The 243,793-nt window shown below is 39.4% G+C and overlaps 1 protein-coding gene across 1 annotated transcript; it reads left to right on the forward strand.

The window, feature by feature from the left end:
* Window positions 1-82,550: 82,550 nt before the first annotated feature.
* Window positions 82,551-242,884, forward strand: LOC126184254 (Down syndrome cell adhesion molecule-like). The gene is made up of 10 exons (XM_049926623.1): window positions 82,551-82,554; window positions 82,642-82,781; window positions 92,391-92,659; window positions 117,431-117,585; window positions 142,658-142,756; window positions 149,825-150,010; window positions 183,955-184,248; window positions 200,928-201,101; window positions 211,894-212,159; window positions 242,234-242,884. The coding sequence occupies exons 1-10, from the start codon at window positions 82,551-82,553 to the stop codon at window positions 242,345-242,347; spliced, it is 1,701 nt and encodes a 566-aa protein (XP_049782580.1). The 3' UTR covers window positions 242,348-242,884.
* The last annotated feature ends 909 nt before the right edge of the window (window positions 242,885-243,793 follow it).

Below are 243,793 nucleotides of genomic sequence, written 5' to 3' on the forward strand. Positions count from 1 at the left end.
TTGGCTGCTAATCAAATTTTCATTTACATTAATAAATGGTTTAAAGCTAGTTCACTGCCATCAAATTTTGGAAAGACTCACTATGTGCACTACAGAACCTGTAAGAGATTTCCTTTCAGCATGTGTATAATACATGAAGACATGCAGATCAAAGAGGTTGACAGTGTTAAATTTCTGAGATTACAACTCAACAATAAATTAAGCTAGGAAGAGCATTACACAGAATTGCTGAAGCACCGAAGGAAGTCTGTGTTTGTAGTGAGAATTATGTGAGATGTAGGAGCTATAAATATTTAAAAAATTGCATGCTTGGGTTACTTTCATTCTATAGTGTCGTACAGGATCATATTCTGGGGCAACTTGTCAAACCGAGCAAAAGTTTTTAACATGCAAAAGCATGCAATAAAATCATTTGTTGTGTAAATTCAACAACATCATGTAAAAAGCTGTTCAGGGAGCTTTATATTCTAACCACTGTGCTTCTTAGTATAGTTATTCATTAATGAAATTTGTTGCAAGTAATATATCTCTGTTTCCAACCAATACCTCAATACATAGTATCAATTCTAGGAGTAAGAACAATCTGCATAAAGACCTAAAATCACTTACCATTGTCCAAAAAGGAGTCCAGTATTCAGGAACACACATTTTCAATAAATTGCCAGCAACTATTAAAAACTTGGTTTCAGATAAAGCACGTTTGAAAGACTTACTCTATAGATTACATCTTAACAGAGACTGTTAGATCAGATTAAGTAAAAATGTCTGTTTGATTTCAGTTTTGACAGCACTTGGTGTCAACAGACAAGATTAGGTATTCTGTGTATGATAAATTTATTGAAAGTGCATAACTAAGTTTCATTCTAACAGTGTATTAATTCTGTAAATATTAACAGTTCCAGTTTACTGTAATGTATTCACCTGCTTTGGTAACCTCCTGACAAATGATTATATTCAAATGTATTATTCTTTTATGTCATACTTTCTGACATGTTCCACACCCACCAGAATCATCTCATTTTTGGGCCTATGGGATGAAAATTGAAACTAATCTAATCTAATGTAATCAGGACTAAACGTAACTATAATAACTATGTGAATGGCATAAATCTCTTTGAGCTCTCTCAGAACATTATAGCACTGCAAAATTTTATACTGTTGTTTTTCTTTCTCTCTGGGCAATATTTTTCATGCTACACATTTTCAGAGAATACATATTTGTTCAATACTCTCAAGAAAGGTATCCTTCTTTCACTCTCTGCAGGAGCTGTCGGCTGCTGAATATATGGCCTGCAACATTGCAACTATCATAATTATGTCATCATTCTGTCCACATTGTAATAACTATTGTTGCAATTGCTACAGATTTTTTATCTTTTCGATAAATTCATGCACTGTTTCATTATCAGCAGTGAACATTGTTTCTCTCTGAATAACTATGTTATGTGAACAATTACCAGGATGGGTTTTCCTTGCCAGCAAAGGATTTCTCAATACAAAGATTTAAGTTTTACTTTATGTTCTTTTATGTGTTAGTGTTATTGAACTGGTACTTCCTTAGCTAATATTTTATACAGCTCTTTAATGGATGCACTATTTTGGCTACTGCCTATATGCTCCTATTAATATTATTTGATGTCACAATATTCTACTACTGACTATTTTGTTATAAAAGGTTTCCTGAGATAAAGTGGCAAATACATAACCATCATGGCAGTCTGTTAAATACTTTGCAGTTCAGTGTGGTAGATCCATGTGGAATTGAGCAGCCTCCACTTAAACAGAAGTGTCACTAAGATATCACATGCTCAATCACTGCCAACAGATACAATATTTTAAGATTAATATTACTCAATAAAAACATTGTCACTTTTCACTCTTTTGTAGTAACTATTTTGGACAGTATTTTTATGTGCACATTGCGAACCACTTAGGGAGATCACGATATGCAACAAGAATTTTTCATGAGAAGTTAATTTAACTGTTTTATATTTTATCATTTGAGAGGGTTCTAACACAAACAGGGATCATGACCAGTACAAGCACCAACAACATTAGTGATGCATTAATTTTATAAGTACAAGGAACATTTATTTCACAATTTAGCATTTATAAGTCACATTATCTGATGTTGAGAGTAATGAATAACTTGAGACATCCTTTGCTACCGTGAATATATATAAAGCTCATATTTGATGTGACCTGTTAAAAGAATATGGTTAGTAAATGTTTGTACATAGTAAGGTCCACATAAGCTACTTATCATTCATGTCATTATTTATTCACCTAAGGCTACACTTGATACTCATTATGCCAGCAAACAACTATGCTTTCTTTCAGTGCCTGCAAAATTTTTGAAGCCATTTCAGAATGTGACAGCTATAAAAGGAAATTTTGTAACTATTGACTGCACTGTGGAAGGCGATACACCAATTTCTATAAAGTGGTATCGAGGAGATCTGCAGTTTAGTCCGGTAAATAATTCCAGAATGACTCTCTTAGAAAATGATACAGATAAAGGCATGTTCTCAACTTTGACTTTCAAGAATGTTGACAAAGGTGACACATCATTATTTGTTTGTGTTGCAAAAAATAAATATGGCACTGACCGTTCAGAGGTGTGGTTATATGTACAAGAACCTCCAGAAGCGCCATTACATGTGCATATCAGCAATTACTCAAGTCGTTCAGTGGATCTTATGTGGGAACAACCATACAATGGCAATAGTCCAATCAAGTCTTACATTATTCAGTACAAAAATTCATCAGGTAAATTGTTTTATTTTTGTAATAAAATAAATAATTTATGACTTACCATAGTGACTGCAAAGTACTGTTGCTAGAGCAGTAAATGTGTTTGTTAACAGTTGCTTGGCACAAGAATGTTGCTCAGGTTGTGGTGGATGGGGACACTTTGAGTGGGTCTATCAATGACCTAATGCCTGCCCATACCTACAATATCAGAGTGCTTGCTGAAAATTCAGTTGGTATGTCTAATTCAAGTGATATACTTACTGTCACTACTCTGGAGGAGGTTCCAGAGGCACCACCCAGAGACGTTAAGGTGAAAATGAAAGATTCAACGTCTCTTGTTGTCACGTGGAAGGTGAGTAAATAATTCATTAACATGTGCTATACTGGCACATATTTTGTGAAAGTATGTAAATAGTGCACGGAATACTGCTGGATAAAGGGAAGAGCAAATTTATAGCTTCTTAGTTTTATATTCATTCCTATTTAATCTCATGGTAGTTGAAACTATATTGTACCAGAAATACTTGATCCTCCCAAACAATGAATTGATAGTGGGCTATTATGAAACTGTAGTACACATATAGCAGTATCACAATGGATCTTCTGAAGCACCATCAGTATGAAAGTTTAATGACTACAAATTACTATAAAATCAGGGGACTGGAAGCTAGAAAAAGTTTGAAAGTTTGTCATAAAATAGAAGCAAAGGTATCCTTCTTCCTTGTCATTACAGATAAAAACAGAGGAAAACTGATTTCAGGGGATGCAAAAATTAGCCACATAAGGAGTAAGTAACTTGAAGTCTCATAAACTTATGTAATTCGTGACTTATTGTTACCTCTATTAGTCAACTGTATACATGAAGTCCTCTATTAGCTTCCCATTTTCTGAATTTTGATTTGTACTTTTCCCTTGTAACTTCTTGAAGACAAGGGGAGAAGACGCTGTTTCCTACCCACAAATACAAGTTTTATATTTAAAAAACCTTTCCTGGCATCACCATATTACTGTTGCCAATATCTATTTCCTACTTTCCAAAAGTTACACAATTCCTCCTGCATACCTTGTGGGACAATCAATTCTGGAAGGAAGGATATTGCAGAGAAATGGCTTAAGTACAGCCATGAGATTGTCTGCAGGAAGGAATCTTTCATTCTGAAAAGGAGTGTGCACTGTGTTGAAACTTCTAGCCACATTAAAACTGTGAGGCAGACTGGTACTCAGACTTGGATCTGGCCTTTGATGGGCAGTTCTATTGCCAGTTGAGTACTACTCGTACAGCTCACAACCTACCTTCACATCTTTGCTCCTGCCAGTACCTCTCTCATATTTTCCAAACTTCATGATGTTCTGTATACCTGATAAGGCTAGTAGCACTCCTGAAAGAAAGGATGCTGAGCATAAATGGTTTAGTCATAGCCAAGGAGATTGTTTCCTGAAAAAATCCTTCAATCTGCAGCAGAGTGTGTGCTTTTTGAAATCTTCTGCCCAATTAAAACAATGTGCTAGAATGAGACTCAAACCTGGTTAGTAGCTCTGCAGACTACATATATGAACTTCAGTAAATGAATGCTGCTGTGATAGATAACTAGAACTAATGGCACGAAGGCCTCATTTACCAATTGGCAATTGAAAGCTGTGAGGCAGGTCAAATTCATATATAAGTGATCAGTGACTAAATGTTCTCGCTGCTACAAAAGCAGTCGTTTACTACATCTGCATATCTACTCTGAGAGCCACTGTGTAGCGGTTCAGTATCCAGACATTTCAGCAGATGTCAGACAAGGATTATAATATGCAGAATTTACCATTATTTTCTCTTATGCACTCAAAAAATAGAATTTCAATCTCATCTTCAATATGTTACCTGTTGCTGCAGCCATGACGTAGGTGATATCAAGAGTACTGTGTGCGAAATGTTTCATGAAGGTGATGATTATGTGATTTTACCAACCATCCATGTACCCCTCCCGATTTGCTACAAGAGAGAACATTCACAATTCAATCAGTGTAATATGATTTCCTTCGTGGCTGTGTCCAGTGTTAGTTTACAACATGACAGATAATTTGTTTTGATTTAGTAAGAAGCCAGAACTTACCATCCATCAACCATTCACTGAAGAGATGACTTTAGGCAAGATACACAGTTTTCCATATATTTACACATGGAACTGTGACTCTGCAAGTCAATCTATGGGATGCCATTGATGCTTTTATATGATTTTGTTCTGATTAAGCAAGTGGTGATTTAATCCTACAAATCAATGATACTTGAATACAAAGGACTAATACTACATAACAATATTTAAAACAGAATATATTTTAACAGGAGCAGTCTGCCTGATATCCTGACTTGAACCCCTAGGAGGCATGTTTCTGGTCACAGTCCCAAGCCAGACTGACACAAGTGTTCAAGGTGAATTATTTTCGGTTCTTATGAAAGTCATACTTCCATTAACATCACTTATAACTGTATGTGCTCAAGGTACTATGTATTGGTGTTATTTGTGCTCTACAAAACCTGTGTGGAAACGATCTTTCATGTGTTTTGCTCTTCAGCAAAGTTTCATAACATCAGCACACATTTTTTGAGTTTATTTTTCTGGGTATGCAGTTCCTCTCTACAGTACTGAAATTTATTCCAAAAATTAGAAATTGATTTAATACTTTATATGCTTTTCCCTTCAATCAATATTTTAATAATTTTAATAAAGTAATTTATAATGCTTCTAGTACACAAGGTTCTCCACTCATATCTCTAACTATCTTATTAGTGTAACTAGAATACAACTGTGTTTTCCACAATTGTGAATTTTTATATCTACAATAAGTTTTTGATAGTCATCTCATTGGGTGTGTTTAATTTACTGGGCAAAGTGCATTCACTGATAGTGTGGATACAAGGCTTCAGCTTAAATGAAAACAATGAAATAGTTTGACATTCAGTAACATTCTTACATTTCTTACAGTCGTCGGAATCCTTCTATCTATATATTTTCTCCCACTGGCACTGATTTTGCATTTATCTGAGGAGTCTGGAAAAGGAGTACAAATGTTTTGGGGGAAAAATTGTTTTACTTGAACCTGTGTAATCAGCTAAGTGACAGTGCTCTATTGGTGCCAGAGGTTCACATTCTTCTGCAGTGTCAGAAAGGTTCATTTCTGTGAATATTATACTGAAAATCAAATACTAATATTACTTCAGCTTTGGAAATACATTCCTCCACTGCAAAAATTTAGTGCATTATATGCAGCACAGGCAAATAGTATGGCAGTGTTTTTCAATGACTTACATAAAGACTAGATTTAATAAACTGTATTATTTGATTTTGAAATAACTCATGCCTGCACCACATACATAAATTGTAATTATAAATTATAGACAAAATATTTTGCCTTTTTGTCTCAATGATACTATCTTCAGCTTATAACATCCCCTACTCTTACCTATTGCCTGTTTGATTACCTGATTACATTGTTAGTATTAAAACCAATTCTGTAATCTGTAACAACCTGTTCAGAAATAACTACAGCTCTTCATGATCTCCAACCTAATGTTGCTTGTACTGAAATACTTTTTAACAATATGATTTACTGATAAGCTTACTATGGATAGTAATCCACATTTCACCACCAGTTATTCTTTAGAATTTAGATGATAAGAGTAATCAGGGCTTATACAGAAGAAGATAGACAGCCATTTTTACCTCATTCCATTTGGAAATTGAACAAGAAAGGTAATAACTAGCAGTGGTACAAAGTACCCTCCACCATGCACTATATTGTGGCTTGAAGAGTATGTATGTAAATGTAGATGTAAACATAAGAAGGACATCATCCACCTGCTTAACAGTGCTTTCAGTCTCTCTTTTGTGTTATTGACCACTTAATGTCTCAACTATATAATGCATTGATACCTTTAGTCCTTCTGTTATTTATATTCCATCAAGAATTTTTCATTGCCATATTTATAAACTACTGTAAAGGATTTTTAAAACTAGTCTACAACAGTTAAAATCTGCTTTTCATCTACACCTCTTTCACTGACTGCCATTCCCATTTGTTGCTTTTTGTACAGCGCTGAAGAAAACATTCACTAGAAACCACAATAAGCAGTTTCTGTCACTTCCTGTGTTGTTGTGAGGCATGAGGCAGTGTTTTGTGCAGCATTTGTAAATATTATGAATTCTACATATTTAAGTGCTGTATAATATTTTAAAGCTATTTGGATGATATTGTTCATTTTTCAATTAGAATGTTATATGGTGAATACTATTCTGTATAACTTAAAAACTAGTTACATAGCATATTGACAGTTCTGCACACTTCACTGATCATCCATGATCTTGTACCTTGAAACTGAAGGTCACCTACTACAGAATACATGATATTTGCAAATTAACAGAGTTTTTTAATGTTTTAAGATTTTGCCTGTCTGAAAAATGGAAATTTGTGTTTGCTGCCAGTAGCTTCTGTTTCAAAATTAACTGAATTTGACACTGTGTTCTGGTAATACTCCTTCTTAATTTCATTTCAGTTACTCATTGTTGGTGTGTAGCAGAATAATAATGTAACACAAAGACTAAAAAATACAGAATTGGCAAGATTTTCTGGATTGCATCATTTTTAAATTTGAATAGAAAATCTGTTCCTAGGTATATGAGCATAATGTACCTTGGAACAGTTTTTCAAATTTGGAAAAACTTTACTTTTCTGGAGTAGTTTTTGTAATTTCAGAAAAAGACTGCAGTACATATAAAGTGAACACTATCATTTCCAAAATTACAGGGCTAGCTAGAGGCAAAAGTCTGAAAGTTGTTCCAAGGTATGACACTTTATCATACCATATTGTTTTTAAGAGACAATAAAATTAAGATGTGTTTGTTACAGCCTCCTGATTTGTATCTTCAACATGGTGAAATAATAGGTTATTATATTGGATACAAAAAATCAAATTCAACGGAAGCATATCACTATAAAACTTACGATATGCCTCCTGACACGCCTTTGCAATATGTGTTAACAAATCTTCAGAAGTATACCCAGTACACGGTGTTAGTCCAGGCTTATAACAAAATTGGCGCTGGTCCACGAAGTCAGGAGGTTATTGCAGCAACAGATGAAGATGGTGAGTCAAAATATTGTCTTTGAACTGACTTACTAACTCAGCGTTCAGTATAATATATGTAATTGTTATCAACTCCTTTCATAGTGACATAAATTTAATGGAAACAAGAGGCTCTCCAGTCCAACACACTCATTTTGATAAGCATCTTATTGTTTCATTTTGCAAAGAAATTATGTTGAGAGTAGGCACTTATTTTAAGTAAGAGTGAAAAATAAGTTCCATGACGACTATACAAAGTATATTGACAAAACGAGAGATTATTTTTTTCACAGTCTATCATTTTCATTGTCAGTACATTACACTGATGAAATTCCATGGTATTTTGGAGAGTTTCACTCTCACACATCTTCCACCTAAGTCACCAGAAGATGATGAGACTGACTCATTGAAACATAATGGAATGACAGTGCAGTAACCTAGACGGAAGCCTAAGAACATTTCGTCAGCAGTATATGCTGGGAAAGTCAACATTCACATAGACTCATTATTATTCTTAAAAGTTGGTCAGTGTGCGTGGTACTTTAATATGGGCTCATGTTTATTGTAATTGTGCTCTGTCTGATCATCCTCTCCCTTCTATCTGTGACAAACAGAGGACACCTTCTAGACAAATCTAAGACAATTATGTACAGTTGCCATGTTAGCATCTGCGAAGTGGAGCTATAGAGGGGCGAAGATAGGGACTTGCATCTCCCCCCTGAATCTGGGGTACAAGCAGTCTACTGATTACCAGTAGTGAATTCCTATACACTTTGGGAAATGATTGTTTATGAGTCCACCAAACCACAAATTTCAGCAATTCTACAATGATGCAGATGAACAGAAGGGAACTTCTACAGCTATAACAACCACTGTGTAGGCCTGAGGTACGTTTCTGGGATTGCCACACCGTTTAAGGAAACTGCGCCATTGCCTGCAGCGCAACTGCATTTGAACCAAGGTTCCCAACCATAGAACTTTTTTTCTCGCACATAAACAACTAAAAATCTCGTACTTTGGTTTTCAAACCTCGTACATTTATCAAGCATTTAAAATGTTATAAGACATTAAATGAGTGTGCATTTAGCAGGCATTCATAAATTTAAAAATTTTGAATTCAACAAATAAAATGTTACAGTAGCCATATTTTATAGAACCAAATTCTGGACACATTACTCGTCGCGGCTGTTTGGGCCATGGGAGAGGGAGGGCGGGAGGAAGGGGTAGTGGCGGTGAGATGAGACGTACTGGAATGCGTGAATGCTTAATATCGATTAACACCTATGATATAATTTTATTTCACTCTCGGAAGTAACAAGGATTCGCAAAAGCTGGTCGTAGGTTGTGTTCCAAAAATGAACAGCATAGAGACAGAAGTGATTACACTTTCTGCAGGACCTGACCAATTCAGTGGCGTAGCGTGAGGGGAGACTTTGAGACTTAGTCTCCCCTGTATTCCTGCTTAAAAAAGATGCAATAGTAATTCATAACAAAAATATAACTACTTTCTACAAAGAGCACTAAATGTGCGAATACATTAGTTTTGTAGCCCGCGCAGCGGCACCCTGAGTATTGGTGTATCTGCCCGCTTGAGACTCGACTGCTCTCTGTCTCTGCCTCCCTTCCCTTACCTGGCTGTGTAAGTGGCTTCCTCGGCTCCCCTCCACTTTCCCTTTTCCACGAAGGCCGGTGCGCTGCACCTGCTAGCAGGTATCGAGACTAGTCTCGCCGCTCTATGCTGGCTTTTAATACGGAAAAGAACAGCGCGGTTTGTGTTCATTGTCATTCTTGTGTGGTTTTTGTGGATATTTTCGTTGTGTCGCCAACGTGAGTGAGCCAGCAACTGAACACCTTATAGAATTTTTATTAAAAACGCCTTTTTCTAGATTAACGTACAAAGAAAAGTTCTAATTGGAGGACAAACGACCTACTCCTACACTCAGTGTAGTTTTAAGTGAAACCAAACAAAAACGCACTTTTCAGACAGCCTGGTACGAAAAGTATGCTTTGCTGACTGCGAGTGCAGCTAATAACGGATTATATTGTTATATATGTTTTCTGTTCGGTGGTGAAAAGGAATGATGCAATGAGGGCATTTGTACAATAAAGAACTTTGACAGGAAAGCACAAAAGCATCGGATATCAAAACGTCACCTGCAGAACAAAGAATCATTTCAGTTACTGGGCAAAAGCAAAATTGAGCACGCCCTTTCTGAAGCCGCTCGCCTGACAGCAATAAAATACAACAAACAAGTTGACAAGTTGCATCCTGCGGGAGAGTATTGGCTCATCTTATTCAGGCAATTGTATTTCTTTGTAAACAAGAACTAGCCTTTCGCGGTCATCGAGAAGGCGAATCCTCCAGCAACAAAGGTAACTATCTGGCAACTGTTGGATTTACTAGCTCAAGGAGAGCAGTTAATCCGACACCATCTGTCATCATCTTCAACCTTTAAAGGAACTTCTCCAGATATACAGAATGATGTACTGTAATAGAAATGATAAATCTGGTAGTTAATGAGAAAATAAAATCTGAAATTCAGAACTGCAATTTCATTTCGATTCAGGCTGATGAAACATTAGACGTGTCATGCAAGATTTAAATGAGTATAATATTCAGGTACTCTAATGCAGACAAAATTGAGGAAAGATTCGTTGGATTTTACGATGTTTCTGGAGATAAAACTGCTGAAGGTTTGTCAAACATTATTCATGCAGCATTGAAAGAATGAGTGTGGAAGGAAAAGTGGTTAATCAAACATATGATGGCGCATCAGTAATGGCGGGCAGAGAAAGAGGACTACAACAATTGGTGAAGCAGTTCTGTCCCTATGCGCTGTTTATTCATTGTTACGCAGACTAGCTGAATTTGGTACTGTTACACGCCTCCAGAATCATACAAGTACGCATGTTTGTAAGTGATCTTACTGCATTCCATGCGTTTTTCAGCAAATCATCAAAACGAACTATATTGCTAACTGGGAAAGGATTTAAACTGCCACATGCAAGCAACACTAGCTGGAACTTTCGTTCCAGGGCAGTTTCAAGAACATCTAGTCATTTCTCAGGGCTATATAGTGTTTTTAATTATATATTTGATGATACAGACACTCAGTGGGATCCAGAATCTTTGAGCTGTGCTGTGGGAACGAAACTTTGCTTCTACTTGCTTCTACTTGCTTTGCTTCTACCGAGGGTGTTTTGATCATCTCTTCAATGTTCTTCAGTCAAAATCTGTCAGTATAACTGCTTGCCACGAAGAAATAAGAATTGTTTTGAGAAACTTATGACAATTAAGAACGGAAACATTCGTTGATTAATGCATTAAATGCAGCTTGTGTTCGAATGGCAACGTCTCATTCTGTGACAGTCAAAAGACATCTCTCAGGGCACTAACTTACGAGATACTGGATTTGCAAATTGTTCAGATGGAAAGAAGACTTAAAGACTTTCCCCAAATTCAGTTTGTTGAACTTTTGAACGAAAACTGTTTCCTGAACTATCAAAAAGAATTCCCAAAGTTGAAACTGCTTCAATTGTTAGAACAGTACCCTTTTTTCAAACAAGAACAACTTGAAAATGAACTGTGTAACATAAACTCTGATGAGGAAAAACACTTATCTCCCAGAATCCTCTTGAAGTACATTGTCAACAATGATTTGGACTCCGTTTATGAAGAAACAACGAAGTTCCTGCGTTTGGTTTTGACCCTATCCGCAACTACAGCAAGCAGTAAACGAAGCATGAGTGCTCTCAAACGAGTGAAGAATTATTTAAGGAATTCAATGTCCAACATCCGGCTGTCGTGTTTGAGCACGTTAGCAATAGAAAAGACACTACTTGGAGAGCTATACAGTGATCAGATCTTTGTAGACCGAGTTATATACTTATTCGTGGAAAGAAAAGACTGCCGCATTGCACTTGTGTACAAGAAAATGTAAGTGCTTCTTCTCTTGCTGCTGGAATTCTACAGATTTGTCATCGTTTCTTGAACAAGTTAGTTATTATTATTATTATTATCAGTGGAGGTGGTAGTGGTAGTAGTAGCTGTTGTTGTTTTATTTGATGCATTTTGTTTCATTTGTTCAAATTATTGTTTATTGTACTATTTTGTCCCCCTATAATATCTGCAGAGTCTCCCCAACCTTTACAACCACGCTACGCCACTGCTGACCATCATTTTGCAGGACAATGCTCAAGCACGTACAGTGCAAGTTGTTACCGATTTCTTTGACTGCTGGGTCTGCTAAGTGCTATACCACCTACTGCACTTCCCTGACGTAAGCCCTCGTGAGTTCAACTCGATTTCTAAACTGAAGGAAACACTTCGCTACATTCGCTTCAGAACTGCTACAAATTTGTCGGGCAGTAGACCGCGCCGCTCGAACTGTCAACACAACTGGCACTGCTAAGAGTATCCTACGACTTCCACATCGCTGGCAACGGGTTATACACAATGCTGGTGACTACTTTAAAGACCAGTAAAACTTTGAAACACGTATCTATTTTGTACAAGCTGTAAATAAATAGTTGCCACTATTAAAGTTCCAACCCTCGTACCATGTTGCCGTACAATTTTTCCCTAGTCATGCGGTTATACATGTCTTTGTCGGTTCAAAATTGACGCAATTTCCAGTACGTGTTGGTCCTTTTTACGCTCTCTGCAGCAAGAAGTGTCCCTTTTATACTTCCCACAGTTAGCCGGTTTCTTATGTCTATTTTTATCAAGTTAACCTTACTGAAAACTCGCTCGCAGTCAGCATTTGTATGAGGTAGGGACAGTGTAGTTAGAGCAAAAAGAACCAACTCAGAAAAATGTTCAGTTTTCAGTAAAAGATCCTAAAACTTTTCTGGCTCACTAATTTATTTCAGCCCTTCAGGATATCGAGCTTGTGCGTTCGGCAGCCGTCTCCATTGATCGTCTATTATTTGTTTCTTTGCGTGATCATCTGGTGTAATTATAAGCGGAACCACTTCAATAAGAGACATTAGTGTTGGGAAACGGCTCCTAAAATTGTGAGAGAGTGCTGATCCTTATTTGAAAACTTGAAACTTGGACAAGACAGGGTCCTCCATGTTGTATCGTATTTCTTTTCTTTTCTTTTTTTTTTTTAATTTCTGTGGCAGCAACTTTGTGAAAATAATTGTTCAATATCTGCAGGATGTATGACCACATCTGTATGTTTTAAGAGTTCGTGAACTTTGACGCCAAGACAGAGTTCAGTGTTATGAGGATGATGTCGCTGACTTTCGGGGTCTATTTCACCTGGATTAGGCCCCGTGACGTATTCACGTTGTAAATAACGCAATAGAATTTTCTGTTAAGTTCACGTATTTTCTCATGTAAATTGTGAATAACGACTTTCTAACTTTGAAATTCCAGACTGAATTTATTAAATAATGAGAGCGACCATTCAAGGAAACAAAAATAAAGTTTGTTTACTGCGCTTCTGAGTTTTTCAGAATTAAATACTGCTCGATTCGCACCTCGGCTTTGGCTTTATGTGCACAATTTGTTGTTAAATTGATAAAAAATAGACGTAGGGCTTCCCATTGCTCTAATATTCTTTCCGCCACTGCTGACAATGAAAGCCATCTTGTCTGAGATGGCTTAAGAATTTTGTGGGGCTGCACTTCAACAAACGACTGGAAGTTACGAAAGTCAAACTGGCGTTTATCACGGTGTTTAAAAAAGTTCTACATATCACGAGCTAGTTGCTCTACACTTTCACGTAACTGTTTACATGCTTCGCTGGCACGAAAATGGGCTGAATGACAAATACATGTCACTATTGTGATTCCTTTAAAATCACGTTGTAATCTAGTTTTTACGGAGTAGTTTTCACCCATCATGACGTTACACCCACCTGAGCCAAAGCCTATGTAACGTTTTTTAGTGGGACATTATAGTTGGTGAATGAATCGATAAGAGATCTGTATAAAATCACGGCATTGGCTGTGGGAATATCATCAGTATCGGTTCTTTCCTTAAAAACTTTGTGCAACTCCCAAAATGTGCTACATATTTTTTGAGCTTCTGATCAAAATAGCGTACCACAAGGCAAGCAGTCTGGCCGTAATGTCGGTTGTCTCGACCGTCCTGACAGAAGATTTTTTTTGTTGGTTTTGGGCTAATTCTGCTTTATGACCTTCTGCAAGAACGTTCTTTACCACTGCTGTTACTGTAGTTCCCTTGAGCTCTATTTCCTTAATTAATTTAGAATCCAGCGCTACTTCTTTTAATAAAGGTATCAAAAGGTCAGCAACCGAAAATGCAATGTTATACTCTGCAAAAAAAAGCAACAAGTTTAATTTCTGCACGTGCTTTTTCTTTATTTTGTGGAATTGCAGTTTTTTGGAATCCAAGCGATGTTAATGTTTGCGTTTTTACTCTAGAACCTGGTTTGTTATTTATATGTTTTGGGTAGTGGCGTGAGTCTTCAAATTAGATATTTCAGCTTCCGTCGATGTTCCCAGGCGAAATGCACACTAGGCTTTAGTTGAATCATTGGTGTCAATGATGTTTAAAATTTTGTGAGCGATGCTGCAATAATGTGTTACCTTCCTTTTTTTGTTCAGCCGCCTTTTTTGGGTATTTTCTTGGTGGAGTAAGAGTACACCAACAATCACTGTCTTCCTCACAATTGCTCATATAGGTAGCACGAACAACTACACAAAAGACACAATACTAGATGTATGGAACAAAGAAAAGTAGGTACCACAAACGGCGAGGCGGGCTGTTGTCAGTGCCGGAAACACACCTGCGCTAAACTATTGATGCATTGTGAGCTCAGAGCGCCGTAACGATTGCCTGATTTCGTTAAAGAGCGTTGCATATGTGTTCATGTTCAAATGTGTGGCTACTTCGTTATGAAATACCTACTGAAGTAATACCACACCACGCATTGTTCGAGTGCATGTGTCGGCAGCGTTACGATTTAAGTTCGGTAATTGTCGGTAAGTGTCGGAGGAAGGGGCCTTCTATTCTCGACTGAGTACTACTTTCACTTTTGCGATAGCCACAGACGATAAATACGAAGAACTGAATTTGTTCCTCGCGGATTCCCAGCTAACTAACCACAGGGTAGATTGCTTTTTCTTTTCAATGACATGATTATTTAGGGATAGCTTAGGCTAGACTTCAAGTATACGATTGCAATTTTTGTGTGACTGAAGGCCACTGAAACGAAAATTAATATCAATGAGAAAAAATTATTTTGTTTCCATTGGACTTTCTTGTGCTCATTGTCACGCACTTTAGTGTGCAAAATTCGAAACTTAGTTAAAATGAATTCCAGAGATAGGCTTTCTCAACTACTTATTTTTTTATGAGTTGCAAATAAATAAAGATTGATTGATGTCATTATTACAGTAAAACATTTAATTTCTTAGTAATAGGAAAGTCACAGGCATGTTGTGTTTGTCGGAATTTTAGAACTTTAAATTGTAACTAAAAAGTACAAAAATCTACCAACAGAAGCACTAATTTTAGACAACATTGCGCCATATTGAGAAAATGAACGAGTCTAATGTATTATCATGGAGAATAGATCTACTATTCTCCTTGAATACTACATTTAACAGTTTTTGAATTGCTGAGTAACAATCTGTTGCGCATGTACCATTTCCATGAAAATTAGAAGTGTAATTTATAATACGCATGGCCATGGGCCACTGTTCCTTGTAAAGTTTTTCTAATTTCCTGGGATGAGGGGGAAGTGAGCCAAGGAGGAACGGAAGCAAAAGCCAGAGTGTAACAGCGGAAAGGCTTCTTGGCACTATTGCCAATGGGTACGCCGTCCTCGTTTATTGTGGTGCAAGCAGCATGAACGTAAACACATTTGCTGAAAGAGCGTATTTGTGCAAGTTTATATTAAGTTAAAGTACTTTTTTATATCAATGATGATGAAATATAGACCAAAGTAAATCATAATGTGTGACAGTTATTCAATGAGTGAGACATAATTACATAGAAAACCATGTAAAAATTTATTTTAATACTCAGAACGGATATAATCACTAACAAGTCAGTCGCAGACATTACATTCTTCTGGACTCTAGGTTCCAGTGTCATCATCATCATCATCATCATCATCATCATCACTATCACTATCATCATCATTAACACTGTCGCGTCCACTGCACACGGAACTTCTGTTCATTGTAGTGCCACACATTCCAAATCGCATTCGTTGGTAGCAGTGCGTAAAACTACGCAACGTTCCAGACTCTGCCGACGAGCTTCGAGGAAAACTGAGGGAGCTAAGGGAACTAGGAAAACTTTAAAAGATACATTAAAATGAAAAAATCCGCGAAAATACCCAATGCGTCTACTTTTCATATAGCACACCCAATGTAGCCAAAGTGTAAAGACCCTTTTACGCTATAAATGTTGCCCACAATAAAAAAATCATGCTATAAAATTTCCTACGTTAGTATCTCGTACATAACTGTATGAGCCTCACCGTCTCCTCGTACCTCTATAGCAGACCACAACTCTCGTATTTGTACGAGGAAACTGATACGTTTAGCAACCCTGATTTGGACTGTCGTAAACACACATATGAAATTTTGCAGAACAGTGCTGTAAGATAGACCCATTCTTTCATCTGTCAATTCCCCATATCCACTGTTGTTGTTTACAGACCGAATGCGTGGAGGTAATTGTTTTGCAGGGCAAATTGTTGGAGTGGGCCCTGAAGAATGTGGCCATATTATACAGTAGGGACATATGTTTCAGCCCCAGCAAGACCTTTGTGCAAAATAGTCAAACGGCTGAAAAATAACAGTCCTACACGGTTTCTGAAAAATTAGTACTGGTACACTCGTTTTTATAAACTTCGTAGTCCATAGCGTACATGGCATTGTCAGTTTTGTTTGAAAGCTTCAATTTTTCTAGATTTTCAGAAATGTGTTAAGTTTCAAACATGCTTTTAATTGTTTAATACCATTTTCTAAACATTTTCGCTTTTTTTAGGGGCAATATTCTAAACTGCCCAAATCAGAAGCCATGCTTCGTTACTGCTCTACGACTGTCGTTGTTTTGAATGAGATAAACTGATGCTATAGTGTTCATCTTTGACACACTGTGTACTGTTTATTCACAAGGTCGTGAAACTTCGGCTGCCTAGTTCTGGATCAGCTGAAGTCGCTAAAAATATATCGATTTCAGGTCACTAAAGTGTTGTTTCTGGTCACTGCCAACAATGGTGATCTAAAAACACAGTACAAAAATTAAATCAAAGAACTATATACAGGGCGAAGCGAAATTCGTGCACTCGGGCCTAGCAGATTGACTCCTCACATGCCAGCGACAAAAAAATGTCTCTCAGCCGGCAGAAAAAGGACGTTAGAGTGGCAATCTGACGACACTGTAACCACGTGTAGGGTAAGACCCTCTGTCAGCGCAAACCGGTTGTGCTGTACAGTTAGTGCAGTGGATACAATTTTGGGTTAGCATGCAGGAGGTTGAATGTTCGATCGTGGGTTGGGGGGCTTTTTTTTTTTTTTTTTTTTTTTTTTTTTTTTTTTTTTTTTTTTTTTTTTTTTTTTTCTAATTTCATTCTGTAATATACACCGTTTCTTAGGTCAGATGTATCCTAAATTTACAACATCGTGTAACGGTGAAAATAACAAATACTTGGTTAGACAGTTTAAACAAATGACATGTCATAGGACAGGACAACTACAAAAACAATATCTCTTTCGAGACGCTAAAGATGATAGCACAGTACAATAACACAACATCTACTTGTTGTCACTGATATTACATGTAATATGAGCGCTCAGATGTCGCACATTAGCAACCTGTGACAATAATAATGTCCATATTAATGAACGCATGACCTTCACAACAGAATACGTTGTCCTCAGAATAACAGATGCTCAAAGCGACCTCCCTGCACGTCCAAACATTGCGCAACCCGCTGGATCGTACAGTTCTGGTCCCTTCGCAGCAAAGCTGTGTGCACAGTAACAAGAGCAGCATGAACACGCGCTACCATTCTTCCACATTCGTCAGCGTAGTAGAGTACACATGCTCCTTCAGGTGTCCCCACAGGAAGAAATCCAGGGGATGTAGGTCAAGTGAACGCGGTGGCCTTACAACTGGACCTCCACGTCTGAGCCATTTCCCCGGCAATTTTCTGTCCAAGTACTGTCGCACATTAATTCCAGAGTGTGGAGGTGCACCATCATGTTGAAACCATATCCTCTGCTGAACATGTAGTGGAACATCTTCCAGTCCATCAGGCAGATAGTTTGATAGGAATGCATGATACCTTCATGTAGTCGACTGATCAGGCATCCTGTCGCCAAATGTTCCGGCCCAGACGTTGACACCAAACCGAACTTGATATCCACGGTCGCTGGTGACGTGCAGGTTAACCTCACACCAATGGTGGGCGTTGTGCATATTGAAGACATGTTAACGACCATACGTTGCAAGACACGCAGCTGCCTTGCTACACTATGTGTACTCCGCTTAGGTTCTTAGTGTATGACCTCCAGGACAGCTTCCTGAGTAGCTGGAGTATGGTGAGTCTGTGGATGACCTCTGTCAGGCGATGGTGGAAGGAGAGAACCTGACTCCCAAAGGCACCACTCGAGATGACGAAACACATTTTTATCTGGATGGCGTTGACGAGGATATCTAGCAGCATGTTCACGAGTGGCAACGCCATCCCAGTTATCAGATGCACCAAGGACCAGAAGCGTATCCACAGATTCATCGTTTGCGTATGCCATACATCTGCCATACTGGTTTAGACTTTACAATGAGAAAATTAGATATGTGTAGACATGTACATTGGAGTCTGTCATGGTGCGTTACACCACTCACAACTAGTCCCTGTCTGGTGGAAAGCGCATACAGTATAAACACACCATCAGTTCTGCACGTTGTTACACCTAATGCACATTACCCCTCTGACGGATATTGTTCTCCGTGATTCATCCCGACATAGCTAATTGTGAAATGTTCGGTTTTGAATTACGTGGTAATAGATGTAATGTTTCCACAATCTCATCAATAGAATAATGGTAATAATAATAATAATAATAATACATTGAGATACATACTAAACAGTGTAAATTACCGGACTCAGTGTCGAAAGGCATAATTAGTGGGACCATGGTGATAACACAAACAAATAGTAACTGAGTTTGGACATTATTCGCAAAGCTCATTGCTAGTCCTACCGGTAATGTAAGGCCCTAACGAAATGTAATGGATCTGAACGAGGGAAGAATAATAGTTGGTACTAATCTATGGGACCATTGGAGAAGGGTAAAAAGAAAACAGGTTTCACATCTTACAGAATGTCCTTTTCCTACTGGATGTATTCGCCGGACGAAATCTTGTGAGAGACATTTTTTTATCAGTGGCATGTGAGGAATCGCGCTGCGAAGCCGGAGTGCGCGGATTTCGCTTCACCCCATATATCGAACATTTAGTTACCTGTTTAAGCCGACATTCGGATTTTCCTTGGTGTGGCACTTCATATGCCATATGGCACCGGTTCGAGATTCTAGATTATAATATTTTAGTGTTTTGTATATCGTAATGTACTGTGTGTTTTCGAACATTTTTGAGTGCTGCACAAAATTACTACTATTTTATCAGTTGTAAACTAAATTAGTACTCCTTACAAAATGTGTGGCAACAGCATCCCCGTTTAAAAACAGTCGTTCCATAGTTTCAGTCCACTTTTACATGTTAAAATGAGTATTTTTGGGAACAACCCAACAGTTGCCACTATTGTCCATAACATATTTCTTAGTGTAAATTATAACCTTCATTTGTATGTTGTATCAACTTTGGTAACATAGTAATATCTTTTCAGAAAACCATCGCTCCTTTTATCGCCGTTTAAGTTTGATATAATTAGTGACAAATTCCGTTTTTGACGCTCTTTGACCTATTTCTTCTAAATCAATGTTTGACATTTTATGATTAAGACATAAGCTTAGCTCTTGAATTCAACTGCATCATTGTCCTGTGTGAAGAGGAGGCAAACGCAAAATGGTAGAGATCTGTCAATCGTTGGCAGTTCATATTGTTGTAAATATGTACCGGTACCAGTACAGTGAATAATGGTACCTCTTAGGCAAATCACATTTATTTATTTGTTCTTCATATTACATCCTATTATCCAGAATGCTAATACAGGCCATACAGTCATATTTTTGTGGACAGCAATACATATGTGTATTAATTATTTGTTTCTGTTTCTATTTTTAAAAAAATTCTATTTCTACAAAAATGCTGCAACTACAATTACTCTCTGCCACTACACAACTGCAATTTAAAAAAAACCTTAACGAGTGACCCAACTGTTAATACTACTATAGTGCTACAGAGTCTCTTCTGTTTGTATTTATTTTTTAGGGTGCATCTAAACTGTTCACATTTTGTTTCCACTACTGGATTCGCCGTCATACTGCTCTGGTCAACAGCCATTGTCTGCTGGATTCATTGGGCTTAGGGCAGCACGTCAGCAGCATTTCCACTTTACAAGAGATTCCATGTTTCACTTTCATTTCTTAGGTCTGACGCTTTCGTGATTACTTGCACCAATGCAATGTAGATTCTTGAAAAAAATCATTTCATTCAGTGGTCGCCGACCTCTTTTGTTTTCTCTCCATCTGCACAGTATCTCATCTAGCCGGAGTGGCACACTTCCATGGTGTTGAGTGCCTTGTGAAGCTTTCTTTGGTCTTTCTGTATACAGCGGGTGCAGCATCATCCAAAATGTGCCAGGGTGACTCGTTTCTCAGTGTTGCTCTGGGATCCAGTCCTTAATGCCTGAAGACCATTACAGTCCGTGCAGGATAAGGTGACCGAGCGCAGCGGCCAATTTACGTTCAAACCGCTGGGCGAATTCATTAGTTTGTCAAAAAGGGAACGTCAACAGCGTTTGCCCCCTTTGTTTGGTCAGCAATGACAGAATCGAGTCACACCCCCAACAGTCTTTTTCAAACGGTTTTACAGAACCTGTTCAGTCAAAATATTTAAATTCATTTTTGCTTCACTTGTAGCTTTTATATGTAAGGTTCATTGTGATGTGCCTATAATTTCATTAATGGTCAAAGGTATTGTGATATCTATGTGGAAATAAGACACTGCTCGAAATTCGAAAAGTTTGCAATTAAAAATTGGGGTCACTAGGATTTTGCCTTTCGTGCATATTACATAATATGTAGCTGCATATGAAATTTAGCTAACATATTGAATTTTTCTTTAGATGTGGGTGGAGATTTCTATCTGTCACCAATCTCAAGAAAGCTTATCTGAGATATCACATCCATGGATTTTGGAAAAATATAAGTGAAGACATTACAAGTTTATTTTGTACTGAGGATGCGCTTTATCATAAGATACTGACCTTACTTTTCCTCAGGGTCTCACTTAATAAACTACTGTTTAAGAACTCTCTCGCAATTGCGTCAGCACATGTTAGTGAGGTGGGACGGTGTAAACTGCGCTGTATTTTGGCAAAAAAAAAAAAAGAAAAAGAAAATTTTAACACGGCAACAAGAGAAATTTTTGGGTTTTATACAAAATTCGCCACTCATGACACTTCTCTGAAAGTTACATATGGTTAACAAGCTAGGCGAAAATAAATCATTGCCTTTTCAGCGCAATTCTTTTTATATGGTAACTTTTCGTAAAGAAGAGGTGAAAGATCGTTCTGAATGATCAGTATGCTAGTGTGGGCTTGGAGAGCCCTGCTTAATACTTACAAACATGTGGGTGTAGGCTTCAGTTTAGAATGGCATTTCCCCTCCTGTGCTCAGCATTTCCCCTATAGTGCCTGACGCAACCCGCACAACATGTCTCCTCACACATCCTCTGCCGTCTGCACATCTACCAGCCAGGGTAGTCTGTCCAGACTCTACCCACTGCATCTTTCTAGAGCGCACGCACCTACAATGTGTGCTCTGGAGTTGCATCTGCTTCAGGTGCAGCTATCATTAATCTGTCGTTTGTTTTTGTACAAGTACTAAGCATATGGGCCATGACCAGGCCTGAACCTGTGGGTTGGGAGGGGGGGGGGGAGGGGGAGCAAACCAGATTATCTGCTCCTGGATGCAGTTTCAGAGGGCGCCAAATCCATATTCTTGGAGGATAATAACCTCGTTTCTCAATGCGCCTGGTCTACCGATTATTTATTCATATGATTTTGAAATGCATCCTTATTGGTTTTTGAACATTTCTGAACACGTTCTAAGTTGATTCCTGAACGAATCATAAGTTGATTTTTGAATGCTGGCAGGGGAATGCCCGTCGCATCTAGAAATTAAAAGCTTTCCCACAGACAAAAGGGGCCAGGTCTATACGAGCTGGGCCGAGTAAACCCGAGGGATGAATGACAGTCGCTGTTTGTTTATGTGGTTGACGGGGTGTGCGAATGATCAGCGTTGTTATAATTATTAGCGAAATCCATAGATTCTTACTACCAGAGTGGTAATAAACGACTGACAGGAATAATAGATAAGAAATATTACGTATTTGTTTCATGATGGCATTCCTTACGCAACAGAATAAAAAAAAAGCGATCGATGTAATTACTTCTTACGAGACCTGCATCTTCCCAAACACCAGAGAATGATGAGCAACAGAAATCCAATCCCTGTAAACTGAATTTTTTTAGTAAATAAACGATATACCTTTAGCTATGTGATTGAATTTCGTGTCATGAGATCCTTCCTCTCCATCACACAGCCGCCAATTCCCAGATGGAAGAGAGGAGGGGGAGGGGGATGATTGGGGTGTTTACCAGACGGGGAGGGTTTAATTAATTCATCCAATTAATTAAGTAGTCAATCAAATCGATAAGAGTGCGAATAACTCAGGCCAGAAAGTGTACCTTATCAGCGAGGGGGAGAGGGGTGGAATGGAGGTTTCCTGAGAGGTTGGGAAGACGCGGAGCAGGAGGAGAAAGAGTGAGAGGGGTGGGGGAACCTGTCAATCAGAAGGATGGATTATCCCCAGGGTGTCATTATCTGTCAATCAAAAGAGAATAATAGGTTTGCACTTTAGTGCATACTTGCCCCTGATGTAGGCAACGGGCACTAAGAAAACGCAATGATGCCGTCCTTGTTCCCCTACTTAGATTCTCACTTTATCCTGATTTCAGTACTGTAAAATTCACCATCCTAGTGTGAGATTTGTAAGTGTCAGGCAAACTACACTGTCCAAGCACTGTAATTTCCTGTCTATTGTAAGCAGTGAGGTGCTTGCTAGATTGAGAAAAGCATAGTGAGCCTAACTGTTCGTACATGGCACACTTAAGCTAAGTTACTGAGGCACCTGTGTGAACTGAAAGTTCACACGATGGCCAGCAATTCGTAATGAGACAAATAGTTTGTTAGAACGTCGTTGCAAAGCGCTAGGGCGAGAAGGAAGCACAACCTTAATTTTACTTTTGTCAGAACCTGCTGTAGGTTTGGATTCAAATGGCTCTGAGCACTATGGGACTCAACATCTTAGGTCATAAGTCCCCTAGAACTTAGAACTACTTAAACCTAACTAACCTAAGGACATCACACACACCCATGCCCGAGGCAGGATTCGAACCTGCGACCGTAGCAGTCCCGCGGTTCCGGACTGCAGCGCCAGAACCGCTAGACCACCGCGGCCGGCTGTAGGTTTGGAAACCACAGCATTCACTGCATGTGCACAAGCCTGTTTTTTCTGGGAGCGGGCAAAATTGGTGTTTTTGTGCCGTTGCAAACAAACTGCTTGGATATGACCTTTTTTTCCACACGTGTAACGTGTTGCATTATGTGATTGGCAGTGCTGTCTTTTATGGCGAGCAAAACATATAGGGCAAGACTTCACTAATCTCACAGACCTGTTAAATGTCGACGTGGCTGTGCATGTGGTTGTGTACATGCTCATTGTTGTGGCTGCTTGGGGCAGTCATGAGCAAGGAATGACTCGACCTGAGCAATCAGGGCCTGGTCAAACTTATTGGCCTGTGTGGTACACAGATCGTATTGCTCTAAGATTTGCAACACTGGGAGATGTGATGAGTCAGAGTACTTTAAGATCTGTTCCAAAATTCTACTATCTGGGACATTGAATATTAATCATCCCATATCATTAAATCACAGTAAAAGTTACACAAATACACTTAAATTTAAACTTCCTTGTCATGCCCGTTAATTCTGTGTACCACAGGCAGTATGGCTGTTCCAGCTTTTTCTTCAAACAAAAGAACTGATATCTAGCTGCAGCTACTTGGACTTGCTGGTCATAGTATTGAGTTAACGCAACGATTACTCGGTCATAGCTGAGTTCATCGGGAGACGCGGTTAGGAACAGTTTTTGTATTAATCTGAACACTGGGGACCCCACAATCGAAAGGAAATATTGTAACTTTACAGTACTTTGAACATGATGAACCTGACAATGTGCTTAGAACTGAGTCAGGTATTCAACCTTTTCCTCCCCTGTGTCCTTAAATTGGCAGAACGGTGGGATACTAGTCGGCGGCACTTGATGGGCTGGTTATTTGATCAGTTGTGGTTGAGCAGCCGATGCAGCTTGTGCAGCCAGTAGTTGTCGTACCGTCGTCAGCAAGGTAGCAACTTTTTTGTTCTGACACTGAAAAACTTATGTTAGATCCATCACAGTTCTCATCTGCAGTTGTGATGCGGGGGCAGGGGGTGGAGGGAGCGGGGAATTCATGGTTTACACAAATATGTTATAGTAAAAAACAAGCAAAATCTCTGAAAAGAGAAATTTTATTAGTTCTGTGGCTCCCCTCTTGGAATACATGCAAGAACACGACAACAAATTAGCAAACAGAAATACTTGAACACGATTACCGCTGCAGGCTAAAACACAAGAGAATCAAGCAAACTCTTCGCCAAAGTTGCTTATCGTCGATCGCCACTGAATTGTCCTCGTAGCCACTGTAGTATCCCCATCACCACTGTAGTATCCTCGTCGCCACTGTAGAGTCTCGTACCACAAAGAAGCAATGGAGAGGTTGTTGTTATGGGTGACCGTTATCCTCCTTCTACAACACAAATTCACACATGGATCAATACAGTCCTTTATTTACATGAACTGGAAACTTAACTTGAATAGAGTTGTTGTGGTTCTAGCTCCTCAGAAATAGTCCTATTGCAGACTGATGTAATCTTGCTATTACAAACTTTAGTCTCACTGCTAGACCCGCTATAATCACTAATCTGGTTTCTATGTGCTGTCGAAGCCTGTGACGTGAACTGCACCACTCTGCAAATCAACTGACAGACTCCAAACTGGAAGAATGAATCAGTGAAGCCCTCCGGTCAGCAGCGGCGGCCTAAATGCATGCTGTCGAGAGGGCGTTGGTGGCTGTTGCTTGTTAGTGTGTCTGGAGCCTCTCTCGTGATAGATGCGCTTGATCCAGTGGCTACTATCGATATTTGCCGGCCGGAGTGCCCGAGCGGTTCCAGGCGCTTCAATCTGGAACCGCGCGACCGTTACGGTCGCAGGTTCGAATCCTGACTCGGGCGTGGATGTGTGTGATGTCCTTAGGTTAGTTAGGTTTAAGTAGTTCTACGTTCTAGGGAACTGATGACCTCAGCTGTGAAGTCCCACAGTGCTCAGAGCCATTTGAACCTACTATCGAGATTTGCTTCATCTTTGGCTGCCGGTGGGCTGGCGAGAGCTTACACCAGCACAATATGGTGACAGTGAATCGTCAGCATCAGTGCAGCCAGAGTGTGTGGGCTGTAATAATTGGCCTTACAGGCCGGAACTATCGGCGTTTCTTGCAGGTGACTTTGGCTGCCCTGCTGGAAGAAGTGCCATTGATGATTCGAAAGGTTATGTAGCTGCTACATGATGGTGCGACGGTGCTCCAGCCCACTTCGCCGTTAACTTCTGGATGATCTCAATTGTGTCTTCCCTGGTCCACGGATCAGACGAGAGGGTCCAGTTGCAAGGCCTGATCATTCACCAGATCTCAATTCGTGCAATTTCTGGTTATGGGAATATCTTGAAAGTATCATGTATGCTGAGCCCATTCCAGATGTGGAGACACTGGACCAGTGTACTCATGCTGCCTTTGACACTGTTTGGATGCAGCTTGCCCAATGTGAACATACGAGGCAGAACATGCTACAGTGCATACATGCATGCAGGCAAATGAAAACCATTTTCAACAGATACTTAACTGTGGCTGCATGGTACAGCACGTGTTAGACTGCAGTCTCTGTAACAAAGCATGATTAAATAAATAGTCTCTCCCATGGAAACCAAGCATTTCCGGACTTAAGTTCACTAGATCTTTTTTTTCCGTATCCTCACAGTGAAAATCCCTAGACTTTGTATGTGGTGGAAAAAAAACCCTGTATATTCCCAGGGACCCGATTCAACATGTTGAAGAGGCTGTTCCAGTAGCCATTGAGGCAACAAGGTACTATCAACTCTAGACACGTGACTACACTTAAAAATAAGGTTTTTTTACTGAATTCCTTTCTGAACCACAGACAGCTTTAGTAATGGGTAATGGAGGTCATTTTTCCTTCTAATGTTTTACGTATTGACATCACTGCTCTTTTCAAATTGTGATGGATTATGTATGACTTATTTCATTAGCCAATATATGTACTGTGACAGTTTAGTTAAAATGCCTAGCTCCATGAAGGCATACCTACGTGATGTCCTTGGGTGATCACCACTTATTATTCTTACTACTCGCTTTTATGTAATCAATACATTCTTTCTAAGTGATGAGTTACCCCAGAAAATTGTTCCTCGAGAAATTTTTGAGTAGAAATATGACAAATATGTCAGGAGGTTAATTCGTTTATTTAGCAATTATACAAAGAGCAAATGTAGCTGAACGTAATTGTTTGAGAAGTCCAGTAATCTGTTGCTTCCAGTTCAAGTTTTCCTCAACATCTACGCCCAAAAATTTGGAGCATTCTAAGCAATTTACTGACTCCTGCTCATGTGCTACATCGACTGTAGTGATGTCCATGGAAATGATTGTGCTCATTGGTTCTAAGGCGAGTAGAAGATCTGTACCTGAGACTTCAAAGGTTCTATTAAAACTTGGACTGTGATTTTTTGGACTTACGCCATAGGTTTAAAAATTGTATTGTCCCTCTAAAAGGATCAGCGGGGCACTAGTCCCTCTAAAAGGATCAGCGGGGCACTAACATCAGAGGCTGCTGTCCTATCCAATTGGCTGACTGTGTGTGGAGTACACACAAGGATCTTTTCACTCAGCGGACCCCCATCTAATCCAGATTATTATAACTGTAGGATACCCCAGAGAGTTGGTGTAAGACTCAAAGAAATGACCCCTGCGAACGAGAAAATTAAAATCCTTCTTGACTTTTGTAAAGCATTTGACTCGGTACTACACCAATGTCGACATGTCAGAGAAGTGACACTTCAGTCTCAACAAAAAGATTTAACATCTAGTAGTATAGCGTGTAGGGCATATGAAAAAAGCGTGTGAAGTGCAGCTTTTTGTTTCGTGAGAAGTGCGTGAAACTCAACTTGAATTTTATAGGTGGAGTGTTTCCTCGGTCATATCGTGTGTTTGAAGGTGACAAACTTGTAGTGTTGATAATCTTAGTGAACAGAGACACTGAAGCTCTTAAAGACGAAATAAAATCCTAGGAAGGAGAAAATGTGAACTAGAAATGTGATCAAAACAGTGAAAAACGTATTTGCAACATCAAGACTAATAACAAGTGATATTATCCATAGACGATCGGAGAACAATAAATATATAGGCAAAATAAACTGCCATGTCAAAGAACGGTGTAATATCCTAGGAACAATATTAGTAGAGCCTAATGAGTTTACACCCACAGATTATTAAATACAGGATGGCCTGCCTTTGAACAGATTAGAGTCTACAATACTCAGCAGTATATTTATTGATGTGTGCAAAATTCTGAACAGTTAGGGATTGGGGTGACAAGAAATCCTTAAGTAAAGCTGTTCTTAAAACTATATGTAAAAGCAGTAAGCACATTTTTGATGCATTTCAACATAAATGGCATTCACACCAAACATATAAAATGCAGAGAGGCAAAAACTAACGATCCAAAATTTTTCTATCAGAAAGAAGAAGTCTGTAAATGAACAACAGACTGCATCAATGTCCTTGGTAAGTTTCCTGATACTTATTAAAAATTGTTTAACGTAGAAGGTGTTGTGGCCTCAACCTTAGGCAAGACAACTAGCTGAAGGGTGTTCAAGCCCAACACTTACGAAATTCTGCAGCTGGGTGCTAAAGTAATGCTGGCGTAATACTCTGTGACACAGTAAGCTCCTGTAGCTGTGAGCTGGGTTAGTAAATGTGGTGGCATTATGCTCTGCTTCAGCAGCTGCTTATGTGGTGGGAAGTCGGTTCATGTCACAGAGCACCCAGCCAGAGCGAATATATATGCTTCCAGTCCAGGCATTAGCAGCACATGTTCTTGTCCCTACCAATGGAGGTGATAGGGGACACAAGGTGGGAATAGTAACTAGTCATGAAATGACAACTGGGCTACCAGAGCTACTGCACTAACTGTGAATATAAACGCAGCCAAAATGTGTGCAGTAGTGGAATTTTGCTTAGGTGGCTTAGTGGATGGAAGGAAGGTCAAATTTTTGTTGGAGATGGGTCCGCAGGTGCCCATGGCAATCTTGGATATCATGTGGAAGAGGATGTATGCGACCATGACGATGTATGTTAAACAGAGTGGGTGGGAACCACATGCATTCGCTGTGCCCATTGATATTGAGTTTTTGGATTGGGGCGAAAGTTTTCAGGGATTTTGTGGGAGGTTTTCTTCATATAGGTGACGGTTACTGTGCTGCCTTAGGATTAGATTTCTTGCTTAAATATCACACTAAAATTGGCCTTGATCACACATTGTAGAACTCGTCAGGATATTGTTCCACCTGTGGCAAACTGCTGACAGTGTCACACTGCTGTGAAGTTCATTCTCCGTGCAAGGGAAACCACTTAGACTGTGCGCATGGCCACCAACGATCAACTTGTTCAATAATCAACCAGAAGGTATGGGAAAGCTATTTTGGGTGAGCATAGGAATTAATTTTCCAGGAAATGTTTTGTGTGTATTAGAATCAATAAAGGAAAACGAGGAGTTACGTAAAGCACAGTGTTTCATATGCAGGAGTTTTGTTTGTGTTCATGAATTAGATGGTGAGCAGGTGGTACCCATTGGGATAGATAAGTTTTTGGTACCATGTGCATGGAATTGTCAAAGGGTTGACATTCGCCAAATTTGGAGCTTTTATAGGAGGACATTTAGACAGAATGAAAACAGACCCTAAGCTTAAATAAGTCACCAGTTTAGCTGCATGACAGGATAAGGTTGTACACTTGTAAAGAATAGAAAGAATATCAATGGAAGAGTTATTGTTAGAGTACAAAGATCTGATTGGTCCTCATGGGTCTTTACCAGTGACACCAGTGACACAGCATAGAATCCAAACTGGTAATGAACTGCCTGTATATCACAAACCGTACATACTGGAGAGCACCAGTAGTGATAGTTCCAAAGAAAATTATTGACGGGACGAAGGTGAATAATTTTTGTTGTGATTATTGGTGCATTAACAACAGCACAGTTGCAGATGCTTATCCATCCCCAAATATAAAAGGAACTTCGGATAAACTGGGGCAATGTAGATATTTTTCTACCATGGATCTGCAGAGAGATTACCATCGGTTAGAAGTAGCACCAGAGGATCGGCCAAAGACATTATTTACAGCCTCATTAGGACATTAACTGTATCGTTTATGCTGTTTGGATTTTAAAAAGTACCAGCTACAGTTAACTGTCTCTTAGATGGGATTTTGTGGGGACTGAAACCTATACATTGGATAGCGTATTTAGATAACATAGTTGTTGTTGCAAAGGACATGGGAGAGCAGGTGTTACAACTAAGGTAATCCTTCAAACAAATGCATGCAGTACACACAACACTTCATACTAAGGAAGCACAGCACTTAGGGCATGTAATCAATTGTGAGGGAGTCTTGATAGATCCTAGATTAATAAAAAACGTTAAGGATGTTTCAGTACTGTGTACTGAGGAGGGAATGCAGTTTTCTTGGATTATCGTAAATTGGTACCGAAATTTACAGAGCTAATAATACCACTCATTCATGTGTTGAAGAAAGAAGTGAATATTCACTCATACTGGCGTGCGAAGAAGCGTTCAGTAAGTTCAAAGATTTGTTAACAACTGGACCAATAGGCTTGTTAAGAGTAATAACACCCTTTTCAGTCTGTTGCCTATTCATAACTACAACTGAATCAAGCAGAGAAGAACTACTCTACAGTGGTAAATTGAGATGTTGAGTGTTATGTCTCATATATGGCGCAATGTTTGAGTGGCAGTCAATAAGTAATGCCATACACTTTTTTTTCTAGACCAATTTGAAAAATTAAAACTTTGTTGTGGAACAGCGCGGATTATTCGTGCTTCAGCCCCTGTATTTTCATGAAGTTCTTATGGGGTGGCAGCTCCGCAAGCAGTCTTCAAAATGTAGCCTGTAACAGAGGTGCATTCCAAACACAGAGCTGTCATTGAATTTCTCTTGGCGGAAAACCAGAGCACTGCAGATATTCATAGGCACTTGCAGAATGTCTAAGAGACCTAGCAGTGAACAAAAGCAAGGTGTGTTGTTGGGCAAGGCATCTGTAATCACAACAAGGTTGTGCAAACCAGTCTGATCTCCAGTGTGATGGCTAGCCACTTACAGCTGTGACTCCTGCAATTTTGGAACTTGCAGACACCCTCATTCAGGTTCTGTATGTCTATCCTTTTAATTGTAGGTCCTGGGTACCAGGGCCGTTCACTACTGTAAGAAAATGAAACGCCTACAGCCGTCCTTTTGGTCTTATTTATTGTGTAGCTACCAGTTTTGGCACTTCAGTGCGCCACCTTCAGGCCATAGTTGATGCTGAAGGGATTATCGCGATCCATACATGTATATATATGGATTATGATAATCCCTTCAGAATCAATGGCCAACATAGCTGGCTTACGCAGATACACTATGTGATCAAAAGTACCCAGACACCTGGCTGAAAATGACTTACAATTTCTTCGCGCCCTCCATCGGTAATGCTGGAATTCAGTATGGTGTTGGCCCACCCTTAGCCTTGATGACAGTGTCCACTCTCGCAGGCATATGTTCAATCAGGTGCTGGAAGGTTTCTTGGGGAATGGCAGCCCATTCTCCATGGAGTGTTGCACTGAGAAGAGGTATCGATGTCGGTCTGTGAGGCCTGGCATGAAGTTGGTGTTCCAAAACATCCAAAACGTGTTCTATAGGATTCAGGTCAGGACTCATTGCAGTTCAGTCCATTACAGGGATGTTACTGCAGTGTAACCACTATGCCACGGTCTGTAAATTATGAACAGGTGCTCAATTGTGTTGAAAGAAGCAATCACCATCCCCGAAATGCTCTTCAACAGTAGGAAGCAAGAAGGTGCTTAAAATCAGTGTTGGCCTGTGCTGTGATAGTACCACACAAAACAAAAACATGACCACACCATAAGACCACTGCCTCCAAATTTTACTGTTTGCACTACGCATGCTGGCAGATGATGTTCACTAGGCATTCCCATACCCACACCCTGCAATCAGATCACAGCATTGTGCACCATGATTTGTCACTCAACACAACACTTTTCCACTATTCAATCGTCCAATGTTTATGCTCCTTACACCAGGCGAGCCGTCATTTGGCATTTACCAGCATGATGTGTGCCTTATTAGCAGCCGCTCTTATATGAAATCCAAGTTTTCTCACATCCTGCCCAACTTTTATAGTACACGCAGTGGATCCTGATGCAGTTTGGAATTGCTGTGTGATGGTCTGAGTAGTACGACAAAGAGAGCACGGCCTCACATTGGTGGCCTGTAGACTTGGGAACAGCGCATGACATCATCCAAGATGACGGTCGTGGCGTAATTCTAGATGGCAGATTTTGCCGAGAAGATAGGTCAACTGGGCTACCTCCACTAACCTAACAGGGCCCCCCTACTCCTCCCCATAAAATGGCAGGAAGTTCAAATTCCAACAGGACAATGTGACACACCTCTACTAACCTAAGAAAATGGCAGGAAAATACGTCACTTGGGCTACCTCCACTAACCTAAGTCATCCAACAGCCACCTCATCCCAGGAACTGGTGGGTAGAGGACTTAGCCTCTGCTGGACATGTGACTTTATTTTGTATTCAGTCTTTATTTAAACAATTTGAGACACTACCACCATCAAAAGTGTTTGCCACAAGGTCAGGAGTCCAACTGACCTAGTACACAATACTGCCACCAGAGAGCACTGTCGTCCGTTCTGTGACGTAATCCAAGATGGTGGGGAAAATGGCAGGAAACAGTATGTTCACCAGTGGGTTCTGGCGTAATACACAGTACCACCACCAGAGGGCGCTGTCATCTGTTCCGTGACGTAACCCAAGGTGGCTGTCTGGAGGGGAAAATGACACATCCTGCGCTGGGTTGTTGGAGAGAGGAAGTAGTGTACTTCATTTATTTTGGAACAATTTATTTATGGATGGATTTGAGATAGTATATTTATCACACTGATACAAAACACACGCTCTGACATACTTGGGGTCATGCCACACAGCCTACAACCTGTAAACCACTCGTAAATTACCGAAATAGCGCTCTGCAAACACGCAAACAAATCAGTTACTGAAATAATTTCAGTACACTGCATACAGACATGCAAACTCCTCCTAAATAATGCAGTACACTGATGTGCGGACACAAAATCAACTCTTAAACTGTGCAAATAAGGGATAGCACAGCCTACAGACCTGCTCACAAAATTTTGCAACAGACATGCAAACAACATGTGCAGTTAACACCTGTCGCCCCCTGTCCACTGGACTGCACAGGAGGCTACCGCACACACTCCAAGAAGTCAGGATGCACTGGCAGCCCCCGCGAAATAACGCTGCCAACAGCTGCCAAGCCGTGCACAAGTGCCCATACAGATCCCTCAAGCATGAGGCAGTAGCATCCCTTTCACACTTGGCACCTGAGAAATTCCTCAAAAATACGTGATCACATAGGCACCATCGCTGACATGACCGGATGGGAGAGAAGACCTATTTGCAGAGTGCAGATGCTATAAGGGCCCATGCACATCGATACTGCCACAAGCCACTGCCGGACGCAACCCAGCATGAACCATCTCTCTCACACCACTGCCGACAGCATGTCAAAGTCACCTCTACAGTTAAAGTTCTTCGAGAGTTATACTGACGTCACATGTCTATCTAAATAAGCGCCAGGACATCCTCTGCACAGCACGCATGTTTTCACCACTGCTGGTGTGATCCCTCTCTCTACCTGTGGTCCAGCGATGACCTATTTGCCGAGCGACTCACCCTAGCAGATGCTGCAGAAATCTGTTCCAGAATAGCACAGGGTGCATTGTTCCACACGATCCTAACGGGACATGTGTGACACGCATACTGGCGTGCAATAGAAATGTATTTGACTGCTTGTGATTCTAACGAGTCATGCATGACGTGTGGCTGACGCATCACTGCGCATAGCTACATACCACTGCAAGTGCATCTAGCAATGTTCTCAGTGTTATACTGAAGTCACATGGCTATCTAAAATAAGAACTAAGTCGAACTCTCGGCCGTGCAGGATTAGCCGAGCAGTCTAAGGTGCTGCATTCATGGACTGTACAGCTGGTCCCAGCGGAGGTTCGAGTCCTCCCTTGGGCATGGGTGTGTGTGTTTGTCCTTAGGATAATTGAGGTTAAGTAGTGTGTAAGCTTGGGGACTGATGACCTTAGCAGTTAAGTCCCATAAGATTTCACACACATTTGAACATTTTTTTTCGAACTCTCGGAAATTGTATAGTGTCCCAGAAATACTTAATGTGCCATTTTGTTGGAGCTTTTATGATGTCTCGGCTTATTTGCATGGAAATTCTTGCCCTAACAGAACCAGTTTACGAAAATAGCGTGGGATAATGCCGAATGCATTCCTCCTGATGGTCCTAATGTGGCACTCTGTCCATCATGCCTCACCCCTATATAGAGACTCCTATATCCCAGCACAAAGGTTGTCTAGTGAATGAATGGAGCACTATGTTTGGCTTTTATCGAATTTTACTGATGCCACCGGTGTAGAAGCACAATCCACTTTTTTTTTCTTTCTGCAGTTGAGACTTTCAGCTGCAAAAAGCTATTTTATACAGATAGCCATATTGCACTCACAATTAAACCTTGCAAAGTGCCCTACATATTGTCAAATACATGAGAGACTCTTACTCAATTACACTGCTATCCAACTGAGGACAGGAGCTTGAATATTAGAGCGTGAAACCAATCTCCAACCCTGCAATATATCACTGTGTACTGCGTCGATGTAGTAAACATACAATTTGTATACTGCGCCATACAAAAATCGCCACGTTTACATCATTCGTATAGCTGCCAGACACTCCCATATATACCATGAAGACAGACAGCACCGTATATGCTCCTCACAGCGCTACATTTTTTTCTGCAGCCCACAGTCACAAGTCATCCACTCCCGATGGATGACCAGAGCGCCCTCAGTGGACTGAAGTCACTCTGAGCTGTTCTACAAATTCGGGCTCATTTCCCCTCGGCACAAACATGTTACTGTTTCTGGTCTGGACCTGCTTGCTTTTCTACACCCATCTCCACACTCTGGGATTATAAGAACACATGTATATTTGCATGGTTTCCTATAATATTATACCATTTTCGCGGTACTTCTCGATTTCAGGCACACAGCAAATATCCTACCGATCGCCCGCACAATATAATTCCGAAGATATAGAATGGAAATTATTTCTCTACAAACCCCAAATTTTAGTGATGTGGAGCGTGCTCTAGACCACTGAATAACTAGAAACTTATCCCATCCGTGAAGACCTTCACATGAGAACTCGAAACAAATAGAGGAGAATGATATCTCCACTCGCGAATACAGATGTCGGTGATGTAACAGATTCCAAATCATCCTATAATTTACCAAGCCAGCTGACGTTTTTCTCATGTCTAGAGATCCAGCAAACATGTGCTAGATGCACACACTACAATCGATGTTTCCTCAATTAAATAAAGGCGCGAAATGGGCAGAAGCAGTCAACCAAACAATTTACATGGGAGGGAATAACAGTCCAGTACAAACACACGCCCCTATTGAATCTTCTCAAATTTCCACATGATCATGAAACCTATCCAACACATACTATTAGGGTCACTCCAAAAGAAATGCACACTATTTTTGTAAAAATACAGTTTTCATTCTACATGTGAGAAAATTGTACAGTGTGTAGATACATCCTTGCCGCTTGTTTTTAAACTTAGTTCAACCTGTTCCCGTGAGTGGTGCCGTCACAGCATGTCTTCAAGATGGCTGCTACACTTGACGTTCCTCAGGAGCAACGTGCTGTCATAGAATTATTCTGCTGTGAAAACGAGACAATGGGAAACAACCACAAGAGGTTGAAAAAGGTGTATGGAGATGCTGCTGCCGATCGCTGTACAATTAGTCGGTAGGCAAACAGGTTACGTGATGAAAGCGGGCACGTCAGTATTGAGGATTGTCCTTGCAGCGGCAGGCCTCGTACTGCACACACTCCAGGCAATGTGCAGAGAGTTAACGAATTGGTGACTGCTGACAGACACATCACAGTGAACGAATTGTCACGCTACCTTGGGATAGGGAAAGGAAGTGTTTGCAGAATACTGAAACTGTTGGCGGTAAAAAAGGTGTGTGCCAGGTGGGTTCCCAGGATGTTGACAGTGGCTCACAAAGAAACAAGAAAAACGGTATGCAGCGAACTTTTGGAACAGTACAAGAATTGTGGAGATGAATTTCTTGGAAGAATTGTGACAGGTGATGAAACATGGCTCCATCATTTTCACCAGAGATGATCGTATTATTCACCAGAGATGGATTTTGATGTCATCACATCTATAATAGCAAATAATTATCTTATTATGCGTTTGAATATTGGAGGTTTATCAAGTAATCTGGTCAGTAAGCTTAATGACTTAGAAATATTTCTAGAGAGAAAAAAATGGTCTTTAAAGGTTATTTGCTTAAGTGAACATTGGTTTAGAGATGAAAATATAAATATATTGAACAAACTAACAGATTATGAAATAGCAGATAGCTTCTGTAGAGACAGTGGGCATGGTGGTTCATGTATTCTGGTTCATTCATCAGTAAAATACCAAATTAAGCAAAATTTCAATAATTTAAGTGAAAAACGTACATTTTACGGTTCCTGCATAGAAATTAAAGGCTAGAACATGCTGATGTTCAGCATATATCGTACCTCTGGTTACTCAATCTTCTGCAGTTTTCTAGTCAAACTTGAAAATTTACACTACCAACTGAAAACTGGAAAGTTATGTACAAATAAGTTGTTTGTGCTGATTTTAATATTGATGTGAAAACATGACAAATTTGCCTTTAATATGAAGGAGGTGATGACAACCCATGGTTTTATTCTAAATTTTATAGAAATGACAAGGGTAACTGCTTCATCGGCATCCTGCATAGTTAAAATTGCTAGTAGCTTAAACTACAGAGTAACAGACAAATGCTTAGGGATGTCAGACCACAGTGCTCTATTCGTGCCATTACCCTGTATTATCCCAAAGCACACAAATAAGAAAATAAGAAATTTTAGACAAGGAAATATAGAAATGTTTGTCAATAAAATCAGCCTCATCTCAAGGCCATTTACTACTAAGTCCTCAGTAAATGAAAATTTGAATAACACTCTGGAGGTCTTCTTGATGGTGTTCAATGAATGCTTTCCTTTTATAACTATAAAAACTGACACACCTAACAAGGGTTCATGGATAACAAGGGGTATTCAGATTTCAAGCACAAGGAAAAGAGAACTTCATATGGAGGCGAAAGTCGATCAAGACCCAGAATTCTTAAATTATTTAAGGCAATATAAGAAAATCTTTGATAAAGTTGTCAGGCAAGCCAAAAAATTGGTGAATAATAATTGCATTTCAAACGCTGAAAGTAAGTCTAAAACGATATGGACCACTGTAAAGAATGAAATAGGTATGAAAAAGGCAGACAACGGAAACTTGAACCGGTGGTTGAAGGTGAGACTTCGGGACCGTACACAAATCCGTGAAGATTTTAATAGCCACTTAATAAATCCATGTAAAACTGATGAACTTTCTCCGCCAAACGTGTACCCTGTATCCAGTTTATGTAATGCCACTAAATTTAAATTCACTCATACATCCTATTCTGAAGTAGCTGATATCATAAAGTCCTTGAAGAACGTAAATTCTGTAGGTTGGGATGATATTCCTACAAAAATAAAAGCTGTCACCCACAGTGTTGCACATCCTCTGTCCCTTATAATGAATCAATCTTTCGAGGATATTTTCCCGATAGACTGAAGTATGCTGAAATACAACCCATTTACAAAAAAGGCAGGCACGATGAAGTGAGTAATTATCGACCAATCTCATTGTTATCAATATTTTCCAAAATATTTGGAAGAGCTGCATGTAACCAAATAGTTAACTACAATAAACTTTTAATATAACCCAGAACAATCAGCATGGTTTCCAAGGACACTGCACTGTGCAAGCCATTAATGAAATTACTACAAAAATTAGTAGTAGTCTAGATAAAAATATGAATGTATCGGGCTTCTTTTGTGACGTAAGTAAAGCTTTCGACACAGTAGATCACAAACTACTACTTTGCAAGCTACATGCATGTGATTTTAGTGAAAATTCGCTTTGATGGATGTCACCTTACCTATTAAACAGGCAACAAAGAATAGTAATAGAAGAAACTGGTAAGAGATTCTTCTCAAGTTGAAGAAAGACAGAAGAAGGTGTGCCACAAGGATCTATCCTTAGGCCAGTATTGTTCTTGGATTATATAAATGACCTGTCAACTAACATAAATTCAGACACTATTCTTTATGCGGATGACTTCGTCTTCAGGAGTCTCTGGCTGAAATTGAGGCCTGGGTGAGAAATAGTGGTCTGAAATTAAATCTAACAAAGACACAAATCATTCACTTTACCACAAAACAAGCTGTACAGGATATACTGGAAATACCATATGAGGACAATCATCTTGCCACCAAAAACGATAGCAAATTTCTACGAGTAATGCTGAACAATAATTTATCCTGGACAGACTATGTAGATGCCATGTGTCACCGCCTAAATAGTCTAATATTTGCAATGAATGTTATAAGCATTACAATAGAAACACTAGTCAAAAAGTTGTATATCATGCATATTTTCTATCTATGATTAGATATGGTATAATTTTTTGGGGATCAGAGAAAACAAACTTACAAAGAGTCTCTAGGACACAGAAAAAAAAATCATTAGACCCATGGGCAGGTGCAGAAAAAAGTCAATCGTACAGACATCTGTTCAAGGCGCTTGATCTTATGACTGTTCCTGGCCTTTATATCTATGGGACAATTAAGTTTTCTAAACAAAACCCACAACTTCTTGAGGATAACCTGTTTAAGCATGATTATGAAACAAGAAACAAATATCAGTATAAATTACCAACCCATAGGCTAAAACTGCTCGAGAAGACACCTTACTATATGGGTATGAGGCTGGGAAATAAAGTCTGAGAAAAATTAAAAAATTATGCACCACAAGAATTTGGACATCACTTAGAAATTCCTAGCAAATAAATATTATTACAGTGTAGAAGAATTTATGACTGACTGTCACAAATAACTGTGCCTGATGTTACATTTTATTCTGTCGTGCTAAAAATGTACTTTAAGTAAATACTTATTCTTAATTTTACTTTATTTTCAGCATGATTATTTTAAATTATTTGGTGCTGCTTAAAATTACAAAATACCTGCAATTATTCTGTATACTTACAATTAGAAGTAGCTTTAAACTGACGAGTTGCCTAAGTTCCAATCATCTGATTGTATACGACATGCTGTGTGACAATCAAGTTTCTATCCTATTCTAGTCTATTCTATGACAATTGCTTCTAATAAACTTTCCACTCACCATTATTCTGTGAAAATTGAGAACTTGTATAACACAGTCGATCTACCTTCTGTCTTAGCAGTTTGAAGACAGAGGACAAATCCTGAAATTTCATATGAACATTTATATTTACGAGAAAAAGTAATGGGATATCTCCTAATATTGTGCGGACCTCCATTTGCCCGGCGTAGTGCAGAAACTCGACATGACGTGGACTCAACAAGTCGTTGGAAGTCTCTGCAAAAATATTGATCCATGTTGCCTCTATAGCCATCCACAATAACGAAAATGTTGTCGATAAAGGATTTTGCTCACAAACTGACCTCTCGATTATGTCCCTCCGATTGGATTCTTATCAGAGGATCTGGTGGAAAAATTATCCACTCGAATTGTCCAGAATGATATTCAATCCAACTGCAAAGTATTGTGGCCCAGTGACATGGCACATTGTCATCCATAAAAATACCATCTTTGTTTGGGAGCATGAAGTCTATGAATGGCTGCAAATGGTCTCCAAGTAGCCGAACACAACCATTTTGAGTCAATTATCAGTCCTCTGGTCCCTAGTCCATTCCACGTAACCACAGCCCACATCATTATGGAGCCATCACTAGCTTGCACAGTATGTTGCCAACTGGGTCCATGACTTTCCTGGGCCTGCGCTTCGCTGGAACCATAGCATCAGCTTTTACCAAATAAAATCGGGATTCATGTGACCAGGCCACGGTTTTTCAGTCATCTAGGGACCAACCAATATGGTCACAAGCTCAGGAAACTCTGCAGGCGAAGTCGTGCTGTTAGCAAAGGCACTCGTGTCAGTCGTCTGCTGCCATAGCCCATTAACGCCAAATTTCGCCGCACTGTCCTAACGGATATGTTCATCATACGTCCCACGTTGATTTCTGTGATAATTTCACGCAGTGATGATTGTCTATTAGCAGTGACTACACAAACGCCGCTGCTCTTGGTCGTTAAGTGAAGACAGTTGGCCACTATGTTGTCCGTGGTTAGAGGTAATGACTGAAATTTGGTATTCTCAGCACACTCTTGACACTGGAGATCACGTCCAAAGTCTGTTACTTCACCTCGTGCGACTATAACACGTCGAAAACTTTTTCACATGAATCACCTGACCACAAGTAACTGCCGCCTGTATATGTCCATATCGCTGTCCCATGACTTTTGTCACCTCAGTGTTCTTATATTTATAACCAAACAGTTTCGTTGTGTGCAATGGAATGTTGTGTAAACTCTTCTGTTGGCCATGTCCTTCTCTCAGAAACGACAAATTTCTTTGGAACAGTAAATATTGTGGTTATCAGATATTAGGGGAACTGTACCTTAGAGTGCGCAGTTAAGGAATAACCTTAAATATCTGGGTTATTAGAAACAGGAAAACAAAATCCTTTTAGGTTTATGTTTATTAACACAAAATCTACATGTTCTGAAAACTCCAGCAGCAGAGACGTAATGCTTTTATTGAACTTTTCAAAATTACAAAAAAAGGAAATGCGCATTCTTTCGTTCACCTGCGCTTAAGAGTACGCAAAATATGCCCAAAGAGTACGCACTTGGCAAATGCCACAAAAGAATGCTACATCGCCCTCAGAGAAAGAGCACTGTTTGTGCCACCATCTATCAGACTTAATGCACTGGATACAGTCCACCGAAAACGCCAAAATCTGTGTTCTCTACTCACCGCTTTCAGCCTTTTCCTTAACGCAGACTTACAGTCTATTTCTCGTGTATTCTGTGTATAAATTATGCAACGGAGTACCAAAACTACATCCAAAAAGCTGAAAAGTGATTCTTACGTGTTTCACTTCGGAAACACAGGATTTCGTTACACAGCTTCTACAACATGCTTCTGTTACCACTCTAAACACAACTAAAGCAGTGGCGGGCTTATCAATTTAAACTATCAGGAACAAAAGCTGCTCTCTCTTTGGGACTGCTCACTCTTTCGCACATTTACCTAATAATCTCCACATTGCAGTTTTAAGGCATTAAAAATCAGAATCTCATATCCACGCATGGAGAGCTCTGAGTATATTTGGTAAAAGATTGATTTACAATTAGACGTACAGGAACGTGCAAGTTTTTTAAAGTACAGGGAAGCAGTGAAATAGAACCGGGAAATACTTCAGAGATTTAAGCAGCCACCTGCTTTTTAGGACGACAAGAATACCTTTTCGAGGTCACGGGTAAATCTACGACTCCAACAATCCTGACATGTGTGTGGATTTAATTCATTTGTTGGCTGAGTTTGACGACAAAATTAGAACAGACTTATCTACAGCCTCTGTGTTCGCAGGATTATCTCCTGTTATTCAAAATGATTTAATTCAAAACGCACATAGTGTTACGCTCACTAAAATATAAATATTGAGATGAAAGAAGCTATTGCTATTGCTATTGCTATTTTATCAGATGGAACTTCTTGTGTCACAAATCTTTCGCAATTATTAGCTGTATTCAGATACATATACAAGGCACATATTTATGATAGATTTGTAGGGTTTAGTGACATTAGCGGTGATACATCGGCAGAGGCCATAGCAAAGGTTGCAATACACCGTGTTGAAGAATTTTAGTGGAATAAATTTGTCACGGAGTGGTATGAAGGAGTGGCCGTCATGGCGGGACATTAAAACGGTGTGAAAACAAGAGCTAGAGAAACAATTAGACAATTCATGTTTGTGCACTATTACGCCCACGAGTTGAATTTGTCTTTATCACAAGCACAAAGAGTGTTTTCTGATAATCTTAGTGGATTTGTAACAGTTTGAGTCTATTCCTGGAAGAGAACTAATTCGTTATATAAAATAATGGAACATCAACATGATAGAGTTACTCAAGTCGCTCTGTACAAACTGTGGTAGAACATAGAGCTGAACTTAAGCATTTGTGTGGGTACATTTAGGAAAATCAGCAAAATTGACATACAGCTGTTATTAATGGAGCACGTGGATTTCTCATCATGGTGTTCCGAGATTTTCAATTTAACTGTGTCTGACTGAACATTGGTTTTCACTGACAGACGTTACATTTAACATAGCGCAGTCAAAATCCTTAGACATTACATTTCGCAGCAAAGAAGTGAAAGACATGGGAGAAAAGCAGCGCAATGCAAGATACAACAGCTTCGACAGAATATGGTGCTAGGCTGAAATCGTATATGATACTCGAAGGAAGAAAAGAAAGGAAAACTGCACAGAAACAGTTGTAAGGGAAGACTACAAGAGGATGTACCATGGGATGTTAGATACTATGATCATGCAGTTAAACATCGATTTTGATTCACTGCCTGACTTAAAGTTTATTGAAATGTTTAACTTGAAGCAGGTTAATGTTTGAAGTGGGTGCTATGTTTACGCCACAGCATCACGATGCCAAATCAGAGAAGGAAATATGTACAGAGTTTGCTGTATCAAAATAAATTTCGCTCTGGACTTTCAGAACTCTTATAAACAGTGCGAAATGATTGTAAATATATCGGCTACATCGTCATCAATAGAATGATCGTTTACCACGTTGAACATAATAAAAACATTCATCAATAAAAATACAAGGAAAAATTCATCTGTCCACACTCTCCAATGCGTCCATACAAAAGGATATGTTGGGGCAGATGAAAGCTCGCAACTCGTTTTTCGAAGACGTTACTCAGGTAGTCTGCAAGAAGAAAAACAGAGCAGAATTGCTCTATGGGTAAAACCATTGTTAGTGAAAATGTGACGTATACATAAGATAAGCTGATCATGTTGCATGCACTACCAACATTTCCAGGAAATGCCACTGAAGTAGTAGGGCAAGGCCAGTGTAACCCCACATTCCATTGTTGCCAAATTTATTCAAGATGGCGGCGATGACGTCATCCAGGATGGCGGCATGTAGACTTGACAACAGTGCATGACATCATTCAAGATGGCGGATTTTGGTGGGGAAATAGACCAATTGTGCCATGTCCACAAACCTAATACTCCCGAAAAATGGCGAGAAATTTGAATTTTGGCGGGAAAATAGACGAATTGGGCTATGTACACTAACCTAAGCCTCCAGAAAAAATTAGCGCCAAATTCAAATTCCAACAGAATAATGCCTGCAATGCCATACTAGTCTTTATTATCATTCATTATCATTTATTATCATTCATTATCATTTATTATTACTTATTATCATTATTATTATTATTATTTTTCTTTCTTTCTTTTCTCAGACGTTATGTCTGGTCAAAAATGGAAAGTGACGTGGACCTTGACCAAGTGTGACTTCCTTTTAACTGTACGGTATTTGTTATATTGCATTTAGGAACTTTCGGGTAATTGGACATGTATCAATAATTACAGATTTCTGTAGTTGTATATATAAGTTTGGATGTAGCTGTATTGCGTTGATGTACTGGTGGATATTTTGTGGTATGACTCCTGTAGTTGATAGTATAATTGGTATAATGTCAACTTTATCCTGATGCCACATGTCCTTGACTTCTTCAGCCAGTTGGATGTATGTTTCAATTTTTTCTACTGTTTTCTTCTGTATATTTGTTGTATTGGGTATGGATATTTCGATTAGCTGTGTTAATTTCTTCTTTTTATTGGTGAGTATGATGTCAGGTTTGTTATGTAGTGTTGTTTTATCTGTTATAATGGTTCTGTTCCAGTACATTTTGTGGTGCATACTTGTATGTGGGAATATGTTGTTTTATAAGTTTATGTTGTAATGCAAGCTGTTGATGTATTATTTTTGCTACATTGTCATGTCTTCTGGGGTATTCTGTATTTGCTAATTTGCTAGTATTGTACATCCGCTTGTGATGTGATCTACTGTTTCTATTTGTTGTTTGCAAAGTCTGCATTTATCTGTTGTGGTATTGGGATCTTTAATAATATGCTTGCTGTAATATCTGGTGTTTATTGTTTGATCTTGTATTGCAATCATGAATCCTTCCGTCTCACTGTATATATTGCCTTTTCTTAGCCATGTGTTGGATGCGTTTTGATCGATGTGTGGCTGTGTTAGATGATACAGGTGCTTGCCATTTAGTGTTTTCTTTTTCCAATTTACTTTCTTTGTATCTGTTGATGTTATGTGATCTAGAGGGTTGTAGAAGTGGTTATGAAATTGCAGTGGTGTAGTCGATGTATTTATATGAGTGATTGCTTTGTGTATTTTGCTAGTTTCTGCTCGTTCTAGAAAGAATTTTCTTAAATTGTCTACCTGTCCATAATGTAGGTTTTTTATGTCGATAAATCCCCTTCCTCCTTCCTTTCTGCTTAATGTGAATCTTTCTGTTGCTGAATGTATGTGATGTATTCTATATTTGTGGCATTGTGATCGTGTAAGTGTATTGAGTGCTTCTAGGTCTGTGTTACTCCATTTCACTACTCCAAATGAGTAGGTCAATATTGGTATAGCATAAGTATTTATAGCTTTTGTCTTGTTTCTTGCTATCAATTCTGTTTTCAGTATTTTTGTTAGTCTTTGTCTATATTTTTCTTTTAGTTCTTCATTAATATTTGTATTATCTATTCCTATTTTTGTCTGTATCCTAGATATTTATAAGCATCTGTTTTTTCCATCGCTTCTATGCAGTCGCTGTGGTTATCCAATATATAATCTTCTTGTTTACTGTGTTGTCCCTTGGCTATGCTATTTTTCTTACATTTGTCTGTTCCAAAAGTCATATTTATATCATTGCTGAATATTTCTGTTATCTTTAGTAATTGATTGAGTTGTTGATTTGTTGCTGCCAGTAGTTTTAGATCATCCATGTATAGCAAATGTGTGATTTTGTGTGGGTATGTTGCAGTAATATTGTATCCATAATTCGTATTATTTAGCATGTTGGATAGTGAGTTCTGCGCAAGGCAGAACCAGAAATGACTTAATGAGTCTCCTTGGTATATTCCACGCTTAATCTGTATTGGCTGTGATGTGATGTGATATTATTTGAATTTGTTTGGATATTAAGTGTGGTTTTCCAATTTTTCATTACTATGTGTAAGAACTGTATCAATTTAGGATCTATTTCGTATATTTCCAATATTTGTAGTAACCATGAGTGGGGTACACTATCAAAAGCTTTTTGGTAATCAATGTATGCGTAGTGTAGCGACCTTTGTTTAGTTTTAGCTTGATAAGTCACCTCTGCATCTATTATCAGTTGCTCTTTACCTCCTCGTGCTCCTTTGCAACAGCCTTTTTGTTCTTCATTTATAATTTTGTTCTGTGTTGTATGTGTCATTAATTTCTGTGTGATGACTGAAGTTAATATTTTGAATATTGTTGGTAGGCATGTTATGGGGCAATATTTAGCTGGGTTTGCTGTGTCTGCTTGATCTTTAGGTTTCAGATACGTTATTCCATGTGTAAGTGTATCATGGAATGTGTATGGGTCTGCAATGTAACTGTTAAATAATTTAGTTAGATGTGAATGTGTTGAGGTGAACTTCTTTAGCCAGAAATTTGCTATTTTATCTTTTCCAGGGGCTTTCCAATTGTGACTAGAATTAATTGCTTGGGTGACTTCATGTTGCAAAATTATCACTTCAGACATTTGTGGTGTCATCTTCTATGTATCTGTTTCTGCTTGTATCCACCGTGCATGCCTGTTATGTTGTACCGGGTTTGACCATATGTTGCTCCAGAAGTGTTCCATGTCTGTTATGTTTGGTGGATTGTCTATTTTAATGTGTGTGTTATCTATTGTCTGGTAAAATTTCTTTTGGTTTGTGTTGAATGTTTGGTTTAGTTTCCTTCTATTTTCACTTGTTTTGTATCTTCTAAGTCGTTTGGCCAATGCTTGTAATTTCTGCTTCTTTTCATCTAATTGCTCTATCGCTTCTTGTTGTGAGATTTTACCTAACCTTTACGTTTTTTGTCTGATAATTCGTTTCTTATTAATTGTGTTAGCTGTCCGATGTCTTTTCTCAGTTTTTCTATTTTGATCTGTAGCCTGTGTTGCCATGCTGATTTTGTGGGTTTCTTCTGTGTGTTGGCTGAGTCTGATCTCTGCCTAGTGTGTATATTTAGTGTAGTGAGTGCTCCTACAAAAACCAGTAGTTGTAACTCTTCCATAGTTGTATTTTCATTTATTTTGTTGTGTATGATTGTGTTGATAGTCGTTATTGTTGTTTCGACTTGTGGGTTATTTGGCGGTCTATGCAAGAATGGTCTAATGTCTGTATTTGTGTCTTTGTATTCTATATATGTCAGCTAAAAGTTTTCTTCTATATCTAACATGTGTGTCACTTCGTGTTCTATTTGTGCTTGTTCTGGTGGCTGTCTTCAGATTTCGTTTTCCTCTGATTGTTTATTTGATGTGTGTTGTTCTTTGTTTGTTTGCTCTGGGATGTTTGAGTCCATTACTGTATTTTCTTCTTCTTCTGATTGCACATTATTTTGTTGTAGTATTTGTTGTACTTGTTGTTTGATGTTTGCTAATTCTGACTGGGGTATCCTGTTATTTTTTATTATTACACGGATCTGATCAGCTAGTCGTTGTTGTGTTAAAAATTTTAATTCTGGGTATCTGGTAATAAATGTTGTGTATACTTGTGATCTGTATCCAGTTGTGTTGGTTCCTAAGTTTGTTGCTTGGTAATAACAGAACATGAGGTGTCTGTTAACTTCATCTCCCCTTCTCATCCTCTGTCTTTGTTTTCCTTCTAGAGTGGTTCCAGGAAGCATATCCTGCAAAACACCTCTATTTGGATTTAAATCATTTTCCGGTTAGCTAGCAGTGTCGTTTCCATTCCGGACGGGCATAGGGTTCAAGCGTCGTCCCCGACCATGACGGCGCTTGTCCGAGGCTTCATTAGTTCTGTCCTGAACCAACTAATCACACTAAAACGGGGGTTAGCCCTATTAGTGGTTTGTTCTTTTCGTTGCCTTTTACGACACGCAGAACATACTGGAGGCCTATTGTTTTCCCAGGCCTTCACGGGGTTTATTATTATTATTATCATTATTATTATTATTGGCCTACCACCACTAGAAAATTGCGCCAAATTCAAATTCCAGCACGATAATGTCTCGAAAACTGTACTTCTGTTTATTATTATTAGTATTTATTATTTATTCAAGATGACCTATTTCAGCGGGAAGAAAGCCATTTACGTTATATCCATAACAAAAATCTGTCACAATATCAAATTCCAACACCATAATCGATCACATGAACGAAATAGTCAACATCCTACCAACTTTGACTGTTACTTATGTTTTTCACTGCTAACCTATCAAAATCGTGTCAAATAATAAACTGCTCTTGTACTAACATAATTCACACCCATTTTGCAGGGGAAAAAGACTGAAGTCTTTGTTTCAAGCAGTACCATCATCACTTGTTCTCCAACAGACTTAGTACACATATTCGAGATGGCCACACCCTGTGCGCTCGCCACTAGGTCCAGACTCCAACTGAATGAGTTCAAACCGTCGCCAGCAGAGCAGGCTGATCCTGGCCGGCTGGGGTCGACTTGTTTGTGTATCGGCCAGCGCGCACTCCCCTGGTCCCCATCACAGCTCCCGGGCCCGCAGGCGCCGGCCCGCGTTAGCTGCTGGACGCTGTAAACATGTTTTTGCTGGACACACTGGAACCAGCCAATGCCTACGTCACAACAGGCGGTCCAGCACGTGTGTTCGCCAAGAGGTCCTTCTCTAAGTTAACAGATCACGCGAGTCTCATTACTGAATTGACATAGTGCTATTACCTAATCCAAATTCATTCCAAAAATAACATGCATGTATGTGTGAACCATCGCTTGCCCCAACCTACATACCTCCGCAATTTAACCTAACACAAAGTTTGCATCTCTACTGAATTAAATTGATCAATCAATTAACCTCGCTGCTGCGGAAAATGCCACGTCCACCTGGAATGCCAGTGCCACACCCACCAGGCCTTTGAATCAAATAGTTAAAGTCTCTACCACGATCCTCAACCGACCGCCACATCCCCTTACCAACCCATGTTCATGCACTGAGCTGTATTAACGTTTACTAACGTACATTAACTTATATGATGTTTTCTCTATAGATATAAGTGAACTTTGAATTTTGGCAGTCACTTTGTGTTTCACTACCAACATAAGAAAATTGTGGCAAACAAAGCTCACCTCTACTAATCTGTCACCCGACTACCACCTCCTCCCAGGGACTGGTGGTAAAAGGGCTCAGCCTACACTAGACTGATCGAGAGAAGAAGGACTTTATTTTATTTGCCAGAACTTTATTTGCCGATTTATTTATCATATTTATCACAGGATACACACTCTGACATGTCCCACAGCATACAGACCTGCAAACTACTCCTACATAACTCATGTATAAGGCTCTACAAACACGCTTACTAATTGTAAACTGTCAAAAAATTCACTGCATAGCCTACAGACATGTGAAGCACACTAAATAATTCAAAATATTTACGCCCATAGAACTGAACAACTCTTAATTTGTCTAAATAATAATCCATCTATAATACACTACTCGCTAATCGTCAGCTTTTCAAAATCATACACCAATCTTTATTTAAACAATTAGGGAAAGACAGCACCACCACCCTCTGTATTCGCCACTCAGTCCACGGTCCAAATGACTTAGTACACAGAACCACAGACACAGGACACCCCACTAACATCAGATTTTTACCCAAGTACAGTTATCCATGATGTCGGCAAACAGCGTGTTCTCCACTAGGTCTAGCACTCAGTCCCACCACCAGACTACTCTTTCATCCTTTTCTTGATGTAAACCGAGATCCTCTGTTTTAAAATAGTGCAAAAACCACGCAGACTGCGCTGTGCTGCACAGGGAAGTTAGGAAGGACTGCACTCTATTTATTTTGAGCCCTTTTATTTAGGCATGGAGTATATTTGTCACAGTCACAAAACACCTGCACTGATCTGCCTGTGGTCATGTGACACAGCCCACAAACACGTAAACAACTCCTAATTTCACCACACAACAGCAAATTGCTCTTAAATAATACAGTACACAGTATCCGCAGACGAACTCTGTTCTCTTAAACTCTCCAAATAACGCATAACACAGACCACAGACCTGCTCACAAAATAGTGCAGCAGACATGCCCAAACACCCTCACCCAATACCCTGCCCCCAGCTGCCAAACCGACCAAAAGTCTCTACTCGGCCTCCACCAAACATGACCTCGTCACAGTCTTATTCGCGCTTAACACCGGAGAAATTCATATCAAATATGCGCCGATGATTACGCTCCAAGGGAGACCGCATGTGCGTGTGGTCAGCGGGATGAGGGTCCAGAGCCTCCAGCGAACTTCAGCTTCTGCACGCGCATGACAGCCGACCAGAAAGGGCACTCTCCTCTGACACATGTGAAAGCTGCATTGTTCTTCTCATGTATACCACCGGCGTCTCAGGTCTGGACCTGCCTTCACATCTATTGTCAGAATAACCCATAGCTCATTGACACACACAATTAACGCCGCCTCGAAAACAGTTACTACTCGCCTGCTCACTAAAGAAACAGCGAAGTCAACCTCTTGGAAATTGTGGAGTCTGCCACAAATAGGTAACGCTCCCTTTCTACATATCTCATCTTCTGCATGCATGGAAATTCACCCCTTAACACAACCTCTTTACCAACATAACGCCTCATCCCAAACCCCCCTAATGTTTCAGCCTTCATGCTCTCAACATATGCAGATGGCCCCTCCTATATCCCACCACACAGTCAATCAAGAATTCTTATTTTCTCTTATCTAATTTAAGCGCTGAATTAGTGATCACTCCCGTATCGAAGTACTATCCAGCTTTTTCTTTTCTTTCTGGCGCTTTCTGTTGTTATTTTACAGAGATAGCTAAATTGCACCCACAGTCCCCTCAATCTATACCCCCCTCACGATACGACACACACAGTCATCATCTCCTCTCATCCCATAACATAAGCAATATTAACTTTACAATGCAATCTATACAAAGGCAACACATTGTAACCCACATCAACTTTACAATACAAGATATACACATTTGACAGAAAAAATTGCACTTATCTTGTATATCTCTACAGCACCCGAAAAAATTACCCTATTGCTACACCGTTTGTATGCCACAATGCTCTCCATTCCTAGGGAAGCACCGTCAACCTGCCCTTTCTCTCTACAGACTCGACACTCAGCTCTAATATCCCCTTATACATCAGGGGACGGAACACACTCTCACAACTGTTCCACAAAATTTGGGATCGCTTCCCCCTCAGCACAAATGCATTACTGTCTCTCTTTCCTCGTGTGTTCGCTGTTCTACAAACATCGAATATCACAACAACCCAAATCTATCATCTTCTCAAATTCTAACTTGATCACCAAAGCCGCCACATACTATTACTTCGTTATTCGGTCGTCTAGAGGATACCAAAGTTAACTCTTACAGATCGCTACACTCCAACAGGTCTCTGCATTCGGACAGCTGCTCCAGTTATTTATTATCATTTATTAACATTTATTATCATTTATGATGAACTGGATACAAATACAACAGATCCACAACATCCTATCTTCTTTATTCTCTACCATCAAACAGTGGAAAAAAAATTACCAACTATAAAAGCTCATCCTATTTACAAGTGACGAAGACACAAATGCGATTCCCCTCCAATGCGGACAAACGGAATTCATAATACTCCCCCCAAATAACTCAGAGTGCGGCCATCCAAGAATTCCTAACAGCTCACCAAGTCCGACACCTCAAACTGCAGCTGCCTATGTGAACAAGTTCGTATTAAATATACAGTCGCTGCAGAGACCACTTTATTCAAACACTGTTTTCTAACACGCTTTTGCACACTGCCGAACATTTCGTCTTTCTGCCGTGACTTCGATGTCCGTGTCTGATTCTAAACAGACATTAACATGGACTGATGCACGGCCTCTCACAGGAAACTATATGTTGCACCTTGTAAATCATATTCTTACGGTCGATAGCATAACACTGAATGATTTTAAATAAAGGACAGCTACAACACAAGGAAACTAGAGGAGCCTGGCGGCGTTGTGGCAACTTCCATAATACCTTCCAAAAGTCATTGACGGCCCCTACATTTAAACTCACATGTCACAGTGGCCGAATAGTTGATAACTCCATTTCTGGTGATTGCTCATTTTGGACACAAGAACTTGTTCACCGTTTTTGGTGCTAGCAACCCCAGAAGTTGTGGTACATCAACAAAAATATGTTCCCCAACTCAAACAAGCATTGTCACTCAATCATTATGTGGTACCCAAAGCACGGATGGGATGGAGAAGACACCACCGACCTACTGTAATATTATCCATCACAGCTGATATCGCGAAAAATTTTACAGTAAGTCCAACACTGGCCAATCATGTGAGCAATCACCAGAAATGGAACGCAGAGTTATCAACTATTCGGTCACTGTGACATATGAGTTTAAATGTAGGGGCCATCAATCACTTCCTGGGGGTAGTTTGGAAAGTCGTCACAACGCCGCCAGGCTCTTCTAGTTTCCTTGTGTAGTAGCTGTCCTTTATTTAAAATCATTCAGTATTATGCTATCGACCATAAGAATATGATTTACAAGGCGCAACGTATAGTTTCCTGTGAGAGACCGTGCATCAGTCCGTGTTAATGTCTGTTTAGAATCAGACACGGACTTCGAAGTCACGGCAGAAAGACGAAATGTTCGGCAGTCTGCAAAAGCGTGTTAGAAAACAGTGTTTGAACAAGGGTCAGAGGTACCTTCTCATTCGCTTAGAGTATGGGTGATCAAACTTTAAAGTGGTCTCTGCAGCGTCTGTATATTTAATACGATCTTGTGCACATAGGCAGCTGCAGTTTGAGGTGTCGGACTTGGTGAGCTGTTAGGAATTCTTGGATGGCCGCACTCTGAGTTATTTGGGGGGAGTATTGTGAATTCCATTTGTTCACGCTGGAGGTGGATCGCATTGTTGCTGTCGTGACTTGTAAAAAGGATGAGCTTTTATAGTTGGCATTTTTTTTTCACTGTTTGATGGTAGAGACTAAAGATGATAGGATGTTGAGGATGTGTTGTACTTGTATCTAGTTTGGGACGTACAACATTGAGCGCATTTATGGCGAATGATCAAAACAAGGTCCTGTAACTGAGGTCATTCTGTTTCTAAACAGGCTGCAAAACGTAATGCATATGTCTTTCTCCGACTTACATTGCAGAGATCAGATGTGCAAAGATCTGGAAATGGGATCAGATGAACAATGGTAGGGTGTGACTAAAGCCAATTTGAAATTTTACTGTAGCATGCAGGTTCGGGAAAGGTGACACGTTTTGCACTGGATTCAGCCATCTTGAATAACGGCAATTACGTAATCAACTAATGTGGCGACAGAGCGCTCCGGTGGTTGTGATAGGAGCAAAAAAAAAGATGAATTTGGAGCCATTTTTGTTAGGTAAACGAATTGTATGTACTTTCGCCAAAATTCAAACTCCGCATCAAAATCGGACATCTTGAATGATGCCTCTTGCTGGTGGCGATGTTTACTAACCCAGTTGGACTCCAGACCTCGTGACGAACACACACGCATGATATAAATAATAATAAATAATAAATTATAATAAGTAATAATAATTGATCATAAATGATAATAAATGTTAATAAATGGTAATAAATAACTGGAGCAGCTGTCCGAATGCAGAGACCTGTTGGAGTGTAGCGATTTGTAAGAGTTAACTTTGGTGACCTCTACACCACCAAATAGCGAAGTAAGAGTATGTGTTGGGTGGCTTTGGTGATCAAGTTAGAATTTGAGAAGATGATAGATTTGGGTTGGAGTGTTATTCAATGGGATGTAGATTGTTTGGTTGACTACTTCTCCACATTTGGTGCCTTTATTTAGTTGAGTGAAGATCGATTGTGGTATGTTGGATACACGCTTGTCTGTTCTCTAGCCCTGGGAAGGACCTTAGTTGACCTGCAAATTATAGCGAAGATCTCGAATATGTTACATGATTGAGACGGTATTCGAGAGTGAAAATATCATTTTTTGTATGTTTATTTATAATTAGTGAGTGGTTTACAGCATGCTGCAAATAGATTAAGTTTGGGGTTTGTAGAGATTTAATTTGAACTATATATCTCGAGAATTTTGATGAACAAGCGATCGGTAGGGTGTAGCCTGCTGGCTGATATTGAGAAGTACAGCTAAAATGGTGTATATATTATGGAGTATGTGTGTTCTTGTAGTCTATGAGTCTGGGGATGTTTATAGAAAAGCGAACACAGAAGGAAGGAGAGACGTCGAGTCTGTAGAGAGAAAGGGCAGGTTGACGGTGCTTCCCTAGGAATGGAGAGCATTGTGGCATACAAACGGTGTAGCAATAGGGTAATTTTTTTCGGGTGCTGTAGAGATATACAAGATAAGTGCAATTTTTTCTGTCAAATGTGTATATCTTGTATTGTAAAGTTGATGTGGGTTACAATGTGTTGCCTTTGTATAGATTGCATTGTAAAGTTAATATTGCTTATGTTATGGGATGAGAGGAGATGATGACTGTGTGTGTCGTATCGTGAGGGGGGTATAGATTGAGGGGACTGTGGGTGCAATTTAGCTATCTCTGTAAAATAACAACAGAAAGCGCCAGAAAGAAAAGAAAAAGCTGGATAGTACTTCGATACGGGAGTGATCACTAATTCAGCGCTTAAATTAGATAAGAGAAAATAAGAATTCTTGATTGACTGTGTGGTGGGATATAGGAGGGGCCATCTGCATATGTTGAGAGCATGAAGGCTGAAACATTAGGGGGGTTTGGGATGAGGCGTTATGTTGGTAAAGAGGTTGTGTTATGGGGTGAATTTCCATGCATGCAGAAGATGAGATATGTAGAAAGGGAGCGTTACCTATTTGTGGCAGACTCCACAATTTCCAAGAGGTTGACTTCGCTGTTTCTTTAGTGAGCAGGCGAGTAGTAACTGTTTTCGAGGCGGCGTTAATTGTGTGTGTCAATGAGCTATGGGTTATTCTGACAATAGATGTGAAGGCAGGTCCAGACCTGAGACGCCGGTGGTATACATGAGAAGAACAATGCAGCTTTCACATGTGTCAGAGGAGAGTGCCCTTTCTGGTCGGCTGTCATGCGCGTGCAGAAGCTGAAGTTCGCTGGAGGCTCTGGACCCTCATCCCGCTGACCGCACGCACATGCGGTCTCCCTTGGAGCGTAATCATCGGCGCATAGGTGATATGAATTTCTCCGGTGTTAAGCGCGAATAAGACTGTGACGAGGTCATGTTTGGTGGAGGCCGAGCAGAGACTTTTGGTCGGTTTGGCAGCTGGGGGCAGGGTATTGGGTGATGGTGTTTGGGCATGTCTGTTGCACTATTTTGTGAGCAGGTCTGTGGTCTGTGTTATGCGTTATTTGGAGAGTTTAAGAGAACAGAGTTCGTCTGCGGATACTGTGTACTGTATTATTTAAGAGCAATTTGCTGTTGTGTGGTGAAATTAGGAGTTGTTTACGTGTTTGTGGGCTGTGTCACATGACCACAGGCAGATCAGTGCAGGTGTTTTGTGACTGTGACAAATATACTCCATGCCTAAATAAAAGGGCTCAAAATAAATAGAGTGCAGTCCTTCCTAACTTCCCTGTGCAGCACAGCGCAGTCTGCGTGGTTTTTGCACTATTTTAAAACAGAGGATCTCGGTTTACATCAAGAAAAGGATGAAAGAGTAGTCTGGTGGTGGGACTGAGTGCTAGACCTAGTGGAGAACACGCTGTTTGCCGACATCATGGATAACTGTACTTGGGTAATGATCTGATGTTAGGGGGGTGTCCTGTGTCTGTGGTTCTATGTACTAAGTCATTTGGGCCGTGGACTGAGTGGCGAATACAGAGGGTGGTGGTGCTGTCTTTCCCTAATTGTTTAAATAAAGACTGGTGTATGATTTTGAAAAGTGACGATTAGCGAGTAGTGTATTATAGATGGATTATTATTTAGACAAATTAAGAGTTGTTCAGTTCTATGGGTGTAAATATTTTGAATTATTTAGGTGTGCTTCACATGTCTGTAGGCTGTGCAGTGAATTTTTTGACAGTTTACAATTAGCAAGCGTGTTTGTAGAGCCTTATACATGAGTTATGTAGGAGTAGTTTGCAGGTCTGTATGCTGTGGGACATGTCAGAGTGTGTATCCTGTGATAAATATAATTAATCGGCAAATAAAGTTCTGGCAAATAAAATAAAGTCCTTCTTCTCTCGATCAGTCTAGTGTAGGCTGAGCCCTTTTACCACCAGTCCCTGGGATGAGGTGGCAGTCAGGTGACAGATTAGTAGAGGTGAGCTTTGTTTGCCACAATTTTCTTATGTTGGTAGTGAAACACAAAGTGACTGCCAAAATTCAAAGCTCACTTATTTCTATAGAGAAAACATCATATAAGTTAATGTACGTTAATTAACGTTAATACAGCTCAGTGCATGAACATGTGTTGGTAAGGGGATGTGGCGGTCGGTTGAGGATCGTGGTAGAGACTTTAACTATTTGATTCGAAAACCTGGTGGGTGTGGCACTAGCGAAAATTCATTCCAAGTCCAGGTGGACTTGGCGTTTTCGCAGCAGGGAGGTTAATTAATTGATCAATTTAATTCAGTAGTGATGTGAACTTTGTGTTAGGTTAAATTGCGGAGGTATGTAGGTTGGGGCAAGCGATGGTTCACGCATACACGCATGTTTGTTTGGGATGAATTTCGATTAGGTAATAGCACTACGTCGATTCAATAATGAGACTCGCGTGATCTGTTAACTTAGAGAAGTACCTCTTGGCGAACACACGTGCTGGACCGCCTGTTGTGACGTAGGCATCGGCTGGTTCCAGTGTGTCCAGCAAAAACATGTTTATAGGGTCCAGCAGCTAACGCGGGCCGGCGCCTGCGGGCTGGGGAGCTGTGACGGGGACCAGGGGAGTGCGTGCTGGCCAGTACACAAACAAGTTGACCCCAGCCGGCCAGGATCAGCCTGCTCTGCTGGCGATGATTTGAACTCATTCAGTTGGAGTCTGGACCTAGTGGCGAGCGCACAGGGTGTGGCCATCTCGAATATGTGTACTAAGTCTGTTGGAGAACAAGTGATGATGGTACTGCTTGAAATAAAGACTTCAGTCCTTTTACCCTACAAAATAAGAGGATGAGAAGTACGTTAGTACAAGTGCAGTTTATTATTTGACACGATTTTGATAGGTTAACAGTGAAAAAAGATAAGTGACACTGAAAGTTCATAGGATGTTCACTATTTCGTACGTGTGATCGATTATGGTGTTAGAATTTGATCTTGTGTCAGATTTTTGTTATGGATGTAAAATAATGGCTTTCTTCCCGCCGAAATAGGACATCTTGAATAAATAATAAATGCTAATAATAATAAACAGAAGTACAGTTTTCGAGACATTATCATGTTGGATTTTGAATTTGGCGCAATTTTCTAGTGGACATAGGCCAATAATAATAATAAAATAATAATAAATAATAAATGATAATGAATGATAATAAACGATAATGAATAGTAATGAATAATAATAAAGACAAGTACGGTTTTGCAGGCATTATCCTGTTGGAATTTGAATTTGGCGCTAATTTTTCTGGAAAATTAGGTTAGTGGACATAGCCCAATTGGCCTACTTTCCCACCAAAATTCAAATTTCCCGCCATTTTTCTGGAGGGCTAGGTTAGTGGACATAGCACAATTGGCCTATTTTCCCGCCAAGATCCGCCATCTTGAATGATGTCATGCACTGTTGCCAAGTCTACACAATGCTATCTTGGATGACGTCATCGCCGCCATCTTGAATAAATTTGGCAACATTGGAAGGTGAGGTGACACTGGCCTTGCCCTACTACTCACTGATATTAAACTTCTTTCATCATTAGTTAACAGGGAGATAAAGGTTTTCATAGGATCACCTTTTCAGTCCTTACTTGCGATAATGGTACTGGCACTTGTATTCTGTTAATGTTTAGATATCGATATAGCACTTGCACATGCTAATCTTGTTTTTTTTTTTTTTAACTGGTTAGTTCAACAACCAATTTATGCAAAACCACTCGCCATAGGATCGATACTTAGCAGCTGTGGGAAAACCTTTAGTGAGCAAAAATATTTCATATAACTTTAGGAGTCCAGATATTGTCTCAAAATCACCAGTACATAAAATGTTTAATTTTACATTAAGATTACTGAATGATTTATAGGATAGTGTTAGATGTCTCAGATGCTAGTGAGTGTGGTACTCTTTTTGAAATATCACATATTCTAATGAAGTAAAGTTTACAACCATTAAGGACTGTCTCATCCCCAGTAGGTTGTTTCCTAGTATTGGCAGTATCACGGTGTTGATTTAAATCTAGATTGAATGCCATAAATATCCATGTTCTCCAGTGGTCTCTCATGGTATCCATTTTGTATCGTTAAATGACAGTACCACTGAGAGATTAGAAAGCCCGCAAGGCACCTTTGTTATGTGGTCTCAATAAAAATCAGGCAGAATACAATTCAGGTTGTTTTGTTACTTTTGAGCATGAAAGCAGGTAGTGAAGACTGTTCAAAACAATGGCTCTTCATCAGATGAAGATAATTTCATCACTCCCATATTCTGCCTAACACTCTAACATATGGCCCTGAAGCACCCACAGTTAGCTCTCCAGGGTACTGTACATGAATCTGATGGCTGGCTGACTTCGAATAGAGACCCACACGGCTTTCTAAACCACCAGAGCACGTCATTGCGCGATGGCCAACTGCTTCTGCAAAGATTCATTGCTGATGCACTGACTCGACAAAGAGTTTGTGAAAGTATCTGAATCAATACGTATTGAAGCTGGTTAATGCAATATTTGAAAGAGAGAATAAAAATAAATATTACAAATCTTAAAAAAATAAAATAATTGTCTAAATAAAAGAGCCAGATAACAGGCTCCTTTCAACATTTTTGACTTTGTCACATGTTATGATTGCATAAGTTAAGAACAAGCTCGTTAAACCCACAAGCAAATGGGAAAAATGGAAAGAGTTCATCTTAATGATGAATACAGTGTTACTTTATGTTATTGTGGCTAACAGTTCAAAGAATCATGAGAGTATGGGCCTATCACCATATGAGTTTGTGTGGGGGCAGATGAGGCCAACACTATTTGAGATAATCATCTTGTGGTGCAGTTCTTCTTGTTGTCTCCGTGCTTGCTAAGAAAATGGGATGAGAAGTTCCGCCTTATGCAATACACCTTATTTCTTTTGTTTCACCCATACATGTTTCAGCATTTTTGTGCTATCATCAGTGGGTTCTATTTATTTTTAACTTACATTATATTATTGTCCTCTTGTTTTGGTAGCTGTTATGCTACACAATATACAACATGTCATAGTTTTGAAGTTGTGGTAGGTTTTTATTTGAGATGTTGAAACCTAGGGTGGAGGAAACTGGAGAATCAGTGCAGAATTTCACAAAGACAATATGGATGGTGTGGTAACAAGTGCAGAAAGTGAATACGAAGGCCCTAGAACAACAGCAATGAATGGGGCAACAGAATGCCCATTTACTTAATATTGTGTAGAGCGGTGTGTTATGTTGATAAGTCTATAAACTGCAAAGGGAAAGACTAAGAAGATTTGTGCTCATTATTGAGGTCCGTACCAAGTGGTCAACATGACCATGCCAGTAAATGCGAAACTGCAACTTCCTATTCAAATGATATCCATCCACATCTGGCTATTCGATATATTCAGGGTGTCCTGGGGACTTCATCAAAATTATTAATGTCAGTCTCAAAAAAAGGAGAAATGGTAAATAAAAAAGTGTTACAACTAGATTTAAAGAATTTTGTCCCTAAGTAAGTGTTCTTTATTCCGTTCTCACAGACGCCACATCCCAAAAAATTGATAATCTAAATTTTTTTCTGTCAGAAGAAATAAATAGTACAGTCGTTTGTATAAATAAACAGTGGCTAATAACAAATTGCATCAAAATTCTTCATGCATTAGAGAGCCATTTTCTAGCCAGTAGTGTTTGTAGAGTTACTGCATGCTTATTAAAAGTTCGGAAATGTGTAGGTTAGATACGATTTTAATTTTCTAAATAATAACATATTTGTAGGTTGTTCTATGGATTTAGAGGGACAAAATATACTAATAACTTTGATATATAGAATCTCAGGTAAACCAGTAACAAAAGGGTATCTACTTAAACCAAAAAGCTGGTGTAGATCCAGGGTGCAGTTCTTGGGGCGGTTGGGGCTCACAGTTTTTCACTGTTCTGGCGAAACAAGGGCTGTATCATTGGAAAAATACAGAGGCGAGCGAATGTGCCGGGACTTCCCGATTTCACTGCTAGTAGCGCCACATCACCGCACTGCGTCTGTGCGTAGCCCAAGTATTTCACCATAATCTAAGAATGGAATTAAAAGTTAAAGTTGCTCTTCCAATTACTGTAAACTGTCAAATCTCAGAATGATCAGGTCAATATTTTTCCCTAAATACATCATTTTAAGAAAAAATAAGTGACACTAAATAATAAAGCTAGAAACCCAAAAATTGGTCATAATGTGCAGATGTATGTCAATATTAACTGGTACAAGTCTCAACGTGATTAAACAAATATTGTGGTCAGAATCCGCGTTTTTAAGAAAAATTGAAGGCGCTAAATATTATACTTAGGAATATCAAAATTTGTATGAACCTTGAGTTCAACACAAAAATATTAATTATGTAACCCCACTGAGCTGCCTCTAATAGTTTTCGAGTAATTTGCAGAGATCTAAATTTGGAACCAAAATGTCCTTTCCAGTAGATTAAGTATTTGTTATATTAATGGTACAAAGTTTTGGTTACAGTGTGTGATGAAACCTATTAAATAATAGAGATTTAACAAATTTCAAGGCCTGGGTGTAAGTAATAACAAATGCAAGGTCTCTTAAAGTTGTAGTTCAGAGGTCAGGTTCTACTGTCAGTTCCGCTCCGAAAATTCGAGACGGTTAAGTTTAAATAAAGGCAAGCTGAAACTTTTTCTGTGATTTTAAGCAACTTGGCTACATGCATACAAAAATTGCGAAGATCCTAAATTAATACACAACAGTGTTATGAAATATGCGTCGGCGTAAGCGGCCGTTTAGAGGATGCTACCGTGGGCATAGGGCGGATGACAGCAGATGTTCTCTTGGCTGTCTGCTGCGCCACGTACATAAATACAGACCGAGAGGAAAGGGTAGGCTCGACTTCGCACCCAGCCAGTGTACGATCCGCTTCAGTCAAACGCCGGAGTGAGCGCTGCCTCGGATGACGTCAGAGACAAGCTGTTACTAAACGCATATTTTCAGTAATAATAGAAAGTTAACTCGCGAGGACTGTACACCGTCCTGGATCGCTTAGTTTTCTCCAAAGTAACTGTTAGTGTGCCGCCCGTAATGTTAACAAAATCTGGCAAGTGGTGACAATTATTTTCCACTTTCTTTGCGAGCAATTCTTTTGATTATCATAAGTCAGGGCGAAAGATAATATAATACGAACTTACCATAGAGAGCGCCTCTGAACTGGTCATAGTGCTGTTTAGGATAGATTTATTGTCATTATTAACATAATGAATGATGAGCATGTGAAAGTTTACCAAATATATCTGTCAATTAGAGCTCAGAATCATCATTTATAATCATAGTCCTGATCCCACTGAGAAAATACAGAATAGAAACGTTTCTTTCTGTGGACTGGACAAGAACGTGGAATGTCGTGCTGTTACTGCAAACTGCTGAAAGGAAGGGGAAACTACAGCCGTAATTTTTCCCGAGGGCATACAGTTTTACTGTATGGTTAAATGATGATGAAATCCTCTTAGGTAAAATATTCTGGAGGGAAAATAGTCCCACATTCGCATCTTCCGGCAGGGACTACGCAGGAGGACGTTGTTATCAGGAAAAAGAAAACTGGCGTTCTATGGATCGGAGTGTGGAGTATCAGATCCCTTAATCGGGCAGGTAGGTTAGAAAATTTAAAAAGGGAAATGGATAGGTTAAAGTTAGATATAGTGGGAATCAGTTAAGTTCGGTGGCAGGAGGAACAAGACTTCTGCTCAGGTGAATACAGGGTTATAAATACAGAATCAAATAGGGGTAATTCAGGAGTAGGTATAATAATGAATAGGAAAATAGGAATGTGGGTAAGCTACTACAAACAGCATAGTGAATGCATTATCGTGGCCAAGATAGATAAGAAGCCCACACCTACCGCAGCAGTACAAGTTTATATGCCAACTAGCTCTGCAGATGACGAAGAGATTGATGAAATATATGATGAGATAAAAGAAATTATTCAGATAGTGAAGCGAGACGGAAATTTAATAGTCGTGTGTGACTGGAACTCGATAGTAGGAAAAGGAAGAGAAGGAAACGTACTTGGTGAATATGGAATGGGAGTAAGGTATGAAAGAGGAAGCCACCTTGTAGAATTTTGCACAGAGTATAACTTAATCATAACTAACATTTGGTTCAAGAATCATAAAAGAAGATTGTATACATGGAAGAATCCTGGAGATACTGGAAGGTCTTAGATAGATCATATAATGGTAAGACAGAGATTTAGGAACCAGGTTTTAAATTGTAAGACATTTCCAGGGGCAGATGTGGACTCTGACCACACTCTATTGGTTGTGAACTGTACATTAAAACTGAAGGAACTGCAAAAAGGTGGGAATTTGAGAAGATGGGACCTGGATAAACTGGAAGAACCAGAGATTGTAGAGAACTTCAGGGAGAGCAATAGGGAATGATTGACAAGCATTGGAGAAAGAAATACAGTAGAAGAAGAATGGGTAGCTTTGAGGGATGAAATAGTGAAGGTAGCAGAGGATCAAGTGGGTAAAAAGACGAGGGCTAATAGGAATCCTTGGGTAACAGAAGAGATATTGAATTTAATTAATGAAAGGAGAAAATATAAAAATGCAGTAAATGAAACAGGCAAAAAGGAATACAAACGTCTCAAAAAGAAGATTGACAGGAAGTGCAAAATGGCTAAGCAGGAATGGCTAGAGGACAAATGTTAGGATGTAGAGGCATATATCACTAGGGGTAAGATAGATACTGCCTACAGGAAAATTAAAGAGGCCTTTGGAGAAAAGAGAACCACTTGTATGATTTCAAGAGCTCAGATGGAAACCCAGTTCTAAGCAAAGAGGGGAAAGCAGAAAGGTGGAAGGCATATATAGAGGGTCAATACAAGGGTGATGTACTTGAGGACAATATTATAGAAATGGAAGGGAATGTAGATGAAGATGAAATAGGAGATATGATACTGCATGAAGAGTTTGCAGAGCACTGAAAGATCTCAGTTGAAACAAGGCCCCAGGAGTAGACAACATTCCATTAGAACTACTGACAGCCTTGGGAGAGCCAAGCCTAACAAAACCCTACCATCTAGTGAGCAAGGTGTATGAGACAGGCGAAATACCCTCAGACTTAAAGAAGAATATGATAATTCCAATCCCAAAGAGAGCAGGTGTTGACAGATGTGAAAATTACCGAACTATCGGTTTAATAAGCCATGGCTGCAAAATACTAACACGAATTCTTTAGAGACAAATGGAAAAACTGGTAGAAGCCGACCTCGGGGAAGATCAGTTTGGATTCCATAGAAATGTTGGAACACATGAAGCAATACCGACCCTATGACTTATCTTACAAAATAGATTAAGGAAAGGCAAACCTACGTTTCTAGCATTTGCAGACTTAGAGAAAGCTTTTGACAATGTTGACTGGAATATTCTCTTTCGAATTCTGAAGGTGGCAGGGATAAGATACAGGGACGAAAGGCTATTTACAATTTGTGCAGAAACCAGATGGCAGTTATAAGAGTCAAGGGGCATGATAGGGAAGCAGTGGTTGGGAAGGGAGTGAGACAGGGTTGTAGCCTATCCCTGATGTTATTCAGTCTGTATATTGAGCAAGCAGTAAAGGAAACACAAGAAAAATTTGGAGTAGGAATTAAAACCCACGGAGAAGAAATAAAAACTTTGAGGTTTGCTGATGACATTGTAATTCTTTCAGACACAGCAAAGGACCTGGAAGAGCAGCTGGACAGAATGGACAGTGTCTTGAAAGGGGGATATAAGATGAACATCAACAAAAGCAAAACGAGGATAATGGAATGCAGTCAAATTAAATCAGGTGATGCTGCAGGAATTAGATTAGGAAATCAGATGCTTAAGGTAGTAACTGAGTTTTGCTATTTGGGGAGCAAAATAACTGATGTTGGTCGAAGTAGAGAGGATATAAAATGTAGACTGGCAATGGCAAGGAAAGTGTTTCTGAAGAAGAGAAATTTCTTAACATCGAGTATAGATTTAATTGTCAGGAAGTCGTTTCTGGAAGTATTTGTATGGAGTGTAGCAATGTATGGAAGTGAAATGTGGATGATAAATAGTTTAGACAAGAAGAGAATAGAAGTTTTCGAAATGTGGTGCTACAGGAGAATGCTGAAGATTAGATGGGTAGATCACATAAGTAATGAGGAGGTATTGAATAGAATTGGAGAGAACAGAAATTTGTGGCACAACTTGACTAGAAGAAGGGATCGGTTGGTAGGACATGTTCTGAGGCATCAAGGGATCACCAATTTAGTATTGGAGGGCAGTGTGGAGTGTAAAAATCGTAGAGGAAGACCAAGAGATGAATGCACTTAACAGATTAAGAAGGATGTAGTTTGCAGTAGGTACTGGGAGATGAAGAAGCTTGCACAGGAGAGAGTAGCATGGAGAGCTGCATCAAACCAGTCTCTGGACTGAAGACCACAACAACAACAGTATCAGTCATCAAAGTTCTACTTTTTCGAAAGTGGCATTCACTAATTTTGTCATCTATGAAACTTTTGTATGGCACAGTAATGATGAAAGATAGGAACAGCGTTGTCCCTCACAGTTCACATGTTTCAGATGTCGATTAAACTTAATGCTACTATTTACTTTTATGAGTTTCTACATTTTTACTTCAATATTTTGCGAATCTTTTTGCTGTATTGTTCGTAACTGTCACCTCTGAAAACACAGGGCACCAAGTGGAACATGACCTACCTGCAGATCTTTATTCTCCCTTGGTGCTATATTGTAAAACGTTTTTTAAGTTGCTGTTAAACTGGTATTATGGGAAAACTTCTGATAAGATGCACCACACAACTTTTAATTAGTGTGATTTTTCCATCCTTTATTGTCACTATAAGCAGTACAATGACCAGTTCCAGTTTTCTCATGAAATGGATTTTTGTAGATAAACACTTCCACATTCCTGAAAACCAGTTTGACATTGGTAAATACAGCGACAGTGCATTTTTGCATGTGAAGTGTCACAGTTGAATAGGTTTCAAATAACACAGATGGTGGACACAGTAAACTACACTACAGCTGATGATAATGCACAGAAATTTATTTAGTTAACACTGAGCAGTTAATACAATACACGCAGGCAGTAACAATGACGTACTGCATGAATGATGTTCAGGCATGAACTGAACTTTGACCAAAGTGGTTCACCAAGGTATGACATGCAAATTACAATATTGTAAGATTTTGATACTTATGTGTTATGTATATGCTAGATCGCACAGGACTTTCACAGAGATGTTGTGAAGTCTGATTACAGTTTTGATGGACTCAGGTACATATTACACATGTACAGACACTTGAATGAAAAGTTACAAATGAGTAAAAACAAAATATTTACAAGCTGCAATAAGAGCAGATAGGAGTTTCCAGCTTGCTCTGTTTCATGAGAAGCTGCCATTTTCTGCCCAGTAGCAGCTCCATGTGATGTAAATCCAGTAGAGATTTTCCTCTAATGGGCTATTGCTTTTATTTTCATCTCTATCCATGTATGGTGCATTTATTGTGTGACACTCAAACACTATGAGGACACTTTGGGATTCAAAGAGAGCAACATCTGACAGGGATAATAAACATGAAGGTTTCATCTCAAAACTGTATTAAGTCTCTGTCCTAGTTATTTGGAAGCCTTACAAACACTTTCCTTGACCACGACTTCAAAATTCATCTTCCAAATTAATCTGTTGTGCTTAGCACTGAATGTCATCCCACCCTGAATGCATTGTAGCAGAAGAGCCATGGTTGAGGCAAAAATATTCTTCATGGGCTTCAATGTTTAAATACTGTGCACTCCATATACAGTACCACTTTTATTCACCAGAGAGAAGTAAACAAATCATCCTGGACACCATTTACCATTTACCTTAGCAAGAAAGGAAGTGGCATTCTGATGGGTATTTAACAGTGTTGGAATCGAGGAATATGAAATAGCTGGTGAAGTGGTGAATAGTGCTTCTGGGATGCAAACTACAGCTTAGTGTGCCATCTCCTTGTACACAGTTAATTCACCGTTTGAGGCAAAAAGTAATATGACAAAAAGAGAAGTCATTCAGATAATTAATGTCTGACTTTCATGCTTCTTCAAGAACTAGTTACCATAATGGAAAAATCAGATAGATCTTAGAATTTCTTTTTTCACTAAGAACTATGGGTTTGTATGCATTTTTCTACACGATTCTAAGTCTATGATAAAAGTGACATCACACTTCATTGCAGTTGTCACTGTGTCTTCCTTGTTACATAATCCTAAAACCTGCAATTCTGCATGTATGCCTTACTGTTATAATTTGAGAAATGAACTCATTTGTTAATAAGTATACGGATTGTTATTTGTCCAGTCATCATGCCATCAAAGGCATCTGTCTGGATAATACATACCATAGTTTACTTTAGATTGGTTGTTGTGCAAAGCATGCTAGTAAGTCATGCAGTGAACGAAATAGACAGACAATTTGCGATATTTATTTATTTAGCTATTTGACATATTTCAGTTGAGAACATTGTATCATTACATATAGCCCTTGACATTTTTATTTTACAATAACAATTACTTAGTGCATTCTAGAACTCAGTGCCTGTGTAGCACAGATTACAGTATAATATATTTATGATATTTCACAGTGTTTTCAGTTATTTTTCACAGTATGTGACTATTTCCCTTATGTTTCAATTTATAAAGATACATTTATATTGTTTTTTTTTAATTGAATAATGGTTACTTTTCCTTTTTTTCAGTCTCATTTTTGGGTGTCCCTTGCAATTATCAGTAAATTCGTTTAAGGAATAAAGTGAATTTTTCTTCTGTATTTTTCTGACACTGCCTTTAAAGATATTAATGTTCTTTACTATTTGGAAGGCAATTGAATGAGAACATTTCCAAGTATGCTAAAAAACTCTTTTAGTTATTTGCCCTGTGTTGGATTGCTCTCAGGTTCCAATGGTTTCTTGTTTCATGTTGGTGAACCTCTTCATTTTTGTTAAAATTCCTAATGTTCTTCTTGGTGTGTAGTAGGGTATTTTACAAGGGTTGGAACTTAAATAGTGGCAACTATTTTTTCACAACCAATACAAAAGAGATACATGTTTGCACCTGTTACTGTCCTTCAAAGTAGTCATCAGCCTTATGTAGAACCCGTTGCCAGCAATGTGGAAGGCATAGTATACCATTAGCAGAGCCTGTTCTGTTGATGGTGCAAATGTAGCAGTCTACTGCCTGCAAAATCTCTGGAACAGTTCTGAAGTGAATGCCATGAAGTGGTGCCCTCATCTTCAGAATCAAATCAAAGTCACAAGGACTTAAGTCAGGGGAGCATGGTGGATGGTACAGTACTTCCCAGTCCCATCGACTGAACAGAGGAGCCACAGGTTGCACTGTATGCACCTGCACATCGTCATGCAAAATGATGGATGGGTTGTGCAGAAAGTGTTTCCTTCTTTCATAAAGCTTGTCACAGGTGGTGCTCCAAAAATGAACAGTAATACTGTACATTGACGGTCTGCTGTGGAGGAACGTAATGCATTAGGATAATACCATCACAGTCGTACACAAGAATCACTATAACTTTCACCATACTGGGACTCTGAAGCACTTTTGACTTTCGTGGTGATCTATAATGACACCATTCATGGGATTGGCGTTTCAGTTTTGGCTCATAAGACGTGGCCCACATCTCGTCCAGTGTTACGATATAGCATAAGAAAGCTTCTCCTTCTCGTTCATAGCGCTCCAAGTGTGTCTGAGCAGTGTTGTAATGCATCAATTTTTGCATTTCCATCAAGTAATGAGGAACCCATCGTAATGCAATTTTTCGCATGCCCAAGCATTCCTTCAGGATGCAAAGCACAGTTGTATGCGCTAATCTGGTTTTGTGGGCGAGCTTACAAATCGTATGATGTCGATCACTGTCCACTAATGGGGCAACAGCATGCATTTCTTCTTCAGAGATACTAGGAAAACCTGCCCAATGCATGTCTGCCACAGTTTGCCGATCTTTGTTGAGGCTTTTACCCAACATGCCACTGTTCTGTAGGATAATGCCAATTCCCCGGATGCCTCTTGAAGATCTTGATGAAACTGTCATGCTGTATGATCTCTGGTACATTCAATCTTGATCCAGCTCCATTGTTCCTGTTTTGAAAACATAGTAACACCGTTATGTTAGACCACTCACTCACAAAGTGACTGTGTTTCCCTCATACGTGCACATGTCGGTGACGTGGGACGGGCGAGTCCATTTGCTCAGAGGTAAGGTAGGTATGTCAACAAAGTGTGCTATCAGAGACAATAGTAGATTCCATTGCATAGTGTCTCCATAGCAGTGTTGCCACTATTTAAGTTCCAACCTATATACCGGGTGATCAGAAGATCAGAAAGTCAGTATAAATTTGAAAACTTAATAAAACACAGAATAATGTAGATAGAGAGGTAAAAATTGACACACATGCTTGGAATGACATGGGGTTTTATTAGAACAAAAAAATAAACAAAAAAAGTTCACAAAATAGACAGCAAAATGTCAGTGACTGCGCATAACAATCGTGTATAAAAGGAGCTTTAATGAGAGAGAGAATCAGATGTGCCAGCAGTCGCAGCATGTTGATATAACCTGAAAAGGCGCTTTTAGTGAAGCTGTATTATCAGAATGGGGAATGTGTTAGTTCAGTGTTACAATTCTATCACCATAGGAAGGGGATTCAAATGAGTAAAGGTCTGTTGACAAATGCAGCTGTGGCGAGAATGATTTCGAAGTTCGAAGCCACGCATTGTTTAGACGATATACCCTGTAGTGGCCGACCAAGCACAAGGTGTAATGCTGCTGAGACAGTTCAGAAAGAAATGGAGACTGTAGCGGGTTCGTCCATGCATGGGGAAGTCAGCGCCCGTGCAGTTGCATGTCGCACCAGCATTCCATACACTACTGTTTGGTCGGCACTGAGGCGTACCCTCCGATGTTATCCATACAAAATCCATCGGCATCATAAGTTGTTACCTGGCGATTTAGTGAAGCAGAGGGCATTTGCAGTGTGGGCGTTTCAAAAGATGACGATTGGTTGAGTAACGTGTTGTGGACCGACGTAGCTCATTTCACACCCACAACTACAGAATTTGGGCTACCGAAAATCCTAGAACTGTCGTGGAAACTCCATTGCACAATGAGAAAGTCACGGTATGGGTTGGATTCACCACATCTACCGTTATTGGGCCTATTTTCTTCAAGGAAATGCATGATTCTGGTTTTGTAACTGCTACCGTGACGGGTGAGAGGTATGCTGATATGTTACAGAATCGCATCCTCCCCAGCCTGGCTGATAAACACCTGGTGGAACATACAATGTGTATGCAGTCTCTCACCACCTCCCGAAGTCCCACCATGCCTCTCGTAACTCAGTACCACCCAGGACTGGAGCAACTAAGTTACATTCTCTGCCAGGGTTTCAACTACCTTTCATCATGCGCTGAAATGAGAAATGTCCTGCCCACTATCCTTCCCACCCCTCCCACAGCGGTATTCTGCCATCCACCAAACCTACATAATATACTCAATATTTGTCCATTCTTACACGACTCCTGCTCCCAACCCTGTATCTCGTGGCTCATGCCTCTGTAATAGACCTAGATGCCAGACCTTTCCCATACGTCCTCACACCACCACTTACTCCAGTCCGGTCGTGAACATCACCTATCCCATCAAAGGCAGGGCTCTCTGTGAAACCAGTCATGTGATCTACAAGCTAAGCCACAACCACTGTGCTGCATTCTATGTGGGCCTCACAACCAACAAGCTGTCTGTCCACATGAATGGCCACTAACAAACTGTGGCCAAAAAACAAGTGGACCACCCTGTTGCTGAGCACACTGCCAAACATGACATCCTTCATTTCAATGACTGCTTCACAGCCTGTGCCATATGAATCCTTCCCACCAACATCACCTTTTGTGAATTGGGCAGGTAGGAACTTTGCCTGCAGTACATCCTACATTCCTGTAACCCTCCTGGCCTCGACCTTCAAGAGTAACTGTCCTCACCCATCCAGTCCCTTCCCTGTTCCCATTCCAGCACTATACAGCCGTCATTCCACCATCACACTCAGGCTTTTACTTCTCTCATTTTCCACTACCCCCCACCCTCCCTCCCCACCTCTCCCCTGCCCACTGTCTAACTCGCAGTACTTCAGTATCTACTATGCCCACCATACTATTCTTCCCCCTCCCTGCCCCAGCCTCCTCCTTGCTCCCACCCCATCGTCACTCCCATCATGCACTGGTGCTGCTACTCGTAGTGTGGTTTCACCTGCCTGAGACTGCAGTCATGTGTGTGAGTTGCAGTTGCGCGCGCGCGCGCGTGTGTGTGTGTGTGTGTGTGTGTGTGTGTCTGTTGCTGACGAAGCCCTTAATGGCCAAAAGCCTTATTTGTGACAGACTTTTCATTGTGCCTATCTGCAACTCAGCGTCTCCGCTATATGGTGAGTAGCAACTTTCCTTTTCATAATATTGTTAAACATCAAAATACTTTTTTGTGCAATCAATGTATTTCCCACATTTATTTTTGTTAGAGGCTTTTTAAAAGGCACTGGTAAAGTTAGATGCTTCATCATATTTGAATTTTGTTTAATAGTATTCCTGTTTTGAAATACTGTTTTGAGACATATCACTCATGCCATAATTCCTGTACAGTTTATATTGCTTTGTTACTTTTATTTGTGTTGTTAAGTCATATCATGGTACTTGAGATAAGAGTAGGTTTCATGAATTTTATTTGTGTCTGCTGTCTTTCAAAGTTTCTTTTTTCTGTCAACTGCACAAGAAGAGAGAGGAGGTGATTAGTGTTTAACACCTTAACAGCAACAAAGTCATTAGAGACGGTGCAGAAGCTCAGATTAGGGAAGGATGGGGAAGGAAATCAGCCATGCCCCTTCAATGGAACCATCCCAGCATTTGCCTGAAGTGATCTAGGGAAATCACAGAAATCTAAATCAGGACGGCTGGACACGGATTTGAACAATCATCCTCCCGAATGCCAGTCCTGTGTTAACTGTACACATACACATTATTACACTTTTATTAGATTATTTCCTTGCTATAACAATTGTAAAATGGATCTCAGGAAGTATTAGAAGATTTTTGTAGTTACAATTTATTCCTATATCATCTTTTCACCATTCCATTGTATATGTTTCTAGAAGTTCTTTGACCAGAGAGGCTGATTAAAATCCATTATTGATATATCTTGCACAGTTAACACCCAATGGAAATCACAAGACATTAAAACATGTAGGTTCAGACTAAAAAAACTGCACCATACTTGAGTTTTGATCAAGAAATTGCAGTGTTTTTTACTTGCCCCACTCACTGGGAATCTTGTCAGCCTGTTCCATCTCAAGCATTTTTATGGCACTAAAGGTGGCCACAATTCATTCTTCTCCTTTTTCGTACAGATTAATTGTCAATAAGAAATATGTCAATTGATATAAATGCATTTCGCATCAGATCAGTTACTCCTGCAACTTTGATGTGGTTTATCCATTATTACAAACAAAAGCAGATGCTATTATTTTTTTATTTTAAAGCCAGATAAACATATCTGAACTTGAATAACAGTCTGAATGGACAGTGTTCATTCTTCCCAGATACTGCCAGGGTTATTAGTGAAGTCCAGCACTGTCAAAAAACATAAATTTTATTGAAATATAACTTCATTGGAAACTAAAATTTTCAGCTGTACTGCAATGGGCCAAAGATTACTAATATTTTGCCTGAATTCTGAAAGGCCAAATTACAATGAAGCAGTCCTATATCTTGTTACATTGGAGTAAAAACAAAAATGATTATTTCATATTGTTTTCAGTAAATGAATTAAATAAATTTCTTTCATTTACCACTAATATCACAAGGTATTGTATTAGAATTATCATGAATGATGGAAGATTAGAATCAAGTGTTCTGTCCAAGATAGGGTCATCAGAGATAGAAAACACAGTCAGATTTAGGAAGTAAATCAGCTGTGCCATGTAAAATGAACCATCTTGATACTCACCTTAAGCAGTTTAAGGAAATCATGACAAACCTAAATATGGATGGCCAGAAAGGAATTCAAACCACTGTTCTTCCAAATACAAGTGCAATATCTTACTATTGTGCCAGCTCACTCAGTCCCAAATATCATTTCAAGATGACCATCTACTATTCAGCACTTACGCTCCGAAGTACAATCCTCAAACACATGTGAAAAGTGATAAAAAAGCCTCTTTTTCTCAATCAGTTAGCCAGAAATGTAAAGAGAAGTTGAAAACATTACCAGGGAATTGGAACAGAAAATGCCTACACATATTCCAACCAACAACCTGAACTATGAATGGATACTGCATGAATAGGACAGAAATTCAATTGTGCATGTAAAGACATCCACAGCACACAGGTACATTAGTGCACATAATCAACAGGCATTTACAGCACACAGAGGCCAAGCAAATAACACATGTTATCACACCGATAGTGCAGTGGAAAAGGCAAATGAATGCTTGTTAAAATGCCACTGCATCTAGTGAAATGTATCTTGCTGCACCTAAATTCAGCCACAAACATCAGAGAGTTAAATGTGGACTAGAAAACCATTTAAGTAATCGAAGGATAAGTGTCTGCATATTTATATATGCCTATTCTGTGTGTTGCAAAATGTAATCCCTGAAACAATTAGCAGGAAATATTAATTTACTATAACCTGGCTGTTTTTCACGTATGTTGCATAATAAATCACTCACCTAAACCTACATATTAAATTTTAACCTTGTGTGGGATGTTTTTTATCTCAGATGTTTTAAAAAACTGCTCAACTAAAATTTTAGGTATCCTTGAGTCGTTAAATTAGTTGTCAGCTAGTCACATATATATCAGAAACAGTTAAAGATACTTTTTTATAATTATTCATATTATTATTTATATAATTATTATTCATTCAGTTCCAGGTGCACCACCAAATGATGTACAGTGCACATCTCTTACATCACAAAGCATCCTGGTGCTCTGGTCTCCACCACCAGATTCAGAGTTCAATGGAATACTAAGAGGCTACAAAGTGCTTTACAAACCTTTATGCTATGGAGAAGGTAATAATGTCCTTCTGTCCTAGAAACAGTTGGAGTTTTGCTTGTTTGATTTTATAGTGACTGTAGAACTGAATTTTTTTCATTAAGATGAACAGACAAAGCAATAAAGTTTACAGCAGATGATAAGTGGCTTTCTCAGAAAACAGTAAGCCATGGATAAAAGTAGAGCAGTTAGTCATTCCAAGGAAATTCGCTGTATGTAATGAGAGTGGTAAAAAAGGAAATTTTGTAGAAAATATATCCCAGTAGTAGGCAACCTCAATTAAGAATGTATAATGAAACTTACTATAATAATAAATAATAACCAATGAACATTTTATGTTGCTTGGAATAGAATGTCATAATTTTGTATTTCTTTCAGGTCCAGTTGTATGTGCTTCAACTCTGTCCTTTTTGTTTCACTTTTAGAACCATACAGAAGACAATTTTTATACTGACTGTGATCTACTTTTTCTCAGTTCACAAGTCTTTTCTAGCATTTTGCAAGTTATATGTTCCACTCTGGGTCATACCAAATGATGAACAACTCAGGAAACTCAGCTGGTCTTAGCTGGTTACAGATTTGGAAAAGCCAAAGCTTTAGAGTTGTGAGCAGACCAGTGTTGCCATTTCTCACTCACTCATTCATTCATTCACACACTGTATTCCATAACTCTGGTTGCAGAGAAAATATTTTGAGAATGTAGAATGGATCACAAAGTAATCTCTGAAATCCTTGTGTGACCACCATATGGTATGACAGAGGAATGTTGTGTGATACAGAAAACATGGCTTTTTCCTTAATTACCCACATCATGGGGTGGTGAAATGCCTAGCCTCAAGGTACACTACATGTCAAAGGGGTGGATGACTGTTGAGTTAAAATAGTCATTAGTGGCAGCCTCAGGGACACCTGTTACACCAAAGATACACTGGGCTTGTTCATGAATGTGGGGCTCTGCCTGAGGCAGCTTGTAATTTCCAGGTAGGGAATTCAGTTCAAAAGCCTTAATCACTCCATGTCAGAAAAAATACTTCAATGGCAAAGAGGGCTATTGATAGCACAACGAGATCATCAGCTTTTAAGAACTTTACTACATGTAAAAGGACTTTGCATCCTCTTCATACTATCTTATTCACTATAAAAAAGGAGGAGAGAGATCATTTTAGGAGTTTTATTTATTATCTGCTTGTAACCTTTATTTTGTATGCATGTAATTGTTAACAACATATAATGTTTTTGCAACCACAAATTACAAATATTTTGCTATATGGTAGGATTGCTATACTTATTTTTTTCTTAACTGCATTATTTTCCAGTGAAACTTCTCATGTAAATGTTTCATAAGAGAATGCATAACCATTTAATACAAAGGCTTATAATATGTTGGAATACACAAATGTCCCAAGTAGTTCAGAAGTGAAATGCTTTTGGAGGAAATAACTGTTCCCTATCAAACTAAACAGATCTATAATGCTAAGTAGTTTGAAGAACTCTCAGTATCAATAGAACTGCACAACATCCTCACTTTCAACAAAGATGTTATTTCTAGTAGAGGTTTACTGAATACTGGACAGCAGGGAGTGAAAGATGAGTGGAAATTTAAGGAAACAATGTATGTCAAAAACATGATGAAGAGTATAATGCTGAACTCAACAAGATATCTATATTTCTCCATCATTGCCTGAACATATATCGGCAAGTACTATTGGCACACCCCCATTGGCTGAAAAGTAGTCTGCTTTCTGATTGAGTGAGGAGTGCTGCTCTGAAATCAGGGACAGGGGTATGGCTCTGCAGACATTTAAGTGCTGACAATGTGAATCATGGGGTGATATGGCTTCTGAAATTGGTTTTCAGGAGTATCTTCAATTATGTGAGTAGTATAAAATCCTCATCCATATTGGGGGTTTTGATAGTGACTGTTCTGTGTCTACCACTGCATGTGGTTCAGCTTCTTCATATTTAAAAGTCGATGAAAAACCAGGATGGAAAAATACTTGGTGGGCTGCATATCACTTGGGGACATTTCCCTGGTTGAAATCCTGTTGCTGTTTGATTTTACAGGTGCTGGCAGCACTTCCTGAGTCATGCATAAGTGTCAGTACATCATTTGATATTGGTGACAGGTTGGTGTTTGGATGTCCACCATTCTTGCTGTCAACAATGTTATGATAATATTGTGACAGTTCCTTATGGCCATGCCTTTGGTTATCAAAAAGTTCACATCCTGGCTGTGTCCAAAGGTATAAAGTTGAATTTTTACTGAAGTGTCCAACCGTTTTCCTGGGGATGAACTTCCTGAAATAAGCCATGATGCTATTGTCCATATTAAATATCATATGGGCTTCTCCCATTTAACAGAGTAGGCATATAAATACCTGATAAATGGTTCAACACATCTTCCTTTGATCTGGCCAGCATATTATGTCTAAATACCTTTCCAACCATCCATTGATATCAACAATATTGAGGTGTTATCGGGAAAGTCTGAGAGAGCATTCACAATGACTGTACAAAATAGTCACTGAAATCCACATGATGTTTTAACACGGCCTTGATAGTGTAGGCTACAAGGTAAGACTTATGTAGGTGGTGCTTGGTTCTCTGCTTAAATTTCACAGCCCTATGCCAGATACTCAGTTAATTGTTTCATGTGATTGACACCATAATGGTGTAACCAATAAACTTTCGTTATTAATGAAGGAGATAGTACTACCCAACACTCACAAAAGATCAATTGCAGTAGGAAATTTCTAGTTGCATCACATTGATGACATTGTGATGTAAAGTACTGACTGATGGGTGGATCATTCACATACCTTTTGGTGATGGCTACACCTAACTCATAAACTGTATGATTTCCACAGGACTGGCTCCTGATCTATCTGTGAAACAATATGAGATACATCCATTGGAAAATCTTACATATTTTATATCAAAGGATGTATCAGGTCCCACTGACAGAAGGTACAATGTTTCTGCATTTGCATACCATGCTGTAGTGCAATAAAGATGGTTGAAGATAGTGAGCCATCCACTCTGGTGTGTTTCCTAATAGGCAGAAAATGGCAAGCTCAAGTTTGTAATCTATGATGAGGTGTAACTTTATAGCATGCAAATGTTGGCGTAAATTTTGTAGGGAAATAAATATAAGTAATGTCTCTTTTTCAGCTTAGGAATAACTAAACTATACTTTGTATAACATTTCTGAGGCACTATAAAGTCAGACAGCCGCCTGTGTAGTGGCTGTGAGCAGTATCCCTACTATAAAATGTACAAGAATGGACTTGACAGCAGTAATGGCTAAGGTTTCCACGTATAATTTTCACAATCTGCATACCAAATCTACAGAACATCCTCCTGGCAGAGCTCCTCTGATGGATGTGATACTATTTTGCATGTGGGTTAAATTTAATATAATGATTCATCTGGAGATCTTTTAAGTTTTGAGTTGATAGTATCTTGGTTATTTCTTCCATATATGTAGAAGTCAACTGGGTGGCCATGCTGTCTAGGATGCTGATCAGGAAGCAATCAGTTTTCCAATTTGTTCTGTGTATACATAAATGATGTGACAGACAGGACAAGTAGCAATCTGCAAATGTTTGATGATTATATTATAGTATACAGAAAAGTAATGTCATTGAGTAGAAGGATACAGGAGGACTTAGACAGATTTTCTATTTGTTGTGATGAATGACATCTTGTCCTATATGCAGAAAAATGTAAGTTAATGCATACGAGTGGGAAAAACAATCCTGTAATGTTCGAATATAGTATTAGTGGTGTGCTGCTTGACACAATCATGTCGATTAAATATCTTGTCCTAACACTGCCAATTGCTATGAAATGGAGCACGTACATAGGGACTGTAGTATAGAAGATGAATGGTTGACTTGAGTTTATCGGTAAAGTTTTAGGAAACTGTAACTCATCTAAAAATGAAATAATATAGAGAAAACTTGTTTGACTTGTTCTTAGGATACTCACCAGGTTGGATTAAAGAAAGACACCAAAGTGTTTATGAGGGATGCTGCTTGATTTTTTATTGGTAGGTTTCATCAACACAGATGTGTCTTGTGAACTGAAATGTGAATCTCTGGAGGGAAAATAATGTTCTTTTCATGACACACAACTCAGATAACAGGAATTCACAGTTATCTGAAGAACAGTTCTGCTGTCACCAATGTACATTTCACATAAGATCCACAAAGACAATATAAAAGAAATCAGGGCTCATGCAGAGGCATCTAGCAACTCATTCTTCCCTCCCACCATTTGTAAGTGGAATAGGAAAGAAATGGTACCCCCACCATACATAGTATGGTGCCTTGTGGGTTATGTATGTAGATGTAGATGCATATTTCTGTATCTTCTTCCTTAATGGGCCATATGACACAGGTGCCATTCAGTTAACTCATGCAGGAAGGAACAAAATGGGTTAGCTGTTCAAAGAACCTCTGAAAGGTTGCTGGGGCACTGGATATTCCATATTGATGCTGGTGATATTGATATAAGGTGAACAATTTATTTGCACCATGCACTGCTTGGAAGTGTCATCTAATGGTACCTGAAGATAATCATCTGGTAGATCCACTTTTGAAACTCAAGAAATTTTGGTTAACAGTTCTTTGGTCATGAAACCTACATAGGTTTCAATTTCACTTTGAGTATTGATTGTGGTCTTAAAATCATACAAATTGTGATCATTTGGTTCTTGAAAGTGTAATCATAATAACATGCTAACTCCTTTGATTTGATGAGATATTTCCTAGGACTTCAATTTGTTTTTAACTCTGCCATTTATATCTTGGCATGTGATGCTCTGAGACCTAAGTATTGACCAAACCATATACTGTAAATCCCAATCCTGTGAAAGCATCTGTTACATATCTGTTGTGTTGTTTCTCTTTGAAATCATTAACTTGCTGAGTCTACACTTTTGACCTGTGATAATTCTGTCCCAAACTGGAATCCTGTTCTTACCAATACCCAAGAAGGTGTTTAGCTACCAAGCTGCAGATTTGTAAAGACAGATTTTTGAAAAGTATTATAATTTTTGGCAATTCAGTGCATTCACAGAGAATATTCTTAACCAAAAGGGCTGCCGTTACAAAGCACTGCTGTATCAGTGCACAAACATTGTGCAGGTCATTGTTTAAGCATCCCAAAATTCAGAATTCTGCTATCCAATGGAATTTGCAGTTAATAATTACCAACTCAAGAGGAACTGCTACAGAAAATAGGAGTAGGATTTTATAACATATGCTGTGTTCAAGCATCATGAATTACATTGAAGAAGACAGTCTATTAACACATAGTCAGCATGGATTCAGAAAATATCATTCTTGTGAAACACAATTAACTCTCAATTCACATAAATTAATGACTGCTATTGAGTGGGGATCTCAAATTGATTTCATATATCTAAATTTCCAGATGGCCTTTGACACCATTCCTCAAATGAGATTTCTAATGAAATTATGTGCCTATCGAGAATCGTTTCAGTTGTGTGACTGTAGTCATGATTCTGTCAGAAAGGTCAGAGTATGCAGTAATAGATGAAAAGTCATTGAGTAAAGGAAAAGTGATATCTTATGTTTCCCAAGGAAGTGTTACAGGTTCCCTGCTATTCTTATCTATGTAAATGGTTTAGGATACAATCTGAGCAGCCCTCTTAGATTGTCCGCACATGAGGCTGTCATCTATCAACTAGTCAATTGAAGATAAAAACCAATTGCAAAATGACATAGACACAGTATCTGTTTGGTGCTAAGTGTGGCAGTTGACTCTGAATAAGAATATGTGTGAGGTCATCCGTATGAGTACGAAAGGAAATGCATTACATTTTGATTACATGATAACTCACACAAACCTAAGGGCTGATAATTCAAATAAATGCCTTGGAATTACAATTACAAACAATATAAATTGAAACTATCATGTAGAAAATGTTGTGGGGAAGACAAACAAAATGACTTTGTTTTATTGGCAGAACAGTTAGATTATGCAACGCTAATCCTCCGCTAGAGTTTTGTTGTACAGTGGTGGATCCTTACTCAGTAGGACTGGAGGTGGACACAAAAAAATTCCAGAGAAGGACACTTAATTTTGTATTTCCCTGAATCAGGGGAGAGAGTGTCATGGACATGATAAATGAGTTGGGGTGGAAGTCATTAAAACAAAGGCATTCTTCATTGCCTTCAGACCTCTTCACAAAATTTCAAACACAAACCTTGATTAATGTTTAGTTTGGGTTGAGATACATCAGATACCTTCACTTTTGCTGAAGTCACATTCCAAATTTTTGTTTAATACATTGCACATGGGATTTATATTGTGCTGTTTTCAAACTTTCAATACTTTATAGCTATTCACAAGAAAATAAAACTAGTAATAACTCAGCCATGACACATTCATAAACAGAAATCTGATAATAACAGAGTTTATTCCACAAACACCATCAGCAAGCAACAAAATTCTTAGCAACAAAATGTAACAGGACCTATTTCATGCACTTATTTCACGTAGTCATTCATGAAAATCTAGCTAGGTGGTGCCACTTACACAAGCATATTCCACTGCACCCTAGCAAGACATTTGGAAACTTAATATGCCTTTTCTGCAGCAGATAGAATGGCAATGCCCATGAACAAAAATCTGTCTTCAGTACTATTTGAACATTAATATTAACTATTCATCAATGACATATCAAACCATAATACAAATATACAGATATAGGGATTTGACAGTGAAGGTTCAGCCACTCTGCTAATTGCCTTTTGTTGTAAGCAACAAAATATGAAAATCATGTGGAGAACACTCTTAGCCTGAAATTCTGAGTCTTCAGGAGACCCACAAGAGCTGTACTCCATAGAAGGCATGCCCCTACAGGACTGCTGTTCAAAAGAACATAAATTGATATCAGCAGTTCCAATAAAGGTGACAAGAGTTTGCTGAGCATTTTAGAGGGACAGTTAGGCAATGATTGATTGAAACTAGCAGAAAATCAGTGGTTAGCTTATAGAGCTGAAATAGTGCAGGTAGCAGAGGCTCAAATAGGACAAAGACAAGGCCTAGTAGAAATCCTTGAATATCATAGGATACATTCAGTTTAATTGATGAAAAGGCAAAATATAAAATGCAGTAATTAAAGCAAATGAAAGGGAAAAAACACATCTTAAAAAATGAGGCTCACAGGAAGTGCCAAACTATGCATGTAGCTTCTATTAATTTAATAAATTGTTATAAATGTACAATAACTGCATAATATAGGAAGTTTTTACATCTCAATACATTTAAATTATAACAATATTATATCCTGCATCTAACTCAATAATAACCTTTTTTAGGGGTGTCCGCTCCTTCAGAACTCATTACAATTGACCAAAAAGTGGAGCTGAAGAAACTTGAACATTTTTGCAACTACAGTGTACAAGTTCAAGCATTTACCAGTAAAGGTGATGGTGTGAGCAGCCAACCTACCTTCTGCAGGACTCAAGAGGATGGTATGACACATGTTAGTTTCATTCAATTAATTATGGCACTCTGAACAAAAATGGACAAGACTAAGAAATTCAACAAGTATTAATTCAATTCCATGTGTTATTCACACATGTAGACACTGAATATCATCTGAAAGGATTTTAGCTTTAACATAGTACAAAGCTTAATATTTTTGAAAGCTTGACTTAATATCAAGTGAAGATAAATCTGTGAGAACTGAATTGTTATTCTGATGATTTCAGTTCCATGTGTTACTCACACATGTGGACAGTGAATATCATCTGAAATGATTTTAGCTTTAACACAGTAAAAACCTTAGTATTCTTGAAAGCTTGACATGATGTCAAGTGAAAATACACACATAAAAAAAAAGTCTTGCATCACCCCAGTTCCCAGAACTGCTGAAGATAGATGTTGGCTGTGGATATTGTATCACAGACACAGTCCCTTTGACTGTTCAGAGATGTCACTAAACCCACCCAAAGCCGGCCGGGGTGGCCGAGCAGTTCTAGGCGCTACAGTCTGGAACCGCGCGACCGCTACAGCCGCAGGTTCGAATCCTGCCTCGGGCATGGATGTGTGTGATGTCCTTAGGTTAGTTAGGTTTAAGTAGTTCTAAGTTCTAGGGGACTGATAACCACAGCAGTTAAGTCCCATAGTGCTCAGAGCCATTTGAACCATTTTGAAACCCACCCAAAGATGTAAACAACCATTCAGGAGCAGTGTTTATTAGACGGAGGGGGTCCGACAGCCGATCAGTTCCAGTCATTTCACCAGGAAGGAGGTACATGGCTCATGTTGTCTGTAGTTCAACCATGCCTAGATGGTCAATACTGCAGTCTGATTGCATCCACATTGGTACTTTGTGCCAGGAAGGGCTCTCAACAAGGGAAGTGTCCAGGCATCTCGGAGTGAACCAAAGCGATGTTGTTTGGACATAGAGGAGATACAGAGAGACAGGAACTGTCAATGACATGCCTCGCTCAGGCCACCCAAGGGCTACTACTGCAGTGGATGACTGCTACCTATGGATTATGGCTCGGAGGAACCCTGACGGCAATGCCACCATGTTGAATAATGCTTTTTGTGCAGCAACAAGACTGCGTGTTACAACTCAAACTGTGTGCAATAGGCTGCATGATGCACAACTTCAGCTCCGACGTCCATTGCAAGGTCCATCTTTGCAACAATGACACCATGCAGGGTGGCACAGATGGGCCCAACAACATGCCGAATGAACCGCTCAGGATAGGCATCACGTTCTCTTCACCGATGAGTGTCGCATATGCCTTCAACTAGACAACTGTCACAGATGTGTTTGGAGGCAACCCGGTCAGGCTGAATGCCTTAGACACATTGTCCACTAGTGCAGCAAAGTGGAGGTTCCTTACTGTTTTGGGGTGGCATGTGGGGCAGACGTATGCCGCTGGTGGTCACGGAAGGCACCGTAATGGCTGTACAATACATGAATGACATCCTCCGACCAATAGTGCAACCATATCGGCAGTATTTTTGCAAGGCATTCATCTCCATGGACAACAACTGATGCCCCCATCATGCACATCTTGTGAATGACTTCCTTAAGAATAATGACATCACTCAGCTAGAGTGGCCAGCACGTTCTGCAGACATGAACCCTATTGAACATGCCTGGGATGGATTGAAAAGGGCTATTTATGGATGACATGACCCACCAACCACTCTGAGGGATCTGCACCGAATCGCCATTGAGGAGTGGGACAATCTGGACCAGCAGTGCCTTGATGAACTTGTGGATAGTATGCCATGATGAATACAGGGATGCATCAATGCAAGAGGACACGCTACTGAGTATTAGAGGTACCAGTGTGTACAGCAATCTGGAGCACCACCTCTGAAGGTCTCACTGTATGGTGGTACAACAAGCAATGTGTGGTTTTCATGAGCAATAAAAATGGCAGAAATTATGTTTATGTTGAACTCTATTCCAATTTTCTGTAAAGGTTCTGGAACTCTCAGAACGGAGGTGATGAAAAACTTTTTTTGATGTGTATTAATCTCTGAGAATTGAATTACTAATAATTTTTATTACAGTCTTTACAATGATAACCAATTTCATTCATTTTCTGACCATCTTCAGAGCCACTGTCACTACAAAGGAACCTGTGAATTTCACATACTTTGTAAGTCATTAGTGACTTTTGGAGGCTGCATACAGAACTTAAAACTAATGGGTTGCTCTGCAACTGCAGGGGATCTGAAGATGTTGAAGATATGAATGAAACTGGTTTTCGTTGTAAAAACAAAGACAGCTTTAAACTTTAATAAAAAATTTTGGATTAACATAGCTTAACATTTATGTAAAATCCAAATGCCTTTAAGTTCTTTACATAATATAAACAATTAAACATTGGAGTATTTGTATGGAAAGTTTTTAGATAATTGTGTGCTTCCATTGACTCCATTAATATAGTTCAGAAATGCTTATCTTTAATCTGATGTAATGTATGATTGTTTAAACCATGCTAATGTTCTTTCCTAACAGAGTTTTTACAAATATAATTTAAAAAATTATTATCAACCTTTTGTCATTTGTTATAACTGTTTATTTGCCTCTGTATTTACTACAAACAAATCTGAATTTTCATGTCCCAGGTCTGGTGAATTTCACTCAGTAATTCATGTTGTGAAATGAGTATATTTTAATTGGTCATATTACTAAACCTACATTTTCTCTATACATGTACCATTGTTTCCTTAAGGTTCCATTATTTAATTACAGTACCTACAGAACCAGAAAATATAAAAGCTGCAGTGACTGACTCAAGAACAATACTACTCTCATGGTTACCACCACTATACCCTAATGGAATAATCAGAAGTTATAGAGTTTATATGAGATCACTAGAGGGGATGGCCATGGTAAGAGCAGAATTTTTCACAATTTTTAAAAATAAAATTAAAAGTTATATGTGTTGAGAATAATGATACGTATCTGTCATGGCATTATGCAATGATGAATTAGTCCTTAAGTAAGTTATCCCACTTTGTTCTAAAATTACAGTTAACTAAGATACCTATCAGAGGTCACAAGAGAACTTCTTAGCAACTAATGTGTTTATTGTTACTTATTGCCTAAAGTCAGGTAGTTGGAACAGTTAATTATCTTCTAATTACAAAGAAGAGATTAATTATCAACTGTTCTTCAGCTATGTAATCTTTAGCCAGCTCACCTTGTGTTATTAATGTTTCAGTGTCTTTCATTATTAGCTGTGATATATACAACATATCTTTCAAGTAATATTATCAGGGCCCATTTTCTCTGACATTTTGGCATGTATTTGCCATTTTGTTTTTCAGTGTGCAGATGCCCAAACATACAGACCACACTGCCCATCATGTTTTCCATATGACAAACAGTGTCAGTGTAAAACTACAGTTTGTTTCTCACTGCACATAAACCTGTTTTTTTTTTAAGTGTAAATTTATGTGCCCATTGCATAGAATCATCAATTATTCCTGTGTTGTATTTCATTTAATCGTATAAATCAACATGGACAGTGAAATGTGGAGAATGGATAGACAGTGCAATGCAGGCTAACACAAGACAGAGCCATTCAGGCAAGAAGAACTGCTGTCCCTTTTGACACACACATTTAGAAAGTCATTGCTATAAATTTTACCCAACAGAGTGCAGTGTGTCAGCTGTGATGTTGTCATTTTGCTCTTCAACCTGTATATTGACTTGAAATAACATTCTTTGTCCAGTCTGGTACATGACACCATTCACATTTCCCCATAAAAAAATCACAGAGTGAAAGGTCTGCAGAGTAGGGTGGTCAAACAATGCAAGCATTCTTTGAAATTACATAATCCCAGGACAAACATTTTGCTGCTACTTCAGAATGTCTGATAGTGTGTAAGGTGTCTCCATCCTCATAAAGTCAGGTGTGCTGTATGACTAGATATGGAACTGTATAGAGTAGAGCCAAAGAGCTCTAAGAACCGAAGTGTCTCTCACATGTTTACATAATGTTCACACCTCACAGTGATAGAACTGCCTCATTCATCCTAAAAAATTGAGTGTCTGTCACCTGATGGCACAGCATGATAACTTTGGTACTGTATGGAAGATGCTGGTGAAACTGAGCATGATTTTCTTGAGCCATGCACATCTCAGTGGTTTCCAGAATACAGATGCAAAGTAGTGCCCAGAAACTGTGCATCCTTGCAGGATTTACCAAGCAGTTGTTCACAAATTTGCAGATACAGGAGTCAGTTATTAAGATGCAGTTAATATGCACACTAAAGTCTGCATGTGTGAAACTGAAGCTGATGAAGTACTTACTATCAAAGCCACAATGATGAAGGAACTTTTTGAAGTAATTTGCACACACAGTGAACTTCCAATAGAGCACACCATGAGTGAGTGCCCATTTAAAAACTGTCATGCTACACTCACACTCAGTTATCATGTTATTACTGCTTGTATACATTTGCCTTAAGTTATTTTGTTCAGTGTATGTTATGGTGAGTGGCGTACATGCCACAGTCTAATAAAGTGCACTAACATCCTTCATTGTGTTGGTTGTCCCAGCTGCAACACAAGTGGCAACAGGGATGTGATAGTTCTCCACATGGTTTTCAGTCTCTGGTTGGCCCTCCATTGCATCTACAATGTCTGATGGTCCTACTGATGAGTCTTTATGCCAGCTGGTAGATGAGCAAGGGGATTTTACTGCATTGTTGCAGCATCTCAGCCAATAGCAGGAGGCATTCGCTACATTACAACACAATCAAATCCATGTATTGCAAAAAATTACCTCTGTTTTGGCCAGTTCTGGGGCATCCCAGAGTATGCCACCTGCCATGTCGCCCCTTGCACCTACTGTTTTGCCTCTTGCTACCTCAGTCGTTTCTCCCCCACTGTTTTTGGCTCATGATGAGTCTGTTGTAGAATGAGAAGCCTACAGAAAATCATTGTGGCAGCATTTTCAGCTGTTTGGATTGACTGATATTACCTTATGCTGTGCATTCTTTTTGTCTTGTTTATCAGCTCCTCTGCCATCTAGCCCCTGCAAGATTTGTCTTCACTCTCTTTTGATGACATGTGTGACCTTCTTTGTAAATACTACTGTAAATGGATGCATGTCATTGCTGCTTCAGTTGAGTTCTGTCAATGCTGCAAGAAACCAGAACATTGCTATAAGACTTATTAGGCAGCTGGGTTTCACAGATTAAGCCATTGTTGTCAATTTGTCATTGATGTACATAAGGAGCCATATGCTGACCTAATAGTTCGTGATGCAATCAATCAGTTTGTCCCTGATAGTGATGTATGTGAGCAGATTCTTCAATGTGAAAGCCCCTCCCTTTCCAACATTCTGACTACTGCACAGTTGTCTGAGGTATCAAAGGCTGCAGGTACTCAAACTGAATTGTGGTTCGACTTTGCAGTTCACATGGGTACAATATAAGTAGCAGCAGTGCATGTGTGAGCAACCATGATACAGAAACAGCAGCATAGCAATCCTGGCAATGAACAACGACACAAGCGCTCCGTACTTTCCTCCAGATTCTCTTAAACTGTGCACTGTTTGTCAACAGTGCAACAAAATGGGCCACATTGTTCCTGTTTGTGATGCAAAATTCCAGCAACCTATTGCAAATGCTGACATGGATGTCAACTGTGTACAGGCAATTTCCATTGCACCCTGTAAGCTTTTTATTGATGTGAAGGTTTATCAGAAGGTTTTGCACATGCAAGTCGACACTGGTGCTGTATGTCATTACTCAACATGCAAACATACATGGACATTTAGAGCCAGTATCACACACATTAGTCACTTACAACAAAACAAATTCTTCTTATTTTAGGTGGTTTCTCAACCCCAGTCAGTCACACATAAATCTGTGGTTTGTCTTATGACTTTTCTGGTGGTGAACAATGCACACATGACAGATTTATTTGGTTTGGACACCTTTTCGGGTTTACTATTTCCAATGAAGTTAATTTTGTCTCTGACCAAGTGTGTTACACACAACTCGACACCTTATGCACTGAATTTTCTGTCCTGTTTTCTTTGGTTTTGGGTTGTGCCAGTAAAAGCCCAAATCACCATGAAACCGTCTGCAAGACCTCGTGTCTTTCAGGATTGCCTGGTACTGATGGCTTTCCCTGACCAAGTGGAGGCAGAACTCAACCTCCTCACAGCCTCTTGGGTCATCCAACTAATCATATCCAGAGAATGGCCTATCCATTTGGTCATTGTCAAGAAAATACCCTTGGGACAGTTATCCCTTTGCGGTGGTTTCAAAGTTTCTGTCAATGCTCAATCTATCATTGACACGTATTCCTTGCTCCACAATGATAAATTTTTTGTTAAGCTCTCTGGTAATCAGTTATTTTTTCAAGATTCACCTCTCTGATGCATATTTTCAGTTTCCTGTTGATACTGACTCTCACGGCTCTTGGTCATTAACATGCCTTTTGTCTTTTATCAATACTTGTGGTTACCATTTGGTGTGGCCAGCACCCTGGTGATTTTTTGACAGTTTCTCAAACAGCTAATGAGGTCTGTGCCTGGCTGTGCCAATTATCTTGATGATGTCATGGTCTCCAGCCTATCCACTGCTGAAAATTTCAACAACATATGTTTGCTCTTTTCAGTGTTACAGGCCATCGGGTTAAAATGCAATTTAGAAAATGCCACTTCTTTCACCCTTCTATTGTTTATCTTTTGTTCAAGGTCTCTGGTGCTGGTATCAGATCCCTTCATCAGAATGTCTCTGCCATTGTTGTTCTTCTATGCCCTATGTCAGTCAAGCAACTCCAGATTGTTTTAATGTAAGATTGATTATTATCATCTGGGGCAGCAGTGGTTGCACAACCATTAAATGCCTTGCTGCATAAGGGATGTCTTTCCACTGGTCACAGGCATGTGAAATGGTGTTTTCCAAAATGAAGTCAATGTTACAGTCTACACATTGCCACATAACCTACCAACTGAATTAGCATTTAGTGTTAGTGGCAAATGTGCCCCAGCATGGGCTGGACATAGTGTTAACTCATAAATATTCTGATGATGGCTCTCAGCAGCCTATGGCATATGCATTGAAAACTACATATTCACAAATAGAGAAATAAACCCAATGTTTGTACCTTAAAGAAGTTTCATGTTTTCCTGTATGTTGTAAAATTCCATCTCATCATGGATCAAAATCTGTTATTTTCGCTGTTTAACCCCTCAGTGTCAGTGCCAGATGAAGCAGCACATTTCCTTCAGTGTTCATCTCTCGGTAAAATGATGAGATTCACTTCCACCCCATGGTTAAACATGCAAATGCTGAATGCTCTCCCATCTCTTTCCCAGTCTGGATCCCAGTTTTGATCAGGAGGAGTTACCCTGTTTCCACATTGATGAATGCGCTCCTCAAACAGTTGGTGATTTTCCAATCACTAGCACTCAGGTGGTGCATCTTAGTGCTACTGATCCAATTTTATGGAAAGTGATACACTGTCTACGACATGGCTGGCCTGAGATTCCTCCATCAAGGGCATCTGATGCCTCCATAACTACTATGTGTTTCAGCATCATTTCTCTGTTATTGATGGTTTTGCACTACTTGATATGGACTATTCAGCTCCTCGTGTAATGATTCCCTCGGCTCTCCATTTGGAAATTCTGCAATAGCTGCACGCTGATCACTGGGGATGTCACACATCAAGGCATAAGTCTGCTGTCATGGTTTTTAGCCTGGTTTGGACAGTGTCATCTGTTGATTGATTACAGCGTGTTCTAAATGTGCATCATGGCATGTTGCCCCACGGGCTATGTTGTCTCAGTGGCAACAGCCTTTGCATGCTTGGGACCATCTCCATATAAATTTCACCAGTCTTTTCCTTTATGCATACTGGCTAATAATAATTGATGCATTCCCTCGGTTCCCATACATTGTTCATTGTCCATCAATTTTGGCCTCTGCCACCGTGGCAGCCCTGTTGACAATTTTTATTCCCTGTCTGACTTTGCCTTGGACCAATTTCTGTCTTCCTATCAGTTCATACCGTTCATCGACAACAGCCCCACTGAAGTGCTCCTCATGTGTCAACTGCGGATGCTCCTGCATCTCCTGCAGCCCAGCCAGAGTAGGCAACCCATACAGCCATCATCCCATTTCTGGTCTGGCGTTCCTGCCATCATCTCCTGCTGCTGCGGTCACTGCCTCTGCGATGTCCATACAGAGGAGGGCCCCTGTGCTTGTCAATGTGACCAGTTGCACCTGTACATAGATAACTGGACAACCCTGCCTAGGACACTGATGTCACCACACCAGTCAGCATCACTCGATGGATCACCTGATGTGACTGGGTCTCTGCCACAGCATCAAAGGGTCTACCATCACTGGTGAATGATCCTAGTGCAGCTTATCCAATACTGCCACCAGACCTGATGCAGCCACCATCCACAGTGGAGCTGTCTACTACATCTCAGTCACCAACTGTGTGGGCACAACCACCACAAGGCCCTCGACCTAATTGGGGTTGGAGCTCGAGCCATCGTCACCCATCCTACCCTATGAGTTGACATGAGAAGGCGTATTGTGATGCTGCCTGTGTGCCAAGTACTTCCAGCTGTACACTCCAGTATCAACATGTCATCTCAGTCAGAACTTCATGGGGGAAGATGCCATGAACATCTCTTGAATCCATTCTGTTTGTCGAGGGAAGAGGAATGAAGTAATGTATGCACACTTAAAAGCCTCAGGCATTAGCAGTGTGTTGTCATCCACAAGAATGCACTGTGAAATAATAATAATGTGAACTTTTGATACAGCCCACCATAGGGAAGTGCCTATTGAAACCCTGCCACAATATGCTTGCACTTGGTTATCATGTTATTTCTCCTTGCATATATTTGCCTTACCTTATTTTTCAGTGTATGTTATGGTGATTGACATACATGCCACAGTCTAATTAAGTGTACTAACATTCTTGGTTGTGTTGTGTATCCAAGTTACAACACTTATGAGTATTATTTTGATAACAGAATAGGCCAGAATAAATTTTGGGCTCCAGAAATCTGTTGTCGCAAATTTATAACAATATTAACTGGCTTGTTAAAGGGTTATGTCATATGCCTTTTTCATTTTCTACGACATGATGGGAATCTAAAGATCATGAAACAGACTACCACTTCTGCTTGTGAAATATACCTGTTATAACAGAATTTTGACCAGTGCCTCGTGGACCATGCACTCCTGTATGAACTCCACCAGATAACAAAAATGTGACTGAAGATTTTGAACGTGTTGATGACATTAGTGAATTACAACAACAGAATTACCCAGAGTTTGTGGAAGGAGCTGCTACAAATGAACCTCACTTCCTAACACAGGAGGGTCTAAATGATGTGGTTTGTAATCTCAGGTTAACTAAAAGTAAAGCAGAGTTACTTGCTCCAAGATTGAATGGCTGGCACCTGCTGCAGGATGTCATCAGAGTTAAGTTTTTTTCCATCAAGACCAAAAGGAATTTGAGCATTCATTTTCTACATAGGAGGACCTAATTTTCTGTAATAATGTTGACCATTTGATGGAATGACTAGGTGTTGAACATAAAACTGAAGAGTGGTGATTGTTCATTGATTCCTCAAAAGCCAGCTTGATATGGTTCCTGCTACATAAAGGAAATAAGTTTCCATCCATGCCTATAGCTCACACACTTGGTATGAAGAAAAGTTACATGAGCATGCATCTCTTGCTATTCAGTATCTGATATGATGGCTATTTGTAGCAGATATGTGCAGATTTTAAGGTGATAGCTATTCTACTTGGCAGTCATTATATTAATAAAAGCTAGCCAAAGAGAGAGTCGTCCAATCCAGGACAGGCAGATATTGTTCATCAACCACTAATAAGTGCTGAGAAAATCCTGTTGCTTCCATTACATATGAAATTAGAACTGATTACAAATTTTGTGAAATGAATGAAAGGAAGAAAGAAGTAAGTTTAGGGTTTAATGACCCACTGACAATGTATACAATGGTTAAATCAGTGGATCATGAAAGGAGTGCATTTCTCTTCCTAAAAATCAAATTCCCAAATATCAGTGAAGTGAAGCTAAAAGAGGATGTATTTGTTGGCTTTCAAATTAGTGAACTTATGAAAGATTGACCATTTGAAAGCCAGTTAAATATGTGAGAACGAGCTGCATGGTTCTCTTTCAAAAACATTGTCATACATCTTCTATAAATCCACAAGACTGAACATTACAGAGACCAAATTAGTAAGTTGACTGGAACCTACAAGATAATGAGATGTATGCAATATGTTATTGAAAATATCCGTTTTGAAGACCATCTTTATCTCCTCCTATAGAACCTTAAATCTGTCAGCGATGAATATGGCGAGTGTTTACACCAGGACATCAATAAAATGGAAGAAGGCTACCAGGGAAAATGGTCTTCAACTATGTTGGCAGACTACTGTTCAACACTCAAGAGATACTCCTCAAGCAAAGTATAGTCAAAAACTCTTCATGTACATTTTAGGTAGATAAAATATATTTTAGCTGATGTTTTACATAAACTCAGCTGTACAATTACCAGATATGTTAGTAATGTTATTACTCACAAACTGTGGGTGATGGAAAAGTTCTATAAAAAGATTTGAATTTAGCACAAAACAACTCAGTTATAATCACCTGTTACACTTTTTTAACATTAAAACACAGAAATTTTGTTGCCCAGTGTTATTTCTGCCTGACCAAAAAAGTGAAGCAATGAGAAGACATCGTCCGGTGTCAATGTAACATTGTACACATACACACTCTCGGCAGGTATGTAAATGATTAGAGTTGCAACTCCATGTGACAGGTAGAATAGCCATCAGAGTGTGTTAGCGTTATTATGAGGTGTAGTAATGTATATAAGTTCCATGAACATGAGAGTAACATGCTGTTGGACAACATGGAAACATGACAATAGGCATACTCACTATCAAGTCTCCAGACAAACACGTCTGGCTACTGCAAAAGTGGATCATCTTATTATGCACCAAGCATCCCATAATCACTTAACATTTTCACCTGTCGTCCATGAACTAGTAATGGATACTCTGCAATATTCTGTGTCATTCAGCACCGTTGGTCAGATGCTTAAATGCAACTGGACTAGGAAATTTCTGTCCTATGAATAGGCTGCTCTTAACACTGCAACACAGATGGCTGCATTTGAAGTGGTCCCAATGGGCTGCTGATGAATAGAATAGTACTGTGTTCAGTGATGAATCACTGTTCTTGATACCCTCAGCTCTTGTTCTGTTGCAAAAAAGCATTCAGCATTGGTGTGGACTTGAAAGATGTAGTCCATCCTATGAGGTCCTACAATCATTTAATAACATGAAGTTTATTTGGGTCTGGAGGACTACTTAAGGTGATGAAGTTCACATAGTTTTCTTGAAATTCCCTTTTTTGGGAATTTGTATTGTCATAAAATTCCCTTTTTTAGGAATGTGAAGTGTCATATTAAAAAAGTAAATTATGATTTGGGAATTACTTTGACACTGTCAAATGAACTCAGTCTATGAGAATATCACAGACTGGAAACCACTCACATGTTCCCTTTTAGGCTCCAGAGCTCAAGATTTAGCCCTGCAGTTGATCCCCTGACTTTTCAAACACTACTTCCAGTTTCTGTAATGACTATTATGTGCAATGGATCAGCTGACTCCAAACATAGACATCCTTCTGCATGATGGAGTCGAAATGGTAGCCTAAAGTCAAAAACCATTGTTATAATAGTTATCCATACAATAGGAGTGATTATTGCAGCTGGTAAGACATTTTCTTCAATGAACTGTCCTGAGAAGCAGGTAATCAATTAGGTATCTATGAAAATGTGCAATTCATGTGTCTGTGTGGTACATAGTCACCAGGAATATATTATGAATTAACAACTGTTATAAGAGATGCTGTATCTTAATGATGAAGCATCTGTTAACACAAATTAATCAAAAACCCTAACTTACATTAAGACATCAACATTTGGCTGTCTTCCACAATTTTAGTAACATTTTGCTGTTTTCTTGTGATACAATCATTCCTGTAACCTAAACAAAATAGCTCAAAATGTGTTACAAGAGTGCATGTATGATGGACTCAGACACTTACATCACAGGATCTGTTTTGTATTGACACTAGTATAAATTCATAAACATGCTTCATTTGTCAGCACTACTGACTGACTACTTAAGTGACTGTGTACCATTGAATTATATGATGGGACATGATTTTGTTATTGTTGTGAACATGACATCCCCATATAGTCAAATTTAGTAGTTAATGATGTGGCTCCAATATAGTAATAACTAAGTAAGTAATCTAGTAAGTATGGAAAACTCATCAAATGGGATTATTGCTACAGAAAATTTCCTCTGGTAATGGACAGTATATCCATCATCTGTATTCGTTTCTCATTTTAAATTAACTCTCATCACAAGAAGCAAACTTGAACATACCCACTTTTTCAGGATAAAGATAAATTTGACATTCCTGCTGAACGAACTCACCACATAGTTTCACCTTTAAAAACAGACAATCAGTATGAGTTCTGGGTAACAGCAGTTACAACAGTTGGAGAGGGATCAGAATCAAGGCATATAGTGCAAGCACCAACTGACAATGCCCCAGCAAAGATAGCCTCATTTGGTCAATTTATCACTACAGCTCTTCATGAAACTCTAAGACTATCATGCCGTGCTGTAGGCCAACCTGATCCACATCAGTACTGGAGGAAGAAGTAAGTAAATATGTATATTATAATAATGCAATATTAATTGCCCCTAAAATCCACTTATTATTTGAAGAACTTATTTATTAGTTTATTAATATAGATCCACAGGTGTGAGCTAGTCACTTGGATGTAGAATGAGTCAAATACACAAATGTAATATAAGTATGGAGAATAAAAGAAAACATAAATATATTCTGAAACATCATGGCAGATTAAAACTGTATACTGAACTGTGACTCATACCTGGGACCTTTCCCTCCTGTGAGCAAGTGCTTTACCACCAAGCATGACTCATGACCTACCCTTATAGCTTTACTTCCACCATTACCCCATCTCCTGCCTTCCAGACTTCACAGAAGTTCTGTTGAATACCTTGTGGGACTAGCACTCCTGGGATATTGTTTACAGAATGAATTTTCACTCTACAGCAGTGTGTGCATTGATTTGAAACTTCCTGGCAGATTAAGCCTGTGTGCCAGACCAGAACTTGAAGTCGGGACCTTTGCCTAATTCATTCTGTATATACATAGCTATCAATACATAGAACATACATATATACAGCATATAAACAGTAATGATATAACAGTGCAGTAGTAGTTTTAAGAGAATATTACAAAAAGTGACATATTCACAACAATTTTTCCATTAAATCATACTACAGTATAGACAGATGTAAAAGGTTAGTAGTACAGGTCCTAATTTTTATATTTTTCTTCAGACCAGTCCATCTTTCATCAGAGCCATGTTGAACATCATACCTAACAGATCTGCTCAAAGGTTTCATCAGTTTCAATATTGGTTTTGTTTTAAGGCTTATTTAATATCTGAAAATGATGGATCAGAATGGTGGGACTTAACAAAGAAAGATCTGAGTAGAATACAAGCAACAGAGATGCACTTTCTATGAGGGATCCTGGGTAAGATGAGAAAGGACAGGATAAGAAATAAAAAAAATATGATACATGCTTCAGATCAGTCCTCTGAAGGAAATTGTGGAAAAAAATTGGCTGAATTGGATTGGTCATGTTAAAAGAATCAGAAAAGAAAGTCTACAAAGAAGAGCTCTAGAATGGGCAGAACCTAGAAGAAGAGTGACTGGAAGATCACTAACAAGATGGAGAGAGCAGGTGAAGGATGATGTGAATCAAAGAGAACTACATTGGGAGGAAATGCTGAACAACAGACTTTTGGAGAAAAAAAAAGATTGGAGGAGGTTTTGTGAAAGCCTGCATCAGCAGAAACATTTCAGGAAGAAGAAGCAAAAGAAGAAGAAGAAGAAGAAAAAGAATTATAGGTTATGCAACATTAGCTTAAAATGTTTGTAAGATAGAGAAATAATTAAGTGGAGTTTTCATATTTTAATATCAACTTAATAAACTTTTATCTTTAATTCTGTTAGCACATGAGGGACACACTTAACAGATTTCGTTTATTTCTGCAGAGGAATTCTTTGATTGAGTAAAGTGGGTTGTCATCAGGTACTTTTTCTAATTGTTTGTAAACAAAAACATATTGAGCATGTAATATTACTAACAAGGGAACCTCCCCATCACACCCCCCTCAGATTTAGTTATAAGTTGCACAGTGGATAAACCTTGAAAAACTGAACACAGATCAATTGAGAAAGCAGGAAGAAGTTGTGTGGAACTATGAAAAAAATAAGCAAAATATACAAACTGAGTAGTCCATGTGCAAGATAGGCAACATCAAGGAGAGTCTGAGCTCAGGACCGCTGTGGTCCCGTGGTTAGCGTGAGCAGCTGCGGAGCGAGAGGTCCTTCATTCAAGTCTTCCCTCGAGTAAAAAGTTTTCTTTCTTTATTTTCGCAAAGTTATGATCTGTCCATTCATTCACTGACGTCTCTGTTCACTGTAATAAGTTTAGTGTCTGTGTTTTGTGACAGCACCGCAAAACCGTGAGATTAGTAGACGAAAGGACGTGCCTCTCCAATGGGAACCGAAAACATTTGATCGCAAGAACTGGCGTCATTTCTCAGCGGGACTCATCAGCAGAAGCAGAATTTTCTTGAAGATGGCGACCAGTTGGTTCGCCGAAATATCGAGTCAAGTTGATTTTAGGATCCGGCAGCAAACCCAAAGAGATTTTCAATACTCTGAATATTCCATGCAGTGAAAACAGTCATGAGTACCTTGCTAAGTGCAGATTTGAGGAAAATCCCATGAACCCAGTGTAAGTTGCTCACAAAAAGAGTATTGCAGTTTCTGTATTTTTCACAACCATTTCTTAAAACCCAGATGATGCACATGATCACTACATCAACTACGATAAAATGAACCTGCTGGACTGCAAAACAGTACATAAAATTACTCATCAGATTTAATAATTATGCATTTAATAAACCATGTCTATCTGCAAGGAAAGCTATGCTATAGTTATCAAAGGTCACAATTTCAGCAGGTGAGTGAGATCAAAAGGGAAGAACTAATTGATGGTAAATGGGTTCATAACATGGTATTTCCACATTTGATCTTAAACAAAGTGTGCTGTTATATGGCTATGATGCATGTGTACAAAGAGTGGATACAGGAGAGTCATGGGCAGCAATGATCATTTACTGGACTAAACAATGTGATAACAGCACAATTTATAATAATGATCTTATCCATATCTGTGTCTAGATCTACATGATTACTCTGCAACTCACACTTAAGTACTTGACAGAGGATTTGTAGAACCACTTTCAGACTATTTTTCTGCTGTTCCAGCCTCCAATAGCATATGGGAAAAGTGAACACTTAAATATTTCATGCAAGCTCTGATTTTTCTTATTTTATCACTGTGGTCATTTCTTCTTATGTAGTTGGTAGTCGAAAATAAGTTTTGGTATTTGGAGGAGAAAGTTAGTGATTATAATTTCATGAAAACATCTCACAGCAAAAGTTTCTGTTTCAATGATTAGCTACAATGGGCAGAAGACATACTTTGTTGGTGCTTCACATTTTCGCAATTTTGACCAAGATTAACTCATTCTGCAGTGTTCATCTTCACCACGCCATTGTAGAAGTTGGCACAGAAACAGATAAGTAAAAAATCCCGGCAATTCACATGTTTATATATATGTAAAAGCTGATTTTGAAATTTTCCTTTGTGTGACACCATTGTGATCCATCTTATTGATCCATTTTATTGATTCATTTTCATCTACAGCTGCATAATGTGCAAGAGATATTTGGATTCATGTGCCAATCTGAAATTCTAGATTAGCATATTTTACTGTTCATATCACTTCTGCATAATATTCCATTTATTGTGTCAATACCCATTTGTATTGTGACATACTGGTATTGTGAAATTTCCACCAATTGCAAGTGGCGTGATAAACTCGTACGGTATTGTTATCATCAATTGTAGACTTAAACATATTTAAGCTATTTTAAAATTTTTGAGAACAGTAGGTCTATTCTCATTCAAAACAATACTTTTCTGATTTCATTATGTAATTACATGACAAAGAAGTCATTTTTTAGACTTTTCGGACATTTACACAAATATATTTTCCTAAGTTATCGATACAAGTCTTTTGGAAAAATTAAATAATAGCAAATCAGTATTTATTATTCACAGGTGCTGTCAAATACTGGATCACCCCTAATTGCATTGTGTATCAACACAAATAAATGAGCATTTTGGAAAATTTTTGGAAGTTACTGTTGTCCTGTGCATAATCTAATTTGTAGTAAATCAGCATTTCTGATTTACTTACTGCAGCAGATATTGTAACTGAGATACTGTGTTATATCTGGTTTTCCCTAAAATAGGAGTATATATTATCTACATTAATCATAAATTAACCCTATTTTCGAGTTTGCAAATAACTATAATCAACCTCAAAAAGTTTTTAAACACTAGTAATTTTTACCATATGTTTTTCTGGTGCCTTAATATATATGTTGTTTTGTGTATTTGCTTCAGTTCTTATATGGAACAATGGTAGTAATTTTTTAGCTCAACAGATTAAAATATTTATTTATTTACATTTTTTTGTGTGTAGGCCATCAAGCTGATGTCTTTTGCAAACATCATACATAGGTTGATTAGATTACTATAGATAGCACTTACATACAGTAATGGTACATACATTTGTCTTAATATTCTAATTATGAGTTACAAGAGAGGGCAAGTAGATTAGAATTCACTGACTGAATATAAACATTTATGTACTGAGAATACTTTTAACTTCCTTTGGAACAGCTTTGGTTCACAAGTTTTCAAAGCTTGTGGCAGCTTGCTGAACCATATCTGCCTATTAATGTAAGGACTACTGTCAACTATTTTTAATTTTGTCCTCTACCTCAAGTAGTTCCCCTTATTTCTAGTATCATTAATATATGTATCACTGCACTTATTTAGGTTATTTTTACTATTCAGAAAATAATATAATAAGTTTATACAAATACAAGGAATATACTGTTAGATATTTATGTTGGATAAAGGTTTCACCAAAGGACTCTCTGTACTTTCATCCATGCATTAACCTAATGGCTCTTTTCTGTAATGTTAGTAGCTGGGATTTACAATAAGAGGGAGGTGTCATCAGCATAGGTTACTAGATGTGAGTTGAAGTGTTGTGACAATTAGCAGGCTTAGTTTAAAGCTATTTGTTCATTATCCTGTAATACATTACACTTGCCAAAATGCAGCCCTGCTGTTCTTAACACAGGAGGAATTGGTTGATGTTCATAAGCAGTTGGAAAACACAGTGACTGTTGTGAGATGATTGGCAGCTGTGTGTTGTGTTTTGGAAGCACTCCTGAGAGGTATCTACTGGTGATATTGGTACCAAAGGTACTTCAAATACTATCCTCTTCTGTGGATCCTGTTCCTCTGCAGGAAATATAGGATCTGTCATCATCCACTTGACCACAAGTGGCTTTTCAGTGGTAGATCTAAGCATCCTGTACAGGGTAGATGGGTACCAGGGAGGACTCAGGGTGGTATATATAACCCCCTAACCAACAAGTTCAAGGTTCTGTCTTTCACTGGAACTGAGCCAGTGGAAATCAGTTCTCCTACTTGGGATACCTGTTTTGAAGAGGAAAATGCAAAATGTTAGGGGTCTATTACCATTGTTGGCAGCTCAAACATATGGTGAATGATGGTGCCCCCTAGGAAAATGGCAGCAAGGGATGCGAAGGGCACCAGGTGCAATCAGTGTGAATGCCTGTGGGGCATCATTCAACATGATGAAGAGGCTATTCTGGCAGCTGTTAAGGGAACAGGGCACAACCAACTGCAGATTGTTCTGCACGTTGGAACAAATGATACCTGTCACCTGGTCACTGAGGTCGTATTCAGATTATTCCAGTGACTAGCAGAGAAGATTGAGAAGACCAGCCCTGTACAAGGAGTTTCAACAAAGCTCACAATTTGCAGCATTGTCCCCAGAAATGACCATGGTACCTTGGTTCTGAGATGAATGGAAAGACTGAACCAAAGATTTTGAAGGTTTTGTGACAATTTAGGCTGCAGATTCCTAGACTTGTACTATAGGGTTGAGTAATGTAGAGCACCCCTAATGGATCAGGTGTGCACTATACATCAGAAGCTGCAACCTTTTTTTTTTATTATTTAGATTAGGAAGCTCTCCATCCAATCCAGATAATGATAGCTGTAGGGAACACAGGAGTATTAGTGTAAGATTGAAAGCAATGCCTCCCAAAAGTGAGACTATTAAAATCCTAGTGGTTAACTGCCAAAGCATTCACAACAAAGTGCCAGAGTTTGAAGGGCTCCTGAAAAACAGTGAAGCTCACATAATCTTAGGTTAAAAAAAAGCTGGTTGAAACTTCATATTCATGGCATTGAGGTTTCTGGGGAAAATTTAAGTGTATGTCAAAACAACAGGTTAATGGGAAATGGAGGTGGTGTATTTGTTACATTAAACAAGAAACTCAAATGCACTGAGATAGAAATTGAAGGTGCAAGTGAGATTGTTTGGGCAAGACTCAGTATCAGGGATTAGCATAGAATGGTAATTGTGTTCTTCTGTTGACCATGAGACTCTTCTCCAGATGTAACAGAAAACTTCAGAGAAAACCTTGGTTCACTTTTATGTAAGTCCCCCAAGCATACTGTAATCATCAGTGGAGACTTTAACCCCCCAACAATCAATTGGGAAAATTAAAGTTTTGTTAGTGGTAGGCATGATAAGACATCCTGTGACCCATTACTAAATGCCTTCTCTGAAAACTACCTACAACAGATAATTCTGAACCCCACTCATGAAGGACACATATTGGACCTAATGGTAACATATAGATTGACTTCTCTGAGGATGTCTACATCAAAACTGATATTAGTACCCATGATGTGGTTGTGGCAACAATAATTACCAAAGTACAAAGGACAGCTACAACAAGCAGATAGATATATATGTTCAGTGAACTAGACAAAAAATTAGTAGTGTCGTATCTCAGTGAGAAACTTGGAACTTTCAGCACAGGGCACGAGCATGTAGAGGAGCTATGGCTCAAATTTAAAAGAATAGTTGATCATGCACTGAACAGATTTGTACCCAGTAGAACAGTTCATAATGGGTGGGACTTTCCTAGGTATACATTCACTGTAAACAAACTTCTAAACAAGTACAGACTGATGCATAACAAGTGTAAAACAAAGCATATGGCTGTAGATAGAGAGACACTGAATGTAACACAGTTAGCTGTTAAGAAAGCAATGCAGGAAGCCTTCAATGACTACTGTAGCAGAATACTGTCAGATGATCTTTCTCAAAACCCAAATAAATTCTGGTCAAATGTAAAGGCTGTTAGTGGCACCAAAGTTAGTGTCCAGTCCCTAGCAAATGACTCAGAATTGGAAATTGGTGATAGCAAAGCTAAAGCTGAAATGCTTAAACCTGTTTTCAAATGTTCCTTTACGAAGGAAAACACAGGAGAATTGTCCCAGTTTAATCCTCGTATGACTGAAAAGTTTAGTGACATAAGTATTAGATCAGTGTGTTCAGAAACAGTTGAAATTGTTAAAATTAAACTAAGCTCCAAGGTCCAGTAAAATCCCTCTGAGATTCTATACTGAATTTGCAGCTGAGTTAGCCCTCCTTGTAACTATAGTCTATTTGGAGCCCTTGAACAACAACTTGTGTCCAGTAGTTGGAAGAAAGCACAGGACACACCCACCCATAAGAAGGGCAGAAGAAATGATCCACAGAACTACCATCCAATACCCTTGACAGTAATTTGTTGTAGAATTTTAGAAGATATTCTGAGCTCAAACAGAATGAGGTATCTCAAACTGAATGATCTTCATGCCAGCCAGCATGGATTCCAAAAACGTCAATCATGTGAAACCCAACTTACACTTTTCTCACATGACATACTGAAACCATTTTATCAAGGCAGTCAGGTAGATGCAGTATTTCTTGATTCCTGAAAAGCATTTGAGTCAGTGCCATTCTTATGCTTACTATCAAAATTATGGTCATATGAGGCATCAAGTGAAATTTGTGACTGGATTACGGACTTTTTGGTAGAGAGGATGCAGAATCTTGGATGGAGATTGAGTTCCATTGGTATCAAAAGAAACCAGAACATTCTATAAGACTTGGGTAGCTGGCCTTCACAGTTTAAGCCATCATTGTCACCGATGTCCATTAAGAGTCATATTCTGACCAAATGATTTCAGTTGGCCCCCAATCGTGGTTTTCGTGAGCGGTCCATTCAATGTGAAAACCCCTCCCTCTCTAATGTTCTGGCTAGTACACAATAGTTTGAGGTTTTGAGGGCTTTGGGTACTCAAATTGAATCATGGTGTGATGTTGCAGAAGTTCAGCTCACTTCCCCCCGCTGTTTATTGGACGGTTCATAGGGGTATGATATGGTGGTAGTGGTCCAAATGTGAGCAAAACATCACAGCGGCCAGTCCAGCTCATTACAGCAGCCACAGCCACAGCCACAGCTGCAGCTGCACAGCAAGCCTTGTACTGAACAACAACACCAGCACTCCATGCTTCCCTCTTGTCCACCATGTCTTGTCGCTCTTGATAGGCCAGATTGTCCTAAGCAGTGAGCCATTTGCTGCCAGTGCAACAAAATGGGCCACGTTGCTCTTGTTTGTAAACCAAAATCCCAACAGCTGACATGGATGTCAATTGTGTATCAGCAATGTCCTTTCCTCCTATTAAGATTTTTATTGATGTCAAGGTTTATCAGAAGGTTTTGCATATGCAATCGACACTGGTGCTGCTGTGTCATAACTCAATTTGCAGACGTGCAGGGACTTGGTTTCTCCCCCTTTAGCGCGAGTGTCACATACATTATTCACTTATAATAAACATAGCATTCAGATTTTATATAGTTTCTCAGCCCCAGTCATTATAAATCTGTGGTACATCACTGACTTTTCTGGTGGTGAACACTGCACAGACTGGAAATTTGTTTGGTTTGTATGCCTTTAACCTTTTTGGGTTTACTGTTTTCGATGAAGTTAATCTTGTCTCTGATCAAGTGCCCTATACATAACTCAGCTCTTTGTGCTCTGAATCTTCCACCATGTTTTCTGTGGGTTTGGATTGTGCCAATAATTTCAAAGCCCACATCACCATGAAACCTTCAGCCAGACCCCATTTCTTTCGCGCTCGCACAGTGGGAATGGTGCTCCATGACCAAGTGAACATGGAGGTCAACAGGCTCATGGCCTCCAGCATCACCCAATATTGTCAAGAAGCCAGTGGGTGGTTATGCCTTTGTGGTGATTCCAGAGTTTCTGTCATTGCTCAGTCTATCACAATCACAGACATGTATCCCTTGTCATGCCCTCACGAACTTTTTGCTAAACTCGGTAGTGGTCAGTATTTTTCCTAGGTTGACCTCTCTGATGTATATTTGCAGCTTCCTGTTGGTGTTGATTCTCAATGCCTCTTGTTCATTAACATGCATTTTGGCATGTATCAATACCTGCAGTTACCATTTGGCAAGGCCAGGGCCTCAATTATTTTTCAACATTTTCTCGAAGAACTCATGAGGTCTGTGCCTGTCTGTGACAACTATCTTGATGATATTGTGGTCTCCAGCTGCTCCACTGATGAACATCTCAACAACTTACATATGCTCTTTTCGATATTGCAGTACGCTGGATTAAACTGTAATTTGGAAAAGTGCCACCCTTCTGTTGTTTATTTTGGGTTCAAGGTCTCTAATGCTGGTATGAAACGCCTTCATCTGAATGTCTCTGCCATTGTTCCTCTTATGTGTCCTGTGTTGGTGAAGGAACTCCAGGTTTTTTTAGTTAAGGTTGTTTATCATCAACATTGGTCGCACAACCATTACTGACTTGCTGCATAGGGAGATGTCTTTCCAGTGGTCGCAGGCATGTGAAATGGCGTTTCCCAAACTGAAGTCTATGTTACTATCTGCACTACCAACTGTGTCAGCATCTAGTGTTAGCAATAGATTCATCCCAGCATGGGCTGGAGGCAGAGTTAGCTCATAAATATTCTGATGGCTCTGAGCAGCCTATTCCATACACGTCAAAGACCTTTAGTTTGGCTGACATGAGATACTCACAAATAGTGAAAGAAGCACTTGCCATGGTTTATGCCTTAAAGTATTTTCATGTTTTCCGCTATGGTGTAAAATTCCACCTCATCATAAACCGATAGATTCACGGTTTAATCCCTCAGCATCATTGCCACACAAACTAGCATATTGCCTTCAATGTTAGGCACTGTTCCTCTCTCAGTACAGCTACAGGATTCATTTCCACCCCAGGTCTAAACATGCAAATGTTGATGTGCTCTCCTATCTTCCAGTCCATCTGAACCCAGTTTTTGATTGGGAGGAGTTACTCTGTTTCTGCATTGATGAATGTGCCCAACAAACTGTCCGTGGTTTTCCAATCACTAGTGTTCAGGTCATGCTGATACAATTTTATGAAAAGCGGTACATTTCATAGAATATGGCTGGCCTGAGGCGCCTCCATGGCAGGCATCTAACCCCCTCCATAGCTGCTGTGTGTTTCAGAATTGCTTCTCTATCATGGATGGTGTTCTGCTCCTTGATATGGACTATTTAGCTCCTCACGTAGTGGTTCCCTCGGCTCTCTATTCGAAAATCCTGCAATTGCTGTGCACTGTTCACTGGGGTGTGTCACATACCAAGGCATTAGCCTTCCACTGTGTTTCTTGGCCTGGTTTGGATGGTGACATCATTTATTTGGTTACAGCATTTTCTCAATCCACATCACAGTAAGCTGCTCCATGGGCAATGCTGTCTCTGTAGCTGCAACCTTTGCAGGCCTGGGAGTGTCACCACATCTATTTTTCTAGCCCTTTCCTTAATGCATACCGGCTAATAGTAATTGGTGCTTTCTATTGGTTTCCATATGTTGTTTGTGGCCCATCAACCTCAACCTCTGCCACTGTGGCAGCCCTGTCGAAAAAAATTTCCATTGAAGGACTTCCAGCAATGCTAGTCTCTGATAATGGCCCTCAATTTGTTTTGCAGGAGTTTGCCTCCATCTGGAATGCCCATGGGATTTGCCACATTTTCATCCCACCCTTCCATCCACAGTCCAATGGTGAGGCCAAAAGGTTAGTTCGAACATTCAAAATGCAAATGAAAAAGTATGCGACTCAATCCCTGTCCAACACTGCCTTGGATCAATCTCTGTCTTCCTATCGATTTACACCATTCACTGACAACAGCACATCAAACTACCCCACAGGCATCAACCCTGGATATACCTGCATCTCCTGCAAACCATTCAGGGACACCAACTCATCCAGCCATTGTTCTTTTTCCAGCCCTGGGTGGCTGTCTGGACATGTGGTTTTGGTTGTCACCCAAAATGGATTCCTGCTATCATCTCCCGATGCCACAGCTGCCACCTCTGCACTGCCCATATGGAGGATGGCCTCTGTGCACAACATTACAACCAGTTGCGACTGCATGTGGAAACCTGGCCACCCTTGGCCAGGACACTGATGTTGCCACACCACTCTGCATCACTCAAGAGATCACCTGATGCCACAGGGTCCTGCCACAACATACGAGGGGTCCCCTATCAGCAGTGGGCGAACCCGGCGCAGCTTCTCCAATACCACTACCAGTACTGATGCAGCTACCATCCACACTAGAGTCATCTCCTCCACCTCATGTGCCAACTGTGGGGACACCACCGCCACCAGGCCCTGGACCTGATGTGTGCATGGAGCTCATGCCAACCTCACCCATCCTATTATATGAGTTGGCATGAGAAGGCAGACTGCAACACTGCCCATCCCCCAAGTACTTCCAGCCATATGCCCCAGTAGCAGTATATCACCTCAGTCAGAGCCCCACAGAGGAGAACTTCATGGACATCTCGTGAATCTGAGCTGTTCCACAAGGGAGGAGGAATGAAGTAATGTGTGCACACTTGGGAGCCATGTGCATTAGCAGTGTATTGTCATCCATGAGAGTGCGCTATGGGAGAGCAATGCTGTGAACTCTCGATAGAGCCCACCATGGGCGAGTGCCTATCAAAATCCCGCCGAGCTATGCTTGCTCTCAGTAATCATGTTATTACTGCTTGCACACATTTGATTTTTCTTATTGTGTTCACTGCATGTTATGGTGATTGGTGAACATGTCACAATCTAATAAATTTGTGCATTTCTTGTTTGTGTTGTGTGTCTAAGTTACAACAGTAACCAAGAGTCTCAACACTGTAGGTGCCAAAATACTGTCCACTGAAGATGCTTCAAAATAAATTAAAACACATCTGGTCTAAATGAAACTTTTATTACAGCCTTAGAACAAAAAGACAACACTAACATTTTATGTGTGCCCCAGCACTGTTTTCAATCGCTACAGCTTTCATCATCTATATTGCTGCAGTCCTTGTCAGTGTTTGACATTGGCCTTAGAGTGATGACTGGAGAATCAAGCAGGGTGTCAGTTAAAATTTTCCTCTCCATATCCTCCTCTTGTAGCCATTTGGTGTGCTGAACACATTCAGCTCATGCTGAAGGGGCTATGCTGTCACGTGTTTCAAGCAAAATCCTTTCTGTGTCAGTAATTTTAAATGTAATGTTTCTTTCTGCAACATATCTTTTCACTTGTGCCCATATGAGCTCTATTGGATTGTACTGGCAATGATATGGTGGCAAATGCAAAACTGTATGTCCATGTTCATGTGGAATACAATCAATTTCATAAGCTTTTTCAGAAGGCTTATGAAGCCCTACAAGATTCTGCAATTTAGCACAAGTTTGATTGGCAGTGTGCATATCTTTTTACTTGCAAACCAAATCATGATATCTAGCTTTTTTGTACTTGTCTCTTGTCAACAACTACTGAGTGATAACTCATGCTGTCCATAATAATCACTGAGTTCACAGGGTAGTAAGGGAGAAGCTGTTTTCTAAACCTTAATGTAAATGTCTCTGAATTCATTTCAGAATGATAATCCCCTATATTTGCCCAGAACACAAATTTGCTTTCCAGAATCAACCTGGAAGCAGAACTAGTGTGAAGTACTATTACTTGTCCACCTTTACTAACTTGTACTTTAAAGCTACCTGAACCATCATTATGTATACAACAAAGTTTCCTCATATGATTCTGTTTCATCCATGTTTAATCCAAGTAAAAAAGTTCTGACTGCCAGATTTTCTTATTTTAAGAATCCTTCTTAAAAACTGTGCCCTAGAAGCCATGATATTACTATGTTCCATTAAAAATTTTCTTTCATCATTTCTACTACCTTTAAAATTTAATTTATATTTTCACACATTTTCTATGTAATATTTTTGACAGCACGAAATTTGATTGTCTTATATATATTGAGCACAACTCACATTAGAACATCTTTGTCAAAGTCTTCTAAATTTGTAACAAGGCTTCTCATGGTGGTGATGTTTCCCTGGCAGTCTGAAAATTGGGCTTCCACTGGTCTTGATGGATAAATTATCTTCACAGGCAATCTGCTGAATAGTTTGATCTTAACATCACTTGCTTCTGCTGTGCATTCCTGAGATCTGACAACATCTGTGATAGGGCGGCCATTTTCTTCTTCATTGTAAATTATGTCTTGCACTTGTTTATGGGGAATTTTCACTTACCAACACCGTCAACCATGATGACTCAAAACGAATGGAATAAAAATTCCCCAAACAACTCGTAATAACCATGTTTAACAGTCACATTGGCTAAAACTTTCACAGCAGAGCACTCAGAAAACTAATGAATGCCCATTGACTGATGAAGGATGAGTGATGCCATGTGTACACAACAAATTTAAACTCTACTGCCATCATTTATGGCTCCAACTATAGTCAGTTTATCATTCACCTTAATTCAAATGTGCAATTCTAAGCTTCTGCTGCTGTGTAATGAATACAGGTAAGTAGTAGTTTTTCTTCCAGGTGACATGGTTGGTCATTGGTGTAAATGCTATACAGAAGGTGAGCAAGAACCCTTCCATGAACTAGCTCGTTCCTCTGAGTACTGCAGTCACTGACATTATTCAGTAATGAAACTTAGAGGCATTGAATCTGCAGGATGCACTTGACAGATTTCATAAAACGTAAGTCATCTATAGTAGGTGGTATAATAAGCAGCACTAAGACGTACAGGGGTAATGCCGATCACATATCCTGGCTCATAGCAATCCTCCATGTTGTCTGTGAGTTTAAGGACTTTCCCACAAGATTAGTAATTTGGTTGTTGTTATAACGTCAAGTTTAACACATATATTTCAGAACGACATAACACATATAAGTCACAGAGTAAGTTGACAAGCAAGACATGTGTACACGTTAGCATTCGAATAAGCACTGAGTCCCAGTCTAGCGGCCGCTGCTCGGCTGGCCGCTTACGTGGCGCAGCTGCTGCATGGCTGGCAGACAGCACCGCACGTAGAGGACGTGCGTAATTGCGCGGCGGCGCTTTGAATGATCGGTGAGTCACAACACTTTTCCCCCCTTTTGAAATTGTTGCACTGGTCTTGATGGAGGTGTCCTGGAGATGGCTGACGTCCATAGGCGTTGTTTGACTCGCCGTAAAGTCTCGAGGAGGAGCCTTCCCATACGGACGGAAGTGTCCCCAATGATAACGGGTCGAGATGACAGGAGACGTAGGGGTCGAATCTGCTGGGGCCCCATGCACCAATCTGCCCATTGCGGCAAGTCCAGTTGATATGACAGGAGACATGGGTGATGTGTCGGCGTCCATTGGAGGAGGAGACGAGTAGATTTGCTCTGACAGAGGATGGTCATCCGGTTCCTGCATGGTCACGTCTCCTGGTGGCGTCCGTTCTTGTGCTTGTGCTGGCATCGCGATGACAGTGACAGGGCTGCGTTGTGAGTATTGAGACATGCCAAGATCCCGAGCGTCAGGTAGAGCCAAAGGTGGTGTAGCGGCATTCGGAACAGGCGTTGCTGGCACACGAGGCCGAAGCTGGTCCGAATGACGCACTTCAACACCCGTGTCCGTCTGGATTTCATACAGGCGTCTGCCACGGTATCTTAAGATGCGGCCCGGGCTCCATTTTGGCCGCCTGCCATATCCCCGTACCCAGACGAGGTCATCGGCGGTGAACCGGCCAAGTGAAGGCACCCGCGGCCGTGAGTTGGAAGGCCGCAGAAGGTTAAGAAGTGTGCGGGGCTCTTGGCCATGTAAGAGCTCAGCCGGGCTGTGGTCGCCCATGGGGGTGAAACGGTAAGACGCCAGAAACTGGAGAAGCGCATCATCAGCAGCAGAAGAAGTCAGAAGTTTCCACATCTGAGCCTTAAATGTGCGGACAAGTCGTTCAGCCTCACCGTTGGATTGTGGATGGAACAGCCATGACGAATGACGAGCACAAAAATCCGCAAATTCGGAAGAGGCAAATTGCGGACCATTATCAGTAACAAGAGTAGAGGGGAGGCCTTCCAAAGAAAAAATGCGGGCGAGAGCACTGGTGGTTGCCGCGGTGGTAGGCGACGTGCAACGGACAATGAAAGTAAAGTTAGAGTAGGCGTCAATTACGAGGAGCCAATAAGTACCTAAAAAGGGTCCCACAAAGTCAGCATGAATGCGCTCCCAGGGCTTCTCAGGCAAAGGCAATGGTGACGAAGATGACTTTGGGGCAGCAGCCTGTGTCGCACAAGGGCCGCAGGCAGCGACCATGTGTGCTATTTCAGAGTCGATGCCAGGCCAGTACACATGACGACGCGCCAGAGATTTTGTGCGAGACACACCCAAGTGCCCTTGGTGAAGGAGGCGCAAGACCGAAGCATGCAAAGACACAGGTACCACAACACACGGCGAAGCATTTTCAGTGGAGAGGAGGATAACACCATCCCTAGCCGTGAGGCGGTAACGCAAAGTGTAGTAGTTCCACAACGGATCAGAAGTCTTAGCGGACGGGCGATCTGGCCAACCCTTCTGAATACAGCGTAAAACCCGGGAGAGGGTAGGGTCAGAACCTGTAGCAGCTGCCAGCCTGTCCCCAGTGATGGGGAACCCGTCCACAACCCGCTGCTCGGCAACATCCAGGTGGAAACACAAAAGTTCGTCCCTATCGAATGCCTGATCACGACCCATGGGAAGGCGAGACAGAGCATCAGCATTTGCATGTTGAGCTGTTGGCCGGAAATGAATCTCATAATTGAAACGAGACAAGTAAAGAGCCCAATGCTGGAGGCGGTGTGCAGCCTTGTCGGGAGGTGACGTTGATGGATGAAACAAGGAAACAAGTGGTTTGTGATCCGTAACAAGATGAAATTTTGAGCCATATAGAAAAACACCAAACTTATTAATAGCATAAATAATGGCCAAAGCTTATTTCTCAATTTGAAAATACTTTTGTTGGGCATCCGTGAGTGTTTTGGAGGCATAAGCAATGGGTTGTTCCGAACCATCAGAAAAACGGTGCGCAAGGACTGCACCAACCCCGTATTGAGAGGCGTCCGTGGCAAGAATAAGATGTTGGCCAGGTGGGTAAGTAGCCAGGCACGGGGCCTGTTTCAGCATAGTCTTCAATTTCTGGAAAGCCGCTTCGCATGACGCGGACCAGTGAAAAGGCACGTTTTTATGCAGCAGGCGATGCAACGGCTGAGCCACCGAAGCCGCAGATGGTAAAAACTTGTGATAGTATGCTATTTTCCCCAAGAAGGCCTGCAGTTCCTTAACAGATGTAGGGCGAGGAAGGGCATCAATCGCAGCGACAGTTTGCTGAAGTGGACGAATACCATCCCGAGAGAGTTGAAACCCCAAGTACGTGATAGATGCCTGAAAAAATTGTGATTTCTGAAGATTACACTTAAGACCGGCAGTCTGTAAGACATGAAAAAGTGTGCAGAGATTTTGAAGATGTTCTTCAGTAGTGGAGCCAGTGACAACAATGTCGTCCATGTAATTGATACACCCAGGGACAGGGAGCAATAATTGTTCCAAGAATCGCTGAAAGAGAGCAGGGGCGCCAGCAACCCCGAATGGCAAGCGTTGGTATTGATAGAGGCTGAAAGGCGTGTTAAGGACCAGAAACTGCCGGGAAGCAGCGTTGAGAGGAAGTTGATGATAAGCTTCTGACAGGTCAATTTTAGAAAAATACTGGCCTCCAGCAAGTTTAGTGAACAGTTCTTCAGGACGGGGCATAGGGTAAGTGTCGATGAGGCACTGAGCATTTACAGTGGCTTTGAAATCGCCACAGAGACCATTTGGCTTAGCAACGACAACGACAGGAGAGGACCACTCACTGGAAGTGACAGGAAGCAAGACCCCTGAAGTAGTGAGACGATCCAACTCCCGTTTTACCCGATCACGAAGGGCCACAGGAATGGGCCGAGCCCGAAAAAACTTAGGCCGAGCAGGGGGTTTGAGCGTGATATGAGCTTCAAAGTCGTTTGCACGGCCTAACCCAGGAGAAAAAAGGGACGAAAATGTCGTCGACAAGGAATCCAGTTGAGCATAAGGAATAGCATCAGAGACGATATTGACAGAGTCATCTATGGAGAACCCAAAAACGCGAAAGGCATCGAAACCAAAAAGATTTTCTGCGTTGCTCTGGTCGACCACAAATATGGGAACAGTGCGAACGACGGATTTGTAAGATACCTCAGCATTAAACTGACCCAAGAGAGAAATCTTCTGTTTATTGTACGTCCGTAATTGCCGAGTGACAGGTGACAGGAGTGGAGAACCCAACTGAAGATACGTCTGAGAATTAATTATAGTGGCAGCAGAACCGGTATCCACTTGCATGCGAACATCTCGACCACGGATTTGGACAGTGAGGAATAACTTCCCTGAAAGGGAAGAAGTGCAATTGACAGACAACATAGAATCAGAATCAGCGTCATGTTCATGAACATCATGTATGCGGTCGGATTTGCAAACGGAAGACACATGACCTTTCTTTTTGCAATTGTGACACACAGCCCAACGTTGGGGACAATCCTCGCGTGAATGTTTCGTAAAACACCGCGGACATGAAGGAAGTTGCCGGGGGTTTTGCTGCAGTTTCTTAGTGGGTTGTTTACGACTAGGCCGAGGCTGCGCGTGGGAGCGCACTGCGGCCACGTCGGCCGGCGGGGACGCGCCGCACGCGTCGTCAACAGCGCACAGAGGTTGTATTTCCCCGACATCACCTCACGCCTCTATTTGCGCCCCAGCGGCGCGAGAAATTTCAAAAGACTGCGCAATGGAGAGAACTTCATCTAGAGTCGGATTCGCCAACTGAAGGGCATAATAGCATCCCGTACCATGGAATCGGCATAGGATTCTTTGTGAACGTCAGTAACAAATTGACACTTTCGTCTGAGGCCGTGAAGTTCAGCATCCCAAGCGCGATAGGATTGATGTGGCTGTTTGTGACAACGATAAAAGGCAACACGAGAGGCTACCACATGTGTTTGCTTTTGAAAATAGACAGACAGAAGTGAGCACATTTCAGCAAAGGACAAAGACGCAGGATCCTTCAAAGGAGCCAATTGCGACAACAACCGAAACATTTGAGGTGAAATCCAGGGAAGGAACAGAGACTTTCATGGTTGTTCGTCCGTGATATGAAATGCCAAGAAGTGCTGTCGAAGACGTTTTTCATAATCAGACCAGTCTTCCGCCGTCTCGTCGTAAGGAGGAAAAGGAGGTATAGCCAACGACGAGAAACGCCCCGTATTTGACGCCGCGACGAAATCGCGAATCGCCGCTGTTAGAAGCGTTTGCTGTTCAAGGAGATTTTACAATAGTTGCTCGACAGTAGCCATGGACCCCTGTGGGTCAACGGTGAAAAGGAAAAATCCACTACCTCGTCGCCAATTGTTATAATGTCAAGTTTAACACATATATTTCAGAACGACACAACACATATAAGTCACAGAGTAAGTTGACAAGCAAGACATGTGTACACGTTAGCATTCGAATAAGCACTGAGTCCCAGTCTAGCGGCCGCTGCTCGGCTGGCCGCTTACGTGGCGCAGCTGCTGCATGGCTGGCAGACAGCGCCGCACGTAGAGGACGCGCGTAATTGCGCGGCGGCGCTTTGAATGATAGGCGAGTCACAACAGTTGTGTTTAATTCTTTCAAGAAATTCAAAGAGACGGCATGAGTAGAAAAATTCTTAGCATCCTTATATGCCTTGCCATGCTTCAATAGTGAAGTATTCCTTTATGAGCTCAGGAATTTGGAAGGTGATGAGGCAGTTGTTTGAGAATCTTAAGAAGTATTTAATTGTGTCTCATTCTGAAATGTTTAATTTGTTCTGTTGTTAAATCAGTTCTGCAGGGTGCATTATTATACTTAATTATGTGAATAGCTTTCCCGAGTTTATCCAGTGAAAACTGAGTCCGGAGTAAGTTATTCTCATTCTCACAATCATGCTGCATCACTAATTCCCTAGTTCTTTGGATAATTTTGACACTGAGTAGCAGCTGATGGACAGGTTGGCTAGATATGGTGTTACTTTGTAGCTGACTGGTTGGACGTTTATTATATGAGTTCTTAATCAGTTTGACACATGCATGAATGGTTTTATTTCACATATCTTTGTTCAGTCATATTACTCCATATTTATATTCTGGAAGCAGCTGTAGCTTTAAGCAATTCTTCACTTTCTTGAATTATTTTCTCTGAAGAAGGAGCACTTCCAAACAGCTGCTGACATCTTTGGAAGGTTTCTTCTGAGTTCTGAGTACATTCTTCAAAATAACTCCTAAAGTATCCTCTTGGATCATTTCTCTGTGATATTTTCTTGTTAGTTTTGTGAACATTTAATGTGACTTTAACCTGTAGAAAGGTCATTTATCAGCCCAAGTCATGTACTGATTTTCATGATATCTCTTAGTGGTACACTTATAGAAGGTTTGATGTCTGTGTTTCCCCTACAAAGCCCACGGTTTGCCTGATTGTTTATTACATACTATTTTTGGGGAGGAGATATTTAGAGATTCATGAGACATATATCAAAAAGACAGATTAGATGCCATAGGAGGGGGGGGGGTGTTCATTGAAGTTACAAAAATATTGTCTCTACTGAAGTTGAATTTGACTGTGACAGTGAAGTTATCTGGCCACATATAACAGATCTATCTGAAATCAAGTTAATTGTTAAATGTTTTCACTGGCCACCTAATTCCTCTGTGAGAGTTTTAGAGTCATTCAAAGAAAGTCTGTAGTCAGTAGCACAGAAGTATGCAGATCATGCAATATAAGTTGGAGGTGACTTTAACCAAATGAGTACAGATTAGGACATTTATGGTTTCATTGCAGGGGGTGCAGACAGACAGACTTGTGAAGTTCTTTTGAACACGTTTTCCAAAAACTGTCTTTAGCAGCTAATTTGACAGCCAACATGTAGTGGAAATATTTTGATCTTGTAGCTACAAACAGGCCTGATCTAATTGATGGTGTCAGTATAGAGACAATGGTTAGTGACCATAATTCAAGAATGCTGGTTGAGTATTTCTGCAAGAAAGAGCAGATAGACAGTTGTTAGCAACCCACTTAGAAAATGAATGAATTGGTATTATTTAATTCCAGTATGATGGATGAAGAGGAATTGTGGGCAAAATTTAAATAGACAGCAATTTGTACTCTGTGGAAATGTATGCCATTTAAATGGATTAAGGATGGAAAAGACCCACCGTGATTTAACAAATAAATCTTAAAAACGTTGAGGAAAGAAGGCTGTTGCACTCTCAGTTCAAAAGAGAAAATTCAAATGACAACAGACAAAAGTTAATAGAAACTTGTACATCTGTATAAAGATCAGTGCATGATCCTTACAACAACTACCACTGCCATGCCTTAGGTAAAGACCTTGCCGAGAACCAAAGAAAATTCTGGTCCTATATGAAATTGCTAAGTGGGTCTAAGGCTTCTATCCAGTCACTTGTTGACCAGCCTGATAGGGTAATAGAAGATGGGAATAGTAAAGCCAAAATTTTAAATTTCACATTTAAGAAATTGTTCACACAAGAGAACCATGCAAACACACCATTGTTTGACCATTGCACAGACACTCATATGGAGCACATGGTAATAGGCATCTCCGGTGCAGAGGAACAACTGAAGGAATTGAAAGCAAATAAGGCACCAGGTCTGGATGGAATCCAAATTCGATTTCGCAAAGAGCACTCAACAGCATTGACAACTTACTTAGCTTGCATTTACTGTGAATCTCTCACCCAGTGCAGAGTCCTGGTGACTGGAAAAAAGTGAAGGTGACTTGCGTATACAAGAAGAATAAACCAATGGACCCACAAAATTACAGATGAATGTCCTTAACATTGGTTTGCTGCAGAATCCTTGAACATCTTTTGAGTTCAAATGTAATAAATTTCCTTGAGAGGAAAAAGCTTCTGTCCATGAATCAGCATGATTTTAGGAAGAATCACTCATGTGAAACTCAAGTTGCATTTTTCTGACAATATATCCTATGGAGTTTGGATGAAGGGCAACAGAAAGATTCCATATTCCTAGATTTCCATAAATCATTTGGCGTGGTGCTATCCAGTCAGCTGGTGACAAAGGTTCAAGCATATGGAATAAGTTCAAAGAATTGTGAGTGTCTCAATGACTTCTTAAGTAACAGAACTTAGTATACTGTGCTTGATAGCAAGTGTTCATCAGAGCAAGGGTTATCATCAGGAGGGCCCAGGGAAGTGTGATAGGAGTACTGTTATTTACCGTATACATAAATGATCTGACTCATATGGTAAGCAACAGTCTGCACCTTTTTGCTGATGATACTGTGGTGTATGGAAAGGTGTCATCATTGAGTGTGTGTAGGAGGATACAAGATGGCTTAGACAAAATTTTTAGTTGATGTGATGAATGACAGCTAGCTCTAAATCTAGAAACATGTAAGTTAATGTATATTAGTAGGGAAAACAAACCCATAATGTTTGAATACAGAATTAATAGTTTACTGCTTGACAGTCACATTGATTAAATACCTAGTCACAGCATTATAAAGCAATACGAAATGTAATGAGCACATAAGGATCATAGTAGGGAATGCGAATGTTTGGCTGCAGTATATTGGGGAAATTTTAGGAAAGTGTGGTTGATCTGTAAAGGAGACCACATACAGAACACTAGTGCAACCCATTGTTGAGTACCATTTGAGTGTTCGTGATTCACACCAGGTCAGGTTAAGGGAAAACATCAAAACAATTCAGAGTTGGGCTACTAGTTTTCTTACCATTAGACTCAAACAACAACAAGTGTCACAGAGATGCTTCAGGAACTCACTGCAGGTAAAGTGACATTCTTTTTAAGGAACACTGTTGAGAGAATTTAGAGAACTGGCATTTGAGGCTGACTGCAAAATGATTTTATACCTACCAACATACATTTCATGTAAGGACCATGATGATAGGAGACAACAGGCTTGTAGGGAGACATAAAGTAAGTTTTTTAACCCTTGTTCTATTTGGAAGTGGAACAGGAAACGAAATGATGAGTGGTGGAACAGGGTACCCCTCTGCCATGAACCAAACGATGGATTGTTAGTTAGCTACATGTTCCATTGATCAATCTCACGGTAACCGTTATGATGTGAAATGTGTCAAGTGCATAAGAAATACATACATGAATGAAGGTTTTCTTTTCTTTCTTTCTTTCTTTAAATTTTTCCTACCCCACGCCCTTAAATGGCACATAATGCATATATTATACCTATAGATTTATTTATTACTATTCAAAAATTCATCTATGGTATAGAAGGAGTTGTCAAGGAGATATGATTTCAATTTATTTTTAAAACTGTTACTGCTGTCTGTCAGACATTTTATTTCATCTGGTAATTTAGTGAAAAGTTCTACAGCAGCATATTTTTAACCCCTTCTGTGTCAAAGATAGGTTAAGTAGAGGACAGTGTAAGTCTTTCTTTCTTCTGGTATTATAATTATGAATGTCACTGTTGTTTTTAAACTGGTCCATGTTGTTGAGAACAAATTTCATTACTGAGTAAATGTACTGTGAGGCTGTTGTAAGTATTCCTAACCTTTTAAACAGGTGCCTAAAAGATGTGCGACTGAGAGCCCCACTTATTATTCTAACCACTTTCTTTTGAGCAGTGAATACTTTTTGCCTAAGTGTTGAGTTACACCAATACACTATTCCGCATAACATCAAAGAGTGAAAGTATGCAAAGTATGTTAGCTTGCTAATTTCCATATTCTCAAAATTAGCAATTAATCTGATTGCAAAAGTTGCTGAACCTAGTCACTTTAAGAGATCCAGAATATGAATTTTCCATTTATGATTCTCATCTATATGTACACCCAAAAACTTAGTATGCTCTACACTGGTTACTGACTTCTGTTGACATGTTATATTTATTGAAGGAACTGTAGTCCTTGCAGTAGAAAATTGTATGTGCTGTGTTTTCAAAGTTCGGAGCAAGCCCACTTGCAGAAAGCCAATTAGTAACTTTTCCAAAGACATTATTTGTATCATTTTCTATTGTAGTTTCATTCACTGGATTAATAATTATGCTTGTATCATCAGCAAACAGTTTCAGTTTAGCTTCTTGTTTCAGATAAGAAGGGAGGTCATTCACATATATCAAGAACAGAGGGAGACCCATGATCAAACTATGTGGAACACCTAATGTAATTTCACCCCAGTCGGATGAAGTGGGAAACTTCATTAAATCACTTAAACCATGTACAGAAACTTTTTGCTTCCTGTCCTGTAGATATGACGTAAACCACTCATATGCTGTTCCATTTATACCATAGAATTGTAATTTCTGTAACATTATGTCATGGTCCACACAATCAAATGCCTTGAATAAGTCACATAAAATTCCTATTGGTGACATTTTACTATTTAAAGACTCTATTATGTGTATATTTCTGTCTTGGTAGAACACCTTATTTTCAATCCAAACTGTGGTTTACTAAGTATCCCATTACTGCTGAGATGGCTAACCACTCTTGAGTACATTATTTTCCAAACAAATTTTGAAAATGCTGTGAGCAAGGATACGGGCTGGTAATTATTGGCATCTGTGGTGTCTCCTTTTTTGTAGAGAGGCTTGACAATGGCATATTTTAACCTGTCTGGAAAAATACCTTGAGTTAGTGATGCATTACATATGTAACTCTGAACATCAGCTGTAACTGCTCCACATTGTTTTAATATCTTGCAAAGTATATATGTAGATGTAGGCTCCATCTGTGTACCCCATGCAAACTACAATCAGCAGTTGTACGTATGAGCTGGAATTTATCAGATTTTATTATAACAATCCTTTTATGAAACATGTGTGTAAGCAGCAATAAGTTTCCAGACTTCTTAGAATAAGTAGTCTTGTAATTTAAACAGTAAACCAAACCCAGTTTCACAATGCTTCTACCACTAGATTTAGATAATCTTACAGCTGTGCTAATGAAATCATTACAAAATGAGATACATTTCACCATTTATATATATTTTTGTACTAATATTTTAAGATATTGCTATCTACCAGTATGTTTTCACGTGTAGATATAAAAAAAACTCTTATTATGTGATAATTATTGTCAGGAAGATAGGATCATGGCATGCCCAGTGGGACTAATTATTTATTTTTTTATTTTAACATGCCTTAAAACGTTCTATGGATTTCCAGCATGCTGGATTAATTCCATGACAGTAATTCCTATTAATAGTATGATATAGAAACAGCAGCCAAAGTTACAAGAATCACTTTTTGTTAATAGATGACCAGTTTCAAGCTACCTGAAACCATTTTCAAATCATCATGACAGACAAAGCAATATTTTCTAAAACAGCAATAAACCATGCCAAGATTATACATAAGCATATAACAAAATCAAGGTTAATATTTTTTTACACATAAAAATAATCTTCACATGGTTTATATGCTATTTCAGAAAATATTGCTTTATTGGTCTGGATGATCTGAAAATGGGTTCAGGAAACCCAAAACTAGCCAGCAATTAAATAACAAAGTGAATCTTACAACTTTGGCTGTTTCTCTATCAAACTTACAATATTTCATTGAAAACAATTTTGAAAGGAAAAGGAAACAGTTACTTTTTCTCTATTTTTGTTTCTATGTACAGGAATACATTTTGAAAGCTGATATCTTGTGAGTACGTTTCATAAAATGTTTGGCACAAATTCGTATTGATGGAAATGCCTTGATGGAAGCTAACTAATTTTACACTTATTCTACATGTCTGTTTACTGCTCATAGCCTCCTCTGTTTGATATACATATTGCAGCATAATTCAAGATAAACATATATGGTCCATTTCTTGCAAAATTTCAATTTTTTATCTTCACTTGCTTCAATATTATAATTGATACCTCGCTTCTAGTGGAAACCCAATTGAAGAGGATAGTCGTACACAAATAATTGATGCTTGGTTACTGCAGATCAGTCCAGTACAGAGCACTGATGCTGGAAATTATTCATGTTCAGCAGAAAATATGTATGGGAAAGATAAAATCACCTACTATGTTGCAGTACAAGGTAAGTTTCTTATTTAGCAGGAACCTAAAAAAATGTGTAAAGTTAGCTCATCTGTATCATAAAAGACTATTAAATTTTAAAGATATCAAGTAAAAGAGCTAAATTACATGGAGCTGTTAAGTAAGTATAAGGTATTAAAATTTCTGACATAGAACATCTGGCAGCAGGCCAGATATCAACACATAAATATAGACCAATCCTTTCTCCTTTAAAGGTAATGGGATAGATAAAAATACTGACAAATGAAATTAGGAAAGGCTAAACACAGACCTACAATTTATCTTGAATTACAAAGGACTTAATGTATAGTTATGTAAGATGATGAAACATCCTATTACACTTATGTATACTCCAGCCCAGACACTACTTGTCACTTTTTTGTTGGGATTATGAATAACTTGTATTTATGTGGATCTCAATATCTTGTCTCTCTTTCCTTTTCCTTATTATCTCTGGAAATATTAATTTGCATTACTGAGAGCTTAAGGAACTGTGAAGTTTTTGTAGATCACAGCCTGCTGTATTGTCACAAAAACAATTTAATTTCATAACAGAAGGCAATCTTCTTTGTCTTGGTGCTACTTTCGGACTCCTAATACATCCAGCAAAATTTTAAACAAATTATATGTCAGTAATACCAAAGCTATGCTATCTATATGACAACTTCATGTTTGCAATATGAACACCTTGAGAAAAATGTAGATTGCTTCAACACAGTAACTTAAGGCATCAGGCTGACAGTTTGTTTTACTCCCAACAAGATGTGATAGTCTGAACCTCACACAAAGAAATTTCATTTTAAATCTTCCAATTGTTTCACTGGAAATTAACTGGACATAAATATTTTAAATCTGATGAAACAGACACTTCTTAAATACTTCATTGCTTTTTTGCATGTATTCACAATAATTTTAAAGATATAGGTTATAAGAATGGTGTAGGCATGGTACTGAATAATAGTGACATTATATAATTTACTTATCAAGCATATTTTAATAAGTTGTAAACTAATATTCAATTTAATAAGTTGTAAACTATTATTCAATTAATTGTCCAGTGATATTTTTGTAAATGACAAATGAGGTTACTCATACAAGAGGTATTCCTTCTCTTCTTTCTTTTTGTATAATACTCTGTGTATGATTTAGAAACTGAAGTCTTTTGCTGGAGGAACGAACCACAAACTGCAGGTAGAACAAACATTTTTTTTTTGTTTGATTTGATTTCTGTTAATTGTCTGGGACAAATACTGTGGTGATTTTATCACAAAAATCGTGAATAATTGATGAGTGGAAATGGGAATAGTTCTAAATGCCAGATTTCACATTTTTCAGAAGACTAGGAAAACAATGTACCTCTTTTTGTGTGTAGCTCTATCCAGAGTTTGTGTACGTATCGTGAAACAACAGAATTTTACTGCCTACATCTTCACTGCAAAAAGTAATGAGACAAATTAGAAAATAAATAATCTGTTGAAAACATTCAAAGTTTCATACCAGGAAGCTGACTGGTTATAAGTGCCAGTGAGAAAGTTCTTGTTGCAAGTACCATTAATACATAGACACATTTTCTTTGTAATAATACAGGTGTAGAAATACAACAGTAATGTAGTAGTAGTAGTAGTAGTAGTAGTATTAGTAGTAGCTTTATCCATCTGCAGATCTCTTTTTACAAGGATATAGGACATGTCAAAGTATTTACAAGTTTAGACCAATTTAAAATGAGCTAACTCATACACACATATACTTACAAACTTCTACTTAGAGACAATCATTAGATTTACTCAATGCCACACTGTTGACTCATATCTCACAATCGGTCACTACACAAACTAAAGACACATTGTTTCATAACACTTCACTCACTACACGCACAAACACACACATGCTGGTGACCTCTGGGCCATTTTCTATACCACAACTTCCCATTTTCTATCTTGAAAAACTGAGTCAGCACCCCTCTATAATGAGTGAGGTGTTGAGCTTAGAAAGAGGAAGTGGTGTTAGTATTGTGCTATGCATAGCTTGGGGGTTAGTTTTTCTAGAAAAGGAGAAAACATTGTGTGAAAGTGTTATGTGGAATGTTGGATGTTTTATAATCATTATTAGTATTTATTTGTATAACATTGTTTTACCAACTCCCTACTCTGTTTTATCTAAGTAATCCTTCAATGTATAAAATGTATTGCATAACAGGTACTTTTTAGCTGCCTTTTTAAATAAGTGTATTTTTGCTATTTCTTTTCTCTCTTTTGGTAATTTATTGTGCAGTTTTATTCATTGGTAGAAAATGCTGTTTTGAGTTTTATGTTTATTTTTTTCTTGGAAAATGTAAGTTGAGTCTAGCTCTTGTTCCATGGTCATGGACAGAACTGTTTGTGCAATAATTGCAAATGTTACTTTTTATGTGTCCAACTGACTGGTAAATGTAGTCACATGGAGCAGTTAAAATCCCCAGTGTTTTGAACAGATCTTTACAATGAGCTCGACTACCATTTTTGGTTATGATTCTAATGGCTCTTTTCTGGAGTTTGAAAACTGTGTTCATATTTTGTGCATTTGTTCCCCAAAAAATGATGCCATAGCTACAAACTGAGTGTAAATATGAATAGTATGTAACTAACAGACACTGCACATTACATACTGTTCATAGCATTCTAAGGGCATAACATGCTGATGACATTCTGTTTGCAAGTACCTTTGTGTGTTCACACCACTTCAACTGAGAATCAATATTCATTCGTTGAAATTTTGCATTTGTTACACAGTCAATACAAGTGCCATCTACATTTAATTTAACATTGTCATTTTGCCTCTTCAAACTGAAATTCATGGCATTAGTTTTCTTTATGTTCAATGTCACTTTATTGCTTACTGACCAATTGTAAACTTTCTTGAGAGCTTCATTTGCTTCATCTGCAAGGAGTTCTCTTATTTTATCTGTGACTGTAATACTGCTGTTGTCAGCAAAGAGAATTTTTTCACCATGATTAACACTGCAGTGAAAGTCATTAATGTATATCAGGAATAGTATTGGTCCTAATATGCCACCTTGCAGAACCCCTATACTGATGTATTCTGGTTCTGATAAGTATTTTACTAAATGTTTAGATCTATTCGAAGTATGTGTTATCTCTACTCTTTGCATGCTATCTGCTAGGTATGATCGAAACCAGTCATTTGCTACCCCTCTTATTTATTCTTAATGCTTCTAATTTATTGAATACAATCTTGTGGTCAACTGTATCAAAGGCCTTAGAAAGATCCAAAAATATGCCTGCGACACACTCATCTTTGTCAAGAGCATCGAGTACAACCTTTGTGAATTCTACTATGGCTGACTCCATATTTTTACCACTTCAGAAACCAAACTGTGATTTGCTTGAAAGATTGTATTTATTTAGGTAATTCATTAATCTGTCTTTCATAATTGCTTCTATTTTTTTTATAATAGGGACAGCGGGGAAATAGGCTGGTAATTTTCTATGTCTTCTGCATTACCTTTCTTAAGCAAAGGTACAACTCTTGCCTGTTTTAACTGCTCTGGAAATGTCCCTGATGTGAAGGATTCATTATTATATTTGTTAAGGAACCTTGTATAATCTCTTGCATTGTTTCTGTACACACATTGGTACTTCATCTAAGCCTACCTACTTTTTATTTTTTAGTTTTTGAATAGTTTTATTGACTTCATTCTCTGTGGTTGGAAGTAACATCATTGTATTTAGTGCAACATCATTTACCAGTGTTATATCTGTTTTGGGGAAATTTTGCTGTAATGTCTGTACAATACTGGAAAAATGCTCATTTACGTATGAGAGTAATCCCAAAAGTAAGGTGTCCTATTTTTTTGTAAGTACATAGACCTGATTATTTCAACAATGGTTTACATCAGTTTACAGCTTGTACATTTAGGTATTTTTCGACATAATCACCATTTCTGTCGATGCATTTTTGTAGATGCCGTGGCAGTTTTTGTATGCCCATATCATACCAGCTCGCCACCATGCTGTTTAGAAAGTTATGAACCTCTTCTTTCACCTCATTGTCGGAGCTGAATCACTTTCCAGCCAAATGTTATTTTAACCTAGGGAACAGATGATAGTCACTGGGGGCCAAGTCAGGGCTATAGGGTGGGTGGGTGATTATGTTCCACTGAAACTGTTTCAGGAGAGCAACGGTTTGCCAAGTGACGTGTGGGCAAGCGTTGTCATGGCGAATGTGTGCGCCCTTGCTCAACATTCCTCTTCTCCGGTTCTGAATTGCCCGTTTGAGTTTTTTCAGAGTCTCACATTACCTATCAGTGTTAATTGTGGTCCCAGCGATTCAGCTCCGACGACAAGGTGAAAGAAGAGTTTCATAACTTTGTAAATAGCATGGTGGCGAGTTGGTATGACATGGGCATACAAAAACTGCCACAGCGTCTACAAAAATGCATCAACCAACAGAAATGATGATTATGTCGAAACAACAACAAAATGTTCAAGCTGTAAACTGATGTAAACCATTGTAGAAAAAACAGGTCTATGTACTTATAAAAAATAAATCTTACTTTTGGGATTACCGTCATAGTTTACTAAGTGTTGTGGATCATTTATCACCTGATCTCCCTCCCTAATCAGGATGTTATTCTGCATTTCTTTGTCTCTCCCTGTTTCCTTTTTTATAACATCCCAGACTGCTTTGCTTTTATTCTCTGCATTATATATTATTTTGTCATTAAATGAGTTTTTTGCAGCAATCCTTCCTATAGATCTTTTTGTATCTATGATAGAAATTTAAGAATTCTGTATCATTGTAACTCTTTTTCATGGTACTGAGGTATTTAAGTCTTTGGGATGACTTCTTAATACCTGCTGCTATCCATTTGTTTTTGTGAGATGTTGATACAGACATATATACTTTTGGAAATGCCTTTTCAAAGTTCAGTTTAAATCATGTGGAGAATTTCATACTCACATTGGTTTCCTTATACACTTCATCCCATCTTTATTTTGCTAGTTCCTTTGAAAAATCTTTTATTTTGATTTCTGATAGATGTAATTTGTAGGCTTGTAATTCAGGGAATGATTTGACACATTATTTTACTGTTATTTGACAGAAATGGTCTGATAGTCTGAGCTCTTTCACAGTTACATCACATTTTTCTTGTCCATATTTGTGGCCATGTGGCCAATAACTGATGCAGTCATTGTAGTAACCCTTGTTGCACTATTTACCAATAGGGACATGCCAAAACTTTGAAGGATATTTATGAGGGTGCTGCTGTATTCATTTATGTTATTAGTGTTCATGTTAATGTCCCCACACAGAATTATGTTGACCTTTGTGCTTGAGACTTTATCTAGAAATTCTGTTAATTTATTGAAAAAAGTGCCCACACTACCACCGGGAGATCTATACACACATAAAATGATTAATTTATTGGTGATATCAAGCCCTGTTAATTCAATAGCTGATATTTCAAAGTGTTTGTCTTCACTTGCTGTTCTGAGGTCATGTCTTGATTTGAGTTGTGTTATTTTTCTGATATACATGCATGATCCTTCACCCCTTGAAGCAGTTCTGTAGCAAGAGTTTACCCTTTAATAGAATGATAACACTACATGTAGGATTTCTGTCTCTCTATACCAGTGCTCAGTAACACTAACTACTGTGCAGTTCAAAGATTGTAGCTCAACATCTAATAGTTGTATTTTATTTGCATGTTTGCATGTTTTGATGGAGGATTGTTAAGTCTGTGAAATACCCCATGTTACTCTTTCCAATTGTTTGTTTTTCTTTGTGACATATGGTGAATGTGATATTTGCAGTGCTAAAATCTTGCTTGTGAGTGACTGTTTCAGTATTTTTAAAGTGTTGGAGATATTCTTTAGGCAGGGGAACTAGTTGTCTAGATTTACCCTAAAAAATACTTTCTTTTCTTACCCATGACAACAGATATTTGACAACGAGTGGCCCTAGATCCACCCCCTATAGTTTCATGAATTAGCTGTACCAATCTTCCCTTCCCAGTCCTGTTTAGGTGTAGGCCATGCATAGTGAAATCCCAGCTGTTGATAGTCCCGATGGCACCAGAGAAACATGAGCAAAGTTGGGTGCCCTCAGAGCCATCCCTAACCCCACATTGATTCACCTCACAGCTCCATCAAGGTGTGGCCAATCACGACGCCGGAACAGCTCAACAAAGTGTACGTTCATGCCATGAGTCAGGGAAGCTGTCTTGTCCAGGTCACCATCTTGATGATAAAACTATCAGATCGCGTTCTCTTCCTTCCTCTCCTCCTACCAGCTGCCAGTTCCCAACCATCCTCCTCCCCCCTGTCTCCCTTGATCTGTATCAGTTCCTTCCTTGCTTCCTTCAACTGTGCCTGAAGGGCACAAATTTTCCTTTCCAGTTCCCCAATCAAAATGTTCCTACTGCATACTCTGCAGAGAGCCTCTTCTGTTCTCCCAATATTCTTCCCATTGTATCCCCCCCGCCCCCCACCCCCCAGTGAAAATATTTCCTACAAGATTGGCAGCAAGTCCCTCTACTCACTATCCTATAACAGCTCCCACATTGCTCACTCATGGTCAGTTTCAAAAGAATAATTAAGTTTAAAGAATGTTTTAAATTTGTCAAGGACGCGAGATTGGCAGTATGTAAACAAAAAAGGACGCAAAGGTCTTGTGTGCGGTTGTTATTGTTTTTGTACTGATTTAGAGATACAACGACAGAAGAATGAATTAGTGATTACTTCGCTTTTAGAGAATTTACGTATCAAGCGTGTTTGGTCAGGTTTTTAAACGTTTACAACTTCGAAAATTTAGGCCTGTATCGCGTCTAACTAGTAAACAATACGAACTGTGTTAGTTAAATACGATTTAGAAACGTTTAATTACACTTTTCTTGCGACAATAGACACTGATGAAACTCGTAGCTGTCTCTTTTAACGAATTTTGTACTATCAAGAAAACTTGACTAGAATTTTTTGTGTTTGTCACGCAAAATTTCGGGTTATGTCGTGGTTATCGGGCTTAAGATAACACGAAGTTTTTTTTCAAAAACAAGCTCTGCTGGGACGTTAATACTCAGTTGTGCGACAAGAACGGACACTACAGCAAGTATACGAAACAAAGAAAATTAAAATTTGACACTATTTCCTCTTAAATATGTTCTTTTAGCGGACGAGGAAAATACCTGTGATCTCACTCGACGGCCATCTTGAATCATTTTAACTAATATACTGTAGTTAGCAAAAACCATTTTGCATTTTAATACATTTTTTAAGTGAATGGCAAAATTAAGTTCAAGAAAAAAATCTCTCAGTGTTGACTTCTATTTCTTACACATCTCCATTCTTGGGATCAGATATTGCAAAGTTTGCTCTAAAATTCCCAGTGCTATTGAGGAAGAAGGCAATGGGACGTCAAACAGCTAAGTTCTCACGTCTCCAAGACAAACCATCTCTGCAGGTTCCGTGCAAGACTGTCATCAATTTGAGTGGCATGGTGTTGAGTGTTGATGCGGTCTCGGTTTTGCAGAAAGGTCTCAACTTCGCTCCCACCCCCAAGTTCACTCCGGTCGCAGAAATTGTTAGTTCTGTTGAACGCTGTGACGCTAAGAAATTGTTACCCCAAGGCCCGGTACCGCCTAGAGCCCTAGACTGTATGGACTCCTGAAGGTTCACAAAGAGGGGGTACCATTACACCACATTGTCAGCAACATCAGGGCACCTACATATTTGTTAACCAAATACCTGACAGGAATATTAAGTCCTTATGTGGGTAAATGCCCTCATCACATCCGTAATACGGTGGATTTTGTTAAACGCCTTGATAGCATCAGGTTGGAGGAGTCAGATATCATGGTGAGTTTTGACGTCGTTTCCTTGTTTACGAGGGTATCCTGCGAGAGTCACTAGAATTGATTAGTCAGAAGTTTGACGAGAAGACCACTGAACTTTTTAGGCATGTCTTGACTTCCACGTATTTTCTTTTTAATGGAGAATACTACAAACAAACAGAGGGAGTCGTCATGGATAGCCCACTCTCATCGGTGGTAGCGAATTTGTACATGGAGAACTTCGAGGAGGAAGCCCTGTCGTCATCCGAATGGAAACCTACTTGCTTTTTCCGTTACGTGGACGACACGTTCGTCATCTGGCCACATTGTATGGATAAACTTCTTGACTTCCTCACACATCTAAACTCCATATATCCCAACATCAAATTCACTACGGAGACTGAAACGGAGGGTAAATTACCTTTCCTTGACGTCTTGGTCAAGAGAAGGACTGACGGCACCCTAGATCATGGGGTGTATCGGAAGACAACGCACACTGATCTGTATTTGCACGCAGATAGCTGCCACCACCCTTCACAGAGGAATGGGGTACTTAAAACTCTAGTACATAGGGCACGCATTATCTCTGACGCAGAGAGTCTACCCCAGGAATTGGAACATCTGAGAACTGTATTTCGAAAAAATGGGTACTCAGAGTGGCAGATTCAACGTGCTCTCCGCCCAACCGCTACTGCACAACCTGTGGAGATGGATGAAATCACGAGGGAGGAGGTAGGCACTGCGTTTATTCCATATACAGGCGCACTCTCGGAGAAAATCGCCCGCATTTTGAAGAAACACCGGGTCGGAACTGTGTTTTGCCCTCCGAATAAAACACATGCACTGGTGGGGAGCGCCAAAGATGACCTCGGTTTGAGGAAGGCCGGCGTGTACCAGATTCCGTGTCAGTGTGGCAAGTCGTATATTGGTCAGACGATGCGTACCGTCGAGGATCGATGCTGTGAACACCAGAGGCACACTCGACTGATGTACCCGAGAAAGTCGGCGGTCGCTGAACATTGTTTGTCGGAAAATCACGCTATGGAGTATGAAGGCACGAGGATTCTGTTACAGACGTCGAGATACTGGGACAGCGTTGTTAGAGAGGCCATCGAAATTCGCACCAATGACGACCTCATAAACAGTGGCTGTGGCTATAATCTTAGCAAGGCTTGGGAACCAGCGATTGGGTTAATCAAGAGTAAATCGAGCAAACATATAGTTGTGACGACCACGGCGGACAGAGCCATCACTCCGACGTCATCACAGACGCCGTCGCAATATGTTCCACCGCGCGACCGTGGCGCGGGGCGCGGACTTCGGAGGGAGCGCGCCGCGGGCGGAGGGTATTTAAATCGGCCGCCGCCGCGACCAAACCCAGTTCCCTCTGAGCAGCCATAGCATACGGATCTCCATGCCAGCACGTTCACAGGAGCTCAGTCCGTCAGTTCACCTGATGATGGCGACATGTATGATCACCGAAATATTGTGCCCGTGGGACACTGTAGACCGGCAGTACACCCGTGGATATTAAGAAATATCACCATCATCAAAAGGTTTTCCAGTTTTGCAACTGATAAATGTGGCTGGTCCTTCAAGTGAAGAATGGCATGGCATACGTTTTCCATGATATTTTTCTTATATACCAGTGTACATTAAAATTTTGTCATTTTTCTGTTTCAGAGTCAGAATTTTTAATAGCTATTTGAGACGTATGCCTATGAGACTGTGGCAATGCACTACTACATGTTTGTGTCAGCCAACCAACTGCTCCAGTAGATGATCTCTCACTGTGGCAGATAACACAGCACCCAGAAAAAAAAAAAAAAAAAAAAAATCTCAAACTGTATGCATCCAAAGACAAGAGTTTTCTCTGCCATGTGATTCTTTGTCACAGCGAGTGGTTTTTTTTTCCCTAAAGTATGTCCCCAACTCATGGCACTTTCTGCACCAATGCTGAACTCCCCTGGCACTTCCTGTACTGATGCTGAACTATCCACATGAGTGCAGTGATTTAATGTTCCTTTGATGCTAAGTTTATGTCTCAAGTTATTTCAATATCAAATCTTAACAGCTTGCTGTATTCAGATCAAATCAAATCAAATTTTATTGTCGTTAAATAACTTAGTGTTGTAATAGACAGCGTCAAAAAATACAAAGTACCAAAACACAATACAATATATACATACAGGCTTTTTTAAAGGTACCAATTAGTTTTTAAAAAATATACAGAAAAAAAGTATTTATAGTTATACATCTCCTTGGATCAAATTTATCACAGAATATGATACCGCCTATATTTTTACTACATGCTATAATCATCATTCATTCTGGAGGCGTTTCAAGTTTTCTTCGAATTCCAGAATGTTGTAGGTTGTATTCAGAATCAGCCAATTTTTTAGTTTCTTCCCTAGTTGCTGTACTGGCATTACCCTCAGTGTTGTAGACAGTTTGTTGAATAGCTTAATCCCCATGTAGTTATGGCAGTTTTGGGTTTTCTTTAGCCTTACCTGGGCCGTGTCAATGTAATGTTTATTTCTTGTGTTGTGTGAATTATGAATACTGCATAGAGAGTCATTATTTTCAGCTCCCTGAATACTGGTCTGCATGATTCATTGTCAGGTAAGCCCTTTATACCCCTAACTGCCCTCTTCTGCCACTTAAAAACTTCCAGAGCCCCTGAAGAGTTCCCCCAAAGTATTATGCCATAGACCAGGTGCGAGTGGAAAAAGGCATAGTATGCCTCTAACATTTGGCTCTTACTGACACAAGTCCTAAGTTTGCGCAATAAAAAAATTACTCTGGACAGTTTCTTGCATAGTTGTTGCGTATGTTCGCCCCAGTTCAAATTCGGGTCTAAATAAATTCCTAGCAGTTTGACAGATGTGTTTATTGTCCCTTCTGGTTTCAGCTTACTCAAATGAAAATATGTTGTCTCTGTTTTATTACCATTTAAGACCAATTTATTGCTTTGCAACCATGTGGTGCAGTTTTCTACCATGTCTGTATTTTTGTCCTGTAAAGTTTCCAGATTTCCGTCTGATGTTATTAAGGTGGTGTCATCAGCATATAGAATTTATTTGTCGGGCAAGTTATGTGGGAGGTCGTTGATATACACTAGAAAGAGAAATGGGCCAATTACTGATCCTTGAATAACTCCGGTTGCAATTTTGAGTATGTCTGATAGTTGGTTCTCAATTATGACCATTTGCTGTCTGTTATCAAGGTACGATTCTATTAGCGATAACTGTGAGCCCTTTATTCTGTATAGTTTTAACTTAGAAAATAAGATCTTATGGGAAATAGTGTCGAAAGCCTTACTGAGGTCTAAGAGTGTAATACAAGTAATTAAATGTAGCTCAGAATTGATAACAATCTCATTGATGATATTGTCTATGGCTTTAATGGTTGATTTACCTGTCCTAAATCCAAACTGAGCATTGTTAAATAAATTGTTCGTTTCAAAGTACTTCAATAGTTGTGTTTCGTGCAATATTCAATCACTTTTGATAAAATAGGGACAATCGAAACTGGTCTGTAGTTATTTGGACAGCCTCTGTCCCCTTTCTTGTGGATTGGAACTGTGATAGTCATTTCTAAACAATCTGGAATGATTCCCTCCTCAAGGATGCAATTTATGACATAAGTTAACGTTAACAATATTGTGTCTGAGATTTGTTTCAATACTGCATTAGAGAAACCGTAATAATCCTCGGTTTTGGAGTTACTCAATTTTGCAATTATTTTAGACACTTCCCTAGGTTTGACTTGTTTCCAACTAAAATTTAATCCCCTAGTTCTATCTGCGGTGTAGTTGCTCACTCTATGTTCATATGTTAACTCAAGATTGTCAGTGGGAGTAATATTTTTAACATTATTTACAAAGAACTCATTAAGTATGTTAGGTGCAATAGGCACTGATTCCTTTCTTACTTTTCTTCGTAATTCTTTATTTATAACTGCCCAGGCAGCTTTACACCTATTTTTAGAATTATTGATAAAATTTTCAATGGCTCTTCTACATCTACATCTACATGATTACTCTGCAATTCACATTTAAGTGCTTGGCAGAGGGTTCCTCTAACCACAATCATACTATCTCTGTACCATGCCACTCCCAAACAGCGCACGGGAAAAACGAACACCTAAACCTTTCTGTTCGTGCTCTGATTTCTCTTATTTTATTTTGATGATCAATCCTACCTATGTAGGTTAGGCTCAACAAAATATTTTCGCATTCGGAAGAGAATAGAATGTTGGTGACTGAAATTTCGTAAATAGATCTCGCCGCGACGAAAAACGTCTTTGCTTTAATGACTTCCATCCCAACTCGCGTATCATATCTGCCACACTCTCTCCCCTATTACATGATAATACAAAACGAGCTGCCCTTTTTTGCACCCTTTCGATGTCCTCCGTCAATCCCACCTGGTACGGATCCCACACCGCGCAGCAATATTCTGAGGACGAACGACTGTAGGTAGTGTAAGCTGTCTCTTTAGTGGACTTGTTGCATCTTCTAAGTGTCCTGCCAATGAAACGCTGCCTTTGGCTCGCCTTCCCCACAATATTATCCACGTGGTCTTTCCAACTGAAGTTGTTCGTAATTTTAACAACCAGGTACTTAGTAATTGAATTGACAACTTTGAGAATTGTACTATTTATCGAGTAATCGAATTCCAACGGATTTCTTTTGGAACTCATGTGGATCACCTCACACTTTTCGTTATTTAGCGTCAACTGCCACCTGCCATACCATACAGCAATCTTTTCTAAATCGCTTTGCAACTGATATTGGTCTTCAGATGACCTTCCTAGACAGTAAATTACAGCATCATCTGCGAACAACAGCTCTTATCTTGGCTGCTTTTATTTCCCTTCTATAGACTTGTTTTGCCCTGGTATACCTATCTTTATCTGCCTGGTTTCCCTGTTTGGCTTTTTTATGAAGGATGATTATAACCTTCCTAAGGGCTGCAAGTTCTAGAGTGAACCATTTGCAGCTCTGTTTCCTTTTCAAGTTATTTAGTACCTTTGTTATCTTTATACAGTATTTATTAATATAAAAGCTAAGTGTTGACAAAAAGTTTGTAAAGTCCTCATTTACATTCTTACAGTTTAAAACTCTATTCTCCCAGTCCATCTCCCTTAAAATGAATCTCAGTTTTTCTGTGTTCCTTTCCCATAACATTCTGAACATTTTCTGTTCCTTTTTATAATGCTCAGTTCTTGTCCTTGGAAATTTAATCCAGATCCCACTGTGGTCTGAGATGAGTGAATCTTCAACTCTGTATGAAAATGAATTTCTATCCATGTTGGCGAGCATATTATCTAGGCAAGACTTCTTTTTGTTGGTTGGTCGTTAATCAGATAGAAGTTGTATGATTTTAAAATATTACGTAATTGGATCTTAGCATTTGACTGGGTTAAGACATCAATATTAATATCCCCTAGATAAATTATAATGAAATGCTTACATTTCTGTAGATGCTGTGTCAGTTGTTCCCAGTAAGTTATAAATATATTTATGTTTGCGTCTGGAGTTCGGTAGAGTGAGATCGGAATCAGCTTAATGCCTGAGAAAAGGACACCTGCTACTTCAAATGACTGTTCTAAGCAGAAAGTTCCTAGATTCAATTGCTACCAGACAGGCATGTTACCTGTGAAAACATCAGTGCTGAGTTGATTTTGTGTGTGTATAAAGCGAACAGCATTGCAGGCTGTGATGATGCCTATGAAGAACTGGTAGGTGAGGTCTGTATCCTACTTAATGGAAACATTATTCAGCAACTACCTAATGGTCTCATATCCTGTGCATATCTACTTGACAGAGCCCATTAAATTATGATGAATGCAGCGAGATCTAATCTCTTTTTGTGAACTGTATGCAAACCACTGCACCTCCATGGATATGGCTGTTACTGACTAAAATCCCCACAATATTAGATCAGCTTCACCTATGGTACTTTAAATTTGTTTATTTGCATTTTGCATTTTCTCTAATCACAGTGCTAGATTAGCTTCACTTATGGTAACTCAAGTTTGATCATTTGTTACTGTGTTTTGCTTCGATCACTGTATTAAATCAAATACACATATGATATCTCCACGTTCATTTACTTGCATTTACTTATTTCTTTGACTACTGTTAGATAAGCTCCATTTATTTATCATACTTCAAGAACATTAACAATGTTTCTCATGTTGTCTTAAGAAAACCTGTGTAAATGGATTCCTCACATATGGACCATGGGTACTGCTCATGTGTACTCACAAAAGCTTCATGAGTGCTGAGGATTACCAAACCAACTTGATTGACACTTTTTGTTCATGGAAACATATGTGGCAACTTACCGTTGTAAATGAATTCTGCAAATAATTGTGTCTGTTAACGTTCCAATAAAGGAACTGTTGAGTATCTGGACATCTTTCATTACATTGTTCCCATGCTTCACCCATCCATTCTATCCCCCATACATAGCAAACCCATGGTATCTGCCCCTTGTGTTCAGTGAGGAATACAGTTACCACACTGATGACCAACTGAAACCCACCCCTACCCCTATGCCCCCAGGCCAGTGTGCTACCAAGCCTGAGTGCACTGAGTGACTACTGACATAATGTCACGCCCCCCCCCCCCCCCCCCAACCGCATCACAGGTGACCTCAATGAGCCACAGCCCCTGCCGGTCACCTCTTGCAACCTGGCCTATTAACAGCAGCTGCATGACAGCACATTGCACCTGCAACTGGTACTGCCACAACACAAAGGTGAACCCAAGTCCTTTGTACACTGGGACCTCCACACATATAGCCATGTAATGCTCTGGGTAGACAGTAGTCAGCCCCAACTTCACCCTCATACTCAGGTCCACAACTTGTGCTCAGGCTTGAGGAGAATTCCTTTTCTGTATGTCTCCACAGTGCTGCCACCATGGTATACATTGATTGACTGAAGGCAGCATATATACTCGACCTCCCCTGCCCTTGCAAATCACCATTCATTGAAATCTAGGTGGCACCGAGAGATGAAAAGGGTACTCCAGATGGCAGAGCATATGGACCTGTGGTAAATCGCTCAGTAAATTACCATCAGTAAATTGTCTACTATGTGAAAAAGTGTGATAAAAGGTGTCATAACATATGTAGCGACACATAAATGGTGTCATTCATGTTGCTTCACGGAAGCAAATCTTAGTAAAAATTCGTGTGATTGCAGAACTGAGTGCAACAGTCCTGAAGCTGCCTTAGAAATGTGTAATGCAAGACTTGAAATAAGTGTGAGGGAAGAACTACAAAATGACTTAACTAAAGCTAGACAATATGCTGAAATGCTGAAAAGTTTGATTCAATATGTGGACATAATGACAGAGACACAAAGCTGTGAACAGGAGTGTGTGTTTATTAGGCCTAAGAAATGTTCCCTCCCAGTGTTAAATACAAACGTTTATCATGTTATAGTAATGAACAGGTACGAGGAATTAAATTCAGACAGTCAAAAGACACAAAAAAAGCTCAGTGTGGCAGGAAACTTCTCATACACGTCTATCGACCAGAAATTTATGTTCTATCAACGAGTCATGGTAAGGGACTACCTACAATTATGTCTGATATCCAGTCAGACTATAAAGTCACTGGAATTACAAAACCTGTAGCTCCTTTATGAGAAGTGCTGGAAAACTGTGAAACTGCAGTAAAAGATGGTATGAACTACATCATAATTGGAGGAGATAATGATATGTATAAAAATGAGAGTAGCCTTGCTGTAAAAGCATTGAAAGAATCACTAGGAAAAATGTCACAAGCAAAAGTATTTGTTGTAAGCATTCCTCACTGACACAACTTAATTGAAAACTCATGTGTAAATAGTGAAATCATTGCAACAAACCAAAAACTCAGAAAGATCTGCAGCAGTTTTGTGCACGCACTCTTCATTCAAGCAACCAGCTCTGTCAGAGAGCATTTTACAAGACATGGACTGCACAGAAATCAGCTAGGCGAGAAAGTGCTGACTAAAGAAATTCTCCAAGCAATAAAAGCAGTAGGGGTAGACAGGCACAAAAAACTAGCACTATCTGCAATAGATTCATTGCTGATGACAAAACAAATGGAGAATCCACCAGCAGCACATGAGAAAGAAAAATCTCTGGCTACATCTCTAGAAGAAATTAGGCCTACATCAGCATCAGAATGGGAACCATCATTGTTACCATTGGCATCATCAGAAGCAGTAGTAGAAAATGTATCAGCTATAGAAGCACCTCCACAAACTGCAGCGGAAGTTACACCAGCAAAAATAACTACAACCCCACCAAAAGGAGGGAAGAGAACTACAGCAGAAGAAGCAGTACCAAGTGTTGTGGGTAAGCAGAAAACAGTGCCTCCTCTCCATTTACATGATTTTTAGTGGAACACAGCAATACGATGAAACCCATAAGATATATACTGTAAAAGATATTATAGCTCCTAACCAAACTGTTCATACTAAAGACAATAACAATTCTTATTTTAAAATTTGTTACCTGAATATTCAAGGAGCAAAAGACAAAGAATTTATTTTGGACTAGAGAACAAATCTGATATTTTTTGTCTGAGTGAACACTGAGCAACAGAGAGTGAACTTACAGCCATCAAATTTGATAACTATAAAATAGCAAATGGTTACGGTAGAAAAATGCATAAAAGGGGTGGCGTGGCATTGTATACTAACCAATCACTCGGCCACTCCGTCAGTATGTTGGATCTAGACTATTTGTGTGATGAACAGAATTTTGAAGCCACTGGTATTGTTAGTGACAATTTTAAGTTACTGATAATAGCCTTATACAGGTCACCTAAGGGCAACATTAGTGTATTTTTAGAAAAACTGGTAATCCTGTTAGATGTACACTCCTGGAAATTGAAATAAGAACAACGTGAATTCATTGTCCCAGGAAGGGGAAACTTTATTGACACATTCCTGGGGTCAGATACATCACATGATCACACTGACAGAACCACAGGCACATAGACACAGGCAACAGAGCATGCACAATGTCGGCACTAGTACAGTGTATATCCACCTTTTGCAGCAATGCAGGCTGCTATTCTCCCATGGAGACGATCGTAGAGATGCTGGATGTAGTCCTGTGGAACGGCTTGCCATGCCATTTCCACCTGGCGCCTCAGTTGGACCAGCGTTCGTGCTGGACGTGCAGACCGCGTGAGATGACGCTTCATCCAGTCCCAAACATGCTCAATGGGGGACAGATCCGGAGATCTTGCTGGCCAGGGTAGTTGACTTACACCTTCTAGAGCACGTTGGGTGGCACGGGATACATGCGGACGTGCATTGTCCTGTTGGAACAGCAAGTTCCCTTGCCGGTCTAGGAATGGTAGAACGATGGGGTCGATGACGGTTTGGATGTACCGTGCACTAGTCAGTGTCCCCTCGACGATCACCAGTGGTGTACGGCCAGTGTAGGAGATCGCTCCCCACACCATGATGCCGGGTGTTGGCCCTGTGTGCCTCGGTCGTATGCAGTCCTGATTGTGGCACTCACCTGCACGGCGCCAAACACGCATACGACCATCTTTGGCACCAAGGCAGAAGCGACTCTCATCGCTGAAGACGACACGTCTCCATTCGTCCCTCCATTCACGCCTGTCGCGACACCACTGGAGGCGGGCTGCACGATGTTGGGGCGTGAGCGGAAGACGGCCTAACGGTGTGCGGGACCGTAGCCCAGCTTCATGGAGACGGTTGCGAATGGTCCTCGCCGATACCCCAGGAGCAACAGTGTCCCTAATTTGCTGGGAAGTGGCGGTGCGGTCCCCTACGGCACTGCGTAGGATCCTACGGTCTTGGCGTGCATCCGTGCGTCGCTGCGGTCGGGTCCCAGGTCGACGGGCACGTGCACCTTCCGCCGACCACTGGCGACAACATCGATGTACTGTGGAGACCTCACGCCCCACGTGTTGAGCAATTCGGCGGTACGTCCACCCGGCCTCCCGCATGCCCACTATACGCCCTCACTCAAAGTCCGTCAACTGCACATACGGTTCACGTCCACGCTGTCGCGGCATGCTACCAGTGTTAAAGACTGCGATGGAGCTCCGTATGCCACGGCAAACTGGCTGACACTGACGGCGGCGGTGCACAAATGCTGCGCAGCTAGCGCCATTCGACGGCCAACACCGCGGTTCCTGGTGTGTCCGCTGTGCCGTGCGTGTGATCATTGCTTGTACAGCCCTCTCGCAGTGTCCGGAGCAAGTATGGTGGGTCTGACACACCGGTGTCAATGTGTTCTTTTTTCCATTTCCAGGAGTGTATTTAGAAAGACAAAAGGTTACATTATGACATTGTAATAGGTGGAGGTTTGAATGCAGATTTTGATGTAACAACTGCCAAACATAGTGTCACTGAGCTCAAAAATCTTCTAAGACAGTACAATCTGCACTTTATCAATAATAGACCCACAAGTGATGAAATATGTCTTGACAGTTCTTTGTCAGTTTCAACACTACAGAAGAATCATGTGATGTGACAGTATTCCCATTCTCAGATCACAATTCTGTGTCATTAAATTACATAAGTAGGTTCTGTGCTGATAAGAGTAACATTGATAAGTTTGTCTCAAAAATGGTAATCACTAACTCAGTCACAAATGATAAAATTTACAGGTTTTGTAAGTCCCTTACTAACAGAGACTGGTTTGGCCGATGGTCCGGTGACACAAATTATAGTCTATGTAAAGAACTGTCAGCAAAACTAACATTTGAAAGGTTTTTCAAAGCATTTTTGACACAATTTAATGACTGCATTCTGATAAAGAAATGCAAAATAGTCGACAAAGGCTCCAAAAGCAAGGGTACAAACAAACAAAACCCATGGTATATTGCGCAACTAACAAATCTGAAAAACCAAGTTATGTTGTTGTACAGTATACATAAAAATCTGAAGAATCACCATGCCAGATCAGGCTATGTTCAATGTAGGAATAAGTACAAAAAAGCCATTGTGGAAGCCAAGAGAGTACACAAATTAAGCAGTATTGAGAATTCATGAATAAATGCAAAGCTGCATGGAAACCAATAAATATTGTTACTAAAGATGAAAGAAATAATAAAGTCAGTATATGCCCTTGGGGGAAGGAATGAAAGAGGAAGCCGCCTTGTAGAATTTTGCACAGAGCATAACTTAATCATAGCCAACACTTGGTTCAAGAATCATAAAAGAAGGTTGTATACCTGGAAGAATCCTGGAGATACTAGTAGGTATCAGATAGATTATATAATGGTAAGACAGAGATTTAGGAACCAGGTTTTAAATTGTAAGACATTTCCTGAGGCAGATGTGGATTCTGACCACAATCTATTGGTTATGAACTGCAGACTGAAACTGAAGAAACTGCAAAAAGGTGGGAATTTAAGGAGATGGGACCTGGATAAACTGAAAGAACCAGAGGTTGTAGAGAGTTTCAGGGAGAGCATAAGGGAACAATTGACAGGAATGGGGGAAAGAAATACAGTAGAAGAAGAATGGGTAGCTCTGAGGGATGAAGTAGTGAAGGCAGCAGAGGATCAAGTAGGTAAAAAGACGAGGGCTAATAGAAATCCTTGGGTAACAGAAGAAATATTGAATTTAATTGATGAAAGGAGAAAATACAAAAATACAGTAAATGAAGCAGGCAAAAAGGAATACAGACGTCTCAAAAAATGATATCGACAGGAAGTGCAAAATGGCTAAGCAGGGATGGCTAGAGGACAAATGTAAGGATGTAGAGGCTTGTCTCACTAGGGGTAAGATAGATACTGCCTACAGGAAAATTAAAGAGACCTTTGGAGAGAAGAGAACCACTTGTATGAATATCAAGAGCTCAGATGGCAACCCAGTTCTAAGCAAAGAAGGGAAGGCAGAAAGGTGGAAGGAGTATATAGAGGGTTTATACAAGGGCGATGTACTTGAGGACAATATTATGGAAATGGAAGAGGATGTAGATGAAGACGAAATGGGAGATAAGATACTGCGTGAAGAGTTTGACAGAGCACTGAAAGACCTGAGTCGAAACAAGGCCCCGGGAGTAGACAACATTCCATTTGAACTACTGATGGCCTCGGGAGAGCCAGTCATGACAAAACTCTACCATCTGGTGAGCACGATGTATGAGACAGGCGAAATACCCTCAGACTTCAAGAAGAATATAATAATTCCAATCCCAAAGAAAGCAGGTGTTGACAGATGTGAAAATTACCGAACTATCAGTTTAATAAGTCACAGCTGCAAAATACTAACGCGAATTCTTTACAGACGAATGGAAAAACTGGTAGAAGCCGACCTCGGGGAAGATCAGTTTGGATTCCGTAGAAATGTTGGAACACGTGAGGCAATACTGACCTTACGACTTATCTTAGAAGAAAGATTAAGAAAAGGCAAACCTACGTTTCTAGCATTTGTAGACTTAGAGAAAGCTTTTGACAATGTTAACTGGAATACTCTCTTTCAAATTCTGAAGGTGGCAGGGGTAAAATACAGGGAACGAAAGACTATTTACAGTTTGTACAGAAACCAGATGGCAGTTATAAGAGTCGAGGGGCATGAAAGGGAAGCAGTGGTTGGGAAAGGAGTAAGACAGGGTTGTAGCCTCTCCCCGATGTTATTCAATCTGTATATTGAGCAAGCAGTAAAGGAAACAAAAGAAAAATTCGGAGTAGGTATTAAAATTCATGGAGAAGAAGTAAAAACTTTGAGGTTCGCCGATGACATTGTAATTCTGTCAGAGACAGCAAAGGACTTGGAAGAGCAGTTGAACGGAATGGACAGTGTCTTGAAAGGAGGATATAAAATGAACATCAACAAAAGCAAAACGAGGATAATGGAATGTAGTCAAATTAAGTCGGGTGATGCTGAGGGAATTAGATTAGGAAATGAGACACTTAAAGTAGTAAAGGAGTTTTGCTATTTAGGGAGTAAAATAACCGATGATGGTCGAAGTAGAGAGGATATAAAATGTAGACTGGCAATGGCAAGGAAAGCGTTTCTCAAGAAGAGGAATTTGTTAACATCGAGTATAGATTTAAGTGTCAGGAAGTCGTTTCTGAAAGTATTTGTATGGAGTGTAGCCATGTATGGAAGTGAAACATGGACGATAACTAGTTTGGACAAGAAGAGAATAGAAGCTTTCGAAATGTGGTGCTACAGAAGAATGCTGAAGATAAGGTGGGTAGATCACGTAACTAATGAGGAGGTATTGAATAGGATTGGGGAGAAGAGAAGTTTGTGGCACAACTTGACTAGAAGAAGGGATCGGTTGGTAGGACATGTTTTGAGGCATCAAGGGATCACAAATTTAGCATTGGAGGGCAGTGTGGAGGGTAAAAATCGTAGAGGGAGACCAAGAGATGAATACACTAAGCAGATTCAGAAGGATGTAGGTTGCAGTAGATACTGGGAGATGAAGAAGCTTGCACAGGATAGAGTAGCATGGAGAGCTGCATCAAACCAGTCTCAGGACTGAAGACCACAACAACATGCCCTCAGAAATTCAATGATTTCTTTATTAAATCATTACAAGAAGTAGGAAATGCTATCACCAAACCTGTCATTAGCTCATCTGAGATTCTTTCAAAAAATGTCTGTAAACCGCAAGTAAATACAAAGTATGTTTACCTTCTCTGAGGTCCCACCTAGTCTCATCCTAAAAATATTTAAACATCTGAGAGTGTAGATATATATGACATTTCTTGTAACATTCTAAAAAAAAGTAGTAGGTTGTATTGTGTATCCTTTAACATACAGCATAAATAAGATTATATATGAGGGATATTTTCCTGATGAGCTAAAATTGTCTAGGGTAGTCCCAATATATAAAAAAGGAGATATTGACTCACCTTCAAGTTACAGACCAACTTCCATAGTCCCAGCTCTCTCTAAAGTGTTTGAATGTGTAATATACCAACAGTTATCCATGTAATTTGAAAATGCAGGAATAATTAGTGAATCACAGTATGGTTTTAGGAAAACTTATCAACTGTTGATGCTATAGACTCAGTAGTCCAACACATACATCAAGCGTTTGAGGATAAAGGATTTGCTCAAGTCACCTTTTGTGATCTAAGTAAGGCTTTTGACTGTGTAGAGCATAAAATACTCCTAGAAAAAATTGAGTGCTACAGCATTTGAGCTAACAGCCTTAAACTATTAAAATCGTACCTACAGGGTCACAAGCAAGCTGTTTGTGTAGGTAAAGAAACATTCCAGTATTGAATTAGTTAAAATAGATGTATCACAGGGATCTGTACTGGGGAAATGTTATTATGTTCCTAATAATGATTAATGTTCTGCCCTCATTCATCAACTCCATGACTGTACTATATGCAGATGATACTTCGTTGTAGTAATGATTTCAGTAGCCTCAAAGCTTGTGTTGCAGAGGCAATGGCTCAAGCATCCTATTAGCTTAAAGCAAATGGCTTCCTACTGAATGATAACAAAATGCAGCAGATGGTTTTTAGTCCTTCTACTGCAAGTTCTTTGCTTTCTGTATTTTGGGAACTGGTAGTATGGACCAAAACAAGAAAAAAAATTCCAGTCAACATGTGCTCTAAAATGCATTCCTTAAGAGCTATGAGCACGTGCTCATCTTTGCTACTTTGAAACACAATTCTTCTAATGATCAAGTGCTTGTAACTTTTAAGGTATGCATTTTAGAGCACATGTTTACTGGACATTTTTTTCAATAGTATTCAACATCTTTTGTTCAATTGTTTCCATGCTTTACCCATCCATTTTACCCTCCGTCCCACAGTATCAACCTGTCATATTCAATGAGGAACAAAATTCTCACAATTCAGTTTGATCACACTGCATTTGGATATCTTACACACCAGCACTGACCACACATCCAGCATTGACCACACTGTTTTGTCAGTGTGTTTAAAACCAAAGACTTCAGCTGGAGGCATTGGAATTACATGGAATAGGTTCACTTCTAGAGCTGACTCAACAGCCTAATGTAAACTTTGTGCAACTTAGGCCTTGCTTATCATTCTTCATTTCTCTACAGTGTGTTACAAAAAGGTACGGCCAAACTTTCAGGAAACATTCCTCACACACAAATAAAGAAAAGATGTTATGTGGACATGTGTCTGGAAACGCTTAATTTCCATGTTAGAGCTCATTTTAGTTTTGTACTCCCTTGATTCACCACCAGTTGGCCCAATTGAAGGAAGGTAATGTTGACTTCGGTGCTTGTGTTGACATTGCTCTACAGTACTAGCATCAAGCAGTACGTAACATCAACAGGTTAGTGTTCATCACGAACGTGGTTTTGCAGTCAGTGCAATGTTTACAAATGCGGAGTTGGCAGATGCCCATTTGATTTATGGATTAGTGCAGGGCAATAGCCGTGGCGCAGTACGTTTGTATTGAGACAGATTTCCGGAAAAAAGGTGTCCCGACAGGAAGACGTTTGAAGCAATTGATCGGCGTCTTAGGGAGCATGGAACATTCCAGCCTATGACTCGCGACTGGCGAAGACCTAGAATGACAAGGACACCTGCAATGGATGAGGCAATTCTTCGTGCAGTTGACGATAACCCTAATGACAGCATCAGAGAAGTTGCTGCTGTACAAGGTAACATTGACCACGTCACTGTATGGAGAGTGCTACGGGAGAACCAGTTGTTTCCGTACCATGTACAGCATGTGCAGGCACTATCAGCATTTGATTGGCCTCCATGGGTACACTTCTGCGAATGGTTCATCCAGCAATGTGTCAATCCTCATTTCAGTGCAAATGTTCTCTTTACGGATGAGGCTTCATTCCAACGGGATAAAATTGTAAATTTTCACATTCAACATGTGTGGGCTGATGAGAATCTGCATGCAATTGTGCAATCACTTCATCAACACAGATTTTCAGTGAACGTTTGGGCAGGCATTGTTGGTGATGTTTTGATTGGGCCCCATGTTCTTCCACCTACGCTCAATGGAGCACGTTATCATGATTTCATACAGAAAATGTGCCTAGAAAATGTGCCTTTACAAGTACGACACAACATGTGGTTCATGCATGATGGAGCTCGTGCACATTTCAGTAGAAGTGTTCATACGCTTCTCAACAACAGATTCGGTGACCGATGGATTTGTAGAGGCGGACCAATTCCATGGCCTCCACGCTCTCCTGATCTCAACCCTCTTGACTTTCATTTATGGGAGCATTTGAAAGTTCTTGTCTATGCAACCCCGGTACCAAATGTAGAGACTCTTCATGCTTGTATTGTGGACAGCTCTGATACAATACGCCATTCTCCAGGGCTGCATCAGTGCATCAGGGATTCCATTCGACGGAGGGTGGATGCATGTATACTCGCTAACGGAGGACATTTTGAACATTTCCTGTAACAAAGTGTTTGAAGTCACTCTGGTACGTTCTGTTGCTGTGTGTTTCCATTCCATGATTAGTGTGATTTGAAGAGAAGTAATAAAATGAACTCTAACATGGAAAGTAAGCGTTTCCGGACACATGTCCACATAACATATTTTCTTTCTTTGTGTGTGAGGAATGTCTCCTGAAAGTTTGGCCGTACCTTTTTGTAACACCCTGTATAATTCTAAGATATCTGTCACAGCTAAAAATGCTGTACTCACCCACCAAAAACTTGTGTCTTATCTCTTGAAACCATATCAGGCTACAAGGAGGGGATCTTGACACATGGCACATGGAACTTCAGATGGAAGTATTACTTTTCACAAAGACCATACACAGTCTATTAATAAATGTTTGCAAACTTTTCTACATGATTTGACTCTTGGATAAAATCTAGGGACATGCAACAGAATAGCACTGAAAATATGTTTAATACCACTAAGAACATTTTCTGTTTCCACTCTTCAGCTATTTCCTTCAGATTTCTCAAGCTCAATCAAAGAAAAACAAATATACTTGATTAGCTTTTCATGTTTAGAGAGAGCTGTTGCTCCACACTCGTGTAATGATTTAAGAATCTCCAGACCAGTTGATAATATGTCCTTTATTTTAGTCTAGAGCTGGTTTAGGGTTTATATTTAAGTCATTTTCTATTGGATCTGCAACTGACTTTGTAAATGAATAATATAATAGATACATAATCAACATAGCAACTGGAGTGGCTATTCATTAATAAATATAATTTGGTGGCTGATGAGTAGATACACTAGCTGTGAAATAGGCATTAATAGATAGCTGACAATGTGTAATTAAATTATTTCCTCTCTTTTTTTTCAGTTCCACTAGCACCAACTAATTTGCATGCTTCATCGGCAACTGTTTCAAGCATCACACTAAATTGGCTGCTTCCATCAGATACTGACCATAAGATTCAAGGTGAATACAGCTCCTTGGAAGTAGACTAACAAAATAACTATATCAGATCTCTATTTTCAGTCTGTTTGGTTGGAACTGGAAATTCTCATAGTTGTGATTGCTGAATAATCATGCTATTTTTAACATTTTTTGTTAATGCAGATGCATATTTTTATAGTTCTAGTAATTTCAGCTGTCTGACACTTACTCCTTTTGCCTCAATACCAGACTTGAAAGAGTGAAAATGTCAGTTCCAAATTGCATGTGGACCAGTGCATCACATTATACAGCACTACTGGAGAGATATAAAAAATCTACTCATCAAGTGATGGTAGGACAAAACATGTAAAAGCTATGGAAATGTGCAAGCTTTCAGGGATAGTGGCTACTTTTTCTGACAGATGAGCTGAAGGGGTAGGGAGAGGGATAAAGGAAAAGGACTAGTGAGGTTTAGGAAATGAGGAGAGTCACGAAAAAGTCACCCAGCACCCCAGGTCAGCAGGCACTTACAGGTTGGGATGAGAAGGAAAGACTGATTGATTGTTGTGGATTGCACAGGATGACATTTGGCAACATGAGAGCTTACAGGTGGAAGATAGGCTAATAAGCAAGATAGAGGCTACTGACAAAACATCATGAAAAAGTTTTAAGCATGGGAAGCTAAGTACATTATGTGTGGAAGTGAGGTGGAGGGGATAAGGAAAAGTAGACAGGTCAGAAAATAATATATGTAGAAGATTAAAATGGAATGAAGAAAAAGAATAATTACTGAAAAGAAATGATGAGACCAAAGAAATTAATGTGTAGTGCGGCAAGGTGGGTGATGAGAACTAAGAAAACATGTCTGTTCTCACATGTGGAGCGCTGAGAAACTGGTGTCAGGGGAAAGAATCCAGATGGCAGATTGAGGACACAGGCACCAAGGTCATGGCTATTATGTTGTAGAGCATGCTCTGCAATTGTATATTGTGTGATACCAGTGTCCACCCTATTTCTATTCATGTTCATCCTAACTAATAACTTGGTGGCAATCCTGCTGATGTAGAAGGCCTAACAGTGTTTACATTAATAGCTGGTGTATGGCGTTTCATTTCACAGATGACACTCACTTTGATAGCATATGTTTTGCCAGTTACAGCACTGGTGTAGCTGGTGGTAGGAAGTGCATAGGCCAAGTCTGATAGTGGGGAAGGTTGCAGGAGTAGTAACCATAGTGTAGGGAAATGGGTGCAGAAGGAGCTTAGGGGCTGACCAGCATATTGTGGAGATTTGGGGAGGGCGGGTGATGGAAAGTTATTCTAGGAGTGGTGGGCAAAATGTCAAACACAATGGACCTAATTTCAGGGCATGATTTTAGGAAGACATAGCCTTGTCAAATTAGATGATTGATACCTTCAAGAACAGAGTAGTACTGAGCGACAAGAGGTGTACTCCTGAGTTGCTTCTATGGAGGGATCAGCAGTACCAGGATTGCGTGTAATGGCCCAGGAAATCTGCTTTTGCTGCTGATCCCTCCAAAAGAAATCTTATGACTCCTGGTCAGACCCTATGCTCCTTCTGCACCCATTTCCCTACGCTATGGCTCCTACTCCTGTGGCTGCCTCTACTGTAAGACTTGCCCTATACACACTCCTATTACCACCTATACCAGCTCCATAACTGGTAAACACAACTATTAAAGTGAGAGCTACCAGTGAAGTGACATGTCACGTAATAGTTGTTATGTAAGCACTGTTTGGCCCTCTCCATTGGTATGACTACCACCAAATTATCAGTTAGAAGCAATGGATATCAACAGAGGGTGTACACTGGCAACTCACAATATACAGTGCAGGTGGGAACTGGCATTACAACATGTCCTTGGCTCTCATCAGCCAACTGGCCTAAATTTTTGTTTGATCTGGACATTTCTTTTCAGTAGCTATTCTTTTTCTTCATTCCCTCTTAGTTTTCTATATCTTTTATTTTATGACCTGTCCATTTTTCCCCACCTCCCACCTTACCTACCCACCATAACTAAAGCACTTTGCTTTCTATGCTTAAAACTCTTGCTTGATGTTTTGTCAGTAATACCTGTCTTGCTTATTATACTATCTTCCACCTTTAGGCCCTCAGTTTTTCAACCACTATACACTACAGTCCCCAACAATCAATTTTTCCTTCACATCCAATATAGTAAGTCTCTCATGACTTGGGGTTCTGGATGACTTTTCCATAACTTTCATCATTTTATAAACCTTGCCAGTCCTTTGCCTTCATCTGCCTTGCTTGCCCTTTAAACCTTCTGATGGAATAAGTAGCAACTGGTTCCAAAAGCTTTCACATTTCCATAAATTTTATATCTGTTTTTTCAAGCTGTCACTTGGTGGTTAGATTTTTTTATCTATCCAGTTATATTATATTTTCAAAAATTTGTAATGTTTGGTGATAATTAACACACTGATGGGATATGCATGTGATTTTAATGCATTTGTAAGTTACAAAATGTATTCTCTTCCTCCATAATAAGGGTGAGAAATATTATTTAAATGATTTCCCTGGATATATTAACATAGTTAAATTTCGTTTGCAAACTAGCTGATTTCACACTTTGTAATCCACATTTTATCATGGGTTTAGAGAATATGTATCATGCTGTTCTAAATGGAAATAAATGATGAAAATCTATCTGGGTAACCTCCTAACTACAGGGCTATTACAAATGATTGAAGCGATTTCATAAATTTACTGTAGCTCCAATCATTGACATATGGTCACGACACACTACAGATACATAGAAAAACTCATAAAGTTTTGTTTGGCTGAAGCTGCACTTCAGGTTTCTGCCGCCAGAGTGCTCGAGAGTGCAGTGAGACAAAATGGCGACAGGAGCCGAGAAAGCGTATGTCGTGCTTGAAATGCACTCACATCAGTCACTCATAACAGTGCAACGACACTTCAGGATGAAGTTCAACAAAGATCCACCAACTGCTAACTCCATTCAGTGATGGTATGCACAGTTTAAAGCTTCTGGATGCCTCTGTAAGGGGAAATCAACGGGTCGGCCTGCACTGAGCGAAGAAACGGTTGAACGCGTGCGGGCAAGTTTCACGTGTATCTGGACATGCTGGAAAATTGGCTCATGCCAAAACTGGAGACCAACAGTGCCAACTTCATCTTTCAACAGGATGGTGCTCCACCGCACTTCCATCATGATGTTCAGCATTTCTTAAACAGGAGAGCGGAAAACCGATGGATCGGTCGTGGTGGAGATCATGATCAACAATTCATGTCATGGCCTCCACGCTCTCCCGACTTAACCCCATGCGATTTCTTTCTGTGGGGTTATGTGAAAGATTCAGTGTTTAAACCTCCTCTACCAAGAAACGTGCCATAACTGCGAGCTCGCATCAACGATGCTTTCGAACTCATTGATGGGGACATGCTGCGCCGAGTGTGGAAGAAAGTTGATTATCGGCTTGATGTCTGCCAAATCACTAAAGGGGCACATATCGAACATTTGTGAATGCCTAAAAAAACTTTTTGAGTTTTTGTACGTGTGTGCAAAGCATTGTGAAAATATCTCAAATAATAAAGTTATTGTAGAGCTGTGAAATCGCTTCAATCATTTGTAATAACCCTGTACATTGTATTTGTAAAACATTTTGTATAGTGCCATTTCACAGGTCAAAATTGTATATATCTCAAGTTCCCAGTTCCAGGTGCTACACCAACCATACTTGAATACCATTATCCCTTTCAAGAGTTCTCATTTGTTGAGTCATTCTAATTCTTTTAACAACTTGCATTTTTTGAATGCTTGCTGTATATAATTAGCATGGATTATTGAATCTGGATCAAATAGAGAATGAAGTTGGTAATTTGACTGATATGGTCCTACTCAAGTCTGGATTTATTGTTAAGTAGGAGTGGGAGTGGGAGGGCTAGGCCAAGTACTGGAGGCTCGAGCAATACAGGCTCCAACAAAGATTGTGAGTGGAGCACCTCAGAATAGGCAACTCTCCCAACCAAATATGCACCCAAGATACAGAATCACGGTTGGGTGTGGAACATCAGAAACCAATGTAGGCCCTGCAATCGTCATAAATACAGATGTTTCTTGTCTTCCCAAACCTTAAGTTGTAAGAATGTATTTAAAAGGATTTACCAAAATTAGGGTCGCTACACAATCAAACCAACAACCGGAGCACAATTCTCAATAATGATAGGTTACCAAGCAACAAGCCCAGAATACTACAGCTGATGGCTGTAAGCTACCAGGTAAACCTGTTGTGGGTAGGGCTATTAAATGCCCAGAATTATTTTATCTTTTAAATATTAACAGACATAGATAAAAGACTACAACAAGATAACTGTTGAAGCAACAAGTACCACGTGTTACTGACAACAGTAATACTTAGTCACCAGACCTGCTGTGACCCAGTACGTGCATACATTAAAAATAATGAAGTTTAAACAGCAATATATATATAAAACTAGAACTATGTTATCTAAATGATTAATGGAAAACCTCATATAAAGATGTGAAACAAATACTAACAAAGAGATGGAGGGGCTAGCCAGTACTTACCTCAGCTCAGTATAGCCGATAGTTACACAAAACAGAACAGAAAATTTACGTTCCTAGCTTTCGGAACTTTGTTCCTTCGTCAGGGAGGAGAGATGGGAAAGAAAGGGAAGAAGGGAAAGTGGATTCAGTTACTCACAACCCAGGTTATGAAGCAACAGGGAAAGGTAAACAGGGAGGGTAGCATGGATGCAAGGATGGAGGCATGGTTGTCAGAGGGAAGTCAAAGAGAAGCCATAGATATTCTGCTGTAGGTACTGTGCCAGCTTCAAACCAAAGAGGATGCATATAGAAGTAAAGAGGTATACAGTATAAAGATAAACACAACTATGTAGGATGAAAAGATGCATGAATGGCTAAAGAGGAAAGGGAAAGACGAGAAGACTGAAGAGTAAATGGGAGTGAGTTTGGTTAACGTAGGTTAAGTCCAGGGGGATGGCGGGATGAAAGGATGTGTTGGAGTGCAAGTTCCCATCTCGACAGTTCCGAGGGACTGGTGTTGGGTGGGAGAAGCCAAATTGCATGTACAGTGTAGCAGGTTCCTAGGTCCGTAGAATTATGCTGGAGGGCATGCTCTGCTACTGGGTATTGGACATTTCCTAGGCGGACAGTTCATCTGTGTCCATTCATGTGCTCAGCCAGTTCAGTTGTTGTCATACTGATGTAAAAGGCTGTGCAGTGCAGGCATGTCAGCTGATAAATGACATGTGTTGTTTCACATGTGGCCCTGCCTTGGAACTGCGGAGATGGGAACTTGCACTCCAACACATCCTTTCATCCCGCCATCCCCCTGGACTGAACCTACGTTAACAAACCTCACTCCCATTTACTCTTCAGTCTTCTTGTCTTTCCCTTTCCTCTTTAGCCATTCATGCATCTTTTCATCCTACATAGTTGTGTTTATCTTTATACTGTATACCTCCTTACTTCTATATGCATCCTCTTTGGTTTGAAACTGGCACAGTACCTACAGTAGAATATCTTTGGCTTCTCTTTGGCTTCCCTCTAAAAACCATGCCTCCATCCTTGCATCCATGCTACCCTCCCTGTTTACATTTCCCTGTTGCTTCATAACCTGGGTTGTGAGTAACTGAATCCACTTTCCCTTCTTCCCTTTCTTTCCCATCTCTCCTCCCCGAAAAAGGAACAAAGTTCCGAAAGCTAGGAACATAAATTTTCTGTTCTGTTTTGTGTAACTATCGGCTATACTGAGCTGAGGTAAGTACTGGCCAGCCCCTCTATCTGTTTGTTAGAACTATGTTATCTTGCTGACAACACTAATAATCAGTCGCCAGACCTGCTACAACCCAACATACACAGACATAAAAGGGGCTCAAACAGAAACATATATATCTATTTAAAAATCTAAAACTATGTAATCAATGAAGTCACAAGCCCAGAGTACAACTGCTAGTGGCTGTAAATCATTTGGTATCATCAGTATTTTCAACTGTACACTGATTGAGCATTCAACAGCGCTCTGTCAATAGGTTCTTCTTGTGGCTTGGTGTTAAACAAATTGTCCTTCAACGGTGCACGTTAATAACAACAGGAATATCAATGGCACTGTGACAAAAAGTAGTAGTCTTGCCAACAGTATTTAATAATCTCAGAGCAATGACATATTTGGTTATAACAGTAATTTCAACTGTATACTGATCAAGCACTCAATGACGCTCTGTCAAGAAACTCCTCTTGTTGCTTGCTGTTAAGCAAATTGTCATTCAACAACAGGAAAATTTGAGGTACATTACAAGAAAGCCATCACATGAATCCGTAAGATGCAAACTTGCAGATCAAGTTGACAATCTAGCAGTTAACAGTGAACACACACACACGACCACAGGCAGATTCAAACTGTCAAACAGTGAGCATCACTCTACCAGGAGGCAATCTCGCTGGTACAACCTTGTGGGCAGCAAAATAAATAGCAAACAACCGGCACATACTAGCAACCAAGAGGCTAGTCTGTGTGAGGCAGCTTTGAATACCAACGGCCACAGTTTCACACACCAACGGCCACAGTTTAAACCACCACATCCTCTTTAAGAGTGGGGGGGGGGGGGGGGGGGGAGGGGAGGAGAGGGGAGGTACAATGCATAAGGAAAGAGCAATCATATCACAAGAAGCTGGGAACTTGATAATACAAATGGCAGAACATCATGCCTCCAGGCACATTGCCTCACTGCCCCTCTGGATGAGTCGCAACACAAACCGCAACAAGGCGTGTCTTCCCACCTCAAAACAGCTCACCATACAACACAATCCCGCTCGCAAAACGCGGCCATCCATGCAGGCCACCTACCACAAATTGCCCGTATGCTATTACATCCTTTCTCTCTCTGAAAGCCGCCAGCGATCACACACTAAGCACCGTGACCCCCTTTGGCGAGGCACCAGAGGAAGGAGAGCAAGACTCATTGACCTTTCTGCATTTATTTAGTACAGACATTTAAGTAATGTTAAAAATAGTTTTTTATTGTGAACAGTAAACTGTTTATTTTTTGTGTAATGTTTTCCAGGGCATTATTTATATTACAAGAGGGAATTTGGAGAATGGGAAAGAATCAAATTAAAGGCAGAGGAGACTGGTTTTACACTTAACCATCTGCAATGTGGCACGAAGTATTACTTTTATCTTGAGGCATTCAGTCAACTTCGGCACAGTGAGCCAACATCTACAATCGCTGCATTTACCCAGGGTTCAGGTAAATGATGCTATAATTGCACATCAATATACAAAAATCATTGCACACAAGTTTCAAACTGTAGTTAAGGTATTACAATAGTTGAATTAAATTAAAATGTGAAAGAAATATTATGAAATACAAGGGGCACTCAAATGAAACCAATACAGATGGAAAAAAGTAAGTGAATTATTTATTATTTCAAACGTAATTGCCGTATGTGTTCATAAATTTATTATGCTAATTACTTGTTTTCAATGTGTCTCATTTTCCTTTGACTGCCCCTTATACTTTTCTTTATCAATGAGACAACTGCAGCTTCAATTTGTACAACATTTCCCATGCAAGATTACAGATTTCTTTCCTTAAACAAATATACAAGATGAAGAAAATATGCTGCACTTGGAGGTCAGCATGCAATTCTTCATCTAAATTCAAGACAAAAGTTTATGTAGCAAAATCAGATCAGGTGCATTTTAAAAACACATGCATGAAAACGAGGAGATGGCAACACTGTCACATAGTGCAGCACATTGGAATGTACAGAGGAACATGTATCACTGCCACTACCATACCAACTGTCATAGCTGCTGGGACATCAAACCCCCATCCACCATGGAGCTATGGTTCGAATTCTCACCAGGTTTTTTTTAGTCAAGATGTCCATTCCCTAGTTCTTGCTATTTATAAGCAGGTCATCATTTTGCCACTTGGCAATAGCCACCACATGACAATCAAATCTATTAAACTGCATGAATGTGTCTACCAACTGGACAGTGCACAGTCATAATTGGCCCTGTCAAGTTCGAGTAGGGCAGCATCCCAATGGAGTGCGCAAATGATGAAAACATTAATATGCTTTTGGTGCTGCATGCATCCATTAACCAGGCTGCTGATTCTGATGCTGCTGCTCATGCATATACTGCACTGTACTCTTAAAGGAACCATTCCAATAAGAATATTTTTCATTGCCTGGAACAATGGCTTCTGGAAACCAATAATCTTCATCCACATGTAGTGAGCAGAGATTGTCCAAGGACTAGACATACTCCACAAACAGAGAACATGATTCTTGAAACCATTCACCAATCATCTATGTGAAGTACCTGTTATATTGTAGGGCAGTTCCAGATATATCAGACTGGTTGTTGATGTGTTGCACGATGAAGAACTGCATACATATCATTACGCATTAACTCAGCACCAGTGGACAAAAGACCACATTTCGTGAATACAGTTTGTGAATGGCTTTTTTGCCAAGTGGAAGATAATGAACATTTTATAAATATTGTGGTTAGGCAACAGCTGTCATTTCAGAATGCTGGTGCAAAACCACACTTTAGAATGAATGTGGGTAACTATTTAAATGAATTGTTTCCAGGGAAATGGATTGGTCATGGAGCTTCAATGTTCTGATCTCTAAATTCCATGGACCTTAATCCACTAGATTTTTATTTATGGGTGTACATGACCTAAAATATCACATGCTTGCTGCTTTTGGCACTGATTGATGCAGGTGTATTGCATAGGACCCAGTAAATTATGATCCAGTGAGTGGTCAAGTTTTTGCAAATGCAAGGCAGTTGCTCTGAACATGTTCTCTAAAACAGGCTGGTCCAAACTGTGCCCCTGGGGCGCTAGCGCCCGCGATCACCCGCGGCCAGCGCCCCAGGCGAATTCGTATGTTGTCGCAGTGGCTGAGCTGTGTTGCTTAGCTGGCCATGCAGACCGCCCGACTGCCCGCCACGCCTCTCGACCTTATACCATTATAAGACACAACCACGGGTTTGGATATTTTTCTAGCCATGAAAACGTGTTAGAGTCAATGGGTTTAAAATGGGAACGCCTGACCAGCGTAACAATGGATGGAGCCCCTGCGCTAGGAGGGATACGAACTGGATTCCTGGGTTATGTCAGGTCCAAAAGGGCTGAAGTCGGCTGTTCCTTATTCGCGGCAGTCCATTGTCTGATATACCAGGAGGCACTTTGTGCGAAGATTGTCAACATAAAAAATGTCATGGACACAGTTCTTCGAACGGTTAATTATCTTCAATCGCATGGACTCACACATCTCCAATTTAAAGAATTTCTGGCTGATATCGAAGCAGAATACCCGGACATCCCCTACCACACCGAAGTGTGATGGCTGAGCAGAGGAAAGGTGCTTCATCAGCTTTTCTCCTTGAGGGGTGAAATAAATACCTTTTTGAAATGAAAAGACCGTTTGAAAACAGATTTTTGGAGATAAGTGAGCTTCAACTGGCCTTATATATATATATATATATATATATATATATATATATATATATATATATATATCTTCAGGCAGATATCGCACTGCAGGTCAATCAGCTCTAGTTGAAATACATGTGAGATGTCCTCTGCCTGAAGGGAAAACGGGCAAAAAAAAAAAGTTATATATATATAACTTTTTTTTTTGCCCGTTTTCCCTTCAGGCAGAGGACATCTCACATGTATTTCAACTAGAGCTGATTGACCTGCAGTGCGATATCTGCCTGAAGAACCGCTTTCTTATGTGTAAAACTTTGGATGGCTTTTACAGATGTCTTCCATGAGAGAAATATCCTCTTTTGCACAATCACGCGGCCAAATTTCTCTCAATGTTTGGTTCTATGTATATTTGTGAGCGATTTTTCTCTCTTTTAAAGCTTGCTAAAACTAAGAACCGTTCATTACTTGGCAATAAAAATTTGACTAATTCTTTGAGGTTAGCAGTCTCACAGAATATTGTACCAAACCTAGACAAAATCGTTTCCTCGAAAAAGAAAAACATGTAAAATGTTAATTGTCTTCTTTAACAATGTTGGATGTAAGAATTAAAGAGCTGTATAACCTTATTTCAATTTTAATAAGTTTTCTAACTTGGTCAGTTAAAATTATTACGTACAACACAGCAGAGTAAGGATCCGATTTCTTAACTCTGAAAAGGGATACAAAAAGCTGTAGCACGAAGTATAACAAAAAATATTTACTTGTAACTACTAACAGTAAGAATGAGACACTATATCCCTTACATAAAACTAATTCTAAAATAGAATATTTTGTTTACGTTGGATCAGACCATGAGACAGTCCAGCTCAGAGCAGTGCAGCGCAGTCTCACTCGCTCTGCAGCTATGCAGCTATATCTCTCTCTCTATCTCTCTCTCTCTCTCTCTCTCTCTCTCTCTCTCTCTCTCTCTCTCTCTCTCTCTCGCTCCTATGCCAACACTAGCAACAGATGGTCGCCAACGGGGCGCTGAACTACACTGCCTTGCGCCTACGGGGTGTGGGCGCGCCCGCCGGGTGCAATTCTTGGATGAGCCTGCTCTAAAATGAACTTTGCTCATATGTGTACATATCAGTTCTGTGAAGAGAAGCCTGGATGTCAAATATACAGTATGGAATTATTGTGGATAGCATAATGTACATTCTAGTGCAGCCTACCTATTGTGTTTTTTGTACCTCAGTGGATACGGATGATATTACTGTATGCACTATTTTTTTTTTGCTTTATTTGTGTCATGGATGAAACAAAGTGGTCGTTTATGTCTGTCAGAAGTTCATGTTATGTTTCAATGTTTAAATAATGGTAACAGTAACAGAAAAAAATGCATAAGACACTGTACTGTGAAGATGTAAATTGAATACTATTTCAAGCTTTAACTGAAAAATAATAATAATAATAATAATTCGTGTGAATGCAACTCAAACATCGACAAGTCTGTGTATCCATTCCCCACAGCATTGCCCCATCTTGCTGAGCTAATGGAACAGCTACAGCACAGGGCAGACTTCACTCTACCTGTTCTTGGCCATGCTATATTCAATTACAGCGTTGTCAGAATTTCAAACCACATTTCTATTAAACCTATTAGCAGAAATATGTATTACTAGATACACTTTTGTCTTGAACTGGGATGATGATTTGCGTGCTGACCACTGAGAGCAGCATTTTCTCTTCACATTATGTGTCTGGGGCCCCTTAGCTTCATGATAATGCACAATTAATTATTTTAACTGTGTTTTGGTAACTACTTAGTTTCCCCTCTTTTTAACTTAGAGTTTATTTAATAGTTTCTGTTTCGAGTTTGAAGGTGTGAAAATGTTTGTCGCTGAAATCCTCTGATGTTACTCAAATCAAGTTCTTGTTGGGTATTCAGCTAGATCAAACTGTCATCTGCACACAATATTTCCATGGTCCACTTGGCTACCAGATGAGAAAAGCTAATCTGCTTTCGCTGATAACTGATTCAAACCATGGACGACAGAATCTTTAAATGCAGCAAAAACACAAAAGCATATGCGCTAAGGTAATGCACAAGTGCTTAATCATTGCTGCTGCCTCATGGCACAAGTGAAGCGAAATGTAGTGTGAGGAGGGCTATGCAAGAGGCATTCAATGAATTCGAAAGTAAAGTTCTATGTACTGACTTGGCAGAAAATCCCAAGAAATTTTGGTCTTATGTCAAAGAGGTAGGTGGATCAAAACAAGATGTCCAGACACTCTGTGACCAAAATGGTACTGAAACAGAGGATGACAGACTAAAGGCCAATATCCTAAATGTCTTTTTCCAAAGCTGTTTCACAGAGGAAGATTGCACTGTAGTTCCTTCTCTAGATTGTTGCACAGATGACACAATGGTAGATATCGAAATAGATGACAGAGGGATATAAAAACAATTAAAATCACTCAAAAGAGGAAAGGCTGCTGGACCTGATGGGATACCATTTCAATTTTACACAGAGTATGCGAAGGAACTTGCCCCCCTTCTTGCAGTGGTGTACCATAGGTGTCCAGAAGAGCATAGCATCCCAAAGGATTGGAAAGGGGCACAGGTCATCCCCATTTTCAAGAAGGGACGTCGAACAGATGTGCAGAACTATAGACCTATATCTCTAACGTTGATCAGTTGTAGAATTTTGAAACATGTATTATGTTTGAGTACAATGACTTTTCTGGAGACTAGAAATCCACTCTGTAGGAATCAGCATGGGTTTTGAAAAAGACGATTGTGTGAAACCCAGCTTGCATTATTTGTCCGCAAGACTCAGAGGGCCATAGATATGGGTTCCCAGGTAGATGCCGTGTTTCTTGACGTCCGCAAGGCATTTGATACAGTTCCCCACAGTTGTTTAATGAACAAAGTAAGAGCATATGGACTATCAGACTAGTTGTGTGACTGGATTGAAGAGTTCCTAGATAACAGAACGCAGCATGTCATTCTCAATGGAGAGAAGTCTTCCAAAGTAAGAGTGATTTCAGGTATGCCACAGGGGCATGTTGTAGGACCGTTGCTATTCACAATATATATAAATGACCTTGTGGGTAACATCGGAAGTTCACTGAGGCTTTTTGCACATGATGCTGTAGTATATCGAGAGATTGTAACAATGGAAAATTGTATTGAAATGCAGGAGGATCTGCAGCGAATTGACGCATGGTGCAGGGAATGGCAATTGAATCTCAATGTAGACAAGTGTAATGTGCTGTGAATACATAGAAAGAAAGATCCCTTATCATTTAGCTACAATATAGCAAGTCAGCAACTGGAAGCAGTTAATTCCATAAATTATCTGGGAGTAGGCATTACGAGTGATTTAAAATGGAATGATTATATAAAGTTGATCATCGGTAAAGCAGATGCCAGACTGAGATTCATTGGAAGAATCCTAAGGAAAGGCAATCCAAAAACAAAGGAAGTAGGTTACAGTACACTTATTTGCCCACTGCATGAATATTGCTCACCAGTGTAGGGTCCATACCCTAGAGCAGCACGCTTCATTATAGGATCATTTTGTAATCACAAAAGTGTTACGGAGATGATCAATAAACTCCAGTGGAAGACTCTGCAGGAGAGATGCTCATTAGCTCGGCACGGGCTTTTGTTGAAGTTTTGCAAACATACCTTCACCGAGGAGTCAAGCAGTATATTGCTCCCTCCTACATATATTTCGTGAAGAGACCAAGAGGATGAAATCAGAGAGATTAGAGCCCACACAGAGGCACACCGACAATCTTTCTTTCCATGAACAATACGAGACTGGAATAGAAGGGAGAACCGATAGAGGTACTCAAAGTACCCTACGCCACACACCGTCAGGTGGCTTGTGGAGCATGGATGTAAATGTAGATGTAGATGTAGATGTAGATGTAGAAGAAGAGTTACAGCACATTCAGTGGTGAATACTGTCAAAGAAAGATATAATGTTAAAAAATTTTCCACTCATAGCTGGCCAATTCAGATGCTGTTGTTTCTCCGTATCTGTTAAACCAGGATTCCAAATTTTACTTAGCCGGTGTCCATTATCATAGTTATCTGTTAGTCTGATTTCAACAGATTCTTTTAAAACACAATCCCAGTAATTCAAGGCTTTTGCAGCCACTTGTGTCTCACTGAATAGCATCCTACGTCCCTCTGCAAAAGAGTGTTCAGCCACCACAGATTTGTGGGTTGCAATAATTACATATGGTGATGGTGTTCAACACTTCTCTGCCACTGATGGCATGAATAATTTGGTAAATCTGTATTTTACCATGTAAGTGTGGTAAAATATACATTGACCAAATTGTTTCTACCATCAGTGACAGATGTGTTGAACATCATTGCCATATGTGATTATTAGAACTTGACATATCTGCAGTGGAGAGCACTGTCTTACAGAGGGGTGTAGGATGCTATGCAGTGAGACACAAGTGGTTGCAAATGCCTTCCTTTACTGGAATTGTGTTTCAAAAGAATCTGTCAAAATCAGACTAACAGATAATATTAACTGTGGTAAAGGATACAACTAAGTAAAGCTTGGAATCCTATTTTATCAAATATGAAGAAACAACAACATCTGAATTGGCTAGTTATGAGTAACAACTTTTAAAGATATATCTTTTTTGACAGTATTCACCATTTGAGAGGCTGCAGCTCTTCTTGTTCCAGGGGGCAGCAGCAAAAATTAAGCACTTGTGCATTACCTTAGCACATACACTTTCGTAGATTCACTGCATTTAAAAGTTCTGTCATTCACAGTTTGAATCAGTTATCGGCAAAAGTGACTTAGCTTTTCTCATCTGATGATGGCAGCCAGGTGGACCATGGAAATATTGTACACAGATGACAGACTGATCTGGCTGAAGACCCGACAAGAATTTCATCTGTTAATAAACCAGGAAAGTCTGCATAGTCACTCTGATCATTTAGCTTAATGTATCAGATGTCAATAACTGTATTGATAACCTGTAAGTTATAATGATGGATATATTTGGTTTTAATAGCGTGTTGCATAGATCGCATTCAGTGTAAACATTACAGTCTCAGAAAAAGTGAATATGAAATGTGCTAAAAACTTAAAGATTCCTCCTCTTGAAGAATGCTATGCTGCCATCAGGTTTAATATTTGTTTCCAATGGGAAGCGGTGAATTAGCAGTGTCAATTTCCCACAGATTCTTGTGGAGTGGTTTCTAATTTCATCAAAGATGGAGCATTTTCTTCATCACAGTTCTCTCTCTTCCAGGCACCTTCCACTGAAGAAAATTTCTACTTTCACCAGAATTTGAACTGTTAACTCAGTTACTTGCGAATCCAAGATTATCATGCTATGCATATTGATGATGAGGATGATGACTGCAATCATCCCCTCCCCTCTCCCTATCTCTTTTCGCTACATGTTTATGATCTTATTTTTCATTTGCATCTTTAACTGAACTGGAAAAAACTCATTTTTAGATGCTTTGAAGAGGGTAATACTCCCCCCCCCCCCCTCCCCGTAGCCGCCGCTCACTGGGTATAACAGCTGTGTCACGGTCTTATTTAATAGAAAGGAGAAGTAAACCCTTCAGGACTGATAATATTTCTCTTGATAGGATGTGTCTTGTTCAGTACCTGCTTTGATCACCTTTTAACTTCCTCTGCAGCATCCCAAGGTAATTTAAAAATTACCTGTTAGATTGGACTAAAAAAAGGAAAAACACCTGAGAGTCACATTAAAATTTTCCCCTGACATGTATAAAGCTTTGTTATCTTGGTTTCACTGAGACATTAACCACTAAACATTGATATGTTGTTGTTCAGTGCATCCAACTATATAAAAATTCAAATTTCAGTGATTGTTGAACAGTTACACAATAAAATTCACTATCAAATTGGTCAAAGGTGAGACTATCTAACCAATCTCAAAACAAATACAAAGATGGTTGAAGCAATCTTTAAATGAAGTGATCAAAATTTCCTGATAGTAAAAATAATCCAGTGTGTGAAACAATGAAATCTCACAGACAAGAGCTATGCCAGTTCTTTGCTTAATATGGTTGGTGGCCTGAGAATTAAAATGATTAACATGTTTAGTAAACAATGCCATGCTCTAAAAGGTTGGCAATAATGCATTCAAAAGTACATCATACTGAAAATGAAAGAGCATTTAGTAATCTGAGTATTCTATTGCAGAAGTTATCTAGTTATTGCATACACAAATATGTTTTTTCCCTCACAGAGGTAAGCAATGTTAACACTAAGTCCTTTTTTCCCACAACATAGAAATTTTGAGTAGCTCATAAGAATTTGGCCAAGTAAAACCATAAAACAACACCAACCTTTCAACAGATAACCTCCCTGTCTTTTTGATGGTTCAAAAAATAACATGTCCTGCTTGTGATCCTTAATATAAATTTGTGAATCATTGAATTTGTTAACGTATTTAAGTAGACAGTTGTTGAATTACCATGTTACACTGTAAAGGAATTACACAGGAAAACATGCCAAGTTCTGAGCATGACACAGCCAACCAAGAGCAATATCTTAGTGGCAGAGATATCAGTTCTGCATTCTCTTACAAAGGACCCTACCACAGCTGTGCTGGCCACTGGCAAGGGCAATGCAACAGTTATGCTGGATCAACAAGGCTATATTTAAAATACGCAGGGAACCCAACTTACTGCAGACTCAGTACTAATCCACCTAAATGGTAACAAAGAAAAGAAAACAATCTCCATGAAAGCAGCTACTTGAAAAAAAAAAATGTGTAAAGAGACTTACTTCTAATCCTACATTTCTTCCTGAGATAAATGCAAAATCCATAATGAGTGTGTAACTTTCTGATGCACTTTTAGCAATGCAGGTGCTCCAATAGATCTTGTTGATTAGCATTTGCTACGCTACTGATGGTTCTAGTTGGTAACTGTGAACAACAAATGACTCATTTGGTTAATTTTTTTTACATCATTTGCAGGAACTGTGTCTTAATAGTTCTGATGTATCAGTAAGTTGCCATGTTGTGCTGACTAATTCATTGCGGCTAACCAAGTTTTCAGCAATGAACTGACTAAGTCATTGCATTCTATATTACATTCTACATGTTTCTTATTTATTGACCCATTCTTTGAGTAGACTGACACTGTGACTGTGAGAAATCCCCTGTCATCTGATTTCCCTAATATTTTTATATCTTTTTGTCAACAATTTTCAAGAAAGAGACTTGAGTATGTGAAGTTGATGCTATTTTTGTACCTGTTAGGTATGTTGATGATATCTTTGGTATGTGACCTCACAGAAGTGAAAACATGGCAAATGTTTTTGCAGCATCTCAACTCCAGTCACCCAATCCTTCACTTTAGTCTGGAAATGAAAAAGGACTAGGAAGGGTGAAGGTATACTAGGGCATGCTGCTTATAGGAAGGCAACTTACTTTCAACCCAGCAGTTGTGGCAGTTTGTCTAATTATGCAGGGGTACTTCACACCAAGGTGCAAAGGATCTGTCAGTATTGGATGCTGAATAACTGCGAATTGATTTAACTCAGATCAGCTATACTTTCTGCTGGGAAATGAAGCCAATCATCTATAGTATGTCGATGTGTGGAGTGCAGAAACAAGTAACAGAAAAAAAAAATTACAGAAGCTTTTGAACACTAGCTCCTTTTCTAGCACACATAACTGTACAGACACACACATACAAACACACACTCCTGTGGCCATGACAAGACTGCCTATTGATACTTGATTCTTGAAAGCAAGTGGCTGAGCTGATTGGAGGTGGGGAGGAGGTATGGAAGGACACAAAGAGTGTAGATGTGAAAAGAGGTACAATGACTGTTGCTGCACAACAAAATGAAAAGAATACAGAGGGTACAGTGAAAACAGATGTAGGATGACTGAGAGGAGGAAGAGTGAGGGAGGAAAAATGAATGCAGAAAAGGAGAGATAAGTGAAGATGTAGAGGGAGAATAGAAGGGGAGAGCAGTTGGAGCAGGGGGGAGGGGGCAGATAGGGAAAGTGAAAGAGAAAAAGAGGGAGGGGGAGGGAGGGAGAGAGAGAGAGAGAGAGAGAGAGAGAGAGAGAGAGAGAGACAGACAGATGGACAGACCACAATAGGGTAATGGGGGGAAGAGTGTTGGAGAAAGGCAGTGCTTGGTCTGAATGGAGGACTGGTTTAGACAGAAGGGAGAAGTTAAGGTGATACATTGATAACAGGTTAATGAAGGCTTAGGCCAGGGTGATTGTAAGACTGGAGGATATGTTGGAGAGACAATTCCCATTTTTGTAGATGAGGGAAACTTGTGCTGGCAGGGAGTATTCAAATGGCCCACATAGTGAAGCAGCTATTGAAGTCAATTTATTGTGGTTTGTAGCACACTGCATGTTCAGCAACAGGATTGACAAGTCTGCAGTTTGACACATTTTGATGGTAGCTGTTCATGCAAGTAGACAGTTGGTTACTTGTTGTGCCCACACAGAATTGTGAATTGTGAATTGTGATTTATTAGTCTCATAACATACACTTACAAATCATGTGATTATGGTACAGGAGACACATCAAAAATTACAAACTAGAATCTAATATTAATTTTTAAAACTATATGTAGTCTATGTAGCAGTATCTATATTTTCTTATTTTCCAGCATAGGTAACTATCTTTCTTGATAATGGACAATTTTTTTTCACAATATAATGCTGATTTGCAGTTGGATTCTGCTCAAATTATCAGTTCATCTTCCATGAACTCTTCTAATGAGTAATAACATTTGAGTATAAGAATTTCATGTAACTTCTTTTTTAGTATCCCTAGTTCCATGTTTATAATGTTTTTGCCTTTAAGTTTGTTGTAGACTTTCATGCCCATATATTGTGTGGTCTGAGCATGTAATTTCAATCTATGGGCAGGAAGCATAAAATCATCTTTTTTCCTTGTACTGTATGGATAATCAAATTGGTTTTTAATTAACAATTCTGGTTTGTTGTGTAAAACTATCATTAGCTCGTATATGTATAGGGAGGGGACAGTCAAAAATTTTAGTTTCTGTAACAATGGATGACATGATTCTCTTCGCTGTGCAGTGCACATATTTCTGATAATTTTCTTCTGGAGCTTCAGTACACAAGATATATTATTGGAACTGCCCCAGAAAATAATATCATATCTTATCACTGATTCAAAGTAACTTAGATATGCTGCTTTGCGAGTGGACATGTTAGTAGCCCTTGATAATATATGCATGGCATATGCAAAGCTACCCAGTTTGCTGCACAGATACTCAATATGTGTGTTCCAGTTTAAATTCTTATCAAGCTGTAGACCTAGAAATTTGGCAGAATGCTCTTCTGTTAATTCTTCACTTTTATGATTTATACTAATTTCCTGGTCTTTTGGCTGTTTGGTTCTGAATTGAATCAAGTTTGTTTTTGATATGTTAAGCTTCAGACCATTTAACTGGAACCATGACTCTAGCCTGTCTAATGTACCAGTGACTCTATCAGGAATCGTTTTTGTTTCTTCACTCATTTCAAGACAGATGTGTCATCAGCTAACAGAACGGATGGTGAATTTATGTTTAATGGTAAGTCATTGACACACAAAAGAAAGAAAGTTGGACTGAGGATTGAACCTTGCAGGACACCCTGTGTTATTGTTTTCCAGTGTGAATGGTAGTTTGCACCATTTGAAGAGATGTTTGTTCTTTGTTTTCTATTAGATAAGTAATAAGTAAGCCATTGAAGTACTGCACCCTTAATCCCATATTTTTCTAGTTTGTGGATTAGCAAGGAAAGATTTACAGAATCAAAAACCTTTGTCAGATCACAGAAAATTCCGGCTACTTTACTGTTTTTGTCTAGAGCTGTGCAAATTTTTTCTGTGAAATTATTTATGGCATCTGTTGTATTTTTCCCTTGCTGGAAGCCAAACTGATTGCACAAAATAATCCCCGGTGGTACATTAAAGTTTTGGATTTGGTTAGCAGCTACTTTCTCAAAAATTTTTGACAGCACTGGAAGGAGGGAGATAGGCTGATAATTCCCCATATCTTCTCTTGACCCTTTCTTAAAAAGTGCTTTTATTTCAGCGTATTTTAATGATTCTGGAAACAACCTTCTTCAAATGATTTGTTGATTAATTCAGCTAGTGGAGGACTTACTATTTTGTACACTGATTTAATCACTTTCGTAGGTATCCCATCCCAACCCACCGAATTTTTTAGTAATAATATAATGTCTTCTGTTTCTTTCATTGTAATATTTCTAAATTTCATGGGAGATATATTTTTTCGATCAAGACCATATGAACATACATTTTAATTGTAATTTGTAACATTGACATCTCCCCCATGAACCATGGACCTTTCCATTGGTGGGAAGGCTTGCGTGCCTCAACGATACAGATAGCCATACCGTAGGTGCAACCACAACAGAGGGGTATCTGTTGAGAGGCCAGACAAATGTGTGGTTCCTGAAGATGGGCAGCAGCCTTTTCAGTAGTTGCAGGGGCAACAGTCTGGATGATTGACTGATGTGGCCCTGTAACACTAACCAAAACGGCCTTGCTGTTGTGGTACTGCGAATGGCTGAAAACAAGGGGAAACTACAGCCGTAATTTTTCCTGAGGGCATGCAGCTTTACTGTGTGATTAAATGATGATGGCGTCCTCTTGGGTAAAATATTCCGGAGGTAAAATAATCCTCCATTCGGATCTCCGGGCGGGGACTACTCAAGAGGACGTCGTTATCAGGAGAAAGAAAACTGACATTCTACAGATCAGAGCGTGGAATGTCAAATCCCTTAATCGGGCAGGTAGGTTAGAAAATTTAAAAAGGGAAATGGATAGGTTAAAGTTATATATAATGGGAATTGTGAAGTTCAGTGGCAGGAGGAACAAGACTTTTGGTCAGGTGAATACGGGATTATAAATACAAAATCAAATAGGGGTAATGCAGGAGTATGTTTAATAATGAATAAAAAAATAGGAGTGTGGGTAAGCTACCACAAACAGCATAGTGAATGCATTATGGTGGCCAAGATAGACATGAAGCCCACGCCTACTACAGTAGTACAAGTTCATATACCAACTTGCTCTGCAGATGATGAAGAAATTGATGAAATGTATGGTGAGATAAAAGAAATTATTCAGGTAGTGAAGAGAGATGAAAATTTAATGGTCATGGGTGACTGGAATTCGACAGTAGGAAAAGGAAGAAAAGGAAGCGTAGTAGGTGAATACGGATTGGGGCTAAGAAATGAAAGAGGAAGCCGCCTGGTAGAATTTTGCACAGAGCATAACTTAATCATTGTTAACACTTGGTTGAAGAGTCATGAAAGAAGAACCGTGGAGATACTAGAAGGTTTCAGATAGATTATATAATGGTGAGACAGAGATTTAGCAACCAGATTTTAAATTGTAAGACATTTCCAGGGGCAGATGTGGACTCTGACCGCAATCTATTGGTTATGAACTGTAGATTAAAACTGAAGAAACTGCAAAAAGGTGGGAATTTAAGGAGATGGAACCTGGATAAACTGACTAAACCAGAGATTGTACAGAGTTTCAGGGGGAGCATAAGGGAACAATTGACAGGAGTGGGGGAAAGAAATACAGTGGAAGAAGAATGGGTATCTCTGAGGGATGAAGTAGTGAAGGCAGCAGAGGATCAAGTAGGTAAAAAGATGAGGGCTAGTAGAAATCCTTGGGTAACAGAAGAAATATTGAATTTAATTGATTAAAGGAGAAAATATAAAAATGCAGTAAATGAAACAGGCAAAAAGGAATACAAACGTCTCAAAAATGAGATCGACAGGAAGTGCAAAATGGCTAATCAGGGATGGCTAGAGGACAAATGTAAGGATGTAGAGGCTTATCTCACTAGTGTTAAGATAGATAATGCCTACAGGAAAATTAAAGAGACCTTTTGAGAAAAGAGAACCACTTGTATGAATATCAAGAGCTCAGATGGTAATCCAGTTCTAAGCAAAGAAGGGAAAGCAGAAAGTTGGAAGGAGTAAATAGAGGGTCTATACAAGGGCGATGTACTTGAGGACAATATTATGGAAATGGAAGAGAATGTAGATGAAGATGAAATTGGAGATACGATACTGTGTGAAGAGTTTGACAGAGCACTGAAAGACCTGAGTCGAAACATGGCCCCAGGAGTAGACAGCATTCCATTAGAACTACTGACGGCCTTGGGAGAGCCAGCGCTGACAAAACTCTACCATCTGGTGAGCAAGATGTATGAGACAGGCGAAATACCCTCAGACTTCAAGAAGAATATAATAATTTCAAACCCAAATAAAGCAGGTGTTGACAGAGGTGAAAATTACTGAACTATCAGTTTAATAAGTCACAGCTGCCAAATACTAACGTGAATTCTTTACAGACGAATGGAAAAACTAGTAGAAGCCGACCTCGGGGAAGATCAGTTCGGATTCCATAGAAATGTTGGAACACGTGAGGCAATACTGACCCTATGACTTATCTTAGAAGAAAGATTAAGGAAAGGCAAACCTACATTTCTAGCATTTGTAGACTTAGAGAAAGCTTTTGACAATGTTGACTGGAATACTCACTTTCAAATTCTGAAGGTGGCAGGGGTAAAATACAGAGAGCAAAGGGCTATTTACAATTTGCACAGAAAGCAGATGGCAGTTGTAAGAGTTGGGGGTCATGAAAGGGAAGCAGTGGTTGGGAAGGGAGTGAAACAGGGTTGTAGCCTCTCCCCGATGCTATTCAATCTGTATATTGAGCAAGCAGTAAGGGAAACAAAAGAAAAGTTCGGAGTAGGTATTAAAATCCATGGAGAGGAATAAAAACTTCAAGGTTCACCAATGACATTGTAATTCTGTCAGAGACAGCAAAGAACTTGGAAGAGCAGTTGAATGGGATGGACAGTGTCTTGAAAGGAGGGTATAAGATGAACATCAACAACAGCAAAACGAGAATAATGGGATGTAGTCTAATTAAGTTGGGTGATGCTGAGGGAATTAGATTAGGAAATGAGACACTTAAAGTAGTTAAGGAGTTTTTCTATTTGGGGAGCAAAATAACTGATGATGGTCGAAGTAGAGAGGATATAAAATATAGACTCGCAATGGCAAGGAAAGCGTTTCTGAAGAAGAGAAATTTGTTAACATTGAGTATTGATTTAAGTTTCAGGATGTTGTTTCTGAAAGTATTTGTATGGAGTGTAGCCATGTATGGAAGTGAAACATGGATGATAAATAGTTTAGACAAGAAGAGAATAGAAGCTTTTGAAATGTGGTGCTACAGAAGAATGCTGAAGATTAGATGGGTAGATCACATAACTAATGAGGAGGTGTTGAATAGAATTGGGGAGAAGAGGAGTTGTGGCACAACTTGACTAGAAGAAGGGATCGGTTGGTAGGACATGTTCTGAGGCATCAAGGGATCACAAATTTAGCATTGGAGGGCAGCATGGCGGGTAAAAATCATAGAGGGAGACCAAGAGATAAATACACTAAGCGGATTCAGAAGGATGTAGGCTGCAGTACGTACTGGGAGATGAAAAAGCTTGCACAGGATAGAGTAGCATGGAGAGCTGCATCAAACCAATCTCAGGACTGAAGACCACAACAACAACAACAACAACATTAACATTTGATTTTGTCACATTGATAAAGAATTCGTTGAAGTGTTCCAATATTTTAGCAGGATTTACAATGGTAGTGTTTTCTTGCTTTATTTTACACATTTCATGGCTGCCGACTTTAATGCCCAATTGTGATTTAAAAACAGACCACATTGCTTTTGATTTATTCTTATGATTTGAGGTTAGTTCGCTGTTAAACATTTGTTTTGCTGCATTTACAACATTTTTGAAAACAATTTTATAATGCTTCACATATTCAATAAAAGCTAGATCTTTGTTATATTTCAGCTCTTTGTGCAGCTGCCATTTTCTAGAACTAGAAATTTTTATTCCTTCTGTTATCTAAGTTAGTTTACTTGTCAGTTTGGTGTTGGCACACTTAGGTGGAAAGGTTTCATTGAATACAAGAAGGAAGCTGTTTAGGAGTTTTTGAAAGTTTTCATTAATTGACTTGTTATTGTTACATAGCCATTCTGTCTCTTTTAACCTGTCCTGGAATACAGACAAATTTTCTGAGTTGAAATTTCTTTTAAAGTACTTAGGCTTATTTGTAGGTGAGGTTTCTGCGTTTGTTTTTGCCAGTTCAATAAACAGTGCTTTATGGTCAGACATTCCTATAGCTAAGCAAAATTTATGAATGTCTTCAAACACGTAATTTGTCAGAATTTTATCATTGCTGGTTGCTGATTGGGCGTTTTCTCTGGCGTATTCTAAGAAGTTTAGTTTGAAGCTGGATTTTTTTTTATTATATCAGTGAATTTGTCAGCTTCATGCCATTCACTTAAGACATTGATGTTGAATTCAGCTGCTATTACTACTTTTTTCTTTTTTTCTTTAGTTAGGCTTTCGAGCATATTTTCTAATTTGTATAGGAAGTGGTTCATTATTTGATTTCCCGGGATTCTGTAAATTGAAATTACAATAATACCTAGATGTACAAGTTCTACACAGCAACTTTCAAAGCTACATTCCTCATTCAAATGATCAAACTCATCCCTTATTTTAAACATTATGTTAGAATGAATGGCTATACATGAGCCTCCATGTGATTTATTTTGTCTGCAGTAGCTGGCAGCTATGGTAAAGTTTTGGATTTTATTTAAAAATTTTAGAGTGTCTTTCATCAACTAATGTTCATTCAGACATACATTTTTTTACAAATTTGCATTCAGGTAGATATATTTGCAATTCATCTGTTTTACACGTGCCATTCGAGGATGTAGAGTTTAGACCATTTATATTGTAATGCATAATATACATGGTTCCAGATTTATTTATTACTGTGGGTAGATTTTCGTTTGATTTTGCATCCTCCTCTCTGGTTATTTGTTTCTTTTTTTACTACTTTTTAAGATGTGGCATACATCAGTAAAGACTGATGACCATAGATGTTAAGTCCCATAGTGTTCAGAGCCATTTTGAATATCAGTAAACACTTTACTAAGCAATTTGGAGCCTAGCCTGTTTAGATGAAGGCCATCTAACCCCAGGCATTTGTTACAGAAGAACCTGTTTGGGTCTATAAATATTGCTCCAAGATCATTACAATGCTCCCTGATATTACTATTTATCCTGTTTATGTATGTTAATAACTTACTGACATGCTGTATATTATACCACTGATAACAATTTTTGAGGTCCTGTATAAGCTTCTTGCCACTCGAATTAAGTTTTGTGTTTCATTGATGAGGTCTTCTACACTGGAGCTGTGAAGAGAATTTGTTCCTACGTGAATGAACATGCCCTTGTAGTTTTATGGAGATTCTTCTTTTGAGTTTTGAATGTTATTTAAATGTTTGTTTAGTTGCTGTGTCCTGATTCCTGGATGTACATCGATCTTTGCATTCGGCACGATGATGTTTTTCAGTATAGAATCGCCAATAATAAGAAATTCATTATTTTCATTTTTGACTCCGCCAACACGATGACTTTCCATGTTTTTCTTGTAAGCTTACTTCCTTGCTTAAGTGACAATATTTCACATTTTAGAGTGTCAATTTCTGTTTGCATCACTTTTATGATTTCGTCTTTTGTCTTAACAGCCGATGCTAGACGTACGTTTTCTTTATGTAAGCAATCAAAACAAGGCCATTTAAAGTATTCACTTATGAATTTAAGGCACATTTTTGCGCATTTCTCATGCATCCAAAAGTTGCACTTAACACATAGTATTCCTTTAACTACACGTTTTTGACATTTCTTGCATGACGAACTGTTTAATTTGTTTTCTTCCAAGAGCACTGTGTCACTGCACTTTTCACTGGGCACCATCTTAAATTAATCCTGTACAGTAATTGCAGCATAGCTGATATCTAACATGACTACTTCCACAAGTGGCCCTGCCTTTTAATGGGTAGGAGATGCCAGTGACCAGACTGCAGTAGGAGGTGGTGGGTAGTTGTATGGGAGAGGTCTTGCACCTATGACGACCACAAGGCAATGATCCGTAGCGTGCAGGATTTGGGGTAGGATTGGAATAGGGATGGACAAGGATATTCTGTAGTTTGGGTGTGTGGCAGAACACTGTGTGGCATATGTGTAGGATTTTTGGTAGGACATCCCTCATCTCAAGGCATGATAAGAGGTAGTTAAAGCCCTGGTGGAGGATGTGGTTGTGGGTTTCAAGGCCAGAATATTACCAGGTGATCAGAGGAGTGCTGGTCAGTGGTTAGACAACAGGTTTACTGGTGTCTAAAGAGCAGATGACACAGGAAATTTTGGTGTACAAGGTCGGCACAGCTATAGTGACCAACAAGGAGTCTGGTGGTAATGGTACAGGAACTATGGTGAGGCAGCGAAGGATGTTAGCAGTGTCTTGAATGTAGGATGAGAGCTTATGGACAATAATTTGGAGTCACTGGTCAATAAACATGAGGTTTTGTCTGTAGGAGCATTTTACCCGCCATAAGGCAACAACCAGTAGGGAAACCTGTGGAGTTGGGTTTGTTGGATTTGGGGAGCAGATAAAAGTTAGCAGTGCAGGGGGTTGCTGGTGTGAGGAGAGTGATGGATTCATGCATCAAGTTTTTGGATGGGACTATGGTCTTGAAGAGCTGCTTGGGGTCATGTTGGACTTCTGGGATGGGATCGTAGTTGTGAGGTTTGTATGCAGAAGTGTTGGAAAGCTGGCATACGCCCTCCATGGTACTGCCATGGGTGCTCACATGGCATCATCCTATGCCAACATATTTATTGACCACCTGGAGGAACCCTTCCTATACAGTAAACACCTAGAATCTCTTTTCTGATTCAGATTCACTAATGATGCTTTTATGATCTGCACTCACAGCAAGGACCACCTTTGCTCTTTTATTCATAACATCAACACCTTTTCCCAAATCTGCCTCACTTGAACTTTCTAAACTCATCAAGCCACCTTCTATTGTGTTGATCGCACCTGTCAGATGGATCCATAAATACATCCACCTGTATAAATTGCACCTACATCTACATATACATGATTACTCTGCAATTTATAATTAAGTGCCTGGCAGAGGGTTCTTTGAACCACCTTCAGACTATTTCTCTACCATAACACTCTCTAACAGCACATAGGAAAAGTGAACGCTTAAACCTGTCTGTGCAAGTTCTGATTCTCTTATTTTATTACAGTGATTATTCTTTTTTATGGAGGTTGGCAACAGTAAAATATTTTCTCATTGGTGATTGAAATTTCATGAAAAGATCTTCCCACAATGAAAAATGCCTCTGTTTTAATGATTGCCTACCCAACTCACTTATCATATCCATAACGCTCTCTCACATATTTTGTGGTAATACAAAATGTGCTGCACTTCTTTAGACTTTTTGGATGTCCTCCATCAATCATATCTGCTATACCATACAGCAGTACTCTAGTAGGGTAGAAGTGGATAAGTGTAGTGTAGGCAGTGTCTTTAGTAGACCAGCTGGATCTTCTTAGTGTCCTGTCAATAAAAAATAGTATTTTTGTGTGCCTTCCCTATAACATTATCAATGTGATTGTTCCAGTTTAAGATATTTGTAATTGTAATTCTTAGGTACTTAGTCAATTTGGAAGCATTTAGATTTGTGTGATTTATCAAGTAACAGAAATTTAATGGATTTATGGTAATACTCATGTGGATGACCTAACACTTTTCCTTATTCAGAGACAGTTGCTACTTTTCACACCATACAGCCATTGTATCCACGTCATTTGGCAGTTGTTTTTGGTATTCTAGGCAGTAAATGGAAGCATCACCTGCAAACAATCTAACGGGACTGCTCAGATTGTCTCCTATATCATTTTTACTGAAAAGGAACAGGAGAAGTCCTATTAACACTTCCTTGTGGAATGCAGGTATCACTTCTGTTTCACTAGACAGTTTTCCTTTGATTACTAGGTACTGTGACCTTTCTGACAGGAAATCATGAATCCGGTTTTACAGCTGAAATCATACTCCCTAGCAGATCTGGCAAAATGTGGCTCACAAATCATCCCCCTCCAACAAGTGCTTCCCCCTCCAACTTGACACATGTGCTGACATCACAGGTTCACTCCAGCCACAGCAACACCAGTCAGTTGCAGTGACAGTAGACAGTTCACCTGGATTGTGAGCCTTACCTACTACCTGTAAGCGAAGATAATTTTAAATTATTCAATTGATACGTAACATCTATTAGAAATGCTGATTGCGATAAAGGAAAATGAACCCTTCAGCTTCTTTTCAAATTTCAAACTATCTGATTTTACCTCTCTATTCAAAAACTTGAAATGTTCTAAGGGCAAAAAATAATGAAATAGATAAATAAATAAAAATATCAATATCCTTTCCCACACTCAACCAACAATTTTCAGAATGAAACATTCTATCTCCATATACCACATAAAATTCTACCAAAAATTGCTTGACTTTTGATGAAATAGTGATGGATTTCCTCAGTGTATTATATTCATAATTTTTGTTACATTTTTCATTGCAGACAGCATTCTAACACTTTTCTCATGTAACGTTGCCTGATGAATAATGCATTGAAAAGTAAAATAATGTATTCCACTTTTTCATAATTGACCAACAAAGCTATTTATCCTACTGATTATAACTGGTACACTATTAGTACAGACTGCTGGGCATTTTTGGAAACCATCAATTTTGTCAACATACTTTTTAACAGAATTAAAAATGTCCAAACCTGTTGTTCTGTGCAACAGAAGTAAAGCTAGTAACTGTTCATGCACATAAAAGTAGTGTCAAAAGCCTTCAGAAAATCTAGAAATATGAACTTAATTTCAAATCCCCTGTCAATAGCACTCATTATGTCTTGTGAATAAAGAGCTAGTTGTGTTTCACAAGAACAATATTTTCTAAATCTGTATTACCTTTCAGGCAATAATTATGTTAAAACACAGTAGAAGTTCCAAAGTCCTCCTGCAAATCACAGTCAGTGATATGTGTCTATAATTCATTGGATTACACCTATTTCCTTTCTTGAGTAATGGTGTGACTTGTGCAACTTTCCAGTCTTTAGATCAGATCTTTCATAGAGTGGTCAGTTGTATATAATTGCTAAGTATGGGGCTATTGTATCATAATACCCTGAAATGAATATAATTGGTATACTATCTGGACTAGAAGATGCATTTTGTAGTAATTTAAGTTGCTTTACTACACTGAGGATATCTACTTATAAGTTACTCATGTTGACAGCTATTCTTGATTCAAATTCTGGAATCTTTTCTTCATCTTTTTTGATGAACAGATTTTGGAAAACTGTGTTTAATAACTCCACTTTAGTATTACTGTCATTTTTAATATTATCATTAGTATTCTGAGTGAAGATATTGATTGTGTCTTGTAACTAGTGTACTGTGCATACGACCAAAATCTCCATGGATTTTCTGCCAGATTTCGAGACAGAGTTTCATTGTGGAAGCTATTCATATTATCTTGCATTGATGTCAGTGCTAAATTGTGAGCTTCAGTATAACACTACCGATCTTAAAGATTTTGTGTTATTTTAAATCTGGCATTTTTTAAATAGTGTTCTGACATTTTTATGTACCGTGGGGATCAGCACCATCTTTCATTAATTTCTTTGGTACAAATTTCCTAATTGCCTCAGATATTGTTTCTTTGAATTTAAGCCACTAATCATCTACACTTAGCCAATTTGGAAGATGTGGAGACTGTCTCTTAGGAAGGCACTAAGAGAATTTTTATTTGCTTTTTTAAATAGATTTATTTTGTGTTTACTTTGGGGGATTTGGATGTTGTGATGGATGTTCTCTTTACAAATATCTTGTGGTCAATAATACCTGTATCCATCATGATGTTTCCTATTTGCTCAGGATTATTTATTGCTAAGAAGTCAAGTATGTTTTCACAACCATCTACACTCCGAGTGGGCTCCTGAACTAATTCCTAAAAATAAATTTCACAGAAAGCATTTAGCACAAATTTTGGAAATGTTTTATATCTTCCACCTTGATGACCTTTGCAGTCTGGTCCCTTCAACCCCACAAACCAACCAACCATCTTCCACCTCCTTTGCATTTTTACCACTATATCAAGGGTAGATTATTAGTCACTCCAACTATAATGGTATGTGTGGGGTACCTATTTGATATGATATTCAAGTTTTCTCAAACTGCTTAGCAACTTCATCATCTGAGTGTGAGAGGAGTAGGGGAGTAGGGAGAGCAGGGGGGGGGGGGGGAGGAGTTGAACCAATTTCTTAAATTTATTACAGTTGTCAAGTATAACCTCTACCCATGCAACTGCGCAGGAACTATCTAATTCAATTTCACTACAAGATACACTAGTTCTAAAAGAAACAAACATGCTATCACCAGCTGTATTTTCTGTCCTTTCTGACAATGTTAGGCTATTTGTAGAAATTTCAACTGAAATTATCTCTGGCTTTAGCCAGTTTTTGAAACCTACAAGATTTGAGCTTCAGTGCTTTGTATTAGAGCCTGGAGCTATGGTTTTTTCCCAACACAGCTAAAACAATTTACAACTACAATCCTGGTAGCTGTTATGTCTACTCCCATCGTGTGATTGTCTTGCACGCTTTGAGAACAAGCCCTTTCTCTACTTTCCCAAGACCCTCTAACCTATCTCTAACCTACAACCAACACTATCAACACTTTGAGAGCTGTCACATGTTTCAACTAAAAAATGTTTCATTCTTACAGCCTCACCATCTGTACATGCCACATTTGCAGTGAAAACTGAGAGCTGTCAGAACACTCCACTAATCTTACCAGTGCTTTTACTCACAGATGAAATCCTATCCAGTTCATCCATAAACAAATCTCCCACGTCATCTACTCCAATCCTACTCCAAATCCGGCACCCTATGAGTCGTTACCTTGTGGTCGTCACAGGTGCAAGGCTTGTCCCATACATCCACCTACCACCTCCTACTACAGTCCAGTCACTGTTATTTCCTACCCATTAAAAGGCAGGGCCACATATGAAAGCAGTCTTGTTATATATCAGCTGTGCTGCAATTACTGTACAGCATTCTGTGTGGGCATGACAAGTAACCAACTGTCTACTCACATGAATGGCCACTGTCAAACTGTGTCAAACTGCAGACTTGATCATCCATTTGCTGAACATGCTAATGTGCTACACACCACAATGCATATGACTTCAGCAGCTACTTCACTATGTGGGCCATTTGAATACTCCTTTCCAGCACAAGTTTCTCTGAAGTGCACAGATGGGAATTGTCTTTCCAACATATCCTCTGGTCTCATAATCCCCCTGGCCTAAACCTCCATTAACCTGCTACCACTGCCTCACCTCACCTTTTCCCTTCTGTTCACAACACTCCTTCTCCATCGAGATCATCATCCACTGCCTTTTCTCACCGCTCTTTCTCTCCCCTGCTCCCAACGTAGTCTCTCTCTCTCTCTCTCTCTCTCTGTCTGTCTCCCCCCCTTCCCCCTCCTCCTCCCCCCTCCTTCCTCCTTCCTCCTTCCTCCTTCCTCCTCCCTGCCCACTCTACTTTCCCCTTCTTTTCAACCCCTCTCCACTCCCCTTTCCTCTCCTTTCCATCCACTCCATTTTCCCCCTCACTGTCTTCCTACATCTCTTTTTTGCTGTACCCTCTGCACTCTTGTCATCTTATTGTGCAGCTGTGGAGTCATTAGTTCAATGGCCTGCCTCTTTTTTGCATCCCCCATCCTCGTGTCCTTCCCTACTCTGTCCCCACCTCAATCAGTTCAGGCAACTGCTTTCAGTATAGAGTATCAATAGGCAGCCTTGCTGCAGCCAAAAGGCATGTGCAATTGTGTGTCTGTCTGGTTATGTGTGTGAATGTGTTTACTTTTTCTAGTTGAGGAGCTAATGCTCAAAAGCTAGTGTGAATGCTGTTTTCTATTACCTGTTTCCACTCTCCACACTTTGATTTGATATTGGTGAGTGGTTACCTTTCACCTATTTTACGTATTGCTCCATCCAGGAATTTCTGTTATTGTTATACTTTCCGCTGTTTAAAGTGAATCACACATTTAATGTGTTCATTTCTACCAATCAGCTGCAGTTTCAGAGGGTGAAGCACTGGGTTCAAAAATGGTTCAAATGGCTCTGAGCACTATGGGACTCAACTGCTGTGGTCATAAGTCCCCTAGAACTTAGAACTACTGAAACCTAACTAACCTAAGGACATCACACACATCCATGCCCGAGGCAGGATTCGAAACTGCGACCGTAGCGGTCGTGCGGTTCCAGACTGTAGCGCCTTTAACTGCTTGGCCACTCCGGCCGTGAAGCACTGGGGAGATGGGTCCAAAGTCAGTAGTTTTTTTTACCTTTGCAGTAAGTATTTAACCCTTAATTCACAAGGTGTGTTCACTCGTTCCATGCAAAAATATTCTAAATCGCTTTCTCAGGTCAGTTCCAGCAGAATGCTTCTTTATCCCTCCTACCCAACTTATTTCACCAACTCTAAAATGTTTTATTGTTGGTAGGATTATTGCCCTTTTTTTGTTTGTTGTTGACTCTTGTTATTGAAATGTATTGAGGTCTCATAGACCACAACTTCTGAGCTATGTACCTGCTTTCTTCACAATAGTACAAAATGTGTTTGTAGGAATGTTGTAATGGAACATATTAAAGGCTTTACTGTACCGAAGTATGCGATACCCTCCAAATTCAACCAGTTTAACGAGTATTTATGATTATAGCAAAGGTATTGTGTATGTTAACAATGATTGCATAACACGTCTCCATAAACAGTCAACCCATTAAATTATACTGAGTAACTGACCCACACAAAAGTTTATATCACTTGATCACTGATACAGCAAATGTCATCATGTAAAAACACTAAGTTCATCTTAAATAATTAATATGAAGTACAAAAAATAGTGGCCAACTTAGGTATTTTGGATCTCCTTAACTAAAAATCACCCAGTGAAACCTATTTGTTCACTAGGAGCGTTTTCACTCAGTATTCACGTAATCAATCCTATTTTAGACGAAAACCAATGTAATTCTTAATAATTCATGTTATTTACTTATTTATGCAAATTAGAGAAGTCAATTGACAAACTTCTAAAAAACGGCCTTTTTGTAACAAAGAATTATTCTGTCAAGTCAACAAATCTGTCTGTCATTTTAATAACATGTTAAATTATGTCACTCGATGCAAATTAATAACTTTTCTGCACAAATTATGATAACAGATGTACATGTGACTTATAAACTATATCTCTTTTTAGTAGTACTTTGACAATGTTATAAATACAAGCAGCAAGAACGGTCGAAAAGCAGTTGGAATGTCACTTTGGTAAAGTGTGTTTGTGTGTTATTGTTTGAGTTGGATAAACAATGCAAAGAACATGTAACGGAAATACTACTTTGTGTTGTGTCATGGTCTTTGGTGGACAGTGGAATTAAGATGGCCACCAGAGTAATAAATATTTGAAGTTTACATATTTGTTGGTTTCGCTCGTTCTTTATCATCAAAAGCATATAAAAAACACGGGACCTCATGTTTTTAACCTCATGTTTTTAACCCTAGACAACCAGATTTAGAGCCAGCATCAGCATCGAGACACAGCAGCGATCCAGCAAGTAGCAGCGATTACCACAACACAATGCATTTTAATGGCGCCAACCTAACATCAAGTGCTAACAAGCTCCGTAAATGGGAGTGAAATAGTGCGATTATAGCAATTAGCTATATCTACGACCAGGCGACCATTACAATGTGTCAGTTTTAATTATCCTAAGTTTGATGAAATTGTTAGTCAGTGGATTGAGGAAGATATCAGTGATATAGATCAACAAATAGACAAAAAAGATAACAGTTTTGTAATAGATTGTGATCACGTTTCTGCAAAAGGAGGATCATTCAGAAGAAGAATTTCAGAACAGTTTTGATGGGGACCTTTTTGTTTCTATTAGATAAATTGAAATTTGTTCTGCGTGGTGACATAGAGAAACATAGAACCCAACTCTGAATGTCAGTTTTGGAGACTTTCTTCTTGTATTTATAGAGGACAGTTTTTATGTGCAAGTTTAAACCCTGGAATTTAGTTTCATGTGAAAAATTATTTGCTACAAGGATACCATATTTTTTCAGAATGTAAAATTCAGTTCTCTAACAGTTTGTTTGTGGGTACTACAGTAAAAGTTCCCTTAATGGGCTCTTCCCAAATGTGAACTCCTGTCAAGAGTGGACATTCAAAAATTCCCCTGCCAAATAACATTAGCCCTTATGGTAAAACCCTTACAAATAGTGGAAATTCCCAATAACAGATGTGGACACTGAAATGTCTCTCCCAACAACAATTAAAACTTACAGATAATGGGCAATATGAAAACAACAACTGTTTTAAGTTAATTGGCAACAATCATAATCATGCATGCCTTCAAATGGCAAGGCACAGCATGCCGCCACTGAGCACAGTTGCAGTTGTTACTGTTAGTACCTTTGATGCTGCCGTGAACAACTTTGATGATATCACTACTGCTACATTGACTTCAAGTGCTAACTTTTCATATGTGCTGACACACTGCTTGGCTGGTCAATCCACAGCACCAGAGGTGAATCTGCTACCAAGCACTGCAGAAGTGCCACCGAGCAATGCTTCTCAGTGGCTCTGTGTGAAAAGGCCTAAATTGCAAACTGTCACTAACTTCAAGTGAGAGAGTTTATGCACTGCAGAGCTAAGATGACACAAAAATGGAATCTTTAATGCTGAATGAAAAGGTTGAGATAATCAATGTCTACAAAAAGGAAAAGCTTAGTGTTAGAGATATGGCCATGAGGTTTCCTGTTAGAAAAATACAATTCAGTGACATTTTATGAAATGAAAATGACAATCTGAAATCATGGACTGAAAATAATAATTTTATCAGTAAATACACTTTTACCAACACAGCAGGATTAAAAGTTGACAATTTGCTTTTGAATGGTTCTGCCATACTCACTGCAATAAGGTGCCAATTAGTGGAGCCTTGATCTGCAAGAAAGCACTCGCAATCACCAAGGAGTTAGGGCTTAATGATTTTAAACCATCTGTATGGTGGCTTAACAAATTTAGGAGTAGACATAACATCACTTTTCTAACTGTGTGTGGTGATTCTAGTTCAATGGCCAAAAATATCGTGTCAGACTGGCAAAAATGGATAACAGGAGTTTGTGAAGGTTATGAAGGAAGAAACACTTTTTAACTGTGATTAGACTGGCCTTTTCTTCAGAACTCTTCACAGTAAAACAATGGCGCTGAAACGTGAAAACTGTTCAGGAGGCAAAATTTCAAAAAAATGACTCACTGTTATGCTGTGTGTTAATTTGATTGGTGAATTTGAAAAGCCTTTAATTATTGATAAGGCAGCAAAGCCTAGATGATTTAAGAGTATTGACTTGAGTAAATTGAATGTGGAATAGTATGCTAATAAACAATCTTGAATGATGAGAGCAATAATGACTGAATGGTTGCTAGCATTTAATAGAAGAATGGAAAGACAAAGGAGGAAAGTGATTTTTTTTATGGATAATGCCATCTCCCATTGTGATACTGCACTAAAAAATGTGAAAATAATGATTTTGCTGCCAAATTCAACTACACATTGCCAACAACTAGATCAGAGGATTATTCAAAATTTCAAAGTGTTTTACCAGCAGAAAGACATATTTTGTCCCGCATGGACAGTGTTTACTCTGTATATGAAGTTGGGAAATCTATTAGTGTATTGGATGCAAATTCCACGGATTTCTTTAGTCTTAAAACAAGTAACATCCACTACAATCAGCAACTGCTTCAAGAAGGCAGGTTTCATTTTTTAGTGACTGTGCTTCAGTGATTGACATTGGTGTTGAAGAAAACAACCTCACAGAACATGAGCATGAACTTCTCACCATAGTAGAGAAATTTGGTGGGTATGAGGGATTTGCCAATACTGATTATGCACAGTGCACAGAAATTATGTCAACTAGCATAAGTGAACTCATACAAGGGCTTAATCAAGAACAGTGAAGTGACAATGTCAAGAACGGACAACAAAATGAAGATGAAGATGACGTAACTGAACTGGACTTTGCTCAACTTTCAGGTAAGCAGGAAGTGGAAGAGATAAGAAAACTGAAACACTACTTTTTAGTGAGAAGTGATGAAGAGGGTTTCAGTTTAACATTAGCAGTTGAAACACAAATTGAGAAGACAATTATAAATGAATTTCTGATTCAGAAAAAAAGTACATGATTATTTCAAACCAACCTTCCAGAACACACGAAAGAAATTTTAATACTGTATTGTACTAATGTAAGGGGATTTATTGTGTAGTACTGTGCTAATAAATTTTCACTGCGTTACTTATACAGTAGTACAGCACTTTTCTGTCTACGGTACATTGAATGCACTGTATTGTATACTGTATTTTTATCCTTTTTGGAATAGCAGACACTTCTTAAAAGCGGACATTTTTAATTTCCCCAAAAATGTCCATTATTCAAACGTTTTACTGAAAAAAGTGTACAGAAGTATGTGATTTTGTGTGATAAAAAGTAAAACACTGCAGGCTGTATTTATTGCAATAAAATCAGCAAGAAGTATATAAACAAAACTTAAATAATTTTAAAAATAAATGTTATGTAAATTAAAAATTTTGAATGATTTGTGCCTTAAATCTCAGTTTAAATATAGGAGACCCAGAGATCCCACCTAAAAGTGTACATTACAGAAAAGTCACCTTTTGAGTTGAGGGTTAAATTAAAAATGGACATCTTTTGAGAAAACATGATGTTCAGTATGTTACAGGGCCCACAGAGAATGACTTAGGTCTGCACGAGGCGGGTGTCTTACCATATGACTTCAATTGTGGCTTGTCTTTTCTGTCAGATAACTGGAACCATTGAAGGACATTGTATTGAACTTGATGTGATCTACCTGTGATTTTTTTCTTAACCAAATTCCTGACTAGAAATCAATTTGTGATTTTCCTAGGTATGGTATTTGGGTATTAACACATGTGGCTAGATACAGTCATACATTTGAGCTGTACACATCACTGCAATACTGTGATTTTCTTCTGACCCAAGTATTAGTATTTAATGCGTATTATTAAGCAATGCAATTTGAAACATAAGAATAATAATAATAAATGAATAAGGATTGAATTCCAGTGTATAATTTATGTTGTATGTTCCAGTTTATTCAGTCAGACAACACATCAGAACTGTTAAAATGGCAGTCCTACAGAGATTCATTTAAATATGTAGCAAAATTAATAATGATTTTTTAGTGCAGTAACACTTGTGGAAATGCATAAACTGAGTCATAGCAGTATGCTAAGCACCACTGGCATGTGGAACAGAGTCTCTGAGACTAAGTCCCACATCACTCAAAAATTTATAAATATCATCAAAATGAAAAGCATTTGTGACTACTTGCCACTCTGAACTAAACACTTTCCCTCATCTGAATCATCCACACAGACTTCAATGTCCTTTACTAAATCCATTCCACACCAACTCTCATCACCCAGATCTGTACTGTGTCACCCCTCCAGAGTCCCCACACAGAGTGTCTTTCAGAACTTCTTGATGAATCCTTCCTAACCCCCCAAGAACAAATCAGAATGCTTTAGCGCCAAACTGGCCATGCCAATGAAGACGTTTTCCCCCACTACTGCTGCACAGTTTTACGTAAAATGTAATGTAGGGATCACCATTTGATTATTAACACAAGCATACAAATGAGACATATTTTTTAGGTGACAACTCATTATCTTATAATTCTATTGATACCAAATGCTATATACTATTAATAAAAGTTAACAAATAAATAATTTATCAAATAACTAGAGCACTCTTAGATGCTTCCATGTGGTTCATAGTATACTATGAATTGCATGTAAGCATCTAAGAGCTCTTATTGTGTTAATGGCTTCAGTATTGTATTACTTATTGCTCCTGTGCATTTTTTTAGGACCATGGCATTTTGCTGTATGCGCTTTATTGTCAACACCTGCAAATAATGTGATAGGTATAACCTTCTGAAGAAGGTCACTAAGTGCCTGAAACTGGTACAGAAATTAAATTTCTTTTATACAACTGGTTGCTTATTATTTCATTATAAACAACTACAGTTGCTGAGGATGGATAAAATACTAGATTTCATTAGTAATTACCTATGATTAGCAGGTGGTGCTACGATCTAGCATTTGTTTTTTGGGTACGTGCACAATGTCTTATACTGTCCTCATGGACATAGCTCTGCACGGAGTTTAAATTGTGGTGCATATGTAGATTGCAATACTATTTGCCTTTTGAGAGTGGTGGGGATCTAATCTGTCAAAGTATCAGCAGTTTATTTCATAGAAGGATTCATTCTGTGTATTTGATGGAGTGGGAACATACAATTTTCCTCTTTTATTAGGCATACCACTAATATTAAGACTTCCGTATGAGTTATCAAAGTGATGTACATAAGGAACTTGAATGGTTTCAAATTTCAGCAAGAACTGAAAAAAATAGATGAATATTTTTAGCAAATATGGTATTATAAGAGTAATCAAAGTGATGTACATAAGGAACTTGAATGGTTTCAAAATTCAGTAAGAACTGAAAAAATTAGATGAATATTTTTAGCAAATATGGTATTATAAGACTCTAGAATGTGTTAAGTTCTAAACATGTCTTAAGAAATGTTGCTAGCTAAACACTGACCTCTATTAAGGAGCATTTATTATACTTCCTTAAAAATTACTTTAATCAAAATAGCTTCTGTTGCAAAACTGTAAAATTCACATCCAATAATAAACAATATTCATTATTTGTGCAATTGGTCTCTGGAAATAGAATATGTCCTCATGTGCTATAACTGTGATGCTTATAACTGTTTGCAAACATCGTACTCTGCTTTGGATGCATATTTCTTGAAGTTTGACAGCATATTTAATTTGTAAATGTAAAAATAATAATAGAAAGGGATTTAATACACTTCCCAATAATATTGATTATATTACACTGGTGTGCAAAACCTAAGAAAAAAATTTTTGCATGGTGTGTCACTGCCCTGTAACATAAGCTCAACGAAACTTGCACCATGCATAGAAAGAAATTTTACAGTGTAGTACAGAAGATAACAGAAAGAAATACACAATGAGACAAATGGAAATGACACTTTTATTCAAAGAGAATAATTACATTGAAATCGTCATGAATTATGATGGTCTCCTGGGGGCACCAATGCAGCATACTTGTGATCAATGGGATTTAAGTTGGGGGAATGGGGAGGTCAGTCCATTCTCCAAATATCCTCTCATTCCAAGAGGCCCTCCACCTGTGCAGTCTGATGTAGTCACACATTGTCGTTTATAAAAATGTAGTCAGGGCCAAATGCAGCCTTGAAAAATTGCATGTGGGGAAGGAGTACAGTGTCAAAATATCACTGACTGGTGAGTGTACCAGCCTCGAAAATTTGGAGTACAGTATGCCCATTCAACATTATGCCTCTCCACACCATAACACCTGCAACACCAAAATGATAAAGTTCAGCAATGTTCCTTGATGTATTACATGTTTGCACCTCTTGCTACATGAAGGTATATCCTGTTTTGTAGAACATTATGATTTTGGTGGCCCAGATGTTATGGTGGGAGGAGGCATAATGTTGTATTGGCGTACTGACCTCAAAATTTTTGAACACAGTATGCTCACCAGCCAGTGTTAGAGTGACATCCCCATGTGCATCTTTACTAGGGTACATTGGGCCCCAACTTCATTCTTATGGATGAGAATGCAAGACAGCATCAAGCAGCACAGGTGGAGGAGCTCTTGGAATGAAGGAATGTTTGGCAGAAGGATTGGCCTGTCGATTTGCCCAACTTAAATCTCATTGAGCACATGTGAGGTGAATTGGGGAGACACATTGTAGCATGTCCTTATACACCAATGACCATGTGGCAGTTTTCAACTGTGCAGGTGGAGGAAAGGGATACCCTACCACAAGAACTACTTACCAACCCTCTGGCCAGTGTGGGAGCATGTTGTGGAGCATGGATTGCTGTCCATGGTTATTACACACCCTGTTAACTCTAGAAAAACCATACCAGTCAATCTGACCATTGAGCATTGTTTAAAATTTAATACATAGCATGCTTTTTAATTTAGGGGACTTGTATTTCATTACCTTAAATGAACTTTGGTTGTTTATAATTTCTGTAAAAGACAGACATATTACAAGAAGTGATCAAATTATTAACATGTTTACCTTGAAGGTACACAGCTGATCATTTTGATATGTGTGATTTTTTTACATTTCGTGTCTCTAAGGTGCAATAATGGTTTTTTCCATTTTCTTAATTTATTTTATTTCATTGTAGTGATCTCGTTCCCTCTTTTTCTTCCCATTTTACTTCATTCAGTGGAAACATGAACATATTGTAGTTGCTGTTCTATCATTGTGTTGTATTGCTCTGGAGAAGCTTAGCATTTATTATTATCGTGCATCAGTGGTTTTATTCAGGTGAGCTTCTACAGTTCCACAATATTGGGAGTTGATAGATGAGTGTCTACAATTCCATCCGGAATTGATATTCTGGACCAGATGCCTCATCTGTACACTGTTAAGTTTGGTTGCCACAGGCAGCCTATGCGTGTTTATTCAATGTGCTAGCCCTTCCGGGAGTCAATGTATGGATCGTTTACAGAGAGATGTCAGTAAGAAAGAAACATTAACTCACAAATGTTTCTTTTCAGAATAGCAGACTCTTCTCTGTGTTTGTACAGTCAAGGAAAGGGCCTTTTCACACATTCATTGCAGCCACTGAAAAATGAAAGATACTGATACAGAAGACCTGGCAGATAGGAGGATGCATAAGTTCAAATAAAACTAAGAATCTGTGTGTAGACTGCATCAAATTCATATGTGGTCCATATGCTGCAAGTGTTCAGTATGTGTGAGCAAAGTATTTCTATAAAGATGGTGGCTTTTATTAAAAACATGTCATAGAGCAAAACAATGTTATTTTCTCATAATTTCCACAGCAGTTTATGTCCATTTTTCTTTTTATTTTGTAATAAATGTATGTTTGTAGCTTTCTTGGGGCTTTGATTAAAAACAAGTCATAGTGATAAAGTTGTTTTTTTATGATTGTATATTTATTTTCATTTGAAAGTTTAGTATCAGAGTTTAGTTTCAAGTGTTAAGAAGGATATTCCACTTTTTTTAATGTCCAGGAGCCATCATGAATAGTCATAACATCAGCGTAATTATTGTATTTGACTAAAAATGTCATTTCCATTCTCCTCATTGTGTATTTCTCTCAAGTGTTTTCTGTACTACACTGTAGCAGTTCTTTCTATGTATGACCCACATTTCATTGAGTTATGTTACTTAGCAGTGATACATCAAATGAAAATTACTTAAAGAGGTGGTGTTCAACTCAGTGATAATCTTTTTTCCTATATTTGAATATGTTATGGAATTTACGTGTTATTCTAATATCATTGTAACTGTCTGTTTACATGTGTCAGAGCTGGTTTTTCATAATATAGAACATTGCTGTTCTTGGTGGACTGAAAATGATTGATATGTAGAAGTTGTAAATTAAATGAATCATTGTGATTATGGTAATATTTCCTTACTTACAAATTAACATGTGCATTTTATTCCAGCACCATTTGCACCGAGCATATCTGATTTAATACAAGTAAATTCCAGTTTCATTTTGTTAAACCTGACATCATGGGATGATGGCGATTGTCCTATTACATCTATTGTAATTGAGTATAGACAAAAGAATGATAATTCCTGGACACTTGTTTCAAATAACATCAAGAAAGAGCAGAGTGAATTTCTCATTTTAGATCTAAATCCAGGTACTTGGTATACCTTACGTGTTACTGCTCATAACAGTGCTGGTTCAACTGTGGAGCATTACAATTTTGTTACTCTCACACATTTTGGAGGTAAGATATTTGCTGGTGTCTGTGATAAAAAGCTTTATCATGAAAGTTACTGAAAATTTTTTAAATAAAATGTATATGATGAATAGTCTTCATGTAATGTAAAATTTGCATTTGGGAATGAATACAGATGCCTCATGAAATCAAATTAATCCGTATGTAATTGTTACACAAAATTTGCTAAAAATACTGGGTTTAAAAGAATGGTGTATAGGCTTTTAAATCCCATTAGATAAGTATCTTTCTCAGACTGAGTTGCATTCCACTGCACCATATCTTCCAACTCCATTTTAATTTTTTTTTTTTTTTTTTCATTACGTTTATAGCAGCAGTTAATTGGCAAAGTATGATATTTAGTTATACTTATCTTAACCTCTTTTAGTTCTCAGTGAATGGTATTAAGTCACAGAACTAATGTGAAAGTTCCATACTTTTTCAGCCCTGTGTGTGTGTGTGCTATCTAAAAGATACTGTTTAGCTGCTGTCTCAGACATCTTCCTCATTCTTGAGTTTGCATGTTAGACTGTGCATAAAAATCATATTCAGATTGTTACTAGCTTTTATAGTTTTTATTCCCTTCACTTAAATATTTATAGTACATCCATATTTTTTATGATACTTACTTACCAATAAACCTGAGCTCAAATTTTGGTGTACCAAATTTTTTGTTATAGGAGGTGTGATAAAAAAGTAATGAGAATTCTTTAATTTCATGGGCTTTATATATCCAATTTTCAAAACTTTTTTATCTTGTTGGTACACATGTTCCTGATGTATGTTTGTATTTTCAGATGTTTTGAATATTTAGTTTATTGTTTATAGTTGAAAAAGTTATACGTGTTTTTGAGTGCTCAGAAAATTTTTACTTTCGATAAAGATGAATCAAAGAATCTGCATTAAATTTTACCTGAAAAATGGAGTAAAGTGGAGCACCACATTCAAAATGTTGATTGAAAAATCTACTATGAAGAAGACAAGAGTTTTCGAGTCATATAAACAGTTCCAAAGAAGGATGAGAACATGAAGATGATGACCGCCTGGGATGCTCTGGCACATCAATTACTGATGACAATGTGGAAGAAGTACGGAAAATGGCTCTGGAAAAATCACTGAATCACCAACAGAGAGGTTTCTGATGATGTCTGCATATCCCTTGGCTAATGTCAAGCAATTTTTTGGGATGTTTTTGGCATGAAACATGTAGCAACAAAGTTTGTTCCAAAATTGTTGAATTTTGACCAAAAATGACATCACATAGCCATTGCCCAGGAATTGCTGAATGAAGATGATAATGATCCAGAACTTATAAAGAAGACTATAACACATGAAAACACATGGGTATAAGGGTGTGACACTGATGAAGACCCAGTTTTCCCACTGGAAACAGCCCGTAGAGGGGGGAAAAAAGTTTGATCATATATTTTCTTTGATTACAATGGGAGGCAGAAAGGGAAATTGAGATTAATGTCCCATCAACATCAAGGTGATTCAAGACAGAGCACAAGCTCGGATTGTGTTAAGGATGGGGAAGCAAACTGGGCATGCCCTTTCAAAGGAACTATCCCAGCATTTTCCTAGAGTGATTTAAGGAAATCACAGAAAACCTTAATCTAGGTGGCTGGAAGGAGATTTGAACCATCATCCTGCCAAATGTGAGTCCAATATGCTAACCATTGTGCCACCTTGCTCGGTGATTATGGGAAAGTGCATCATTAGTTCCTGCCTTATAGTCGTACGGTCAGTAAGGAATACTACCTGGAAGTTATGCGCCATTTGTATGAAACAGTTCAAAGAAATTGACCAGAATTGTAGGAATACCACTTGTGGAAATTGCATCACAATAATGCTACCACCCACATCTCAGTGCTTGTTCATGATTTTTTGGCAAAAGACAAAACCATCATGTAGCGTCATCCATTGTATGCACCTGGAATGGCTCCCTGCAACTTCTTTCTTTTCAAGGCTGAAGAGAACCATGAAAGGATGTCATTTTGTCACCAATGATGAGATAAAAATTGAATTACTGAAGGAGTTGAACACTGTAATGAAATGTAAGTTTCAGAGGCACTTCCAACATTGGAAAAAGTGCAGTCACAAGTGTATTATAAGCAAGGGGGATTACTCATCAGTGTTGACATAACATCAGAAACTGTTACTCCCACCTCCCTCTAAGCATTAAGTGTTTGCCTTTGCATTGCCTTGGTGTCCAAAGTGCACCCTAATGCTCTATGGATCTTAATTAAAATAAGTACACCTTAGTGTGGCCTCAGCTGAGGAATTTCTTAACATCAGCCTGCTATACTTTTTGTATGATTTAACATATGTGAAACTGTGGAGGCTAGGAGAAAACATGAAAAAGCTGTTAACATTTGGAACTTAAATATTTAAAAACATCTTAGGACCATACCAGATATGGAGGATTAGAAACATAAAGAACTGTAGGAGTTATACAAATGTCATAACATTGTCACAGTGTTTAAGAGGAGAAGGTTGAACTGGTCTGGCTATTTAGCAAGAATGTCATAGGATAGACTATATAATATAGTATTTTTGAATATGGCAGGATGTGGTAGGGAGGATGAATATCAATGTCAAACAGATATATAATGTGCTAAAGAGAAAGACATGAAGGAGGCTTGGGAAGCAGGTATATGGTCAATAATGTCCATACCATACAATAGAAAAAGAGGAGTTCAGTTACAGGGCTGATAGATTTGTTTAGGAAGTGAAGACTAAGAAACTTTGTTACAGAAATGAAATTTAATTAAGACAGTTCCAAAAATGGCAAATGTAGTCCAGAGATAGAGGGAAACTAATGTAACTGCCTTAATAAACTATAGCATCAGGATTGATAGTAGGGAAATGAGGGACAGGAGGAGGAAAATAAGGAAGAGAGGGATCGATCAAGAACAGAAATGAAACAAAAGAAGAAACAGTGGAGGAATAATGATAATACAGACTGCCTAATGATGAGGTGTCTAAAATTCACTGATGAACTGAAACATTGACCATTACTCACCATGAGATAAAATGCACCTAGTGGGATTGCAGGCATGTTATGCACTAAAGGAGAGTATATAACTGGAGCAGAGAAGAATGAGGAACCATTCTAACAATGATACAGGATGCAAATGGCGAAGTACACTGCATAACTGGCTTTGGCAAAGGACAGATTTTTATGGCCTTATCCCCGAGAATGAGTATCTCAGGAATGGTGAAGTTAGTCAGCTGTTCAATGCTACTGTCATGAGCATCTATGGAAAGTGATTCAAGGACAGAGAAATCACAAATAGGCAACAAGGTGTTGGACATCCACACCTCAGCACAGTATATGCAGGTTGGAGTCCAACCCACTCTGTAAAGCAGGATCAGTAGTACTTTGTGGCTTATTTGACAGTGGACTGCAATGCTGGGGCAGGCACAAGTGTTTAAAAGCACAGAGCTCAGTGCACATTGTTGAACACGTGGCTCCATGGCAGACTACCCCCACATCATCCATGTTAACCCAAAAGCATTGTCACTTATGATTTCAGTGATCAAAGAATCATCAAGTTTGGACTTTGATTCAATGGAAACATATTGCCTGGTCATTTCTTGTAACACTAGCTCAGCAGTCATTTCTGAATATGATGTTATCCAAGCAAACAACCACCCAAATATGCACAGCACCATGGACACAGGCTATTGGAGGTTATTTTGTATGATCATTCACTGGGGCTTCCTCAGGACATGTGGTAGTAATCAAAGGTACAAAACCAGCTGTGGACTATGTGAACATTATTGTGGACTACCTGCATCCCTTCACACTTAATGTCTTCCGCAGCAGTGACAGCTTCTTCCAACAAGGTAATTGTCAAACAAAAAGGCCATAATCATGCTACAGAGGGTTGAGGAACATGATAATGAACGCATTCTGATGCCTTGGTCCCAATATTTGCCTGATCTGAACCTGATGGAAAATGTCTGAAATGCTGTGTGACCTCCGCTTAGACATCTTGTTTCACATACATCCAGAAAGCAACCAAGGACTTGTCAGATCCATGCCATGTAGAATTGCTGCTGTATTGCATTTAAAAGGTGGACCAACATACTATTAAAGAGGTGATTATATTTTTTTAGTTAAGTAATGTTAGTCAAAGTATTGCTGGGTAATAACAAGTGCTTTGAGGGGTGCATCTGTCAGAAGTGGACCTAACACAATATATTTATATTGTAAATCTATAAATTCTTTTGTTTCCAATGAATACTAGTTCCAGTGATTGTGAGGTATCAATGACATATGTCGTATACACTGCCAGGAGAAAAAAATTAGTACACTTAGAAAAACAGTATTGAGTTGGATCCGACATATGGCACATGGGGGATATTGGATGTACTGATAATGGTTTCAACATTGTCCACCAACAGATAGTGCAGTGACACTGCTAACAGAGCGCCATCTGTGAATACTCACTGTCGTGCAAACATGTGAAGCAAGGAGGCAATCATGCCATGGAGATACACTAGTGCTTCCTACAGCCAACTGAGTGAGTTTGGAAGGGTTAAAATTGTGGCCTCCTGAGTTGCAGAATGTTCCTTTCAGAGAAGTGCCACCTAATTTTGACATGCTGCATCAGTGGACATTCTCACATCCGTAAATGAGGTTCTGGATGACCATACAGCCCTGACAAGTGCCACATTTTTTGTATTTTAAGGGCAGCAGTAGCAGATTTTACAGCTACCAGAGCACAGATAAGAGAGCTTGTGAGCGCAGACATGAAAACACAAACTGTTGCAAACTGGTTATTAGCTGTAGGGCTATGGGCACACACACTTCTAGCTCATCTTCCACTAACACCACAGCATCGATGTGCACGGCTCAATTGGTGCCATCAGAGGATCACTTGGAAGATGGAATGGTGTGATGTGATCTTCTGTGATGAAAGCAGATTCTGCTTGCATGCAGGTGGTGGTAGTTTGCTTGTATGATGTAGACCTGCTGCACACCGTCTCATAGAGTACATTCATCCAAGACACACTGGTCCCACACCTGGACTTATGGTTCGAGGTGTGATAAGGTACAACTCTCATTCACCTTTCGTGTTTGTGGAGGGGGTGCTAGCCAGTACTCAGTACATGCAGAATGTTGTTGGATCCATTCTTTTGCCATTCTTGCAATAGGAAGGTGATGTATTGTTCCAACAGGATAATGCTCTCCCACACACTGACCGTGAAACTCAAAGTTCTGCAAGACATGCAGCAATTCCTGTGGCCAGCATGTCTGCGGACTTATCTCCAGTCAAGCATGTGTGGGATATATGGGAGAAGAAGTGACTTATACAACTCGTTACCAACAATTATTACAGAACTATGTGAGCAGGTCAAGCAAGTGTGGCATAACATATCCCTGGACAGTATTCGACATCTGTATGACTGTATGGCAGAATCTGCACCTACATTGCTGCCTGTCAAGGCTGGAACACATACTAATATGGGAATTTCAGCATGGGTCGATACCTGGTACCTCAAACTGCTTGTGCTATAGATCTGTAAATGTAATGATTTCATGAACTCTATATACACTGATGCAACAATAAATCCTGAGTGAATTTTAAACTTTGAAAAGGGAGTACTAATTCTTTTTCTGGTGATGAATTTGCCATAATGTCTACACATGGCTATACTCAGGATCCAACTGTGCAGTGTATGAACAGAGATGTGTATGAATGATAAACAGTATAATACAGAGATGGTGTTCACTGTATATTATAGTTTTGGCTTCAGTGACAACAAAACATCTGTTCCCACTACAGAATGAAGTTGCATCACTGACAATACAAAATAAAGAGAAGGATCATATATAAAAGCACCAAATGGTGCTACCAGAAAGAAGTATTATGTTGATACCCCTGTAAGTTCACCAAAAGTTTGAATGCATGCTGAAAAGTAATGCCTCTGAATTTTTTATGTGAAAACTCGTAAAGCTTTTTGAATAAAACAAATCTCATTACCATTCTACATCTTTATTCCTCATGTATGTATATTTCTTTTTCAACATAGTCACCCTGGTGACAAAAACATTTCATGCAATCAGGGACCAGTTTCTTGATACTGTAGTGCTCGTAATTCCGGTTATGATTATTTGTGCAATGAGCAAACCCTATAATTGTGGCCAGGCACTCTGCTCAAAGGAGGCCAAGGTGACTGAATACAAATGAAATGCCTGCATTTTATTACAATAATTGAGATGCATACAGTCGAGCTTGATATAGTCCATTGCTGACTGCATGACAGCAGTTGATGGCTTGAGGTGGAGCAGTGCGTGATCCGGAGGGTGTACACTCCACAAGACGTTGCGTAGCCACATGCTCATGGGCAAGTCTCAGTTTGGCCAATTCCTTGCACTATCTGTAGAGTGCAGAGCTTTTCGTGGGCGAGGTGGAAGTGGCTGCATAAACGGACCGGCTTCTGCGTGTGTACATGTGGGGAGTCCACGATCGCTTGACCTATGTGCTTCGCAGCTAGGCAGGACAGCTCTTTGTGTGATGTGTCTGGTGCGTTCTGATGCCTGACTTGCACTGGTTCTCACTTTATCTTCACATGTCTGGTGCACACCACACTGTTGCCGGGCTTCCGGGTAACAGTAAATCTGCGTGCGTGCACTCCGAATGCTGTGTCAGCCACGATAGTAGTTCTCGCAATCGCAACGCTGTGCAGTGGGCCGCCACACAGATCCCCCCTTGGAAAGTGGAGCTTGGGAGCTGCATGACAGTGCAGCCATCAGTCTACAACATCATCCTGTTGTAATTTGCGCACTGTGTGGTGACATCAGCAGTAGCATGCTGGCTATAGTCTGGTGAAGCAGCGATTGTGTGGTGGCTGGTGACGTCAGCGCATGGTGCTGGCTGGCGTGCAGTGGCAAGTCCTCTTGCAGCGGCTAGTGGCAGCAGTGGCAGGCAGTACTGCTGGGCACGTGGGGGGCATGTCTCCCATGCAGCGGTTATGACTCGGAACGAATGACGCCTGCCGCTTGGGTTCTGAGGCCATCCTTGGTTCCTTCCGGCGGCTGGCTGATTTGGTGAAGACAACCAGCATCGCACGCGGAGTGCAAGCTGAGCTTAATATCTGCAGCATAGTGCCCAGAGTCGATCGCGGTCCTCTGGTTTGGAGCCGTGTGGAGGGTCTAAACCAGAGGCTCAGACGACTCTGCGACTATAATGGTTGCAAATTCATCGACCTCCGTTATTGGGTGGAGAACTGTAGGGCCCCCCTAGACAGGTCAGGCGTGCACTACACACCGGAAGCAGCTACTAGGGTAGCAGAGTACGTGTGGCGTGCACACGGGGGTTTTTTAGGTTAGAGGGACCCCCCCTTGGGCGAAACGATAAAATACCTGACGGCTTACCAGAGAGGACATTATCATCGTTGATAAAGAACGTCCGTCCTCAGAGACCAAAAACAGGAAAAGTTTACGTAATATTGGTAAACTGCAGGAGTATCCAGGGCAAGGTTCCTGAATTAGTATCTCTTATTGAAGGAAATAGTGCGCATATAGTATTAGGAACGGAAAGTTGGTTAAAACCGGAAGTGAACAGTAACGAAATCCTAGACACAGAATGGAATATATACCGCAAGGATAGGATAAACGCCAATGGTGGAGGAGTATTTATAGCAGTAAAGAATTCAATAATATCCAGTGAAGTTATTAGCGAATGCGAATGTGAAATAATCTGGGTTAAGCTAAGTATCAAAGGTGGGTCAGATATGATAGTCGGATGCTTCTATAGACCACCTGCATCAGCAACCGTAGTAGTTGAGCGCCTCAGAGAGAACCTGCAGAACGTCGTGAAGAAGTTTCGTGATCATACTATTGTAATAGGGGGAGACTTCAATCTACCAGGTATAGAATGGGATAGTCACACAATCAGAACTGGAGCCAGGGACAGAGATTCTTGTGACATTATCCTGACTGCCTTGTCCGAGAATTACTTCGAGCAGATAGTTAGAGAACCAACTCGTGAAGCTAACGTTTTAGACCTCATAGCAACAAATAGACCAGAACTTTTCGACTCCGTGAATGTAGAAGAGGGTATCAGTGATCATAAGTCAGTGGTTGCATCAATGACTACAAGTGTAATAAGAAATGCCAAGAAAGGAAGGAAAATATATTTGCTTAACAAGAGTGATAGGGCACAAATCGCAGAATATCTGAGTGACCACCATCAAACGTTCATTTCTGAGGAAGAGGATGTGGAACAAAAATGGAAAAAATTCAGAAACATCGTCCAGTACGCCTTAGATAAGTTCGTACCGACTAAGGTCCAAAGCGAGGGGAAAGATCCACCGTGGTATAACAATCATGTACGAAAGGTACTACGGAAACAAAGAAAGCTTGATCATAGGTTTAAGAGTAGTCGAATCATAGCTGACAAGGAAAAGCTGAACGAAGCGAAAAAGAGCGTAAAGAGAGCAATGAGAGAAGCATTCAACGAATTCGAACATAAAACATTGGCAAACAATCTAAACAAGAACCCTAAAAAGTTTTGGTCATATGTAAAATCGGTAAGCGGATCTAAATCCCCTATTCAGTCACTCGTTGACCACGATGGCACCGAAACAGAGGACGACCGAAGAAAGGCAGAAATACTGAATTCAGTGTTCCGAAACTGTTTCACTGCGGAAAATCGTAACACGGTCCCTGACTTCAGCCGTCGCACGGACGCCAAAATGGAAAATATTGAAATAAACGATATCGGAATTGAAAAACAACTGCTATCACTTAGTAGCGGAAAAGCATCCAGACCAGACGAGATACCCTTAAGATTCTACAGTGATTATGCTAAAGAACTTGCCCCCTTTCTATCAGCAATTTATCGTAGATCGCTGGAAGAACGTAAAGTACCTAGCGACTGGAAGAAAGCGCAGGTCGTTCCCATTTTCAAGAAGGGTCATAAATCAGATGCGAATAATTATAGGCCTATTTCGCTTACGTCAATCTGTTGTAGAATAATGGAACATGTTTTGTGTTCTCGTATTATGACGTTCTTAGATAATACAAATCTCCTTCATCATAACCAACATGGATTCCGCAAACAGAGATCATGTGAAACTCAGCTCGCCCTATTTGCCCAAGAAATTCACAGTGCCGTAGACACTGGCGAGCAGATTGATGCCGTATTCCTGGACTTCAGGAAGGCATTTGATACGGTTCTGCACTTACGTTTAATGAAAAAAATACGAGCTTACGGAATATCGGACCAGGTTTGTGATTGGATTCAGGATTTCCTAGAAGAAAGAACACAACATGTCATTCTTAACGGTTCAAAATCTGCAGATGTAGAGGTAATTTCGGGAGTACCGCAAGGAAGCGTGATAGGACCTTTATTGTTTACAATATACATAAATGACTTAGTTGACAACATCGGTAGCTCCGTGAGGCTATTTGCAGATGACACGGTTGTCTACAAGAAAGTAGCAACATCAGAAGACTCGTACGTACTCCAGGAAGACCTGCAGAGGATTAATGCATGGTGCGACAGCTGGCAGCTTTCCCTAAACGTAGATAAATGTAATATAATGCGCATACATAGGGGCAGAAATCCATTCCAGTACGATTATGCCATAGGTGGTAAATCATTGGAAGCGGTAACGACCGTAAAATACTTAGGAGTTACTATCCGGAGCGATCTGAAGTGGAATGATCACATAAAACAAATAGTGGGAAAAGCAGGCGCCAGGTTGAGATTCATAGGAAGAATTCTAAGAAAATGTGACTCATCGACGAAAGAAGTAGCTTACAAAACGCTTGTTCGTCCGATTCTTGAGTATTGCTCATCAGTATGGGACCCTTGCCAGGTTGGATTAATAGAAGAGATAGACATGATCCAGCGAAAAGCAGCGCGATTCGTCATGGGGACATTTAGTCAGCGCGAGAGCGTTACGGAGATGCTGAACAAGCTCCAGTGGCGGACACTTCAAGAAAGGCGTTACGCAATACGGAGAGGTTTATTATCGAAATTACGAGAGAGCACATTCCGGGAAGAGATGGGCAACATATTACTACCGCCCACATATATCTCGCGTAATGATCACAACGAAAAGATCCGAGAAATTAGAGCAAATACGGAGACTTACAAGCAGTCGTTCTTCCCACGCACAATTCGTGAATGGAACAGGGAAGGGGGGATCAGATAGTGGTACAATAAGTACCCTCCGCCACACACCGTAAGGTGGCTCGCGGAGTATAGATGTAGATGTAGATGTAGATGTATGACAGGAGGAGCTGGTGGTGCTGCCTCTGAACTGTCTGAAGCATCGCATGGCATAAGCACATGACTCTGTAACATCATGACTAGTGCATGAGTCCCAGAATTGTGACAGGCACATCAGTGGCATGGGGGTGGCGTACGGAGTTCGACGGGGAAACGGTTACGGTAACTGGCGTGGGTGTAGGGCTGCCTTGACACCTGGTGTGGCAAAGGCATCTTGGCGCAGACGTGGTTCTGATCACAGGGACCAGTGCAGGGGAAACCTGCCACGATGCCTGACGTGGCGGAGGTAACACAGCATGGATGTGGCCCCAAGAATTCCAATGGATACACAACCAGTGACATGGGTGGCAGAGTCTGGGGCTCAACTGGTAACGGCTCGGCAATGAGGTGGCCTGCTAGAGACAAGGTCTCTATGGCAGGCGGCGGCTGGCAGGCTGGGTTCTCACCCATTCAGTCTCTGGTGGCGTGGCGCAATTGTCCCACGGCACGGGCGTTTGAAACAGACGCACCGACCAAAGCACGTGACACACTCTTCTGGCAGCTGTGGTGGAGGTGATTCGGGCTGCTGCCCCAGCTGGCCGGGTGGGATGGGGTGAGGCACACGTGGAGGCACGGTGACATCTGGCGGCAGGATGACAGCCAGCAGTGTCTGTGTGCTGTTGTTGGTGGTGGGTATTGGTGCCGCTGGGCTGGCAGCATGGCAAGCTTCATCGGCAGTTACGTCTTCCGCAGGGTCGTAGAAGTGTGCAGCATCGGGAGCGGGCAAAACATAAGCTGGTTTGACACAATCGATGGTGACCTTCGTCGGCTTGCCATTGACCTCAAGCTCCAGCATTCTGTCACCGCGAATGATGATGCTGTGCAGTCCCAAGTATGTGGGCCGAAGTGGTGGTTGTGTGGCATTGGTGCGCAAAATGACATGGCTGCAGTGTTGCAGGTCGACGTGCACAAACTCTTTGCCTGTACTGTGCGGTGTAGGCACGTGCAGTCTGAGGCCAGCCATGTGTGCACGTAAACGTTCTGCCAGTGGTGGGGCAGAATGGTCGTGCGGCAGTGGTGCTTCCTCCCTGAAGTCCCCTGGAATAGGCTCGTAGGCCTAGCAGAATCGGGGAAGTGTCTCTGTCCAAGTCGTATTGCGGCAAGTTAAGGTGGATTTTAACATCCTGTGGAGCCTCTCTACCACGCCGTTGGACGCTGGATGGTAGCTTGCCGTTTTTAGCAGCTGTACTCCACACAGTCAGGCGACATGTGTGAGCAGTACACAGTCGAACTGGTGGCCACAGTCGGTGGTCATGTGACTGGGGAAACCAAATCAGGCCACCCAAGTTTCAATGAAGCCAGTGGCGACTGTCTCAGCGGTGATGTCTGCAATCAGTGTCACCATGGTCAGCAGGTAGTGCTTGCCATGGGACGAGGGAAAATGACCCACGATGTCCACGTGAACGTGTGCAAAGCGCCTTGTTGCATTGGGGAACTAGCTGACGGGCGCGTGGGTGTGTCTGCCGACCTTGGCGCGCTGGCATGCAATGCAGGCATGTGCCCACTGATGGCAGTCTTTCCACATCCCTGGCCAGACGAAACATGCAGCCACGAGCGACGTAGTGCTGTTGACACTGGGGTGCGAGAGTCGGTGCACATGGTCGAAGGTGCTGCGCCAGAATTTCTCGGGAGAAATGGCCGCTGCATGCCTGTGACACCAGATCTTCCGATCGGAGCCGGGCACAGGCACAAGTTCGAATTGTAGGCGTCGTGGCGGAGGCTATTTCGTTCGTCGTCATTCTCCTGTACATCGGCAACGTCCTTAAAGTTCACAGGGGGAGGGATAACGGCACACACGTGAGATAGGCAGTTGGCCATGATGTTGTCAATGCCAGAGATGTGGCGGACGTCTGTGGAGAACTGCGAGATGTACTCCAGCTGCCGGAACTGGCGTGGTGAACACTTATTGTGATTTTTCACGAACACGCGCGTGATAGGTTATGATCCGTGAATATAATAAAAGGATGAGCTTCAACAGACGGACAGAAGTCTTTCACAGCCTCGAATATCGCTAGTAGCTCACAGTCATAAGTGCTCCAAAGGCGTTGTTATTCCGAGAGCTTCCTGGAGGAGAAGGCGAGTGGCTGCCAGCTGTCGCCAACGCGTTGTTGTAATACCGCGCCTATAGCTGTCTGGCTGGCGTCTACTACGACGGCTAGCTCTCTGTCATGCACTGGTTGTGCAAGTAGCATCGCTTCTGTAAGGGCACGTTTCGAATAGTTGAAACTTTTTTCCAGTGCGTCCGTCCGAGGAACGGGAGTTTTCTCTTTTGCGGTCGGGCCTTGTACAGGTGCAGTCAGAGTTTTCTGGATGGCCTTGGCGTTCAGTATGTGACATCGGAAAATATTCAGCACTCCCAGGTAACGACGTAATTCCTTATACATCTGTGGACGAGGCATCTCCACGATCACTCATACCTTTTCGTGAAGTGGTTTGCAGCTGCTGGGGTTGACGAGATGTCCGAGGAATTCTATCTCAGTGACTCCAAACACGCACTTTGCCGGATTGATGACAATTCTGGCTTCGCTGAGACGCTGTAAAATGGTTGTCAGGTGTTGGCGTAGAGTTTGGGTGACCTTGAAAACACCAGGACGTCTTTGAGGTACACAAAGCACCATGGTAGGCCTCGTAGCACACTGTCGGAAACGCTGCCAAGTCTGGGGCGCATTTCGGAATTCGAAAGTCATAAAGAGGCTCTCAAATAATCCTAAGGATGTCCCTATTGCCATTTTTGGAACGTCCTCAGGTGCAACGGGGATCTGTATGAATGCCTTTGCACAGTCAATCTTGCTGTGTAGTACCGACCCCACCAGAGCATGGCTGAAGTCCTACAGGTGTGGTACCAGGTAGCGATCTGGCGCCATTCGCCCATTTAGCTCACGGTAGTCGCCAAGAATTGTCCTTTTTTCGACCGAGATGCAAGGTGGAAGACCAGGGACTGCTTGATGGGCAGATGATGCCTTGTTGCAGCATAGCCTCAAATTCGGACTTAGCTATGGTGAGCCAATCGGGGGCAAGGCAACGTGGTCGGCTTGAGGTGGGTGGACTGATTGTGGTTAATATGTGGTGTACTGTGGAATGTTTGTCTTCTTTTGCTGTGCCAGGTGGTCGAGTTAGTTCCAGAAATTGGTCTAGTATGTGGGCATAGGGACCAGAGCACTGCACTGGTTTCACATTGAAAATGGCTGCATGTCACTGCTGCCCTTCTATCTTCAACCCAGTCACAGAGTCGATCAGCTGGGCGTTTGCTGTGTCAGCTAGCAAATTGAAGTGAGCTAGAAAGTCCACGCCCAGGGTTGGCTCAATGATGTCTGCCACAGTAAATGTCCACGCGAGTATGCGGCGCAGCCTGAAGTTCAATTCTTGGTAGTGTGTGCCATACGCTTTATTGCGGAACTGTTAGCCGCAGTCAGTGACAGTTCCTTGGCCGATCTTTTGTCCCTGAGCATAGATCGTGGGTATATAGATAGGTCAGAGCCCATGTCTGCTAGGTAGCTGACACTGTCATCCCGCTCTGCTATGTAGAGACTCCTTGATATGGCACCACAGCTGGACGCGTCTAATTCCGGCTGCAGTTGATGTTTGGGTGGAAGGACAGTGGCCAGCAGTTTGTCGTGGCATTGCCAAGGTGGGCGAGGTACCGAGAGTAAGCATCGGGCATCAGCTTGGACGTCAGTGACATACCGCCAGGCTGGCTACTACAGTTTGGGTTGCATCGACTGAAGCCGGAATGGCTGTTTCTGCGGTTCCTGCTGTGCTCTGGCAGGTAACCTGTATGGTTAGTTGGTTAGTCACGAACTTCAGTGTGGAGCTCAGCATCCATTGCGGCGTGGCCAGGGCAGTGTTTTGACGTGGGCTGAGCGTTGGTGCTGGTTCTATGGCGGTACAGGCGGCGGAGGCGGCGGTGTTTGGCACAATTGCGAGCGCATTGAGGAATCTGTCAGCCAGGTCCACTACACTGTCCAACTCCATCTGAAGTTGGGCCACAATCACTGCTTGTACTTGTGTTGGGAGGCTGCACACCCAGATGGCGTAATAGCGAATCCGGGACCATATCAGGCTATGCCAGGCCCCGGAGATGGCGCAGGAACTGCGAGGGCCTCCTGTGGCCACATTCTTGATGCTGCAACAGCTGATGCACCTGTTGCTCCTGCGATGCTGAAATATGGCGGATTAGTCCATCCTTCAGTTGCTTATTTGAGGACTGTGTTGATGGGGTAGTGATAATGTCTCACACTTTGACAGCGACGTTCTAGTCAAGCTGGCTTATGACGTGGCTGAATTTCGCGAACTTCCACATCATGTTGTAGCTATAGAACACTGCCTCCACCTGACTAAGCCACAGGAATGGATCACGTGGCCAGAATGGTGGCAGCCTAACTAACATGCATCCTGTGCTTGCGGCGGCATGCATGCGTGAATTTTTGGAGGCTAACTTCTCATGGGCTGTTCATGCCCTTAGCTCAGCCTCCAGCGCCTGGTTGTGCCTTAGCAGGTCCTGGACTGTCCTTTCCAGTTCCTCTGCAGTTGCCATCTTACATGATACTAGACAAATTCACACAAAATTTTAACACAAAAATCAATGTTTAGTTCAGGTTCACACACGACTGTGGTTTACAAACAAAATCGGCACTGCGCAAGGTCGTAAGCATAGATAAGTGGTTTGTGGCATGGCCAGTGGTAAACAGAAAAGTTTGTCACCACGAATTGATCTACACATCATGTCGGGGTCACCAGTGGGGCGGGATTGCTCATAATTCTGCTTACGATTATTTGTTCGCCGAGCCAACCCTATAGTCACGCCCACACACTCTACTCAAATGAGGACAAGGTGACTGAATACAAATGAAATGCCGGCGAGAGGCAATCACATTTATTACAAGGATTGAGATGTGTTCACTCGAGTGTGATATAGTCCATTGCTGACTGCGTGACCATGGTTGACGGCTTGAGGTGGAGTAGTGCGTGATCCAGAGGGTGTACACTCCACAAGACGTTGCATAGGCGTGTGCTCATGGGCAAGTCTCTGTACGGCCGGCTCCTGGCACTATTCGTGGAGTGTGGTGTTTTTCATGGGCGAGGCGGAAGCAGCTGCATAAATGGACAGGCCAGCTTCTGCGTGTGTACGTGTGGGTAGTATGTGATCACTCAACTCACGTGCTTCGCGGCTAGGCAGGACAGCTCTTGATGTGATGTGTCCAGTGTGTTCCATGCATGGCTTGCACTGGTTCTCACTTTGTCTTGATACGTCCGGTGTGCTCCTCGCTGTTGTTGTGCTTTTGGCTAATGGTAAATCTGTGCACACGCACTGCAAATGCTGTGTCAGCCGCAATAGTAGTTCTAGCGTTCACACGGCTGTGTAGCAGGCCGCCACAATACTGTCACTTGAGAGTGTCTGACTTTGCTGATGGAACCACAGCCTCAGCTCTGCTTGCACTACTTCATTGCTATCAAAGTGAAGTCCTTGATGGTGTAATTTAAGTTGTAGAAACAGATGAAGAATGGATGGGGCCAAGTCAGAACTGAAGGGAGCATAATTAATTATGGTGAACCCAAGGGATGTTGCAGATGTCACAGCACTCATGTGTGATGTGGCATTTTCAAGCTGAAGGAGATAATGCATCATGTGTGGGTGAACTCTTCAAATTTGACACTTGATTACATTTCTCATGCACCAACAGAGTTACACTACACACCACAATGTTACGTGCTACTATTTGGACGAGTGCTGCAGAGTACTGCAAATACATAAACGTGATGAATAAAGATGTAGAATGCTAAAAATGTTTGAAGATTTTTCATACAAAAATTCAGAGGCATTACTTTTCAGCATGCCCTCATATTACTTCACTCACTTTTTTATGCAGATAGATAATCCCTTTTTTATTTTGCTGCCATTTCCATTCTCTATTATATCATATAATATTGAGTTATTTAACTATGTTTGTTGCCTTTTTTATTCTCTATTCTCTCTAACAACATTAAATTCTTTAGTTCAGGGTGTAAAGATCTTCAGATTTCTATGTTCTCCTAACATTCCTTAGTTTTTGACATATACTGTGTGAAATGTACATTGTCGTATATATGGGACTGTGGCTTAGTATGATAACATCAGACAACAAACTCAGATGGATGGAAAGCTTGATCCCTGATGGTTTTATGCACTTAGTAGCATTTCATGTGACTTTCACTATTGTGAATGAATAGTGTGTGTATGACGGACCAATGTCCAGATTTCACATTAGACTGTATTACCCTTATCATTCACTGGGTGAACTGGTTCTCAGGCTTCAGGAAAGCAAAGGTGTACTACCTCAAATAGTATCATGCCTAGCTAAGCACTGTGATTATTAATGTCTTCATTCTGATGCTTTTTGTTTAAAATGCTTTCAGCTACAGTTGCTCCAGAATTAAGAACACCTTCTGGATCTGGGAGAAAACCATTTTATAATGATGCAGGAACAGTAGCAGCTATTATCATTGGTCTAACACTTACTGTTATTGCAGCTGCTGTTTTGTTTTTCTGTTTGAGAAGACACAATATGATATCATGTAACAAATACAGAGGTAATGATTTTTTACATTTGATATTTTGGAGAGTCTTTTTAATTTTTCATTCTTTGTTCCTATCAAATATGGTCATGAATATTAAAATATTGATAGTTTCTTTGATTTATATAATTTTAATCTAGGTAGTAAATTATCTGACCTTACAACTATGCACTGGCAAGATCAATTTAAAACATGATTTTGTTGAAATAACAACAATAAATTACAAATCAAAACAGAAACAAAGCTTTAGAATATCAGATAATACAAAAACTTTATTTTTTGAGATATTTTTGTTAAAAAATTTAATAAATCCAAAGTAGCTGCTTGTTTAGGTATGGATAAAGAAAGGAATCAGTTACAACTTGCTGGTGGAGAATGAATTAATGAAATGAGGTGTTACACAAACAGATTAATCTAGCTGTTCTTCAGTAAAAACTTAATGTCAAGAGTGTACCCAGAATCCAAGACAATAGGGATGGGAGATGGGGTGCAACTCACATTAATTTTGCAGTACCTGACAAAATGCTTTTGAAATTTCACAACAAATGTTTCTGGGGATACTTGCTACTAGTCAACATCCATAACATGTTCTGGATTTCTTGAAACTGATAATGAATTTATAATTCTGCCTAACTGAAGTTTTGTGTAAACTACATTTTTTCAGCAGTACAAAATAACACAGTAGATGCAACAGCTTTCAATTCAGTATTTGATTTAAAAGCAAAGGTGTCACATACACCTTTGATTTTTAAGTAAGGACCAGCTACTGGCTGTGTGGGCTATGTCCCTGTATGATGATTTCCACTAGCAATAAATATGCAAACATTTGTCTGCTAGAGAAGTGAGATGTGTAGATTAGTGTGAACTTCCTCAATCCTAGTGAGTGCTTCCTTATAAGTGCACTTAGAAGAAATATGTGCTGGAAATTTGTAGCATGTTGAAATATGGCAACCCGGCTACAGTCCACAATTGAAATATGTTTTCCCGGCTGAGACACAAGTTGAAAATATGCTCACTATTTTTTATTTACTTAAATTTGCCATATTTCGTGACAGTACCTTTTCCGTTAGACGTTTGCTAGGCAATATTAGTCTTGGCTTCAGTTGTCTAAGTATGATTCCACAATGCATCGTTGTCGGCTGCAGAAAAGACGTGGTTCAACGTGTTTCTCTCATTTTGGTGTTTCAAATACAGTTTCTTCAAATGTAGTTTCTTCTTTTTAGTTAATACAAAAATAATAGTAACATAATTCAAAATTATTTATGATGGCGACCTTCACATTGTTCTTCCGTCAACACCCACCAAGAGTTAGCTGCCGACTGACTATAGTCAAAGACGACTCCAACGTCAAAGATGTTTTACACTACACACAAGCTTCCACTTGTAATCAGTCTCTTTGCTATTCTTTGACACATTTTCTAATAGTAATCAATATGCTTTCATTCTCAAAATTATAAGTAAATTAACATATACTAAGGCAAATTACAATAAAAAATATTCTGACAAAAAATATAAGAAAACATTCACAATTTGGTATCGATAAATAGAGTAAAAAAAAAAAAACATCTCCCAGATCCATTACAACTGCTCCCCAGGGCTTTTGTTGTTATGGACATATACAACAAAATCCTGACCACACTCAGTAATGGATCCGTATTACATAATTAGTACATTAATGATGCAGTCTGATAACCTCTTCCAAATTAGGACTCTTTGAATCTGTGGACTTATTACTGGCTGTTGTAGCAATGATACTTTCCCATCAATCACAAATAATACACAAAAAATTCAAGTAAAGAAATTATTTGACATGACAAATATACATGGTGTAAAACATACATGAGAAATATTCTAATATACAGCATACAGATTGAAAATAATAGAAAGGTAAAACTCATTTCCTAGAGCAAGATTTAAATTTTTTTATATTAATGTTAATTTCATTATGCTTACATATTGTACAATAAAAATGATAGCGGACATATATAGTGTAGTGTTTTTTATATATTTGCCTTATATAAATATATATTTTTTTACTTTGACCTTTTTTTTAATTTTTTTTACTCATGTTTTTTTTATATATATATATTTTTTTTGCTTATGATTTTCTTCTTTTAGTACAGCTAAAGATACATCAGTACTATCCAAATTCTTTGCAATTATTTATGTACACTTGCCTCTCTACTGCAATATTACTACAAGTCACATTCTTGTGAAGAGTACTTTTGCTCCCCACAACATCAGTATAAACAACAATAAACTGCTCATATATCATGAGGCTTTATCTAAAATTGGTTTTGAAACTTATACCTTTGCATGCATGTCCTCACATGCATGCCTTCACCCACAGGGAAGACTTAGCTTCCAAAAATTAGAAAAATTCAGAAATGCTCACTATGGAGACCTTTTTTTTTTTGTAAAAAAGTAAAAATAAATCTTTCTCTCATTCTTTGTTACAACAGAGTTTTTTCATCAGTTTCAATTAATATGTGACTTCAAATTATTAATTTATACATGCAAATATACACACTTGGTTGTACAGGCAGTTTTGTTCTAACAAGCGTATTCCAGTGGAGGACTTTTGTTTTAGATGATAATAGGTTATTTAAATTTTGAAATTATGATTTCTGTTTATACAGTTTTAAAGAGACAACATTCCTGAGACCAAATAATTTCTTTGACTTAGGATACACCAAACGATAAGCATTAGGGTGTGGATTTTCTATGACTTCAAAAGGCCTAATATAGATATCAAAGAATTTTTTGATTTCTGAAGTTAACATTTTTGATTTTTCATGAGATTTGACCAGAACAAGATCCCCAATTTTGAAAGTGGTTAATTTTACCCTATTGTTATGTCTTTTATTCCTCTTTTCCCCTTGTTTCCTCATAGTTTCCCTGAAAATATCTTCTCTCTCTTGCATAGTTAAAGGTGTAAATTTAGGAAATTCAATAAGTTCTGATATAAGATTTGGAGGTCTAATATTAAACATAATCTCATATGGTGAAAATCCTGTGGAACTATGTTGTAGGCTATTCATAATATCTTCAAAATTTCGAATGTGCTCAAACCAGGTTGGATGTTTATGGCTACAATAGGTTCTACAAAGTCTCCCAATTTCCCTCATATATCTTTCTGCAGGATTGGTGGACGGAGAATAAACAGATATAAGTATATGCTTCAATTTTGATCTTTCAATAAACTTTTTCCAAATTTTAGAGGTGAACTGTGAACCATTATCTGATAATATAGCTTTTGGTTTACCCACCTGTGCGAAAAAATCTCTTTCAATTTTTATTATAATTTCATGGCTAGTAGATTTTTTCACTTTATATAGTTTAATTAATTTTGAAAATACATCTACCATAACAAATATGTAAGACTTTTATCCATTGTGGATATGGAACACTGCGACTGTGGTGTGAAAAGGTTTTCAGAAATTACTGCAACCAGTCGCCTTTTATGTAGATGTATTTTATTTAACCATGACCGGTTTCGAGCTGCCTAGCAACTCATCATCAGATGGTATATACATTTAGTGCTTACACAATGGGTACAAAAAAGCACTAAATGTATATACCATCTGATGATGAGTTGCTAGGCAGCTCGAAACCGGTCATGGTTAAATAAAATACATCTACATAAAAGGCGACTGGTTGCAGTAATTTCTGAAAACCATAACAAATATGTAACAGTGACCACCTTTACTCTTTGGTAACATTCCATATAAGTCCACTGCGATAAGATCTAAAGGTTTTTCCGGAATAATGTTTTGCATCTCTCCACCACATCTTTGATTGCTCACTTTAACTCTCTGACATTTGTCACAGATTGCCAATTCTTTTCTTACCTTCTTTCCAATATTGTAAAAATAAACATTTTCTTGTATCTTTTGAATACACTTCTGTATCCCACAATGACCAAAACTTTCATGTATGTAAATGATCAGCTTATCAGCATCTGCCTCTGGCCAACACAGTTTCCAATTATCAGAATCTACATCTGTTCTCCGAAATAAAATCCCCTTATGCAATTTGTAAAATTTATCAAGTTTCTCATACCCCTTCTTGCCTAAACATTCTTTGATTAATTTCCAACTCTGATCTAAATTTTGATTTTTTCTAATTTTGTTACACGTAGCTCTAATTGTTTTTTCATTTTCCACCCCTTTCAAGTATCTAATTTTAAATTGCTTTTCCTCCTCTTGTTCAAAAATCTCCTTTTCTCCCCCAATTGGTAACCTTGAAAGTGAATCAGCTACTACATTCTCAGAACCTTTTATGTGTTTGATTTCAAAGTCAAACTGTTGCAGAAAAATTGCCCATCTGGTCAATCTACTGTGGTATAATTTGCACTCTTGTAAGTAAGTCAAAGCTTTGTGATCCGAAAATTCTATGGTTTTATGTCCAACAAGGTAAATTCTAAATTTTGTAAAAGCCCAATGAATTGCCAAAAGTTCCTTCCCTGTGACTGTATAATTTTTCTCATGCTTGACCAACATTCTGCTTGCAAATGCTATGGTACAATGTATTTTAACTCCATTCTCTACTCTTTCTTGAAATAACTCTGTTCCAAGCCCATAATTACTGCTATCCGTGTTCAAACAAAATGGTTAATTAAAATCAAGTCTGTGTAATAAGTGTTGCTTCCTCAACTCTTGCTTAATTTTATCAAACTCTTCCTGACAACTTTTATCCCAAACCCAAACAGTGTTTTTCTTAAGTAATTGACTTAAACATGGTGCATTCAGACTCTGATCACTTATATGTTTTCGGTAATAACCGCATAACCCAAAGAACGACTTAAATTGTTTTTTAGTCTTAGGAATAGGAATTTCTGAAATTGCTTTAATTTTTTCTGGATCTGCCAAAATTCCCTTGTCTGTGACAACATGACCCAAAAATTTTAATTCAGAAACTGCAAATTTACATTTCTCTAATTTCAATGTCATCCCCCCTTTTCTAAATTTTTCACAAACTGACTTCAAAATCAAAAAATGTTCCTCCCAATTTTGCCCTGTAACCAAAATGTCATCTACATAAATTATCAGTTTAGACGCAAGTTCTTGCCCCAGTACATGATCCAAAGCTCTTATAAATTCAGAAACAGAAGAATTTAACCCAAATGGCACAACACAATATTGGTAACTCTTACCATTGTACAAGAAAGCAGTATATTTTCTAGAATTAACCGAAAGTGGTACCTGATGAAAACCCGAAGTTAGATCCAAACTTGACATATATTTTATATCTGTAAATTTATAGAATAACTCATCAATATTTTCAGGATGGTCTGTCTGTCTGAAAAAAATTTTGTTTAAGTGTCTAGAGTCGAAAACCAATCTTACTCCACCATCTTTTTTCGAAACTACTACTAGAGGATTATTATATGCACTGATACTCCTTTCTATTATATTACATCCTTCCATCTTTTTTCAGCTCTTTCTCAACAGCAGGTCTTTTTGATATTGCAATACTGTATGGTCTTATGAAAAATGGTTCATGAGGTTTTACCTGAAGCTCACACTGATAACCCTTTACCCTACCAGGTATGTCACTGAAAACATCACTGTATTCCCACAGCAGATTTTCTAACTGTTGTTTTTGCTCCCCAGATAAATTTTGTGTTTCTGAAATTTTTAAATTTACTAAATTCCCAAATTCAACTTCATCAGTATCAAATCTATGAGTTTCAATATTCTGTAATCTATTTTCTTTTAGTAAATTGATACTGTCAAAATTTCCATTATTCTGATCACCAAGTGTGTTCACAAAATTTGTCTGAATGTATTCCCTTTCACCAGTTTCTATCAAAAGTTTTCTTCCAACCCAATCAAATGCTGCATTTACTTTTACTATCCAATTCATACCCAAAAGAAAATCCTCATTAAATTCCTGAATTACAAAACATCCATGTGTGAACAACTTGCCTTCAATTAAAAATGTCACTAAAGCCTGGCTTTTTACCAATTTACTGCTCTTCCGAGTAGCACCTTTTATCTTTACCCCAACAACTGGCATTTCAACAAAATCTTTTCCCACTTTCAATTTCTTGCTTAACCTTTCAGATATTCCCGATATCTCACTTCCTGTATCAATTAAACATTTACCAATCCATGACCCAATTTGAACTTTTATATAAGGACTGCAAAATTGATCACTTTTCTCAGAACCTGTATCCTCATGTAATAAATCACTTTCAATTTCCGCAAACTATACTTCTCAGAATCATATGGTATACCATTATATGTATTATTTGTCACAGTTATAAAATTTGCACAAGATACAAAATTGTCATGAGTACTCTCTATTATCTCAAATAGCCAAGAATTTTCATCCAAACCACATTGTATACTATTGAAGTACTTATCCTTCAGCTTTTCAAAAATAAAATATCTCATCTTTTTCCACCACTCAGGACATACAGTTTCACATACATTAATAAGCATCTTTCTAAAGTTCTTGTCAAAAGAAATATTTTCACTGTACAGCCATATATTCATAAGAAATGTGTGTGTATCATTAGTATCTGTAAAAGTTTCACTTAGGTTAGAAGTTATACATGTGTCATCGTTATTTGTGTAGTCAGATTCTTTACCAACAACATCAAAATTCACACTTTCACATACATCCAGCTTGTGAGCTTTATTCATCCTGGTAACATCCCTGGGAATTTCTATAATATTCTCACTATTTAATCCATTTTCAAGCATGAGTATACCCAACTCCCTATGTAAACTAATGAAACACCTTTCCTCAACATCATCATCAATACCATTACCATCATAAACATCTTTATCATCAACATCATTATCATTATACATATTCAAGTCATACACATTCAAATTATCCCCCAAAATATTATTTCCCCTTTCTAAAGTTACCAGATCCCTTTCACCAATATTTTCATTCTCACAGCATGCATTCTCTCTTTCATACACACACATCTCTGAACTACTACAAATTACATCATCTGACAAAGTGTTGTTCTTTTCTGCCCAAGTGTAAAACTCTGTTAAATTAAATGAATCACAATTACTTTTATCTGCTGTATTTTCTTGTATACTGAAAATTTTATCTTTCTCAATATCATCATTATTTTCCTCTTGAAATTTTTTCAATAAGTAATAACTAATAACCTCATGTGATAGCTTAGGTTTGGAACTGTCATGTTTGGGTTTATGATAGTCACATCCATTGGTCCTTTCATCATGCTCACCTTCTGCCTCAACCTTGCGGACCTTCAAGGGGGCGTCTACTCGTTTTTTGTTTCCGGTTCCTGTATGAACTGCTGATTGTGGTTCTGCCAATGTCTCTGATCAACATTTCTGATCCCATTCCTATGCCAAACATTAGCTGATTGTTGGTAGTTTCTATTGTACTGATCTCTATCAAAATTTCTGTGATTTTGATCCCTAAAGTGTTCTCTGTTTTGATGATTATTTCTGCGAAAATCATGTTCTTGTTTTGGATAAAAATTATGGTCCTTCTTTTGAAAATTGTTATATCCCCCTGAATTTTGACTGACACCATGATAATTGTTTTGTTCCCTTTTTTGAAAGTTGTCATTACCCCAATTTTGACCATTACCTTTCTGAGTAAACCCACTGTGTGTTCTTGTTGTTACCCTATCCAACTTATCAATATAATTGAGAAACTGCTGTACATTACTATCAGGACAATGAACTAAACTCAACTGCATTGCTGATGGCAATCTTCTCTTTAAGGTATCAATTTTGATCAGGTCATCCAAAGGTTTTGTTAAATGAATAAGTTTTTGAAGTTCACTTTTGCAAAATTGTTTCATGTTCCCATCTGATTCTCTATAGTTTCTCCCATTCAAAAATTCACTTTTGATTCTAGTTTGTTTAAGATCATCCCAAAATTTTTCCAGAAATTTTGATTCAGATTCTGAAAAGGTCATCCCCAAAGTTACAATCTGGTTTGCCCAAGACAAAGCTTCCCCTTCCAAGAGTTTTTTCACAAATTTAATTTTTATATCATCTGGTAAGTGAGGTAAAAAGCAATCCTTACAATACTGTATAAAATCAACGGGATGTAAGGGTCCATCTACCGAAAAGTGTAATATTAGATACAAGATTGCATGTGTTGACATTGTAATTTTTGCTTTGAAATTCGATGTCAAAACTTTCAATTTTTTCGCTAAGTTCTTTGACAGATTTTTTGTTTTCTAAATCATTGCACTCAACTTTTTTTTCTAGAGTAACCAAATGATTGTCAGTTTTTTGTTCTACATTTTTTACTAAAACTTTTGTATTCTCATCCAAATTTTTAATTTCCCCTTTAATGTCATTAAAATCAATTAAATTTCTTTCCCTATCTACCAGTAACTCATTTTTTACAGTATTAATTTCACCGCTCAATTTAGCATCTATTTCATTTACTTTTGCTTCCACAGATTCAATTTTTTCCTCAACACTGCCAACTCTGTTCGAAAGCTCACCCACTTGGGTATTGACTGCTTGGACTTGCAACAAAATGTTATCAATTTTTTCATCCCAGTAAGTCTTATTGTTGTCAACTGATTGTTTAATTTCTTTCATGAAATTTACAAGAAAACTTGTTAAATTAAATTGATCGGTTCTTTCTCTTTCATTTGACCTGTCCTGATGTTCGAAGTCTATTAAATTACTACTTTCTACTTTAGGCACAATACTCTCGAAAATCTCGTAAGTCATTGTGAAGAATAAAAATTTATACACAACAATACAAAACAAGATAAAAATATTGTTTTAACAAAATACGAGGGTTTCGTGACTTATCTGGAACACTCTTCTACTGTTGCAAAACCACGTTTTCCATCCATGTGATTGTTGACCAAAATTCTTGAAGTATTTTCTTCTGTCGAAAATTATATTTTTTGCCGAAACATTTCTTCTCCAAAACTTTTACTTCCCAATGAACACAAACACTGTAACACACATTCTGAAGAAACTGGAATTAACACACAAAAATTTTCTTCCTCGTAGCACTGTTGAAAATCTCGTGAACACAATATCCCGGCTGAGCCCCCAATTGAAATATGGCATCCCGGCTACAGTCCACAATTGAAATATGTTTTCCCGGCTGAGACACAAGTCGAAAATATGCTCACTATTTTTTATTTACTTAAATTTGCCATATTTCGTGACAGTACCTTTTCCGTTAGACGTTTGCTAGGCAATATTAGTCTTGGCTTCAGTTGTCTAAGTATGATTCCACAATGCATCGTTGTCGGCTGCAGAAAAGACGTGGTTCAACGTGTTTCTCTCATTTTGGTGTTTCAAATACAGTTTCTTCAAATGTAGTTTCTTCTTTTTAGTTAATACAAAAATAATAGTAACATAATTCAAAATTATTTATGACGGTGACCTTCACATTGTTCTTCCGTCAACACACACCAAGAGTTAGCTGCCGACTGACTATAGTCAAAGACGACTCCAATGTCAAAGATGTTTTACACAACACAGAAGCTTCCAATTGTAATCAGTCTCTTTGCTATTCTTTGACACATTTTCTAATAGTAATCAATATGCTTTCATTCTCAAAATTATAAGTAAATTAACATATACTAAGGCAAATTACAATAAAAAATATTCTGACAAAAAATATAAGAAAACATTCACAATTTGGTATCGATAAATAGAGTAAAAAAAAAAAAACATCTCCCAGATCCATTACAATGTGACATAGTTAACTTCCCCAACTGTCAATCCCTCATTAACAACTGTGGGCAGGTATATGAGTTCCCCCTGCTCTAAGGATGTTGGATATGTTTGGAATGAGCTGCAGGTCCTTTGAGGACTGCTGGACAGTATTATCACTGTCCTGTTGCAGCTGCCACTGTTAAGTCTCTAGAGCCTGGTTGTAGCTCACCTTCAAAAGAAGAGGTGATATAACATTCACAGAAGGTGCACAGAAATTAGACACTTGGATAAGTAGCTGCTGCTCCACTAGGGAAAGAAAGTGGACTGCCATTTATAGATTGTGGCCCATGTATTATTTGGGCTGGGGTCATCTTGTTGATGGGGGTTTTGTGGACAGTGCTGCCAAACAAAGTCTTGAGTACCACACTGCAGTTCATTTCTTGAGGTGACTTGAAAGTCAGGATAATTCATTATGCTACGGTACTTGTGAAGAGCCATGGGATGGAGCTGTGGGGTAGATGACAAATACCATTCAGCATGTGTAAGAAGGTGAATATGGAAACCTTGAGCTGGGACTCAGTGTCAACGTCTCTCGCTTGTGATAACTTTCTATGGCAAGTATAACACTATTTTTGTTGGATTTTTAGAAGATAATGAATGGAAACATATTCTTGAGGCTCAGATGCCACACATGTAAACTATAGGGTCAGCCATCTGTTGTAATGTTGTGATGGACCATGGTGTTCAGTCCATTGTTGGTGTATCCTTTATGTGTTGAACAACATTCAGAATTAATGCTACAGTTATAGTTACTCAATAGCCATGTCCAGTTCTTCAGTCATTATTCTATACTTTCCAGAATATATTGTTCTAACCTAAAATTATCAGAAGCAACTTATGGTTCATAATCAGTTTGTTAGGACTCTGTAGAGGTAGCAATGGAACTTATGAGAGTGGCAGAAGATTGCTAAAGCTTCTTTATTTATTTGAGAATAGTTAATTTGAGCTGAATATGTTAACATGTTAGGTTCTAATAACATGCAGATCCTAGTTTTCATTTTCTGTTGTTTTTCAAAGTAAAATCTATTAAAACTTTTGTTCAGCATTCAGAATTTCAGTTAATGAATAAATTTTGGATTTTTCTTTTTCTGTATTTGCAGAGAAACCTCAAGATACAGGACACTTAGCCATTGCAGACAAAAGAGTGGCACAGAATACATATGTTAACAGCGATAGTGGTAAAGACTCCTCAAACATCCCAGAACCAACATATCTGCCAAATCCCATGTGCATGACTCTAGGTCACAGGCAAAACATAAGTCCATATGCAACTTTCCAAGTGCCAGTTTCTGGTGGCCCTAACTGCTCTGATGGTGAAGTGGAATCAGACACACAGGACATCAGTCACAAACAACACATAAGCAAGGTACATTTACTATTTAAGACAGTAACGTGTTTATTTGATATAAATCTGTGGACTTATGTAACTAGCTGCATAATATAATCAATATATCCTTGGCAGGTTTTGTGATATGGTATAAGGTTTATATGCTCAACACCAACACATTTACGGTAATTTACTTGTATTTTAAACTGTCAGACTTAGATCAGATCAAGTTACTGTTGACTAAATAAAGGCAATTTTAAATTATATTCAGTTGACAGTCACACGTGATTAACAGAACCAAATTTAATGAGTGGAATCTCTCCTTTCTTTTTTAAAAACATGTGACAATGCATGTGTACTCATTTGCAGACCATAAAGTGACTAGTGTTTGTATTAACTTGAAGTTTTTCTTTAATGAAAAGAAGGATATCTAGAGTCAGTGATAAAAATTGTGTGTTATTGTGGAAAAAAAGTCAGGGAGCAAAATAATGGAAAACAACAAAAGTATCAGTTGACTTACAGGGTGACAATTATTGAACTATATGAAAAAAACCTAAATTAGTTACAAATTGCACACACTTTATTCAACATGTAAACGTCACTACAGAGATTCATATTTAGGTTATGACATGTTTGATTGCCTGCCATCATTGGTAATGATGTGGCACAGACAAATAGTAAAATTCTGCATGAGCCCCTGAAGCGTCGTTAACATCGATGCTGTCGATGACCTTCTAAATGGCTGTTTTCACCTCAACAATGATTTTGGGGTTATTGCTGTACACCTTGTCTTTAATATAGCCCCACAAAAAGGAGTTGCCTGTGTTCATATCCAGTGGCGGACAATCGAGGCCCATGCCAGTGGCCTCTGCGTACCCCAGAGCTGAATGCAGTCCCCTAAGTGCTCCTCCAGGACATCAAACACTGCTTTGATAGGGTCTAGTTTCATCTTGCAAGAACCACATCTTGTCAAAATCAGGGTCACTTTGGATAATGGGGATGAAATCATCTTCCAAAACCACATACCATTTGGTAGTCACTGTGCCATCAAGGAATATCGCTCCGATTATTCCATGACTGGACACTCCACATCACAGTCACCCATTGAGAGTGAAGAGACTTCTTGATCACAAAATCTGGATTGTCAGTCCCCTAAATGCACCAGTTTTGCTTATTGACAATCCCTTCCAAATCAAAGTGGGCTTCATCACTAAACCAAACAACAAAGTGCATCCTACTTCCTATCATGCCCCGCAGCCAAGCATGCAGTTTGAACATCCTAGTGCATACTGTTAAGAAGTTATGATAATTGTATTTCATCTAGTTCAATAACTGTCACCCTGTACTTTTATTGTCTATCATATTATTCAAATTTTATGATAATTTTATTTCATCTAGTTCAATAATTGTCACCCTGTGCTTTTATTCTCTCTCATATTATTCAAATCAATGAGCACAGTCTCATTTTTCCTCCATAGTCATTGTATACACAATTCCCATTCTCTCTCAGTTTCCATTTAAAATTATGTCTTCTCTAGCTGCATAATAATTTAATTTTCTCCTACAAGATTATAACTGAAATGTGTTAAATTACTCAGACTATAAATGAAATCTAATTTCAAACTCTTCCTTTAGTAATGTCTTTATACATTACTATTGCTGGATGATGGGATATTATGTAACACTCCCTTAACATATCATATTGTTTAAGCAAGTGGTAGGCAACACAACACAACAGAATGTTTGAACTTTATTTTATTTTTATTCCCCCCAGAATAAAACTTCCTAATGAGATATGTAACAGTATTAAAAATATCTACATTTATTTTCATCAGTTCATTTCAAAATTATTATGTGGCCAGTTTCTTTGAGATATATTTTGATTTCTGTTGGGCTTTTTATGGCAAAAGCTTACTGCGCAAGCTCTTTATGAATGTTCTTGAAATACAGAGTGATGCTTGAGGTGCTGGACTGACCATTACAATTTTTATGTAATTAAGTATGTACATGATTTACAGTGTGTTTCAAAAATAAAGAAATTTCACTTCTTTATAGCAGGCAAATATGTGTACTTCAAAAACAGATCTAATTACATGTAATACATTCCATCATTTTATTACACTACTTACAGGATTACCTGCCATTTGTTTATCTTTGTTACATAGTATCATTGTTATGGCACCTCTACAACAGAAATACTTAAGTTTGGTTTAGTTTACAAAAAATTAGATTATCATTTAAGTGTAATGTGAGCTTAGTCACTAATTAAATAAAGATCCTATACATTACATAAAACTGATGATCAATCCAGTTTTGGCAGATGGTTCCATTTGTAAATGCACAACCAAACATTTGCTGTTTGGAGATGTCAGATGAAAATGTAGCACAAATATGCTAATGATTTGCTAAATCCTGATAGATCTCATTTTTGTGCAAAATTTATACGTGGATTACTGAAGAAATGAATCCACCTGAGTATCTGAGTGGTCAGCATGACTGACTGCCATACAGGGGGCCAGGCTTGATTAGGGGATGGTACAGGATGTACTCAGCTTCATGAGGCTAACCAAGGAGCTACTTGACTGGTAAGTAGTAGAAACCCAGCAACAATCAGGAGATTAGTGTACTAACAACTGGCCCCTCTGTACCGCATGCAGTCATGCCTTTGGCAGAGGATGACATGGTGGGTGGTCAAGAATGATGCAGAATTTTACATTTTTTGTATTGTATCTTTATTGATCCATTAAATCATTCAGTGTTCAGAAGTGTACAACACAATATGGGACATGTCATGCAGATGATGAAAAACACACATACATACAACATTGTTAAACATAGTATATATCACACAGAAGACATATTACATATGTATTCCTACCCAATCATTCATTGTGCACAACATAATAGGGAACATACATACGCATACCTCTGGTTCACTTAGTATACATCAGATTGGTTTATAGATCACACTGAAGGAAGTATTGTATACTGTAGAAGCAATGATTTGTTAACAGTGCTCTTAAAGTTTTTTTAAGTTTAGTTGGTTCTTGAATAGTTCCTATTCTTTCCAGAAGATGGTTATAAAGTTTGATTTCCATTACTGTAGAGTTTAGTTGAATTGGGAACCAACCTTAACAATCTCTTCAGCCTTGTCATGGTGGTGATTATCCAGGTTCCACTCCAGTCTACTGATGTTTTGTTTAATAAAGCAGAGCATTAAAAAATGTATTGACTAGGGAGAGGCAGTGTGTTTAGTTTTTAAAGAGTGGTTTACAGGTTTGTCTTTGATGCTTGTGTAGGATTGTTCAAACCGATCTCTCTTTTTTATTTTTTTTATTTGAATAAATTCACTGACTTGGTACTATGACCCCAAAAAATGATTCCATAACTTAGTACTGAATGGATAAGAGCATGATACATACAAGTCAATGTGCTGGTATTTAGCTCATCCCTCACTGAGTGGAGCATATAACAGACTTTGCTGGTTTTTGCATGTATGTGTATCCATGATGTGCATCCCTAAGAATTTTGCCTCATTGGTAAATTTGATTTACTTTAATTATGTGAAAATACTAGGCTTAGTCTTTAATAAGCTACTAATTCAGCCACAGGCAGTTCTCCTTATCCCATACCAACCCAACTTTTGCAAAATTATGTTGTGGTTCACCATGTCAAGGTCAAGAAAAACTCCAATAGCTGGAAATTTCTTGGCGACCAGGTGTAGGGTAGAATCAAGGAATTCATATATTGCATCAGTAGATGTTTTGTTTTCTTGAAAACCATACTGAGCAGAGGAAAGAATGTTACTTTTTCTGGGAAATGAGTTAAGTCTGACAGCCAATTCATACTCAAATATTTTACTGAATAGTGAAAGCACTGCAACTGGACAGTAGTTGCTAGGATCTTCTTTGGATACCTTTGGGGTATGATTTTTGCCATTTTAAGTTTTCTTGGAAATATTGTATCAAAAAATGAAGCACTTATTATGTGAGACAGTGGCTTACTAACAATTTTACTGCATCTATGGAGAAAGAAGCAGGGGATAATGTCTTCTACTGCTGATGATTTTTTTGTTTAATTTACTACTGATTAATTTTTCTATCTCTGCTTCCCATGTAGGTGATGAAAAATTGTCTTAATGGAGGTACTGAGGACTGATTGAGGGAGGCCACTACTTTTTAGATACTCTGTTAGTGTTACTATAGTTTCAATAAAGTATGAATTAAATTCCTGAGCTACTTCCTCTTGATCAGTAATTAAAGTTGAATTTACTTTAAGTTTAATGTTGCTTACATTCTTCCTATTTCTACCTGTTTTTGTGTTGATTATTTGCCTTGGGTATTTGCTTTTGTTGTATGAAGACTCAGAAGGATGTCATTTTGTAGTTTTTTAGCAGCACTCACATTTATAAATATTCTTTTGTATGCAGTGAAGTTTTTTTGTAAATTGTTTACTGTTGCAAAGTTTAGTCTCCCTGAGGGAGAACAGCTCACTCTTTCTCTTTGCTGATGTTATGATATTATGCATACAGTATATCATGGCAGTCAGCCATGACCATAAACAAATGAGAACTTAGACTGCCTGAGAGAAGAGGCCCTCTCGCTTGGAGGGTTGCCACCCTATGTCCGCATTCTGTGCTTCCACGAAAGCAAAACTGACATAACGGTCATAGGGATCACGGATTCCTTTTGTTTTGGTGAGGGTCGCATTTAAAAAAAGGAAGAAGAAGAAGAAGAAATCCACAACAGACAGAAAAATGGAGTACACAAAGCATTTGGTAGTGGCCACAGCACAATTGTTTGCTGCAGTTGGTAGTGGTAGTTCAGGCCTGACCTCAACTGGTATAGTACACAACTACAGTTCAAAACACTCCCCACCTAAAACTGCCATGACATAGTGTCCGCATAATACCTTCTGTGATCCAATTGGAGGATGCTCCATTGTTACATACAGTTTTTGTTTTTAAAAGGAATTGATAGTTGAAATAGCAGCAGAAAATGTTTAGAAAATTCTTCATTTGTGTGGTCATAGTGTCCATAGTTACTTTACAATTCTTGAGAGTATTTTTGTTCTGTCACTGCGACTACAAAAATGCATTTTTTTTTCACCAGGCGCGTTTCGCTTTATTGAGGTAAAGCATCATCAGTGAGTGGTCTGCAATTAAGTTTTTAAATTTTGATTTGATTTTAGTGATTGGATTTAAATACAAATCCACATATTCTTAACAAACTGTTTTTTTATCTAAAATCAAATCAAAATGTAAAAACTTAATTACAGACGCTGATGATGCTTTACCTCAATAAAGTCAAACACATCTGGTGAAAAAAAATCATGCATTTGCATAGTTGCAATGACAGAACAAAAATACCTTCATTGTTTAGAAAAAGTTTCAAATTTTCCATCTACTGTTTGAGAGTGGTATACAGTCTCCCAGGTTTTTCTCATATGGGACAGAAATTTGAGTACATTGCTTTGACAGAAACTTCTACATTGTATAGTCATTTTTTTGAGTTGATGTTTGTATTTAAGAAAGACTGTCTGTAAAATCAGTGCATTATGGTCAAAAAATCCCAAATTTATAATCTAACAGAACAATCCTTGTTGCTAACCATTTGGTCAAGAGTGCTTACATTTTGGCTTGTTACCCCAGTTTGGGATGTACCCTTCATATTAATGTTGTAACATTTCATAAAGTTTTTAAAGTCAGAGTGATCATTGCATTCAGTGAGGAAATTGATATTAAATTCATCATAATAAATGATAGTTTTCTTTTCATCACTTTTTCTAATGCTGGTGTGAAATTTCTATAAAAGAAGTGCAAGTTGCCCAAGGGAGAGCTATAAACTGATATTACATGATCATCAGTATCTTTGGTTTCATTACCAGACAATTCCATGTGTTTTTCAATAGAGTAGGAATTGAATATGTATTGGAGCAGCTGAAACAGTGTCTTTTACAAATATGCAGCTTCATTCACCTCTGAAGTTTTTTCTTGAAAAGGGGTGCGCTAGCCTAAATTGTGCTAATACAACTGATTCTGTTTTGAGAGACCTCATACAGTGTTCAGTAATACACAGTACTTGGGTGTCTGATAGTTCACTGTTGATATTGTTAACAGTTCTAACTCATTTATCTTATTCTTAAGTTCCTGCACATTATGAAAATAGATTTTTGTGACAGACTAATGACTTATACTAGTCAATACATTTCTGTGAGAAGATTCTGGCATTGTTTTATTAATTACAATTGAATGTCTAGATTTATCAATAGCATTGTTGTGAGACTGTACCTCAAGTAATGTTGTCACATTTGATCTTTTTTGGGGGATGGGAGAGAAAAAATCCTTTTCTGTTTCAGGCCATCTTGGCCTTAAGTTGACACTTACTGTGGCTGGTGTTCTTGGTGCCACTGCTGTTGCTACTATCTCTTCATTGATGCTGATGGTATTGCTGCTGTTTCCACTGATGTTGCTGGCAATTCTACTGGTGGTGAAACTGTTGAAGTCGTTGATGGAGCTGTTGGAGTCACTGCTGCTGGCGATGTTGTTGTAGTAATTACAGAAAGCTGCACTTTTGCCTTCCTTCCTGGTTTCTTTCATGGTAGTGTTTCTGTTACTGCTCTTGATGGTGCCTCTTCAACAAGAGGCTTCTGTGCAGAAAGCACTTCTGCATAGAGGGGGGTCAATGAAGAAGCAGTCCTGTTTGGTTTGTTTGATTCTGTGGCTGCTTCCTATGCTTTCCTGATGATTCTCTATCTACTTTCAGCTGTGTTGCTGCTGTGGACTCATCTGTTCTTGTCAGATATTTCTCTATGGAGGGTAGGTTAGGCTTGACTGTTATTAATGCTGGTCCACTGGACACTGCCCATAATGCATACTCTAAATTTTTGCAAAGTTTTTCGTTTCCCTTAAACACTAAGTGAAGCCAATGTTTTGTGTAGTCACTTCATTAGAGGAAGACATTTATATCCACTACGTCTTCACCTACTGAAGAAAGGAGCATGACCTGTGTCTGGGTTAGAATACGTATGGCTAGTTTAAAGTTTCAGGTGCTACAAGCTCTGCTTCCTAGAGACTATAACAAATAATTGCATCTAGAATAAAATATGGCTCAGATCTGGAGGATGATCGCTTTTAATGTCAATTTCTTTTTCTTTCAATTTTCAAAATAAGAACATTCTCATCTCTCATATACAGTACATAATGGAACCTAACCCCAGCTCAATCAAACTGTCCAAAACACCCACTATCACTTTTATGCCAGAGAGCAGAATAGGGGAAGAAATTAAATTTTTATTAAGTTCATGCTAGCACAGCTACAGGTGACACCTGGCAGAGGCGATGACATAGCTGTGCAGCAGAAAGAAACAATCAAACCTGTAAGTTGGTCTGTACATGAGCACACTCTGCTACATCAGCACCAATTGCCAAGCACAAGTTACACATTTAGCATATTGTCAACCAAGAGAGAGAAAGAGATTGAGGTATATTTGTTAGCTCTTGTTACATGAAGCAACAAGTATTACCCCAGATGCAATAACAAATTTCAGAGACTTGACAGTGGAGTTAAGAGACTGTAACAAATTGTTAAGCAAACACAGCAGAACAAGAACTACTGACCACTAGTAAAGAAGTGAGCCACATTCAGTCATTATGAACAGTGCCTCATGTCAGTATCTTCAGCTCATCTCCATAAATACTGTGGTTCTCTAGCTCTGAATTCAGCTGGCCATTAGGATCGATACTCTTTGTACCAGAGCACTCATTTCAGTGATTATTATGGTGTTGTGACATCCCTGTATTAGTTTTTCCAGCGCTTCTCATGAACATACTGCTTGCCATTCCCGAGATGACAGTATCTGAGTAACTGCAATCTGCCACTCATGGAGCTTAGAACTGGTCACCATCTACCATGTTGCTGAAGGGGGGACTGATGCTCTTCCAACACTAGTACCTATTGTGGTGCTGATCATGCTAACATTGTCATCATTGCTGGGTGAGAGGGCCATCTAGTGCTTCTTTTTCTGATCATCGCTGCAGGCGCTTCAGTGGCCAAGGGCCTCCCGGTCCATTGGGATCAGGATCAGCTGACTACATGATTTGTCACAGTGTGGTACATCCCTGTGGGTCATCATGGATCATTGTCATCTTCCATTGGCATGTTGATGATCTAACAGTGTGGGGCATACTCTCTCACTATGGATTTGCTTCCTCGAGACTTAATCTGAACTGTTGGAATAATAGCCTTGGTAACCAGCCAGCCCAAGCCGAAAACAGAAGTCAGCAGAATGCCACCATCACCAGCATGTGGCGTCAGCTTAGGCTGATGAGATGACACTGACCTGTAAATTGGAATCAGTAAATGTTAACTTGTTAGTCATGCTTTATTAGCGCTGAAAGATGCTCAACAGATCCTGACAATGTAGCGGTGAATCTGTACACCACCACATCCACCACCATCCCCCCATGTAATTTGGTGCCAGAAGCAGTCTTTGGTGACATCGGTATGACACTGATGTCTAGGAGTGATTGATGAAACAGGTGAGGATGTCACATCATCAGCAATAACTATCTGACATCTCAAATGGTGTCCATGTGTCTCAGCCATGACCACAATGTGGTGAGTTACAACAGCATTTTCTTCTGGCCTTTCTATTATGTTGTTTTATATTGGCAGGGTTGACGTAGAGATTGGCATGCAGAGTGGAAAGTGACTTTTGTCAATGCTGAAGAACCTGTAGATCTGTCACAATTTAGAGGAAAATGTAGGGAAACTTATTTGGTACCTGTACAATGTGAGAGCTGTAATTTAACTGGTCATAATATTCCATGTATTGGAATCGTATCAGTAACTTGCACCACTTATTATGCACTACGCGATTGTACTGAGTTGCTGGGCAGTGATCAGACATAAGGAATTGTTAAGACTGTGTGCGTGAATTCTGGGTATCTACACTCCTGGAAATGGAAAAAAGAACACATTGACACCGGTGTGTCAGACCCACCATACTTGCTCCGGACACTGCGAGAGGGCTGTACAAGCAATGATCACATGCACGGCACAGCGGACACACCAGGAACCGTGGTGTTGGCCGTCGAATGGCGCTAGCTGCGCAGCATTTGTGCATCGCCACCGTCAGTGTCAGCCAGTTTGCCGTGGCATACGGAGCTCCATCGCAGTCTTTAACACTGGTAGCATGCCGCGACAGCGTGGACGTGAACCGTATGTGCAGTTGACAGACTTTGAGCGAGGGCGTATAGTGGGCATGCGGGAGGCCGGGTGGACGTACCGCCGAATTGCTCAACACGTGGGGCATGAGGTCTCCACAGTACATCGATGTTGTCGCCAGTGGTCGGCGGAAGGTGCACGTGCCCGTCGATCAGGGACCGGACCGCAGCGATGCACGGATGCACGCCAAGACCGTAGGATCCTACGCAGTGCCGTAGGGGACCGCACCGCCACTTCCCAGCAAATTAGGGACACTGTTGTTCCTGGGGTATCGGCGAGGACCATTCACAACCGTGTCCATGAAGCTGGGCTACGGTCCCGCACACCGTTAGGCCGTCTTCCGCTCACGCCCCAACATCGTGCAGCCTGCCTCCAGTGGTGTCGCGACAGGCGTGAATGGAGGGACGAATGGAGACGTGTCGTCTTCAGCGATGAGAGTCGCTTCTGCCTTGGTGCCAATGATGGTCGTATGCGTGTTTGGCGCCGTGCAGGTGAGCGCCACAATCAGGACTGCATATGACCGAGGCACACAGGGCCAACACCCGGCATCATGGTGTGGGGAGCGATCTCCTACACTGGCCGTACACCACTGGTGATCGTCGAGGGGACACTGAATAGTGCACGGTACATCCAAACCATCATCGAACCCATCGTTCTACCATTCCTAGACTGGCAAGGGAACTTGCTCTCTGGATCTGTCCCCCATTGAGCATGTTTGAGCATGTTTGGGACTGGATGAAGCGTCGTCTCACGCGGTCTGCACGTCCAGCACAAACGCTGGTCCAACTGAGGCGCCAGGTGGAAATGGCATGGCAAGCCGTTCCACAGGACTACATCCAGCATCTCTACGATCGTCTCCATGGGAGAATAGCAGCCTGCATTGCTGCGAAAGGTGGATATACACTGTACTAGTGCCGACATTGTGCATGCTCTGTTGCTTGTGTCTATGTGCCTGTGGTTCTGTCAGTGTGATCATGTGATGTATCTGACCCCAGGAATGTGTCAATAAAGTTTCCCCTTCCTGGGACAATGAATTCACGGTGTTCTTATTTCAATTTCCAGGAGTGTATGTCTGTGGAGTTTTTCTGTTTCTTTTAAAAGATGATGTGTTTCCTTTATGTTAGACTTGTGAGTGTAAAAGTAGTAATAAATTACACAAAGATGCTAGAAATACAATCAGCTAATATGAGTAATACTGTAGCTGCTCTGATGGTGCAGATATCAACATTGGTAGAGGATGGTACTAAGCAGAAGTTGTGTAATGACAAGTTACGTAAGCACCTAAAAGCTTTGAAAGCTATGCAACAGTTACAGCTGGGTTCAGATATGGTTAAGGCAGTAGTGAGTGTACACTATTCATCTGTACATCTTTCAGCAGTGTAGCGGCACCACAATTTAGTATAGGGAAAAATGTTTTGTGCAATATTCTGAGCACAAGTTACAGCCAGGTGTAGGCCGGATTGCAGTGAGTTGCTCATACCAACAGTTACGAAGTAGAACAGAGGCCACAGGGCCATCAAATTGCCGAAAGAGTATACATAGCAGTTTTGCATGGCGGAGATCACAGGCAGAAGGGGCCCACTGGCCAACCTAGCATGTTATGAGTACGTGACACAAAGCAGTGCATATGTCAAAACAGAAGCGCACAGCCACGTATAAATAGGTGCAGGTTTCTAACTAACGAGATTCTTTCAAATGTGGAAGCTCTACTGGATGGCGAGGCATGTCACACCACCAGCTACATGCAGCAGCAGATGGAGCACCAGCATTCCAGTCACTGGTTTGACCCTTTGAGGCCGACACGGGGCCTGTAGCCAGCCAGCAGCAGGCCACTCCATGGCTCGCTACTGCGGGCAGTCGTTCTGGCTTCCAACATATGCCAAAGGCATCCCAAGGCGAGGGCCACAGATTTGGACTCCAGATCATGGGCACTTGTTGTCACCATGATCTTAGGCTCGCCGGTGAGAAGTATGCAGCTGGTCGCCTGCGGCTCACACTGAGTGGCACTGAGATAGCAGGGTCGCAGACCACTGAGTCAACTGCCGGCATCCTGATGACAACGTAACTCCGCTGCCGTAAAAGGCTGACTCACAGCAGTCTGCGCATGGGTCACTGAGGCAGCCATTCTGCACCAAGCCATTTCACAGACAATGAAGTGGTGTCCTTAGCGTTGTGGGACCCACAGGAAATGAGCGTTTGTTGTCATTGGCCAGGAGGCTCTTTACGAGGCATGTCCAGCCACCTTGGTGCAGGTCTTATTACATTTGACGCCAATTTGGGTGACCTGCACGCCAGATGGGGATGAAATGATCATGAGAGAGGAATGTGGGCACTGTAGTTGGAAACAATAAATCACTTGGAAAGCTCAGCTGAGTCTTAATATGGTGCCTTCTACCTCTTCCCACCACATTTGGTGTTGCTGTTACATTCTATGGCAGAAGTTTCCACTACATTTGGTGTCAGAACTGTGGATGTCGTCTGTCCAGTACGACATTTGAGCCCACCATCCGCATTACATTCACAAGATGTGGTGAGTTTTGAGCAGTTTTCTTTTGAATATTGGACGTTTTCTTGCCAGGCCATTTCAGATGTTTTGTATAGGCATATTATTATTTTTTTGTCAGAATAAGTGTTAGTGTATTTGGGGCAGTAAGATTTTTTTTTTGTGGCATTGAATTACTTTTGTATTGGTTTGATTATGATGTTACTGAGTATGATGATACTGAGGTGTACAGAGTTGGGTTATTCTTGTACTTAAATATTTTGTTTCGGGACTAACTGGCAACAAAAGCAACACAATGGCAGAGTCAGGAATGTGAGGTGTGTCAGAACCAGAAGCAGTACAGATTTTGTTGAAAAAAGTAGCACAATTGACACCAGACAATATGCAGTTGAGAAATGAATTAACATCTAGAAGCGAGTGAGATACCGCATCTGATCAGTCGTTGTTGCCTAGGGTGCAGGAGATTGATCCAGCTGCCTTGAGTTTGATTATTCCATTTTCTGGCAAGGCATCTGAGGTTGTGTGTTTGTTTGTGGAGGACTTCGAGACTTCAGCGGTGATGAATTGTTGGTCTGATTAACAGTTGTTACAGGTAACCAAGATTGGATTAACAGGTGAAGCAAAAACCTATGTAAGGTGTTCTGAGGCCTTAAGGAAGGCAGGACAGTTTAAGCAGTTAAAGGAAGGGCTTTTACAAAGGTACAAAAAACAGAATAGTGCTTGTTACTTTAGAGAGAGGTTAAGTACAATGTCAAAGAGACAGAGGGAGATGATGGAGAAATTTGCGGACAGGATAAGGGAAATTAATGAGTATACTTACGAGTTGGGTCAGAGTGATGAAGCGAATAGTATTCTGTTGCAGGAGGCCGAGCAATGGGCACTTTATGTATTTTTGAGAGGGTTACTGGCACATATGCCATGGGAAGTGCGTGAAGGGACTCCAAAAGATTTGTATTCAGCCATTCAGCTGGAAATTCAATGTGAGGAAATAGATGTGGCAACAGGGGTATGTGAGAGGCAAATAGTGTTGACAGTGGATGTGAAATGTTATAAGTGTGGTCGTATAGAGCATGTGCAGAGGCAATGTCCCCATTCACCAAGGAATAAAGGAAGGGGGTGTAAATCCGCAGCAGGGAGAATGGAGAAGTGGAGATAGGAGAGGTTACATGGCAGAGGGGGATCAAGATCCACCTAAGGGAGCTTCTGTTTAATTTCAGTGTTACGAAAATGTATGCAGAGGTGGAATGTTCAGTGATAGGATCCATAGAAACTAAAAAGTTTAAGATGTTGTTGGACACAGGGGCACAAGTGTCAGTGACTACTAAAAATATAATGAAATGAAGGAAGCTAGACCCACCACGTTATAGATTGCATGGAGTGGGGGATAATGATGTCACGCCTTTGGGGTCAGTGACAGTTGACTTTCAAATACAGAAAGTCTGATTTAATGCATGCATGGAGGTAGTACAATGGGTAAGCAAGGGCTATGAGATGATCCTAGGAGTAGATTTCTTGCATCAACATCATGCCAAAATTGACCTTGGACAACAAACTGTGGAACTTGGTGGAATGTTATTTCAGCTAGGGGAAACTATTGTCAATGCAGAGCTGTTGTGAGGGGCATTCAATGTAATGAACAAACAAATTGAACCACGTACATTAGCAGTAGGGCTTAATTCGCATGAGTGTGTGTCTAGTGGCATTGGGAAGTTGCTTTGGGTAAGTGTGGAATCAAATCTACCTGTGGGTACAGTATGTGTTATTGAACCGTTGAAGGATAATGAAGTTTTGGGTCCATTGGGTTGTTTTGTGAAATGCAGTGTTGTACGCATACAGGAGGGGAATGACGGGCAAGTAGTTCCTGTGAACGTGGATAACTTTAGTGCTGTAGATGTGAATGTGAGGAAAGGAGTTTTAGTAGCAAATTTGGATGTGCCAGATGATGAAGACTGGTGTTTGAGAGGTATGCGAAGTGATCAACCACTGACTGCTGATAGAACTGCATTGCGTAACAAAATAAAGCATTTGAAAGGAGAAGAAAGAGAGCATATGGCAGAATTATTGTGGGAACTTAAAGATTTGTTTTTTCCACGAGGGCCGTTACCAGCAAATCCATTATTCAACATAGGATACCAACAGGGAATGTAGCACCTGTTTACTATAAACCATACAGAATACCGAGGTATTTGCAGCTGATTGTGGAGGATTACATTGATCAGCAGCTTGCGGACAGTGTTATAGAGCATAGTAATAGATGCTGGGGAGCGGGCATTGTCATTGTGCCTAAAAAATCTATGGATGGAACTAAGAAATACAGGTTCTGTTGTGTCTACCAATACATCAATAATAAGACAGTAATGGACGCATACCCCATTCCCAATATATCGGAGACTTTGGATCACTTAGGACAGTGCCAGTACTTTTCTACGATGGATTTGACAAGTGGTTATTATCAGTTAGAGGTGGCCACAGAGGATCATCCAAAAACTGCTTTCTCTACTCCTGGAGGCCATTACCAATACATCAGAATGCCATTCGGTTTGAAAAACGCTCTGGCAACATTTCAGAGGTTGCTAGACAGGGTCTTGAGGGGTTTGAAGCCACGGCAGTGTCATGTCTATTTGTATGACGTTATATTGTTTTCAAGTAGTGTGGAGCAACATAGACAGTGGTTAACGGATGTCTTTATGAGGTTAAGAGCATCTCGTTTGACATTGAGCCTGGAGACGTGTCATTTTACATTAGAGGAAGTAAAATATTTGGGTCATATTATCAGAGTGCAAACAGATCTGATGTTGGTGCAGGCTGTAAGGGATTTTCGGGAACCAAAAAGAGTTAAGGAAGTGCAGTCATTCATCAGAATTTGCTTTTTCTATTGAAAGTTTGTGAAGGGTTTTGCGGATTTAGCACAGCCGTTGACACGATTATTACAGAAGGGTGTGAAATTTGAGTGGACAGAAGAGCGTCAGAAAGCGTTTGATGAACTGAAAGAAGTGTTAACATCAAGTCCAGTTCTTGTGTTTCCAGATTTTGAATAGGAGTTTATACTAGCATATGATGCATTGAAACAAGCATTAGGGTGTGTTCTTAGGAAATTGATGGAAAAGAACATCCTGTAGCCTGTGTGTCTAGGCAGTCAAATGCAGCAGAGAGGAGAAGGAGATGCTTAGCTTAATCTATGGAATCACATATTTTAAATGCTATTTATATAGGAGAAGATTTCGGGTAGTGATAGATCATACTGCATTGAACTGGTTGTTGGGGTTGAAGGATCCGTCCACTAGACTCTCTAGATGGGCTGTGAGGCTCAGTGAATTCAACTACGAGGTGGTGCACAAGCCTGGGAAGAAGCATGGTAATGCGGATGCACTAAGTAGGAAGGTGGCGAAAGTAGAAGTCATAGGTCATGACCTAGCAGTATGGCAATAATTACAGGACACAGACAATGATTGTAAATTGTATTGGACACAGCTACAATTTAATGTGTACGATGGTCTTCTGTGCAGGGAAATGAAGTTCCAAGGGTAGTAGTGCCAACGAAGTTGAGCGATGAGGTTTTAAAGGAAGCACATGATCACGTGTTATCTGGTCATGGACGGTGTTGAGCGATCAATAGGAGAGTGGCAGAAAGGTATTGGTGGAGAGGTAGGAAAGCAGATGTGGATCAGTATGTCAAGAATTGTATACCATGTGCGCAGAGAGCAGATTTGAGCCAGAAACAGATACAGCTACAATGATTGCCGGAAGCGACATGTCCATTCTCTATGCTGGGGATCAATGTCTTAGGACATTTCAGGCAAACACTATTGTGGATCAGATTTGTTCTGACGATAATAGACTGTTTTTTGAGGTATGTGGAGATGGTGGCTATGCCAAATCAACAGGCAGCAATGGCTCCGCAAGCATTAGTAAACAACTGGATTTTGCAGTTTGGTGTACTGGAGACAATAATTACTGACCAAGGGACCAACTGCATGTCGGATTTAATAAAGGAACCGTGTAAATTGTTGAATGTAAAAAAGTTGAGGATGAGCACATTGCATCCACAGACCAACGGAATGACAGGAACAATTGAGAAGATGCTGAGTTTTTATGTGGATTCTCATCACCATCAGCGGGACGAGTATTTGAAGCATATTGTATGCATGTACAATGCAAAAGTTCATACACATACCGGTTAGTCTCCATATGAGGTCGTGTACGGTCAAAAAAGCTGATTAGGGTAACCATGAATGTCAACATACTAAAATGAGTACTATGTGTGGTTGAGCCACTGTCAAACAATGAAGCATTAGATGAAAGACATTGATTTATATTTTATATGCAGGAGCATAGTGTGCATAAGCAACATAAATGGAAAATGGTAAGCCTGGATAATTTTGGGATGGACACAATAGTAGCTACTTTAGAGATTCTCAATGAGGATATCAATAGATCAACAGATGATTCAGCCTCAAGCAAACCATCAGTGCATCTGCACTACACTAAAGTTCATTACTTGAAAAACAGTGAATAGGAAGCCATGGAAACATTGTTACTCGAATACTCAGACATGTTTAACCCAGATGAGCATTACCAGCAACACCCATAGCACAACTTCACATTCCAACAGGTGATAACACACCAGTCTACAGGAAGCCATATAGTACACCAAAACAATTACAACTGCTGATACATGAATTTATAGACCAACAGCCAACTGAGGGCATTATCAAACATGGCAGTACTGTCATTGTACCAAAAAAGTCATGGAACCAAGAAGTGTAAAATGTGTTGTGACAACTGTTACCTAACACACACACACACACACTATAACAGGTGTGTATCCAATCCTGGATTAGACAGCTTGGGACAATGTAAGAATTTTCTGATTATGGCTCTTAGAAGTATTTCAAGTTGAGATGATGATGTTTGGTTTGTGGGGCACTCAACTGCGCGGTCATCAGCGTCTCCATTTTTTTACACAGTCCATTTATTTTTTACATGGGTTAATCTAGCCAATGTCACAAATGATGATTATGAGGATGAAATGATGAGGACAACACAAACAGCCAGTCCCTGGGTGAAGAAACTCCCCAACCCGGCTGGGAATCGAACCCGGGACCCCGTGGTCCAGAGATAGCAATGCTAGCCACTAGACCATGAGCTGCGAACATCTTTCAAGTTGTTGATAACCACTTCTATCAGACAGGCCTAAAACAGCGTTCAAGCATCCTCAGGTAATTATCAATACTGCAGGATGACATTTGGATTAAAAAATGCTCCTTTTATGCTCCAGTGTTTGCTAGACTGAGTACTTTGTGGGCTGAAACCAAAGATATGTATGGTGTATCTTGATGATATAATAATTTTTCAAGAAATGTAACTATAGTGAAGAATCATGTTGCTCAAACAAAAGTTCATTACCCAAGGCATATCATCAGTCAGGAGGGAGTGAGGATGGATTGTTGTCTCATGTCAGCCATGCGTGATTTTGCAAAACCACAGATAACATAACAGTTGCAGTTATTTCTTTGCTTGCGTAACTATTACAGTTAGTTTGTAAAGGGATTTGCTGAAATGACACAGCCATTAACTTAGCTGCTCCAGAAGGGAGTTAAGTTTCAATGGACAGCAGAATGTTAGGAAGCATTTGAGAAATTGTAGGAAATACTGACCTCAGATTCCATGCTGCTATTGGCTGATTTTGAGAAGGAATTCATACTTTATTGTGATGCTAGTAACAATGCATTGAGTTCTTTTCTGAGTCATAATTACAATTTAAAGGAACACATGGTAGCTTACACATCTAAACAGTTGAATGAGGCTGAGCAAAATTACTCAACAACAAAAACAGAGATGTTGGCAATAATGTATGAAATTTCTTGTTTTTGTTGCTGTTTGCATGATCATAGATTCAAAGTGATAACAGATCATGCATCCTTGTCTGTTAGCTCTATAAGTCCATTCAACTCAGTTAACATAGTACATACTCATATTGAATGAGTTTGATTATGAAGTGCTTCAAAAGCCAGTAGTGAAGCATACAAACATAGACACTGAGTCAAACAGTAGCTGTATTGCAGGCATTAAGTAAGAGAGAAGCAGATTGGAAAAAAGGCTCAGGCAGCTGACAGTGAATGTTAGCTGTTTAAAATGCAACCTCTGGAATTCAATATGGTGTTGGACCACCCTTAGCCTTGATGACAGCTTCCACTCTTGCATGCATACATTCAATTAGGTGCTGGAAGGTTTTTTGGGGAATGGCAGCCCATTCTTCATGGAGTTATGCACTGAGGAGAGGTGTTGATGTCACTCGGTGAGGCCTGGGATGAAATCAGCATTCCAAAACAGCCCAAACGTGTTCTATAGGATTCAGGTCAGGCCTCTGTGCAGGGCAATCCATTACAGGGATTTTATTTTCACGTAACCACTCCATCATAGACCGTGCATTATGAACAGTTGCTTGATCGTGTTGAAAGGTGCAATCACCATCCCCGAATTGCTCTTCAACAGTGGGATGCAAGAAGGTGCCTAAGACATCAATGTAGACCTGTGCTGTGATAGTGCTCCACAAAACAATAAAGGGTGCAAGCCCTCTCCTTGAAAAACACGACCACACCATAACACCACCACCTCTGAATTTTACTGTTGGCACTACACACACTGTCAGATGATGTTCACCTGGTATTCGTCATACCCACACCCTGCCATCAGATTGCCACATTGTGTACTATTATTCATCACTCCACACAACATTTTTCCACTGTTCAATCATCCAATGTTTATGCTCATTACACCAAGGGAGACGTCGTTTGGCATTTACCGGCATGATGTGTGGCTTATGAGCAGCAACTCGACTATGAAATCCAAGTCTTATCACCTCCCACCTAACTGTCATAGTGCTTGAAGTGGATCCTGATGCAGTTTGGAATTCCTGTGTGATGGTCTGGATAGATGTCTGCCTATTACACATCATGACTCCTTTCAGCTGTTGGTGGTCTCTGTCAGTCAACAGACGAGGTTGGCCTGTGCGCTTTTGTGCTGTACGTGTCCCTTCACATTTCCACTTCACTATCACATCAGAAACAGTGGACCTAAGGATGTTTGGGAGTGTGGGAATCTCACATACAGACATATGACACAAGTGACACCCAGCCACCTGATCATGTTCAAAGTCCGTGAGTTCCGTGGAGCACCCCAATCTGCTCTCTCACCATGTTTAATGACTACTGAAGTCACTGACATGGAGTACCTGGCAGTAGGTGGTAGCACAAGGCACCTAATATGAAAAACGTATGTTTGTGGGGGTGTCTGGATACTTTTGATAACATAGTGTACATAAGAGCTTACTATGCAGAATCACAAAGTGTGGTCGACACATCCTGGTTCCTGCAATCCTCAGAACCAAAGTCTTACAACAGCCATATGACCATGTATTGTCAGGTCTTGGGGTAGGAGGACAACTGATAAGTGAGCTCCAGAAAGGTTTTGATGGAAAACATGGTGTAGTGATGTAGAACAGTATGTCAAATACTGCATCCTATGTGCACTTGAAGGTGATTTAAGTCATCAAAAAATACAGTTACAGAGATTACCAGAAGCTGAAAAACTGTTTCAAATGGTAGGACTCAATATGTTAGGACCTTTCAACAAAACTCCAGTGGGTAACAAATACTGTGACTACTTACTAAGATATCTGTAGTCCATGTCAGCAGAGTGAAGCATTTTAAAGAGGAATTGATGTGTTACAGCAGGTTCTTTCACTATTACCAGATGAGACATTGCCATAGGAAGGAGAATATGGATGTAATGTCCCATATGTTGGGATATACATAACGCTAATTGGATTAACATTATTTTTCATTTGCTTGTCTTTTGATCCCGTAGGTATACACTGATCCAGAGGAGGGAGGGGATTCCTTTCCTCTTAGGTGGTGAACCAATCATGGTATCCAGAAGGATTACCATGGGCGTAATACTAATACACTTTTGCAGAGGAGGTACGATTCAGGACCAGCCTCTGAACATGGAGATTCTTCTCTCAAGATAACCAGATGTGCTACTCACAAATCACGAGTGAAGAATTAAATTGACATTCAACAATTGGGATATGAGAAAGGAAGTCAGAAGACTACAGAACATGTTCATAGAGTTGCACAAAGAGGTGATGAAAGGAGGGATATTAGCAGAAGCTCAAAAAGAGTTAAGGGCTCAACAGGAGTTAAGGGCTCAATTGCAACAATTGATGGAAGTAGATCCATGATCAATAGTATGGAAGCCATTAAAATGTTGTTTGGAACAGCAAACAATGTGGACATAGCAAGCTTGAATGACATTATAGGAATCATACAGGGTGTGACAGAAGAGGCAAAAGCAAAAGTGGGTTGGCACAAATTACAACTAATTAACACAGAACAAGCGATATTAAATATTACCAAACCAGTGCAGAAATTAACAAGAGAATTAGATCAGTATACATGGAGCACTATGGATACCCTGAATAGTAATTTACGGGAGGTACAAAGTACCTAAGAGAGTTTGGTGGATATGAGGTTTGAAACTGAATTGTTGCAAGAAGCAGTTCATCACATCACCTGTGGATAGTTAAGTGTGATGCTGCTAACCCCACATCAATTTCTGATAGGGTTACAACATGCATAGAGGGACATTTACATATGGTTAAAAACATTTTTCACCCATGTAGCAGAAAAATGTATACCCATCTTTCATCTCATATCTGTCATTAAATTTAGCACTGACTGAGTGATTCATCCATCACCATACAATTTCTGGTAGTAGGCATAAATGCACGGTATCACTGTTCTACCATCCATCTATATACGATTAAGTGAGACACCACCAATAAATGGGTACAAGTAAAGACTCACGAAGTGTTATTGGTCTCAGAACAAAAAGATGCTATCCAAAATTTTCGGGACTGGTGCTGCCAACTGCAAAGTAGGAGTAGTAGATCTTTGCACCGCTAGGTGGTGAGAGCTGCGTATCTGATGAGTCAGTGTGCGGAGTGGCATTCAGCTGGGAGGACATGGGGCGTGTCCACAGTGATTTCCATAATACTCTGTGTTTGGTGTGTGGTGATTTTATGATGGATCCATGAACAGAAAAGTGTGTGTGTACCAAATTCTGTGCGAATCTTGGGAAAAGTTCTACGGATACAGGATTCATCCCACCCAACCAGACAGTGAATTCCCCTTACTACTGTGAAGTTTTGTGATGGCTCTGTGAAAACGTGCGGTGACAGTAGCCCGAACTTTGGCATCAAGGGAATTGGTTGCTGCGTCACGACAATGCACCCTGTCAAACGTCCTTGCTCACCTGGACCCTTTGGGCAAAAAACAACATGGCGCTTGTACCCCACCCACCATACTCACCAGATTTGGCACCTTGCAACCTCGCGCTATTCCCAAAACTGAAACTCAAGTAGAAAGGCCATCAGTTCGACACTCTAGAGAGCATTCAAGAGGCATCACTGGCGGTGATAAACACACTCAAAGAACAGGACTTCCAGGAAACGTTTAACCAGTGGCATAAGCACTGGGACCAGTGTGTACATGCAGATGAGACCTACTTTGAGGGTGATGGTGATCATTAGTCCAAAGGTAAGGTTTTCAACAGATGGCAGCACCAGTCCCGAAAATTTTGGATAGCACCTCGTATTACCATTTGTCCAGCCACAGTAGTTCAGACTGATGAACAGGCATAAGAAATGCAACTATTTCAGCTGGCCAGGGGGCCGAGTGGTTCTAGGCGCTACAGTCTGGAACCATCCGACCGCTACGGTCACAGGTTCGAATCCTGCCTCAGGCATGGATGTGTGTGATGTCCTTAGGTCAGTTAGGTTTAAGTAGTTCTAAGTTATAGGGGACTGATGACCTCAGAAGTTAAGTCCCATAGTGCTCAGAGCCATTTGAACCATTTTGCAACTATTTCTTGGAAAATGGAAGCTGTGTAAAAGGGGAGCACTATCTCCATGGCCATATTTCCAAAAAATTGGAGACCACTGACATCTCCCCCATATTTTCACTACATACAGTGATTGTCAACTGTTACAGAAACAGAAAATCAATATGGATGACAAATTTAGAATTGTGGAATAGTGGATTAGTAATCAACAGAACCAAATGTGACATAGCCAGAACACAGTTTCATCTTCCAACTAAGATCAAAGGAACAACAATAATTACCTGGATCAGTGTTGTATTGGCTGGAACAACTATTACGAATATTATCAGACGCTACAATATGTAAAGAATATCATGAGAAAAGAAAGAAAACATACTAGATGTTGGTGTATCCACAAGTGTCATCCTGACTATAGTACTCATGTGTGCAATTTACTTCTGCTTAAAATGCAAAATATCTTGCTTAAATGGATCGCCAATCCATCAAATATCCATGTAATAGATATGTGCTAGTGATAAGAATCAGGGATAGGATCTGTAAATTGTATTATTAGTAGGAAACAGACCAGAAAGTCAATGTAAGTGGGATAATTATGTTAACACAGACTAAGATTAGGAGCCTTACAGCTCAGCTCAAGAAGCAACCAAGGGACTGAACTTTGAGTAATGTTAAATTGTAAGTACATGTACACACTAGTTTAGTAACAGATAGAGAATGTAAATTCAGGACAGATTTTGTGAAGAAGAGGGGAATGTTACACCACTGAGCAGAAAAGGGAAAGAAATTAGCACAGCCACATGTGACACCTTGCAGACGTGGTGGCATAGCTATGCAGCATAAAGAAACAATCAACACTGTAAGTTGGTCACATACATGAGCACACTGCTAAATCAGCACCATTTGCCAAGCACAAGGTACACATTCTGCATATTTCTAACTGATAAAATATATATATATATATATAGAAACATTCCACATGCGAAAAATGTATTAAAAACAAAGATTCCATGACTTACCAAATGGGAAAGCGCTGGTAGATAGACACAATAAAAAAACACACAAACACACACACAGAATTTCAAGCCCCTCAGGAAAGAGGGAAGGAGAGGGAAAGACGAAAGGATGTGGGTTTTAAGGGAGAGGGTAAGGAGTCATTCCAATCCCGGGAGTGGAAAGACTTACCTTCGGGGGAAAAAAGGACAGGTATACACTCGCACACACACACACATATCCATCCACACATATACAGACACAAGCAGACATACTTCGCATAACTTAATAAGAGATGGGACTGATCCACCATGGTACACAAAACACATCAGAACACTGTTGCAGAAGCAATGAAAAAAGCATGCCAAATTCAGAAGAATGCAAAATCCCCAAGACTGGCTAAGTTTCATGGAAGCTTGAAATTTAGTGCGGATGCCAATGCGAAATGCTTTTAATAGTTCCCGCAGTGAAACATTGTCTCAAAATAAGGTAGAAAACCCAAAGAGATTCTGGTCATATATAAAGTAAACCAGTGGCAAAAAACAGTCAATACCATCACTCCGTGGTGGCGATGGAAATGTTACCGATGATGGTTCCACTAAAGCGAAGTTACCAAATACAGTTTTCCATAATAAGATGAAGTAAATATTCCATAATTCGAAACCAGTACAGCTGTTAGCATGAATGACATAAAAGTAGATATCTTAGGTGTTGCTAAACAACTCAAATCACTTAAGAAAGGCAAGTCTTCCAGTCCAGATGGTACACCAATCAGGTTCCTTTCAGAGTATGCAGACACAATAGTGCCTTTCTTAGCAATCATATACAACCACTCATTTGACAAAGGGTTTGTTCCTAAAGACTGGAAAGTAGCACAGGTCACACCAATATTCAAGAAAGGAAATAGGAGTAACCCATTGAATTACAGACCCATATCACTGACCTCAATTTGAAGTAGGATTTTGGAGCACATACTGTACTCAAACATTATGAATCACCTTGAAGAAAATGACTTATTGATACATAACCAACACGGATTCACAAAATATCGTTCTTGTGCAACACAGCTAGCTCTTTATTCCCATGAAGTAATGAGTGCTGTCGACAAGGGATCTCAGATCAATTCCATATTCCTAGATTTACAGAAGGCTTTTGATACCATTCCTCACAAGTGACTATTAATTAAATTGCATGCATGTGAAGTATTGTCTCAGTTATGTCACTGGATTCATGATTTCCTCTCAGAGAGGTCACAGTTCATAGCGAGAGATGATAAATCATTGAGTAGAACAGAAGTGATATCTGGCATTCTGCAAGGTAGTGTCATGGCCCCTCTGCTGTTCCTGATTTACGTAAATGATCTAGGTAATGATCTAAGCAGCCCCCTTAGATTGTTTGCAGATGACATTGTAAATTAGCATCTAGTAAAATCATCAGATGATCAATTCCAATTACAAAATGATCTAGTGAAAATTTCTATATGGCGCAAAAAGTGGCAATTGGCACTAAACAAAGAAAAGAGCAAGGTCATCCACACTGGTACGAAAATAAATCCGATAAATTTTGGGTATACGATACACCGCACAAATCTAAGGGCTGTCAATTGACTAAATACCTAGGAATTACAATCACAAGCAACTTAAATTGGAAAGACCACATAGGTACTATTGTGGGAAAGGCGAAACAAAGACTGCGCTTTGTTGGCAGAACACTTAGAAGATGCGACAAACCCACTAAGGAGACAGCCTACATTACACTTTTCCATCCTCTGCTGGAATATTGCTGTGCAGTGTGCGATCCTTACCATGTAGGATTGACAGAATACATAAAAAAAGTGCAAAGATGGGCAGCTCATTTCGTGTTATCACATAATAGGGGTGAGAGTGCCACTGATACGATACGTGAGTTGGGGTGGCAGTCACTGAAACAAAGGCGGTTTTCTTTGCGGCAAGATCTATTTACAATATTTCAATCTCCAACTTTCTCTTCCAAATGTGAAAATATTTTGTTGACACCCACCTACACAGGGAGAAATGATCATCATAATAAAATAAAAGAAATCAGAGCTTGAACGGAAAGATTTAGGTGTTCCTTTTTCCCACGCGCCATTTGAGAGTGGAATGGCAGAGAAGTAGTATAACAATGGTTCAATGAACCCTCTGCCAGGCACTTAAGTGTCAATTGCAGAGTAACCAAGTAGATGTAGATGTAGGTGTAGATGTAGATGCATGCATGTAGGCAGACAAGTGCATGTGTTCACACAAGCACACACATATTTGAAGGGTAATGGTGGCTAACTATTCGTTTTTAACGTCAGTGATAAACCAGCCACCTGCATCCAATGAACATTGATAAATAACTGTTTATTATTATTGGACAGACAAGTGGTGTTCATTTTTTTCCAAACTATTACATGTACACCTACATATTCGGCAAGCCACTGCATGGTGCATGGTAGAGGGTATATTGTACCACTACTAGTCATTTCCTTTCCTGTTTCACTCACAAATGGAGCGAGGGAAAAATGACTGTTTACATGCTTCCGTACAATCTTATCTTATCTTTTTGGGTCTTATGTGAAATAGACAATAGTAGAGTAAAATCATAATTTTTGCAGTATTGGTCCTCAACCTGTTCGACATCCTGATTGCTATGTGGCACACTGGCCTGGTTTGATATGGCTTGGTGCTCGCTGGAAAGAACTTTAAAAATTTCTTTCCATTCGTCCATGATATCTTTCTGTGGCAGAGATGTCTATCAGCACATTCTACTGTTGTGTGCTTCATCTATTGCCCTTGCCACAGGTGCAGAGAAGACCATTCAGTTGTAATACTTAAAACTGAATAAATATTTGTCTTGCTAATGCTATTTGGGCAATGGCCTTGCCATAGTGGTAACACCAGTTCCTGTTATATCACTGAAGTTAAGCACTGTCGGGCTGGGCTAGCACTTGGATGGGTGCTGGATGGGTGACTGTCCTGTCTGCAAGAGCTGTTGGCAAGCTGGGTGCACTCAGCCCTTATGAGGCAAACTGAGGAGCTACTTGATTGAAAAGTAGCCGCTCTGGTCTCGTAAAGTGACATACAGCCAGGAGAGCAATGTGCTGACCACATGCCCCTCCATATCTGCTTCCAATGGTGCCTGTGGGCTGAGGATCACAAAGCAGCCCGTCAGTACTGTTGGGCCTTCCAAGGCCTGTTTGGATAGAGTTTAGTTGTTTAATGCTGTTTGATTCATGCACAGAGTGGCTTTCATTTATATTTAGAGAGAATAAGTGTTGTCCTACTACACCTCCCTGGGGCACTCCTGATGACACCATTGTCTCCAATTAACACTCACCATTGAGGACAATGTACTGGGTTCTACTACTTAAGATGTCTTCAAGCCTTCTTATATCTGGGAGCATGATCCATATGCTTGGACTTTCGTTAACACTGTGCAGTGGGCTGCTGTGTCAAATGCTTTCTGGAAATCTAGGAATATGGAATACCCCATCGCCGTCCATCCATGGATTGCAGGATATCACATGAGAAAAGGGCAAGCTGAGTTTAATACAAATGATTTTCTGTCTGTAAGTAATTTACTACACTCAAACTCAGAATAAGTTATGTATAAGAATTCTGCAACAAACCAATGTTAAGGATTTTTTTTCTTTTTCTTTTTGAGCCACAGTCACTTCACTGTGTCTAAACATCAGTTGATGTTTAAATACAGTGATATAGAAATTAAGCTTATGCCTTTGTTTTGGATGTCTTATTTACATCATAGCTTCACTACATTTGCCACACATACTAGTTTACAGCCTTTTTGTATATTGAAGATATGTTCTCACAGCTACTTTTCAGACAATTGGGTTATAAGTACAATCTGATTTATATTTTTTGGTGATAACTTGTGTTTCACAAGCTGAATGATTTTTGACATCATAACACTTGAAAATGGCCTAAGGCTTAAATTTATATAGTGAAATAAATGCATTAATAGTGTCAGACAGCAGAAATATCATAAGGATATCGGTCTGTAATCATGTGAATTTCATTCTTTTACCCTTCTTACATATGGGAGTCATCAGTGCTTTTTTACAGTTACTTGGGACTTTGTGCTGGGCGAGAGATTCATGATAAATGCAAGCTAAGTAAGGGGCCAGTGCCCTAGAGTACTCTGTAAAACTGAAATAGGGTTGTGTCTGGATCTGGTGACTGATTTGTTTCCAACTCTTGCAGGTGCTTCTCTATGCCAGAGGTTCCTATTACTGTCCTCCATGTGGGAGCCTGTGTGACAGTCAAACAACAGTACGTTTGTATGACCTTGGTGCACGAACGATTTCTTAAATGCGAGATTTAAAACTGCAGCTTCCTTTTGCTATCTTCTATTGCCGCACCAGACTAGTTGAAGAATGAAAGGACATAAGCCTTCAACCCACTTATTGATTTTAGTGGGACCAGAATTTTCTCTCGTGCTTCACTAAATCTTTCGCTAAGGTGTGATGGTGAAAATTGTTACACACTTCATGCATCAATCTTCTTACCGACACATGAACATCTACTAACTTGTATTTGTTGACACTTGAGTGTTCTTTATTGATCCAAGAGTGCAACAATCTCTGCTTCCTCAGCATTTTCCAAATTTTATTGTTAAGTGATGGTGGATCTTTTCCATCCTTAATCCATTTATTCAGCGTGTTCTTATCCATAGTGTGATTTACAGTCAGTTTAAACTATGCTCGTAATTCATCTATGGCCATCATATTGGAACTAAATGTTGTTCATTCATTGTCTAAGTGGGATGCTAACAACAGCTTATCTGTTCTTTCCAGCATAATTTATCTCCTAGCCTTCTTGATGGATTTCTTAACTTCAGTAACCATCATTGCTATGATATATTGAGTGCTAATCTTTCTCTCTATACTGACATTGTCAGTAAGAGTAGGCCTGTTTGTAGCTACAATGTCTTAAGTACTTTCAGTGCATTTGAAATGTTGAACTAGCTGCTCAAAACAGTTTTTGGAAAATATATTCAATAAGACTTCCTGTCCATACTACCTGCAATGAATCCACAGATGTACAAGTCCACACACAGTAGATTAAAGTTGCCTCCAACTATTATCGTATAATCTCAGTTTTTCCATGCTACTGAGTGTAGGCTTTCTTTGAATGATTCTACATATGTTAAGGCTAAATTAAGTGGCTCGTAAAAACATCCTATAATTGACATTAGTTTGCCTAGGGTAACTACTCCTGTCCAGATAACTTCACAGTCAGGCTCAATTTTGACCTTGATAGACACTATATTTTTGTCAAGTGAATTGAACACTATCTCTCCTGTGGCATCTGATATGTTGGTCAATATATATTCCATGCTTCACTAAATTTTTAAATGCTTTCTACTTCAGGTTACAAGCAGTTCTTAGTTCAGAGAGTAAATTGAAGGTGACAACTTTCCTGGAGGGCATGAAAGGCAGGAACTTTGTTGCAAATACTTTGACAGTTCACTGTTAAAATTGTGACAGTGGAAGTTTCTTTATTTTGTATACCATCTGATTTTTCTCTCTGCATATAGGCTGGTGAGCATTCATCATAAAACCTCAGACTACCACCTAGTCTATACAACCCGCATGTGCACTCCGCAAGTAGTCTACTATTAAAGTAGCTGCTTCCTTTGTGTAGTGCACAACTTACCTATCATGTGGAGTCCTACAATTCTTCACCCCATAATGCAGGTCCACAAATCTGCAGCTAAGACCATCACAGGATCAATGGAGTCCTTGGCTGAGGCCCTTCAGTCAGCTCCAAACCAGAGAGTCCCGATCAGTTCTGGGAACCATGCTGCTCATTGTCAGCTCTCCTTGCACCCTGCGAACTTGGTCAGCAGCCTTCATCACTTCCACCAGCCACCCATGCAAACTGAGGATGGCCTCGGAGCACAAGCGCAGGCATCATTGATGCCACCATGAACAAGTTGCAAATGACTGCACCCTACACCCTTGATAGCTGCAGGTAGGGTCTCCTCTACATCTCGGATGCGGCCCTCCATCAAACAACAAACAAGCACATGTTGGACTTCTTTCTGACCCTGGTCTCTGTCTCCCTAAGGGGTTTCATAATGCACCTAACATTGGACCTCCCGATTACTAGCAAACAACCCCCCCCCCCCCCCCACCACCACCATTGTACCAGCTCGGACTGTGGCATTGTCCACCCACAGGGTGAATGGGTGAAGACAGATAGCCAGCCTCCACATTTCCACATTGACTCTCTGCCTTAAGTGACATGACTGCATAACATACTGCCACTCACTCTGCAGTGAGTGTGGCTGCCCTGTGTTGGATGTACTGTCTGGAAGGTGCCTCGGCAGCAGAGCCCATGGACGAAACATGCGACACTTGTGGTGTATCATGCAATGCGCCAGCTCCACCACCACTACACCCTGAGAACAGCCTGCAAACAGCTGATCACAGCCATTGGTGGCTTCAGCTGCTCATGAATTGCAGCCAGATCCTCATGCATTTGCTCACAACATGCATACCCCCTATCTATGCTACTACTACTACTACTACTAACTTAAGATTTAAACTATAAAAGCAAATAAAAGATGCTAAATGTGTGATTTGTTGCTCTCCTGGTGCATCAGCAATGGAGGCTGGTGGGTGACTTCCGTGATGAACAATGACTGGCCATTCAAAATAAATAACAACTGCACTATAGAGTGCACAAATGTACACAATACAGTTACTAAAACACGAGACTACCCTCTCAAATGCAAAAACATGGAATGAATTTAAGAATTTATCTATGCAATCACAAAAAAACATGTAAGTAATATAAGAATTAAACTGTGAAAACCAACAGGAATAGCTAAATATATGACTTACTACTCTCTTGGTGCATCACCAACAGAGACTTCCACCTGACTGTTGTTTTAGCACATTAAAAGCAAATATTTCTGTTAAGTCTGAGACTCAACTACTCAAAAAGAATTTTATGTAGAGACTGATGACATCAGTATTGAATGCTGTAAATTCAAATAGCAAACTGTAAAAAACTACAGCAAGATTCATTCAAGAATATAATGTCATATTGCCAACTTAAAATTATGGTATTTGTTTTATTAGTTACACTGTTGTAGATGATGCCAAAGAACTGAAGAGTAAACATTTAATGGAATAAATGAAAGCAATGATAACATACACCCTAATGACCCACAAATGAATAGTGTATTTGATATTACTGCTAGAAGACATAGATAGTGTATTGCAGGAGTGCATGCATTTTCTACTGTATTATGTAATGAGTTGACAATTTTTTTTAGCTCATTACTCCAGTTTGTTTCAGCCTTTCACATTCTGCAGTTAAGAAGAAAAAGATAGCTAGTTACCTTTTTATTATTTCAAATAATGTGATCTAATGTTATCCCACTGGGTAAAAGGCAAATTCTGTTTAATTTAATTTGATTATGTGTTTGCCAGTCTATTTTTTATATTTTTACAGTGTGGTAGCAGCACTGAGTCAACATACTCCAGAATTCATAAAGGATTTCAGCATGGAAATGAAACTCCTGAATGGATTCCCTTGCATAATTTGTATCAAGCACACAGATACTAACATCCATCCTTCACAGTTTGCAATATGACTAAGTCACTGAAGAATGCAGTAAAGAGAAGCAAGTCAACTCCTAAGTGCCTTCTAACTGAAGAAATAAAACACTATTTATAAAGCTTTATGAGGCAGGTGATTTTTTTTTAATATACATATATATTTGATGTTGATCTCAGGTTGATGTTTTGTACAAAATCATTCTACTATTAGTGATTGTGACAATAATGTTTCTCTCCACACATGAAAAAATATTTGCGTGTAAAATTTATTTTATGCCACTCAGTAAGCCAAAATATTTTATCTTGTGACACTTCATCTACTGTATTAAAATGATGTCAGTCACCTCTAAATAAAAGAATGATGATAAATCTATCAGTATTTCAGAACTTTTAGTGGAGGTAATGGAACCTATACATTTTATTACTTACACTGCAACATTGGAATATTACATACAACTAACTGTTACTCTCTGACTTGACATAACAACTCATGATACTTTTAAGTATTGAATAATGATTAAGAATGTATGTTAAATGTTTTATATTACTGACAACTTTGTACAAATTTAAAAATATTTATAAATTATTTAATAAGATGTCATTAAATTGTTTCACCAGAAAAAATAAATGTTGTATAAATGTGAAATGGTGTCTATAAATCTGTTTATATAACATAGTGTAAATTCTTTAACAAGATGTCATTAAATAGTCTCACCAAAAAAATAAATGTTGTATAAATGTGAAGTGGTGTCTATATATCTATTTATATAAGATAATGTAAATTATTTAATAAGATGTCATTAAATTGTCTCACCAGAAAAAATAAATGTTGTATAAATGTGAAATTGTGTCTATAAGTCTATTTATGTAAGATAATGCACTAAATAATTATTGTTTTCAACAAAAGGAAGCGAGACAGCTTCAAAGTGAATATGCACACTGCATTTACAGTAATTAGCCCAGCAGATCAGCCAGAGTCCAAAATGCTTAAACAAACTGTATACCGTATATGTACTGAGGTGAAAATTTACAAATGTGCAACCACAGCCCAGAATATGTTAGAAAAAACAAAGAATCATCAGAACCATGCCATGTACATACACCGGTATTGATTGGGACAGGATAATATCAACAGGATGAGTTTAAGAACATGTGCAAACCAAAACTTATGAAACAAAATGCCTACATTTTTCATTAATGACAAAGATGACATTGTGGTAATGTGGACTTCTGGTTTATGATATTCAGCTAGTATTATTACTATTTTCCAATGACAAACATAGATGACAAATTGTGGTAACTCCTTATGGTACGTTCACACTGAGGGATTTGTCACAGAGATTTGTGCCCAGAACATCTAGCCAATGAAGTGTGGCACAATTTGCAAGTTCCTGCAACATGAACTTCCAAAATTGATGCTAGAATTCTGAGAAATACTTTGTTCTGGCACATT

This window comes from Schistocerca cancellata, chromosome 4, assembly GCF_023864275.1.
Source record: "Schistocerca cancellata isolate TAMUIC-IGC-003103 chromosome 4, iqSchCanc2.1, whole genome shotgun sequence".
NCBI classification, from domain to species: Eukaryota; Metazoa; Arthropoda; class Insecta; order Orthoptera; family Acrididae; genus Schistocerca; species Schistocerca cancellata.

Excerpts from the sequence above, each read along its gene's own strand:
- LOC126184254 (XM_049926623.1), top strand. Across the intron at positions 142,757-149,824 it reads TACTGACCATAAGATTCAAG|GGCATTATTTATATTACAAG; the intron begins GTGAATACAGCT and ends AATGTTTTCCAG. Across the intron at positions 201,102-211,893 it reads ATCATGTAACAAATACAGAG|AGAAACCTCAAGATACAGGA; the intron begins GTAATGATTTTT and ends CTGTATTTGCAG.